Source organism: Colletotrichum lupini, chromosome 4 (assembly GCF_023278565.1).
Source record: "Colletotrichum lupini chromosome 4, complete sequence".
Lineage (NCBI taxonomy): Eukaryota > Fungi > Ascomycota > Sordariomycetes > Glomerellales > Glomerellaceae > Colletotrichum > Colletotrichum lupini.
The window spans coordinates 4,783,210-5,049,419 of record NC_064677.1 but is presented as its reverse complement, the minus strand read 5'-3'; the positions used below and the strand labels follow the sequence as shown (position 1 = coordinate 5,049,419).

At 52.5% G+C, this 266,210-nt stretch overlaps 86 protein-coding genes and 1 non-coding gene across 87 annotated transcripts in view; 41 read left to right on the top strand and 46 right to left on the bottom strand.

Moving 5' to 3' along the window:
- The window catches only part of CLUP02_08620 (unsaturated glucuronyl hydrolase), a gene marked incomplete at both ends in the record, with an annotated part of 4,310 nt that extends 1,949 nt beyond the window's left edge, over window positions 1-2,361 (bottom strand). The window contains 4 exons of the mRNA XM_049287606.1: window positions 149-393; window positions 917-1,829; window positions 1,885-2,264; window positions 2,326-2,361. Coding sequence (XP_049144749.1) covers window positions 149-393; window positions 917-1,829; window positions 1,885-2,264; window positions 2,326-2,361 — 1,574 coding nt within the window. The remainder of the gene's footprint in view (window positions 1-148; window positions 394-916; window positions 1,830-1,884; window positions 2,265-2,325) is intronic.
- Window positions 2,362-2,832: 471 nt separating this feature from the next.
- CLUP02_08619 (uncharacterized protein) lies at window positions 2,833-3,574 on the top strand (the record flags this gene model as incomplete). Its single annotated transcript, XM_049287605.1, has 2 exons — window positions 2,833-3,351; window positions 3,449-3,574. The coding sequence occupies 2 exons, from the start codon at window positions 2,833-2,835 to the stop codon at window positions 3,572-3,574; spliced, it is 645 nt and encodes a 214-aa protein (XP_049144748.1).
- Window positions 3,575-5,090: 1,516 nt separating this feature from the next.
- CLUP02_08618 (uncharacterized protein) lies at window positions 5,091-6,370 on the bottom strand (the record flags this gene model as incomplete). The annotated part of the gene is made up of 7 exons (XM_049287604.1): window positions 5,091-5,265; window positions 5,319-5,340; window positions 5,416-5,451; window positions 5,492-5,679; window positions 5,883-6,059; window positions 6,118-6,220; window positions 6,259-6,370. The coding sequence occupies 7 exons, from the start codon at window positions 6,368-6,370 to the stop codon at window positions 5,091-5,093; spliced, it is 813 nt and encodes a 270-aa protein (XP_049144747.1).
- Window positions 6,371-6,410: 40 nt separating this feature from the next.
- On the bottom strand, window positions 6,411-8,817 carry CLUP02_08617 (uncharacterized protein; the record flags this gene model as incomplete). The annotated part of the gene is made up of 11 exons (XM_049287603.1): window positions 6,411-6,476; window positions 6,590-6,760; window positions 6,892-7,086; window positions 7,165-7,228; window positions 7,330-7,944; window positions 7,996-8,052; window positions 8,117-8,214; window positions 8,335-8,448; window positions 8,501-8,512; window positions 8,595-8,658; window positions 8,708-8,817. 11 exons carry the CDS (start codon window positions 8,815-8,817, stop codon window positions 6,411-6,413), a joined length of 1,566 nt encoding a protein of 521 aa, XP_049144746.1.
- A 2,066-nt stretch (window positions 8,818-10,883) lies between these two features.
- On the bottom strand, window positions 10,884-11,189 carry CLUP02_08616 (uncharacterized protein; the record flags this gene model as incomplete). Its single annotated transcript, XM_049287602.1, has 1 exon — window positions 10,884-11,189. The coding sequence occupies one exon, from the start codon at window positions 11,187-11,189 to the stop codon at window positions 10,884-10,886; it is 306 nt and encodes a 101-aa protein (XP_049144745.1).
- Window positions 11,190-14,277: 3,088 nt separating this feature from the next.
- CLUP02_08615 (uncharacterized protein) lies at window positions 14,278-16,193 on the top strand (the record flags this gene model as incomplete). The annotated part of the gene is made up of 9 exons (XM_049287601.1): window positions 14,278-14,291; window positions 14,350-14,429; window positions 14,512-14,611; window positions 14,712-14,745; window positions 14,833-15,181; window positions 15,287-15,666; window positions 15,722-15,759; window positions 15,819-15,838; window positions 15,895-16,193. The coding sequence occupies 9 exons, from the start codon at window positions 14,278-14,280 to the stop codon at window positions 16,191-16,193; spliced, it is 1,314 nt and encodes a 437-aa protein (XP_049144744.1).
- Window positions 16,194-16,223: 30 nt separating this feature from the next.
- On the top strand, window positions 16,224-17,231 carry CLUP02_08614 (SRF-type transcription factor; the record flags this gene model as incomplete). The annotated part of the gene is made up of 4 exons (XM_049287600.1): window positions 16,224-16,469; window positions 16,597-16,731; window positions 16,806-17,083; window positions 17,156-17,231. The coding sequence occupies 4 exons, from the start codon at window positions 16,224-16,226 to the stop codon at window positions 17,229-17,231; spliced, it is 735 nt and encodes a 244-aa protein (XP_049144743.1).
- Window positions 17,232-18,405: 1,174 nt separating this feature from the next.
- Window positions 18,406-22,056, bottom strand: CLUP02_08613 (uncharacterized protein; the record flags this gene model as incomplete). Its single annotated transcript, XM_049287599.1, has 16 exons — window positions 18,406-18,444; window positions 18,847-18,993; window positions 19,087-19,300; window positions 19,355-19,501; window positions 19,585-19,762; window positions 19,836-19,858; window positions 19,921-20,024; window positions 20,077-20,189; window positions 20,246-20,355; window positions 20,408-20,670; window positions 20,763-20,919; window positions 21,000-21,049; window positions 21,106-21,169; window positions 21,239-21,485; window positions 21,542-21,627; window positions 21,710-22,056. 16 exons carry the CDS (start codon window positions 22,054-22,056, stop codon window positions 18,406-18,408), a joined length of 2,289 nt encoding a protein of 762 aa, XP_049144742.1.
- Window positions 22,057-22,431: 375 nt separating this feature from the next.
- CLUP02_08612 (ctr copper transporter) lies at window positions 22,432-23,137 on the bottom strand (the record flags this gene model as incomplete). The annotated part of the gene is made up of 2 exons (XM_049287598.1): window positions 22,432-22,540; window positions 22,596-23,137. 2 exons carry the CDS (start codon window positions 23,135-23,137, stop codon window positions 22,432-22,434), a joined length of 651 nt encoding a protein of 216 aa, XP_049144741.1.
- A 1,172-nt stretch (window positions 23,138-24,309) lies between these two features.
- CLUP02_08611 (uncharacterized protein) lies at window positions 24,310-25,106 on the top strand (the record flags this gene model as incomplete). The annotated part of the gene is made up of 2 exons (XM_049287597.1): window positions 24,310-24,768; window positions 24,903-25,106. 2 exons carry the CDS (start codon window positions 24,310-24,312, stop codon window positions 25,104-25,106), a joined length of 663 nt encoding a protein of 220 aa, XP_049144740.1.
- Window positions 25,107-25,418: 312 nt separating this feature from the next.
- CLUP02_08610 (uncharacterized protein) lies at window positions 25,419-26,981 on the top strand (the record flags this gene model as incomplete). Its single annotated transcript, XM_049287596.1, has 9 exons — window positions 25,419-25,688; window positions 25,780-25,834; window positions 25,861-25,982; window positions 26,054-26,184; window positions 26,330-26,402; window positions 26,462-26,563; window positions 26,621-26,670; window positions 26,746-26,844; window positions 26,906-26,981. 9 exons carry the CDS (start codon window positions 25,419-25,421, stop codon window positions 26,979-26,981), a joined length of 978 nt encoding a protein of 325 aa, XP_049144739.1.
- Window positions 26,982-27,193: 212 nt separating this feature from the next.
- On the bottom strand, window positions 27,194-28,106 carry CLUP02_08609 (uncharacterized protein; the record flags this gene model as incomplete). The annotated part of the gene is made up of 6 exons (XM_049287595.1): window positions 27,194-27,296; window positions 27,410-27,471; window positions 27,521-27,559; window positions 27,725-27,739; window positions 27,810-27,953; window positions 28,002-28,106. The coding sequence occupies 6 exons, from the start codon at window positions 28,104-28,106 to the stop codon at window positions 27,194-27,196; spliced, it is 468 nt and encodes a 155-aa protein (XP_049144738.1).
- Window positions 28,107-28,221: 115 nt separating this feature from the next.
- On the top strand, window positions 28,222-29,106 carry CLUP02_08608 (uncharacterized protein; the record flags this gene model as incomplete). Its single annotated transcript, XM_049287594.1, has 5 exons — window positions 28,222-28,235; window positions 28,324-28,505; window positions 28,567-28,681; window positions 28,853-28,941; window positions 29,033-29,106. The coding sequence occupies 5 exons, from the start codon at window positions 28,222-28,224 to the stop codon at window positions 29,104-29,106; spliced, it is 474 nt and encodes a 157-aa protein (XP_049144737.1).
- A 1,820-nt stretch (window positions 29,107-30,926) lies between these two features.
- Window positions 30,927-32,339, bottom strand: CLUP02_08607 (uncharacterized protein; the record flags this gene model as incomplete). Its single annotated transcript, XM_049287593.1, has 2 exons — window positions 30,927-31,043; window positions 31,119-32,339. 2 exons carry the CDS (start codon window positions 32,337-32,339, stop codon window positions 30,927-30,929), a joined length of 1,338 nt encoding a protein of 445 aa, XP_049144736.1.
- Window positions 32,340-34,248: 1,909 nt separating this feature from the next.
- Window positions 34,249-34,467, bottom strand: CLUP02_08606 (uncharacterized protein; the record flags this gene model as incomplete). The annotated part of the gene is made up of 1 exon (XM_049287592.1): window positions 34,249-34,467. One exon carries the CDS (start codon window positions 34,465-34,467, stop codon window positions 34,249-34,251), a length of 219 nt encoding a protein of 72 aa, XP_049144735.1.
- Window positions 34,468-37,786: 3,319 nt separating this feature from the next.
- On the bottom strand, window positions 37,787-38,275 carry CLUP02_08605 (uncharacterized protein; the record flags this gene model as incomplete). The annotated part of the gene is made up of 1 exon (XM_049287591.1): window positions 37,787-38,275. One exon carries the CDS (start codon window positions 38,273-38,275, stop codon window positions 37,787-37,789), a length of 489 nt encoding a protein of 162 aa, XP_049144734.1.
- Window positions 38,276-49,219: 10,944 nt separating this feature from the next.
- On the bottom strand, window positions 49,220-51,281 carry CLUP02_08604 (malate synthase; the record flags this gene model as incomplete). Its single annotated transcript, XM_049287590.1, has 6 exons — window positions 49,220-49,277; window positions 49,434-49,664; window positions 49,751-49,993; window positions 50,053-50,210; window positions 50,272-50,849; window positions 50,921-51,281. 6 exons carry the CDS (start codon window positions 51,279-51,281, stop codon window positions 49,220-49,222), a joined length of 1,629 nt encoding a protein of 542 aa, XP_049144733.1.
- A 347-nt stretch (window positions 51,282-51,628) lies between these two features.
- On the bottom strand, window positions 51,629-52,716 carry CLUP02_08603 (uncharacterized protein; the record flags this gene model as incomplete). Its single annotated transcript, XM_049287589.1, has 4 exons — window positions 51,629-51,887; window positions 51,964-52,140; window positions 52,223-52,401; window positions 52,546-52,716. The coding sequence occupies 4 exons, from the start codon at window positions 52,714-52,716 to the stop codon at window positions 51,629-51,631; spliced, it is 786 nt and encodes a 261-aa protein (XP_049144732.1).
- A 953-nt stretch (window positions 52,717-53,669) lies between these two features.
- Window positions 53,670-57,562, bottom strand: CLUP02_08602 (uncharacterized protein; the record flags this gene model as incomplete). Its single annotated transcript, XM_049287588.1, has 5 exons — window positions 53,670-53,890; window positions 53,956-54,264; window positions 54,325-56,069; window positions 56,121-56,840; window positions 56,922-57,562. 5 exons carry the CDS (start codon window positions 57,560-57,562, stop codon window positions 53,670-53,672), a joined length of 3,636 nt encoding a protein of 1,211 aa, XP_049144731.1.
- A 1,518-nt stretch (window positions 57,563-59,080) lies between these two features.
- Window positions 59,081-62,659, top strand: CLUP02_08601 (RecF/RecN/SMC N terminal domain-containing protein; the record flags this gene model as incomplete). Its single annotated transcript, XM_049287587.1, has 5 exons — window positions 59,081-60,364; window positions 60,415-61,305; window positions 61,355-61,427; window positions 61,478-62,213; window positions 62,290-62,659. The coding sequence occupies 5 exons, from the start codon at window positions 59,081-59,083 to the stop codon at window positions 62,657-62,659; spliced, it is 3,354 nt and encodes a 1,117-aa protein (XP_049144730.1).
- A 106-nt stretch (window positions 62,660-62,765) lies between these two features.
- On the bottom strand, window positions 62,766-64,383 carry CLUP02_08600 (uncharacterized protein; the record flags this gene model as incomplete). The annotated part of the gene is made up of 6 exons (XM_049287586.1): window positions 62,766-62,991; window positions 63,067-63,208; window positions 63,266-63,333; window positions 63,427-63,718; window positions 63,850-63,992; window positions 64,058-64,383. The coding sequence occupies 6 exons, from the start codon at window positions 64,381-64,383 to the stop codon at window positions 62,766-62,768; spliced, it is 1,197 nt and encodes a 398-aa protein (XP_049144729.1).
- A 192-nt stretch (window positions 64,384-64,575) lies between these two features.
- On the bottom strand, window positions 64,576-69,660 carry CLUP02_08599 (uncharacterized protein; the record flags this gene model as incomplete). The annotated part of the gene is made up of 26 exons (XM_049287585.1): window positions 64,576-64,656; window positions 64,705-64,779; window positions 64,949-65,169; window positions 65,222-65,322; window positions 65,423-65,580; window positions 65,692-65,786; window positions 65,843-65,918; window positions 65,981-66,052; window positions 66,111-66,249; window positions 66,466-66,597; window positions 66,636-66,705; window positions 66,768-66,806; window positions 66,875-67,159; window positions 67,225-67,285; window positions 67,369-67,435; window positions 67,500-67,640; window positions 67,714-67,826; window positions 67,892-67,982; window positions 68,066-68,131; window positions 68,190-68,316; window positions 68,380-68,477; window positions 68,534-68,651; window positions 68,711-68,876; window positions 68,929-69,117; window positions 69,171-69,335; window positions 69,409-69,660. 26 exons carry the CDS (start codon window positions 69,658-69,660, stop codon window positions 64,576-64,578), a joined length of 3,198 nt encoding a protein of 1,065 aa, XP_049144728.1.
- A 116-nt stretch (window positions 69,661-69,776) lies between these two features.
- On the bottom strand, window positions 69,777-70,799 carry CLUP02_08598 (uncharacterized protein; the record flags this gene model as incomplete). The annotated part of the gene is made up of 5 exons (XM_049287584.1): window positions 69,777-70,305; window positions 70,376-70,428; window positions 70,480-70,553; window positions 70,610-70,660; window positions 70,742-70,799. 5 exons carry the CDS (start codon window positions 70,797-70,799, stop codon window positions 69,777-69,779), a joined length of 765 nt encoding a protein of 254 aa, XP_049144727.1.
- Window positions 70,800-72,809: 2,010 nt separating this feature from the next.
- Window positions 72,810-73,809, bottom strand: CLUP02_08597 (uncharacterized protein; the record flags this gene model as incomplete). Its single annotated transcript, XM_049287583.1, has 5 exons — window positions 72,810-72,854; window positions 72,916-73,044; window positions 73,366-73,396; window positions 73,461-73,643; window positions 73,703-73,809. The coding sequence occupies 5 exons, from the start codon at window positions 73,807-73,809 to the stop codon at window positions 72,810-72,812; spliced, it is 495 nt and encodes a 164-aa protein (XP_049144726.1).
- A 510-nt stretch (window positions 73,810-74,319) lies between these two features.
- On the top strand, window positions 74,320-76,736 carry CLUP02_08596 (uncharacterized protein; the record flags this gene model as incomplete). Its single annotated transcript, XM_049287582.1, has 4 exons — window positions 74,320-74,486; window positions 74,762-74,981; window positions 75,039-75,161; window positions 76,389-76,736. The coding sequence occupies 4 exons, from the start codon at window positions 74,320-74,322 to the stop codon at window positions 76,734-76,736; spliced, it is 858 nt and encodes a 285-aa protein (XP_049144725.1).
- A 1,028-nt stretch (window positions 76,737-77,764) lies between these two features.
- Window positions 77,765-80,789, top strand: CLUP02_08595 (GATA zinc finger; the record flags this gene model as incomplete). The annotated part of the gene is made up of 3 exons (XM_049287581.1): window positions 77,765-77,829; window positions 78,121-78,520; window positions 78,750-80,789. The coding sequence occupies 3 exons, from the start codon at window positions 77,765-77,767 to the stop codon at window positions 80,787-80,789; spliced, it is 2,505 nt and encodes an 834-aa protein (XP_049144724.1).
- Window positions 80,790-81,007: 218 nt separating this feature from the next.
- On the top strand, window positions 81,008-81,349 carry CLUP02_08594 (uncharacterized protein; the record flags this gene model as incomplete). Its single annotated transcript, XM_049287580.1, has 1 exon — window positions 81,008-81,349. The coding sequence occupies one exon, from the start codon at window positions 81,008-81,010 to the stop codon at window positions 81,347-81,349; it is 342 nt and encodes a 113-aa protein (XP_049144723.1).
- A 3,517-nt stretch (window positions 81,350-84,866) lies between these two features.
- Window positions 84,867-89,676, bottom strand: CLUP02_08593 (kelch domain-containing protein; the record flags this gene model as incomplete). Its single annotated transcript, XM_049287579.1, has 4 exons — window positions 84,867-88,521; window positions 88,572-88,854; window positions 88,925-89,336; window positions 89,401-89,676. 4 exons carry the CDS (start codon window positions 89,674-89,676, stop codon window positions 84,867-84,869), a joined length of 4,626 nt encoding a protein of 1,541 aa, XP_049144722.1.
- A 173-nt stretch (window positions 89,677-89,849) lies between these two features.
- CLUP02_08592 (uncharacterized protein) lies at window positions 89,850-91,451 on the bottom strand (the record flags this gene model as incomplete). Its single annotated transcript, XM_049287578.1, has 6 exons — window positions 89,850-90,221; window positions 90,375-90,473; window positions 90,563-90,688; window positions 90,751-91,116; window positions 91,186-91,207; window positions 91,342-91,451. 6 exons carry the CDS (start codon window positions 91,449-91,451, stop codon window positions 89,850-89,852), a joined length of 1,095 nt encoding a protein of 364 aa, XP_049144721.1.
- A 1,877-nt stretch (window positions 91,452-93,328) lies between these two features.
- CLUP02_08591 (uncharacterized protein) lies at window positions 93,329-93,583 on the bottom strand (the record flags this gene model as incomplete). Its single annotated transcript, XM_049287577.1, has 1 exon — window positions 93,329-93,583. The coding sequence occupies one exon, from the start codon at window positions 93,581-93,583 to the stop codon at window positions 93,329-93,331; it is 255 nt and encodes an 84-aa protein (XP_049144720.1).
- Window positions 93,584-93,664: 81 nt separating this feature from the next.
- Window positions 93,665-94,902, top strand: CLUP02_08590 (uncharacterized protein; the record flags this gene model as incomplete). Its single annotated transcript, XM_049287576.1, has 7 exons — window positions 93,665-93,687; window positions 93,749-93,889; window positions 94,035-94,091; window positions 94,158-94,196; window positions 94,265-94,444; window positions 94,522-94,812; window positions 94,887-94,902. 7 exons carry the CDS (start codon window positions 93,665-93,667, stop codon window positions 94,900-94,902), a joined length of 747 nt encoding a protein of 248 aa, XP_049144719.1.
- A 540-nt stretch (window positions 94,903-95,442) lies between these two features.
- Window positions 95,443-102,447, top strand: CLUP02_08589 (WD repeat domain-containing protein mip1; the record flags this gene model as incomplete). The annotated part of the gene is made up of 10 exons (XM_049287575.1): window positions 95,443-95,997; window positions 96,066-96,227; window positions 96,294-100,096; window positions 100,156-100,374; window positions 100,514-100,580; window positions 100,667-100,753; window positions 100,817-100,896; window positions 100,961-101,100; window positions 101,156-101,284; window positions 101,390-102,447. 10 exons carry the CDS (start codon window positions 95,443-95,445, stop codon window positions 102,445-102,447), a joined length of 6,300 nt encoding a protein of 2,099 aa, XP_049144718.1.
- A 351-nt stretch (window positions 102,448-102,798) lies between these two features.
- Window positions 102,799-103,627, bottom strand: CLUP02_08588 (uncharacterized protein; the record flags this gene model as incomplete). Its single annotated transcript, XM_049287574.1, has 5 exons — window positions 102,799-102,824; window positions 102,930-102,982; window positions 103,034-103,139; window positions 103,340-103,379; window positions 103,466-103,627. The coding sequence occupies 5 exons, from the start codon at window positions 103,625-103,627 to the stop codon at window positions 102,799-102,801; spliced, it is 387 nt and encodes a 128-aa protein (XP_049144717.1).
- Window positions 103,628-103,735: 108 nt separating this feature from the next.
- CLUP02_08587 (uncharacterized protein) lies at window positions 103,736-107,665 on the top strand (the record flags this gene model as incomplete). Its single annotated transcript, XM_049287573.1, has 5 exons — window positions 103,736-103,824; window positions 103,911-104,213; window positions 104,272-105,087; window positions 105,148-105,460; window positions 105,524-107,665. The coding sequence occupies 5 exons, from the start codon at window positions 103,736-103,738 to the stop codon at window positions 107,663-107,665; spliced, it is 3,663 nt and encodes a 1,220-aa protein (XP_049144716.1).
- A 63-nt stretch (window positions 107,666-107,728) lies between these two features.
- On the top strand, window positions 107,729-108,145 carry CLUP02_08586 (uncharacterized protein; the record flags this gene model as incomplete). Its single annotated transcript, XM_049287572.1, has 2 exons — window positions 107,729-107,954; window positions 108,039-108,145. 2 exons carry the CDS (start codon window positions 107,729-107,731, stop codon window positions 108,143-108,145), a joined length of 333 nt encoding a protein of 110 aa, XP_049144715.1.
- Window positions 108,146-108,241: 96 nt separating this feature from the next.
- Window positions 108,242-109,357, bottom strand: CLUP02_08585 (dienelactone hydrolase; the record flags this gene model as incomplete). The annotated part of the gene is made up of 3 exons (XM_049287571.1): window positions 108,242-108,571; window positions 108,634-108,950; window positions 109,018-109,357. 3 exons carry the CDS (start codon window positions 109,355-109,357, stop codon window positions 108,242-108,244), a joined length of 987 nt encoding a protein of 328 aa, XP_049144714.1.
- Window positions 109,358-110,754: 1,397 nt separating this feature from the next.
- Window positions 110,755-111,351, bottom strand: CLUP02_08584 (NUDIX domain-containing protein; the record flags this gene model as incomplete). The annotated part of the gene is made up of 1 exon (XM_049287570.1): window positions 110,755-111,351. One exon carries the CDS (start codon window positions 111,349-111,351, stop codon window positions 110,755-110,757), a length of 597 nt encoding a protein of 198 aa, XP_049144713.1.
- A 255-nt stretch (window positions 111,352-111,606) lies between these two features.
- CLUP02_08583 (uncharacterized protein) lies at window positions 111,607-112,026 on the bottom strand (the record flags this gene model as incomplete). Its single annotated transcript, XM_049287569.1, has 1 exon — window positions 111,607-112,026. One exon carries the CDS (start codon window positions 112,024-112,026, stop codon window positions 111,607-111,609), a length of 420 nt encoding a protein of 139 aa, XP_049144712.1.
- A 1,211-nt stretch (window positions 112,027-113,237) lies between these two features.
- Window positions 113,238-115,064, bottom strand: CLUP02_08582 (carboxyl transferase; the record flags this gene model as incomplete). The annotated part of the gene is made up of 3 exons (XM_049287568.1): window positions 113,238-113,360; window positions 113,413-114,454; window positions 114,514-115,064. The coding sequence occupies 3 exons, from the start codon at window positions 115,062-115,064 to the stop codon at window positions 113,238-113,240; spliced, it is 1,716 nt and encodes a 571-aa protein (XP_049144711.1).
- Window positions 115,065-115,398: 334 nt separating this feature from the next.
- Window positions 115,399-116,724, top strand: CLUP02_08581 (acyl-CoA dehydrogenase; the record flags this gene model as incomplete). Its single annotated transcript, XM_049287567.1, has 2 exons — window positions 115,399-116,579; window positions 116,631-116,724. The coding sequence occupies 2 exons, from the start codon at window positions 115,399-115,401 to the stop codon at window positions 116,722-116,724; spliced, it is 1,275 nt and encodes a 424-aa protein (XP_049144710.1).
- A 235-nt stretch (window positions 116,725-116,959) lies between these two features.
- CLUP02_08580 (uncharacterized protein) lies at window positions 116,960-117,891 on the bottom strand (the record flags this gene model as incomplete). Its single annotated transcript, XM_049287566.1, has 3 exons — window positions 116,960-117,401; window positions 117,462-117,556; window positions 117,613-117,891. The coding sequence occupies 3 exons, from the start codon at window positions 117,889-117,891 to the stop codon at window positions 116,960-116,962; spliced, it is 816 nt and encodes a 271-aa protein (XP_049144709.1).
- A 222-nt stretch (window positions 117,892-118,113) lies between these two features.
- CLUP02_08578 (uncharacterized protein) lies at window positions 118,114-121,148 on the top strand (the record flags this gene model as incomplete). The annotated part of the gene is made up of 6 exons (XM_049287565.1): window positions 118,114-118,432; window positions 118,502-118,555; window positions 118,631-119,517; window positions 119,575-119,960; window positions 120,003-121,012; window positions 121,066-121,148. 6 exons carry the CDS (start codon window positions 118,114-118,116, stop codon window positions 121,146-121,148), a joined length of 2,739 nt encoding a protein of 912 aa, XP_049144708.1.
- A 2,532-nt stretch (window positions 121,149-123,680) lies between these two features.
- CLUP02_08577 (short chain dehydrogenase) lies at window positions 123,681-125,685 on the top strand (the record flags this gene model as incomplete). Its single annotated transcript, XM_049287564.1, has 8 exons — window positions 123,681-124,107; window positions 124,177-124,246; window positions 124,310-124,618; window positions 124,681-124,797; window positions 124,857-125,028; window positions 125,350-125,438; window positions 125,500-125,577; window positions 125,646-125,685. The coding sequence occupies 8 exons, from the start codon at window positions 123,681-123,683 to the stop codon at window positions 125,683-125,685; spliced, it is 1,302 nt and encodes a 433-aa protein (XP_049144707.1).
- A 1,394-nt stretch (window positions 125,686-127,079) lies between these two features.
- Window positions 127,080-129,894, bottom strand: CLUP02_08575 (uncharacterized protein; the record flags this gene model as incomplete). Its single annotated transcript, XM_049287563.1, has 11 exons — window positions 127,080-127,213; window positions 127,284-127,467; window positions 127,530-127,590; window positions 127,657-127,715; window positions 127,785-127,908; window positions 127,982-128,071; window positions 128,582-128,793; window positions 128,859-129,004; window positions 129,139-129,199; window positions 129,258-129,346; window positions 129,519-129,894. 11 exons carry the CDS (start codon window positions 129,892-129,894, stop codon window positions 127,080-127,082), a joined length of 1,536 nt encoding a protein of 511 aa, XP_049144706.1.
- A 105-nt stretch (window positions 129,895-129,999) lies between these two features.
- On the bottom strand, window positions 130,000-131,626 carry CLUP02_08574 (uncharacterized protein; the record flags this gene model as incomplete). The annotated part of the gene is made up of 3 exons (XM_049287562.1): window positions 130,000-131,217; window positions 131,272-131,462; window positions 131,521-131,626. 3 exons carry the CDS (start codon window positions 131,624-131,626, stop codon window positions 130,000-130,002), a joined length of 1,515 nt encoding a protein of 504 aa, XP_049144705.1.
- Window positions 131,627-133,470: 1,844 nt separating this feature from the next.
- CLUP02_08573 (uncharacterized protein) lies at window positions 133,471-133,971 on the top strand (the record flags this gene model as incomplete). Its single annotated transcript, XM_049287561.1, has 1 exon — window positions 133,471-133,971. One exon carries the CDS (start codon window positions 133,471-133,473, stop codon window positions 133,969-133,971), a length of 501 nt encoding a protein of 166 aa, XP_049144704.1.
- A 460-nt stretch (window positions 133,972-134,431) lies between these two features.
- CLUP02_08572 (uncharacterized protein) lies at window positions 134,432-139,130 on the top strand (the record flags this gene model as incomplete). Its single annotated transcript, XM_049287560.1, has 25 exons — window positions 134,432-134,526; window positions 134,585-134,672; window positions 134,730-134,942; window positions 134,994-135,022; window positions 135,074-135,149; window positions 135,232-135,549; window positions 135,635-135,660; window positions 135,688-135,701; window positions 135,752-135,967; window positions 136,018-136,170; window positions 136,226-136,309; window positions 136,367-136,540; window positions 136,598-136,670; window positions 136,718-136,796; window positions 136,854-136,987; window positions 137,021-137,214; window positions 137,325-137,338; window positions 137,404-137,565; window positions 137,615-137,677; window positions 137,758-138,076; window positions 138,147-138,348; window positions 138,402-138,463; window positions 138,564-138,672; window positions 138,745-138,894; window positions 138,983-139,130. The coding sequence occupies 25 exons, from the start codon at window positions 134,432-134,434 to the stop codon at window positions 139,128-139,130; spliced, it is 3,195 nt and encodes a 1,064-aa protein (XP_049144703.1).
- A 398-nt stretch (window positions 139,131-139,528) lies between these two features.
- Window positions 139,529-144,398, bottom strand: CLUP02_08571 (uncharacterized protein; the record flags this gene model as incomplete). The annotated part of the gene is made up of 2 exons (XM_049287559.1): window positions 139,529-144,190; window positions 144,360-144,398. 2 exons carry the CDS (start codon window positions 144,396-144,398, stop codon window positions 139,529-139,531), a joined length of 4,701 nt encoding a protein of 1,566 aa, XP_049144702.1.
- Window positions 144,399-146,506: 2,108 nt separating this feature from the next.
- On the top strand, window positions 146,507-146,802 carry CLUP02_08570 (uncharacterized protein; the record flags this gene model as incomplete). Its single annotated transcript, XM_049287558.1, has 2 exons — window positions 146,507-146,703; window positions 146,766-146,802. The coding sequence occupies 2 exons, from the start codon at window positions 146,507-146,509 to the stop codon at window positions 146,800-146,802; spliced, it is 234 nt and encodes a 77-aa protein (XP_049144701.1).
- A 1,096-nt stretch (window positions 146,803-147,898) lies between these two features.
- Window positions 147,899-150,038, bottom strand: CLUP02_08569 (uncharacterized protein; the record flags this gene model as incomplete). Its single annotated transcript, XM_049287557.1, has 2 exons — window positions 147,899-148,935; window positions 149,114-150,038. The coding sequence occupies 2 exons, from the start codon at window positions 150,036-150,038 to the stop codon at window positions 147,899-147,901; spliced, it is 1,962 nt and encodes a 653-aa protein (XP_049144700.1).
- Window positions 150,039-152,371: 2,333 nt separating this feature from the next.
- On the top strand, window positions 152,372-154,445 carry CLUP02_08568 (PHD-finger domain-containing protein; the record flags this gene model as incomplete). Its single annotated transcript, XM_049287556.1, has 3 exons — window positions 152,372-152,946; window positions 153,123-153,416; window positions 153,464-154,445. 3 exons carry the CDS (start codon window positions 152,372-152,374, stop codon window positions 154,443-154,445), a joined length of 1,851 nt encoding a protein of 616 aa, XP_049144699.1.
- A 552-nt stretch (window positions 154,446-154,997) lies between these two features.
- Window positions 154,998-156,143, bottom strand: CLUP02_08567 (uncharacterized protein; the record flags this gene model as incomplete). Its single annotated transcript, XM_049287555.1, has 1 exon — window positions 154,998-156,143. One exon carries the CDS (start codon window positions 156,141-156,143, stop codon window positions 154,998-155,000), a length of 1,146 nt encoding a protein of 381 aa, XP_049144698.1.
- Window positions 156,144-156,693: 550 nt separating this feature from the next.
- On the top strand, window positions 156,694-160,656 carry CLUP02_08566 (uncharacterized protein; the record flags this gene model as incomplete). Its single annotated transcript, XM_049287554.1, has 6 exons — window positions 156,694-156,750; window positions 156,980-157,533; window positions 157,715-159,065; window positions 159,538-159,601; window positions 159,676-160,295; window positions 160,375-160,656. 6 exons carry the CDS (start codon window positions 156,694-156,696, stop codon window positions 160,654-160,656), a joined length of 2,928 nt encoding a protein of 975 aa, XP_049144697.1.
- A 924-nt stretch (window positions 160,657-161,580) lies between these two features.
- On the top strand, window positions 161,581-163,374 carry CLUP02_08565 (uncharacterized protein; the record flags this gene model as incomplete). The annotated part of the gene is made up of 4 exons (XM_049287553.1): window positions 161,581-161,666; window positions 162,161-162,817; window positions 163,000-163,031; window positions 163,256-163,374. The coding sequence occupies 4 exons, from the start codon at window positions 161,581-161,583 to the stop codon at window positions 163,372-163,374; spliced, it is 894 nt and encodes a 297-aa protein (XP_049144696.1).
- Window positions 163,375-164,819: 1,445 nt separating this feature from the next.
- CLUP02_08564 (phosphopantetheinyl transferase) lies at window positions 164,820-166,050 on the bottom strand (the record flags this gene model as incomplete). Its single annotated transcript, XM_049287552.1, has 2 exons — window positions 164,820-165,671; window positions 165,967-166,050. The coding sequence occupies 2 exons, from the start codon at window positions 166,048-166,050 to the stop codon at window positions 164,820-164,822; spliced, it is 936 nt and encodes a 311-aa protein (XP_049144695.1).
- A 10,948-nt stretch (window positions 166,051-176,998) lies between these two features.
- CLUP02_08563 (uncharacterized protein) lies at window positions 176,999-177,455 on the bottom strand (the record flags this gene model as incomplete). Its single annotated transcript, XM_049287551.1, has 2 exons — window positions 176,999-177,366; window positions 177,431-177,455. The coding sequence occupies 2 exons, from the start codon at window positions 177,453-177,455 to the stop codon at window positions 176,999-177,001; spliced, it is 393 nt and encodes a 130-aa protein (XP_049144694.1).
- A 1,020-nt stretch (window positions 177,456-178,475) lies between these two features.
- CLUP02_08562 (ab-hydrolase associated lipase region) lies at window positions 178,476-180,630 on the top strand (the record flags this gene model as incomplete). The annotated part of the gene is made up of 4 exons (XM_049287550.1): window positions 178,476-178,608; window positions 178,671-178,766; window positions 178,846-179,141; window positions 179,197-180,630. The coding sequence occupies 4 exons, from the start codon at window positions 178,476-178,478 to the stop codon at window positions 180,628-180,630; spliced, it is 1,959 nt and encodes a 652-aa protein (XP_049144693.1).
- A 1,277-nt stretch (window positions 180,631-181,907) lies between these two features.
- CLUP02_08561 (RTA1 like protein) lies at window positions 181,908-183,140 on the top strand (the record flags this gene model as incomplete). The annotated part of the gene is made up of 2 exons (XM_049287549.1): window positions 181,908-182,474; window positions 182,538-183,140. The coding sequence occupies 2 exons, from the start codon at window positions 181,908-181,910 to the stop codon at window positions 183,138-183,140; spliced, it is 1,170 nt and encodes a 389-aa protein (XP_049144692.1).
- Window positions 183,141-184,167: 1,027 nt separating this feature from the next.
- Window positions 184,168-187,898, bottom strand: CLUP02_08560 (uncharacterized protein; the record flags this gene model as incomplete). Its single annotated transcript, XM_049287548.1, has 5 exons — window positions 184,168-184,376; window positions 184,467-184,728; window positions 184,791-185,356; window positions 185,441-187,171; window positions 187,232-187,898. 5 exons carry the CDS (start codon window positions 187,896-187,898, stop codon window positions 184,168-184,170), a joined length of 3,435 nt encoding a protein of 1,144 aa, XP_049144691.1.
- Window positions 187,899-188,039: 141 nt separating this feature from the next.
- On the top strand, window positions 188,040-189,250 carry CLUP02_08559 (uncharacterized protein; the record flags this gene model as incomplete). Its single annotated transcript, XM_049287547.1, has 7 exons — window positions 188,040-188,073; window positions 188,144-188,220; window positions 188,283-188,355; window positions 188,490-188,515; window positions 188,551-188,772; window positions 188,845-188,883; window positions 188,984-189,250. The coding sequence occupies 7 exons, from the start codon at window positions 188,040-188,042 to the stop codon at window positions 189,248-189,250; spliced, it is 738 nt and encodes a 245-aa protein (XP_049144690.1).
- A 50-nt stretch (window positions 189,251-189,300) lies between these two features.
- CLUP02_08558 (uncharacterized protein) lies at window positions 189,301-196,612 on the top strand (the record flags this gene model as incomplete). The annotated part of the gene is made up of 2 exons (XM_049287546.1): window positions 189,301-189,762; window positions 189,827-196,612. The coding sequence occupies 2 exons, from the start codon at window positions 189,301-189,303 to the stop codon at window positions 196,610-196,612; spliced, it is 7,248 nt and encodes a 2,415-aa protein (XP_049144689.1).
- Window positions 196,613-197,492: 880 nt separating this feature from the next.
- On the bottom strand, window positions 197,493-197,873 carry CLUP02_08557 (uncharacterized protein; the record flags this gene model as incomplete). The annotated part of the gene is made up of 1 exon (XM_049287545.1): window positions 197,493-197,873. A coding segment is annotated over one exon (381 nt), but the record flags the coding sequence as incomplete, so codon positions are not given.
- A 394-nt stretch (window positions 197,874-198,267) lies between these two features.
- CLUP02_08556 (annexin ANXC4) lies at window positions 198,268-201,298 on the bottom strand (the record flags this gene model as incomplete). Its single annotated transcript, XM_049287544.1, has 3 exons — window positions 198,268-198,960; window positions 199,125-199,439; window positions 199,502-201,298. The coding sequence occupies 3 exons, from the start codon at window positions 201,296-201,298 to the stop codon at window positions 198,268-198,270; spliced, it is 2,805 nt and encodes a 934-aa protein (XP_049144687.1).
- A 973-nt stretch (window positions 201,299-202,271) lies between these two features.
- On the bottom strand, window positions 202,272-202,505 carry CLUP02_08555 (uncharacterized protein; the record flags this gene model as incomplete). The annotated part of the gene is made up of 1 exon (XM_049287543.1): window positions 202,272-202,505. One exon carries the CDS (start codon window positions 202,503-202,505, stop codon window positions 202,272-202,274), a length of 234 nt encoding a protein of 77 aa, XP_049144686.1.
- Window positions 202,506-203,165: 660 nt separating this feature from the next.
- CLUP02_08554 (fumarate hydratase) lies at window positions 203,166-204,850 on the top strand (the record flags this gene model as incomplete). Its single annotated transcript, XM_049287542.1, has 2 exons — window positions 203,166-204,604; window positions 204,661-204,850. 2 exons carry the CDS (start codon window positions 203,166-203,168, stop codon window positions 204,848-204,850), a joined length of 1,629 nt encoding a protein of 542 aa, XP_049144685.1.
- A 715-nt stretch (window positions 204,851-205,565) lies between these two features.
- On the bottom strand, window positions 205,566-209,517 carry CLUP02_08553 (uncharacterized protein; the record flags this gene model as incomplete). Its single annotated transcript, XM_049287541.1, has 4 exons — window positions 205,566-207,450; window positions 207,525-208,149; window positions 208,204-208,822; window positions 208,906-209,517. 4 exons carry the CDS (start codon window positions 209,515-209,517, stop codon window positions 205,566-205,568), a joined length of 3,741 nt encoding a protein of 1,246 aa, XP_049144684.1.
- A 471-nt stretch (window positions 209,518-209,988) lies between these two features.
- On the top strand, window positions 209,989-210,724 carry CLUP02_08552 (uncharacterized protein; the record flags this gene model as incomplete). The annotated part of the gene is made up of 5 exons (XM_049287540.1): window positions 209,989-210,038; window positions 210,110-210,247; window positions 210,323-210,435; window positions 210,544-210,604; window positions 210,670-210,724. 5 exons carry the CDS (start codon window positions 209,989-209,991, stop codon window positions 210,722-210,724), a joined length of 417 nt encoding a protein of 138 aa, XP_049144683.1.
- A 214-nt stretch (window positions 210,725-210,938) lies between these two features.
- CLUP02_08551 (uncharacterized protein) lies at window positions 210,939-211,622 on the top strand (the record flags this gene model as incomplete). Its single annotated transcript, XM_049287539.1, has 1 exon — window positions 210,939-211,622. One exon carries the CDS (start codon window positions 210,939-210,941, stop codon window positions 211,620-211,622), a length of 684 nt encoding a protein of 227 aa, XP_049144682.1.
- Window positions 211,623-213,575: 1,953 nt separating this feature from the next.
- Window positions 213,576-216,663, bottom strand: CLUP02_08550 (uncharacterized protein; the record flags this gene model as incomplete). The annotated part of the gene is made up of 9 exons (XM_049287538.1): window positions 213,576-213,714; window positions 213,773-214,409; window positions 214,463-214,594; window positions 214,645-215,213; window positions 215,360-215,652; window positions 215,689-215,716; window positions 215,775-216,076; window positions 216,180-216,425; window positions 216,544-216,663. The coding sequence occupies 9 exons, from the start codon at window positions 216,661-216,663 to the stop codon at window positions 213,576-213,578; spliced, it is 2,466 nt and encodes an 821-aa protein (XP_049144681.1).
- Window positions 216,664-216,750: 87 nt separating this feature from the next.
- CLUP02_08549 (uncharacterized protein) lies at window positions 216,751-218,370 on the top strand (the record flags this gene model as incomplete). Its single annotated transcript, XM_049287537.1, has 7 exons — window positions 216,751-216,881; window positions 216,949-217,099; window positions 217,171-217,215; window positions 217,338-217,348; window positions 217,425-217,670; window positions 217,875-218,033; window positions 218,208-218,370. The coding sequence occupies 7 exons, from the start codon at window positions 216,751-216,753 to the stop codon at window positions 218,368-218,370; spliced, it is 906 nt and encodes a 301-aa protein (XP_049144680.1).
- A 1,988-nt stretch (window positions 218,371-220,358) lies between these two features.
- On the top strand, window positions 220,359-221,909 carry CLUP02_08548 (uncharacterized protein; the record flags this gene model as incomplete). Its single annotated transcript, XM_049287536.1, has 8 exons — window positions 220,359-220,440; window positions 220,535-220,617; window positions 220,693-220,988; window positions 221,129-221,177; window positions 221,237-221,344; window positions 221,404-221,480; window positions 221,556-221,686; window positions 221,755-221,909. The coding sequence occupies 8 exons, from the start codon at window positions 220,359-220,361 to the stop codon at window positions 221,907-221,909; spliced, it is 981 nt and encodes a 326-aa protein (XP_049144679.1).
- Window positions 221,910-223,440: 1,531 nt separating this feature from the next.
- On the top strand, window positions 223,441-225,072 carry CLUP02_08547 (phosphatidylinositol N-acetylglucosaminyltransferase; the record flags this gene model as incomplete). Its single annotated transcript, XM_049287535.1, has 1 exon — window positions 223,441-225,072. The coding sequence occupies one exon, from the start codon at window positions 223,441-223,443 to the stop codon at window positions 225,070-225,072; it is 1,632 nt and encodes a 543-aa protein (XP_049144678.1).
- A 125-nt stretch (window positions 225,073-225,197) lies between these two features.
- CLUP02_08546 (uncharacterized protein) lies at window positions 225,198-226,121 on the bottom strand (the record flags this gene model as incomplete). Its single annotated transcript, XM_049287534.1, has 1 exon — window positions 225,198-226,121. One exon carries the CDS (start codon window positions 226,119-226,121, stop codon window positions 225,198-225,200), a length of 924 nt encoding a protein of 307 aa, XP_049144677.1.
- Window positions 226,122-226,571: 450 nt separating this feature from the next.
- Window positions 226,572-227,791, top strand: CLUP02_08545 (uncharacterized protein; the record flags this gene model as incomplete). The annotated part of the gene is made up of 3 exons (XM_049287533.1): window positions 226,572-226,663; window positions 226,758-227,428; window positions 227,670-227,791. 3 exons carry the CDS (start codon window positions 226,572-226,574, stop codon window positions 227,789-227,791), a joined length of 885 nt encoding a protein of 294 aa, XP_049144676.1.
- Window positions 227,792-227,929: 138 nt separating this feature from the next.
- On the top strand, window positions 227,930-230,152 carry CLUP02_08544 (heterokaryon incompatibility protein; the record flags this gene model as incomplete). Its single annotated transcript, XM_049287532.1, has 1 exon — window positions 227,930-230,152. One exon carries the CDS (start codon window positions 227,930-227,932, stop codon window positions 230,150-230,152), a length of 2,223 nt encoding a protein of 740 aa, XP_049144675.1.
- A 168-nt stretch (window positions 230,153-230,320) lies between these two features.
- CLUP02_tRNA118 lies at window positions 230,321-230,401 on the bottom strand. The gene has a single exon. It is a non-coding gene; the product is annotated as a tRNA-Gly (tRNA).
- A 531-nt stretch (window positions 230,402-230,932) lies between these two features.
- CLUP02_08543 (ubiquitin-conjugating enzyme E2 35) lies at window positions 230,933-231,569 on the bottom strand (the record flags this gene model as incomplete). Its single annotated transcript, XM_049287531.1, has 4 exons — window positions 230,933-231,111; window positions 231,178-231,309; window positions 231,368-231,456; window positions 231,517-231,569. The coding sequence occupies 4 exons, from the start codon at window positions 231,567-231,569 to the stop codon at window positions 230,933-230,935; spliced, it is 453 nt and encodes a 150-aa protein (XP_049144674.1).
- A 792-nt stretch (window positions 231,570-232,361) lies between these two features.
- On the top strand, window positions 232,362-237,046 carry CLUP02_08542 (WD repeat-containing protein; the record flags this gene model as incomplete). The annotated part of the gene is made up of 2 exons (XM_049287530.1): window positions 232,362-232,519; window positions 232,579-237,046. The coding sequence occupies 2 exons, from the start codon at window positions 232,362-232,364 to the stop codon at window positions 237,044-237,046; spliced, it is 4,626 nt and encodes a 1,541-aa protein (XP_049144673.1).
- A 2,439-nt stretch (window positions 237,047-239,485) lies between these two features.
- On the bottom strand, window positions 239,486-240,128 carry CLUP02_08541 (uncharacterized protein; the record flags this gene model as incomplete). Its single annotated transcript, XM_049287529.1, has 5 exons — window positions 239,486-239,567; window positions 239,633-239,681; window positions 239,744-239,759; window positions 239,829-239,998; window positions 240,110-240,128. The coding sequence occupies 5 exons, from the start codon at window positions 240,126-240,128 to the stop codon at window positions 239,486-239,488; spliced, it is 336 nt and encodes a 111-aa protein (XP_049144672.1).
- A 5,567-nt stretch (window positions 240,129-245,695) lies between these two features.
- On the top strand, window positions 245,696-247,673 carry CLUP02_08540 (uncharacterized protein; the record flags this gene model as incomplete). Its single annotated transcript, XM_049287528.1, has 6 exons — window positions 245,696-245,758; window positions 245,862-245,965; window positions 246,026-246,232; window positions 246,360-246,416; window positions 246,486-247,222; window positions 247,318-247,673. The coding sequence occupies 6 exons, from the start codon at window positions 245,696-245,698 to the stop codon at window positions 247,671-247,673; spliced, it is 1,524 nt and encodes a 507-aa protein (XP_049144671.1).
- Window positions 247,674-247,705: 32 nt separating this feature from the next.
- CLUP02_08539 (uncharacterized protein) lies at window positions 247,706-248,404 on the top strand (the record flags this gene model as incomplete). The annotated part of the gene is made up of 1 exon (XM_049287527.1): window positions 247,706-248,404. The coding sequence occupies one exon, from the start codon at window positions 247,706-247,708 to the stop codon at window positions 248,402-248,404; it is 699 nt and encodes a 232-aa protein (XP_049144670.1).
- Window positions 248,405-248,638: 234 nt separating this feature from the next.
- On the top strand, window positions 248,639-248,923 carry CLUP02_08538 (uncharacterized protein; the record flags this gene model as incomplete). The annotated part of the gene is made up of 1 exon (XM_049287526.1): window positions 248,639-248,923. One exon carries the CDS (start codon window positions 248,639-248,641, stop codon window positions 248,921-248,923), a length of 285 nt encoding a protein of 94 aa, XP_049144669.1.
- Window positions 248,924-249,937: 1,014 nt separating this feature from the next.
- On the top strand, window positions 249,938-251,279 carry CLUP02_08537 (zinc-binding dehydrogenase; the record flags this gene model as incomplete). The annotated part of the gene is made up of 2 exons (XM_049287525.1): window positions 249,938-250,140; window positions 250,208-251,279. 2 exons carry the CDS (start codon window positions 249,938-249,940, stop codon window positions 251,277-251,279), a joined length of 1,275 nt encoding a protein of 424 aa, XP_049144668.1.
- A 4,428-nt stretch (window positions 251,280-255,707) lies between these two features.
- CLUP02_08535 (uncharacterized protein) lies at window positions 255,708-259,349 on the bottom strand (the record flags this gene model as incomplete). The annotated part of the gene is made up of 14 exons (XM_049287524.1): window positions 255,708-255,729; window positions 255,923-256,230; window positions 256,292-256,394; window positions 256,462-256,501; window positions 256,603-256,645; window positions 256,775-256,921; window positions 257,011-257,153; window positions 257,234-257,320; window positions 257,379-257,953; window positions 258,051-258,143; window positions 258,197-258,324; window positions 258,382-258,516; window positions 258,545-258,662; window positions 258,748-259,349. 14 exons carry the CDS (start codon window positions 259,347-259,349, stop codon window positions 255,708-255,710), a joined length of 2,544 nt encoding a protein of 847 aa, XP_049144667.1.
- Window positions 259,350-259,413: 64 nt separating this feature from the next.
- On the bottom strand, window positions 259,414-259,982 carry CLUP02_08534 (uncharacterized protein; the record flags this gene model as incomplete). The annotated part of the gene is made up of 3 exons (XM_049287523.1): window positions 259,414-259,527; window positions 259,604-259,732; window positions 259,824-259,982. The coding sequence occupies 3 exons, from the start codon at window positions 259,980-259,982 to the stop codon at window positions 259,414-259,416; spliced, it is 402 nt and encodes a 133-aa protein (XP_049144666.1).
- A 393-nt stretch (window positions 259,983-260,375) lies between these two features.
- On the bottom strand, window positions 260,376-260,765 carry CLUP02_08533 (uncharacterized protein; the record flags this gene model as incomplete). The annotated part of the gene is made up of 2 exons (XM_049287522.1): window positions 260,376-260,656; window positions 260,744-260,765. 2 exons carry the CDS (start codon window positions 260,763-260,765, stop codon window positions 260,376-260,378), a joined length of 303 nt encoding a protein of 100 aa, XP_049144665.1.
- A 2,113-nt stretch (window positions 260,766-262,878) lies between these two features.
- CLUP02_08532 (uncharacterized protein) lies at window positions 262,879-263,427 on the top strand (the record flags this gene model as incomplete). The annotated part of the gene is made up of 1 exon (XM_049287521.1): window positions 262,879-263,427. One exon carries the CDS (start codon window positions 262,879-262,881, stop codon window positions 263,425-263,427), a length of 549 nt encoding a protein of 182 aa, XP_049144664.1.
- Between the last annotated feature and the right edge of the window lie 2,783 nt (window positions 263,428-266,210).

Below are 266,210 nucleotides of genomic sequence, written 5' to 3'. Positions count from 1 at the left end.
TACTCACTAGGAACTCATCTTTTGGGGCACCGCATTCAAGTAATCACTTTCCTATTCATCCTATTCGCCTCCCAGACCTCTGGCTCCATGGGAATTACGGCCAAGAGACACGACGCCTTAGTCATGGGACACGTCCCCGCGGACAAACCTTCCCAATAGAAACATGGGCTCGCAAGTTGACAGACCACCCATCGGCTCCCGGCGGTAGAGCTTTCGGGCCGCATAGCCTATTGATGAAAAGCGGTTTGTTGTGCTCGGTGGGATGTTCTGCGTTGTGTTGATGATGCCGGAGGATTGTCCGGAACTTGCTCCGCACTCCGGTATAGGAGAGTTGAGAGTGCCGAGCCACCCGGGATGCAAGGATGAACGAGGACCTCGCTTGGAAGGATCAATCTATTGGATTACACAAAGACTAGTGTAATGTTCCACGAAATAGACACTGAGGCTTGCCGCTGATGCCAGTCCTATAGCCGTTTCTCGGCCTCTAGCTCCCCGAACATGTTGGAAGCCGATCACTGAGGCTTTCTCCATGGAGACCAAAGATCATGGCTGGGACTTACTACCATGAGATTAATACAGTCACCAAATTCAATCTGATTTTTTTCACCCGTCTGTGATCACGCCTCTTTCCATCAACCTTCGAGATTGGTTTGTTTCTTGTAAGCCTTAGATTTTATCAAGTTCAAGACAATCCGGTCCAAGCGAGATATAGACATGAAACAAGCATCAATAAGGCTAGACACACATGAGAAACTTACACTCTGTTCCTTTCTATGAAGCCCCATCCGAAGACCTCCATCTAATTGTTTAAACTAGGAGTTGGCTCACAGATGCTCATTTTGGACTGGTTGCAGCTCTGCCGGATATGTAATTACCAGGATACCCTCCTGCATATCTAGCAAGACAGCAAGAGAACCTTGGTCTGCCCGACCGCCACCCCTTCCAAAGTGATCTTCTCCTTGACGATCCCCGAATCCTCATCAGCCCATACATCCTTCACTTTCAACCCTCCACCGGGACACTCCTCCAACCCTTCAACCTCCTTCCATGGCACCTCGATGCTCGTCTTGTTCCTCCCATAGTTCAAGGCGAGGACAACGTACCGGTACGCTCCCGTCTCGATGGCGCCTCCCCATACCTGCACCTCGTCCTCCCTCGACAACCTAGGCAAGTACTTCACAGCTTCGCCCCTCTCATCCTGAGAGATGGCGATGATGTCCTCATTGAGTAGAATCCTTAACGATGAATCCCGAATCTTCGTGACGTCGGCACCGATGATGAGAGGTGACTTGAGCGCCGCCCAAAACGAAAAGTGCGTCTGCTCCTCCACCTCGGACATGTACACGATCTTTCCGCTGAGATTATACCCGACTCCTACTTCCAACATATCCATGTCCGCCCAACTACCCCTCTCCTTTGCCTGGAACGGCGAGATCTCTCTCATCTTCCGGATCATAGTCAGCACGCTCACCCCGGCGTATCCGGTGTTAAGACAGTACGCCGTCTTGCAGATATTGGCCTTGTCCTCCGCGAACCGCGCGTGAATGTCGCCAGACATACGGTATGAGGCAGCGCCGACCTGGTCCGCCCAGTACCAGGGGAACTGGTGGCCCCACTGGCATAGACTGTATAGTATTTTGTGACCGGTTGCCAGGAGGGCGGACGACATTGTCTGGAAGCGTTCCTGCTGGGTGTGCGTACCCGCGTGGAAGCCGCCGCAGTTGTCGTACTTTAGATAGTCGATGCCCCAGGCGGCGTAGGTTTGGGCATCGAGCTCTTCGTAGCCCCAGGAGCCGGGTGTAAAGCCACAGCCAAAGATTCCCGAGTCACTAGGTTTTCGTTAGCATTCGTTTTCGCGAGTCGCTTTCTGCTCTTCAACTGGACCTCTTCGAGTGGAAAAGAAGCAGAAGACGGAGGCAGAGTGAGAAGCATCCATGGAAGTAAGAACAGTACCTGTAGAGACCAATCTTGAGGCCTAGGGTATGAACGTGCTCCGCGAGTGTCGAGATACCAGACGGGAAGCGGGTAGCATTATGCTGCTGCCGGCCCTCGACGTCTCGTTCGAGAGCCTGCCAGCCCTCATCCATGACGACGTAGCTGTATCCCGCCTTTGCTAGGCCCTTTTCTACCATTGCTGTTGCTGTGTCCTCAATCAGGGTTTGGTTGATATTCTGCTTGAACGTGTTCCACGAGTTCCAACCTATCTCGGAACAGAGGACATGTAAGTGAGTAGGACATTGACTTTGAGTTTTGGATTGCAAGTTCTATGAGACGGGTAATTTTCTCACCCATTTGTGGCTTGCTGGCCCCTAGGGTAGAGGGAACTGCGGTAAAGATAGCGAGGAACGTCAAAAATCGCATGGTGTGGACTCTCGTAGGGAAGTATGGGATCCATGCACGTTGACTGAATCAAGACGCCATGGAAGCTATGTCTCCCTTTTAAACCAAGGTCTACACTCAGCTGAGGGGCCTTTCGAGAAAACGATGAACTCTTGTCATCTAGAGAGATACGACTTCATCCGGAGGATATTTCCGCTGCAGCTTTCCCGTCCGGGAAAGACCCGATCTGCGGGGGATCATCTTTCCATCGTGTTCCCCGCATTCCGGGACAACTATCGGGGCATGGATCCGGCCCGGGAGACTGACCCGGTGACCATTGGTTAGTCGCGGTGAACTTGGAATGAATTGAATACAACGAGTGTTGTGGTCCACTTAGCATGGTATATTGGTCCATGTGAATCTGCCGGTAAGAGACTGCCACTTCTCGTGTCGTTGAATCTTACTTCTTTTCCTCTCGACACTACTTGACAAACCTTGTTATTCACATAAAACATGAAGCTTATCAGTTTGTTGAGAATCTTCACTCTCGGAACGGTATCAGCGGTGACCGCCGCAGAGAGGAAACCGCTCTCTTACATATCCAAACCGGCGGGTACCTACGTGCCCCCAAAGACCTCCGACACGACAACGCTCCTAGACTTTGTCAAATCTAGGAGCGACCTGACAACGCTCGCCGAGGTTCTCGACGGATCCGCGGGCTTCACGGAAGCGTTCGACACCGTCCCCACCTGGAACTTCACCTTCTTCGCGCCCTCGAACGCCGCCTATGAGAAAAACACGGGACAGTACTTCAACACCTTTTTGCCGACGCCAAAGGGTAAGTGGTGGCTCGGCAATCTGGTGCAGCACCACTACGTGCCCAATTCGCAGCTTCTCACGAGTGTCTTCAACGAGACTGCGACCAGGATCCAGACGGGGTCGTACTTGTACGTTGGCATGCAGGTCAAGGATGGACAGGTGTGGTTGAACGATGTTGCGGCGGTGACGGACGGAGATTTGAGGGTTACCAATGTGCGTTCTGTTTTTCGGCAAAAAGAAACAAGATCTCCAACTAATGTCGATTCGAACTGTTCGGAACCAATCGTGCTAACGGGAGTTTGGGTCCTAGGGCGTCGTTCATATCATCAATCGTGTTCTTGATCCATCGGCGCAACTCTTTGAAGCAGATAAGCCCAAGGTCGACCAGAAGTTCATTGCTGGGAGCTGCTCTGACACGTCTCTGCCATACTGTTAGACTCGACGAGAGACTGTACACGAGAGAATCCGAAGGCTGGCAGCCCTCAGAATATTGGCCAAGCAAATCGACACATCACCCACAGCCTTTGAGTAAACAGGTTTTGTATATCTCATGATGCTCCACTCTCATGAGCTGTAATCGGAATCACTCGCCGCTTAGGATTACCTTGTTCTTCGCACCACATATGGGGGATAGGTCGATGGCACTCAAATAAGGTTACCAAGAAGGTTCGAGATTTGACTTTATTCCCACCTGAATATGCAAACTCAGGATCTTCCGGTAGATGAAAGGAAAATTCTCATTGGAGCGCCAAATACCACAAGTCGTATATACCGTAGTATTACTAAGTCTTCCCACGCGCACTTGTTTCAAATCCCTAGACTGCGGGTTATCCCACCCGACTTGGCTTCAGTCAAGGATGTGTGTAAGGCAGACAGCTGAATGCATACATGTACGAACGGTTCGTCCCGAGCGAGATTGAACTATATCGAGTCCGCCAGAGGGCACCTCTCTCAACCGGAGAAAAAGGGCAACAAAGACAAAGAAAGATGATAGTCGACAACATACATCCAGCGACATCACACCATGGAAAAGTCAAACAGCATACCGCGTGGCGAAGTCTCTCCTGTCCCCGGCACACGCGATCCGCGGTGTTCCTCGGATTTGACGTTGGATCCGAGGCGGAACTAGGTCAAACTCAAAGACCGACGCCGGGAACGAGGGGCATTAGTCCGGGGAGATCTGGCTCGAGAATACCATGTCGCCCCCCCTGGAGTCTGGACCGCACTTCTCATGGGTTTCTGAGAGACACCGATGACATTGTAGCATTCTGGGGCAATTGGGAGGGGAGGGTGTGTTGCTGCCCCGAGTCAAATCTTCATCACAGTCTGCCTGGTCTCGAATCCGAAGTAGACTGTCACTGCAAGTAGGATGAGTTTGGCCAGACCGGTGAGAACTAAGGTGACTATAATGACAACAAGAGAGGGTAGCTCAAAGGCATTTATGTGTCTGAGTAGAATGGCAATTCCGGAATGATAGATTCGATATCCCCCCAAAGTGGCCGCAAGACAAGACCAATAAAGCGACTCCCCAAATTCAATGCCTCTTCTGCCTCGCAAGTTCTTACCATTACTTCTACAACGGCTTCATCTAGTAGATAATCCACGTCCAGACAGACTATCCTCAGATCGGCTTGGGCTTAGCTGTGGGAAATCCCGGCGCGACGCGAAGCGCGTTTAAGCAACTTCACGAAAGAAACGCGTCTTCCTCTAGCCCCAGCACCAACCGTGAGCCGGCCCCTCTTCCCTGAAAGTCAAAAAAGCTCCCCTTCCAACCGGCAAAATCACGTTTGTCAGCACGCAGAACATGGACGTGGACGTGGAACCAGCCGGCCTTTTCTCTTCTTCGCGGCAATTTTACCTCCGCAAGCCGGAAGGCGAAGGCCGAGCCAAGGCTTTGTGATATGGTGCAGCTTGAGCAGGATCTCTCTTATCATACCGGGGCGGGCGGGAACTCAGAGGAGAGAGGGGCTGCTGAAGCTCGGAGGCTGGAGCAGGAAGGAAGCTTTGTGGAGCGGGCGCTGTTCGTCCCTAGACAGCCGGGGTGACAGGACGTGCTTCGTGATGTGGGCTATGTATGATGGTGGCAGCGATCTAGATGCCCAGAATTGCAATCCCACTTCGTCGTTCCTGCGAAGGTTGGTCTAGATACCGCGGTAATTTCGCCGAACAGTCGTTCATACCCATGGATTGTAATGAGGAGGACTGTCCGAGTCGGTTGTTCCTTACAAGCAGCATGGCATTCTTGAAAAGAAAGAAAAATAGCATATCCTTGCTGACATCCCTTTTTTGGGGCACCCTCGCTAGTAGCAAGCTCTCGAGGACGACAGTGCACACACTTTACTAGCTCTTCCACTCTGCTTCCCAAAGACGTCTAGCCTTGGAGTCAAAAGACGTTTGACAGGGCAGAATGCCAAGCTTGAACTTGCTAGAGCCGAAGAACGTGGTTCGGCCGATAAACGCTGAATTCCGGGCTCGTGAGATCGGCCACTAACCATTTTGGAATTGGACGCTGTGCAATCAACGACATCGAGAACGTCATTGCTGGGCAGAAATCATCCAATGGTCAGTGAATGGCGATGCTTCGCGGGGCTCATCGGCCGCTTGGATTTGTTGAGCTCCAGAGTCGAATTCGAGAGCAATACGGAACCCATGCCTAGTATCCGGTCTAGTAGTAAATGCCCTCGGAACTCTTGTCGCCTAGCTTTGGCAGCCCAACTTGTCTAGCACGCCTATGAAATTCTGACGATGTCGTATTGCGGCTGGATAAGATCTGCATTATAGGCGTTATCGTTTTCACTACCCCCGTGGAGCTCTCAGCCGTGTTTGCGTTGCAATCATGGAGGAATACTCTGGAAACAAAGTAGAAAGGATGTTGTCCTTCTATATGGGAAACAACAACGGTGAAGCCTCCGGAAACTGCACTGACACTTTTCTTCAGTGCTATCAGTTTAGTCCCCTTCATTTTCCAATTCACTTGACTGCTTGGAAATATCACATGGGAATCCAAATCCCATTGCATTTGCTTCAACCGGGAACTGTTGGTTCAAGCCGATTTGTACATGGAACGGCGAATCGTAGGAGCCTAGGCACAACATGGTCAGCATGTCGTTACGAAGCTACCGTCCCATCTATGGCCGGGGTACCGGCGAGATGGCATGCCGTCGAATAGCTTGTGCTTCTGGACGACTTCCTCTTGCATCGACTGCCAGGCGGGAAAACGAGAATCCGCCATGGAAGCCGCCTGCTACCTCCCGAATTTGGCCCTTGATAGTCTAGAGACCAAGAGCCATTCCTTGGCCGAGGAATGCTGCGAGATCTGGTCTACGCAGACTAACAGGCTTGAAGGACTTGAGTGCGACCCCTCAAAATACAATTTACGTCAAGCCGTTGACTTCCGAGCGACACCAATAAAAGTCGCGCCCATTTAGGTACACTGGATTCGGAAACGAACTTGACTTGGGCTCAGAGCATCGACCGAGCGCAAGGCTGGACTGTATCGCTTGCCCCGTTGAACGCGACTCTTGCGAACCATCCCGTCATATTGCGTGGAGACCGAAAGCGGCAGTGATCCCATGTGCCCCAGGTTGTTGAGGGTGTGAACCGCGGTTCGAGGCGCCGCGAACTCATCACACACGCACGGTCTCTAACGTCCTGCGGACAAGTCTGGCGGGATGCGAACGAGTACGTACGGGTTATCCGCTTGCGAGAGTACAAAGAAGAGGGTAGAGCCGGACTTGGGCGACAAGCGCCAACAGGTCGGTAGGAAAGACGGTTGAGGTCAGATAATTTGTCGAACGAAACGAAACGCCGTGTCAGTTGCAGCCCCGACTCCCCGAGTGCATCGGGCAGAGCGGTTTGGTGGTGTGGAGCAGGCAAGGTCGGTCGAAGCCTCGGAAACCACGAACATACACGGTGCAGGAAGGGAAAGAGGATACTGGAGTCTGGAGTCTGGAGTCTGGAAAGCAGGCAGGCCGTAGGCAAGTGGTGAGTGAATCAGGCGAAGCAAGAGCCACCGTTTTCTCTGACAAGTGTTAGACCGGGGTGGAGGATCGGATCGTCACGTGCACGGAAAAGATCCGGTTGAACTGGGCTCAACGGGGTGCGACATAGAGACACAGACTTAGGTACTATGACTGGGGAATTGCAGGGAAGGAGCGGTAGGGTAAGGGGAGGCGTTCTTCGATCGGCAACCGCTCGCCAGTTCTCTCCGGGACCTGGATCTGACTCTCACTCTGGCATTTCCATTGCTGACTGACGCCGATGCTGGGCGTGAGGCATCTAAGCTGCATGGTACTCCGTGCGCATGTTCTGGTGTCTGCTGTCGCGATGCTTCGTGAAAGAGAAAGGAAATCGTTGACAACGACCGAGAAGTACATTATTCGTTTTCTGCACGATGCTGTGTTGCCGCCGCCGCCGCCGCCGCCACCGCTCCTCTTCATCTTGTGTGGCTTCCCAGTGTACCTAGGGCTTGCTTGTCTTGTGTGAAGTCGAACTGCCGCGAGATGCTGCAGAACAACAACTTTCGATAAGACACGGGCCCGATGATGAACGGGCCACGGAGCAGACCAAGTCCCCCCTGACTTGACACCAAACACGCATCTTCTGTTGCTCGCTCCGGAGTCCGAGTTCGTTTGATCAAAGAAACCGATCCAGTGGACCAAGTCAGCATGCTCGCGTGTGATGTGCCAGGGGTAGAAGAAAGCAACAGGAAGAGCAAGCAGCTCCTGCTCATGATCCTGGCAGATTGTGTTCATAGAGACTCTGCTGTTAGTGAAGGAAATAATCTGGCCATGTCTTGAGGCATCCCTTCGAATGTCATTTTCCCAAACATGTTGGTGGCCTCTGCTCTCACCTTACTGATGGGCTATGACGGTAAGTTCCATGGTAAGTCGCAAAGGCGAATCAATCCAGTAGCTTGGCCCGCATGCATCTGCAGGCAGAGCGAGCGATACCTTACATGCAGACTGCAGCCCGGCACACAATACATTGAACATTGATTCTCTCATTTACCCTGCATTTTTTCCTCGTCTCGCTCGGGTACCCGTACGGGTAGCTGACGAAGTACCCTCTGAGACACTGTGCACTGTGTGGAGACATCTAGACTTAACTTCCTTATAGGGAATAGCGTCCCCTCTTGCCTCGCTCTACCTGAGGTACTCTCGATCCTCCAGCAAATGCTCATGAGCAATTACTGACTATGTACGGAGTAGTATCAGTCGAGTCCTGGGAAAAGGTAATGACAGCCAACTGGGTAGCCACATTATCCGTAGCCCGTAGTGTAGACCCATGGCCGATTGTCGTGTTGCCCAGCTTCTCATCGCGTGTTCAAAACGCCATCGACCTCATGGGGGTTAAAATGTACCTTGTATCCGACCTGATGTCGCCATGAGTGAGAGTGAGCCCGGAGTTGCACGATGAACCATAGGTACCTTAACTGCGAGGTGGCGGATACGTACCCTGCCACTGCCTTGCTCCTCCCGTGGACACTTGCCTTTCTTCGTGCAAACCCGCAGCTCCTGCCTGCCCAGTCAGGTAGGTAAAGATACGTATATCCCCTGTTCCGGACCACGCTTGTGTCTCCATGTCCCCGTCCGTATCGATTTCTCTGCTCTTTTGGATGGGTTTGGACCAATCTCGGCCCCCTTGCTCCCCGCTTCGTTCCACAGCCCCACACTTCATGGGGGCACATTGGAACATGGGAGAGCGGAGGGGAAGGGGAGGGGCTCGCCCGCTGCTGCAGCCTGCAGCAGCTCTCTTTTTTACATCGACTTTTGGAGTCTTGACACTCGAAGAGTCCAAGGTTACAACTTCTCAAGTCATGGACCAAAGCGTGGCAGGCTTGACTCTGAATGGACGGCTTCGAGCACGACGCACCGGCCCTCCGCGTCCCAATCCCCCCATCACCTTCCATTCGTCATGGGCCCCCGGCAAACCGGTAAATCCGACCCAGCTCAGCCCAGCCCAAGCCGCGTCCAGCATAGCACGCGCCGCCGAGCCTTGCAAGCCCAGCCATCTGCCCCAGGTCCTTGGTCCTCCAAAGGCTGTCATCAAAGCTGTCAGGACGAATCGAGCAACGTCCAGATCTCTCCTTCGGGAGCACAAAAGTCAATTTCAGCACGCCTTTCCTTGTCAGGCCTGACATCCCACCTTGTTCTTGGTCTTGACCTCCTTGGATTTCTTTCCCGTGTCAGCCTCTTCAACTCCAATCCAACGTCGAAAAAAGGCTTGATTAGTACCGAGATTTGACTTCGCACCTCGGCATTCTAGACTCATCAATGGCCGCGTACTTCGCCTTTCGTCAAGAACGACGACGGACAGCAATGTATTACGAGACCATGTCCAGCAGCCGTATCCCACCACCCTGCGGCCTGCCCCAGGCCCCAAGCAGGGAGCCAGACCGGTGAACGACGGCCCCTGTCAAAGCTCGCATATCAAGATTCAACCCGTCTGCCATCGTTTCTTTTCTCCCCACCGCTCGACTCTTGGCCATCTTGGGGCGTTGCTTTGAGATCTCTTTGTCGTCAACCAATTCGAGCTGAATGCCTACCGAATACTCTCCACGTGTGAATAAGCACGCGTTGTCTCGTACGTCTGCGACGGCAGTTGATCCATCCATCTTCCAGGAAAGAATCGCGGCTCTCGTTCTCACGCCTGTCTCGGCTGCCGCCTTCAGGTCCGTGACCCAGCGCAACGCAATGCAACCTCACGAATACCTTAATACGCTCTTCTCCGACTCCGAGACATACACAACGGAATCGCCGTTCTCCAACTTGAGGCGGGCACAAAGCTCCAGTGCCACTAGACTTCGTACAAAGAAACACTTTGGACCCGTACAATAGCCGCGGCAGCAGAGCAAAGAATCGCATCTTCGACCTGTCATTTGCCTGCCCTGACAACCCGGTCTGCCCATCAAACATGTGCTCCTCCAAGATCCGCTCCGAAGCCCCGAAATCTCTACCAGCATCGACCCAGTGTTTTCTTGTCTCGAGTTGCAGCCATCAACAAGCAGACAGGGACTGTAACATATCTGCTCGTACTTTCTATCCTCCGCAGTATGGACGGATACAGTCTACAAAGTACCCTCGACTCCACGCTCACGACATTTGCTCCGTACCCGTGGCCGCTGCAATCACACGCTATCCATCCTTAGCTTGCCCTGTGTGTCTCCGCTCTGGGGCCACGTTCTCAACAGCACGTCCCATATTGAACGCCTGCGCCTGAAGCACTGTGTGCTGTGCCGCAGCGCGACGGCGTCTTTTTGCCATCCACCTCCCAGCAAACCACCAACCAGACCCTTGTCCCAACTACCATGCCCGCGCCGTGTCGTGTCGTTTGATTTCGGTCGGCGACGGCGTGGGGCATCCACCTGGACCGAGCAAGCGAACGAACGAACACCCACCTGTCCAGAGAGAAAGAGAGACAGGACAACCACATCGAAGTCCCCAAGTCCCAGTCGCGGCTGGGTCTGGCCAGCACTATCGATTTCCAGGAGAATGGAAGCCCACCGTCGAGTAATACACGCACACAATACCAATCCATTGCCAATTTCCGCCAATCACTGATTGGTCAGGTTGGCCTTGCACTGCTAACTTAGGTAGATGATGAAAGTCGTCTCATGGCGCGCATCGGATGTCTTTGTGGCCAGTACTCACAGGAGGCCAGCCTTGGGGGTAGCAATCGACGTCAATAGTCTATTGAGATCCTGCGAGACCTCACGGTTGCTTGAGTTGTCATCTCTCACTCGGCTAATGTACTATGCTGCGCTTCACGGTGCCGTCGCCGCTGAGCAGCAACCTCTCTCGGGCGCGCGTGACGGTCTGTCTTGAGGTCAAAGAACTATGAGCTACTTTCCTTTTATGGACGGCATGCCAGTGCTGATTGAGGCAGGCTTCTAGAGCGCTGCTCAAGAATGGGCGTAGATGAGCTCGGTCGATTCGCAGGCTTGCAGCTATCCAAACCAGGAAATCAGCTTCCAGCGGCCATCTAGGAACACCCCTACACCGAGCGCAGCAGGAAGACGCTAAGCCAAACCACGTCGCGATGTTCCACATGCTCCCGCCTGCAAACCGAGTACAGTGCAGCGCAAGCGTTGTGTACTGCGTATTTCAACGACTCCAGCGTCGTTGCCAGCTGCACCAAGGGCCGCTCGGAAGCCTTACGCGCAGGTTGTGGTTCGACAGGCCGGCTGACTGGGGGCATGACAACTCGACGTTGGCATTCATTCTCATCGATGAGCCGGCACCGTAGGTATCTTCACCAGCTGAACGCAGCCAAACAACAGGCGGGCCGATCGAAGATGCCAAAAAGCGACGGGAGACAGAACCAAGACCAGCCGAGGTCCTCGATACCGCTAGTCGCGGTAAGCAGCAGGGATTCGATCTTGTACCCTGCACACTCGTCGCACTGGGCGCTTTTCCCGATCCCTCAATTCTCCACGGGTCCCAATCATCAAGGCAGGAGCCACCCCACAGGACCCAAGAATCATTAATTATTTTTCGTTGGCGCGCTCATTCAATATTGCACGCTGCACGCAGCACGCGTGGTGCTTTCTCGTGTCTTGATAATCGAGGGCGGGAGTTCATTTCGAAAGAGGGTCTTTCCTAGGCTCTCCCTGAGTCCCGTCGTTTGGCACGTTGTAAGCAACATTTCGCCCCTTTTCCCCTGCTTCTCCTCCCGCCCTATCTCGCAATGCAGCCGAAAGCCGCAAACCACGATGCTTTGACCACCGTTTAGACAGCCATGGCGCCGCCGACTGTGCTACAATGTGGAATACCTGGATCGCTTATACCCCATGGATTCCACTGGCAGCCCGGACCTAGGATGAGGGAGCTAAAATTGAGGGGCACAGTGCAGTGAGAAAAGGAAAGGCGTTAGCAATCGAGGGTCCAAAGAAATGGCTGGTGTTTGCTGACATGATTCTTCATTCTGCAGGGACTGGCCTAGAAAGGCTGATAGTCGCCAGATGAAGGCAGCAGTATGTGCTCCCAAGGCATGAGGAGGAGGAACGCAATCGCTCAAGCCCCAAAGCCGTGAGAACCAAGCCGCAAGCAATCGAAGGCAGCGAAGAAGGCTTTGACAGCGTCGGTGCGAAGGTTCTAAGTTCTGACAGGACGTCCACGGCGACGCCTAGGCTCTGCTATGCGTTAGCTCGGCCCTCGAAAGAACAATCCAACGAGCCGTCGGTAGGGAACAGCAGCGTATCCCAAACCGGACAAGTCAGGTACATGAGCTGCAGACGTTTTGGCGCGAGATTGAAGAGAGAAGGGATCGCCAGCAGGTTCAGCAATTGAACCAGGCGGTTGGTTATTGCGGCAATGGCTACGACAACGGCGTCGATGTTGGCCCTGGTTCTGGATCGCCTACCCGTTATTACACAGGCAAGCCAGGACCCAAGAAGAGAGATGTCAATCTGCACTTCTGCAGTGTCGCATGCTAGGTAGTCATCACAACGATGCAAAGCCGCCGTAGCCCGACATTTGTCGAGTGTACGTACCGAGGGAAGAGGGCTTGAGGAGAGACATGGAGATACTGGCAAAGTCAAGTCACGAGGTGCAGAAACTAACCATGGGATTGGAAGAGCTGGTAGGCCGCGCCGCCCCAGACCTTACAGGCTCACATACTGTAGCTCTCGAGGCATGGCAGTCCAGGTTCTCACTGGACTGGACTGGACTGGTCCGGTCGGCCGCGTCCTGACCGACAGGACCCATGGCCGTGGGCGGGACGCAACCTAGCAGTATGGCTTGCAAGCAGGGCTATCTCTTGGCGTAAAAGGATATCTGTCGCTAGCATTGTCCTAGTGGACGATATCCAAGTCTCCTATTCACATGTACAGATAGAGGAGCTAGAGGGTGGACGATGGCGATGAACGATGGCATGTTGCTGAGAGAGGGGGAAGCCTGTCAAGGTCATTGAGTAGATGGGCGGGGAGGGTTGATGCAGTCGGTAATACTTGGGTACCTCAAGGTAAGGTAGGCAAGGTATCGGGATATGTACCTCTCATCTCCCAATGGTATGGCGGAGGTCGAGGATGGTGCAAGCGTCGTAGTGTATCCGTAGTTGCGCTTGTGCTGCTGGAAGCCAAACCTTCTTCCCTGGTCGGCTGCAGGTGGGTGTGTGCTAGTATATCTTTCTCATCTCGTGTGCCTTAGTTATCTACTGGGGGGCCTAGGAGTACATGGAAAGGGGATTGGATCCTCTAATTGTCGTCACTCTGCGCCTTTTTCGAGCATCATGGTACAAGTTCCGTAGGAGGGTGATATGAAGCAAGAAGAGAGAAGAACGAAGGAAGGGGCGAGCATGTTGCCCGGGTTCAATTGCGCTTACGTGACCTTGGGAGTATTGAATGGGAAGGTAAGGTACGTTACATGAGGTAATCAGATGGAGAGAGGAAGAGAGAGAGGGAAAGATAGAAATGAGGTTTTGGGGCAGGACGAAGAAGGAGGAGGAAGGGAAACAGAAGGAGAGGGTGGAAGTCACTTTGGACGGCTCCACTTTCCTCCTCTTCGAACAAGCACCACCCACCACCTCGCTTTAGCAGTCACCACCAGGCTCACATCTTGAGCAGGAAGGAAACCAGAAGTCAGTGGACCAACCCCGCCGATGGAAAGAGCAAGGTAGTTGCGGAAGCCTGTGCCTGCCTGTGATTGCTAACCCCGTTGTTCCTCGTTCCTTCCTATGGACTTCCTCTGGAGTGTGATTGTTTCTTTCTGTCCCCGTGGACCATCGTTCTTGCAATGTAACTCGGGTCTCCGAGAGATGTAAGATAAGGTACCTTGGTGGGACTTCTCTTCCTGAGGCGTCTATGGTACAAACCGGTGTCGTTGGTTGTCGCCTCATGCTTGACTTCCGCCAACACAGTTCCCGTCCAGTCTTCCCGCTGCCTGTCTATTCTTCACCCGCCCGTTTAACTTTTGTGCTCTTTCCTCTCGACAACTCTCTCTCACACACACGCACATACTATGTAAGATGTAATGAAGTACCTTGGCATACATCCACACCCTTTATTCCACTTGGTCAAATTTTCTCATCGAAATGTAAGAAATTATCAGCACTTGCATCCTGCCTTCCATTGGGAGAGGCAGAAAAAGAGAGCGCGTATCAATTTACTCGGGTACCCGCACAACCAGATATCATCAGTTGATGTTCCGTTCAGAGTAGAATCCCAAGAGAATAGCCCACATATCTGCCCTTTCTCTCTCCGCTCCACCTGAGGGAGTCTCCGTCGGCATCCATCCATGGAACACCTCACATTTCAGAGCTCCAAACAACTGAGGTATCCGTAGGCACCTTTGGTAATCCGTACCTACCATACTCCGTACGCGCACCGCGACATTGGCACTCCCACCCACCAACCACGCACACACCCCCTCAAAGGTACCTCTACACCCCGGTCATCCTTCTTCGTCTTCTTCTTCTTCTTCTTCTCCCTCTTCCTCCCCCCTTCGCTCCATAGCGGCATGCCCCGGGCATGGAGGTCGAGGTTAGAAAAGATGGAAAGGTATCTTTGTATCTTTGTAGCGCGCACTGTACTCTACAACCCAGCTAGCACTTGACACCCTGGTCGCACCCCCAAGGGCCCCCGTCGCGTCTCTGAGAAGTCCGAACCATGTACTCGAGTAGAAGAGGGCCCAGGCAGCCCAAGACCGCCACCCCCCGCCTTTCGTTTTTCCTTAAACTGTCTGGTTATGGCCGCAGCCCGTGCTACCACCTCGCTATCCTCTTTTCATTCACTCCGCAGTTCCCTTTCACCTTATCCTCAATCGAGCTGCTTTTCCCCAACTGACACTTGTTGCTTGTTTTCGAGAGCAGGGGAAATCGCTTGAACCACCAACGACGTACGTCAAGCCGCCCCGATACCTCATCGAGAACCTATCTGTATCCATACCCATACCCGTCTCCTCTTATCCCCTTTTTTCTTCTTCTGTTCTTTTCTGGGGGGCGTCCAAGAACCCGTTCTTCGGCTCCGTGGATTCCATTGAAATCCGGACGAGAGAGATACGACACCCCAACCATCTCACCCTTCACCCTCACCCTCATCCACTCGGTACCTGACCTGACCCGGTCTTGCCTGACAACTGACCCTTGGTCCAACGTCTCTCTCTGGCTCTGGACTCTCGGCCTTACCTTTCCCTCCTGCCCCCCCTCTCAGGTTACCCCCAGTCTCTCTTCTCGGCCTTCTCCCCCCGTCAAAAAAGGGATCCCCCCAAAAACCGCCGAGTGACCTCGACTCTTTCTCCCACTACCCCCGACCCAAGTTTCTCACTCGAGTCGCGTTTTTTCCTTTTTCTGCGCGGCCACCCCATCGCACCACGCATCTCCGCAGAAATACCTACACAAATCCGCTCGGCTCATAACCCGCACCGCAGCCAGTTCGTTTCGCCAGGCCAAGCCTTCCCGCTTTCCGCTGCGAACAAACCACAACCACCACCACCACCCACCTGCTGCCGCCACGCTACCTTGTGCTTGTCTCCAAAAAAGACCAGCTTCCTTCTACCACCAAACCATCCATCCACCGCGCCCGCGCCGCCTGTCCGAAAAATAGTCGCCGTCGACTATTGACTATTTGGGACAAATCTTCATTCAGCCTGTCCGCTATCCGCTGTGGCTACCGACAAGCAACAAGTGCATGTCAGGCACGGAAGCTCCAAAAGTCAAACAAAGCAAATAAAAAATTAAATCAGCAAATTCCTCGCTTCCGTTGGTCGGCAGGGGAAAAAAACAAAAAAGGTACTACTACACACGCAACCGCGCTATCAGTCGCCCGCGTAACCTACCCACCTACCTACCACCTACCCTACCAACTCAACTCTCCTACCTGCCATCTTTCTCAATCAGTCAACCTTACCTGCCTTCCCACCTCCACCACACGCAAGGCACCGCATCCGCTCCGCACCAGACTCAATACAGGTTACCTCCCGTTCCGACCTGCCTCCTTCTGCGACAACATTCAAGCTACACACAGCAAGAGCTCATCCACCCTGATCAAGTATAGATCAATCGGCACCACGCTCAAAGCAGTATCTCCACCGTTTTTTTTACCTTTTACTGCCTTGTGATACCATCCAACACCCGCGCACTTGTCCACAATGGCCGACATCACCGATCAACACGACCAGACCTCGCCTACCGACCTCGACGAGTCGCAGGTTGGCAACGGCAGCGTCGCCGAGAACAGAGGCGTCAAGCGCCAACGTCCCAGCACCGCCGACGACGACGATGATGATGACGAGAAGGGCGGCCGCGAGCGTCGCAAGATTGAGATTAAGTTCATCAACGACAAGTCTCGTCGTCACATTACATTTTCCAAGCGCAAGGCTGGTATCATGAAGAAGGTACGTTGACAATTCCAATCGTTCCTCTATCTCCAACCGAGTCGAAGCAATCCTCCACGGAAACTTGCTGCTGCCTGCACCAGCCCGATTTTTACTTGTTCAAAATGCTGACCAGAATGTCCACTAGGCTTATGAGCTTTCTGTCCTCACTGGCACCCAAGTGCTCCTCCTCGTTGTTTCCGAGACAGGTCTCGTCTACACCTTCACGACACCAAAGTTGCAACCTCTTGTCACTAAGGCTGAGGGCAAGAACTTGATTCAGGTATGCGCTTTCTGCTTGAACCAACGCAAAATTACAAAGAAAAAGAAAAAGGACAATTCTGACTCTCGATACAGGCATGCCTGAATGCACCCGAGCCATCCCAAGGCGGCGAGAACGGCGTCGACGACTCGAACCAGGTTGACTCGCCCGAAGAGCCTCCTCAACAGCACCTGCCCCCTCAGGCTGGACGCCAGGGTATGCCTCAACCTCACATGCCTCCTAACTACATGTCCAACGTCGGCATGGACCCTTCTCAGGCGCTCGCCTACCAGAGTTACGTCCAGCAACAACAACGGGGTGGTGGCTACGCTATGCCGCCGCAGTCTGGTCTTCCCCAGCACACGTCGCATCAGTCATGATCGCCAAGTTCATCGTGACTTTTGCATTTCCCGTTGATACCAGACACACATCCTGCATCTCCCAGACCTCAGTCGCCGGCATTCGTCATTTCTTCACCCGGCGATGAGGCTCTGGTAGTTTGGCGTTACAATTCGGTGTGAATAATTGCTGCATCTCGTTCCACTACGTTTTCTTTTTATTTCTCTTGATCCCAATTTCCCTTTTGCTATTACGACTCCGCCGGCATCTCACAACTTGGCCGTCCTTGGACTTTAATTTTCAAGGAAAACAGTTATTGTGCGATACCGTTATCGCGGAGCGGATTTTAATGCTGTCTAGCTGGGGAAAACACGGGGGAACATAACGAGAGACATGGAGACACTGAGGAGCATGCGATCAGGAGACATGGGGTATGGGTGGCATTACGACGGCGGCGGTCTCATTGAGCGCGGCACGTCTGTGCCTCGCGACAGGCGGCTTGCCGTCTGTGGACGCGAGTTTGTATGGCATCGTTGGCCATTTTCGTTTTCGTTCTTTTTTCCTTCTTCTCCAGTGGCGGTAGGGGAGAGTTGTGTGGTTGGAGAAAGCTATGTCTTGCGGAAGCAGGGTGGGGGAATTTCCGGCGCGGGAGGGGGAAGGTCCTTTTTCAGCACGAGAGCACGACATTCTCACGGCTGGGGCAGGCACATCTTTTTTGGAATGGACTGTGATGATTTCATTAAAGTCGAGGATCAACGAGGGAACAGAGAGACGTCGCGCGACCAACTCGGTCCGCTCCAGAACCCGTAATCTCTCACTACGCTGCTCTGCGAGGAAATGTCTTTTGGGCTCTGTTTCTCCGTAGGACTCGGCACGATACCCCCCGGCCCTGGGCAAATCAACAAAAAGCTACATTCACACCGTACACTTTCCGTTCCTGTTCGCTGTCATCGTTGTCGTTGTTGTCAGGCGCGCTCTCAGTCTGGGATACGGGGGAATAAGCAGGCACCGAGAGCCCGGGGATGCACCGATTCATGGGAAAAAGGAAGTGATGAAGAACGCAAGATGAGTTTTAAGAATATGGAGAGGATGAAATGTCTCTATACACCTTGTATGATAGTTATATCCGCGTGCGCGCCCCCCTTTGGCGATTATTATTCCTCCTCCTTCCCCCCCCCCCCCCCCCCCCGTCTTCGTACCGGAAATCACCACGACTAGAAAGACAGGACCTGACGAATTGCTAATGTTGTGAAAATGTTATAAGAAGAATTGTAATTTACGCGCCGAGTTCTGTGAAGTGATGGTTATCTGAAAGGTCTACAATATCTATGCACTATACTCCTAGAGCATCGAATCCTAGATGGTCGAAGGAGGAGGCACAGATAGGTCGTCGTACTGTTGACCAATCATGCGAGGATTGATCCGAAGTGAAAAGTGGTGGGTTGTTTCCGTCGAGACCAGGAGAGACTTTTTCTTTCCGTTGCTTACACATTTTCAGATCTTTCGACTTTTCCTTCCTCCGTTCCCCGCGTCCGTCCGTCCGTCCTCGAACAATTCCGTTTGCGGACTCGAACAAGCAAACAAAAATTTAGACTCGGCTTTGGTTTGGGTTGGTTCGGCAGTGCGCAGTTGTCCGTGGCGGCATACGTAAAAGTGTGTGGTGTGCCGTCATGGTGACATGACAAGTGACTGAACTCTAAAGCTGGAATGCGAGACACACGAAAGAAGGGGAAAGACAAAAAAAAAAAAAAAAAAACAGGCACAAAGAGGTGCTGGCAAACAAGCTACACTACCTACCACGGTGGTGGTGGTGAGGAGGAGGGGGGAGGAAGAAAGGAAGAAAGCCCGGGTCGTTTTTTGACAGCTGCCCGACAGCATAAGGTCGCGCGAAGCTTGGTTGTCAAGCGGTGGGCAAGGTTTTCGCAACAGATTTTGGCTTCTGTCCTGTCCATACAAATGGTTGTGTCATTTCTCCTTGGAATTTCCTAATTAATTCAAGCTCGGGCAGGCATCGAGTACGAACGAGCCAACCCCTACCGTCCGGTTGCTTGCTTGCTTGGTAAACTTGTTGACAGTTTGACGTCCGAGGGGAGGGGTGGAAGATCTAGGGTAGTAGGTTCCAGACCGCACTTGATTGACAGAGGTTAATTTGTCGACATGCACTCTCTTATTCTTGTTCTTGTCATTGCAAAACTGTGGATGTTGTCGTCGCATTGGTATGCGGTTGAAATAGCCCGCCGACAACTTTTGCCTGATTAGGTCGAACAGCGGATCTCTGGTTCCATTCACGGGCGACTAAACTCACTGCAGACTCATGGATGGCGGGAACTCGGGATGCAAGGGGCAGAGTGAGAGATTTGTATGCTGCTTTTGGCCTTCTCGCGTGTTGTGATTCGGTGAACGATAGACCCGCCCGTGGCACGGCCGGCGCAACCTAACTGCTGGGCGCGGACTGACAGTGGTTGTGGACCTACGGGTACTGCCTGCATTGCCCGCCCTCATGTTCCGCTCGTTGTTACTAATAAGGTGGTGCACGTCCTCAGCGCGGCTTTGGCGACAGCGCCAGTAGCGGGGGTCCAGCGGGGAGTCGAAGAGGAGAGCAGCCCGTAGACTTGGCACGAAGGACGATGCACAACCCTCTTGGCTGGACTGTTGATGAAGATGAGGTTCACAGCTATCTCATCGTCGTTGTCGGTCTCTCTCATCTGGCAAACTTGACTTGAATCGTTTCTGGGGATACAGTGTGCAACTAGCGGGGTCGATCGGAGGAGTTGTATTCGACTGACCGGGAGAGTGAGACTGATCAAGTCTTTGATGTGTCACATGCGCATCTGCGTGCTTCAACTTTTTCCTTTTGACCTTTTTACAGACCTTTTTACAGCGGGGTAAATATGACATATTTGGAAAGACGCGTATCTAGCTGTGAGGCTTTCCGGCAAATGTATCTCTGTTGTTTTTGGTGGAGAAGGTCCTGTCTAGATTTGGACGTGAGCAGGGACAGCTCGTTGCCTTTTTGGGCCTGGCGACCTTAACGGGATTTGCGGCGAACCGGTCCGCTGCGGTTTCAATGTGGTCAGACGTGATCGGATCTAGATTTCGGTAGACCATTTTCTGAAGCTCTTCAGACCTTGGCCGAGCAGCTATGCAACTGTTTTGATCGTCTCCGTAATCTCGGCAACGGCACATAAGGCTGTACATGGGTCAAACTTGGATATCAGCCCAGCCCTCTGTCTCTGTAGTCCGTCGACAAGGATGGACGAGGAAGAGATTGATTTTGAATTGACAGGGTCGGCGACCTCTAGGACGCTGCATACAGGGTTGAATGCCCAGTCCCAAGGGCCCGTTACCTCGACTGGACTGGATGCCGGTCCCGAGGTCATTTCCAGGATTACGGGAGACTTCGCCGGCGGTTGGGCCAGTAAGAGGTGTGGCAAGCTTCCGGCTGATATATGGACTCGCCACGTTCGTTTCCTGGTGGTCTAGGGCTCTGTGGTATCGTCGGACACTGCAAATGATGGACTGATGCTGCTGGCGTTTGAGAAAATGGTGTCCAGGATTGTCTCCGCGCCCTCCTCTACTCGGAGTCCCGTTCTTGATAGTATTCGTCCTCTGGTAGTGAGCCTAGGCCGAGCTCTCGTTAGTCCGGACAATCAAGAACTTTACATCGTCCTGACTACTCCTCTTCGAGACGTTCAGAAAGAAGTGACACCCACAAAGTCCCGAGGCTCGAGGATGGTCGCTTTGTATTGCACAGTGCTCGGAGTTGAGCCGCGTCTCCTTGCTAATGATTCCCCATCTCCGGGTTCAGGCACAGATATCGTGGACTCCGGGTAAAGCGAAAGCCCCGCACAGCCATGGCGCTCCCGTCGTCTGTTGTCGTCTTCGTAGTGAATCATGACCCGATTGGAGCGTGGTGGTTAAGATGCAACGGATGGCAGGGTTCAACTGACTTATGTTGTATCGGACTATTCAAGTTTGTGTTGTGACATCCAAACACAGCCTTCAGTCGGAGTTGGTGGTGCAAATATATCTTGCTTGTCTCTCGGTTTCTGACACTGGTGCTAGTAACGCCGGTAGACATGCGGTAACCTCGTCATTGTCTTGGCCATTCAAAGCTCTGCTGTAGAGAAGAGATCGTCGAGGTAGAGCATCGATTCATTTTGTCCGTCCCATGTGGAAGTTGTCGTACCCCTCTGCAAGATGGCCGGGAACCAAATTTGACTGGAACGGAGCATCGGAGCAGTGAAACTTCGAGGTCAGTCTGGAGGGGAGCTGTTCAGATGAAACGGGCAGAAACAAGCTTCGTGGAAGGACGGGTTCTTCGAAGAGTGCGGAATTGGGGGAAACACTCCACATGCTCAGGGCTGCCATGCCACGCTGGGTGACGTCGCATCTGGCACCGCGACTCGAGACGCCAGAGCGCGAAGGGAGGATGCCTGTTGATCAACAATAATAACGTATCCGTACTCGCAAAACATGTGATTGGGTGTACAGTCGACTATTGGTGCAGTCCCAGAAAACATGGTCGGGCTGCTGATCTTATCGTTCGTCCTGGGTTGCATCCCCTCGAATTGGACCCTGCCAGCATGTGAGCCTGTCTGGCTGCTTAGTGATACACTTTCGTAGGGGCAGAATCTGAGGGCTGATAGGCTATAGCCACCTCCAGTTGCATCTCTGGCCGAGCGTGGCGGACAGGTCGACATGCGGCTCCTTTTGGGCTCGACTCATTTGGTATTCGAAGGCTTGACTTGGACGAAAGGGGAAGAGGTCGAGTAGACGGCTTAGGTGATGTGGCACAGCAACGAAGGCAGCGACGGTAAGGAAGACTTGCTTGGTGGCTTGGTATGTCTCACTTGAACCTCGCAGGAAGCGGGGGACGGAGGCGACGGGCTGAGGGAGTTTGAGAAGGTTTCTGCACGAGCCAGGAACGGCACTAGGCACCCTTGTATATGTACTTGCCGCGCTATCACCACGAGACCACAAGAGACGAGAAGGAGGGAACCCCATATTGAGTACCGAATCTGTACACATAGCTTCACTACTATCGATCGTAGCTGCTTGAGTTTGACAACCGCAGGCTGCCACTGAGTGTACAAACGTTGCTTCGTGCAGCACAACACAGCGAGCGTAATCTCCAGCCGGAAGTAGCCTGGTAGTTTCCTTCGCATGCGGTTCCAAAAAAAGAAGAAGAAAAAAAAAGGACAGAAAAAAAAAAGTTTGTTGATTGTCGCGGTGTCCATTCCGTCGTGGTCGCATTCCTCGTGTCTATTTGCCATGATCCAGCATCCGTCCATCACTAGAGTCACCGCATCATACAACAGCAAGTGAATTGAGGAGATCGTTCTAGTCGGTATTGTCTCCATAACTGCTGCTGATAATTCACTAGTGCTCGCCCATAGTGGCAAAACGGCCAACAGCGAGACTGCCCAGGAAGACGCCGCCGAGAACTGACAGCAAGTAACCAACGTTCATTGTCATGACAGCCAACATGCTATGAATTGTTAGTAGATGTTTCAAAAGTAAGCAGCGAGAAAAAGAACACGTACAGCAGATACCCAACTCCGGCAATGGCAGTGTCAATCACAGCACGAACAGGATCAACGGAGAATCTCCAGGGCCTCCAAATGCCATGTCCCTTCTGAACGACAGTGACGTTCTCCTCGAGGCCGTTCTCGGAAAGTACCATTTGCTTTGCCATGCTGTCCGTTGACATCTTTCCTGCCATGCCGAGCTTGCCGTTAACGCTCACGTAGCGGCGCTTGAAGTCCTTGTCCAACCATCGCTTCTCCTGAATAGACTTGAGAGCGAGCATGCTGCGAAGACCGAAGGCCAAGAAGATGAGGAAGATGCACGTGGCGGCGTAAGTGCCAACGCTGTTCGGGGTCCAGGCCTCGGTGTAGAGAGGAGTCTTCAGACTGGTCTGGAAGATGGTCATCATCATCATGCTCATGCTTGAGCCAGTCGAGCCGTGGGTATCGTTCATCGTGCCGGATCCCATATCCATTCCCGGCATAGCATCCGAAGCAGTTGCTGTTCCTGTCGCTCCGTGGTCATCGCCACCGTGTCTTGCCATGAGAAAGCTGTCCATTTTTGCGAATATCGTGGCGAAGCGGTCGACGCTGGCGTACGAGAACTGGTAAACAATCGACTATTAAGAGAGTGACGGTGTGTATTATGTACGGTTTTACCAGGCTCCAGTCCCGGCCGTGGAGTCAGTTATTATTTAAGATGGGAAGTGAGAGATAGAGCGTCCTGGTCCTTCAGATGGATTTGCCAAGATGAGGGGATCAAGGCGGCACGGGCGATGTTATAGACTGGCAGCGAGAAGGTTTGCGTGGGATCTTCAGACGCTTCAAGCAGGGAGGGTGTTACGAATAAGTCTTCGCGATACTGCGGCGAAACGAGAGCATGTTGTGCATGAATGGGAAGTAGACTTGGCTCGTGCCAAGATGTAGGAGGCGGACGGCCGTGACTTTTTGTTGCGCCTTCCGGAGGGCCTGAAAGCCTGGTTACACCCTGGTGAGACGGGCAACCGGCCACATTCTGGCCTAAGACTGCGTTAGCAGAAGGTTGCGGTATCACGCGAGACATTCTGCTAAGGCCAGGAGAAGGAGCTGATACGGAATATCAGGGAACGCCCCTTCGGCAACTTGCGCATGGGTGGAGTTTGCGACGATGCCAAGGCGGGGTCTTCTCCACTATGTTCGTTCTCATTGGCTTGTGGGCCTTCTTAGCTTCGGTAGCCTAAAAGAGCAAGAAGTACCGATACCTTCTCCTGCTAACAATTCTTTTCTCTAGTGACACCGTCACACCCAAACTCAACCTCCATCCATTCTGCTCTCAAACAAACTGCTCACGGCGTGTCTCGACATCGGCCATTTTCTCCCCCGTTGCTCGCCTTTTTTTTTCATCGGTCTCCCACAAAACTTCGAATGAATCACGAGACGAAAGAAGAAATGATGTTGTTGAGTTGAACGTTGTTTATTGGCTACCCTGTGCCCAATGCAATTTCCTACCTTATCTGGACGTTATGTCCGTCAATCGAACCTCCAGCCATACCAGCACGATATTCTATGACAGCCTCACGCCTCTGTTTCCAAATATAGCTCTACCACAAAATATCTGTAATTATTTGGAGACAGCAGCATGGGCCACTTAGGGAGAAAGTTCCAGGCCAGCCGTGGCTCTGCTATCAATCGCAGTTCCTGAACAGGGGTTGATGGTTCGACGGTCTGGAGCTCCTTGCCGACCACTTCAACTATGGTGCTTGGTAGAAAAGACTTCAGCCCCATACGCCTCCAAGACTGTTCGAAACGACTCATACGGCCTACGTTGTTCACAAGAGCTGATACGCTGTCTCAAATGTCGCTGCCGAGCCCAGAGTTTGGTATTTCATCACATTCATCCGAAGTCTCGGGCCACCCTATTCTCGGCCATCCCAAAGCACCACCAGGGGAGCTCGTCCCACAATCTCGCCCTAAGCCCGCCAATCGCAATCACAGCCTTTCGATCTCTGCTCTTCCGTCTCCTAAAATGTGGTTGATCCGCCGATGGACGAGCACGTTTGGCGCTCAACCTACGCATCATCGCCCCGACACATCGTCACGCCCCACTTCTCGCGTGCGATTATGTCCCTGCCGCTCCCTGAGCACGATGACCGACGATTCTTCCGAGTCCACCACTATTCGGCCGAGTTCCAGGAGCCTTGAGTCATCTTCAGTGAGCCAGCCCCGTCAAACATCGATGCCCCCGTGTAGATGCTGCATTGACTGATTTGTGAGGAATCAAGAAATTCCTAGAGGCCAAATCAGCATGGTCCGACGTTTTGAAAACCTGATTGACTGGCGAATCAGCTCAGTAACGCTTACGAATCCGAGAGTTCGTTCACAGATTATTCCATCCTCAATGAAATGATTCGTCGAGTGTTTGACAAACGGAACAGAAACTCACGACGACATAAAACACGGCACCGCCAGCACACAATGGATGTTAGGGGATTGCGGTTTCCCGCAAAGGCTTTCTCCTGGGGGCAGCCTGCTTCTATACATTGCCATTGATGTCAGGCACAAATCTAGGCGGCGACTCACGGGTTGATCTGCAATGATCCTTGGCATGGACGACGTCTGTCAGGATGTCAATGCTTTCGAGCCTGGAGATCCGAGAGTTGCGTCTCAGAGGAGAGGGTGTGTGAGAAGTCTGAACACAACTCAACCGCCTCCCGCTGTCACTTCAAGGTAGACCGCGCCACTATGTGATAAGGGGAATTGCCAAATTTTCGCACTACGCAACTGTCTGCATTGTTCCAATCTGCTATATTGGGGTTTAAATGCAGCCAAGGTTCTCGGAAATGTTCGAGTTTTTTAGTTCAAATGGTGGCAATTAGCACGTTCATGAAGCTTCGACTTTACCACAGAGATTACTTTCCCTGGACCAAGGAAGCTTCTGATATATACAGACACTCTGTCCAGCTGACTTGCTACCAGCGCAAGAGCAATTGCTTACGCCTCAAGTCTTGTCTATTTGATGATGTCGGCATGGTCGCAGCCCGAGTCTCGGATGATGATAGAAGAAATCGCACACGCTTGATTTCGAGCGCTTGGGTCCAGGCTAGTTTTCGAGCAAGCCCTGAATACCAGCCTGTACTCCCCGGAGACAGAATCGCGGAGAGAGAGAGAGAGAGGCTTCGCTCAGTTCTATCCTTGATTCTTTGAACGCTTGCCCGAACATGAGAACTGCGGGGACGCGTGGAGACCGCAACTTCACAGGCAGGGATCACCGGTGATCAGTGACCCGAGTCTGATGCAACCCTAGCGACACTGAGATTAGTTGAAGTCTTGCCATGGTTTTCGCTCGCCAGCATTGATTACTTTGAATTGCGCCTATTTCTCCTTCGAGGATATGCGTTCATGTCCCCCGATAGCATGCAGCTGCCCGTGAGCGTCTGACGATTCCAGCAAACGCTGAGATATGTCTCGCCAAGTTTACGGCCTAAGTTGATTTCGAGGCCTGGCCGACATGCGGACTGGCTGGTATGCTTCGGTTGGGCGCTTCCGTGGCTATCTGCCCCTGGCCAAGGGGAAATGATCTGCAACAAGCCGCAGAACCATCCACGGGAATTGAATGGTTGATGGCAAGGTTGGTCCGGGACAGAACACAGGGCATTCCCTAAGCTGCATCCAACCCAAATCGCGGGGCCGGACCGGGATCAAGGGGCGACTTCGCATCTTGCCGAGCCTAATTCGACGACTTGCAACGAACGCCCTTGCTAACTCATCCAAAGTACGCGTCTGCCTTGTTATCAATCGCAATCTAGCAATCAGGAGCTGACCTCTGACCCACGGCATTCTACACTCGTAATCACGCTTCACCGTGGAAACGTTTAGCAAAAACAGGTGACGTCAGAAACGTCCAGCAATGGCAACCGCTAATCTACCTGCGCCTGCAGCAATTCGAGATATTTGAACCGAAGAACAAATATAGCTCATGTTGTGTCTGGCTCACCTGCTTGAGCATGGTTGCCTTCGGTCGCATGAGTTCGCACGGAGCTCGACCATCTAGTACAAGATTCTAGACGACCTTGACCATTGCCGACGGCAAAAGCACCGGCGCAAGCTTTGATCAGTGAGGCTACTTCGACACTGTGTCTGTTGTCTGCGCAGCATAGACGCCGAGCATTTATCCTACTTTTGGATCCAGGGGCCTGGCAATGATACATATGTACTCAATGTCGCGTAACATTAACGGCAACGTTCTTGCAGCAACTGCGTTCTCTTCCGCGAATCAGCACGAGCCCAGGTATATGGGTCTTTATCTCAGTATAGTTTTTCGCATGATCAACCTACAAGTCAATCCATAGTACAAGAGTCGAATTCCAGACCAGAGGCACAGTAGATGTCGCCTTCCGCCTTTACGATGGATGCCACTTATGGTAGGGACGTCAACATCAAACGATCTCGAGGTGTCAGATTAAGACTTATTGCACAACCTTTTCACCCCGAACCCTCGTTTAAAAGACTCCACAACGATATTTTCTCATCATTCCAATGACCCCAGATCAACTTCTTCTGACCAACCATTGACAAGATTAGGAAAGCGACATATTGTGTCTGCAAACCGGTATGTAAGATTGTCGTCGTGGGATTCGTTAGTTTGCGTCCAGACGTTCAGCCGCTGCCGCTTCGAGGCTGCCGCTAGGCTCGAAGAGGAACCGGAGGACCAGCCTTGAGGCTTCCTGCTCGGGCGCTGATCTGCACAGGAGCATTCAAAAGAACAACCATCTTGGGACCATTGGAAACGAGATTACACCTCAGCCCGCTGATACCTCCTCCTATTTACATCCTACCACATGAGCATTGCTTACGTGGCGCGGCTAGACATGCCCTCTTTACCAAGAAGGCTGACAACGCCCTGGTTCATCCCACTCTGTCGAATTTCGTTGCAGCCGACGAAGACAAGCCTTTTATTCTTCTACATTGATGGGCGAAAGAACGATAGAAGAAAGCACGAAGAACTTGAGCCATCAACGTGCGCCATCCTACCGACATGCTGAACGGCTTTGACTTACCGATTCTCTTCCCCTCTATCTCTATCCGAGTGGAGAAATTATCTACGGCTGAATGATGCTTGCGTCTTTGGTGCAATGAAGCAAGTGACTCAATTGCCAAGGAAAACGCACATATGGGATAACAAGCTGGGCCAGTCATATGGTCAGATCACTGGAAGCTGGGCAAGATGATGCCTATGTCATCCCGTACACCCACCCTCACGTTTCTTGGTGAGTACGACAAGACAAGGTAGAAAGAGTCAATGCGGTTGGTCGGCGAGAGTCCTTGCCACTTCCGATCCAACAGTTTCCGTTGAGGGGTGTTTCCCACCCTCTCCAAAGCGTCAAATGAATTGATGGTCTATCTTCAGTAGCGTTGATGCCAGGCATTGTCAAACAATCTGTGCACTCCATGAGGGTAACCAGTGCTCTCAGGTGTGTTACCCAGCTGCAGCTCGAGGACCGACTCTTGTCGAATCCGCACGCTCAAAATGGCATGGCTTCTCAGACCCATACACTAGTGGTGCCGCCGGCTCTGAGAGAAAGGGGGAAAAGGGGAAGGGCTAGAGGTTCCCCGGGAGGAGGCGCCTCGCACACCTTCGCCAGCCCATCGCGTGGGAGTGACAGGAATGCTTGTCCATGGGTTGGTCTCCGCCCTACCACCTACCTTACTCTAGCTTTTCCCTCTCCCCCCCCTTCTCATTCCACCCTCTCGCGTGTGTGTGTCTCAGCTCACGTCAGGTTCTCGATTCAGCTCCGCAGCCGGATCGCTTTCACTTGCCCCGCTACTCTATCCTCCCCCCCGCTGGCTTGGCTTTGTTCTCCATCAGACCGGAGCATTTCGAACTGGCCATCACGGCTGTGTATGACCAGACGAAGACCTTACCAGCTCCGGACTGGGGCGACCTCTCTGGTACATTGAATCTTCGTTTGCGCGATGGGGCCGAGCCCATCAAGCTGCACACTCTCCGCAGATAACCGACATGCAAGGGAGTCTAGACTCTTCCGTATTGATCGCATATCGCTTCTTGATCAACTTCGCGTATCTTTGACGAATCCCCAGCGTGCTATCCAGCAGCGGGATAACGCGTAGCGAACTCTCACGGACACTCCGCTCATCGGGTCGGTGAAATGATCATCGTCTACGACGCTCTGATCACTGTACACCTATACCCACTGTTATCAAGATACTGACTTAAGCTTCGTGACTGCAGTCTTGGAATACGGTGGGCGGCTCATGTGCGACATGACATACGAAAGGAAGAAAAAAGTTGCAGAGGCTGCTCGTATCACAACCGCACCGTGTTTCCCCTTCTATCCGTTCCAACTTAACAGCCTCTCCTCGGACAGTTTTTTTTTTCTCTTGCCGGAACGAGGTTAATACAGAAGCAGAGGGCTGGCTGACGAACATGTGGTTTGCTTCCCCGGCGATCGACTAAGGAATCCCCAACGCGGTCACACAAGCAACGTCCTTCTTTCGTCAGAAGCATCCCATCTTTCTCAATCCCCTTTGAAGGAGGAGACTCCCGAAGAGCAAACTTGGCCCAAAAGAGCATGGAAGGGGGGGGGAGGGTGGGCAAGTCTGATTTACTGCGTGTTATGTTCCTCCCCCCAATGCCATCTGATGTTTTGAGTATGGCGCGCGGCGGCGGCGCCCAGCGCCTCTTTTTTCATCTGTTTTGTTTTCCTGCAGAGAGCGAGAAGACCGACAGACAGACACCTGCCATCCCATCCCCCCCCCCCCCCCCCCCTCGCACTGATCTCATGCGGCCGTTCACGCACGCCAGCACGTTCCCTTACGCCCAAAGCCCCAAGCTCCCCAAGAGCAAAACGAGAGGTGAGAAGGAGAAGCAGCCCCAAAAAAAAAGCCAAAAACTATAATGTACACCCCCATACGCCCTGCCCGCCAGCCTTGTCCGTTCCGTTCACGCCATCCTTTCCTATCCGCTAGTCTCTGCACGTAATCATCGCTAGGCTCTGGCTCTAATCTGCCTTTGGTTCGGATGAGGAGGAGGAAAAGGATGAGAAAGTGATTCGACCAGTTTCGAGCATCTATCGACTTCTGTTTCGATGGGTTCATACAGCTCTGTCTCAAATGGTGATTTCTTGCCGGTTCAGTCTCTGGAATTCTCCGGTCGAGAGTGTAGAGATGCCATGCTGTGCGGATGTCTACTATTCTAGGATGTTCCTCCGTGAACCATCCTAAACACCACTGCGGTCAATATTATCGATCGAGCTTAGATCTTCGAGAATAGGGGCGAAGATTCATTGTCCTTCACATGCCAATCAATTGTCATTATTGTGCTTCTCTCGTAGCTCTGGAGTACCGTTATGACACTCTGTGAAGCAACGGGCCCATTACCGTTCGCGAGACTTCGACATATGTGTAGAGCATTACTCATTTCTCTCGAAATTTTCATATCGGGTCGATTACCCAGGGAACGCTCTCTTGCGTTTGTAATAATGTACAGTCACCTGTCTCTTTGATAATCTTGGTATCTCCCAAAGCAGTCCCTGATGCCCAACTCCACTATACCACCTTGATAACCTGCGACCTCTTGCGTACAAAACCCGACCGTTCCAGATGCCCGTCCAAACTTTGACAGAATCAATGACTCAACCTTGACTGTCGTTTTAGGCCATCCTCCGTCATCGTGACCCATCCGATTCGTGAGTGCCTGCGCCAGTTTCCATTTTCCCGATATATAGGTGTTCCGTGGAGCCGTACCCAATTTGGCATCGCCCTATCCCGCATCCGTGTGTAGCGAGGACGATGCCGCAACCATTCGCCGTAAAAACAAACCCGACCCCGTGTGTCCTGTCCAACTGGTCCTCGTGCCCACGAGTGATTTTCCCGAAAAAGCATGTAGCGAAAGAAAGCTTTGGGAACGAAAGTGACCACAGTCCCAACTGGCCCCCTCTATGACCCTGGTAGTCTCTTTCCATTAATGTTCCGTGGTGTCAGTATAACGCCGGGGTTTTCGTGTATAACCGTGCGTGTAGAAAAGAAATGATACGATGTACGGCCGGTGATCGAATTAAAAATAAGTTTTCAAGAAAGGTTTTCTCCGAAGCGTCTGTTGCTAGGCATTCTTCCTCGAATGCCAACCGTGTCTTTCGAATTTTCGTTACGTCCGTGGATCCCCCATGTTGTGGTTTTGGCGGTTTCATGTGCAGAGGTATTGTCATCGCGGTCGTAAGCCACGTTGACGCCTGGCTACCTAAGTTGACGATGACCACCCTCGGGATGTCCAAGAGACCGCAGATGATCTTAGCCGTATATTCGATGAGGCGAGTCGAATATTGAAGGTCGTGAGCGGCAATCTGTAACCATCTACTCCCGCTTGAGTGGAGGAGTTCCGTCGTCAGAGTGATCTTGCGAGGAGCGTCGTCCGTTCTCGTTCTGGCCATCACCCTCCTTTGAACCACAACCCTTGACTAGTCGGTGCCTCTGTGATGTTCGTCAGCTATTGTTCATCTCCTAAAAGATCTGCCGTGCAACTGTCTCGGGGTGTTAGGAACCGACCTTCAACGCGTCCTTGCGAGAGAAACTCTTATCGCAGAAGTTGCAAGGGAAGGGCTTGACTGCAAGATGAATTCTCTTATGTCTCTTCAGGTCGTGGTTTCGGTTGAATGACTGTGGGCACTGATCACACTTGAACGGCCGTTCGGCCTGCGGGTTGGGCTGCCCTCCGTGGGTGTGGCCGTACATTGACGGTGCAAGATGGTGTGCTCCATAACCGCTGGGGACACCCATACCAGTCACGAGTGACATCTGGTGCCCAGGGGAAGTAAGGTTGGACATGATCGGTCCTCCCATCGATGGAACATGATAACCGGGGTAGCGGTACGAGCCAGGGGGTGCCATCGCGGAAGGGTGCTGGAGCGCAGCAAGTCCTCTCCCTGGACCCGCCGAAGTCGTCGGAGAAGGAGCGGTGGGCGATGTGTGGGATTGTTGGTAGTTGTTGAACGATTGCTGGGGGGCCGATGATGTGGAGTAGTAGCCGGGTGTCGCTGGTGGTCGTGACTGGGTGTAGGAATCAAGATGGGAGTGTAGACCGCCAGGCGTTGGAGGTTGCGCCGAGACAGCACCGTGAGATCCAAGAATACCACCCTGAGGTGTTGGTGGGCCCTGAGATGGCAAATTGACTGGTGTAGATCCCGCTCCTCCATGAGAATAAGCCTGGAAGGACTGGTGCGTTTGCCCATAGGGCGGTGGAGGAAGACCCTCGCCAGTTGCGGGTGATTGCGAAGTGCGAGAGTAGGACATTGGAGATTGCTGATCGTAGGTGCTCCCGCGGGAGGCATACTGAGAGGTCTGAACGAGCCCCTGGGGCGTCCCAGAGCTGAGCTGGTAGGAACTCGAGGGCGTGGGCCATGATCCGTGACCGTTACCTCCAGGATAGTAGGAGCTCTGGGAACTCGTGGTGTTGACACCTGAAGAGAGCGGGCTAAGCCCTTCACCTGGCACTCCTGAAGGCGATGTTAGACCAGAGCTGGCGGTTACAGGAGAATGTTGAGTATTTGAGGCAGCGGAGGAGGAGGAGGGAGCCGATGGCGTAGCCATCGCGGGGGCTTGCCACGATGATGGCGACTGCAGAGGCTGATTGTGAAAACTGAAAGGGTACTGATGAGAATGTCTACTCATACTCGGTATATCTTGGTTTGTCGACGGAAGATGGAATGGGGGCAAAGCCTGTGTTGCTTGTCTTCGAGCCGTGAAGCTCGAAGAAGTCTCCATTGCCATTTTGGGTAGGGGGTCGCGGTGTTTGAGGGTTTGGTGATTTTTCGAATCCTCCTCGTTCTTTCCTGCCACGGGCGAGCTCTTGCTTTTTTGACTGGTTGTTTTTGGATAGTTGCTGCCGGGCGGACTAATCCAGCAGGCACACTGGACCTGTCGGTACTTGTGCCTGACCGGAAGATTGGTGGAGCAGGAGCGGCAGGAGCAGGAGAAGCGGGAGCACAGAGTCTGAAGTGACGTGACTGAGCTACCAACCTTGACGGTAATGGGGCGCGGCGGATGTCAAGCAAAGTAAGGCACCCGGGTCTCTTTTTCTCTTCTCTCTCTCTCTTTCTGTCCTTCTCAAGACAGCTCGGAAACAGCTGCTGTTGGCGGGTCCCGTTCTAGGGATGCGGCGTCGGAGCTGAAAAAAGCTGGAACTTCAACGCGGTGTTTAGGAATGCCACAGATGAGAGGCTTCCGCCGCTACTGGATTCGACAACGATGATGACCGGTGACAGTCCAACACGGCGCAATCAGGTGTCTGAATTTGGTGGGTGATGGAATGTCGTGACCTTGGGCTTGGGGGCAGGAATGAGAGAAGAAGGCAAGACAAGACAAGACTAGACAAAGCTGACGAGAGTGAGAAGGACGGCTCAGGTAGCCAAGGTAGGTAGGTAAGGTGGATAGGTAGGTAACCAGGAAAGGTAGTGTCAGGTATACAAGTATTGTACGGATTGTCGGGCCCTGAGATGAGGAGAGGAACGCTGCCCTGGGAGTAAGGCTTGATGGAAAAGGTGGATTGGGTTCGGAGTAAATAGATGGCAGGCCCGGCGGACGGGGTCGAAAGGAGGCTTTGTGTGCAGGTTTTAAGCTATCCTTCGAGCGAGATGTCGAAAGGAGTTATCGTGCGTCGATCGCCTTAGTTGCCAGTCCAGTCCCGTCTACCTTGCCAGTGTGGAGAGGCGGCTGTCGAATATATGTAGCTCGTTGATGGTGCGGGACTTGGACTTGGGACACTAGACCAGGTGCGCTTAGGTCAAGGCCAGCCAGCCCTCTAGCTCGGGAGGGCTGAAGGGGGCTTGTGAATGGGTAAAGTCCAACACCAAATGCTACCGGAGGACCCTGGGCGCCTCAGCTCCAAGTACAGGGGGTGGGTTGTGTGTCTGACAATCCAGGAGAAGAGATGGTCTATGAAGTACGGAGTAGCGCCTGCCCTACAACACGGCGAGAATGGACAGATGGATGCTCAGGTTGAACCGTCCCCGTCCTGTCCTGTCCTGTCTGGTCTGCTGCTCCTCTTTGCTCTGCTATGCTGCTAGTTGCAACAAGAGTGACTCTGTTGGAATGTCTGATGAGCCAAAAGGGAGTAGAGACGGTCGGTCTCGAGATAGTGTGTGAGTGTGAGAGAAAGAAGCAGGATGGGAGATGTGACAGAAACTCGTGCTTCCAGTGTCTCTCCTGAGAGCCTGTCTCTGTCTTCTCTCTGTTGTCTCTGTGCCAGTCCGTACCCGCCCGACTTTCGTCAAGTCCCAGCCGGAAGAAGAGTTAAGATGCAGAAGAGGAGAGCAGTAGTCACTCGCTCGCTCGCTCACTTGGTTTGTCTGTAAGGCAGTGAGATAGTTGAGGTACCCCGAGCATGTACTGTAGGGTCTTACCCTGCCTGGGAGAAGGGCAACAGTGGCGTCTTTTGACTGCCCCTCCTGGGGCTTGGGACAACGAGGTCTGGGCGTTAAAGGTCCAAGGAACACAAGCAGGCTGCCGGGACGGGTGAGCTTGGGGCTCCTGAAGAAGGGGGTGCGGGTGCTCAAAGGTAGCCGCTGGCTGGCTCCCTCGCTCTCTCCTCTCTGGAGATTAAAAGTTAATACCTACTTCATTGATGGATGAGCCAGACTGAAGACAGCAGCCTCTCTTGCCGGCGTGGATCAAGTAGGTATCAGGAGCGCGCGAGGCTCCTTGCTTTGGGGAAACACACAGACGAGGAGGTGTGAGGACAAGAAGGGGGTGAGGGTGTGAGGGAAGATGAGTGGGCAGAGAAACAGAGAAATCCTCGATCCAGGGGCGTGGGTGTGGTCATAAGCGTAGAAGCCCGAGCTGGATTGGGAATGGCGATTGGGGGTGAGAAGTCGTCTGGTGTTCCAGCCAGGTCTGTCATCGTTCAGTCGGCCATTTTTCAACCAGCTTAGGGGGTGGAAAGGACAGGAGGACAGAGAGGAGGGGCCAACCTGCCAGCCGGAAAAGAAACGATGAAAGAAGCAATTGGTGGCGTGGGCGAAAGAGAGACGACGGATGATGTAGGTATGGTAGGTATGCCTTGGAGACAGTTCCAGGTACCAAGTAGTCAGGGCGGGTGAGGCAGTGAATTGAGAGACAGAGCCCCGAGACGGAGAGACAGAACTCAGAGAGACACTGGAAGACTAAAGTGAGTGAGAACTGTGAGAGCGAGAAACTGAAAGAGGATGAGAGATACAGAAACGGGGAGGCTACTTGGCTAGAGGCTGGAACCCTGTCTGGCCCGTCTCTCTGTCTGGTTCTTCCTCCGTTGCTGCACAGGTGAGAGTCCCCAAACCGCACTCCATCCCATCCTATCCCATCTCCATCCTATCCCATCTCCATCCTTGCACCAGCACCAGACACTTGGGTCCCGTGTTCCTTGTCCCCTGAGATTGGCTTCTTCCCAAGTCGAGCAACAACGAGTCGCATGTGCTTTTCGTTGCCCTGCCTGCTTTGCTTGGAAGATTTGGCTTGCCTGCTGCCATCTGCTTCTGGTCCTTGCTCACCCACACCCCATCCCGCGGCGGGCCAGATTAAGGATAGTGAGGTTAGTCTCTCCTGTCCAAGCGACGTAATGCTTAGACCTATCCTTTCAGGACGAAGTGCTTCAGCCGAACCTTTCTGGTTCTTACCCTCTCCCCCGGGAACCGCTAGACTTGGGATGATCTGCTGGAGATTGGCACTGACGTCGGCCTTGCGGGACGGATCCACGGTTCGCAGAATCGCGACGATGTCGCGTTCGTTTGGTTAGGACTCGCAATTCTCATCCAAATGGTTTGTCGCTCGCCAGAGGGTTCCTTGATCCCGGTGCCGAGACCTCCCTTCCCTCACTCCTCTAGGTGAGCTGTCCCCTTTGCGCAGCTTATGCATAAGCAATAAGTGAGCGGTAGCTGTACCCTCGTGCCGAACTGTGGGTTGGCGAGAGCTGGGAGGGAAACCCCGTCAGCTACGGTCAGGACTCAGCACAACCCTGTTGTTGCTGTTCCGGCGGGCCTCCTCCAGCTTATTCGCACTTTGGGCTCATGTTATGGCAGGGCTCCACCCTGAGCTATTGTCTCCGGGCGCGCGACCATCCAAGAGGAGCGTGGTGTCGTGTCTGCGCGGGTTCGCCAGTGCATATAGTACGGTACGTATGTGCTTTTCTGCTTCGAACAAGGATGGAGTCAGCCCAGCCCAGTGTTGGGTCTGTTCGGGTGTGTACGAATAGCGTGCGTCAGTCTTCCTCTCTCTCTCTACTGCAGTATGAAAGAGCTCGGACATGGCTAGGGGGGTGTGGATCGAGTACTCGAAACTGTGTGCTCGCTCTCATCTTTCTCGGGGCTAGCTCAAACCCTGGTCCTGCATCAGCTCAACCCTTTTATTCCCTCCACCAGAATACCTACCACTTGAGATCAGTGGTTGATGCTTGCCTCCAACAGATGCCTATCTGTACTGCGGCGTTGCTCTCCCGTTAGCATCCCACTGCTTCCCCCCCCTCCCACCCCTAGAAATCCATGCAATGCTTACTGGTTCCCGACTGAGTGAATGAGCTTTTCTTTGTCCGGGTGTGTGTGTGTGTGTGTGTGTGTGTGCATTCCGAGCGTAGTAGCGTGCTACCCGATGAGGGCCATCTTGGCGGCAAGTCGAGACTCTAGATGCTGTCCGCCACGATCTCGTGTACTTGTCAATGGGCAACAGTCCCTTATGCGAGCCCCCCGTGAGCCCCCACCACCAGAAGAGACGGTATGAATTGACACGATGGACGATGAACCTTGCTGCACTTGGCATGGCGAACGCCCAGGCACGTCTTCAAAATGCCATCTGTGCTTCTTGCAGATGGCCACGAAAGGGCCTCCGGGGAAGGACGCCGTTGAGACGCGGTTATGGAGTCTGTGACGCTGAAGATCGTCCGTGCGGCTGGGACCAACATGAAATGATGATCCAAACTCTGGTGCATGGGTGTACGGATGTGCTCTGCTTGCTTGTGGTCCAGCGTCCCTCCAATTTGGACATCGCAGTCCAATGGCTTGCTTGTTCATGATAGGTTTTCAGGGCGCGTGACGTGAGGGGGAAATCTCCCTTTCATCTATCTGTAGAGAGGTGAGGGGGGAGGAGAGCATGAAGGGTGTCGTACCTGATGATCTAGGTAGGTATACTGCTGGGCTTCAACGAGTATCTCGGACAGGCTCATCGCTGCTGGGAGCCAGTCTTCGTGAAGAAGGAAGCTTGTGCACAGAGTTGTCAGTAGCATGACATTCCGACTGGTCTAATGTGTTCGTGCCGTGTGACAAACCCCCATACATCATCTCTTTGCAGGCAATCCCAGCACCAGCCTAACTGACCTGACTTACCAATGAATGGGGAGAGTGTATCCGTTCACGCACTTGGCTATTGACGAGCACCGAGCAGACCGGCACGGAAGTGATACGGGTCCTGTCAGAGACTCCGTATCTGTGAGTCCGTATCCGTACCTCCATTGAAGCCGTGGTTAATCAAATTCCCCGCCAACGTGCCGGGGACGAGGTCTAGCAGCAATCCTGTGCATTGTGCAAGAGCATCCTTGCCTCGAACCCCCGGCTCTGTATCCGTACGAATGCTGCGTACCAAACATCTAAGAATCTTCCAGGGCGCTCGCGCCAGGGTACCAGGCTTGTTTGCCCATGCTACCTGCCCAGTGCCCATCCGTTGTGCGCGTAGGAACACCTAGAGTCGGATCTCTGGTCTGTTTAGTTTCTTATGGGTTGCTCACCCAGTCCCCAGTGACCCAAGTTCGCCGTTCCCAAGGGTCGAAGATGGCCCACAGTTCCGTTCCTGATCGAGAGCTCGGACAATTCTTACGAACCCCCAGTCCGGTGCCATCTGATCTGGGCGCGCAATGGCTCGTGGCCATGTACATGTGTCCATGACAGGTTGTCAAGCCCGTTCACCCGCTGCGAGCTGCAGCTTTTTCACTCTTTCCACCGCAATGGCACGACGCGCAATGTGTTCCATGCACCGTCGCGTGTGATATAGGGCCCAAGTTACGCAGTAGTCTCTCCTGTGCTGCTTGGTGTCTGTATTCGCACCCAGTTGAGCAACTAGGTATCTGTAAACACCTCTTCAACGACTGCCGATTGGCACAGACGCTGGCTTCATTTGCCAAAATCGGAAAAAGAAAGAGTTCGGATACTAGAGGAAGGCTGAGCTTTGGGATTGTCGGTCTAGACTTTCGGTTGCAATCCTTACAACCTCACCGCTTCCTTATTATTTGCCCTCGACGAATTTCCTTCCCGACATTTGTTACCTGCCGCCAAACTTGCTCGTGCTTGTTCTGCTGCCGTCCAGACCCAACCGATGTCATCTGCTGGATATTGTTTGACGTGCTGTGCTGTGCTGTGTTGGGCCAAGCTGTTATCTCCCTCTCTGCCCTTGGACCTGGGTTGCATTGAGCTTTCCTCCCAAAACGTGGTCGTCGCTTGTCTGTTAGAATTTCTTGTTCTTCTTCCTTTCGACTCGGTTAGGTCAATTCGTCGATTTCTCTGAAGCCAAGCCGTGCCAGAGGGTGACCGCCCATTGCGTCCCAGACCGCCATACCCCTCAGCTGAACCATCAACCATTTCACTGCAACTCTTTCGAAGATGCGAGTGCTGCGCTCCATTGGCAGCGTCCAGGGATCTCCTTGCACTGGGTCCAGCCGTGTCTCGCTCCGCTAGCCTCTCTTCCAGGTGCATCCACTAGCCGATACCTAAGTACGCCACTACTGCATGGTCCGGCTGCATGGGAACGCATACAGCTTAGCATTTTGAAGGATGTGCCACGGTGCCACGATGCCAGCGGAAGGGGGAACAGCGTCTGCGTGTCTGTGACTGCTGTGTAGGGCATGCCAGGGCGAGACCTCACCTTGTCGTGCCAGCCGGGAATGGGATTCTATCGATATGCTTCCGTTCCGAGGGGGACCTGTGTGATGATCTTGTTTGGAGCATACTTACGATGTATCACGCCCTCCATCAGGAAGCGTCTCGAGAACAAAGAAGGAGGTTGCGTAAGCGGTCCATTGAATGCATGCTTCGGGCCTGCACCAACCGACAGTCCATACCTTAACTGTGCCGTGGTCGGTCTAAAAGCGAGTTGACCAGTCATCAGCCAGTACTCGAGGCTCAGATTATGCCTGCAGCCCGTTGCCCAGTATGCAGGGGTTGCTCCTCAGGTCGTTGTGATTATCTGAAGCAGAAGTCGCTCTTCCGAGACAATATACTCGAAAACGCCGTTGCTAATACTTTCCAAGTCTTTCCTTGTGCTTGAGCATCACCAAGCGCGCTGTATGCCATCATCTCGCATGCCCTATTTGAAGCTATAAAACCTCGTCGATGTTACCGCAGATCCAAAGCGGGAGGCGTCAACATCTCACTGTCATCGGGATTCTCACTCGTCCCTAGCTTTTCACGCGCGCGGCGTGGCGCCAGTGGGTTGTGCAAGGCAGGCTCATGCATCATCCCTGGACCAGCTTCCCAGTCGCACTGCTCTCCCAGACGGGAGGGAGACGGGGGTTGCATGTGCAGGGTGTCAGTTCCGCACTGGGGCTGCCACGGCGCCGCGTGCTTTTCACGCTTTTTCCTCCTCTCCATGCTCAACTCCCCACGTCTCGTCAAGCTAGTAGATTATCAACCATTGCAAGTCGCGTATTCGAAGCCTAGTCCCAAATCGTACTTAGTCTCGAGCCGGACTATGGCCTTGACTTTATTCGGGAATTTTTGACGAGCCATAAGAATTGCCTGCTAGGCATTCTCATGTTAGGTTGTGTATCCGAACATGCGAAGATCACCGCAAAAGCCGGCACTGGTTGAGCTTCGTTTGATAGCACCTTCAAAGCCGATATTGCAGTCGATATATCGGTGTTGTTTCCAATTTTAGCGTAATGCTGATGTAGACTGATCCTGGGAATCCTTCTACCTACCAGCAGCAAACCATCTTGTTACTTTGGTCTGGTGCCCCGTCTTGTGTAACCCAGGCTCGGATGCCAGTTGGACAGCATGCTGAACGGGATGGACGGGCGAGACGACGAATGAGGTCAAAGCCGCGCTTCATCTTCCGCACATTATCGTCGATAGGTCACTCAAGCCCGCAAAATTCTGTTCTGTGCAAAGCTGAAGGGTAGTCACGAGGGAAACTTGCTGTCTGGCCAGCTTGCACCTGCGATTCCCGCAATACCTGTTGTCGCATCAAGAACTCCGGAAGGCGGAGTTCCATCATCTGGTGCCATGATCTGGCGCCAACGCGTTGAGCCTGAAACAATGCATTTGGTGGATTCTATGCAGATCGACAAGGCTGCAAATCAGTACTGACAACTTCCTGGCCGTCATGGCTCGAGAGGCAGGGTTTCGATTCTCAAAAGAGAGCCACACCAACTCTGAGACCAAGCTGATCGTCATGACCGTGAGGCTAATGATCCCTATCACTTTCGCGGCGTCCTAGTCTGCGGAATCCATCCGCCACCAGCCGCTCCGCGATGGGCGCCACGTCCAAGAGGTCTGCTTCCTTGCTTGGAGCAATACCTAGTGTACCGGGTCAAGAAGCCAACCCCTTATCCTGCAAGAGTTTACTTTGGCTGAGCCTCCAAGAGCGGCATGGGAGTGTCTTCTAGCGAACTTCTCACCGCTCCGAGGTTGAGAGGCGAAAAGAAAATGTGAGACTTGTGGCAATCGCTTTCGAAAGAGCAACTGAGCAGCCCGAAGCCTTCGAAGCTGTCGAATTCTTCTTTTTCTGAAAGAAGGCAAAGTGGTTTGGGATGATGTGCAGGTCTGCGGGACAGCATCTGAAAATTCGAGTGATGATTGCTCGGACCAGTCTCTCGGATCGACTTGTCAGCCGGCAACCTCGAACAGACGGCGTATTCGGGGAATGAAGCGGGAGATTGAGACTCGCGTCGCTCATCCGACTAATCTAGAACGGGTTGTGATATGCCATGGATCTTTCAGGCGCTGGCTGTTGGTCGTCCAAGGCGCAGAGCTCTAGGTAGACCAAGGCTGTGGTCCACATGTTCTGAAGATTGGTAAACTTCGTGACGGCTACGAAACCAGTTTCATGGTCTCGATCCTTTGTGTGTTCACGACTGCTGCTGAGAGACGCCTGTACAACAGATGCTACATTATAGAAACGAGGGCACCCAAGCGGGCGAGAATTAGACGATTCAAGTCGGGCGTGGGCGTATCCAGTTGAAGGGGTAGACCCTGGCGGGAGGTGCCATTGACCTGTAGGCAACCACCCATCAGGGATACGGGCGTATGGCGGTTCCGAGCTGCCACAGGCAGGGGATGCCATGAGAGGGTTCCCGACCTTTCGGGCACCCATTGAATCGTTCTTGTTTTGCTCTTGACCTTGTACATACGAACACTGTGTATCGGACGTTTTGTGCCCCCTGCGTGTCGATGTGCATAGAAGACTGACTGCTGGGTGATGTAGGCGGTTGGCGACAACTGGAAATGTTTCCTGGTATGACAGAGAGCCGTTCAAGCTGTTTTCGGCCGCAACAAAGACTGAGTGTTGGATAGCGGAGCATGTAGGCTGCAAAGTCGCAGGCCACAGACGCAGAATAAGATGCGGCGCCTGGGAGGCGGTTCGGCTTCGCGGGTGGAGGATCAACGCCACCAAGGACGCCCGATAGACCGTGCTCAAGGATGGCGTTTTCCAGGGGTCAAACGGGATGGCTTCTGGGCTAGCTCCGTGACAACCTGGCTGCGCGGCATTCCTCTGAATAATGACCAGTGGAAAGGCAAAGCCGTGGCCGGATGGCAGAAGCGAGTGGGTTGGTATCGGAAGCAGGATGCAAACCAGGCCAACACGCGAGGTGTGATAGGACGTAGCCTGCGTTACCGGAAAGCCGGGGGGTCTCGACCGGGCTGGCAAAGACGATAGTTAAGCGTCAAGGTGGTGTGTACTTGGTACGTGGTACACCTGGTAGCTTGGAATAGCAGCTGCAATATTTGCTGCGAGTTATCGGCGAGTGCGACAGATCAGGGCCGTCGGGTAGTGGCAGGTGATTACTGGTTGGGCGGCAGACTTCTTTCAGCTACAGCAAGTCGTGACGCTTGACCAGACGCGGGACGGACGAGATCGGGAACGATTTTGTCATATCGAACGTGTGGGATCTTGGCATGGCGTAAGTTAACAGACGACCTGACTGCTACTATGAGTTGATGCTCATTCAGAACAGAGGGCTGACTAATCCCTCCCGGGAACCATGGCGTGGACAGGAGTACCTAGGTAATGCTGTCTCCTCAGGTAGACGAGGGGAATCTTTAATAACGAGGTTCCTGATCAGTACTCCGTGAAGGGTGTCGTGTCGCATGGATGTGGTGGCCAGTCGATGCGTGTCACAATGTGGAGGGCAGAACAAGCTCAAGAATGGTGGTCGGAGGCTTGATAGAGTTGAGTTGGGGGCGATTGAAAGGCAGACTTGCCAGGGTGCACTATCCAGGCGGATGGAATCGAGATCCGAGAGTTTGGTCGAGGCTGCAACGGTCAACAAGCCATTGATGCAAATGTGCCATCATGTTGGAGGCGGTTCAACCCAAGAGGCGGTTTCTCCGCCGATGAGGCACGGGCAGGGAGGTGGAAAAGAAACAGAATAGGTCGCGCCTCAAGCAAGTGTTTGAAGAAGGTCGAGGTCAACCTGAAGATCAATAAGGTACTGGCTCAGTGGCCCAGGCAAGCCGCACCCGGAATGGAAGCGTGCACCTGCAGCTTAGGTAGGTAAGGAGGCATTTGAGTACCTAAGGTACTCCGTGAGGCGGGAACCTTCCATTGCCCTCAAACATCCTCAACCCATCCCATTGGAAGGGTTCGTATCAGATCACGACTTCTTACATAAGGCAATCCGGAGGACGTACCTCAGGTATCTCAAGGTAAGTTCGTACCCAACGGATGGAAGCAAGCACGGAAGGCACCACTCAGCGCCCACTGCCCAAGGCAAGGAAGGGCGTGCTTGTGGGGCAGTCCAGACGAACCAGGAGTCATGGCTTCAACTCTAAATCCGAGCATGGGAAACCCCGGCCCACTCCCCGTCCAGCATCACCTGTGACAGGAGGTCCTTTCTTTGACCATTCATCTGGGCGCCATGTCTGGGGCAGGCAAAACCCTCCTCAATCATCGATGGCTCTTCACCTTGGCTTCCATCACGTTTGTTTGCGTTTCCTCTTTCACTCTTTCACTTAATCCCCCCCCTTCCAGTCCCAATTCACTCATACTGACCACAAGCGCCCGTAATTGTCTCATTGAGCCAGAAAGGAGGCCCAACCTAACCTCCTGAAATGCACTGCACAAACCTCCGGCTTCCATGACCCGGTAGGCCGCACTGACGCAGGCCAATTTGGCATTTGCGGGCGGCCACTCATCGACACCTTTTACGGATACATGGCAAAACTGCCAGCCCGCCATCATCTCAGGGTCCGGTCCCGCCCAACGCGAATCCTACGCCTACATCAGCCAATGCCTACCCGTACTTGTTGCGTTTTGCCTGCTGATCCATAGTCTAGTACCGTTTTTTTCATCTTCTCCTTTCTGACCATCCAAGGAGACGCCCGCACCAGGAGTGAATAGCTCATTGCCCGAGCCCCCCCCCCCCCCCCGCTTCTCGCTCCTCGCCATACCTTTCCAAGAGAGGCTACCGTTGGACCGGACTAAATGGGTCTTCTTGCCTTAGATAGAAAAGAGCTGGTTCTGACATTAGACTGTCACTTTCCGGAGGGCAGACGCTGAAGCAAGCCACTCGACCCGAGCTATTGGACCCCTCGAGGATCCGACGCCTCCTGACGCCCCGTGCTGCGGCGGCCGCCTGCCATCTCATCTTGAGGTTGCACCTTTCCCGGGCCAACTCCGCTAGTGACCCAGCTGTCGGGTTGAGTGAGCACGGCGCCTCAGGCTGAAGGTCACGCAATGAATGGATCACAAAATCGCCTACCATGACCAACGACTAACAAGTGAAAACGACCTTACCTTGCAGGTTACAGGAACTATCCGTGAAGCGTTTGCTTTCATCAAACTTGGCCCAACGCAGAAACGGCTTTTGCCTTTTGCACTCCACCAGACGACCTAAGCCGCTCGGTCAGCTTCGCCTCGATCCACCCCATCCCGTCTGCCATCGCCCATTCCAGCACACTCAGGCCGCCCGTACATGTTTCGACCTCATTCAATCCCCTTAGCACCAACAAGCTAACCTCCCTTGCTTTGCCCTGATTGTTCGTCCCATCAAAGACCATCCACTCTACCTTCCTGTGCCTGTCTATCGGAGAATTACCCAATGCGGTTTTCAACTGCTCACACCTCTCCCCCCCTTGCCCTGATCACAATCGCCTCTCTCATGAAGCTATCCCACACCATCATATCCATTCGTGCCAGTCACGCAGTTGACCGTGGCATAGTCAACTCTGCCACATACGTCGACAATACTAAATGCCATGCCTCTCGGTCTCTGAAAACGAGAAGTCCTTGTTGAATCCCAGGTGGTCTGCATCCACACAGGAAAATGAGAGACAATATAGACCGCAAGCTCGCATGAGCGCCACCAACTCAACGGCGCTGCCGCCGCAATCGTGGCCGCCGTCAGACCTCAAACCTACTACTTTATTGCGCCGCAAATCTGGCGATTGCCTACCTATTAATGCGCCCAAAAACTTTGATGCAGCTAGTACGGTGTTCATACTCCTCAGCCCTATTCGCCTCATATATATTCTGTTAAAGTTCATTGCCGAGGACCTCAGCCATGGCTTCTTAATCCAGACAAGTTACCAAACGCAACGACTGCCTCCTTTGCTCATAGCGTTACCTTGATGGAACAAGAATGGCTTAAAACCATAGATCTTGTCTCAACTATTATCTATCATCGTCAGTTTTGCATGTAGCGGGATCGACGCCAATGAGCAGAACTGAGCTTGAAGTGCCTTGTCTGTGACATGGCAGCAGCCTCTCACATTGACTCTATAGGATGATTTTATGACCGAATGGTCAAAGTGCTCCCTCTGCTTGTTATCGTCTGGTCAAAAGAGAAGAGCTATATCAACCGTTCGGTCTTGGCTGGGGATCCTACACTGCTTCAGTTACCTAGACTCCATCCAGGATGATTCATTACATCCATGACCCTGCAAGTAGCTGAAGGAACGAATACATTGCCATCTGTGACGCGATTCTTCTGGCCTGACCCTTGTTCTCGTTTAAAGCTCCCAATTTCTGTCGTCTTGGAGAGATGTCTCTTTAGGTCTGTCAGTGTCATTGTCCATAGATGTTCATCGGGCCACGCACTCGCAAAGACACGAGTCAACGGCGTTAAAGAAGTTTCGCCATGAAAACTCGATTCTCTACCAAGTTGGCTAATTACTTCTTGCGCTTCATCCTCGACACGCAATTCTCTGGCTCCTTTACTGTGTCGTACACGATATCTCATCATCAAAATGAGATGAAAGAAGTGGGCCACATTGTCCTCCAAAAGATTTACTTGACTTGGGCTGAAATAACTTTCTGTGATAGATAAACCTGGGTCCCAACAAGCCAAGGCACCTGAGCTTCTTGAGTTTCTCAAAAATGACCCAATTTCAGGAAAGCTCACCTATTTGAAGCTTACATCATCGATAAGTCGGCATACATTTCCTATCTAATGCGTTCTGATACCTCTGCCACACGAGATGGCTTTTGACTTTACTGTCACAGCATGCGCATCACAGCCTCGAGGCTTTGTATCATGTCCCCAGCTCAGCCAGATACTTACTCTAATTATATAATCATACTTTGGACTGTGATCTCTAGCCTCTGGTCTTTGGTCTTTGGTCTTTTCTTGAATGCCCGAGATTTCAATCACCAACGCCACAAATTTTCTTCAGCTACTTGTTGTATATCGAGACCTGAATATCCGTCGACTCGCAACTATGTGTTTTTCGAAACTATGCCCTGCTGAGCAAAGGCCAGAGCAGATTGACAAAGTTCGGCTTCTCATCTCACATTACCGATGACTTGTTGTGTTGATCTCTGGTGCCACCTATGTCTCTGCTACAACTATACCATGGCACCACTGACCCCATGAGGTCGACCGGCAGAAACCCATCTTGCTGTGAATGTTGACGACTACGTCTGCTGTCTCAGGAACCACATCCACTGTACCAACGAACACCTTTGAACACATGGATTGCATGTCTCAACGACTGTGCTCCATTGAATAGTGCCGAGTTTGTTGTCGTATGTGCCATCATGTGTACTCTCGCATCATGACGCTTCTCTTGATACCGGCATCGGCCAAGATAATGCCTGAGACGCAGCATTGCTTTTGGGAAGACTTAAAGACAAACCAACACGGCAGTATCGACTGCAAGAGGTCGACTGCTGGTCTCAAATCCACTCAATCTATCATATTTCGACATGTCAGAAAGGGCCGCGTCAGTAGCGGTCAGTAACACACAAAGGTATTGGGGGGCAGAGAGAGGTGTTATTCAAATTGAAGGTCTTCGACCCGCTGTCTACTGAATATACATTGAGCAAGTCATAAGAAGAAACCCACGATACGGCTCTAAATCTGTGGTTTGAGCCATGGATTTCTGAGGCGCAGCCTTTCGTCTCACTTCAACTCTCGATTGAGGCCCTGTTCCTTGCATTACCCAGCTTCGCGGATTCTTCGCCTCCCGTCGAAAAGCAATGCATGTTTGATTCAGTTGACTGGACACCGACTGAGAGTCCATATTTCTTCTTTCGCTCACCGGCTGCAAGGTCTTCCAACGATCGGATTGGCTAGCTGATCAGGAGGAGACTGGCCGCCGCCAATGAAGGACGTTTGATGACTTGCTCATGCTCGTAAAGGCAAAGGGTCACTATCAACGAGCGATCACGGAGGAAGTTGGCATCGATGTATCTCCTTGCTGCATGTACGCCGGCCGCTTACTAATTGTCCTGTAAGACAATCGGCATATACGAATATGAACACCCTTTTTTGGGGGTGTCATCCGATTTACGGTAAATTTGTTCAACATGTCTCGGCCGTTACTCCCGACATGACGTCCTTGGTATCGCCTATTGTGAATATCGAGAATGGGTATGCGTTAGATCATCCTCGCGCCATAAAACATATCCCTCGGTAGGAAAGACAAGACGTTTCCACCAAGCAATCGCCCGGGCAGGGAAGAGAAGAGGCTTAAAAAAAAGGGTCTTGTCTGGTCGCTCGATGTCTGTTCTCATTAATCTAATCAACGTGGCGGAGGTGGATATCTTCCCATACGAGGGGCAAACAGATCAAGACAGCAACTGCAGGGTTTCTTCTCAAAGACGTGATTCGTCTTGTGGGTATGTTGCAGTCGATCTCAGTGGAGGCCTACATTCAACGTCCCTCTCCCGTCTTCTTGCTTAGCGAACATCGTGGCGTTCAGATCCGAGACAGGAAAGTGAGATTGAAGTACGCTCAAGACACCGTCCGCTTTCTTTCTGGGAGATATATTCCCATCGGCCAACGTGAAACTCTTTCCCGATCATCCTGTTGCCCGACGCCGACGTCCCATTCCCTCCCGCTATGCCGTCTCGTGACTTCCCTCATCCATATCATAAATGACCAAAAGGAGGAAGGGGCGTTGCCGAGGTAAAAGAAACCTCCCATATCTCACCAACGCCCAAACGACCAAGTCTCAAGACACATTCTCTCCTTCCCTAGAACCAGCAGGATATCACGTATAGGTAGGCGTCAAGTAGCGTCCGATGCGGGTTTCAGAGGGAGACCAACCATCGTTGAATCATCACTCTACACAAGCCTACTCGTTCGTCATCTTACCATCGAAGAAAACGACTGATCACAATCTTCTCGATGAGCCCAGACACCCGAATCTCGGCGGCCGATCCAAGCATAAGAAACTCTTCAACCAAAGAAACAGCTCACCATATTCCCAAATTCGGGTACATGATGCGAAAGCAGACTTCCAACAGGAAGCCCATTACTGCCACTCCTACACCGGCGATCCGATATCGCGCGTCCGCTCCAGTCCGAACTGGCCTAGACTCCCTCCACCCCGAGATCCAGACTTCTTTTGCAATTGAAGATGGCGGAGGTGGATCGGCCGAATCATCTCGGGCGTTGGGAAAAGGAACCTGCTGTACCGACTAACCCGTATCTCCGGGACCAGGTAGCGATGACCTCTGTTGGTGGCGATAGAGGCCATCGCCCCGTCGAATATGGTCTATCTACCCTCCCCTTTTTGTTTCTCAACTGACGATGCGATAGGACGAGGTTGTCTTTGAGTTTACGCACTCATCAAAGACGGCCCGCTCCGCCCCAACGACACCGCGGCATCTACTTGTGGGCAGCACATCTGCTCGACCATCTACACGCCGCTAAAACGCCCAATTATGACATGTCGATATGATAGACGACGCCGGACTCCGGAGTCTAGTGAGAATCCCGTCTTCTTGCCTTCAAAGGGGCGTCCTATACCATGGCCGCGTTCAAACCATCCAGCAACCGGACTATACCCCCTTCTCCCATCCCTTCATCCTTCACAGCGCCGCCCCATCGCGGCCCGCTCCTAGAGAACTCCTCGGGAGATTTCGAACCCTGGCGGCCATCCGCGCCTCTTCGAAGCTTTCTTATTCCCTTCACCTTTCCTTTCCTATACCTCTGTTAACATGTCAAGTATCCCCAATCTCACCGAGGTTTGGGGGGGTATTTCAAACTCCCTAGCTCATTACTTCAATCACAAGAACAACAACTGTAATGTATAAGACGTCATTGATAACAACAATACGGCCTTCCTTCACACCTGACTGGACCTTGAAAGCGAACCGGGGTCTCAAAAGTAACCTGCATGAAGGGTCCGCCTCCACCTGATTATCTGTATAGGTGCACAGTATTTCTTCTTCCCTCATCTTCGACAACCGAACCGTCGTCCACACAACTCAGAACTTACACGCCCCTCACAAACGCACAGCCCAACAGTTCTCCAGGTATGTCGATCCCTCAGGAAGTATTCCTACGTGACGAGCAACGGCTTGAGAAGGGGCCAAGGCAAAAGAAGAAACCGAGTGGCGGGGTCCACTACAGACTCAATTATCAGCCTCGTGTCTCGCCAAACCGTGGACTACGTTCAACCACGGAAGACAGTGGCTATGAAACATGAGATCCACAAGCACACCCCGGGACCAATGACCTTCGAAAATCTCGGCTGCAGCTGTTCGCCTCAAACCTGGCTCCAACTTGAGCAAGTCAAGCCACGGATCTAGGTCCGGGTTCACTCACACCGAGTAGTGCTTCTCATCCATGGCCAAGCCCAACACCTCAACTTATCGTCTTCGTTGACGTGTAGACTCTGGAGAATTCCGGACCCCCCTCTGGACAAACTCAACCGAAAGCCACGACGCGGCGTGACTATTAGTGGTATGGAGGGGGTGTGTGACTCATGAAATAAGAATCAATTTTCAATCTCATTCATTCTTACATTCGTAGACCCAATACATCAAGCAGATTTCCAAATTCTGGCCGGCGAATTTTCGACCCAGATCCTGCCTTTGCCCCGAGACCCAACCCGTTCGGTGAAACAACACTTCAAATGTCCCTGGTATTCATCCCGTCAAGAGGCACCAACCAGAAGCTCGATTACGCACGACATCTCGCGCGTGACCTCCTTCGCTTCGGAAGCGAGCTATCAACTAGCCCTCCCGGTTTACAACTTGGAAGCAGGGCGTGCGCTACCGACGACGGTGATCTCATCGTAAAGAAGACTGTTGGTCAAGTCAGAAACGTTGTTCCATGATAAACCAACACAAGCGGGTCAAAGCCACGGAGCGCGAAGAGAAAGCCCCGAAGAGGGACAAAATAGCGCCGGTGGTGGTGGCGGCAGCATTGTGGGAACGAAAGGTGGTATGATGTAGACTTACGTGGTCAGGAAATCGGCATAATCTTCACCGGTGACCTGGCCGGCAAAGTACTGCGCGGCGAGGTGATACTTGTTACCCTTGGGCGCCTTGCTGGCGAGCTCGTCGGCGGACTCCTTGAGGAGCTTGAGAGCGTAGGCCTTGTCGACCTTCTTGCCCTCGGCGGTGGACACGCCGTGCTTGACCCATTGCCAGAGCTGAGAGCGAGAGACCTCGGCGGTAGCGGCGTCCTCCCTATACGCGCGACATGTGAGCTTTTTTTTCTCTTGATGATGTGATTGATGAAGGGTACCGGGGGGGGGGCAGTTTGTGAGACTTACATGAGGAAGTTAATGGGAACGCAGCCAACGCCACGGATCCAGGCCTCCATGTAGCCAAGGCCGATGTTGAGGTTCTTCTTGATACCCTCCTCAGTAATCTTGCCCGGCACGTTCATGTTCAACAAATCGTTCTGGCCAATCTTGACGTCCTCACGGCGGACAAAGAGCTGATTGGGCGTGGGCATGTTCTTGTTGAAGATCTCAGAGGCAATCGAAGCCAAAGCAGGGTGAGCGACCCATGTGCTTTGATATTATGTTAGTAGCTAACTCAGTGTCATGAGGCAAGAATACAGCCGACTCACCCGTCGTGACCAGCGCGCACCTCGCGCAGCTTATCGGCGCGGACGCCTTCCATCGCCTTGTCGTTGGCGGCCTTGTCGTCCTTGATGGGGATCTGGGCGGCCATGCCGCCCATGGCGTGAACGCCTCTCTTGTGGCAGGTCTGGATGAGGAGTTTGACCTACGGCGAGGGTTAGTATCTCCTCTATATAAGGCATGCGAGAGGGCGCGAGGTAACTCACGTAGGCATCCATGAACGGGCTCGTCATGGTGACGGCGCTGCGGTCGGGCAGAACGAAGTTGGAGTTGTTTCTGAACTTCTTAATGGTGCTGAAAATGTAGTCCCAGCGACCGCAGTTGAGGCCGGAGCTGTGGTCTCTCAACTCGTAGATGATCTCGTCCATCTCAAACGCAGCCAGGATAGTCTCGATCAGAACGGTTCCACGAATGGTGCCACGGGGAACACCGACGTAGTCCTGGGCGAGGTTGAAAGCGTCGTTCCACAGGCGGGCCTCGAGGTGGGACTCCATCTTGGGGAGGTAGAAGTATGGGCCAATGCCAATATCGATGGTCTGACGGGCATTGTGGTAGAAGTAGAGGCCAAAGTCGAAGAGAGAACCAGAGATGGGCTCGCCGTCAACGGTAACGTGCTTCTCCTCCAAGTGCCAGCCACGGGGTCGAACAATCAGAGTAGGCAGGGTACGGTCGGTGCGGAGCTTGTATTCCTTGGATCCCTGCTTAAAGTCGACCTTGCGGCGGTTGGCATCGTACAGGTTCACTTGGCCGTTGACCATGTTATCCCAGGTTGGCGCGCTCGAATCTGTGGCAGACGATTGTTAGTACAGTATACCATTGAGGTCGAGTGCGTATTCCGGTGTGGCGCAAACTCACCCTCGAAATCAGCCATGTAAGTCCAAACATTCGAGTTCAGAGCATTGACGACCATCTTGCGATCGGTGGGGCCGGTGATCTCAACTCTACGGTCGACCAGGCCGGGAGCCGGCGGAGCACCCTTCCATGTGGAGTTCTCTCTGATGTGCTTCGTCTCGGGGAGGAAGTCGGGCAGGACGCCACGGTCGAGCTCCGCCTGGCGGAGCTTGCGGCGCTCGAGCAGTGACTTGCGTGTGGCATTGAAAGAGCGGTGCAATAGGGCAAGGAAAGCGAGGGCATCGGGGGTAAGGATCTTGCGCTGGGCATCCGTGACGTTGCCCAAGACGTTGACGCCTTGAAGGATTGCTTCGGTGGTAGCCATTGTGTGTGTATGTGAGTGTGCGAATATGTGTGTCTCTACACTTCGTGATGGTGTCTAGTGTTGGGTAGTACGCAAAATAGTAGTATCTCCCGGTCGGCGACTGTGCTGGCTGGTAGTCGTAGGAAGGTTTTCACGTGTAAGAGGAATGTGCACAAGCTTCGTCGTGAGACAGGACGGTTATGGTAAGCGTAGTACACGGGGTATCTTTAGTTTTTCAAGGAGAACAAGAGCAATTGGATTGGGATGGAAGAAGTATAAAGGAGAGGTGAAGCTGGGTGTTCTGGAAGAAATAGACGGAATAAGTAGGCTTGCTGGCTAACGGACGAAGAATGCAAGGCACCATGTAATTATTGAAGAAGACAGCTCCCGACGGGGGGTTTGGCGCATTGGACCTGGGCGAGTGCCGTCGCAAGCTCGGCACAGACGAGTCGAGCGAGGGGTTGGCCGGCGCCCATCATCCATGACAAGGGCAGGAATGATGCATGCGCAGACTTCGATTGTGTAGACCAGGAGAGGAAGAGGTAAAAAGAGGGACCTGGGGAACCTCTCGGGATCCACCCGAGGTACATGCAAATTGGCGGAATGGTAGCCGAAGGGCAAAGTCCACTGGCTGGCCATCTTTTGTACCGGGATAGTATCATGACACTTTAGTCAGGGACCCAGAAACAGCTAGCGACCATACCTGGGTCGGCAGTGATCGGGCTGATTCGGGTGGATGGAGAGCTTCACAGCCGGACCGCGGGGAGAAGAGGGGAAGGAAAAGATTCGAGAGAGGCGTCCATGCGTTGTGGTTGATGTTGGAGATCGGGTTACAAAGGGAGGTTCCTTGGGTTCATCAAGGAGAAGCAGTCGCCAGACGCTTGTGAAAGTGTGGGGAAAGAGTGAAACTAGACCTCCAAAAGAAGCCGACGGGAACCTCCAAGTCTACCTACCTACAGTACGGCCAAGAAAGTGACTTTGCATGTGCTCCTCCAGCTTGCTTCATGGCATGTACCGCACTATGACCCTTGCCTTCCATGCGCTTCATTCTATGGTAGTCGAGCTCGGGTTCTGATCCGAGTGAGAAGTGAGCCCCAGCAGCAGTGACCTCATTGCAATACCTCTGGCCAGTCTTATTGGGCTGACAGTGACATGGGCATCGCATGGCGGGGTCAGAATGCGATAAGAATTGCAGAGAAAATCGGCAGCAACAATGGCCATCTCTGCCATCGACCTTGATTACTACAAGACTACTTCAACCAACTCACTCAATTGAATCTCTTACTCGATACAATCGAGCAACTATGTGCAAATTCTTTCTGCCCCAAGTCATGGCCTTGCGTGCTTTCACAACCCCGTAGCCCAACGTAATCGCCCAAAAACCCCAGTTTCCCAAGCCGAAGTCGGATCCGTCCGCGATAAGAAAAAATGCACTGTCGCCGCCGGCGAAAGCCATGCTTGATGGGGGCGAGGCCCGCAATTGAAGCTCGTCTCCGTCTCTGGGGTAGGTAAGAAAAGAATAAGGGTCTGCCGCAGATCCACATACGGATGCATTCTCAAAATTGGGACGGTGAATTTGTTGCGTATCAACTCCCCCAAGACTCGAATGGGAGCATGGTTGAGAGTGAGCAACAAGCAACCTGAAGGTATCACCAAATCGGCACTCGACTCTACCTTGACATGCTTAAAAGACCAATGCTCTCTCCACTTGCCGAGCTATTATGACGCGGGACACATGGATCCTTACCCGTGGCTCGAGCTCACCTCTAGATCCGATTCACCGAGCTGCCGAGGTCTGGCAGGCGTGCTACCCCAGCTCCGCGTACTCCAATCAGCGCCCTCGTGCATGCCGACAGTTTCCGGCCCTTGCCGTCACCTAGAACGACACACATTGAGTAAGGTATTGAGAACATAATAGCCCTCCTTTGTAATGTAATAGCAATCAACTTTTTGGGTACCTATGCAGCTCGACTCTATGAACAATAGCCTCTTTGCCTCTCAGCCATACAAAGAAACTGTTGATGGCTGAAGAATAATCTCAATCATCGGACGGAATCTCCAAACCACCAATCCATCGTGATATGGATATAAACCTCAGCTGTAGTGCTGGGAAAGCCATCCAACCACAGTAATTATCCATCCTCCAGTTCCTCCAATGCTCTCCAAGGCCTGTGATGTCGAGCCGCATCCGCAGTCCATGCTCACATTGAATCCATCCTTATCCTCCGAAATAAAAATGCCCAGCCTATGCTTGATCCCAGGTATGTGACTGGCAAGAAAAAGTGAGAAAAGAAAAAGCAGAATCGTGGGGGAACCCGTCGATCCTCAGTCAAGCAACCCCCCGAGCCGGTGCCCCAAAAAAGAATGTCGCCGCCCACGTTCTGACGCCAAATGCAATCTCGTCCATCCTCAGGAATTGAGCGTTTTGATCATCATCTTCTCCTTGGACTTGTCGGCGACAACCAGCCCTCGCGATCCGAGCATCATTCGAACCGTGTCCACAACCTTGTGGAAACTACTGGCCGCCCCGCGCTCTTGTGTAAATCGTACAATGCAGAGGGGACCCTTCTTCCCGTGCTCGATCACTGTCATAATCTCCGCGGCAAATGCAACTTCCTTCATGCCTAAGTCTACGGACAAAGTTAGTAGGGAGAGAAAATATGGCTTTCCCATGGGAGGGTGGAAAATGACTTACAATTCTGCGCCCCAACTCGGGCAAACACAATGTTTCTCTCCTTCTCGACCTGGATATCTCTCATACCATAACGTCGCCAGTCTTTGAGGAGGATTACCATTTCCTGCCGAGCTCGCTTGCGTGACATGACCAAGCACACGTAGCTCGTCGCGGGCTTGACCCCGAACAGGCGAGCCAGCCAGTTTTGATGAACCGCAATTGTTCGAGCTCCCTTCTCAGAGCCGTTCCAGCTCTTAACTGATTTCCGGCTCGTTTCGTGTCCGATAACTCTTTGGTTGTCGGGAGAGGAAGAGTCATCGTAATCTGGACCTGTGGTACATGTTAGTGAGGCATTTTCAATGGGTACAATATTCGTAGTTCGTAGCTCACCCGCGATCGCCATCTTTCCCTCTGACTTGGCCTTACTGCTCTTCCAGAAAAGCAAGCCGAAGCCCTTCTTCTTGGTTGCAACCGGGGGAGGATGCTCGTGGATCTTTGTCTCCGAGCGGCTTGGGGCTGTAGACTGTGTTGTCATGCTGTATGCCTGGGTTTCTTGAGTTGCCTCGGTATTGATACTACCCTCTCTAGAAGTGCTATCCTTTGAGTATCGCTTGAACCACGAGGACTTTTTCTGCTTCGTTGTGCCACTTCCATAAGTAGTAGCAGATGGAGTCGATGGTTCATCTGTACCCGACGCACCGTGCATGTAGACGTAGCGCTCCTCGACCTGGTCCTCGTAAGCTGGTCGCTCGGCAGTCTTCTTTCGCACGTTCAGAGGTTTTGGGATCGGACTCGTTGCACTGGGGGAGTTGACAACACGGATGGTATCTCCTGCTTGGACCAGATAGTCAAGACCATCATTTTCAGCGTAACCGCCAGGGGTCTTGGGCGGGGCAGATACAATCCTGTTTCGGTCAGCATCTCCCCAGTGGGATGAAGACTCTGAGTCTCGCCCGTTCTCGTTGATTGCCGGCAAGCGACCGGTCACCTTGCTTTGACTATGTGTAGGTGCGGATACAGTACGGCGATCTTGCTTAGGAAGCAGAGTAGGAAAGCCTAGACGATTGACTTGATCAACAAACTTTCCGACCCGGCCAGAATGCTGTGCATCCTTGGGATGGTCGTAATTCTTGCTAGGCCTCTCAGATTCCGAAATCGAGGATGGCGTCGATTTAGGAGGCGGTAAAGGCGGCAAGGGTCGAGTGTCCCATGGATGGTAAGGATTCGTCAAAGTCTCGGGAGAGGGTGTTACTGGGCCCAAAGACAGACCCGTAGACTCTCTCTTGATACCACTACTCTTGTCTTCCAAAACCAGCTCTGTTGTCTCATCGACAGATAGGAAGCTGTTGAAGGCTTCATCGCAGTCCTTTGCGATACTGTTGCTGAAGTGCCGAACTTCCTCGTTCACAATGACAGCTGGATCCTGAGGCTTCACAATCTTCAGCTTTGGTCTAGGTCTGTCCATCATAGAAATGCGCTTTGGCGGACTCGTGGGAGATTGCGGTCTCTTCAGGTAAGTTTCCTCTCCAATGACGCTCGGGGCACCTCGACGACGCTTGTCGGCGTGGCTATCGGTAGACTTCTTTCTTATGTGAGAAAAGTCGATACCTCGCTTGTGACGGGAAGCCGGTCTGCTATAAGAGGTTCCTGGTCTGCTGCTATGGAGCGAATTCATTGAGCTGCGGGGGGACTGGAAGCGGCCAGAGTGTGTTGTTCGCTGAGAGTTGACGCGTGAGTGACGCAACGTCGAGCCTGTCTTGATGCGTGACAGTTGCGATGTCTGTGTATTGTCCCGCTTCATGGAGCCGCGACGATTGCGATGAACGACAATCTTTGCATGGCTTGCCTGAGAATTCCCTCGCATAGGCCGGCTTGAGTTGTAAGGATCGTAGCTCTGAATTGTTCCATCATCTGTCTCCGCAACATGGGAGATGACTGTGAAGCGCGACACACTTCTGCCCGTTCCGTCTGCTCTGGGCTGATTGAACTCGACAGTGGATACCCTCTTCTTCCAAACAGGTTCTTGGAGATGATGGTAGTCACTCGGAGACTGAGACAACTCGGGGAGGAAATTCTCTAGCTGCTTCTGGCGGTAGCTGTGAAGAAGCCAGTAGAACAGCTTCTGGTCGTTTTTCCTGGGTCAAGTTAGCTTTTTGCCAAATCAGCGGGCCAGTAAATCTACATACGCAGAGTCCATGAGCTTCAACTTGATCTGATGTTCGGTGAGCATGTGCCATAGTGAGCGAAGCTGCCTAACCAGGTGAGGGTCAACTTCATGGGGCTTCAGCGGAGTGTAGTGAAAGCCCTTGCGAAGATCGTTGAGCTGATGGTTGTTGCCAAGGTCGTCGAGATAGTCGTACTTCCGAATGAGTGGATGCTGCCACATCTCCTTGATGCTGATTCTTGTGTCAGGATTGGCCACAAGCATGCGACGGATGAGATCTTTGGCTTCAGGGCTCAAGAAATCTGGGATCTCGTATATACCCCTCTTGGTTTTCTGTAGCAGTGCACCAATGTCGGGGTCATCGAAGGGCAAGCACGCGGCTAGAAGGGCATAGAGAATGACGCCCAAAGACCATATGTCGGCTTTATCTCCTCGATAGTGCTTGTGCTTCAAGAGCTCAGGGGCAGCGTAGTGAGGACTGCCGCAAGCCGTCACAAGTCGGTGCTCCGAAGATTGATGCAAAGCGGCCATGCCAAAATCGGCAATTTTAACCTTGTTGTCGGGCGTCAACAGGATATTTTCGGGCTTGAGGTCTCGGTGGCAGATGTTGAAGGAATGACAATATTGAAGGGCGCTCATCATCTGTCGAAAGAGAAACATGGCGCCTTCCTCAGTGAACCGACCGTTGGTATTGATGTAGTCGAATAAGTCGCCTTGTTCAACATACTCAAGTACCAGATAACTGTTCGAAAATTAGCTCGGGACTCGTCTCCATGCGATAGTGACAACCAACATCTCTGATCGATTCTCCCAAATATCATACACCTTCATAACGTTTGGGTGATCGACCAGCTTCAAGATGGCCACTTCTCGCTCGATCGAAAGAGGCACACGCATCTCGCCATTGATCTTCTCGGGCAAACTGTCGTCGTAGTCGTGAAGTTCAGCGAGACTGCCGGCTTGGATCAAGTAGGCTGTCTTCTTGGGCACAATTTTGACGGCTGCCAATTCACCAGACAAACGATGCTTGCAGAGTCTCACGCGAGCCGATGAGCCCTTTCCGAGGGTTCTGCCCAACAACCAGGGACCAATGTGTGTCTTGTAAGCATAGCCGCTGCTTCTCTTGCTCGATGTGGTCGTGGAGGCCTGAGATGCCTGGGACATGCGCTTCGACGGATCGACGTCATGGGATGCTCGCGCTCTTGCAACAGCAGGGTTGCGAGCGGTAGGTGGACCAGCCGAAGCAGCTGCGGCTCTCGCTCCAGAGACCGGCGGGTCATAGTCGCTGGTGTAGCGTTGGCGATCCGAAGCCGCAGCATTTTGGGAATGACCGGTGTTCTTGTCGCGTGACTTTGATGATTTGATGGGGATTTTGGATGAAGCATTATTGATGCGTTGAGTCGCATCCGCAAGAGGAGCCCGGGCTTGAGCAGCCGAAGCCCTCGTCCGACCAGTCTCGGACATTGCAGCGGTAGTTCCGGGGTCGCAGTCAGAACATGATCGGTTTCGAGTACGGCAAGTGGTGATGTCTACCGTGTGTAAGGCGTTGAAAGGGGAGATGTTTGGGAAAGGAGATAAGGATCCTGGATGGACTAAGTGAGTGAGAAAGAAGAGAGGGTGATGAAGGCCAGGATCTGAACGAATGGATGGAATTTTTGATAGACTGATTGCCAAAAAAAGCCAGACGATACCGAGAGGGTGGTGTGTGATGGTGTTTGGAGGTGTTAGAAAGAAAGGCAGCGCGGATATCCGAGTGGTGACGGGGGAAAAGCCCAAGACGCGCAGAGTCAAGGCAGAGGTGTTGTGGTGGGAGAAGGGAATGCAAGTGGGAGCCAGGGTGCTGGGGCAGGTGAGGCAATCGGCAGAAAATAGAAGGTTCGAAGGGAGACAGCAGACAGACGTTGCCCCCTTCCAAGGAGCGACCTCGAGGCCCGTTGAAAGGACGAATACAGCAGCGGTCAGGTCTCACTGGGGTTCACGCTCCGAAGTAGCCAAGGGCGACTGGAATGAAGGCGGAGCTCTAGAATTCGGCCACTAGACATCTCACCTGACGTTGGAGAAGAAACCAAGCGAAGGAAACAAAAACTCAAGGCGCTCATGGCGCTCTTTTCTGAGTCTGTCACCCACCACCACACTTGCCTCCCTCGGACGTCATTTTTGGTTTCTGGTCATTCTTATCATCGTTGATTATCGTGGCTATCTCATTTACGAGCGTTGCTCTTGCTAAAAAGTTTTTTTGCTCTTCTTTGTCTGCGATCGAAGTATCATTCAGAGTACTTACATACGTGCGCTCCATTGTTGTGGGTGACAGCTGCCTCTTTCTTCTGGCGCACCTACAATCACATTGTGGACAGTCCTATGGATGAGTGGAGTCACACCCACAACCTCACTTACGAAGCATCCTCGACAGGTGTCACCACACCTTGCGAAGAAAACTGACGAAGGGTTTCATCAGGTGTCAGCGAAAATTCCTGAGAAGTGGGCCATCGGGGCGCGATAGACGACGTTGGCCGCATCGGACGACGGATCAACAGCCGGCTGATGTTAAGGGATGAAGTTGGCAGCCACCCGCGGCACTGGAATCCGTGCGGACCTCAGCCCCACTGAGATGCACCGGACGGGACCTACCTACGCTGGAGCGCACGGCAGCTGAGAGCCCCACCAACCCCACCACTGTTACCACCTTGCGCCGGGCAGCTACATATCTGAGTCTTAGCTAAGCGCCTTCCTCGGTTCTTATGTAATCGGACGCTCCTTAGGTAGCTCTTTCCTCAACGACGAAGGGAGCCTACAGGGAGTGTGGCGCGCGGGGTGAGATCCGACGCGTCTAAATTAATTACTTCGCGTCGCACTCGACGTCCACCAACGCCAACGAGGTAAGGTAGCCTCCCTCAGATCGGCATCGCCCTTTACCGACTTTACCGATTTCTTTACCACACACACACACACACCTCTGCTTCCAGAACACCACATCGATCGGAAATGCCCTCCCATCCCTCAAGTCGTCGCAGACGACGCGACATCCAGGACGACGATTCAGAACCGCGTTCCGATGGCTCTGAAAGTACCAAGCGCCCCCGCCTGAGCCGACACGCCAATGACTCCGAGGACGACGATGACCACGAATTACCGAACGGATCTCGTACAAACGGATCTAAGAGCACATCGAGCCGAGGCGACCAAGATGGCTTTTCGCCTGGCGCAATCCGCCGGGTGAAAGTCGAGAATTTTGTCACATACGAACTCGCCGAATTTTTTCCTGGTCCCAACCTGAATATGGTGATTGGGCCCAACGGAACGGGAAAGAGTTCGCTCGTCTGTGCCATCTGTCTCGGTCTTGGCTTCAGCCCGAAACATTTAGGGCGCGCAGGCAATGTCAAGGAGTTTGTCAAGCACGGGAAGCCTTCCGCTATCATCGAGATTGAACTGCAGCGCCGACCAGAGGACAGATCACATCACGTCATCCGGGTTCAAATCGACCGCGAAAGAAACAGTCAGAAATGGTGGTTGAATGGAAAGGATTCGTCACACAAAGCTATACAAGGGTTGATGAGGGATCTGAAGATTCAGGTCGACAACCTGTGCCAGTTTCTACCACAAGACCGCGTCGTTGAGTTTGCTTCCGCTACACCAATAGACCTACTTCACGAAACTTTGCGTGCTGCAGCGCCGCAGCAGATGCTGGACTGGCAAAAGAGCCTGCAGGATCTTCACAAGGACAGAAAGGAGCTTCAGCGTGGGACCGACTCCGCTAGCGACCATTTAAAGCAACTCGAGGATCGACAGAACTATATGCAGCACGATGTTGATAGACTTCGCGAGCGAGAGGAGGCCCTGCAAAAGATTGTGGACCTCACCGATGCCAGAGCGGTAGCGGATTATCTCGAGTCTAAGGCCCTCTACAAGGAGAAGAGGCAGCAGGAAAAACTTGCCCAGAGAAACTTGCGAAAGCTTGAGCAAGAGGCTGCACCGTCCCTGCAAGCTGTTAATCAGAAGCAAGTGTATCACGAAAAGGTGTCGGCTGTGGTTCGCAGTCGGAAAGAAGCTCTACGGCGCACAGAGGCTGCGGCCGATGCAGCACTCAACAAGATTGAGGATGTTGACGAACAGGTAAAGACAATAGAGGGCAACATCGAGAGTAGCAAGAAGGGATTCGAATCCAAAAAGCAAGAGCTAGGCAAGATTCGAAGCAAGATAGGGCTTTTGGAAAATCAAAAAAAGAACAAGCCGGCAGAATTCAATGCCACAGAACACAACACCCAAATTGTAGGTCACATAGCCTAATGTTTGGCAGTGCAAACTGACATGGTCCTTAGCGAGAGAAGGAGCATCAACTTCGAGAGCTTGAGGCCGAATCCCGTCAAGCTGAAGGCAAGCTTCGCGATATCAAAGAACAAGGGCATGCCAAGACACATATGAAGCAGGCGCTGAACCGGGAGCTTGAAGGCCTTCATTCTCAACAGGGTCAGATGCTTAGCTTCATCCAGAAGAAATGGCCCGATGTGGCCAAAGGCTATGCTTGGCTTCAGGAGAACACGGACAAGTTCGAGAAAGAGGTCTTTGGGCCACCCGCTCTCTGCTGCTCAGTCAAGGACGAACGGTATTCGGATCAGATCCAAGCGCTGCTACACAACGACGATTTTCTGTGTTTCACGGCGCAGACTCGCGAAGATCATAAGAAGCTCAGTCATTACCTGTACAAGGTCATGAGTCTTTCTGTCAATGTTCGGTCAATCCTCAAGCCGTTGCATGAGTTCCGGCCAAAGATGAGTCGGGACGAGGCGAACGCCCTTGGACTAGACGCATTTGCACTGGACATGATCACTGGGCCAGAACCAGTGCTCGCGATGCTTTGCAATGAAAAGAAAATCGATGCTTCGGGTATCGCACTCAAAGACATCAACGACGCCCAATATGATCAAATCGTTCAAGGGGAGGTGATCAACAACTGGTCGACGGGCCGGCAGCTCTACAGAGTGTCTCGTCGCAAAGATCTTGGTCCTGGAGCCGTTTCGACGATGACCAGGGGCATTCAGCAAGGCATGTTCTGGACCGATCAACCAGTCGATGAAGCGGAAAAGAGCGAAATCAAACGCAAGATCAGCGAGGTTGAGGCAGAGTTTGACGCTTTGAAAGCACAGAACACCGAAGTGCGAGGCCAGATAGCTGGTTTCAACGACAGGAGAAATGAGATCCTTGATGACCTTGTAAGTCACATCACAAGCACTCGGGACCGTGATACTAATCCGGTCCCAGAAAACACTTAAGGAAAGAAAGAATGAACTCCAGAGAGCCCACAACGCTTATCAAGCGATTCCAGTCAAGCTTGGTAAGCACCTTACCACAATTCTATCGACGAAGATGCTAATCTTGACACAGAAAGTGAGAAGAGAGCTTTGGACCAGAAGAAGGCGGAGGTCGAGGAGGCCCGATCGGCCATTTTACAGTTGGGCTTTGATATCGACAAAGCCACGATACGCAAGGCCAAGACCACCTTGCAGCATCACGCGGCTATTGCGGGGGTTCGCGCAGCACAAGAGGCGCTGCTAGAGGCTCAGATTCGCGAAATCGAGGCTAAGTCTGACGTGCAGGGTCTCAAAGCTAGGAACAATGAGCTTGTACAGATGTTGGAGGACGAGAAGCGCAATATTGCTGCCTTGACCCAGGACTCTCAGCGTACCAGGCAGCGAGCTGAGGAAGCCCAGGGCAAAGTCATTGAGATTTTTGCCCAGGATGAGACTAGGAAAGACCTTCTTGAATCTCTGGCCAAGGACAAGAGCGTTGAGGACGTCGAAAACGAGATCGCAGCCGAGCAGCACACGATTGAACAAATCCATGTTGCGAACCCAGGAGCCCTGCGCGAATTCGAAACGCGGGCCCGGGAGATCGAGAAGCTGCGCTCCAAAATGGAAGCGACCACGGCCAAACTCGACCATCTCAACCGCCAAATCACAAAGATTCGCGAGAAGTGGGAGCCGCAGCTCGACGAACTAATTAGTAAAATCAATGACGCCTTCAGCTACAATTTCGAGCAGATCAACTGCGCTGGCGAGATCCGGGTCCACAAGGACGAAGACTTTGACCAGTGGGCCCTGGATATCATGGTCAAGTTCAGGTACGCATACATCCCTCCTTGAGGAGTCTTGCTGTCTTTATTTGTGCCAAGATTGCAGTTGCTGACGATGACACAGAGAAAACGAGACTCTTCAGCAGCTCAACCAGCATCGCCAGTCCGGCGGTGAGCGTGCTGTTTCGACCATCTTTTACCTGATGGCTTTACAATCAATGGCGCAGTCGCCCTTCCGGGTGGTTGATGAGATCAACCAAGGTATGGATCCTCGTAACGAGCGCATGGTGCATGAGCGTATGGTGGAAATTGCCTGCCGTGAGCATACGTCGCAGTATTTCCTCATTACGCCCAAGCTCCTCACGGGTCTCCGATATGACCCTCGAATGCGCGTGCTCTGCATTGCGAGCGGCACTCACATGCCCAAGGAGGGCAAGAAGCTCGACTTTGCTCGCTGTCTGAAAAGACATAAGCAGCTCACGGCTGGCGCATAAGCGGTTCACTGCCGGCGGTGTACGAAAGGGTTTAGTCAGTATCTATGTGGCGTTATCGGCGTTTCGGGGGACAGGTATCAGTCAAGCAAGATACCCTCGAATTGATCTAGATGATGGGATTGACATGTACAAAAGGGTCGCGAAGATCCCAAGCTCGGAAGCACAGGGATGGGTCCAGAAGGGTGGATTGGTAGACAGACAGCTCAGGGCTTATTCCGAGCCCACAGAAGTTATTCTGGTAGCATCTATACCGAAGACAACTTACACCATTTGCACAAGCGCAAGACATGTCGAGTGGGGAGCCTCGACTAGGTAGCGAAGACATGGTCAGGCTCAATGGTGCAAAGTACTCTATCATTACTCCGACTTAAGGATATCCTCGGGATAGCTTCATGGCGTTTACAAACTTAGAGCTCTTCAACATTGACAACAACTCTATCGGAATACGACTGGGTTGGTCGTCTCTGTGGCTGTGACCAGAACTCGCCTTCTCCTCGATCTGAGCAGTCAGAATCAGGCCCGACCCGAGGCGGACTTTGATTATTTCCCCTCGCATCTAAGCATCTGAAATAAAAGCACATCACTGAGACATGGTAAAGTGGTTACTGCATGGGTATCCACGCCCTCTGAATCTAGGTATCACGTAGATGAGGACGTTCGTCAATCTGGGGTATCTTGGAAGAGCACAGGATATCAGTACGCATGTGTTGAAACCCGATGGATATGTTCCCGAGCTTTTTATACAAGTGTTAAGATTGGACACGCACGGCTCGAAGCATACCTCGCTGGTTGAAACATGGGCTTTTCCCCCTCCGAGTTTAGTAGCAATGGTTTGATACCAATTCGTCCTGCACACGTATATCTTCTTGTATCTGACTGATCTGATCCCCCCTCGGATTATGTGTAGGGGACGATGCATCTCTCCGGCGCTTACATTGGGAAGTACTGAGAGGGCCACGCACTCAACCCGCAACAAGTGCCGCACGGTGAACACAACGATGCTCTCATTCACGCCACAACGCTGCTTTTCATCCATGACATATCCAGATAGGGATGCGGCTATAGCAGTATCTCAAAGCGTAGTGTTTCTGTCAGTACTCTGAAATCACATCCAGGACCTAGGTTGATCACGGCTTGCGACGCATCGACGATGTCAATAAAATATTCAGTCTGTCTGGTTTAATCATGACCGACTGGGCAAGGGGAAAGGATGGACTGGTTCATAATCACCGCAAGTACTCCAGTATCGGTTTCCATCTTGCTGTTCCCGCAGCCACCGCTTCTCGAATTCGCGTCGTCCTCGAGATATTCTGTGGTTCGCGACCTGGAAGACCTGGATCCAGTGTTGCAAGAATTCTTTGGAATGATGTTTACAGGCCCAAGACCGTGATGCCTCACTCGGCCTCCTTTCTGCTACCCTGATGCCTTTCCGGCCCCTCTGTGTCAGACTTTTTGTCTGGTCGGTCCATCGTCAAGGTTTTTGCAATATTTGAGCAAATGGCCGTGAAGGTCCGAGAGACAGATGTCTCGCGATGGAACTTATGCTCTGCTCGTGATAATCCTGCTATTGCTCCGGCTGGCTGAGCATTAAACCCTTCTCGTCCATCGTTACATCCTCCTCGAGCATTATCTGCGAAGGAGAAGTCAAACGCTAAGACTGGCAACTGGTGTTTGCGTCCACGATGCAATTGCACATGCCCACATGATGCACCAGTATTCGCCATGGAGTTGGCAGGATAGTATCATTATCTACGACTCCTATCCTCATTCTCTTTGACCTCGTATAAATAGACAAGTGCAAGGGCAAGTCAACCCTTTCTTACCTCTAGAGACTCCTACAGCAATCCCTCACCTCTCTCGGTGTCGGCATATGCACAGATCTAGGTCATACCCTCACATGCCCCGCCGCGACAGGTTTACTGAATAACGATCTGCTGTCCGCATGCTAGTTTCTCCCAGGCACACGAGAATCCTGGCCTGCTCCTCTCTTCAGTGATCTGTCGCTTCAACACGGGATGTCAAAACCATCCTGTCCACTGGCTGACCGTAGAGCCGTAGTCCAACTTCATGTGTCCGAGAGGGGTGGTACGTGTACAAAGGCATCTGCCCCCCACGACACGCTAGTCAAGAAGTCGACAGTTATCCAATCCAGGAAGGAGAGTTGTGGGCATTGAAGAAATGTGTCTCGTTTACGGTGACGCATCGGTCTCGAATCGTAGGTAGGGATATAGGGCTTCGTACATCGATCGGGATTTCGAGTTGGAGGCGTTGTCTCTTCTATCCCCTCACGTCGACATCGTTTCTGGGACTGTGTGTTCCTAGGTAAGTAGTGCTCGTCGAGTATTGTATAGCAAAGTGAAGGTGACGATGTGTACCACGAGTCGCGATACAACAGAGACCACTCCCCAAGACCTCTCCAAGGCGGTAATCAGCTAGGACAGTCCGAATAACCTGCGACATACTTCGTTCGCCCAGGATCTCGTCAACCCGAGAGAGAGGCAACAGCAAACCTGGACGTGTGCGAGGACAACAGCATCATCCCATGTTTGTAATCCCAGACACCGCGCTCCGACGACTGGCCGGGCCGACCACGTAGTAGCAGGATGGAGCCAGCGCATTCGAAGTCGTCCTCGACATCGAAAGGAACCATAGAAACCTCCCGTCTGAGGAGCACCACTTCATGATAGTAGAGTGTTATTCCGGTAGACCGCTAGAGTATTCCTTCCACCATGTTCGATACTCCTAACTCAAGCTGTTGTTGACTGGTATATCGACCTCGCGTCCCATTCGAATTGACCACCATCATCCATCCAACCCTCATACGGAAAGGTGCTCACATGTTCGGTGTGAAGAAGTTTCAAATAGTCGTTTCGTAGGTCACTAGGCAGTTCGAGGAGCGTCGGATCGGCAAAAACCGTCAACTAGCGGGAGAAACAAGCTCCAAAAGGGCCAGAAAACAATCCAGGTCGGCAGTGGCAGCAGAAGCAGCAGCAGTTCGCATCTATATCTCAACAAGACAACACACAGCCCACCGGCAAGCGATATCCGGGGAAAGGAAAACCTGGAGAAAAGATAAGGGGCCCCTCGTTCCCGCCCAGACCGCCCATCTTCCAGATAAGAAGGTGCGCTTGAAACAATCCCACGCAGAGCATAGATAAAGAACAGACACGACGAAGGGCGCACACTTGGAAAAGAAGAAAAATGCCTCCATCCACTCCCCTCCCGCCGCCAAACATGCATAACATCGTACATGTGCGCGCTGCAGGGCGAATCTTCAAAGGGGAAGCCATCTCCAATGCCTTCCCGCTACGGGCAACAGACTGCGGCAAGGGTGGGCACGCGAGCAGCAACCAAAGAGTCTGGAGATAAGAGGGGAATGCCTCGCAGATACGCCTCGACATTCAAGGGACGGCGAGGCCAATGAAGCGTGGGCAGTGTTTCTGGTTCTTACACAGCACGCCCTGATCTTTTGGCAGATAGGGCAGGTCCGAGGAGAAGATAGAGGAGAGATAGACAAGGCAGATAAGTCAGTGATACCGCGACAGGGAGACGATTGCGCACGCGAGCCGATCTCTGGCGGCATCGCATTGCTAATTTGTTAGAAAAATGGTGCAAAGGAGTCAGCTGCCCTATTTGGGGCAGGTCGTTGTTGGCCAAACCTACACCTTGATAGATCTGGCACCAGATAAGACGGCAACTTATAAGTCGTCTTCATTCCCCCAATATTCTTCTTTCGAACCAGACGTGCGACTACCGGTATGCAGCAACGACCACTTCGACCAAGCCGACGCAACCTCTCATTTCACCTATACGAATCTCTTGGGCTAGGAACCGCTTCAGAGAGGTTCGCCGTGATAGACAGGCAGTGGAGAGGGCAGGAGAATTCGACCATCAAATCACCACAACCCCAAGAAGGGTTAATTGGCCCGAAGTCGAACCTGTTTGAACGTCACAAGACAACTGCCGTCTTTCTTACCGCCTAGGAACCGTGGTAGGCGTCATGGTGGAGGACATGCGCCCCTGAAGCATGGAGGCCGTGACTTCGCCTCAGTTTCCGTAGAGCGAAGTCGAACTGGTGATCTGGTGTTGATCACCCTACCCGCCGCACGCCACAGGAATCGAGGTCGCAGCTGGCATGCTCCCTGCCCTGTTTGGGTCGCGAGAGTGAGGACGGAATTGAATCAGACCCCCACGCGGGGCTCCTTCATGCCTGACCGGTGCAGTCGAGGGTTTCACGGCGGACGCAACCCTTTTCAGACTTGATCGACCATGCGCTTGTCGCTCTTCGCTCCTCCGAAAAACCATGGTCGTTAATATCCGACACTTTTGAGAACCGGCAACCAACTGAAGCCTGAAGCTCGCAGGTCGGCCGACTTTGCCCGATGGACCCTTGGAACCACGATGGATCCGGCACGGCACCCAGGAGCGACGCAACAAGATTGTTCCACAACTTGTGACGAACATAGGCACCGATCCTCGGCCGAGAGCTCTGCGATTCCTCTGGATGACAATTGAGAGTGGTTTGGTTGGCTTCGTTGATCAGCAACGAGCGAGGAGAGGCACACGACAAAAACCCGCAGGTTGGTGACGGTGGGGGGCACGCAATTTGACCGAGATTGCCGGGCCCTAAAATATCCATGTGGGGGTAGACTCGATAAGAGACATCAGTCAGACCAATAGGCGATGGCTGACCGGTCCTTGCTCTAAACGCTCGCTTCTCTGTCGATTAGCAGATGCATGCCAGCAGGGAACCAAGCCAGGGAGCCGTTGCCCATTCTAATGCAGTAGGCTCGTGAGTCGTGCCGCTTTCTCCATGCTGACCCAGTTGTCTTTTGGCAACTTTGTGGTGGCGTTGCCGGGGACTTTGAGGTCCACCTCCTTCCGACTCACCGCCATCCACATTAACTTTCGAACTACGGAGCACATCGCGCCGGTGTTAGCAGAGAGCCATCGGCTCAGGTCCGACAATTCTTCGAGAAGGCTGACGGGCAGTGTCAGCCTGTCAAGACTCGTTCTCGCGTAAAGAGCTGCTGCGTATTATGTGGCTGCCACACCTGTTTGGTAGGTTGAAACCGCCGCCGCGGTGCTTGTGCGGTGAAATACATTTGCGATACCGGCCATCCCAGGTTATAACAATGAGCTTTTTGAGCTTCCCTCGGCGTGTTTCCTATTCGTGTCATTGTCTAAGAACTCAAGTGAAAATTGAGGCAACGTACACGGAACGAAGCTTACTCTCATCGCTCTCAGCCTCCCAGTAGCTAACCGCTTGCTTATTGTCTCAAGGTAAACGTATGGATGCTGGCGATGCCTTGGGATCGCGGGCCTGTTGTCCGCTCCCAGACGTAAAGATCGTTCATGCACATCATCGGTCCCAAACTTTCTCCTCTGCCACACAGCGGGCGGCACAAATACCACCATGCAATATCATCGCACGCGCTGGACGTTCTAGAACACGACGTCGCTTGCGACAACCTGTGCCACAATACCAAAAACCTCCATCACAGACTTGGGCCTCCTTCTATAGGATCACATGTCAAGTTGGTTCCCACTGAAGTCAAAGTGCGACGTAGTGAGATTAGCGGTGGACAAAGCTTGCTGGACCCCTTCCAAAGCGTATGTTGGATCTGTCAGGCCCAGCAAGAGCCCCGATGTGGATGCTGTTCTGTGTGTCAAGAAGTGTTTCCGGAACGGCCTTGTAGCTCCGCAAGTCATTGAGGTACAATTTCTAGCCTGGTGCTGGGCATCAAGGCATGTCTTGCATGCTCCGATAATGGAGGCTGGGAAGCCACATTGCCTTCCGCTCCATTTTCGTCGAACCCTAAGGTGTCTGAGGACTAACGCAACGCGTCGGCCGCTGCGGCTTAACATTCGAACATCCACAGGACCACAGCTGTGCAGACGGGGCAAGCCGCAACAGGAGTCGGGAGTCGGCATGGGGAACCAACTTGATCTGAGCGGTTCAACCCACCGTATGGATATCTTGTTGCTGCTACTGAGGTGTATTGATATTCGCAGACCCTCGGCAGCTCTACATAGGACCGTATGGTCCACAGTTGATGCGAGTTGAACCGAGTTGAGGATAGAACTGCGCGGTCGGATGCATATACCCCTGCGCGCCGCTGTCGTCGTAGGAGATCGGTCTATTGGGGGCGAGACTGCATAGTGCACCCTGCATAGAACCGAGAGCCCTGAATGGCTCGGCAGCGACGTTGACCATCTAGTGTTGACAGATAGACAAACAGAATTTCGTCATGTCTTTGCTAGGCCACAGTATCTCTATCGTAAAGGTGACAGCCGATTGAAGAAGCTCTCCTAGAAGGTGTCCTAGAAGGACTTTGTTTTTCACGCACTCTGCGGCTGGTAGAGCAGAGGAGTGTGCATATCAGAAGTTGTGTTTTGTCGACATCCGAGCCTACCACGGAGGTCTGCTTCAAGTCGATGCGGCCCCCATGATATTGCTGGTGACAATCTGCCCCCCGTATCCTCTTGGCATCTTAGCGTCCAAAGAAACCATGTCATCAAGTACGGAGCAGACTTCGCCGTTGAGCTTCAGTTTACGCAGGACATGTTGAACGGCAACAATAAGCCTGGCGGAACCGGGCAGGCCTGCTCGAGGAAAGACGAATAACACTGCGGGCGTCATGTCTCCACATCTTGCCAACTTCGTTGGCACATCCTTGGATCGAGGACGCGTTCGTATTAGAAAGAATGTCAGCGGTGCCGTACGGTCGGAGTACCCGTACGAATACTGCAAAGAGCATCCGGAAAAACAAGCAGCTTGCTGCAATGCTATACAACGCTGTCATGTTGAGTTTATTTGGGTTCGCAACTGCCCAGTAACTTGAATCGTGCAATTGCAATTCTCCGAGAAGCACCCTTGTGAGGAGCGCCCGCCAGGCTCGAAGTGACAGCCAGGAAGATGCCCGTATGGGACCCTTCTGCCACGAGGTAATGGGTGATTTCGGTCTATAAGGCCCATGTTGGTCTGTGAAGTGTGCCATGGGTGGTTCCAAAATGACTCGTAAGAGCAGAGAAGGGCCGGGTGGGCGATGCGTATGCGTAACGTGTGTCTGTTTTCTGCAATGTTATATCGAGGGTTGGGTCTTTGGCTCACCGACTACAGCAGGGATTGGCGAGTTGTAAGCGGAGCTATTCTTGAGACGCCTCCTTGATGATCCAGGTCGATGGCAACGAGGGTAAGGAGTCGCGGAGCAGCTCCGGGCGGGTTTTGAGCGGGTGAAGAGGAGTAGGCAGAAGTTGATGGTGAGTTATCCGAGATGCGTGTATGACATGGACAGTCAGTCAGTATCGAGATACGAAAGTGACCAAGGGGAGACGAGTGATGTTGGATGACAGGAAAGATTTCGGTAAGAGAGACAGGGAGGTTCGTGAATAAGCGTTGCTGGCGGGAGCAACAAGCCCAGATGTCAGGTTGGAGGACTGTAGGTCGGATTGAGGAGGCCGCTTTGGACGCGTGAGAATGGAGCATGGGAAGGAGGAAGTGAGGAGTCGCAGTAGGGGTAGCAGTAGCAGTAGCATTGGTTCCGTGCAGAGTACGAGTACTCGGTAGGGATATATTACAAGTTATGGGACCGGGGGATGGAGCACATGGGGCAGAGAATGGAGAAGTCTGGCGGGGAATGCGTCTGTGGATGGAGTCATCTTTCTTCGTTTCTTATTCCCTTCACTTTCCCATGTTAAGAAGAGACCACAGACTGGTAGAGTGTTACGAAGAAACACTGGTACGGAATGAAGGAGCGAGCAACTGCCTACCTGCCTCTCAACCTAGGTAGGTATTTACGAATGGGCTAGGTACCTACGGTACTCCGTAGGTTGTAAAACTTGGCCCCGTGGCTCTTTCCCCGGATATACGGACATCTCACGCCTTCTTCGTCTTGTGCTTCTAGGCTCTCCTTCCTTCTTTCTATATCCTTCTCATTCCAGCCTTACCATTATACCTTCCTTCCCAGTCCGTGACGGGGAGGCAGGAACGATTCCGCCCTGAGAATTAAAGGTCTGTATTTGAGTTAGGTAGGCAGTAGGTATGACCTGATTCCGGATTTATCCAATGTTGCTCCGTACTTTCTTCAGGTAGACCATAAGGTAAGGTTCCTTGGGTAGAACTGGATGTTGCTGCCATTTCCAGTCTCATGTGGGGGTCCTCCAACATGGCCTCCCTGCACCTTCTCTGCAAGTGTTCAAGAGTCCTTGCCTCTACGGTCCCGGATACCTCCCCGGCACATGCAGCAACCGCAAAAGAGGTGGTATCCCGTACATTCATCCAGAATCACACCTCGAGGTTTGTTGCATTGTCACCCCTCCCCTTCCAGCCGTCTTCCTTCCTCACCTTGCGGATCCCACGCTCACCTCACCTGCCAACTCTACCTCTATCCGTACGAATACTCAACGTCCATCCGAGAGGGTCTGCAGCCGGGTTCGATGCTTGCTAGCTATTCTCCCTACCCAAGGTATCATCTTCCTGCATCTCCTTCCGTCCTCTCCTGCACGCTGACGCCCTTTGTTTCTCCCAAACCCTCAATGCCGGCCTAGTCTCGCGAGCTGCAGCACACTTGCATCGGAGCATCGGAATACAAGCGAAGGCCACTCTCGACTCTCAAGTCTCGAGTATCCCACCCCCATAGTGCATCATCCATCAACCACAACGACTAGCTATGAGGCACTTTCTTCTGCCTCGACATCTCCTCACCCTCTGCATCCGAATCGGCATGGCCCCGAAATAGAGCTCGGTATTCTTCCGTTGCCTTTTTGCTCCCCTCTCGTTTCCTCTTACAGTCGCTGGCATATCATATTCAACTCGACCGGCCACCAAGTCAAGTCTGCTCTGAGATGGCCACCAATCCTGGTTCGTGGCCTGGGCCTACCACCTTGCACTCCTGCGGCCTGCCGCGAGATTGCCTCCATTAGCATGGACGAACGATCTACGGATATCGAACAAAACACGCGGCTCTCATTAGCCTAAAGTCATGCTCGGCCCTGTGGGTAGCAAGTTACAACGTCTTTCGAGCAGAGTTGACTCCCTGCTGGAGTCCGTGCTTCCCTCCAAACTCTCCAACTCCATCGACCTGCCATCGGATGACCATCAATTGCTCAGACGTTGCCTGCCGCGTGGGGGACCAGAGGTGGACGCGAATCCAGGTCGACAGGCCAGGTCGCAGCCGTGCCACCGTTGTCCTGCCCCCATCCCCTATGTTCAACATGGAACACAGCGAGTCCAGCGGCACATTCAAAATAATTCCCGTCTTCTCCAAGCCTAAGGCTGACAAGACCCATCATCACAAAGAAGCGAGGATGGGTACTCCGTACCGATGACTACCCACGCATCTACGCAATAACGTATCCGCCGCCAAGGGACTTCAGCGAGAGGCTGGCCACTGCCATCTTGGTCTGTCCACCGCACGTGTGAACTCCACTCAAGCTTCGTCATGGAACGGGCGAAGATGCAGCCACCAGCGGGTGTATGCACTAGAACGACCCAGCCTCATCTACTGCCGCAATAAGATGGCACGGGTGGTCGGTTTTGCCTAAGTCGCAGCGATTTCACGGTGGGCGGCATCGTTCCATGCAATGGCCGAGCACGTTCGACTGGCTCAGACACAGACATGCAGCGTGGGATGAAGTGTCAAGGGGGGGGGGGCCTTTGTCGCCAATACTGGTACCTTTCGACGGCTAGAAGCCTGGTTCTAGACGTTCGACAGCTTCAACGAGGCCATGGGCAAAGTAGTGCCGCGGTACGAGACCTTGGACTCCCGACCCGTTCAAGACTATTGCATGCCGACGTCTCTCATTGGCGGCATCGATCCAAGCGCATCGGCAGGGAAGAAAGCAGGTGAAGGGCAGCTGGTGGGGTTCGAACCGGTCGCAAGCCACGCTTGCCACGGTCCAGTGCGCCCGAATTCTCGCTCGCTTCTCGGTGGCCCCAAGGATCAATCAAGCAACAGATCTGTGATGAGCATTGGATGAAGCCTCCAACTTGCTGTTCCTTGCGAGCTTGTCAATGCACTCATTAACGCTATAGCCATACCAACCTCATCACTAAGCCGCAGCGAGCGCACCAATCATTAATCACCACCAGCCCCCTGGCATGAGCTTGTCCTAAACTGGCTACGAACGCTCACTCCTTCAAGAACCATTAGCCACCCATCTCCGATCCGATGGCAGCCCGAAGCGCATTATACTGCGACAAGGACGAAGTATCGGACAGCACTTGAGCCTCTAATTAACAACACCAAACGTACCGAAGAAACTCCAAGCTGTCCCTTGGAAGTGAGCCCGCCAGTCAAAGGCGCTGGACCCTGGACCAAATCACCAATGTGTGGCTCCTCCGTCTCCATGGGGTTCCAATTAGCATGTGCGGGTACCGCAGCCTGCGATCATTCAAGGACAGCAGATCTCTATTCGTAATGAACTGAAATTAACCCAGTGTTTTGAAATGCGTGTTCACCATGCACAAGCCAAAGAATTGCCAACGTATTCCCGAGAACAAAGTGGTGCGGTGGATGATGGATGCGGGTCACGATTTGGAGGGGTTTGGAGAGGCAAACGGATGGGGAAAGATCTGATGAACAGACGACGGATTCAGCTGCTGGGGCCGCGTTCCATTGTCAGGAGCAACTTGAGATCCCGTTTACTATCCACCAAATAACCCAACTAACAAATGATCAATCCGAGGTATGCAAGCCCGGAACTGGATTCTGGAAGTCAAAGACGGCCAAGACGCTGCAGCAGAGTCACTGTGGCTCTGGAGTCAGAAAAAGGTCCCACAGGCGACGTCGTTGGGCACGAGTGTTGGCGCTGCCATGCCATTACCATGGTACGCATGGTCAGGGACCGCCGCCCGGCGCGGCTGGTGCAGCGGTGCCTCGATTTGCTCCTCTCTCTTGCTTCCTTAGCGCGAGGTGAAGTCGCCTTGGGTGGAGTTCCGCCGAGATGGGACTCGAAGGGGCGGACGGGCTTCTGACCGTGCCTTGCTTGTTGCAAGTTCCCTCCCATGTTTCCCGACAGGACCCTGAAATCTAACATGACGGCGGGATCGTGTAAGCTACGGATTCCTGGATCATGGCGCCGTCGACGGTTGATTGACCTTTGAACTGAAGTCTAAGAGAAATGACAGAGCGGGCGGGGAATCCCATGAGTTCGGTATATTCATGAACAAGCCTTCCCCTTCCAAGTCCGAGAGCCAGATGGGGGCAGGCGGATGGGCCGACCAGAGCCAGGCATACGATACCTACTATTTTCGCTTCTTCAGCTCCTGGGCAAGCGTTTTGCAGCCAGGCACTTGTCTGCACTTGTCTGTCTCGGGGACCAGCCTACCAGAGGGAGAGGAAACGAAAAGTCACAACGTATAGGCAAGCTAGGAATGCCGACCGGCCACAATCCGAAGCGCAGAACGGAGCCTAGACGGTACATCCAAACCCGGCACCGAGACTCTCATTCGTCTGGGGGCTTGCCGCCTCTCGTTTTTAGTGGCCTCCACCTCTTCTAATCCAGTTCAACGTCCGCTGTCCGGCACGCTGGTACGCAGACCAGCCCGGTTCGGTGCAACCTTCACAGCAAAGGCAGTGCGGCATCGTACGGTCGAGCGGTATTTTTTGCCTGTTCGTTCTGGTCAGTCCACGGCCGTCTCATTGTCAGCCTGACAAATGTCTCCTGAACTGGTTGCTTACAGGTTCGCACCCGCTGTGGCTGAAGTAGTCTCGGGGAATAGGCGGAGCATCAGCTTCTATAGCCACCTCAACGTTGGTTCACACAAAGTTCACGAGGGACTCAGAGATACAGATACGGCGCAGAGCAGCAGAGAGCTGGAGCAGTCGAGACTCGAATGACTGGGCTCAACTCAACGTCTCGTCTCGGTCGAACCGCCCGATAGGTATCGGGGTTACAGAGAAGCGGTATTGGATATTTGGTCAAAAGAGGGATACTCCCAGCTTGGAACAAGCCAGTGCGGCAGTATGGTACGGGGAGTCGGGGACGAAGGCCCAGTTTCTCCAACGATTCGTGAGGCTAAGTAATCTTCCATTTGGGCAGTGGACAGGCCCTTGGTCCTTGGGTGCCGGGAAGAGCAGTCGGTTGCTGTCACCGCAGGCTAGGATCGGCCTGTGGCCTTTCCAAGGACGATGGGCTTTCACTTCCCTGCGAGGTAGCGGTCCCAGTGGTCCCTGAAGAGGGGCCCTTCCTGTTGCCCGCCTCTAGAGAACGAAGACAGGCCGAGGCGCCAGGTTCCCAGCAGCATCAGCAGCAGCAGCAGCAGCAGCAGGCGCGCCTCCTGCGTGCATGTTGGCAGATGAAGAAGGGAGGGCGTCTCGTTAGTGTCCCGATCTTCTCCCGTTCAAATTGTTCCCCCCACTAGCAATTGCAGCAGCGGAAGCAAGAACAGCAGCACCAGGAACTTAATAAGGGCGAGGATATTCTGCCAGCAGCTCCCGATATCCTGCCCCCAAGTGTGGCTGCGACCGCCACACGACCGCCGGTCTCGGGCACACACGTAAGCTGGGCTCTGCGTAGTCAGCATTCGAGTGGGTTGGCCAATCAGAGGCCGTCAATTGACTTGAATTATTTTGGTAAAAAGTACGGCAATCGACGCGTTAGCCCAAGTCGACGATTCCGTCGAATTGGCCTAATTGCCCAGCTGCCCAATTGACTCGCTCGAAAAGCTGGCAGCGGCCTGCCAGCGGTAGTCTATAAACGAGGTTAAGGATTTGTGACGCTTATTTGGGCGGGTTAACTCTGCGAGGCGTTGCTACTTTCGATCGCGACCGCAAAGCCAGCCTCGTGGGCAGCCTCGTTAAGTGCTGCTCTAGCCTTGGGCAGGCTAGAGCGCTGGCCGTAAAGTGGGCAGTCGTACTTCACGTGACCGTATTCGTCGTAATCGACGGCATGCTAGTAGACGAAGGGATCGTCTACTTCGCGATTATTCTCTTCTTGCGGTATATTAACGTTAGGAATAGCTTTAATTAGCGGTAGCGGTAGCGGCAGCGGCAGCGACGGCGAGGTCGACGAAGTGGTGGTTATAGGTGGGTGGGTAGGTAGGTAGGTAGGTAGGTAAGTGGGTAGGTAAGTGGGTGGGTATGGGCAGCTGGGCTCCGTGGTCGGAGGCAGGGGCGGTCGCAGCCACACTTGGGGGCAGGATATCGGGAGCTGCTGGCAGAATATCCTCGCCCCTTAATAATTCTGGGACAGATCGGCCACAAGTTTCGGTGCATGTCAGTCCAGAGACGGAAGATTACATTACGGTCATAACCAGGCAGTGAGGGTGATAGTGAGTACTTGGGCAGTCAGGTCTGGTGGTTGGATCTCGAGCTCTAGCAGGAGAAGGAAAAGACGAGTGGTGATTCTCACGAGCATCATCATGAAAGTGACGGGATGAGTGAAGGGACTGGATACGGCGTAGTTTCTGGGTAAACTCTACACCCACCTGCCGCATTTCATGTGTGTACAGCGCGCGGCTTCCACTGCTTGGACTGGGACGTGAAAGAGAGTGGGAGAGGAATAGCTACTCCGTACTCAATACTGGGTATGGTGGTGAGGTATTGTATGAAGGAGCTCTCTCCGAGTCTAGGTGTCTAGGAATAGGTCAGACTCTAGTCGAAGAAGGAGGAAGAGGAGGAGAAGTGCTCCGTAGGGACTAGGTCGGGTCCCTGATCCATGGATGTCCCACACCCTCCGCCCACTTCCACTCCCACTCCCACTCCAACTCCCACGCACCCACCAGGGCCACCACACGTCGACGGTCCCCTCTTCCTCCCACGGTCTCCCCTCCCTCCCCCTCACCTTCACCTTCACCTTCACCTTCACGCTTCCCCCCCTCTTCCTCCTGCGTGGCCTGCCCCTGCACGAAGGCACGGCACAACTACGTACTCCCTCGTCCGTCCACGGCCGTCGTCCAGAGGCGCAGACGTCTATTGGGCCTAAGGGCGACAGCAACAGCCGGTCGATTCCCTACGCAATAATGCCCACTGTTCCGCCGGCTACTGCTGCGTCAAGAGATCCCTTCCCGCCGCCGAACCTGCGTGACGACTTGTTACCCGTCTCGTCTACCTTAGTCTACCTTACGCAGTAAGGTAGTTCTCTTTCCCCCCCTCCCCGTGCCTTGGGACGGACGCTGCCTCTTTTTTTTCTTTACATCTTGCGCTAGTACCCGGAAAATCCAGGCGAGCGACGCCGCGACATCGAGTCCAAAGCCCAGCCATCGAAACTTTCTTCTTCATCTAAACACTTTCTAAACCTCTTTGGACATTCCAGACACCCGTCCGCTCCAACTCCCGGCGCATACAAACTACGTCCAGAATTCAGAATACGGATTCCTTCGTCACAAGCGTGGGTACTAAACGTGTGTGCCTGTCTCTCCTGTTGCGGCGCTAGGTACTACGAATACAAGGTACCTACCTACCTTACCGACCTTACCTGTTCGTACCGCACGCATACCCACGCTACTACGTACCGACCAACCTGGGCCTGTCCGAGTCGGAGACAAACTGCTGCTGCTGCTGCTGCTGCTGTCGCTGCCCTTCAAGCCACCCAGTCAGAGAAAACGAAGTGAGGTAGGTAGAGAGTTGCAGCCAAGCGAACGTGGGGAAATTCCTTCCTGTGACCCTCGACTCGACTCGACTCGCCGAAACCGAAACCTTGACTTCCATCTCTACACTACCTTGGGAACCTTTTTTTTTCTTCTCCTTCCTCTTTTCCTGAACCTACCACTCTTCAACCACTTCTCTCTTCACCCCCGTTGCTCCTCTTCACATGGCTGCCACCATTCAGTCACCCATTGCGACTTCAAGTCCATTCACCTCGATGAATCCCACAACAACAGAACACGACTTTCGCTTCCCGCGGAGGCCTGACGACCACTACGCCAGCAACTCACAGTCGCAGTCGCAGTCGCACTCCCAGTCCCAGTCCCACGCACATCAGCAGGCCCAGGCCCAGGCGCACACCCAGACGCAAACGCGGGCGCATTCCAAGGCCAGCCCCAGCGAACTGCCCGCCGGTCTTCGGGACCTACGTCTCGACCTCTCTGCTGCCCTCTACCCGAACGCGCAAGACGATTTCTTGAAATCCTCAGAATTTCCACCCTTCCAAAAGGCAACCATGGACTCAAGCCAGAGCCCCGAGGAGATGCAAAAGGATGATCCTTTAGCCACCCAGGTGTGGAAGTTCTTCAGCAAAACGAAGCACATGTTGCCCAACCAGCAGCGCATGGAAAATCTGACTTGGAGGATGATGGCTTTGAACCTGCGCAAGAAGCAGCAGGAGGAGGAGAGAGCAAGGTCAGCAATAACCTCTAATCCCGTACCCTTGTTTTGCTTCTCTCTCTCTCTCTCTCTCTTTCACCCTCGTCGATTTCACAAAAAAAAAAAAAAAGTTACACTTGTCCCGGCTCTGGCGTCGTTTTACCGACGGCCATGCCGCTGACGGACCTGGCTAACCATTGTGGGATGATGCAGGCTCGCTCGATCTGCGCCGGCACCTGCACCACCAGCTGCTACGCCCGCTGCGACATTCAATGTCAACCCACCCAGCGGCATCGCCCAGTTGCGCAAGTCGTCAGAACAGAACGTGAACCACCCGGAACCCATGAACCTCGATGACTTCATTTTCTCCGAGAATATCGCAACGCCAGTCACAAACCCCTCGCCTCAACCAACAACAAAACACCACGAAGAGAAGAATCAGATGCATCCCTCTTTCGCATCCGCCATCCCCATCAAATCGCGCAAAGATTCGGCTGCCCAGCAGCACTTTGTCCCACAATCCGTCCCCTTCCCGCCTCACCACCAAAAGACCCATGACGAGTTCAACTACATTACTCGCCATCACCGGAAAACGAGCATTGACGAGCGACGGGTAAGTCCAAAATTTCACTGCATCCTTGGAAATACCCTTCTTCCCTCTTGCCGTAAACCATGCGTTTGGATGCACCCTTTTTTCCTCTGGGCGCTTGCTCGACTGTTTTGGGCGCTTTTTTATCTTCCTATCTTGCGCACCCCCCTTCGGGGTGCTACATTGAGACACGCCCCCGATATCATGTTAGTGCCATTTTCGTCTTCGCTGAGCTGACCCCGTTCGCACTTAGACCCGTAAACGTCCGGCCGATTTCTCTCCCCATGTGCCCGCGGTCAACAGCACCACGACAACAACCAATGACTTGGATGCGGATTCAGAACCTCACGAATATTCTCTCGATAACGCCAACCAGAACAATATGTCGCAGAACCCGCATCAGAACGGTGTTCCTTTCCCACTAGATACCTACAACATCGAAAATGACCCTATCATCACCTCCGCCGGCCCCTTCCAACAGAACTTCTCTTTCTCACCATCCACCTCACCCATGATACCCCACGGCCCGTTTTCCAGTGTTTACAACGGATCTTCGGTTCAATCCTCTTCTCTGAACCCCTCAGATTTCTATTCGCCCCCAGGATCGGCTTATCATTCCACCGTCACCACACCGCACGCCATGACTGATAACGACGGCTTCTACTTTGGCTCCATGGATATCCGTGGCCAAAGGTCACAACAATTCCGACAAGGCGGTCAGAGCATGGGAAACCAAATGAACCAGCAATTCATGTACAACAACAACACCAACGGCAACCCCATGTTCCCTGCCTCCGCGCCTACCACGGAGTCTGTCTTCGCCTCCAGCAGCGCACCGAGCCCATTTGGGCACATCGACCCGACACAAGTCTTCCAGTCTGACCATCCAGTGCGCTCTCCTGGCATGTCGCTCCCTAACGAGGGCATGTTCACCTTTGGCGCCGACTCGGACGAGGAGGATGGCGGCGCCTTTGCTGATCGCAACCTGGTCATGTCGTCTCAGGACTTCTCCCCGGGACCGATGGACGAGAGCAACTCATTGGGCTGGGATCCTTCTCTGCCCGGTCAGTACAGCACACAAGCGGCGCGCTATCCCGGCGGTCCCCCGCGAAAGCAGGTTACGATCGGCGGTACCACAACGGACTACGTTGACAACGATTGGGAAGGCGGTAACCTGCCGAGGTCTCAGTCGCAGTCCTTCAGGCAAGGATCCGACAGGAGGGGCGGCAAGGTCCCGCGCACGGCGTCCACGCCCGCCGGTCATCTCGGCCGCAACGGAAACCCCTTTGACCGCATGGCACAATCTACGCCCAACTCCCCACCGGAGAACAATGGCACGGTGTCTGGCTTCTCCTCCGTCGCTCCCAGCCGGCCGTCTTCTCCTCCCGGTTCTAAGTCGGGCTCCACAACCAACCTACAGGCCGCTGCTGGTGCTCAAGGCGAAGGCAACGCCCCGACAACTTGCACCAACTGCTTCACTCAGACCACGCCACTATGGCGACGCAATCCCGAGGGTCAACCCCTCTGCAACGCCTGCGGTTTGTTCCTCAAGTTGCACGGGGTTGTTCGTCCTCTGAGTTTGAAGACGGACGTGATTAAGAAGAGGAACCGCGGTTCTGGAGCCAGTTTGCCTGTAGGGGGGACAAGCACGAGATCGAAGAAGAACGCAGCGAGCGTCTCGGGCCCGGGCTCCCGCAAGAACTCAACGCTTGCGGTCTCTACTCCGGCGAACAACGTCACTACACCACCTGCTGCCGCTCGAGCCGGTAGTGCGAACGAGGGGGAGAGCCCTGCTAGCGGTGCCGCATCGGGCGGAAACACGGCGGGTAGCACGCCGACAAGCTATGGCACAGGCTCCTCTACCGGCGCTGCTGCTGGAGGAAAGGGCGTCGTGCCGATTGCTGCTGCACCACCCAAAAACACCCCTGGGCCCGGTGCTGCAGCCCTGTCACGCAATGCCGGAACGTCCTCTTCTTCAGGCTCGTCCAAGCGCCAGCGTCGTCACAGCAAGAGTGCTGGCAGCGAAGGCCTCGCAGGCATGGACGTGGACAGCCCCGAGACCTCGACCGGATCTCCCAACGAGGCTGCAAAGTCACTTGGATCCGCCACTGGTCTTGCGAGCATGCCGACGGCGGGCTCGCTGGGCTTGGCCAATGGCTTCGGAATGACTCAACGCCCCATGATGGGGACTGGCATGATGGGCATGCCTGGGGGCCAGAATGGCCAGATGATGAACCCAGGAGGCCCTGCTTCCGGTCCGCAGGAGTGGGAATGGCTTACGATGAGTCTGTAAAGGAGATGCGAATCTCCCTCACGCAACGACCAGACGATAGTAGCGAGTGGCAGTATTTGCTTCTTGCACGAAGGCTCTCTCTAACCTACTCCCCGATAGGGGCGGTGGGGTCGTGGCACGCTAATTTTCTGTTCCAAGGTCTATCTGACTTTTGATATGGTCACGGCGCATCATGAATTTATTGGCTGTTATTTTCACGAATTTTGTTTGATACCACCATGGCCACGATTACTGGTCACTGCGCGGCGGTCTTCTGTTTTTGGTCCGCCTACACGAAGAAAGATAATTTGGGCTATATGCTTTGCTTACTCGATATCCTGCATGCGAGGCCGGCGATACCTACGGTGCATCCAAGATGGATTCCCACTCGAATCGAATCTCGAATGAACCGAGGACTACTAGAGCGCTCGTCAGTACGGATACATGACCTAATGCGCCGAGTAATGAAGGAGACTTTGAAGGAGTCCGACCAAAGTCGAAGGATATCACGAAGCTGCTTTGACGCGGAGAGGCGGATCTTATTTTACGAGCATGACTGGGACCTTTCTTGCTTACAATGAGCGTACGGTTACGTATCTGGGCGTCTTCAGACTTTGTGGGCGGGATAAGGATTCCATTTTCCAAGCGTTCTAGAAGGGCGTCTTTGAGAGACCTGGACAAGCGCCGGCGACACATGATTTCTTTTTGCGGGAGGAGATGGGACTGGGGAATTCAGAGGGTTTATCACTTTGGATCTTGTTATACCTAGAGCTCTGCAACCGGATGATATAAACTGAGATACCTCTTTTATGCTTGAACATGATTTCATCTGATTAGGACGTACTGTGATGCGAGCTGTGATGCGAGCTGTGATATGTGCCTGTCTAATTCCAGCTGACCATCTGAGGCTACACAAAGGCAGTGAATGAGCGACAGGAGAAGACTGTAGTACAGAGAGGGGGGAAAGGGGGCGGGGAAAACGGGCGAGATGGCGGGGTTCGTGCCGCGTCTGCCTTGGAATGATCCAAGCATCGAGATTCAAGGGCACGAGGGGGGGGGGGGGGGGTCAAAGACTCAAAAGGCCGTTATCCGTCGGTGAGAGCACGGACTACCTGGCTTGAGGTGGCATGGGGTGGGGTACCGACTCGACCGCCTCGCCGGAGACGCTGCGGAGCCGGAAAGGGTATGTGGGTCCCAGTCCGTCCGCCGCTGCTCCGGGCGACTTCCCTGTTTGATCTGCCAGGACCCCCCGACCCCGATGTCTTCGAAACCCTGGCTGTGGGATTTTTGAACCGCCCGGCTCCACGCGTGACTCCACGTCACACTTTCCACCCCCGCGTTAGGGGTCTTGATCGGTGGTGCGGTGGAACGAGGTTCCGAGGTGGTGGTTTGTGGGGTGAGAGGGAGGATTGCTTTTAGTCATGGTGAGGTAAAGGAAAACCTAGTGTACGCTTTCGGAGGTAGGGATGCTGGTGAGGTAATGAGGATGGATGTGTTCTTGTCTTGTAGGCGTTCTGTGGTACCGGTAGAATTTTCTCATTGGTATGTTAAAGTTGCTTCTCCTTGGCGCAACTGGTGCTATAGCCGGGAAGCTTAACATGATTCGCAAAGGAGATCGGGTAACCTGATCAAAAGTTTCCCATGCAATCCTAGAGCAAACACTGATTACCGCTCCCACCTGCCGCGGTGATCAAGAGAGATCTTGGGTTGGCTTCGAGAGAGGACAAACTGGCGTTACTATTCTGGAAGAGTACCTACCTCTTTCACTATACCTTGTGGCCTCTTAGGTTTGAGGAAGCCGACGTATCCAAATGTGTCGATGCAAAGGAGGGTTCACTCGGATTAAGCCACTTCATGTTTCCTGGGGCTACAGATCCCATCTTCAGTGGGGAGTACTATCGAGAAACACTGCTCCAGCCCTTGGCTGGATATCATATTTAAGGAGGGAAGGGACTCCGGAATGTTTGTCTTCCCGGGCACCGCCAATTCGATATGGGTTGAAGTACATGAGTACTAGACCCTGTCCAGGTCAACTGCGCTGCGTTGGAGTGCACTTTGACATTAATACCGTTGAATGTACAGGATCTCCAGGTGATAAGATAGCAAAGAGCATTCTCAGGTAGGTAGCCTTGATAAACCTTTGTTATCTCAATTCTAGTCCGCCGCCAATATGTATATACGAAGATACAGCCTCGCGATGAGGAAATCTCTAGCCTTGGTGGGTTGGATGTTGAACTATAAGACGGAAACATTTCGAACGACGTCAAGCATGGGAGCAATTCACCAATGAAGTTTCCTCACCCGAAATCTTGGATCTCTTCTGCACTCTTTACCCTCAAGATCAGTATGGATATCCTATATATACACCAAAGCTATCCAAGGGAAAACCCACAGGGGGCAAGCCTCATCTGTCGTAGTACTATATAATGTACACCTCGAGCTCCAGATGCTGTGTAGTCCATTCGACACCGAGACCAGCATGTCAGCGTCCTATTGCTGCCAGGCTGAGAAGGGAAGGCGTCCTCTCCCTCCCGAGGGGCCGATCACGCTGTACAGAGTTGGCAAAAAAGCTAACTCGCTGAGTCTGTTTCGTTTCAACGTCTACCCTAGGAAAAAAATGAAGCCGTGTATCGCCCAGTAGCCAGCCGCTTCGTGAGAGTATAACGACGCGAATACACAAGGGATAGTGTGCTCGAGCATGATTCAACGCTCAAGAAGTCTCCCTCTACGAGGATCAGTCACAGGACTACAACATAAAAGCCTACCTCGACGTGTCGGAAAGTTCCCGTCACGTCAGTCAACTCTGTCCACTCGGCACCACGGCTCCAACAGGCTTCCGCAAAACTGGCCTGCCCGCAAAAGAGTAAAATCAAGGCGCACATCATATACCCCGTTCCCCTTGACGCCTTGACGCCTAAACGCCGGGTAACGATGAGATATACCCCCCAACACCAACCGTCTCTAGAAGACAGACAGTACGTCAAGAAAAAGACTACAGGAACCAGATCCGTGCTTTGCTGAGCATGGTACCGCGACCTCTGTGATGGAAAAGGGGGAGACCGTCTAGCCAAGAACCGATCTCAACTATCTCTTTAGAGTATCCATCACCCTGAGGAGCTCAACAATGGCTCTTACCCGCCTGCCCAACAGTGAGAACTGCTGTTGACGATAACAGGGAGCAAGCTCCTTATGCGGGCATCGACTTGGTTTGGAAAACACACGCCTATACACACAAACGTGGGTCCATCACATCACAATATCAGACGCATCCATTGGTAACAATCGTCTCATCGTTTGACCAAACCCTAGGTAGATATCGTCACGCTGCTAAACCCCAACCATCATCACAAGCCATCAGGAATCACCAGCCCCATCTTCAGTATGTATGAACGCATTGTGAAAAAAGAATTTGTTATCAAAACCGCACGGGAGAATCCTCGACGGTCGCTTATTGTCGTTATCTTTTGCCCCTCTGAGCCAGCCCCGCTCCACTCGTTGATCAGTCATCAAACGTCCTGCGCGCGCGCTTCCTCTTCATTTTTTTTTGCCTCCCCCATATTCTTGACGTGAAGGGGATGAAACCCTTCAGCATCAGGATGAGGCTTCTCAGGAAAAAAACAACAGTATTGTACATTATGGTAAAAGAAAAGAAAAAAAGGCAACTGGGCACGCGTGCTCAATCTTTCTGATAGTGTCATCCACCCATCTCAAAGAATAGAAGTGACCCTTATGCGCCTGGCCTGCTCTCGTACGTCCACGGCGAACAAGCAAGCAGAGGTCATGGTTGTGTGTAGTGTATCATCAAAAAAATGAGAAATCCATCAACTCGGAAAGAAAAGAAAAGGAAACGCGATGAAAAAAAAAGGGCGGGGGAATTAAGCGAAGGTTGTTTCGTCGTGAGTACGTTGAATCATTGCGAAACGAAGAACAGAGCCCACGCGTCGAAACCAAATCCCCAAAATCCGAAAACTCCTTCCAACTGCGGACTGCAAACCGCGGCGGACCGTGTGCAGTCAAAGAATGTACAGAAAGTGTAGTGATGAGCGCCGGAGGTTGTCACGTAGAGAAGCGAGAGTTCATGCGTCGCAGAACGCCAGACTAAGGCCGGTCAGGTCGGCTTTTCGTCTTCGCTCGGTCGTTCTCGGCTTGTTCGTCTACGTCGAGTCGCTTGCGCCAGTCGGCCAGGCTTTCGCTGAGGCCAAGTCCGACTTCTTCGTCCTTACGAGTAGGGGTTGCGGCGCCCTCAAAGTCAAAAGTGTTGCTGAGACGGTAGTTCTTGTTGGTGGCTTCCCAGTGGGTGCGCAGAGTCTCGAGCTCATCGGCCAGATTGTCCAACGCAGTGCTATTGCGTCCGTCGACTCCGCCAGCGACTGCACCGTAGGTGCTGTCCGCGTCAGAGCTGTCCTGTCGTCGGTGTCCCACGCTGTTGCCGTTGGTACCCCTCTCGGTCAGGTCGGAGGTCATGCTCGGTGCCTGCCTACTTTGCCGGCGGTAGCTATCGACTGAGTTCTCGACCTGGTCAAGAAGCAGCGAGACCTTGCCTTCGGCATCCTGGGCGCGACGCTCGAGGAGGAGGTTCTCCTGCTGGAGGCTCTCCAAGTCCCGGCGGTTGGCGGCGAGTTTGCGGGAAGCTTCTTCAGCGTCCTTGAGAGCGCCCTCGCGTTGCTTCTTGCTATCCTCCAGTTCCTTTCTGACCGCAGTGAGCTGAGATTCAAGCTGCTCCGTGGACGCCTGCAAGTCTTCTTCGAGGGCCTCAATCTTCTCCTGTAGAATGTGGCGTTCGCTTTCCCAGCTGGCAGGAGCACTTCCGTCGTTGCCGGCGGATGCCTCCACGCGATCCTCAAGCTCGATAACCTCGTTCTTGAGCTTGGCATTCTCGGTCTTGTACCTGGCGAGCTGCTCCTTGAGTTGCTTCAACATCTTCTCCGTACCCTTGACGTAGTGCACAGCAGACTGATAGTCGTTTTCCAATTGGCTGAGCTTTTCACGGTACGCAGCTTCGCTGGCCTCCTGCTGAGCTGTGCTGCGCTGTGCATTCTCTTCGTGGGCGGTCAACGCGGCGTTGAGCTGATCCTCGAGATCGCGAATGCGGGCCGCCTCGGGAGTGTTCACTCGCGGGCTGCCAATGCTTCGGGTCCGTGACATGCCCGTGGGGCTGATGCCGCGCTCTACGAGGATGTCCTTGAGGGTGTTGTGTTGCACGGTCATCGCGTTGGTCTCCAGCTGTTGGTTCTGAAGTTGGTGCTTCAGGTCTGAGTTCTTAGCCTGCAGAGATTGAGTATCCCTGAGAGCCGCCTGGAGCTGTCTCCTGATTGCCACACCTTCGCGACTGGACTGCTCCTGGTAGACCTCCAATCCAGCAATGCGCTCTTCCGCAGTGCGAAGCTTATCAGCCGCAGCATCGGCCTCTTGCTGGTACTTCTTAACAAGCGCGTTCGCAGCGACGAGTTGGGCCTGCAATGCCTTGGCGCGTCCCTCGTCAGCTTTGCCGTCAGCTCCGATGTTCCTCGCGGTGACTTTGTCGAATCCGGCCAGCACAGCTTGCTGATGGAGTTTGGCTTCGTTGGCGTGCTTCTCGGCGATCTCCTCAGCGTCACGCAGTCGCTGAGTTGCAGCTACGAGCTCTGTGGTGCGTGCTTCGTGTTCAGCCTTGAGCTTGTTGAACTTGGACTCGAGTTGCTCCCTTTGAGAGCGCTCCTCCTCCAGCTTGCCCTCCAAAAGCGCCTTCATCTCTGCGGAAGCAGCCATGGCGGTACGGAGAGAGTCGAAGGTATCGTTCTGCTCCTTGGAGCTGCCGATGGAATCGTTGTACTTCTTCTCAAAGTCGTCCTTCTCTACGGTCATGAGCTGAATCGCAGCCATGGCCTCTGTGTATTGAACAGCCTGCTCCCTAGCTTCTTTCTGCACCATGTGCAGCTCGGCCTTGAGTTGCTCGAGCTCGGTAGAAGTCATGGTCTTGTAAGACTCGAGTTCGCTCATCCGCTTCTGGGAAGCATTGGTGGTGTCGTCGGCCAAGAGGCGGGCGCGTTTCTCAGCTTCAAGCTCGGATTTCATCATCTCAAGCTGGGCTTGGAGGTCCTTTTGATAGTTCAGGGCAGAAGCCAACTTGCGGCTGATCTCGGTGGAACGGTCATCTACGTCGCGTTCGCCATCCAGCTGGGGAGTGCTTGCAGCGCTCCCGCCCATCTGGGCTGCGAGTCTTGCCTTAGCATATACCGCCTCTTGAATCGCAGCGTCTCGCTGCTTCTCTGCTTCGGCGATTTGTTTCGCAGCGAGAATGGCTTGCTTATCAACGGATGCCTGAACATTGGCGAGCTCGGTTCTCATGGCCAAAAGAGCCTCGATAAGGGGTTTGTCCTCGTCATCAAAAGTCTCTGCGGCTCTGCTGTCAAGGACAGGGCTGAGGCTTGCGTTGGGAACATAGCCAGCCTTTCGGGCCAACTCAAGCTCAGACGCATACCAAGCGTTGCGGTTCCTAGCTGTATCCAACTCCTTCAGTATAGCGACAGTCTGTGAGGTGCGGCCAGAGGATCGTCGGGACAATGGATTGCTGGCTTGACGGGTGGGAGCCGGTGGCGAGGCCGGGCGGATAGGTTGCTGCACTTGTATCGGCGACTGCTTCTGGGTTGGCGGCGGCGGCTGTGCCTGAGAAGGAGGTTGAACTGGAGCAGGCGGTGGTGCTTGCGTCTGAGGTGGTGGTTGAACTTGAGCTTGCTGTTGAATCTGCATTGCCTTCAAAGCTGGCTCAGTTGTACTATCCACGGAGGTCTGAGACCTGCTGCCTTGCCTAGACCTGGTCTTGGAAGGCTCAGAAGGACCAGATTCAGACTTGGAGCCAGATCTTGTGACTTGTTGAGGGGTACGTCGGCCATTGGTGACTGGGCTCTCTGCGTCCTTGGACGCTGGCTCTTTAACCTCACGTATTACGGGAGACTGGCCTGCGGCAATCTGCGGTGAGCCACCCACAGATCCATCTCTCTCCGATGACTGTCCCCTAACTCTTCCTAAGTTTCCAGTCTGAACTGAAGGCTTTGCAGGTGTTGGTCCTTGGGGCGGGGGCCCAGCCGGGGGCGATGTCACTGCAGATCTGGGGAGTTTCGACATGTTGTTGACTGCCGCCGGGTTCGCGTCCGTTCCGTTGGGAGATCCTCGCACGACGTTGGTGGGGCTATTGACGGCGGAGGCATCGCGAGGTGCGCCAGGGGCACCTACTAGTCGTTTTTGATCAGGAGGACCCTGGGAACCGTCTCGTGATAAGATATTCCTTGTCTCAGCTGCAGCACTGGGCCGCCTCGCCTGTTGTGGGCGTTGCTGGCCATTCGCCTGCGGTCCATTAGGTTGTTGTGCTGCCGCCGCATCGTTTGGGTATCGGATCTTTGTTGTATCGAGCATGTAGACTATTCCAAGGTCGCCAACGCTGGCGGGGGACGAAGAGGGTTCGCCTCCGACAACAACCACGGCCTTGCCAACGGTAGTCATGCTGTGACCGGATCGGGGAGAGGGTGAAGGGCCCATGTTCTGGAAAGTGTACCAGCGGCGCGAGGTAATTCTGAAGGCGGCGAGATCTCCGAGGTCAACACCCTCTTCCGTTCGTCCTCCGAAAATGTACATGACATCGTCGACAATTGATGCAGCGTGACCCTCTCGAGGGACTGGGATGTAGCCGATGCAGTCATGTTGCGTCCATTCGTTCGTGGCGGGATCGTAGCTCCAAACATCGTTGAACCATTGATAACCGTTTGTACCACCGAAACTAGAGTACGTCAGCAGTGATACCAGCGCAAGACTTGACGCATTACGTACAGATACATCTTGTCATTGTAAGTAACCACAGAGTGGTTGGTTCGGGCAGCTGGAATTTTGCCGACGGGCGGTCCGCCACTCTCAGTGTTCTGGATCAACATCTCCCAGCGATTATTGGGCATTTGGAGCTGGTTAAGGTCAAAAGCAGCGAGATCGTTCATGAAATAGCCCTCGATTTGACCGCCAAAGATGTAAATCTTGGATCCAAGTATGTTGAGAGAGTGGCCGTAGCGGCCGGAAGGCCTGGTGCCAGCGGGCAATGCTCTCGACCATTGTCTCGTGGCTGGTATTGATTAGCGATTGCCCAACTTCTCGCAAGGGGGCGCACGGGGAATGACTAGTATTGAACTCACAGGTGTTGAGAAGATAGAGTGTCTCGTCCAGGACGTCCATCTCATCGACTTTGGTGTCACCGCCGTAGACGATGAAGGCATTGCCAACGAGCAAACTTGCGTGCCCAACTCTCGGTCCTGGCCCCTCGGCTGTCGTCGCCAGAGGGTAGCAGGCCATATTCTGCCCGGCCTCGATCATCCACAAATCGCCCTTGACGGTAGAGCTATTGATTAAACCTCCCATCACGTATATATCGCCCTCCTTGGACGACACCGAATTGACAGCCGCTCCATAACGGGGAAAAGGGCTCGGGTGTGAAGAGGTATATGTCAGTCGTCGTTGCGACCAGGGGTATAGTGACGCATTAGGGTTCATCATTTGTTGTTGGGGAGGCATCTGGTTTTGCGAGGATACGGGCGGAGCGTTGCGAAGCTAGGAAACAGGTCAGCAGTGTCCCAGCAATGCCAGCTCATCAAAGTGAGCTGGAGAAACTTACAGGCAAATCATTTGAAGGCGCTTGTGTCGGTATTTGGTCCACGCTGGGTCCTCGCTGGCGAGTGTAGCCCTGGTCAGGGCTTCCAGCACCGGCGCTGCCATCGCGATCGATTGAGTTCAAGCTACCGGTTGGTGTTGAGCGCTGAGTGCCGTTCTTCTCCTCTCTCGCGATTCTCTCTCGCTGACTCTGGATTGAACCCTGCGAGCCGCCAGAGTTTCCATCGCGGCTTGCAAGAGCTCGATCCTGATTCTTCTTGGACTTGAAAAGAAAAGCCATGGCGAATCAAATCGAGGCCTGCACGCTGAGCGGCAGTTGCAAAGAGACTTGCTCGTAAGTTGTATCCAGAGCGCCCGGAATTTTGGAGGGTATCAATTAAATCGTTTCGGTCGTTGGTTGAACAAGTTGTTTAGGGGCGTCAGGATAATGGAAAAAGTCGCTCAAGTCGCACGTTAGTCGTGGAGTCGATGATGCGGGTAGTGGGTGCTATCGCCAGTTCGCTGTGAAGCCGAGTCGGGTGAGGCGCGATGGAGATGCAGCGGATGCAGGAACGCAGCAGATACGCAGGAACGGGAAAGGGAGTCGACGCTCGAGTGTGCGGATGGCTGGGTTCGCATCGGTGGAGTGTGCCCGGGGTAGCGCGCGTTGCTGAGGCGAGGAGCGTCCTGCGATGTTCGACCTCGTCTTTTTTTTTTATTGCGGTCCTCCTCGTCGGCGCAGTGAAGCGAGTAAGGTGGTAAGGGAGCGAGGGGTGAGAAACGAAAGGAGGCTGGGTGTTGGGCGAGACGGGACGATGTTGACTCCGCGCGTACGCAGAGCTGTTGCTGACGGGGGTTGGCTCGTCGGATTTTTAGGGGTTTGATTACTCTTTTTTTTTTTTTTTTTGGTCCTTCTTAGGCGTTTTCCCCTTCGGATTGCCGTATCTTTTCTGTCCGTGGTCGGTTTATTATTACTTTAGGCTCTCGGGCCAGGAAGACGCAGTCAGGTGTCTGCTGATAGATACGGCGATCGCAAAGCGAAGGAGGGTCGAAGTTGGACAGGAAGCTGGTGATGCAGCGAAAGAAAAGAATGCCTGGCTAGAGTGGTCTTTCCGAGAGTGTGTCGGTCACTTCGTTACCTCTCTCTCTCCGCCGTTGTAGAAAGGAGGTTTTGGGAGAAATGCCACTCTTGGGATTGGGAAGCGATGGGGAAGGGGGCGGAAGGGGAAAAAAAGACATTGGACCAATGCTGCTGGGCTGATGGAATTCACCTCCAAAATGCAGGAGTAACGGCGGAACCTGGTAAAGTGCACCTAAAAATGTTGCAGCCCAGTGCTAGCTACCAAGTACCTTCTGCCATTGGGCTACAGCCTACCTGGGCACTCGTAGTCTCTCTCTCCATCGTTTCGGGGGGCTCCTGTTCCTGCACTGACTGGCTCCGCTGGGTCGCTGCGCTGGCCTGTTCTCCGCCCACCAACTTGACTGCTTTAGCCCGCCCTGCAACCTGCCCTGCACATCTGCACTCTGCACTTGCGTCTAGGGGCCTGTTCTTAGCTGATGTTGGGCCAATGGGATGTCGTGCAGCTTGAGTTTCCGCTCGCTTATGGATGGGGGTGCAAGGGCTGAGTAGGGGAGAGCCCAGCATCCAAGCAGAAGGGGAAACTTTTTCAGAGGAGCACGGGGAGGCTGCAGGCGCTTTCTTCGCGACGGTGGGTGGGGGAAAGGAGAGAATGGAAGGCACCTAGGATTCTCGGACATCAGGCGGGACATTGAGAGTACTCGACGCCACGTGGGCCACGACCTTTCAAACTGTGTCACTCTTCGGTATATCGCTATGCACGGTGGCCTGCTTCCCGTTTCCTTCAAAAGGGGCAGGCTAGGTACCTTAGCTGGAGACACGACGAGGCCTTGCGAATTGCACCGTATCATTAAGCATGCCGTAAGAGCGTACTACGTAGGTACCTACCTGACAGGCTGCCACCGGAGCGACAAAGGGGACCGGTGCTGCTTAGCTAGGTGTTGGCTCAAGTGCGAAAAAGGTACTTGACTTTGGCTTGCCTTGGCTTGGTATCCCATGTATCTACACTAACATCTAAACATCTCGATGAGGATTAAAGGTTCTCTGTTCTATTATTACTACCAAGGGCTTCTCCAGCACGACCTGAGGCGGCCGTCCCGTCGACTGGTTGCTGGCTGCCGACCGAGTCTGTACCTCACTTACCTTGGGTGCTTAGCTCCCACTTTTCCGCCCACCTATTGTTCGAAGACTTCTCTCTCAACCTCCTCTTTCAACTCCAAAGCGAGGCAGGCGGGTGGAAAGCTTCGCACCCTCGACGTCTCGTTGCCTCTGCACTCTCGACAAAAGCTGATGCGCGCCAAGTGCCATGTGCGACTTTGAGTCAGAGTCAAATCAGCCTTCCTGGCGCTGATCTTCCCGACCCTCCAGAAACGAGTTGTACGGAGTTATTAGAGCCAGCTGTTCCATCTCCTTTCAAGGGACACACATACCTTCTGGGTTCTCTGCCAGTCTTTGGCCCCGGTATGCGTACCCATGGCCATCAGTCAAGAGACTGTGGAATTTTGCCCATTTAGGACAGGAAACCTCAACAACAACCCGCTCACATCATCAACGTGACATCGGGCCCCATCAAAGGCTCCAACTACTCCAACTGCTGCCCCCATTACGATACTATGAAAGGTAGCACACATCCTGAGGCTCGAGTCGGGCGACGTCCGTTCTAGTACGAACATCTTCTGCAGTCAAAATTGTCAGCCTTCTTGTTGCTGAAGCCTGAACGTCCGCGCACCGTAAATGCCGTATTCTGTGCCACCTACCCGAGGCACGAGCTGGTCCTAAAAGTCAATTTGATGCCCGTGGACTGGACGGGCGACAAGTACAGTACACTTAGGATATTCGTCGTGTATTTCTTCTTTGACAAACATCAGGTCTCGGGATGAGACATGGAAGCACATGACATCCAGTCACTGGCATTCCGGCCCCCAAACCCTGCCGCCAGTCTGGGCATGCTGAGCAAGAAACAGCGTATCAAAGGATCTCATCCCGGCCTGTTCAAACAAATGTCCTCGACGCATGTACTCATCGTACGTACATGTCTGACAAGCGACCGAGGCGGCGCATCCATGCCACAGGAATTCATGAACATCCTCATCTTGTTCCCGCCCTCGTTCCGGGCCCCGGGCCAGCCGCCAAGGAACAGAGACGACCAAAGAGGGAAAAGACGATGAGGCTCGTGGCAATGAGAAGATTCTTCCCATGCTACTCTGGGGCATAACAGACGCTGTTAATGGTTAACGGTAGCCCGCAAAACTCGTGGCTTCAGGGGGTCATCTCCTCCGTAGCAGTCAAAGAGGGCGGCGGTTCCATTGATACGTTGAGGATAATTTCCCTTCAGGGGGTCCATCTGCCATGAGGTGGTGCGTTTCAAGTCTCCCAAAGCTTCAACGCCATTCGGCAGCCCTCATGGCACACGGACTCGTTGAAGCTTCGAAATTCGGCAGCGGCCGCAAAGAATTGGACGGCGTAAGAGCAAGGAGACGGGAAAAACTTCCGAGGACGAAGGTCCCATGAGTGCCGGGGGAGAAAACGGACGTTGTTGGTCTCCTTTCAAAGCATGTAAATAGATACCGGCACTTGTCGCGATGTCTGTCATGTCCGAGTAGGTACACTGTGCAAACCACGGCTCAGGACAGGACAGGGAGCGTGCTCCACACCACAGACGTTGAAAACATCTCACCATGCCATATTGGGCGTGAGCCTTGCCTGAAGACTCCTGGCGCATGTGCAATGGAAGGGTGGTGGTGGCGCAGAGATAGACTTTGATGGAAAAAGGCATGGAATTCTGGCAAATTAACCTATCGGCTTAGCCTGCCTGCTAAATTCGGCGCAAGAATGTTGTACTGAGAGGGCGCGTCTGAGAGCAAGATGTGAACGTTCATTCTGGTGAGCGAGCATTAGCGTTGGCCTGAAGCAGGCGGGAGACGGAAAGCTGGCCACGCGGCGGCGGCGGCGGCGGCGGCTGGCGTCCAACTTTGATCGTCGACGGCGTGAGCGAGGGCGATGTGAATTGAGGCTCGTGTTGGGGCAGGGTCGGTCCAGGTTCGAGCTGGGTGAGCAAACAGGATGGACCCTCGCGATGACCTCTGATGGCGCATGGACGCACCGGCCGACGACGAACCGACCAGTCCATCTTATAACGTCGAGAGTCTTAAAAACGCAGCCGCATTCGGCGATCGGGCAGGTCTCCAAGCATAAACCGTCTCAACAACGAATGACCCTGAAGCAGGCCATGCGGTGAGCTACAAGCATAGCGGGCGCCCCCCTCATCGTCGTGATCGTCGTCGTCAGCATAAAGGCAGAAACGGCCAAGCCGCAATTCAGAAGAATCACAAGCGATGGATTTCCATAGTCCACTTGCAGCTTGCAACTTGAAGCGAATCCCACCTCGTATCATGGCAGCTACAAAGGCCAATGAAACCCAGGAGTCAGGACAGAGGTAAATGGGTCATGGATACGCACCACGGCGGGTATGACGTGCGCAAGGCCAACGGAGAGGGATGCGACGATCCATAAAAAAAGGAAGAGAGGGAAGGGAAAAAAAAAAAAAGGGAAGAAAAAGGGAAACGACACCCCCGCAAAAGATACGGAAAGAAGGGAAACAAGAAGGAGAGGAAGGATAAACAGACAGCGAGCCTGCCGTTTGGGGCAAGACATTGTTTCTGACACGCCCGCCTCCCGCCAGCCCATTCCCCACCGTGCTTGAGTGATGTTGCGAGGAATGTTTTCTCCGATTTGCTCGCGCTGTGAATAAGCCTGCGATATGGTAGATAGCGTATGTCGCAAGATTGATAAACATCCAATTGATTGCCAGGCACACTTCCATTTCTTGGGAATCCACCACCACCTTCGAAGTATCCCCATGTGTTCATTTACAGAGGGCAATTGCGGTGATCCAACGGGACCTGCCGCCTAAAACCAGTTCAGCGTTCACAAGTACAATCTTGAGCAAGGACCGGCCCACAAATACTTTCCCAGGACAGGAGCGCGATGCGTTCGTTCATGCCACCCTAGCCTTTGACAGAATGAGACTGATTGAACTTTGGTCCTGCTAAATGCTGGTCGCACGAGGGAGGCCACAAGAAAGAGCCATGTGAAGATTCAAGAACCTGCGGAGGAAGGTGCATTGAATTGGAACTCGGGTTGCTCATTATGGACTAGCGCCTTTGGCTCTCTGAGCCGGGCCTGGACCGTGCATCCGGCCGAGGCCTTCTTACCTCATCTCCCCCCGATTTGGATCTGTTCCTGCCTTCTGCGCTTCGCCAGAGTGGACGCGGGAGACTGGACGAAATGCGGAGATGTGGAGCTGAAAGGCGGTCAGGGTCGGGTCATCAATTGCCTCCCGTCCATCATTTCTGATTCGTTTTGCCATTTCCATACATTTATAGCACATAAGGTAAGGTAACATGCCTTAAGGTATCTCCATGTGACCCAAGTACAATTTGGACATAAGATGAACCATTGATCCTAAGTACCTAAGAAATGCTCATCATCACTTGTCTCTTGGCTAGAAGCATCAAGTGATTATATTAAAAGACATAAAGGATGGAAATAGGTGAATATTAGGAATACTTCTATCGGAACGTCGGAAGAAGCTGTCGGAGCGAGCGAAGCAGAAGGCAGGTGATTGCTCCCGGCACCTGATAGGCTGATGGTCGAAGCTGACCTCAGCCCAAGGTACCATTCCTAAATTTTGGCTGGTGCACCTCTGCCGCACCTCACCTTGTGTAAGGCACCTCCACTGCATGCCACGCTGAGCTGAAGTCGGGTGTTAGCCGCTGCGCTGCGCTGCCAACCTGACCCGACCTAACCTGTCACTCCCGTCAACCTCTCCAAAAACTCCAAATTCGCGTCACCGACGCAATCGCCTATCCAATATCTTCATCCACCTCATCCTACCCGACACCTCACGACCGACATGTCGTCGCGGTAATCGATTTATAGGTGGTTTGCGCGCCAAATTCGAATTTCGACGACAGTGTCACCGTCAAGATGACGGCTGCCGCTGCGCAAGATCAGACCCATTCTCGCCCCTCGCCCGCCAGTCACCTTCGACAGTCGAGCTCCTCCAAACCCACACCCTCAACTTCTCAACCTCGACATTACGCCAGCATATCGCGGAGGACAAACAGCACTGCGCTGCTCGGAGTTAATGGAAGTCCCAACAACATGCCGCAAACTCAGGGTCTTAACGGATCCTCCGCCTTCCCCGATGCGACAACTCAACCCTCACCATTCGGCGGTGCTGCTCCCCCTCTAGCACTTCAACGATCCACGAGCCACGATGATAGCAATGCAAGACGCCCTTCAAGTGCCCCTGGTAACAAACAGAATCTGGCCGCCGGCTTCTCTACCGGCGAACAATCGGATTCGGATCGACCGAAGCGGCCATCCGTGAAACCGCTGCTTATGCGATCCAAGAGCGAATTTGGAGTCAGCCGCCCCGAGGAGGTTGATCACTCTGAAGAAGATATCCCTCATTGGGGCGCCAGACATGGCTTCGATGAATATCACGAGTCGCCGGAAATCCTGGCCCAAATAGCAAATGTGAGTTACAACTTCTCTCGCCTTCTCCATCTACACTTTGTGCCCTTCTTCCTTTTTCCCACCCCAAGCTCTGCGCCTCCCCACTTGGCGGCCTTGTGGCGGCGCTGTCCAGCCGGACTGGTCTAACCATAGTCTCCTATCGGCGCGCGTCGCGCAAAGAAAGGAGACTTGGTGCTCTGCTCTTTTGGCTTGCTCGTACGACATGCTGGGACGCTGTTGCCCAGAATCCAGTCCCGAGGGGCAACGCGGGGCATGACCGTATCCAGGGCGCGAATCTACATTCCACTCCCATCTAGACATTTCAGACGATGCAGTCTCCCGGGTGGATGGGGCCGACAACCGTATTGGCAGTCTTGGATCCAGACGAGCCCGAGTGCGACAACATCGCTTCTTTGCGCCATTGGGACTCGTTGGTTTCAACTCGCATCTTGAGCCATGCTGACTCCTTTCTCCAGAATTGGTACATGTATTGGACCGACAAGCGACACGAGACAACCGGCAAGCCCAAGGCGACATTACACAAGCTGCAGGATTGGCGCATGCGAGATAGACTTAAGACAGTATCTGCTGCGCTGGCCGTCTGCCTTAATATTTCAGTCGAGCCTCCCGACCAGCTTAAGACGAACCCGGGCGCCAAACTGGAAGCATGGACAGACCCTACAACGCCGCCACCTCAGAAGGCCCTCGAGAACATCGGCAAAGCCCTCCAGGCGCAGTACGAGACACTGGCTATACGCACAAGATATAAGCAGTACCTCGATCCGTCGGTGGAAGAGACCAAAAAGTTCTGCCAGTCCCTGCGTAGAAATGCCAAGGATGAGCGGGTTCTTCTTCATTACAATGGCCACGGCGTGCCGAAGCCCACTGCCAGTGGAGAGATCTGGGTTTTTAATAAGAATTACACTCAGTACATCCCAGTATCGCTATACGATCTTCAACAGTGGCTTCACGCCCCTACGATTTACGTCTGGGACTGTTCCGAAGCCGGCAACATCCTCAACAACTACCACAGATTTGTCGAGAAGCACGAACAAGAAGAGGACGAAGCTGCCGCGAGAGATCCCAACTACGAGAAGACCGTGTTTCAGCCCTATATCCACTTAGCTGCCTGCGGCGTCAAGGAGAATCTCCCTACCAACCCTCTCCTCCCAGCCGATCTATTCACGGCATGTCTCACTACCCCTATCGAAATGGCTCTTTGGTTCTTCGTTCTTCAAAACCCCCTCAAGACGAATCTTACCCCAGAGCGCGCCAAGAAGCTGCCCGGTAGGCTACAGGAGAGAAGAACGCCACTCGGCGAGTTGAACTGGATCTTCACAGCCATCACGGATACTATCGCTTGGACTACACTGCCCCGACACCTATTCCGAAAGTTTTTCAGGCAGGATCTCATGGTGGCCGCTCTCTTCCGCAACTTTCTCCTAGCCCAGAGAATCATGTCTGTCTATGGGTGCCATCCGCAGTCTTTCCCCGAGCTCCCTGAGACCCGGCAGCACCCATTGTGGGCAAGCTGGGACTTGGCCGTGGATATGGCACTAGCCCAACTGCCTATGCTGGAGAGAAAGGAGAACGAAGGTCTCGAGTACGAGTACCAGAACTCAACCTTTTTCACCGAACAACTGACAGCATTCGACGTTTACCTGACTCGTGGCGATGCACTTTCTCAGAGGCCCCCTGAGCAGCTTCCAGTGGTGCTGCAAGTTCTGCTGAGCCAACAGCACAGAGTCAGAGCGCTCATCTTGCTCGGAAGATTCCTCGACTTAGGCCCCTGGGCAGTCCAGCTTGCCCTGAGCATAGGCATCTTCCCATATGTCCTCAAGTTGTTGCAGTCCGCTGCCGCAGAGCTGAAGCCGGTCATGATCTTCATTTGGACCCGCATTTTGGCTGTGGATATCTCATGCCAGCAGGACCTTATCAAGGACAGCGGATACAACTACTTTGCCCAGATATTGAAGCCGTCCGAGGGCTTGCCAGTCGTTAACGAAGCTGAGCATAAGGCGATGTGCGCTTTCATTCTATCGATGCTCTGCAAGGATTATAAGCCAGGGCAGCATGTGTGCAACCAAACCGACATAATGACCTACTGCTTAATGCACCTGCAGAATCAAGAGAATCCGCTCCTGCGTCAGTGGTCGTGTCTGTGCATCAGTCAGCTGTGGCAGGAACTCCCAGAGGCTAAATGGCGTGGCATTCGAGAGAATGCGCCAGCCAAGTTGTCATTTCTGACAAAGGATCCTGTTCCTGAAGTCCGAGCTGCCATGGTGTATTCCATGACTACTTTCCTTGGCATCATCGACCTGACGGATGAGGTCGCTCGGATCGAAGAATCCATCGCTTGGACACTTCTAGACATGGCCAACGACGGAAGTCCAATGGTCCGTCGCGAGTTCCTTGTCTTCCTGTCAAGGTTTATTCTTCGCTTTGAGAGCAAGTTCATTGTCGCTGCTTATGAACAGCTTCAAGAAGAAAGGGAATATCTCCTGTTCCCTCCTGGCCAGGATGGCATGGACCACAAGATGGGCCTGCATTATGCACGGAAAGAGAACAGAAATGCAGACGGCACCATCAAGCCCAATGTTCACGGTTTTGCTCACAATACTGTCTTCTCAGCCTGCTGGAAGCACGCTCTGATGCTCAATGTTGATCCTCATCCTGAGGTTCAGCGTGACGCTACAGTAATTGTGGACCATGTCCACCAAGCCGTGATGGCTTCGGCTGTTGGTGAGCATGCGCAGAGTCTCATCGATGACATCCGAAAGAGGGCAAAGCGTGCGTCGACAAAGAATCACTTGCACTTGAGCCAAAGAAGTAATGCGATTGGCGTTTCTAACTCTTTGGCTACTCCACCACTGCCATCTCCTGGCCTGTTGCGTCGCACGGCAAGCTTGCTTTTCCAGCTGCCACTATTCGGCAATGATGGAAAGGCCGATGCCAGCGAAAAGCCGAACTACTCTTCTCCGGCACCATCACCCGGTCTGCATAGGGTTGGCTCCCAGAAGATCAAGGCCCCTGAGCTTGCTGAAGCGCCACCAGAACAGAGCGATCCAACGGCTATCCATGCCAATTATCACATTGCCAAAGAGCCTGTCTCCACTGGATTTGAGGATCGTAAGCTGGGCGAAGCACCAGCCATGCCACTGCAAAGTTCTTTCCTAGAGTGGTCTATTGAATACTTCTGGGAGCCTCAGATGAAGCCGAGCGAGTCGGACGAGCCTGGCAGCACTGAGTATAACGAACGGCTCTGGAGAAGATCCCGGAACGACTTCATCTTGACAGAAACGCAACCACTCAAGCAGTTCGCCGGTAGCCATAAGTGGAATAATCAGTTGGGCATCACCAACAATGGCTCGCAACCTGCCAAACTCACCTTCCACCAGTTTGAAGACCAGGTTGCGGTTGCAGACGATGGTAACACGGTGTGCGTTTGGGATTGGAAGAAGCATGCACGGCTGAGCAAGTTTTCCAACGGAAATCCTGAAGGGTCGAGGATCAGTGATATGAAGTTCATCAATGAGGACGACCAGGCATTCCTGATGACTGGTTCGTCAGATGGAGTCCTCAGAATCTACCAAAACTACGATTCCGACAAATCCATCAACCTAGCCTCGTCTTGGCGAGCACTTACACACATGGTGCCCAGTAACGTCAACTCCGGTATGGTGTTCGACTGGCAGCAGTCGCTCGGCCGCGTACTTGTGGCTGGCGATGTGCGTGTCATTCGGGTGTGGTCTGCTGGCGCTGAGAAATGCGTCATTGACATTCCCGCCCGGTCTGGCTCCTGCGTCACGTCTTTGACATCTGACCAGATGACCGGTCACACAGTTGTGGCAGGGTTCGGCGACGGCGCTGTCCGCGTTTTCGACACCCGTATCAGACCCCAGGACTCCATGATCAAGAAGTGGAAGGACGAAACGGATAGGCAATGGATCAAGAGCGTTCATTTGCAGCGCGGCGGACAACGAGAACTGCTCAGCGCAAGCAGAAACGGAAAGGTCAAACTGTGGGATATTCGCATGGATCGACCTCTCCACGTTTACCAAACAACTCGAGACACCCTTCGAACAGCCAGCACGCATGAACATCTGCCGGTGTTTGCTGTGTAAGTTATCACCCTGGACCTCTTAATATTGTGATATTGAAACTAACATCCCATTGCAGTGGAACATCTGCACATGCCGTGAAGGTCTTCAACTTCGACGGTCAAGAGTTGTCCCGTGTCGAACCGTACTCAAGCTTCCTTCAACAGAACAGGGGCTCTCCCATCGCAGCAACTGCCTTCCACCCGCACAAGCCGATCTTGGCTTGCGCTGCTCGTGGAGACTACCACGTCAACCTCTTTACCTGCGAGAAGTCCGAGCCCCAATCCCTGGTTGCCTAGTTGACAAGCCGGCGGACGTGACCTCGGTCTTGTGGTTTGGTTTTTTTCTTCTTCCTCACATCTTGAGCATAGGAGGGTTTCTTTGCTGCTTGTGTAACTATCTTCTTTTTCTCACTTCTTTTCATTCCGGGACGGTAGCATACTAGGGACTGGCGAGGTTTTGGCGTTCGATTTGGTCGCGTTATGCGACAACGGCAGACAGATGGTTGCATGAGATAACTTAGCTAATGGATGCGGTTGGCTGTTTCGAAAGCCAATTGATGTATGAAAAAAAATGAAAATTGCCCCCAGATTCATACATTGTTTGGGCCTGAACGTGACGATGAAGCAAGGACCAGATTAAACGAGGATGGCTACGTCAATCTCATCAGGAGTCAGGTACAAGAGCGATTATTCCCACACGACTTGAACGGGGAGCTGTAATTCTGAGCACACTCCAAGAACGCTAATCTGCTGGTCGAGGAGAGAGTCTTCCATGGAAGTTATACATTACTTAACCTAGCAGCCGAAAGCTGGGCGATGTGCCCACCTCACATACACATTCCCCCGCGCGTGACCTTGTGGCGCAGGAACAAGTTCACATAGCTGCCTGGTGCGTAACCACCTTTACACCAGTGAGATCTGCACTCTTGGGCGCAATGGATGGGCGAATTGCAAGGCTTCAGGGGGTTGCGAAAGAGTTAGAGAGTTGGGTTGGTCTTGGTTGCCTTATGATAGGCTGGTGCGTATGCGTCCGTCCCGCGGGTTGGCTTTTCTTGGGTGTATGTGTGGGCGTGTCAGGTATTGGCGAGGCTGGCGTTTTCTGTCGGCTCAACAAAAGCCGTGCTGACGACGTTGAGGAGTGTCAACTAGCAATTTGTCGTCTCTTCTTTGCCAGACGTCTTAGATCGAGCGCGTATTCCGACTTTGGTAAAAAGAATAGTATACCAGCAACCGGTAGGCCAGTGGTAGATTCCCTCAAAGGCGGACGAACTTTTACTGAATTTATCTGACCTTTCTGTCTTCCCTTTTCAGCAGTACCGACGATGGTTCGTGAAGTCAATACCAGGCCCGAAATCCGGGAAACGGAGGCGCGGCGGCGCGAGTTGGCTGAGGTTGCTCTCGCGGTGAAGCCCGAGGTGTACGGTTCCGGTGTAGACGCCATCTTGGACCGGCAGCTTCGGGTAATTGTCGACAATCACCAACCTTCTGGCTCCGGCGAACTCAATAAGGGGATTTTGACGGATCCGAAGCCTCGTGAAGCTATCGATCAGGGATGGGTCGACGTCGGTGACACCATGACCCAGGCATCTTTCGGAAAAGAAGATCCAGAACCTGTTGAGCAAGGGTCGGCTCGCACTACTACCCCCAAAGCCGAGACCGATCTGGACAGAAAACTACACGAAATCACCGATGAGAATTCCTTGAGTGAAACACGGGATCTTCTCCAGCAGGGAGCGAACCCAAACACATTATCCGCTCAAGGAACCCTCCCCCTCTGCGAACACGCCCGGCGCGGAAACCTGGAAACAGTCAAGTTACTCCTCTACCACGAAGCCGGCGTCGACCTATCCGACGCGAGCGGTCGAACGGCGATATCCTACGCCGCGGAAACGACGGACCCGGCAATGGCTCGCTTGTTGATGGCGGTCCCGGGCATAGACGTCAACCTCAAAGACGGTGATCTGAGGGCGCCGGTGTGGTATGCCCTCTGCGCGTGGATCAAGTCCGGTCGGATCTTTGTGCCTGATACGGATACATTGTTTGTGCTTCTTGAGGACGAGAGGGTGAGGGTTGAGGATGTCGATGGGGAGGGGAGGGGGTTGCTGCATCTTGCTGCTGCGGCTGGGGCTGCGGATCTTGTGGAGTTTTTGTGTGGTAGGGGTGATGTCGATGTGAATCGTCGAGATGGGAGGGGACGTACTGCTGTTGCGTATGCTATGGGGTGGAAGGATGTCGGGGTGCTTGGGGTGTTGTTGAAGTATGGTGCTGGGATCACGGTGGCTCAGGGCAAGGGCTTTGATGTTGTTTCTCCGAGGCGGAGGAGAAGATGGGTTCAAGGGCGATGGTGCTATGCTCGTATCATAGACTGAATTTGGGATCTTCAATATCACTGTTGACAATTACTCCAGCTTGAGCTTTTCCTTTTGCGTGTATTCCTTTAAGAAAGGTAGCATGAAAGATAGTGGATCAACATGAGTGTAACAGAATAATCCGGTCACAGAGATGGGAAACCACTAAGGTGCTATCCCTCACTCCCATAGAGCTCAATGAGAGGAGCCCCTTTCTATAGCTTTGCCAGGCCTATGGCCCTACCCGAGGTACACTCATGGAGAACGTGCAGTAGACGCCATACATTTACATAGAGGTTTTGGGAAGCAAGGGCTCATAGTAAGAGCTTTCTTCCAGCTTTGCAACCCGCAGATCCTCTTTAACAATGAGGTTTATCTGCCTGAGCTATCCACCTCCTCTGACAGAGAACACAGAGGCGCTCTTTTTCGAGTCTGGGTATTTTGTTCAATGAGATCCAGAAGAGATATTCAAGCGAGTGACAATTACGAAAATCTTCCTCGACCTTCCCTAACATCGAGCGTCGTGTCAGCTACAATTTTGCATTGCCCTATTGACCTGTAATATGCCAGCAACTCCAAATTCCAAATCTTAAGATAAAATACTCACTGGCAAATGAAATATGCCCAGCTCGATTGTCCCGTATTCGTCATCGCAAGAGAAACCAGAATACTCAAGTATTGACGTCCGGGCTTGCCCCGGAAACGGTTGGCCTCTTGCCAGTTTATCTTTCACTGAAATCCTACAACAGAATTCGTAGCCCTCGGCTCTTCACATTGCTTCCTTGATGTCTGTTTCCTTTCGTAGGTCTGGTCCTTTCCTTCACCAGGCGTTGTGAAACGGCTGTATGCTCGGTCTTTAGGCGAAGGGCCCAGAGCCGGTTGGGGGGTGACATAGGTATCTAAAGTGAATTACTGGTCGACCAGACGGCCACAATGTGTGCATGAGCCTGCGCCTTCAGAAGAGTATGAAATGTCAGACAGGAATAGGTAAGCGTGTCGACGCCTAATTTGCTGCAGCCGGTCTGGCATAGCCTCTCACACCTGTACAGCCACAGAAACGTGGGTTGCAGGCAAACCAATCTGATCTCAAACCTCTGTTGGGGGGTATTGCAGCCACTTCGTAGCCTGCATAGCTACATTGACGCGGCTGGAGGTCAACGTTACGCCAAATCAGGTGTGCAGGAATGTTTCCCATTGACATCGCTTCCTTAAGTCTCCTAGTTCCTCCCTCGTCCTCCTTGTCATCCTCGTTCCTTTCTTTGCTCCGATTTCATGCGCCTACGTAAATCTGCGGATAAATTCGTCCAAGATGAGTTTCGGGTTTGGTGTCGGCGATTTCATCGCTGTCATAGACAAGTTGAGACACTGCCACGACAGATTTTCTGAGGCGCCTGAGCTGTTTGTCTCTCTAGTTAGGAAGTATGCTTCCGGAATTTCCTCATCGTCTATCCGTCAGAGAAGTCTTTACTAACAGCCAGTAATAGCGTGGAGATCATCGAACCGCTTCTTGAGGAAGCCCATTGCCCACAGCAGAATCTCAATGATGGGGAGAAAAAGATACTGGAGGACATCATTGAAGGTTCCTACAAGGACTTGAAGAGATTGAAACAAATTTTAGACGATTGCCAGGAACTAAAAAAGCCTCTCGAAAAGAAGATATGGGACAAAGCAAAGCTCTTGCAGTTTCTTCAGCGGTTACAAGTCGACCCAAGAGTGATCAACAACATTCAATCGAGTCTGTCCGTCAAGATTGCACTCCTGAACACCCTCAAGAACGCGTCAGATAGGTAAGTGTGAATCCGTGCACTCCTTATCAGTACGGCGGCGGCTGACGACGCTCCACAGTCGAGCCATCCAAAGCACAAAGCAGGCGGTGGATTCAATGTACCATGAGCAAGTCAGTAAACATCGACAGGAAATCTTGGAGTGGCTGACGCCATCCAACTATTCATCACAACAACGAGATTACTTCTCCACAAGGCACCCAGAAACAGCATCCTGGCTACTAGAGTCCAAGGAATTTGAATGGGTAGCAAACAGAGGCCAGACTCTGCTGTGCCATGGGATGCCAGGGGCCGGCAAGACCATCATGACTTCCGTCGTCATAGACCATTTGATACACCGGTTCCGTGAGGAACCGAGGGTCGGGATAGCCTACGTTTACTGCAACTTCAAGGACACCGAACGCCAAGATTGCCACGATCTCTTGTCTAGTCTAGCGAAGCAGCTGGCGCAATTCTGCTCTGCATTCCCTCAAAGTCTTGAGACGCTCTACAACAACCACCGCAAGCGGAGAACTTTGAGAACCATTCAAGAGACAGGTGATCTGCTCCAGATGATATCCTCCTGCTACGAAAGAGTGTTCATTGTTGTCGACGCCTTGGATGAGTGTGATAGAAACGCTCTACAAGCTTTTCTTCCAGAAATCCTCCGGCTACAACAAAGATCCCAAGTCAATATCTTTGCAACCACCAGAGAAATTCCTGAGATCTTGGAGTCGAAGGAATTCGAGAATTCTATCTCTGTAGAAATCAGGGCTATTGATGAGGACGTACTAAGATACACGACAGATCGTATGACCCGCATGCAGAGCTTTGTCCGCAACAACCTTGATTTACAGAAGGAAATCAGACACATCATTGCAGAAAAGGTTGATGGAATGTAAGTTTCCAAGCTCTACCTCTGTATCTACCGTCATGAAAATGGTGCTGACGCACATAGGTTCCTGTTGGCGAGACTGCTCATCGATGCTTGGTCTAACAAGCTGAGCCCAAAGGAGCTCAGGAAGGCACTCAAAGTCTTTGGAGAAACGAGTGAAAAGGCAAACATCTACTCAGCCGTATACAATGAAGCCATGAATCGGATTAGGTCTCAGCCCTCTGAGCACGTTGAGCTCGCGCTGAACGTTCTCTCTTGGACAACAGGCGCCAAGAGGCCTCTTACAATCGAAGAGCTGCAGCATGCCCTCGCCGTCGAAGAGGGAGAAACGGATATAGACCAGGATAACATCATACCAGTCGAAACCATGATCTCTGTATGTGCTGGACTTGTAACAGTCAGTGAGCGAAGTGGTGGTGTGATACGACTTGTTCACCAGACAACACAAGAGTACTTCGAGAGGAAAAGACATCAGTTTTTCCCAGATATTGACTCTCAAATCGCAATGGCATGTACCAATTACCTTTCGATCAAGAATGTTTACAAGGTTCCCGGAGACTACGACTCCTACGAATACGACTCCGACTCCGACTCCGACTCCGACTTCGACTTCGACTTCGACTTCGAGCTCGACATCGAACGGCGACATTTGCAAAGTCCCAGATACAACTTCGCTCCATTCTTCGACTATGCAACTCTATTCTGGGGGGAACACACACGAGAGAGCTCGATCATTCCGACAGAAGTAGTTGGGTTTCTTCGGAACCAATACGCACGTAATAGATCCGTTTCGGTGCTGAGACGACTACGTTGGATGTCACCTTTCCCTCGCACGTCGGCACAAGTGGCAGCATATTTCGGGATTCTCCAACTGTTCACCAACTATACTCTACCGGAAATCGACATGTACTCGGCTGACGAAAGTGGTAAAACCGCGTTATGGTGGGCTGCCTTCGCAAATCGGTTAGATGTTGTCAAGTTTTACCTCGACAGCGACGCCATCGAGCACACCCCGCTTGAATCACATTCACCATGCACTGAAACTTTTAAGAGAAAAGTATCGATTCAGTGTTTTCGAGAATGCATGCGAGTAGCTATAGAAAAACAACACGCGGCTGTGCTAGAAGCCTTTATCGGGTTCACCGCTGAGCGAAGGCTCAATGGGGATCCCGAGCAGGACAAGGAGTCATGCATCTTCTCACAGCCTATCAACCAGAATGATGTCTATTGGCTCAACGAGGTATATGAAACCAGATCCTACTGGTGGGACCATTCCAGGCAGTACCGCGACGGATTTATGTTTGCCGAAGAACCCCCCGTGACTATAATTTGCTGGAGGGTAGTTGTCTACTTCATACGCGGCAAAGTACTCGACCAAAATCGTCACGAATGGTTGCCACACGTCATTTTGGCATTCCTGGACTCTTTGAGATACTCGAAATACTCGGACTCACAGATTTACTTGAAATATTGTTCAGCTATCTCAACCTTAGCGGATGGAGGGCGAACCATCTCGTTGAATGTCATGCTTGACGAGCTGTTACTACTCATTTCCAGAGGAGAAAGCTTTGACTATAGTGAGATCTCACTATTGGATCAAGGGCTCACTGAGACTCTGAGACTGCTTCTGAAGCTAGGGGCCAACCTCGATACGTCGAATAGCATGGGAAGGATACATTGCGCACTCGCTCTTATGGGATTCCACTCAGCGTTGAGGTTTCTTATGACACAAGGGGCTTGCGTTTATACTTGGGATGCAGGCGAGGAGATTCTCACATCAGTGGCCAGCATGACGGGCAAAGGGTCAGCTTTGTCGGCGCTCATGAGTGGTGCAGTCATTACTGAAAGACACGACTCGAACATGCAAGAACCCAGTATTCAGAACCCTGCATCAGTTGATGTAGAGAAGAATATTACAGTCGCTCTTCAACTTCTCGTAGAGATGGGAGCGGATATTGGAGCCCAAGACCACCGCGGCAAGACACCGGTATACTGGGCCATCGTCTCTAGGAATATCCCAGCTCTTCATTTCCTGTTAGAAAAGAATGTCGAAGCAGAGGTCAAATCAACTGGGGGGAAGCGCCCTTTACTACAGGCTGCTGCGAAGAGCAGCATGGCGGTTGTGGAAGTTATTCTTGACCATAATGCCGATATCGACGCTACAGATGAGGAAGGACGAACTGCATTATCATGGGCTGCAGGTTGCGGCAATCTCGCGGCTGTGCAACTTCTTTTGAAGAACGGTACCAAGGTTGACGTCCCGGATAAAGGTGGTCGAACCCCCTTGGCTTGGGCATGCATAGCGCAAAACACAAATGATCAAATCATCCGGACTCTTCTGGCACACGGCGCCAGCCCAGACATTGGGGGCAGCGCCGGTGCTATATGGTTTTACGCTCGTCAAAAATTTGATCTTGCCATCATTGATATGTTTTGTCAGTGTGGTTTTGACATCTGCTCAAAGGACGATTGGGGGAGAACGTTGCTGTCCTATGCTGCGATACATGGATCTGCGAAAGGTTTCAAGATGGTCCTAGAGTCGACAAATCTCAACTTGAACTCGAAGGACGACCTCGGATGAATGGTTTTGTGGTATGCAGTGACGAGAGCTCCTGGGGACAGACCCAACACAGAGGTTGTCAGAATGATATTGGATGACCCCAAAGCCAACCATGACTGCCTTGGCATACAAGAAGCTTTGAACCAGGCGATCGAACAAAACTTTGTGGAACTTTTGCAGTATCTAATCACTCGCGAGGATGTAAGTATCAGCGGGGAGTTCAATGGGAAGAGCCGTGTAGCTCAGGAGGGAAATTTGTCAATTTTCAAGTTACTCAAAGAGCGTGGTGCTGTGTGGGGACAGAATCAATGTGAGAGGGTGGAAATACTGTCAAGCAGTTTGTGGAAATTCAGGGGTATTAGTAAAGTTGGGTGGTCTTGGTCTTATCACAAAGGTCAGCTGTTGTACTATCGGGATAGCCTCATTTTCCACCAGCCACGTCCCACAGAAGAGGCCTGTGGTCTTGGTTTCTCTGATAGAATGGCGAATGGTTCATCATGAAGCGCATGCACAACGAGGTCCCCATGAAACCATCTCAATTTGTGCCCTCGATGTGATTCATAATTCATTCGTGTTTATTACCATCTACACACAACCTTAGAAGTTCTTTCCAAAGAACTCGAGAACTGTCTTGTATCCACGAGTGTACTCCTCCTTAACTCTGGAATCTTCCAGGTCAGAACGAGCAGCCATCCATCCGTGAATCTGGTCCTTGAAAGTCTCGACGTGCTTAGTCACGTTGAGGTTGGCCTCGAACTTCTTGACATCCTCCTCGGGCTCGTCCTTGGAAGCGAGCATAATGAGCGGAATCTTGATGCCCTTGGCATCCTCGGGCTCGACCATGGCGGGATGGACCTCGGCGGCGACCTTAAAGGGGTTCTTGTCACCCGAGGTCACGAGTGAAACGACCTTCCCGCCCCAGCAGTACTGCGATTTTGTTAGCATCTACCCAATTACTCTGTACTGAGGTAGGCTGGAGAGACACTTACGCCAATGGTAGCAAAAGACTCAATGGATGAGTACTTTGACTGGATGGCCTTGACGTAGTCCGGGGTCTGCTCGGCAATCTTGGGAGGCGGGAACTTCTGGAAGAAACCGCCGAGGTTCTTCTGCTTCTCCTCGGTGTCGGGGGGGAACCACTCGATGGGGCAGGGTTCGCCGGCGAACCAGTCCGGGATGAAGACGCGGTACTTCTCGGCGCCGCTGGTGGCCAGGATATCGGCTCCTTGAAGCGTCTGGGGGAAGAATCCAAAGATATCGAAAGTGACGACGATGGCCTTCTTTGCGTCGGCGGGACCGGTGACGTCTGTAGTAGTAATTCAGTTAGCACTGTAACGCATTGGCTAGGGAGGTAGACCTGGCAGCTGACTCACAAGTCTTCTTTGATCCGATCTCTTCATAGCTGCCCTTGGCATCGTAGCCCTTGGAGACGACAGGAGGGATGTTGCAGCATCCCTCGCTGTGGCCGTGCTGAGCATGCATAGTCGACATCTTGGCGGCTTGTGTCGAGAACGACTTGTGAAATTGCTGTGTAAGGGGTGTCGATGTGGTGGTTGAGCTGTAGCAAGTCGCAAAGCTCTTTGGTGTTGTTGTGGTTGTTGGTCGGGAAGCTATCGCAGGGGTGGGGGAGTGAGGTTGTTTGGGAATCTGGGACGACGATCTAGATAAAGCTTGGGAAGCGGAGCGCGCGGCTTTGGCAGTGTGGGAAGACATCGGATTTATTATGCTTCAAACGTCAATTGGAGGTAATAATATGTACGTTGCGGGTGCGGGCTCCTCGAAGTGGAGAGTCAATGACGGATTAAGCTGCGTTTTGGCGGGGTTAAGAGCTCCTCCGTTTCGCTGACGTTTGCAGTACAGACGAAGCTAACGGAAGCTTTCTGCGCCCCTTCTGTTTGGACGATTTCATTGTTCGCGATTGGCAAGAGAGGGGGGAGCCGCGGTCCTAGATTGTCTCCATGGAGGGGTAGCAATGAGGGCCCCATCAGGAGCTTGGGACTTCCAAGTGGGAGGGGGGTTTCGTGGGGGTGATGTCACCACTTGCTTCAATGAAAATCAATTCGGCAAAAGGGTCGACCCCGCCAAGGGTGGGTATGATCGGCCCCACTAGTCGAAGAATGCCGGCGCCGGTCCCGAGTTCGACCGGCCGGCTTCGGCAGTCACGGTTGACCCGAGACACGCATTGCGCCTGCTAGTCAAGAAAGACTCGCTAAGGTAAAGCTTCATGCAGCTAGTCATCTAAACCTTCTCGGTCAACCATGTTGTCTCTATTCTTTCTGTCTTTCCTCGATTCCATTACGGTGAATGAATCGTACCCATGAAACCGAGAGACGCCAAGGGACGGCACGACGAGACATACACGCGGTGAAGTGACAGTAAACCAATCATGAAACGGGCTGAAATGCAATTGAACCAAATAACTCTCAACGATTCTCAACTGCACATCTCTGTTCCATCAGATGTCTTGACAACAGGGAAGCGGCCGCGGGCAGCGGTGGGCTGGACCGCCGCAGCCCTGCATCCACCGCCGCCCACCCCGCCCTGCAAGACCCAGCGTTCTGGTTTGTCAGATTGAAATTTCTTCCCATGAATCGATCGCAAGTTAGGGGTAAGTATGTTGCCGGGGAGACTTGGATAATGCATCCGAGATGGATGGGAAGCCCCTGTCACCGCCAAGCTGTCAGACTCCTGCTGCGTTCGGGAGTTGGTCCGCGGTCGTGATGCCGTTTCCTCATGTTTTCTCTTTTCTTCCACTTAGATTCCTTCTTCTTCGCAGACAACGGGTCGGGAAGCCCTCGAAGTGAACCTCCAGATATTGGGCTGGTAGCTCTCATGAGCTCTTCAGGCTAATTTGCTGAAACTCATCAAAATGGCCGGAACAAACAGACTTCAATCAAAAACTGATTCTTGTGAACAATCTAGCCTAATTCCATTGTCTTCTTGACTTTTTCCCAAACCCAGAGAAAGTAGAAGATCCCGACAATGCCAACACCGTATGCCTGCGCGTCGTGTTCAAGTCAAATTACCCCACGCGAATCCTGCCTCCCGTTTTCCAATGGCCAACGCCCAACTTTGCCTGATCCAATAGAAACACAAAGCGCCCCCTAACATCAGATATCATACCCCGATTTTCTCAAATCCTCCAGAGCCTTGGTGACGACCATGCCATCCTCCTTGAAAGCCAACTTGTCCGCAGCTTCATCAACATCGACCCAGCTCACGTCAAACTTGACTCTGTCCTCCCCCGTCCAGCCCTCGGGTCCAAGATCACAATTCCCCTCCGCAACAAAGTAAAACACCATTTTCATAGCGCCAGTAGCCGGGTCAGGGTAGTGACACACAGCGATCGGTTCCGTGTCAGTGATCTCCTCAGACACCTCCGGGGCACCGGAGGGTCCACCCGCAGGCGTGGCTCTCGTGCTGAGTCTCAAGGTGACGGGCTTCACCGTAACGCCCGTCTCCTCGCGCGTTTCGCGCAGCGCTGCTGCAAGAAGGTCTTCGCCGATATCTTTCCGCCCCTTGGGCATCTGGTAGATAGCGTGTCTCTTGTTATAGATCAGCAGCACGCGTCGTGCCCGCATGTCGATTGTGACGGTGCCGCAGCTGATGATGAACTTGTTTGAAGGGTAGAACTTGCGGCCGCGTGCCATTTCTGAAATGCTTGATGCGTACATCTGGGGCTCTTCCGGTAGAGCGGAGGGTGCCATTTTGTTCCAACTTGGAGGGATGAATAGGCTATGAGAGGGTTTGATATGATATGAGCTGAAGTGAGAGACAAATTGATAGTGTGAGAATGATGAATGAAGGTAGCTGATGGTATGTACTCTCGGCCTGAAAAGAGATGAAGCTGTCTGGTTTTGGGATGGCTTGTTTTCAGAACAAAGAACTCTCCTCGGCAACTGCCTTTAGTCTGGGTCGAAAGAAACCAAATCGAGCCAATTCACCGACTAGGGCTTCCCTCTTCATATACCCGCCCTTGATCTTGTGGCGGTGAACCGTATCACGAGAGCCTGCTGGCAAGAAGGCTCACTTGAGCTGTCGGTCTGTCTCCATCCAGCCCGTCGGCGTCGACGTCTCTTCCAAGCCTCCGGGGACCATCCAACATCATTTTTCACTGACCGGTTCTGTTTCATGCAGTAGCACATCGCCATCCCCGAGCCAAGGCTTAAGACAGAGACATTGACAAACAAGAAAGAAAGGAGACCGCCTTCAAAAGGGTGCCAGAAAGGCAATCCTGCTGCGCCCGCCGCAGCCGGCATCAAGACACTCACTCCACTATCCGGGTCCCATATCCGTACTAGTAGCCCTAAAGAAGACTGAAAAAAAGATTGAAAAGAACAAACTGCAGGGCCTAGCCCGGTGAGCGCATACCGGTGAAGCATGGGTTGGCGATCGGTGAGACTGGGGTGTGAGTGTACCGCATGGGTTGCCCACAAATCGCGGTCTGCCCTGGGAGAGAAGGTAAAAGTGAAGGGTGCCTTGTTTGGGAATAAGAGAGGCATGATGCACACCACGTGGGTGAGAAGAAACGGAAGGAAATATGATCAGTCATCTTTGGCCGGGTGGTGAGATATTCGGCTTGAAAACAACAAGCGAATGAGATCGGCTCCTTGCTGCCGTGGCCGGAGACTCTTTTTTTGGCTGGACAGGTTTAGTCGCGTGTCACCATAACACCATCTATTCCATACTTCAACCTCGGCCAGACCCCATCCGGTGATGTCAGGTACTTTCCTGCTTCTCGAAGCCAGTAGAACACGCGATGTAAAAGTTTCTGAAAGAAATTGATCAGCACGTCTCGTGTAGAACACTCAAGACCCGTTATAAACGTCACACGAATATGAGCACGTGGACGGTTGTAGCTGTGGCCACGTTCGTTTTTGCTGACGATTGATCTGCAAGACTTGTGGAGAGGTGTCATGAAATGCGTAGACATGGGGATATGTGAGTGATGTGTTGAAGAGGCAACGAAAAGGGGAAGAACCAAAGGCTGGCTGTGCAACACGTCCGGGGCTTTCACCGCCGGCGTTCGGCAAGGGTTTGGCCGGTGGGTCTCCGGAGAGAGCTCCGTGCGATTGGCTCTTTCCCGATCTGTTGCAGAAACCTTCTCCGTATGCTGCCAAATCTGTCTCTGTTTGGCAGTCTGCTCCGGTCGGGGAGTTTCCTTTCGTGAAAGATGCGAGTTTTGCGAATATGAGTGGGAAATTTCACCGTCTGCCAAACTGCCATCTTCCTTCCAGGGCCCCGAATAAAGTTCTCCACTACGCCGTTGAGTGCGACGGCGGGAATGCATGCAAGGCACCCGGATGAACCTAGAACCTCGTCAACCAGCTTAGGCACTTAATAAAACGTAAGCTATTGCAAGTGAGATGGGCTTGATGGCTCGTTTGTGGTCTTTTTTATCGGCAATCGGTCATCGGTCAACATACGTTCTTGCTATAAGGCGGATGAATGATGAAGAATACTTACCAACTGCTACCGAGCATATCGCCAAACTTAGGGCACACTTCATAGAGGGCTGTCGATTTTCACAAAGAAATGATAGTAAATGGCTTGTTTTGCGCTCCCTTTTCTAAACGACCAAAATCTACCTTCTTTACATTCGAAACACGCCAAACTTGGTATCACCAGCCTTGACTTCATTCCGGCCTGACATGGCTGCTCTAAGGCCTAGACCCAAATATTTACGGGTATGCTGGGGAGGAATAATGCCGTCGTCCTATGAGCATGGTTAGCAAAAAGTGTATGACGTGTAAGTGGTAATGGCTGACCCATAATCTGGCTGACGAGTACGTTGCGTCGCTTTCCCGTTCTATCCTCTCCTTTAACTCGGGATCGGCCTTGCCAACAGTCTCCATAACGGCAGCCAGCTGCTCACCGCCCATGACACCAATGCGTGAGTTCGGCCACATCCACAGGAAACGGGGGCTGTAAGCTCGCCCGCACATGCCGTAGTTTCCGGCACCATAGCTACCTCCGACAACGACGGTAAACTTGGGAACATCGGCGCATGCTACAGCAGTGACAAGCTTTGCGCCATGCTTGGCGATGCCACCACGCTCGGCGGCGGAGCCGACCATGAAGCCGGAGATGTTCTGGAGGAAGACTAGCGGAATTCCTCGTTGAGCACACAGCTCAATGAAGTGTGCGCCCTTCACAGAAGATTCGGCAAATAAGATTCCATCGTTGGCTACAATACCAACCTTGTAGCCATGAATATGAGCAAATCCGGTGACCAAGGTTGAACCGAAGTCGCGCTTGAACTCGGAGAATTCGGAGCCGTCGACAATGCGAGCAATAACCTCCTTGATGGGCAAGGGCTTCCGGAGGTTGGTACTGGCGATACCCAGAAGCTCGTCCGGCGAGTATAGAGGCTCAGCATAATCCTTCACGGGTGCTGCTGTTGAAGGTGATTTTGTAGGCCAGTTCAGGTTGCTGATGCTCCGCCTCGCAAGTGTAATAGCATGGGCATCGTCGACTGCCAAGTAGTCTGTTACTCCTGAGACAGAGGAGTGCATCTTGCCGCCGCCCAGCTCCTCCGCACTAATCACCTCGCCAGTGGCAGCCTTGACTAGCGGCGGACCAGCGAGGAAAATGTGGCCCTGGTTCTCAACGATGATGCTCTCATCGCTCATTGCCGGCACATAGGCACCGCCCGCAGTGCACGGGCCCATTACGACCGAAATCTGGGGAATCCCCATGGAGCTCATCCTTGCTTGGTTGTAGAAGATGCGCCCAAAGTGGTCGCGATCCGGAAACACGTCCGCCTGATGTGGGAGGTTGGCGCCGCCGCTATCGACCATGTAGATACAACTGTGTCATTGTCAGTATTAGTAAAATTGGCCGCGGCGTGTAAGTCATGGGGTTCCTACGGCAGCTTGTTCTCCTGAGCAACGGCTTGTGCTCTCAGATGCTTCTTGACGGTAATTGGGTAGTACGTTCCGCCCTTTACTGTGCTGTCGTTGGCCACGATCACACACGTAACGCCCTCGACAACACCAACACCCGTTATGATGCCTCCCGCGGGTACATCAGCCTCGGGGTAAAGCTCATGGGCGGCCAGCGGCGACAACTCCAAGAAGGTCGTGCCAGGGTCGATCAATGCAGTGACTCGGTCGCGCGGCAGCATCTTCTTCCTCGCCAGGTGCTTTTCCCTCGCCTTTGCTGAGCCACCCAAGTGCACCTTGCGTGTCAAGTCCTGCATCTTCTTCATCACCTCTCCCATGTGCTTCTCATTCTCCTTATACTCTTCGGATGTTGGATCGACATTGGTCTGGATTCGGGAGATGGCGCTCGCCTGGTGCGGCGGCGTGAAGGTCGCAACGGTACGGGCGGATCGCGGGAGGCGGGGTGCCCTGAACCCCGGCCGGGTCAATTGACGCGACAGAAGCATCACATCTCTCGATGACCGTGAGAAAGACATATTTTGGACGTTTACAAAGGAAGATCCTAAGGGTGCGACAGTTTGAGAGTATGAAGGAGGAGCACTACATGTGCCGACGAAGCCCTTGAAGACGGGAAGGAGAGGTTCGAGGGCCGCTCGCTTGCTGACGGGATACCATTCCAGTGACGTCCAAACGCTCACCTCGGCCCGCTGAAAGCCGCCCGTAGCCGAGCACCTTCTTGTCCCGGTTGGACCTCCAGCTCGGCATCAAGCCAAGGTAACTTGGATCATCAATCGTAGGAGAAATTGTTGTTCTTCATTTCCTCTCTTTTCAACTTATTTCATTCTCGATTTTGTTGTACAATCTACAGCCATGTCAAGTGTTAGAGCATTCAGATCGCTGGCGCGGCCAGCGCGTCAATTGCGACCCCTCGCGGCCCCCGCCCTTCAGATCCGACACCACTCCTCTAAGCATCCCAAGGGATTTGAAGCACCGTCACAAGCCGATCTTACCGAGCTGCGCGAGCGCGTGCAGGAGTTCACAAGGCGCGAGATCACAGAGGAAGTTGCCGCGAACACGGACAAGAGCAATGCCTTCCCCAATGAGATGTGGCAAAAGCTGGGCGAGGCTGGTTTCCTGGGCATGACTGCCGATGAAGACGTTGGTGGTCTGGCCATGGGCTACCAGGCGCATTGCGTCGTCATGGAAGAGATCTCGCGTGCCTCTGGCTCAATTGGTCTCAGCTATGCCGCCCACTCCCAACTATGCGTCAACCAGCTCCAGCTCAACGGTTCTCCGGAGCAGAAGCAGAAGTACCTTCCCGGCCTGATTGCCGGCACGAGCGTCGGCGCCCTCGCAATGTCCGAGTCTGGGGCCGGCAGCGATGTCGTGAGCATGAGGACGACAGCGACGGCCGTCGATGGTGGCTACGTCCTGAACGGCTCCAAAATGTGGATCACCAACGGTCCCGACGCCGACGTCATCGTCGTTTACGCAAAGACGGAGCCCGAGAAGGGTTCCAAGGGCGTCACGGCGTTCCTTGTCGAGACCAAGACCAAGGGCTTCAGCTGCGCGAGGAAGCTCGACAAGATGGGTATGCGCGGAAGCAACACTGGCGAGCTCAACTTTGACTCCGTCTTCGTGCCCAAGGAGAACATCCTCGGCAAGATCAACGGTGGTGTGAGAGTTCTGATGGAGGGTTTGGACCTGGAGCGTCTGGTCCTCAGCGCTGGACCTCTGGGCATCATGCAGGCCGCGCTGGACGTCGCTCTGCCCTTTACCCACCAGCGGAAGCAGTTTGGCATCCCAATCGCTCAGAACCAGTTCATCCAGGGCAAGCTGGCAGACATGTACACGAAGCTACAGGCCTCCCGTGCATACACATACGCCACAGCCAAGGCTGTTGATGAGGAGGGGATCATCAAGACACAGGACTGCGCCGGCGCCATCTTGTATGCTGCCGAGAGGGCGACAGAGTGCACTTTGGACAGCATCCAGCTTCTCGGCGGCATGGGCTATGTCGAGGAAATGCCAGCTTCGAGGCTGTTGAGAGAGTAAGTCAAGCCCAAAAGTCCCTCCGGCTCTTCTGTACTAACTGTCATCAGTGCGAAATTGTATGAGATTGGTGCCGGAACTTCGGAAATCCGGAGAATGGTCATTGGAAGGGCATTCAACAAGGAATATGCCCACCTGGGGTGATTAACATACAAGTAGCATGGATATAAAGAACAACGAGCGAGCCACTTTAGGATCTCAGGAGCAAAGAATCAAGACGGGACCTTTGATGTCACCGCAAAAGCATGTAGAACTCCAATGGTAAAATTTATTCTGTTAGGTTGCCTCCACAGAGAATCCAGAAATAACAAGTTCACAGTCTGGAGGTATTTGTATTGCAAAAATCGTCTCCATCTGACTTCTTCCTCTACATCCAAATCTAGATCTTCACTCCTGTCTGTGGACGCTTGAGTGTTCCTCTGTCACATTGCAGTGACATCACTCTGTGAACCATGGAAGCACGAAGTAGTTGTCTTTTTTTGAAAAAGGCAGCGTTCAGGTCAATGCCCTTGGAGTATCCCACCAGCACGTTGGATCCTTGGCCTTCAACGTTGCCAAGCTGGACATCCAGCTCCCCATCAGTCCCGTCCGCGCCGTGGATTCCGATGACGGCCTGCGACTCCAAGACCTTGACCTTGCCCACTGTCAAATTGCTTCGTCTCTCATTGACCTGGGCAAACAGGGATGCTTGAAGTTCCTCGTACCCCTTGATCAAGTCTCTCGACTTCTGGGGCTTGGCTTCGGAGTGTACATCATTATCATTGGCCTCAACCTGCTTCAGGATCGCCTGAAGCTGCTTGGTTTGCTCTATGGATGCAAGACTACAAGAGGAAAAGATCAGGTTTGCTATCAAATCTGCATGCTCTCGATGTAGTACTCACAAGTTGGCGCCGGCCAAAGCCAATTTGACAGTCTGTTTGCAAATCCTGATCTCGTCCACGAAGACCTGGAGCTTATCTTTGCCGAATAGTCCGATCTTGGTTCTGTCCGCCCAGTGGACCCGTCCTTTGAGCGTTGGAGAAGCTTGCTAACCTCGTTGTCCAAGGCCAGAGACGAAGCGCTGCAGGCTCTGAGGGCGGATTGCACATTGGTGTTTTCGGCGACGGAGACCACTTCGATTTCGTTTGATTGGAACGAAATGTTGAGGCGCTCCATCAGGCGTTCGATATCTTGAAGCTCCTGTTTGATGTGAGTGGTCATCTCTGGAGCTCGTTCGATGCTGGCAATCTTCTCCTTCGCTCCCATGATTCCTTGCAAAGCTGTTGCTACCAAGGCGACTACGGCACTTGTGGTTCCGACTACTTCAGCCATCTTTTTCAGTTGAGGTATCTGGTGGTGTCTGTAAATTTAGTGAGAGTGATGGGGCGATGCAGAAGTGAGGTGTATAGCATCGAGAGGGCCACAGTGTCGTCCCATTTTTATCACAGACTCCCAGCAGGCAGGCAGACGTCTCGATTGTCAACCATTACAAAGGATGAGGAGTGATTCTTTAGTCTAGGAAAAGATGTCTTGATGCGGCCTGGCTAACCAGAAATGCCTTCAACGGTCTTTGGACATCCCCCGCATGATAGTCATGGGGGAGACTGTATGTCTGTCTGGAATCCCCCGCTGTTCCGGCCATGGGATCCTTCATTTTCACCTTCGCCCATCTTTCTTCGGAAATCTTTTCAAAGGTTTTCATGTCATCTTGCCACAAAAGAGCTGCAGATTCTTTCTTCGCCTCCTCTTGACTCGGCTACTGTCACCTTGGCCCTCATCATCGTCATCTTATCTCCCAATGGCCAGCATGTCGATGTCCATTGGGGACATACATGCCGCTCATGGCTCAACCGTTATTGCAGGAAGCAACCATGTCACCTCATGTTGGCAAAATCATTCCTCAATCGCTCTCGAAGTAATCTGGCTAATATCTCTTGAATAGGCGAGCATGCGAAAGACGATCTGACAAGATGCGTCGACGCCCTTTTCATCACGGGTCCGTATATCAACAAGCAGGAGATCCGAGATTCAACAGGAGGCATAGTTGAGGGAACCTGCGAATGAATTCGAGCCGAGGACAAGTATCGAACGTGGTTAGAGTCTGAAGAGTCAGAACTGTTATGCATATCCGGTGGCCCCGGCACGGGGAAGACGATGCTCTCCATTTTCCTCATCGGAGAGTTTCAGGGTCTCACGCAATCTCCGTCCGGAAATCTTGTGTACCAATTTTGCAACCGTCACGATCCAAGAAGAAATACAGCGACATCGGTCCTACGAACTTGGCTTCACGACATTTTCACAAGGAATCCGGCTCTCGCCAAATATGCTGCCAAAAGTATGACACGCGAAGGGAGAATGGAGTACGCATTAGGGTCACTCGGTACTCTATGGGAAATCTTCGCTCATACACTGAATGACCCCGACCTGGGCCCCCTTTACTGCGTTCTTGATGGGGTTGACGAATGCCCCGAAGGCGATAAGAAATGGCTTGTCGGAAAGATTCAGACTCTCTTCGAATACCGCTCCAGAGCTTGTCACCAGGCTCCCAATATCTTGAAGATCGTCATTCTCAGCGGTGGGATTGAAGGCGTTCGAGGTTCTCATTACATGAACTTGGACCAATCTTCAGGTAGGGGGCTGCGGGCCTTGAATCCTGGTCTCGACTACAGTCCGATATATCTCGGTGAGCATCAAGACGACGTTTGGCTGGTTATCAAGGCTAGGCTTGAAAATCATCCGAAGGTCGAAAAGTTCAACAAACACTTTTGGCGTGACTTGGGACGCGAACTCTATAAACGCTCCGAAGGACTCTTCTCATGGGTTGGCTTCATGCTTGACGAGATCGCATCGAAGAAATCAGAGTCAGAGATTTGGAAGACGCTGGAAAAAGCGCCACGTGGTCTTCGTCCAGTTTACTCACGTCTTCTCTCACAGATAGGCGATGAATCCCGCCTAGAGGTAGCTGAAATGATTCGATGGATGGCTTTGGCTCAATAGCCTTTCACAACGCGGCAGATCAGCAATGCTCTCTTTCCCGACAAAAAACACCGCAAAAGGGCTGACGATGCCTGTGAAAGGATTCGGGATCTAGTCACGGATTCTTATCCACTGATGAGATTCACAAAGAATAAGGATTGGATGTTTCGTCCGAAAAACAACGACAACACCTACATCGTCCTGTATCATCGGTCATTGGCGGATCATCTTCTGGAGATCGACGTCCACGACGCTGACTTGAATCCCAAGATCAGAAATTTTCACATCACACCAGAGAAAACACACTACGAAATTGCCAAAAGATGTCTCGATAATCTCCACGCTTGGTATGAGCGCACCGATGACGTTCACCACGGCTCCGAATTCAACTGGGAACATGAAGCCAATGAACCCAGTTTTACGATGTGACTCAAGTCTGCGAGAAGTCACTGGCCAGCACATGCGAGGCTGTGTGGCGAGGAGTCTCTGAAGTTTATCAAGCCGAGACATGCTTTCTTCGAAGATGAGTCAACTTTCCGTACTGCTTGGTGGCTCGAGTATGATTCTGAGGGGATTTTCAAAGACCGCAAGAGGATAAAGGACCATCAGGGTTTCATGCTTGGCGCTTTGCACATTTGTTCAGCCTTGGGCTTGCTCCCCATGATCCGCACGCTTTTGGAAGAAAACCTTAACGTTCAATACCATGTCAATGATCACCAACCGGGCTCGCGTACGGCTCTCGCCTATGCTACCCAATATGGCCAGAGCGAGGCTGCCGAGTTGCTCGTTCGCAATGGCGCTAGCCTCGTGAATGATGGTCAAGAGAGAATTCCACACCTCACGGTCGAATGCCCGCTCGTCAATACCTTCAGACATGGCAATGAGCGGTTGGCTAGACTTTTTCTCAATCAAGCCTGTGCCGAGATGAAAGATTCCCAAAAAGACAGACGTCTAGCAAGCTTCAACCTGATCTGTGAGGCTACAAACGAAGAGTTCGTGATGATGGTCTTAGAAACCATGAATACTGAAGACATCAGCATCGAATTCGGGCACATTTTGTCCGAGGCGCTCGGCTGGAGACTGCACCAGATCGGAAAGCTCAGGTGGCTTTGCCATCGCATCCGGAGCAATCAGAACTATTCTTGCAAGGTTTGGCGCAAAAACGATACTGAACCTGGGACTTTTCTCAAGGTCGTCTGTTTTGCTTTGAAACATCCCGGTCTTGTAGAAGAGCCCGTCACTATTGTGAAGAGATTCCTTCTTGACGGCGTTGATGTCAACGAGGCCACTTCATGCGGGTGGACAGCTCTGCATCTTGTTGCCGCGCTTGGCAAAGACCAATGGTGGGCAGTGGAATTGACGCAGGATTTGCTCGCTCGTGGCGCCCTAGTCAATGCAGTCATCGAGAAAGGCAGGCGTTGCGGCTGCAGGTTCTGTAAGTTCCTGAATCGCCACTCTCATGAATCCCAAACCGCGAGTGACCTTGCTTCAAGTCGAGGTAATAGCCCTAGAGTGTTGTCTTTGCTCAAGCAAAGTGGCGGTATAGTCTCAGCCCCTCAACAGAAGCTATTGGCACCCTCGGCTTCGAAGCGGAAGCGGCAAAGTGGCGATGACTGACGATGATTCGGGTTGTTTTGTTTATGCTGTGGATTGGAATCGGTGCAAGAGACCGGCATCTTTATTTTGTACGCTACAGTTAATTCAACAGGAATGAAGAAAGCAGATATCCACGCAACTACGTCTCTGTGCTCCCAATTTTATAACCAGGCATAGAGTCGAAGAGTCTGGCAGGAAGCTGTAACGATCAATACCTCATCGATAAGCAGAATTTATTTCTTTGGTGACGTGTAGGTAGTTATACAACTTGATGGCAAGTGTATGCTTTTACGCTACCATAGTATTTGACTCTGGTCTCTTCTCCTTTGGTCATCCACTTGGGCAGGTGCAAGCGAAGCGCCGACTTCGGCAACCCGGCGCCAGGTCCCGGGGCGGTTCTGCCGTTCAGGAGCTGGGAGATGTTAGCTGACGTGTATGCTTGGGTCCAGGGTGAGGGCCAGTGGTGGCATGGCTTTCGGTAAAGGACTATCAGTCAATCAGTCAGCCTCAATGCAGAGGACCTCGTGTTCAGCAGAGAATGAGAAGAAACAAAGTGGGTAAATAAGATGACGGGCCAAGCCAACAGCATGGCCATCCTGATCAACGTGATAATGTGACGGTGTAACAGGCTGCATGATCGAGGCGGTCTCCGAACCGGAGGTCAGGATTTCTCTGTCTGGTCTGCGTCTGAGGTCTGAGGTGTGTGAGACTGAGTGTGTGTCTGTGAGGATGAACACCGGTGGCCAGACCGTTGGCCAGTCCTAATCTCATGGCATTCTAGAATCTCATCCCGTCCAGGAAAATTGGAGTAAAATGTGGAGAATGGCGTTCGAGAGATGCCCAATGTTTTGCCCCCAAGGACCCCCAAAACCTCCGGAAGTTTCTTGAGAGGAGGAAAAAAAAAGTTGGAGCTTCTTACATTTCTTGGCCCGGTTGGGTCACAAGCTCTGTCAAGATTTCTCGTTGTTTCTTTCCTTGACTCCACAGGGTCCCTTTCGGGACACGAGGGACACGGGGAGCTCGGAATGATGAGCAGGAGACATGGAGACCTTGACAAGGGTTTAAGGGGTTTCCGTCTTGTTTCTCTCATCTCATGTTCTGCTCGTGGTTGGCATTCTAGTCAGGTACTTTTCATAAAGATTTCATACACATCGCATATTCATGCATAAGGCCCATTCACTCACAGCATCTACACTGTTATTGTCCATATGTATCATCGAGACTGCATAGTATATAAGTCTAGCCTTAAGCTTACACGGTACCATACTACCCATCATCGAATGCGCTGCAACGTCCAGTGTCGGTGGTAGTTCAGAGGCAAACAAAATCAGGGACTTACCCGTCTGGCCTGGTAGCCGGCAGCCGGGCATGCCGGGATGGAGGAGCCAGTCCACCTAGAAGAGGGCCATTTGGGGGCAATGGCCCACCCCCGCCCCGGGGTTGTGGTTCTAGTGTGGGCGGTGGGCGCAGTGGGTGGCATGGAGCGATCCTTATTTTGGCCCATGGATGTCCGCTCGGGCTCCATGAGTCCAGCCCTAGTTCCGGGGCAACTCCCCGCGAGGCAGTGCGAGAGCGGCGGACGTGCTACGACCTGCGACATGCGGCGCCTGGAACCTGCGACTTGGGACCTGACCGGTTGAGACGTGGTTTTGGGCCGGGAAGCTGCGAGACGCGTCCATACGCCCAAAGTATCGTGAACTTTTTTCCTTTTCTCTTTTTGGCTGCTACCAAGTTCCATGATTCCTTCCACCACCACCAACACCACCAATCCTTGTTTGCCCTTGCCAAGTAAACCAATTGACCACTAGATCAACTCACGCCACGATCCTTCCTTACCTGACTTACCAGTGTCCACGAATGTCTTACCTAAACCTCCTTCCCTACCGTCCCGTCGTTCCTTCCTTCCCAATGGAAAGCTCCAACACTCATAATAAACGGGAGCTCCCTTCCTTCCCTCCCGCGCCTTCTTCAAGGTTCCAAGCTCCTCCCCTCTGACATACTTACCTTAAGGTAGTGTCCTCCTCCCCGCGACTTTCTTCCCCCCCTCCCTTCCCATCTACCAACTTCTCACATACAACAAACCAAGTCCAACCGACCCCGAATTACGAGACGTACTTCCCGATCCAGACTTACAACCAGACGATCAGGAGTCAATCACCACCCTCCCGCTCGTCCCACGTCATCTACCCCACCATAGCTCCTCTCATCGTTGCTTTTGCCCAAACTTGGGCGCCTCGAATTCCGCCAGCCCTCTGCCAGATTTGATCGTCAACTCCGCATCTGCCAGAGACAGCTAGCTTCATCTGCTCGATCCAGGTCGCCGCTCAACAAAAACTAATTCCGTGACATCATCCGGCTGAAGTCAATTGCAAAAGTCAACGGTTCTCCAAAACCGAAACAAACGCCATCATTGTTTCGCTTTCACACTTTTATTCCTTCCGAAGGGCACCTCGAATCAACTCTGACCGTCGTATTATTTCAGACGGCAACATTCACGTACATACACTTCAACACCGCGTGTAACGCTTTCACACCCGCGGACACTCAAAATGTTCCGTCCTCTTAGCGCCCGACTGGCGCGGACCATTCGTCCCATCGCGAGACACACCCAGGTCCGCGGCAAATCCTCTCAGTCTTCCGCCTCTGCAGCTCAAGCTAGCATTGCAGCCACTAGCCCCAAGCAGCAGCAACAGTCTAGATCCATCAGCGGCAGCCCCAACGTCAGAGAGAAGCCTCACCCGGGCCAGTATTCGAGAACCGACCCCGATGTCACTGTCGAGTACCCTGAGGACGACCAGCTGCCTAGCAGTCAGCCGGTCCGCGGCCACGGTGGTGGCATTGGCAAGCCCACGCTTGCTTCCTTCTCTCTCGATGGCCACACCGGCGTCGTCACCGGCGGTGCGCGCGGCCTTGGCTTGGTTATGGGCCAAGGCATGGTCTACTCCGGCAGCGACCTTGCCATCGTCGACTTGAACAGTGAGTTTTCGACCTGATTGCCAGCAAGCTTCAGACTTCCGTGAGAGCAAGGTACTGACACCGAGACAGAGGAGGAGGCTGAGCTCCAAGCCAAGAACCTGCTTGAGGCATTCAAGAGAGAAAACCCAGAGGCCAAGAGGTATGCACTCGAATGACCATTGACCTCGAGAGGAAGTGACGGACGCCTAACAACGTATAATAGAGTTCCCAAGGTGACTGCGCACCACGCAGACGTCTCAGACCCCGCCTCTGTCGACGCCTGCATTGCTGAGATCCTCGCCGCTCACGGCAAGATTGACAACCTCGTCACGTCGGCCGGCTTCACCGAGAACTTCGACGCCATCAACTACCCCATTGAGCGCATGCGTAAGCTCTGGGGCGTCAACGTCGACGGCACATACCTCTTCGCTATCGGAGTCGCCAAGCATCTCATGGAGCGCAAGTCTCCCGGAAGCATGGTCTTCATCGGCAGCATGTCTGGCTCCATTGTCAACATTCCCCAGCCTCAAGCGTAGGTTTCATCGAGTCTTGTTTCTTTCGAGGCATCAAATTCGCTAATACATGTTCAAACAGACCTTACAACGCCGCAAAGGCTGGCGTCCGTCACTTGGCTGCCTCTTTGGCTGTCGAGTGGGCTGGTGCGGGCATTCGTGTCAACTGTATCTCTCCCGGCTACATGCTCACAGCTCTGTAAGTCTAATACCCAAATTCTTTGTTTCCAGGCAATCAATACTGACGCACATGTGCAGAACCGAGAAGATCCTTGACGACAACCCAGACCTCAAGCAGAAGTGGACTTCTCTGATTCCTCAGGGCAAGATGGGTCAGCCCAAGGACCTTATGGGACCCGTCACTTTCTTGCTGTCTGATGCCTCTCTCTACGTCACGGGTGCGGACCTCCGCGTTGATGGCGGTTACACCGTCACATAAGCCGCCACGAGCCCTTGATTTGAATTGGATTGAAGAAGGAGAGGAGGAAAGAGGTCAAAAGTGTGCATTTCCACTAGAGTAATTGGCGTTTTTGCTATGGGAACATAGAAGGTCGATTTGTTGATACGTCGACAAATCGTAAAATTGATAATGATCAAACAATCCGTGATAAGATTTGGAAGAGGCTAACCAAGTCTCTATGGAGGTGGCATGTGAAAGGCGGCTAAGCTAGGTAGCTTTACACCGGTCAGCGTATTCGATGAGGCTCATTCGTCGGCACCGATCGAGGTATTCCACCACTCCGACATGCAGTGTTACGGGGCCCGCAGCATAGGGTCACCGGACTGGCCACCGACAGTTATCCGATCTCTCATATCAACGGGTCTCCCCTATCCTGAGCCGTCCCGTACCTAACACTTCTAGCCTTCTGTTTCTTACCCTCGTCTTGAGCCTTGTCTGAAGCCTGGTCTCGAGGGTCGGCCTGGGGTTCGGTACTCCCGACGCTCTGATTCTCAGTGAGATGACTATAAAAGAAATACAGTACGTTGGCTTATATGATTCCTTATGAGAGACTGTAGGTATCGGTAGACATGACGAATGGATGGCAGCCGGAAGGAAGACTACATGGCGGCCGGCACTGGTCAGTGATGCCCCTCCTACCTTACCTTCCTAAGTACCTTATTATCAAAGAAAGTTAATTCTTTCTAAGTTATAAGTATAAAAATATAGTTTTAATAAAATAATATAGTACTTACTTAGTACTTAAATTAAAATACTTTTTTAAACTTATGATAAAAAAAATTATTATATTATTAATTACTTATTATCGAGGTCTATAAGTAGTATTATAACTTTAATTATAATAGCTTTACTTATAATAAATAAAAAATCTAATTATAAATCCTTTAAAAACCTTTACTTAAGAACTATAAAAGCTTTTAAGTTAAATTAAAATACTTATTAAAATATTAATAACTAAACTAACTTTATAATAACGGCTTTAATAAAAAAATTAAAAAACGAACTAAGAAATAATATTAAAATCCTTATTAATATTAAGTACGATTTATAAAATATAATAATACGGCTATAAAATATTATTAATATATTTTATATTAAAAAGGGTATTATTAATATTAATAAAATAAGTAGGGCCGTATTAATATAATACTTTAGCTTTTTTTTATGACTTAAGAATTATTATTTTAAATAATATTAAAAGTTTATTAAAAAGCTTTTTTAAGTACCTTAATATATTTATTATTATTTTTATAATAATAAGACTCTTAGTACTTATATATAAGTATAAGTTATTTATTTTTAAATAGTAATATTAACTTATTAATAAATTATTAAAACTACGATTTTAATAATCCCTTAATAAGGGAGAGGGTAGAATAGAAGAAAAAATAAGTAATCTATAAAAAGGGTTAAGGTTAAATAGTGCGGAATTCGAGGGTAGGGTAGCGTCTATATATACTGCGGTAATCCTCTAGTAATGCAAAACGATGGAGTTAAACAGTACTACCTTACCTTCCGCCGTTGCTACCACACGCATAGTATAAGCACACAGATGCACCGACACACCGAAAAATGACTGGAACATCTGCACGATCGAGGGTCCAACGCCGTGCCGTGCGTTTGCGGGGGGGGGGGGGGGGGTAGGTATTGCACATGGGTAGGTAGACGGGGAGAGCGGTCGCTGGACCGGTCTTATTTGGCGTTTCGTGCACTGCCTGTCATGCAACCAGCATATGCTGTGCGACGGACGGCACCGGCGTGTTGGTGGGAACCGGGGAACGGTAAGGTCGGGCGTTCGGGGGGTCAAGAGCCTAGAACTTTTATTGTCTTGGAGGTTTTGAGCGACTTGCAGTAAGATTGTTTGGTTGGGCGGTGCGAGGGAGGGAGGTGCGTGTGGTAAGGTAGATAGGCGAAAAGGCGGAGGTTTCTGGCTGTATGTACGCCCCGTACTTATATGCAGGTAGGTAGGCATGTTGGCAGGCTGGCAGGCAGGCAGGTAGGCAGACCAGCATGTGTCTTGTCTAACCCCCGGCGAGAGACTTGTTTGCTGCTGTTGTCGTGTTCGCGGCTCTCGTGTTGGTGGGAGGTTTGAAGTCTTTTGTAGGTGTGGGAGCTAAACGACGGAAACCAGATGTTGGGAACTGGTGGTCAATGTCTAGCGGACATGTGACAAGCGGCTTAAAATACGGAGACTCTTTTCGGACCCGTTGAGGATTGAGTCTCACCTAGCCTACCTATCCATATGGAAACGTGATACGGACTCATGGAGTATACAAGGAGCCGGATGTGATGAGAGGCAGGAAGACTATAGGAACTATCCCGCCGGCTCGGCAGACGGGGGGAATAACAGGGACAGGACTCAGCAGCATGAGAAAGACATGGGAAGGAAAGCGAGTAATCTAGCAAGGGCTGTATGTGGCATGGGTAGAGAGTAGTATCAACGTTTGTGACGAGATTCTTGATTATTGAACCATCCTTCCGGTCGACATGGCGCCTCGTTCATTAACCAAAGGAGTACCGTGCCAATGCTGACTGAATCACACCGAGGAAGCTCTCAACACTTTTTCACAGTACGGATACCTATTCAACTGAACGAACCGCGCGATGGAACCCAAGCTCTGGACCACAGCATGGGGAATATACAGGCCTCCAGGGGACTCAGGGTAGACGAGGATCCCGTAGCCTCCCCTGGTGCTTTTTCGAACCCGGCGCCGTTGTCAGCGCACGTGGGAGACGTGCCGGGGAGCGCGCATGTTGCGGAGGAGGAGGAGGAGGAGGAGGAGGAGGAGGAGGAGGAAGAAAGCCATGGCGAGGACCTCGAAGAGCGATAAGCATACTATAGGTATGGCTCTTTTGTTCACCTTATGCTCGCCACGTCCTTCTTGCCCCCCCCTCCCTTGTCAAAATCCATCTGCCATCTCACCCGGGTGGGAGGTCGTCACAGTACTGGTAGTGTAAGATATGGTCGTGTATGCCGCCCATCCCGCTAGTGTGGGGGAAACCAGTCGACACTCTGGTTCATTGTCGTTATGGTGCTTGCCGGGCAGGTCTCAAGTTTTCTCTCAAGCAAAATCTGCCAATACAAAGAGGAGGCCCGGGGGGGGGGGGGGGGGGGGGGGGGGAAATAATTATTAAAAGGGGGCCCACCGGACAATCCCTGCGTAACCCCTTCCACCTTTTTTTGTTCCAAATTTCTCTTACAGTGTTCCCGGGTTAGTAGGTAAATAAAAGGTGGGGGGGGGGGGGGGGGGGGCTAGGCAGTACATTATTAATAGGGATCCAACGCGACATCACTGCGTAAGCCCTGTCAACTCCTTTTGTGTCCAAACTTGCCTGACAGGATTCCCGGGTAGTAAGGTAATTACAGACGTGGGGGGACGATGGGAAGAGTATACACAACTTACCTTACCTTAGTAAGCGAGCGGCTTCCAACGGCTAATACAACCCACAACCGCATTGCCCCCAAACCTCTGAGCTCCCTCCTCCCCCTCTAAGGTTGTGTATACCTACCCCGCACAGCTACCCCCTGTCAACAGAGAAGCTCCAGGGTAGCTTCGACAGCTTCTGCTCCTCCTCCCACACCCACCACCCATTCCGACCTGTCGTTGCCCCTCGCGCTCGACACGGCAGGTCCGCGTGGCCAAGGCGTGGGGGGAGGGAAGTGGGGAGGCGGAGGGGGGGCTTAGGTGTACGGATACTTGTTACCTTCAACTCTCTCCAGTGATATCCGGCGGACTGAGTGATCTTCACAGACAACCCCAGTCTTGCCACGGGGTAATCTTTGAGAAGAAGTCGCTTACCATCAAAAAAGCCTGCAGATCACTCTCACTCTCTCCTTGATAGGGGGATTGGAGCCTTGGAGGGGGCCCTCTCTCATCGTACACAAGCAAGAGACCCCTTATTTCGGATTGCGTAATGGCTTTCCAGGTTGCGATATCGACGCCATCTCACGCTTGCAAGTCGGACCCCCCCTCCCTTGTCCCAGACAATTGACCTCGTGATCAGTTGCGATTTTGCTTTTTCCTCGTCTTTGGCCACATCCCCTCTTTTTTGACGGATCCTCTGTGGCCTACCCCTCACAACTAGGCAATTCACTACTACCGTTTGGTAGAGAGCTCACAGTCAAGAGACTTCCTAGAGCCTGATCATCGAGTCAGATTCCCATCGGGGGACTGTACAATAGCCTTAGCTAGAATTACGACCGATGCTGTGGAGTCAGAGTAAGCCGAGTGAGCAAGTCCGGAGAGAAAGCAGTTTAGATCCTCCTTGGACCTAAGCTCGTCATCCCCTGTCATGTTTCAGCCCGGGCAATACGCACTCGTCTTTTTGATGGCCACATTGCCTTCACTCGCCTACCTATCTCTGTTTCTTAATGGATGATCTGGTCAGTTAGGTGGTTGGGTAACAAATATCTTCTCATTCAGAATGGCTCGCTAGTAAGAGCTCGGTGGGTCGCTGACAAAATGATGGCGCACCAAGAGCAAGCCGTTCGTCTTTCCTCTTTTCGAACTTCAAATGATCCCGCCGCTGCCCGTTGAACCGCTGTGAACGCATACAATGAACCCTTTTTGGTGGCAGTCCCCTCCTGTAATGCATGTCAGGCGTTTTCCCTGCGAAAGGGGCCCCGTGACCGCCGGTAATGAAAACGCCTCGTGCGATGCAAATGCGCCAAACCTTCTTCCTAAAGGCCGGCCTCGTCGAGCTGATGAAAAGAATAAAGGAAAAAAAGGCAATGAGGTCGGTATTGCCAGTGGCAGACGCAACTACCAGTAGCGGCAACCTCAGTCGAAAGCAAGACATCCACTTCCGAATGACTGCACCCGTTTTGTGTTCCATGAACTCCAGAAGCCCCTTTTAATGCAGTTGATACCTCGCGAATTAGTACATAGGATTGTATGTGAGTCATGAAAGTAGACTTTTTTTTCCTTTTGGCTGTCGGGATCACGACCTGTGTCTTGGCCTATCCCCAGTGCGCTCTTTCTCGCGCTCCAGCAGTAGCGTCAGCTGGCTTCTTGTTCTTGCTAGTGGCACATCGGGAGTAGAGCTTGGCATTGTCGGCGCGAAGTGCGATGAGGAGGAAATTCGGCGTGGGTTGCCCCTGGGTCCAGATTCGTCCTGAAAGCCTTCCAAGGTTTCCAGAGCGCGTCGATCCGGCTCACCAGATATCGTCACCTGCCCCATGGCTGCAATGTTCGACGTACTCGCGGTAGCGCTCGATATGAGCCCCTGCGCAGAACCACGACCAAAGCTAGCCTCCCTCGGTCGATAGGACTCGGAATTCGACGGTGCCCGCTCCATACGCGGCGCCGAAAAGCCGGAACGTGCTGAAGAGAATGACCCGATTCTTGGTGATGAGAGCGCGGGTGATGCGGCTGGTATATACGTAGGCGTCCTGGGACCACCGGCTTTGACCGTGCCAGCTTCGCGACTCGACCGGTCGGTTGCGGATTTGCTCAGGGGCTCTGGTGCTGGCGCGCGGTTTGCTGTTTGTACAAGCACCGGTTTCCGCCGTTCTTCAGTAGGTCGGGAATTACCCACCGATCTCGGAGATTCCGAAATAGATCTTTCGACTGGTCGTTTCCCCAGGGCTTTGGCGCTAGGTGGCGGCATTTCGAATCCCTCTGACCCGGATACGCTCAGGATAGCACTTTCTTCAGCATGAGGATGCATCACGTTATAAGTTCCCACGTGTTTGCCTCCGTTGGCAGAACCGGGCTCCTTGATCCCAACGTCGGAGTTTGTTGACGACTGCGAGCTCATTCTCCTTGGCAGAACCGGTCTTCTCTTACCCGATGCTGATGCAACAAATCGTTTCGTTGGTGTTGAGGGCTTCTTCTTGCTCGATTTTGCTGGGGAGACTGTTGATGAAGTGCGCATTTCTAGGCCACTGGCGCCTGTGCTTCCCGACGACGTCTCATCACTTGTTTGGTAGTCTTCATCAGCAGACTCGTGAGGCGACACAAATCGGGCTGTCGGCCGAGGACCAGATTTCGAGTCACCCCTATGCTTCTTGAGAATCGGGTGTGGTGGCGGGGGTCGAGATGATGAGGCGGACAACTCCTTCAGAGCCGACTGTTCAGAGATCATCTTAATGTCTTGGTTCATTTGCTGAGCGCTGAGAACCGGATCAGACTCATGCTGGCTATTAAAACGAGGCGTCTGGACATAACGTTAGCAAAGTGCCAATTCGTACCGAGCGAGGCATTTAAATACCGAAGGTCCCTCCCAGCGGTTCGGCGAGCCTTTGAGAGGCACAAAGGTTGGACCATAGGAGATGTGTTCCCATATCTTGGCCACGGTCGCAGCTTTCAATTTGCTTCTATCGCTGCCCATGACATGCCACCACAGATTTTCCAAGCGGCGTGCGGTTGGATCAACAAGTTTGAGATTTGTTGTGGTGTAGACTATGACGTGACGTTAGATTTTCATGTGAAAGCACACTCCGAGCGGCTGTTGACTTACGACGCCACATTCTTATGATGAAATCCGGCGGTAGAGGCTGCGTGAGCGCTGCAACATCTTCGTATATCCGCCTGTCGTCTTTGACGAGTCCCTTTGGCAAATCCATTTGAAGCGAATGTGTTCTTTACCGAGACCAGACGGTCAACGGCAAAGACGGCTGGAAACTAGAATGACAGAAGTAGAGGGTACGCGGAAGTAGCGCTGATTGGCAAAGATAGCCCCGCCGTGTAGGGCAATCTTGCTGAGTGCGATGTGAGTTTACCTGGAGCGAGGAGAGGTGGTCATGGTCGTTGCTCTACGATTCAGTCGGACGTGGTCGGGATGTGGTTTGCTCAGTGGCCGATTTGTAGGAACGCAAACAAAATGCAGAGAGCTGCAAGTGAGAGGCAATCTGCAACTTGGGTTGGCTATTTGGTTTGCGGTTGTCTGCGCGTGTGGCAGACAGCTGATTTGTTGAGAAAGGCGGTGATGAGAAGTGTATCAAGAATTGGAGAGAGTGAAGAATGAAGCGGTAAGCCCCGGGCTGCTGTGGGTTGGTTGACCCTAAATGGCCGTTTTCATGGATTGCGGGTTTTGGTCGGGTTCGATTTGTCGTCGGGTTGTGGAGAGTGAGAGGGCATTAAGAGGAACAGAGTTAAGAGAGGACGGTACGGTATGGCGGAGTAGTTGTGATACGGGCAGTAGCCCATCCGTTTGTCAACGACAATGAGAGGTGTACGGAACGCGTGTATGGCTCCGGGAGGGATGCCGGTGGAAAAGAAAGACGAACCCAAACAGCCGTTGGATGACGATGACGAGATGAGACGACCGGTAAGATACGGGAGAATGAGGTACGGTGCCTTTGCTTTGAGCCTCCAAGCCCGGATGAGAGCGGGCAAGGTGAAGTGAAGTAGGGCCAAGGGCCCGGCAATAGAGACTGCAGGCCGTGGATGGTAACGCAGGCAAAGTTGAAGGAGAACTTTGCCAGGAAGCTAGGTCGACAGACAGAGGGAGCCACACGTATCGAATTCGTGTTCTCGGGGCAGCCCAATGGACTGTTTGTTCCGAGCAGAGCAACTGTGAGTCTATGGTCTAGGTCTCTGGCGAGCGTCAAGGCGTTTGTCTTGTTTTGTTGTTGATGCCGAATGAGAGAGAAAGAAATGGCACTGGTTGAGAGAAAGGTCGGAAAGCGGAGGAGGATGAGGGGAGATGGCGTGGATGGAGCACGCGCAAAGAAAAAAATTGGAATGCTTCCGACTCAGATGTGACTTCCAAAGTTGGGAAGGGCCAGTCGGGGGTTAAGGCATGGTAAACGTACCCTGGATGGCTGGAATTACGGTGCCGCGCCTTACATTGCCCTGAGAACAAAAGATAGGCGGACAGGCGGCAGAAGGGGGAAAAGGGGAGAGAAGGGGGCTTGCCAGGGAAGAGAGTCCAAAGACGGAGACGGCGAGGGAAGAAATGGGCCCTGGAAGGGGAACTTGAGAGGCTCTAAGCTCGAGGTACCTGGCCTGACTTGGACCACATTCACAGTCGCAGTGCCACGAGTGCCTATTCAGCGTGTCAGTGTGTGTGTGTGTGTGTGTGTGTGTGTGTGTGTGTGTGTGTGTGTGGGCGGTTCGGGGCCAGTACGGGAGGAGGTGTTATCGTATGTACCTGGCTTGGGGCTAGAATATTTGGTGGTACCAGTATCCGTAAAGTAGTCTATGTACTCCGTACGGGTAGGAGCTAAGGTAGGAAGACTGTCGGAAAGGACGCGTGAGGTGGGTGAGGTGAGGTGCCCTGGCTGGAAGAAAAGTCTGGGTGCCCGCTCTTAGCACTAGTCAAGAACATCAGGCGTCCACGGTTCAGGGCTGTGAGAGTGTGGTTCCCATCCCCCTACAAGTCTCCGTCCGACTCTGCTTGGGCTGGCGCTGGTGCTTGCGATGGCTCCGTCCCGACTGGCTCCTGTTGGGTCTGACACTGGCGGGGATGGGAGGACTAAGAGCAAGGAGGAGAGTGACGAGCTCTTCTCTACTACTCCTATCTACATACTTACTGGGCAAGGTACAGAGACAGGTAGCAAGGCAAAGGGCTTATGGTTCATGGTTTAGTGAGATGCCTCATGTTCTCGACAACTCCCTGCTAAGGTACTGCCAGTTGCAGACTCGGACAACCTGGGCAAAGAGGCGTCTATTGCGTCCATTAAACCCTCGTGGAGCCAGCAGAGCACATGGAAGTCTAAGCTTTAGTGGGCCACAGGAACAGGCACTTCACTCCCAGTCCCCAGGAGCAAGTGAAGTTGGAGTTGGGCACTTAAGCATGGATCAGGACGGAGGGGGTCAAGCAGGAACAGGAACGCTGCATATGGCAAGTGAAGGATTGGCTCTGCATATACCTCACAGTATGTACTTTGCTCAGTTCCAAGTGGAGGCAGTAGTAAAGACAGGACAAGAGATGACTGAGTCTGGGCACTTGCTTTCCATCGAATAAGGTACTTAACATTGGATATTGGACATTGAGCAGAAGGGAAGGGCGCAACTGCCTCGGCACAACCACACAACTCAAAATAACCTCGAGCACGAACAGATGGAGGCACTTCAGACTCCCCTGCCATTGTTTTCGTTCATGCTACTCTCTCGGATGAAATATGAACTGCATGCATGGCCTGGGCCCTGGGCCTATACGGCGCAGAGTGTAGCTTTTTGCGTGCGGAGCCTCTGTTGTACCTGTAGATAGGCTTTGAACTGGAGAGTACTAATATTGGTACCTTGACATATACTTCATATCAACAGCCATTGTAAGATAGTCTTTAAGGGGGCCGAGACACTGCGACTGGACTCACTGGCGGGGGTCTTTTTTTTTTTTTTTTTTTTTTTTTTTAGACGAGGTGACAGGCAGCGGGACATTACCTGCATGCTGGGATTTTTCTGTGATTTCCCAAGTGGACTCGATGGTTGATTGCTATTCCCCCCTTGTTCCATTTTCTTCTGTGGAAATACCGTTTGGAAAAAGTGTCACTGGGTATAGATACCTCATACTGTATCGGTACGGACGATGCTCTAGGTCCTCGTAGAACCCGGTACAACTGCTGGGAGGGGTGCAGGGCGAGGTGGGAAAACGGCAAAACGGGAACAAACGGCGCATTCCAGTACACTTCAACCCACCTCAACCCAAGGTACCTTGATCTTGAGGTAGAGGTAAGGTCGGTGAAAGACCGCCACCGAGGGATGTGCACTGATGGAGCATAGGGATGTAAAGATAAGCTACACGAGGCTCCTTACGCACCATTCAGGTGTGACTTGGGCCTGCTCCGTATGCTCCTACTGACTGCTGTCCATGGGCTGTTGCTTCTCTGTGTGTACGAAGTATGTCTGTCCGTCGTCCGCCTTCCTACCTTAGTTCACGGCCTCACCGTCGTAGATGGAGGTTACCTGACGTTAGTTCCGTTCCGCAATCAAGGTGTCCGTAGGTACCCAAGGTAGGGAGGGTCCTCAGCACATTGGGTACTTGAGCTTGTGTCAACTTTTGCCGGCGGTGCAGTGTGAGAAAACCTTCACCAAAAGTACCTCCTCGAAACAGCAACCACAACCAGAGCAACCACCACAGTTACCAGCACCTCCCTTTTCTGCATGTGCTTTTCTCTCCTCTCCCTCTCCCCTTCTCCTCTTGTCCGCACTTCATGCGCGTTCAAGAGCTTAAAAAAGTCGACACATCAACATCAGGGATCGGGCACATGCCTCGGTCCATCAGGCTCTAGACCAAGACATCTGTTTCTCTATCAACTTCTCCATCTGCCATCCACGAGATCACATATCTCATCGTCTTCGGGCCCACCCATGTTTCCGCCGCACACCCGCCTGTGACGAGACTGGGACCGTCTGCACCGTCCCGACTACGACCAGCAACCTGCGCCTGTTTTATTTCCGTCAAGCTGCTTGGACCGCACACACCCAGTCTCGTCTCCCCAGCAAGTACTGGCGACGCAGCTTGGCCACTGTATCCGTACAAGAGCGATCTGGACGGCATTACTGCGTATGGACAGTATCGGACACGGCCTTCGATAACCACGTTTCCGGCGACTGGCAGATGATATTCACGAGGCGCCATCTGAGCGACCTCGCCCTCACTGCGAGGCAACACTCACCGGACACAGCTCGCCACCATAATCCATCACTTTGAGTGACGAACCGACTAGACATGCAGCAGTCACCTTACAGTGTGTATTGAGCTCTCTTGACACCTACTGTCCACAAATACACCCTCGTAGTAGGGCACTGGCGCATCGCACCGGGATTAAACCGCGAAAATAACCCCAGCAAGGATGCGGCCCCCACGTCCCCAGAAAATGGCGTTCTAGAACAAATTGGTGTGTGCCTTGGCTTGGTGAGTTGGTCCGTCTCTGGTGGTGTTCGCCCCTGGGAGTTGGGAACCGGCAACCATCCACCTGCCACACCCAAACCCCAGCCCTGGCCCAGCTTAATTGCCAGTTGCGCTACTCATTGATTGCCTGTTCTCTAATTCTGAATTGACAGATAGGAACCGGCCGAGTCCAACAGCCATTCGTGCGGGTGTCACAAGAGCCCCAAAATCACCCCCTGGCCACGGCCTTTTACGGCTTGCGACAGCCAGGCAGAAAGAGAGACGATGCTTACGGATACCTTGGCCCGGGACGGAGGTCGACATGCTGGTGTCGGTGATTTGGGGGCTATGTATCCGTAGCACTGCCCTGAATGTGCTGTCTCAGCTGCGTCTTCCGGTCAACCTTCCATCCCGAAGCAAGCCCGCCGGCCATCTTGTTGGGACGATTTCCGGCCGCCGTCTCGATTTGGTGTGCCTCACTTGGCTTTCTATACCCTGTATCCCAGTCTGCCAGGGCATTGACAAGGGACGATTATCCCCAGCAAAGTTACCATAGAGCTGTCTGGTGCCACAGCAATCCATCATTTCGGTCGCGTGCGAGCCGGCGCATCTCCCACTGGTCCAAACCTCGCGCTGGCCGAGACAATGTGCACCAAACTCCAGGGTATCAGTCATGGTTCTTCGACGTTTGAGGCGAACCGTTCACCGATAAGTCCTCGGTATTCTCACCGCTCGCTACCTTGTCATCAGCCATGAGTCGATATTTCTGACAACTGGCGGGACTCTGGAGCGGCTTCCGGCGCAAGGTCCATCTTTGCGGAGGATCGAAAGTGTGTAGGTGACAAAGGGGAGAGAAGTGAAAAAAAATCGTCTGCAGCGAGCTCCATTCGCCCGCATTTTGGGCCTCTCTGCGAAAATTCAATTACCAGACTACATATGCAAAAAGACTTGTCGTGGTAAGCACTTTGCAGCCCCTTATTGTGCCTCGCTGCCCGAGTAGCTAAGACAAAAAGTCTGGGGAACCAATATCGGACCGGGCAGCTTGCTTTTCCCGACCTCGCGGTCCCGTTCCGTTCCCCAACTTCCCCTTGTCCCCGTGGTCTTCTGATCTCATTCAATGCGGGGGAGCATCCGAGAACCACGTCGTGTGACCAGGTGCCGCGACCTTGCGACACCACAGCTCCTCCCCAGAACAACCATACATGGAGCCATTGGCTAATCACTTGATGAAGAGTCCGAACACAACCGCCAGCCGCTGCTACTTTCGGGGGAGTGGAAACGCTGTTCCCGTCTCACTCACACGCGACACCATGGTGGAGGACGAAGATCACTTCTTCTGTCGCCTCATTTCCCCGTCTGGCAAGCCCATCCCATGTTGGTCGTTTCGTGGGAAGACATTGACCCAGCCAAAGACGAACTTTTGCACCACCGAATGAGGTAAAAAATGACAACAGCCGAAGTTCCCTGACACCATTGTCAAATAGTAGCATTGCGCTACGTAACGCTAACGAAGTCGAATTTCGACACGCCCGCCTGATGCAGGCACAGCGTTGGGACACATAGTCTCTTTTCTCCGCCTTTTTCCAGCCGACGGACGATACGCGATGGCATGAAAGGCCAAGTCAACTTCGTAGTCAGGCGGGCCCCATTCAACGACGTGTAGTTGAGTGGGACGATGGTTTAAATCACTGCGCCAATGACTACTCCCGAAGCCGCTCACCGACTGTAAAGCTAACACTTCACCGATGAGGGGGGTGAGCCATGAATCGTCAAGGCCCGCTTGGACTCTGGGGTATCGTCCGCCATGACGTTGTTTGGATTCCTTCTCGAAGCACTCGTCTGACAGGGGGAACGGACGGGGGTTTAGGGCGATGGAAATGTCACAATGCTATTGTGCGCAGCAATCTCTCTCGCAAGCGCGAGCCCCCGAAGGCCGTTGATGACGGACCGTTTTCTAGCGCGTCTGTCAAGAACGGTCTTCTCTTCATGGCCCATGGGGAAATAAAGGTCCCAGGCAGCTACGGATGTCTTTGCTTCTGGTTGGGAACTTTGGGCTCGGCTTCCTCAGTAGGGACCGAGTCCGCAACGTACCTTTTGTGCGTTCCGGATCGATCGACGCACCACCGGCAAGTGTCTTCGGGAAGGGGGAGAGGCGAGGAGGAAGATGAGCCGAACAAGTGCTTTGCATCCTCGGCTTCTCGAATGCCACTTGCCTCGTGGGAGATTCTTTTCCCAGGTGGGCTCTCTCCCGAAGCTCTCGCTCTCTGCCGAAGTTCTCGGACGGGTGTCAGCTGAGCAGTTGGCAGAGCGGAGAGGACCTGAGTCTTACGCTCTACGACCGAGGAGATGGAGGGGCACCCGTAAGATTGAGAAAGGTCCACGCTCGACGCTGAGGTCGCAGTTCCTACGGCCGAGGCATCGTGGTAGGAGGGTGGGTGTGAGCTCCAAACTCAGCTCTTCCGCTTGGACCTCGGGGGAAAGGAGGCAGAAGACTGACCAACGAGAACGGTGAGACTTGGACTAATGGCCGTTTACCACATGGATAGCTGCCATCTAGGCAGTACTGCTAAGATCCCGTTTCTTCGCTCTCTTGTTACTCTTTTGGAATTCGAGTTCAAGTCAGGTTGGGGAAAGGGAAAGATAACATGACCGAAACACCAGGAGTCATCGAATTCCAACATCACGTCTGGGAATCTAGTACGCCGGATCTTTCCTCATTCCAGTGAAGGGACTGTGGAGTAGAACCTGGCCTGCTATTTTCCCCTTGGATATTGAGACACCAATATTTATCGATACATCATGCAAACTCTCATCCATACTTGACGAAGATGCGTCGCCGCCAGGAACGGGGGCTGGGGAGGCATCCGATTTCTTATTTCCAACTAGATGACAACACCTAGGTAGCTCTCGTGTGGACTTGGGCGGAAGTGCCATTGACTTGATGTTGAATATGTTTCCGTTGGCATTCAACTCGGGGGTGTTCGTCATAACACCCCTCATCACAGCACGTTACGTGGAACAAAACGGATCACCGCCTCCAGACAAGATCATGTTGTGATGAGAAAACACACATCTCTGCATTCGAACCATATCCCGTAATTACTGTTTGGTATCATAATAGACAAAAAAAACTACCAAAAAGAAATCAAGTCCCCGGTGCTTGTACATATCCCGTTCTCTTCCACCCTCGTTTCGTTGCCATCGAGTGGTATGTGTGTGGTACTCCTCCTCCCCGTGTCTCCAAATCATGTTTTCCATCGTCCTTGAAGAAGAGAACTCGCTTCTCATAAAGCGGCGCTCTTCTCATACGCGTACAAATAATGAAAGAAAAGTAAAGGTTTGTTGCAAGTGTGTGTTGTAACATGCGTGTCTGTCGTGGTACGGAAGCAGCAGTTGGTTGACTCCTTTTTTTGCACATGCTCTATGCCAGAAGCCTCCTTCAAAACGCCCGCTCCCACTTGTGACTTTTGAATGTAAGAAAAAAAGAGTGAGCAAGCCAGTCCGCTTCTTGGGGTAGACGAGCTGGGTCATTATTAAGTTAAAGTGAAAGGTGCTGAGCGACCAAACTTTCTTTGGGGGTCGTATGCCAAAAAAGGGGAAAATTTCAACAAAATTGAGAATGAGGGCCTAGGTGACGGCCAGTGTAAGTAGTGTTGGGGCGGCCGAGTTAATAGCATACCCCAGACGACTAGTCATCAAGCTTGAACATCCGCCTGAGCGTGCCAAACTTCTTCTTCTTCTTGCCCGAGGGATCCAACTGGACGCTCACTTGGTCTTCTTGGTACCCTGAGGTAAGTACCTGGTTGGTGCTCCTGCGCTTCATGAACGTCGGCCTGGACGCGTCCACAGGCTTGTTGTTATCAGCCGTCATCGGCCGCTTTTCATCGTCAAAGTTCTCCTCGACGAGCGGCCAATTCTCCATGGGTAGCTTCTGGAGCTTCGACCCATTTGTGCCACGCAGAGCCGAGATTTCCGAGGCGCTGCGCTCGAGTTTTGTATCCATCCTGGCACCGCTCTCGGCGGCGGCGGGTCGAGAGATCTTCCCGGCATCAGAATCCTTTCTGCGCCGAAGGATAGAGAGGAAGCTGCCTCTGCGTTCGTGGTTCGGTCTGGTACTAACAGCAGGAGCTGTGGATGACTCTGTAAGCCCTCCACGAGGAGATCCGGAAGGCGGCAAACCCTGGCCGTCCGATTGAGACTTCACCAGGCGGCCGCTAGCGCCAGAAACCTTCCTCGGAGATAATTTAGGCTTCTGCAAAACAGGCGGCGGTGGCGCCTCCTCGTCACTGCTGTCAGGCAGGTCGGGAGAATCTTCTGCCTTTTCGTCGTATCGCGGAGGAGGAACCTTCATTGCAGCCGCCGCAGCAGAGCTTGATGCGCGCATACTCTTGGGCATGTTGTGTGGCGCGGGTGCAGGCGCTGTCTTTTCATCTTCGTCACTAGAGTCGACAAATCGGCTGCGGAATCCAGAAGGCCCAGCATCTTCTTCGTCGCTGGAGTCGCCAAAGCGGCTCTTTCCAGGTTTTCCAGTCACCTTCTTAGAAGATGACTTACCGAAAGACGGCAAGCGCATGCGACGCGTGCTTCCGTCGCTCGAATCACTCCGCAGCGTGCCTCGCATAGTTGTACGATTGCCCATACTGATCGGTGGCTGAGACGGCGATGCAGGTGGAGACATTGACCGGAGGCTGAAGCGCGAGTTCCTACCAGCTGCGGCCGGCTCGACCTCTCCGTTAGATCGCATCGATTTTCGGAAGCCAAATCCTTCCTGCTTCGGTCGAGACCGTCGGAAACTGGTCTCGCTGGAATCGGACCCGCGTCGACGAGGTGTCGACTGCATTGCTGCCTGCATAGCTTTCGCCATCTCTACGCTGGACATGTTGCTGTCCATAGAAAGGTGCTTGGAGCGAACATCCTGACTGGCCAGTGTTGCCGAGTTTGCTCGTTGCTGGGGAGCAGGCCCTGATTGAGATGAGCCGTTCTGTCTCATAGACTTTCTCATACCTCCAGCAGCCGCAGCTTGTGCTTGATGAGAGCTTTGAGGAGCCTGATTGTCCGATCGCATCGACTTTCGCATGCCAGAATTCGTGGCGGCGGACGGCTGAGTCGGTGTACCACGCATTGTCTTCTGGAGTCTGCCATTAGCTGGCGCAGCCTCTTGACCCTGCCGTCCTCGCATAGTCTTCCGAATAGCGATTGGAGGCTCTGCTTCATCTTCTTCATTGGGGGCTCTCGTTCCAGGCTGAATTTGGTAAACGCGCTCGGGGTTGATAGAGGCCTGCTGTTGTTCAACTGGGTCGCTCTTGCGAACAGACTTCTTCCTCTTGGGTTTCACGGGCTGGATGACCTCTTCGAGATCGCCTTCGGCCCCAGCTTCCTCCAACGCCTCTTGCTCAAGTTGCTTTCGCTTGTCGCTTGTCAGTCCCTTCCAGTAGAGCTTAGCCTTCTCCCACTCGTCCTCTGGTTGCTGCGAGCTGCTTGACACCTGTGAAACCTCAGGCGCGTGGTGTGCTCCCGAGACATCAGCGTCACGAGCAGTCTCCTGATGCGAGTCTGCCAGAGCTTTCTGGTAGAGCTTCTGAGAAACCTTGTCAGAAACAGGTGATGCGACGACGGCATCGAGAGACATGAATCCATCGCCGTCGATATCTGATAGATCTTCGTATGCGTCACTGTAGATGCTATCTCCTTCGGACGCAGATTCGTCGGTGGGAACAGAGTGAGGAATAGCCTCTACGGGTGCCTTGACTGTGCCATTGGACACTGCAGTCGTTGTCGGCTGATCAAGCTTTGTCACATCTGTACGAGGCACAGCGCGGGCATGCACAACGTTGTCTTCGCTGTCGTCATTCGGGAAGCCTCCCGGTACGTCAAAGTAACTTGGACCTGACTGGCTGGCCGGACCGTTGGTGGCTGCCTCTCTGGGAGTCGGTGTCGGCTGAATGACGGAGATGGAAGGGACGAAGTCTTCTTGCCGTTCAGCGTGATTCCCATGAACAAGATCTGTCAGATATTGTGGCTGGTCGAGCAATTCAGGATGGTCGGCAATGATCTCTTCCTTGACTTGAGCAGGAGGCAACGTTGGCGCGGGCTCCTGGATAACCTCTGAATCTTGGAAAACCTCCGTCTCATCTTCGTCTTCAGAACTCGTGCTGCTGGGCGAATAATAGCCGCTCCCTTCCATCGACGTGACCACGGGCGGCAAGGGCTCTCTGAATCTCGATATGTTTGCAGGGTTCCTAGCCGTCTGCTCTTGAAGATGAAGAATCGAGCCAACATTGTGGTCGCTGGACTGACCAAGTGGGATCGACCGGTCTGGCGTGCGTTCCGGGGTATCTGGACCAGATGTCGTCGGCGATTCAGTGGGCCGGACAAGTGGCCGCTCCTCTTCACTGTCCCGCGGCATCTTCTCACGGACGCTGCCGAATGTGGGCAGAGCCGGTCGCGGCTGCATAACCTCGTCTTCATCGAGGGCAACCGCATCTTTCTTCCGGCTTCTACCCAGGTGGTTGTACCAATGTCTCTTCGTGTTTTGAGGACTCAGAGGAAGAGGTGGGTCCAGCTCGGACTTTGCAGCAGATTGTCCTACGACTTTGGTGTTCTCATCGTCAAAGCTGACCCGTACGCTCTTTTTACGCGGCATCGGCGCCTCAACTGCGGTGGTCTCACTACCAAAACGGCTTGGGCCGGACGCTTCAGAGCCCTCGTCTGACGGTGAGGCACCACGAGATGGACTAACTGAGTGTTTCATGGCAGACTTTCGAGGAGAGACGGATCGCGGAGGAGGCTCGTGCCTGATGGCTAGTTGATCTGCGCCTAACGCGAAGCGGGCTGATCTTGCAGGACTGCTTGAGTGCGCACGTCCATTCCTGATACTGCCATGCTGCTTAAGCTGTGGAGGGCTGGGTTGCCTTTGAGACGACATCTGTGCTGGAGCTTCGACAGCTGTGCTTTCGGATGACAGCGTTGGTTGCTTCGCAGGCGCTGAGGACCTCGCGGGTACTGCATCAAGAACATCAGAAACATCGTGGTGCATTGCCAATTGCTCGGCTTCGGCCTCGTACGAGTCCTCAAAGTCGTCCTCGGATTCCTCCTTCACCATAGAAGGCTTCCTTCCTAATATGGGAGCGCCTTGGCGGGGTTCCGAATGCGGTAGAATCGTAGCACCATCACTTTTACGTACATCCTGCACAATCGGCTGCTCTACCTCGGGTTGGGTTGCCGGTTGCGCGTAAGCTGGTTCAGGTCCACGTTGAGAAGGCTGTTTGGTGGTTTCGACAGGTGATAGAGACGGTTGCTGGTGCGTCGGCACAGTCTTCGGCGGCATAGTCCTCTCGGCTTGAAAATGCTTTTGTTGCTCAGGTGCGCCGGTAGGAACCCGAACTTGCGGTTGTTGCTTCTGGGCTGGTGCCGGTGCCGGTACGGGCGTGGGGGTGGGGGTGGGCGAAGACTCATCAGTTGGTACCGCAGTGCCTTGCGCTCTACCCATTGTACCTTTGGCCAAGTGGGAACCACTTCTGGACAGTTCTTGCTGGTGTTTTGACTTCTTGACGGGTTTCTCAGCAGCATCCCGAACTTTCTGTTCGCTTACCAGCAGGTTCACCCTAGGAACCATCCTCCTTGAATTGGGGTCATAAACAAGTGATTGGGTTTCCGACGCCGTCGTGTTGCGCGACGCTGCTGATTCTGTTCGGCGGGGTGAGACAAATCGCTGGCTACTTGTCATTGACATGCTCTCGACGGTTGGTGATGCCGGGGGCGATGCGCCTGGCACCCTCGGATATGAAAAGTTTATAGAAGAAGTTGGGCTTACAGCTCCCGGGCGAGATTCTGGAGAGGCGACGCGCATTTGGGCATCCGACGTTCTCACGTTGGCCAAGTTGCCCTCGTGTGCGGCGCCAAACCACGATCCGGCGCCATCTTGTTTCTTCTGACTCGCTACGCGGAACGGCTGCATCTGTAGACTCGTCGACCTTTTGTGGGAGGAGCTCTGGCTCGTGATGGATCGTACGTCGTCCGGGATGTTCGGGACCGGGGGCGCATCGGCGGCAGCAGCGACTGGTGTTCGGTGTGGTGAAGGTGAGCGGAAGGTGCGTTCCGTCATGGAGCTCTGGCTAGGCGATCGATGCAGGTCCCGTTGAAAATCCTGGCTTCGCTGCGACGAGACCGATCGACTACGCCTTTGTGTTCGCTTTGTTTGTACTTCGGCTACGTTGATGGGCGTCGTAGGTCGTGATCGCAAAGCGGCGGCGGCGGCGGCAGATGACAGAGACGAGCTGGATGCGCGTCGCGCGAATGCTGAGGCAGCTGCGGTAGCAGCATTAGGATTTGCGGTTGCGGCGGTCAATGGCTAGATGGCAACAGGATCAGTTGTGAACCGCAGACTCCGAGCAGGAAGGTAGCGCAAGTCGCATGGGAGCAAATGCTCTTGGTGGTGGTGAAGAACAAACATGCAGCAAGCCGGTGCGGTGAGAAAACTATAAAGCTGAAAAGCATCAGTCGGCACAATGACGACATACCTGATTGGCCTGACGGTGCCTTCGCGAACCTCCAAACATGTTTGCTTTGGGTTCGGGAATATCGATCAAGGGCGCATGGCCTGAGATGGTTTCGTAGCAGGTTGCATGGGATTAAAGGTGTAGTAGGAGAAAAACGGAAGCGCAGGAAGAAAAGTAAGTAGAAAGAAAAAGGTAGACTGAGGAACAAAGGCCACAGGGTGTGGTGGGAGGGGGGAGATAGCTTGGATGACTCTGGAGAGTTGAAGTTTGTCCTGGGGAGGCCGAGACATAGAGAAAGAGAGGGCGTAGGGTGGTGGTGTTGGTGGACGTCTGCGCCTTTGAGTAGTGATGTTCTGGGGGCGAGCTGGGGTGGGAGATGTGGTGGATTAGAGGGATGGACGTGGATGGGACGGGATGCGATGGGATGATGACGGAAGAGGTGAGTCGGGTTCGGTCACGATGGGGGTGGGAGGGGCCCCTGCTCTGTGCGCCGCTTTCATTTCACGTTTTTTTCGCTCCCATTCCATTCCTGTCAGTACATTATCCACTCATTATTACCTATCCGTACATACTACGTACAGAGAGAGTAAGGTACCTACGGATACAGAATGACAGCAGAACGCGACGCAGAGGCAGCGAGCGACCTGCACCTAACCGCTGCTGGCTGGAGGCTTCTTCTTTCTGCTGGAATCACCCTTGTTTCGGCTCTGCCGCTTTTCTGCTTTGGGACGACGCCATGCCGGGTCTGGCCCAAGTGTCTCAAAGCAAGAGGGTGCCAATCCGACGGGCCCTGCTGCTTAAAATTCAGATGCCCATGCCCATGTCGAGCTGGCCTGGCGCTGGGCAGCAGCAATGCAGCGGGGTTGGGAGCTGTTGCTTCCTTCGCTCGCGGTGCTGGCAGTTCCTTCCCTCGCGGTGCTGGCTACTGTACCTATCTACACAGTTAGGTACTTACCGAGGGCGATCTACTACGACGTTTTTGTGACAGCTTCGATGACCTGGCGACCCTGTGTCTCCCAGGCATTGGTCCACTTCCATCCGAGAAAAGGCAAGACTCAAGCAAAACTTCGGCCCAAGATGATGCCACTTGGGGGGTTGGATGCTGGGAAATACCAACAATGCCGTCGTCATCAAAACACAGCTCACACAGCCGAAAACTGTCCCGTCACCGGTATACCTACTATACCCAAGTACAGAGATACCGCGCCAGTTATCACAACTACTTACCCAGTGTCGCAATGGACTCATGGAACACGCATCAATCTGGGACGTCCATCTGTTTCCATTGTCCCCTTGTCCAACCCCCGACGATCCATCCATCGTGTCTGAGAAGTCTACCCAGAAGTCTCACGTCTTTGAAGGCACAGGTCCTACCGAACGAACTAATCGAGTCTCGGCTGTTGTGGTGAGGCAGCCACGGCAGCCAACCGAGGAACCGGTCTTCTTCTTGTCTTTCGCAATCCAAAAGCCCTTTCCCAGTGTTCCGTGGTTCCCATGAGCTATGGTCCCCATAGAGGCGGCTCAGCCAATGGCAGGAAGTACTACCAGCACCACCGCCGCCTGTGGGTGTACATACCAGACTATGTACACGACCACATCCACCGACGGATACGTCAAAGTTCCAGAGTGCCGAACCTCATGTGGAGTGGAGTTGCTGATCGACGTCCTCGCAGAACCTTGAGCCTGGGGGGGGGCTTGCGTTGCGGTGCGGTGGGTGGATGGGACAGGGTTGTTTCAGGCCTGGCCCGACTGACAGCGAAGCTTTTCCAGTTCTCTCTTCTCTGCTCTGTTCAGTCTCCAGCTCCCTCCCGAACCTCCGTGATCCACCCCTGGCCTGTTTCCTAGTGGACTCTGGGTGTTATGATTTGGAACTCTCCGGCGCAATCCCGCCGACGGCTTGCGCGGAAACGGCTTTAGCGGATGGTGGGAAGCTTGATTTCAGATCTTGTCTGTTCTCATTCTCCCTGGTTTACGTTGGACGCGCTGCCCTGATTGAGGCTTTGCGATAGTTGAACGTGTTCTCAAATGTCGAAAGAGAAGATACTTAATGACACCAATGCGATTCGGAGTGACTCTCCGAAGATGCCCCTCCGACGACCCCAATAACACCCACTACCGACAGCTCCATCGCCCCCCAGAGAATAACACATCATCAGCCTCCAGGGTCTATGCATGCTCCCTCAAGCCGCAATGATCTGCCACGCAGGGAAACGGAAAGAAACGAAAAAGAAATCAAAAAAAATCTCCTCAACCGTCGACGCAGTCCCAGCTCCCAGAAGAGCCAAACATTCCCCAGGCGGATAGCGCGGTCAGAGCCCTCCACGGTAGCGTCGGGATCCGGTCTTTTACGCTGCGACATCCGCCGGTAGGCCAAGCCATCTCTGTTCTACTTCCCACCTCACGACAAAAGTTCTAAATATGAAAGAGCCCAAAAACAGATATGGAAATCATTGTTTTGGGATAGTCTCCGATGCTTCAAAATCTCCATGTCACTCGCTTACCAATTCACCTCTCCTTGGTTCGTGAGGAAACAAAGGCCAAGCTGCAACCCAAGCAACATGAGTGAGGCGGACTAGGAGCAGCTGGAAAACTCCGAATAATGACGGAGACATGGTCTGAAGGAGCTGCTTAGTGAGGCAATGTTCTGCAATCAATGAGTCGTTAGCTTTAGGGTCGCGATGGAGGAGGCTAGACCTACCGCTAGTACAACCTTAGTCAGTGCAGACATCCGTGACGTCATACCTCGAGGGTGCATCGAGCTACGGGTCTTTCCAATGAACCTTGTGCCTGAGGTGGTGAAAGTTCATCAAAAATACCCTTAAACATCGTTCGGTAGAGAAAGTCACAAACAACAAGAGGAAATTCAGGTAAGGGTGGTCAATTCTGCTGGGGAAGACTTGATGTAGTCTAGGGGCAAGGCGTGTGTGTATGTATTTTTGACAAGTAACCTTCACGAGGCGTTTGACAACCTCCCGTCTCCCTTTCCTGAGCCTCAAAAGTCTAGACCTGGCTGGACCAATATCCATCCTGACCCGCTGATTAAAGTTCAAAGCCTCCTTCAACAGCTTTCCAAATGGACAACAGAACGAGCTTGATTCTGAGCTCGACGGTCTGTTGGAAGGCATGGGCAATGCTTGGTGCGTTCCATCATCGTGGCATAGAACTCGAACTCTCTGAGACGAGTATTGCCTTGTTTTTTTTCTGGTATTTTCGGTTGTTAACTTCAATTGCTGAAAATGGTGGTCGCTAGGCATAGTAACATTTTGATGATGAGGGCGTATTCCAAAGGGTGGCTGAAAGGCGCCTTTGTCCAAACCCAAGTTGATGGGTCATGATACTTCCAATATCATCAAGCAATGTCCAAGTAGGTTGGTGCTTCCTTCACTTGCCAGCCAACCGACCAATGATCAGCCTCCGATGCTGAGACCTGTGAGGCCAATGCTGTGTTGTTGTATTGATGCGATAACGGGTATAATGAAGTATGGGTAAGTGAAAGAGACCACGTGCGGTCACCAAAATCACAGTGCTGTGCACCCCAGGAAGCCCGCGAGTGGACCTCTTCAGTCAACTGCCTCGCCGGGGTCATCCACCTCATTCTGGTCTCCGCCGCAATCGCTGCAGGTTGTATGTGGGCAAGTACACTCTTGGTCTGGGTCGTCGCTGAGCAACATCGGCGGGTCGTCTTGAGAGTATGTATCTTCAAAGTCTTCGTCGTTGTGGTAGTTGCCATTCGGATAATCGTCAAGATAGTCATCGCCGGGACTGGAGGTGCTCTCATCGGGGCCCATAGGAGCATGGGCGCCTTGGTCCTCGGTGTGGTTATGAGATGGTGTTGTCTTGGCGGGGGACTTGGCTTGCTTCCTGGCCTTTCTGCCCTTGGTTTTGGCCTTCTCCAAAAGTCGCTTCCGCTCTGACTCCTTCTCGCGGGCTTTCTTGTCCTTGATCTCGTATTGCCGAATCAAGGCATAAGGAGGCGAGCCAAAGATTCTCTCGTACTCGCAAAATTCGCAAATCCACATATCCTCAAGCTTGGGTGGATTTTTGTAGTATTTCTCCTCGGCTTCCTGACGACGTGACTTGGCTGCGTTACGCAATTCCTTCTCAGCAAGCTGACGCCGCTTCTTCTTTGACATGGCCCGAGGAGCCTTCTTGCCAGCAGGCGCAGGATCGCCTGAGCCAGTTTCCGTGCCGGCGGCATCTGGCGTAGTCTGTGTCGCCATCGAGGCGTGCCTGGGTTGTCTGGGGTATCCGGGGTGGGAGATCGCAGGATCAGTTCCGGGCCAGTGAGGCTTTGGAACTGGGGAGTCGCAAGTGAAGGTGAATTGAGTGGCAGTGGGGCTAGATTTGACGCTGGAGGATTGCTGATGGAGGAGGCTCACGTTTTCCTGACCCGGAGCTGAGTGGACCTTTTCTGCATTCGCAATGGCACTCGAAATGATGCCGGGATGTTCGTCTGTAGATGTAAGAATTAGCGGCGCATCCCAGAAACGCAGCGTTGCGATAAATACGCAAAACAATGCGGATGCTGTGATCGCTGTGGGAAAGGTCGAGGTGAAGGAGCTGAGAAGCTGGTGTTTGTACTCCAGGGCGTGGATGCCTGCGTTTGGAATCAAAGGGTGCAGGAGCAATCTACTGTGAGGTGCAGCTGCCGCCTTCCCTTTCATTCAACAGCAACCAACCCAGCCACCAAGCACTACAGCATCCCATCAGGCGTCTTTCGCCTCTCCCATCTGGTTTCCGTCTTTAATACACAGGGATCAGATCTTCACACTTACTTGGCGTTGCCCATTGAGGCGGCCGGATCTTGGCTCCTCTGCCCACCCAGTTGTTTGTTGCGTCAGATAGAGCCCTAAGTGGACTTCTGCCATTTCTTGATCTTCCAAATCTGCCTCGTCCTGGTCCTGAGATGCCTTGATTGTTTCCAACAAAACTTCCAGCGCCATAGTATGACGGCGATATCGATCCAGCGAGTTCACCATGGTCGTTTGACGGAGACATGACTGTTGATACACCTATAGAGTTGATATCACCCATGGAGTGCACACCAGATAGTGTCGAGTCTCCAGCAGTCGGAATCTTCCTCTTCTTCTTGTTATTGGTGTTCTCGAACGATTCGTACCCATCTGCTGAGGATGTTGTCGAAGGTGGCGGCTGAGGACTGGGGTGCTTGGAGTGTTCCGGTTTCGGAGGCTTCGTTGAGACGCGGTTGAGTATCTCTGGATGTGAACGCCGAACCACTTTGCTGCTGCTCAGGGCTAATTCCTCCTCGTCACTCTCTCCAATCGCTGGTGTTCCTCGGGTTGCTCCTCCATACCCTCCATTACCTCGACTCGCACCGTTCAAGCCTCCTGCCCTGAAGGGCATCTCATCTCGCACGATATTTGGGTAGTAGAACAGAGGACTACTGTTGTGGTTTGCAGGGGGGTAGTCGATGGAGTCCGCCACCTCGGGAGAGAGGCGTTCCCTCAAGCGACGCTTCGGCAAAGGACGAATCGGTCTCTGGGGGAATAGAGAGGAAACGCTTTCGGGAGACATTGTTCGATTATGACCTGCTTCCGCATAAGAACCATCGAGGTTAGCAAGCTTCTCGGTCGAATGGTAAAGCCTCAGGCCGGTGAGTTTCAAAGGCGCATGACCTGTGCAGTCGGCCGCCACAGCCAGCTCCAGAGTCTCGAGCGCCGGCGAAGCAGCGCCTGACATTCGCCGGAGGGTTATAGTGGCAGCATCCTTCGAAAGCAGTGGTCGAGAAGGTGGGTATGGCAAGGTGGTGGCGGGAGTTGAACTTGGAGAAGAGCGACGCATACCCATAACACCTCATGCTACAAGCCATGCAAGGCAGGCCAACGCGGACAGGGCGATTCACGTTACGAAGCTTGAGGCTGCTAGCAGTGCGACGGGGGGGTTCGTATTGGTGTTGTTGAAGCAGAAAAAGGCTCTCGTTCGGTGGTGGGTTGGGAGGTTCGAGAGGGGGGGGGGGGGGGGGTATGGATTCGTATTAAATGCGGGAGGAGCTCGTAACCCTTGATTCCTGAGTTTGCCCAACCATCAGCGTATGTCGGCAATAGAGAGCTGGCCCAACGACAAGCCAGACAAACATATGCTGCACGTTCAACCAGGTCCGATCGATAGTTTCCTCCTACCCTTGAACGAATCAAGGGAGCGCTGCGCAAAGAGGCTCAGGTAAGGTACGAGCGGACCTCTACTTGTTCGCCAGAAGAGGGGAGCGGGCATACCAACTCGGTCCACCAGAATTCGGCCGGGTTTGCTCCGTGTTCGACTTTGGGCACCCAAGAGCTAGAATAAGCAGAGTGTGCAGTCAGGCGCAAAACACAGTTCAGGTAAAATGCAAAGGCGGCTGCTAGGTTGCTCGAGCTCTGAACGAAGTGTGGGAAAGTCAGCGTTGGTACCGAATTTCCCAGCTTTGATTGCTAATGACAGCATTTGATAATGTCTGGTGTGTGATTAGGAGACGTAGGTCAACGAGGGCCGGTCGAAACGCATTAGATAAGCAAGCCAGGGCTCCGCTGCGGATGGACTGGTCGGGGTGGGAGGTTGGGGCGGGCCTTTGGGGGGGGGGGGGGGGGGGGGGGCCGGGGGGGGCAAACCCCAAAGCCCGGGGGGGGAGGGGGGGAGAAAGGGGGGGGGGGGCGGGGGGGGGGGGGGGGGGGGGGGGGGGGGGGGGGGGGGGGGGGGGGGGGGGGGGGGGGGGGGGGGTTACCTGATGGATCCAGAACCCAAAGCTCGAGGCGGACAGGCGAGAGAAAGTGACGACGGAGCGACGGAGCACGGAAGGGTTTAAAGTGATTGAGGTGGAAGTGGAAAGAGAAGGGATGCACACACACTGTGTGCTGTGCATCAAAGTGACTCGCCGCAGAATGCAGAATGGAGAGACGGCGGGAGAGCGGGTGGTAAATTGGGCTTGGAGATTAGGTAGACGAGCACCGTTGGCAGGGGAAAATCATGAACTGTAGCTTTGGGCGGGGGACCTGTGCTTGGGACTCTGGGAGAGGCCATGGGAGAGACCATGGGAGAGACCATGGAGAGTGGGTTCGGAAGAAAATCCCTGATGCTGCTCAGTTGGCTGGTCTCAGGTACTCCGATTTTCTGCCTTTTTGGAGGGCAATTTGTGGGAGAAGCACAGTGCCGCCCAAAGTCGCGAGTACACAGACTGTCATCGCCATGGTTTTTCCGACGGCGGCACAGCACAAGACGCACAACACAATTCCCATCCCATCCCACCTCCGCCCCCGAGATCCCTTCCTCTCTTCTGTTTTGTGCAGGGACTTATGCACCACAATCACCTGTGCAGCCATTGGTAGACGGCAGCCCATTGGCAGCACCTGGCCCCAGCCCCGCAAAGCTGCTCTTTTCCCTGGGTGCGTTGCTCGGAGGGCAGTGGCAGACGCAGTGGCAGCTCCTGCAGACCAGAGCCAAAGAGGCTGCCGCACCACACTTTACAAGCCCGAAAGAAGTGCGGTGCTGCTGGTCTGTCGCCTGTCGGTTTTCCTTCACCCAGAGAACCATTCTCCCAGGGCGCACTCTTTCTCTGACCTTTTCTACCTCCCCACGCCGGCTCCTCTCTCTCCTCTTCTTCACTCTACCGACCCGTAACGACATGAATCTACATTGTCCTCGATTGTCAGATATGCGAACTGTTCGATCCCCTCAAAAGCATTGCTCGAGTACCCGAATCCTCCCTTCTCACTAGCCCGGACTGCGAGTCGCGCCCATCCATTTCTTGCTACCTGCTCTCTCTCTCTCGCTCGCACGATTGCCCTCCCACTACAACCACAACAACCCACCCGACCTGCTCTCTGCCCACTCTCGTTACCTTACCTTACCAATCTTCCCCCTCGCCCCGACATTCCAATTCTACTCTCTGCCTTCTGGCTTCAACTCTTGCGACTGCGACATCCTTTACTGCGTCACTCACACGCCGCCGCCGACTCTTCCTCCCCTCCTCCTCGCTCTTCCGAACTCTTCCTCCACCCTCCTCCTCCTCTCTCTCTCCGCCGTCCCCTTACGCTGCCTCAATGGCACCACCCTCCCCTCGACGTTCTTCACGAGCCCGAGGCAACACAGTCTCTCAATCACAGCAATCCTCGACAACTTCGAGTCTTTCGAGTCGCGGCGAACGAACGACCAGATCCCTCAACAAGACCTCTTCCGCCAAGTCAACCCCGAGCGCCTCGCTCTCTTCGGAGCCACCCGAAGACCTGGAGGACGCCCTCCCCTCACGGCGCCGAACCCGCGCGCAAGAGGACGCTCGCGACAAGCCTCGTGTCGATCCCTACGATATGGCCACCGGCAGTGACGACGTCCAAGAGGACGACGAGTCCGTACGCTGCGTATGTGGTTTCGACGAATACCCGGGACCTCCGCCCTTTGAAGAGGACTCCAAGCACGGGAAACAGAACCCAGAGGCCGACTTCTTCGCTAGCATCGAGTTGTCAGATGAGGTCTCTGGTCTCTTCGTCCAGTGCGACGTCTGCAAAGTCTGGCAGCATGGTGCTTGTGTCGGCATTTTCACCGAGGAGAGCTCTCCCGATGAGTACTTTTGCGAAAAGTGTCGCAAGGATTTGCACAAGATCCACGCAGCAGCCAACGGGTAAGCATTCCACCTTCCGTCCAGAAGCTCTCGGTGAATCGTCGCCCACAAATCCGCCATTGGCTGGAAAGCGTCGGTCGGCGGCGAGGTCACCGGAAGACTTGTACTCGGATGCGGCGAGGCTCAACCAGCAACACCTCTTATTACCTTAACAATGCTGATTTTTTGCTCCTCAGACAACGGTACTCAAACTACTTGCCTCTCAATCGTCCGTCGCGCGCAACATCCCGAGCCGCCTCATTAGTTAAGGATGGCACCAGATCGCCCAGAGAATCAGGCAGGAACGGGGGCCGCGCTTCTTCTGCTACCCAGGCCTCGAAGCGGAGGTCAACAATGAACAGCCGGGATGCCGCATACGATGAGGATGAACAATTGCGGCGGGCCATCGAGGCCAGCAAAGAAGAAACCATTTCGGAGCCCACGGAGACTACGTCAAGACGAACGAAGCGAGGTCGCAGTGACAGTCTTGAGTGAGTCTTCAATCTTTCACTACGCTGACTCCCGCTAACAGTCCCAGGAACTCGGCAAGCCTCAAGAGACAGCGAACCAGTTCGCCATCAATGTCACCGCCCCCAGAGAAGACCGAAGCCATCGAGGATGAAACAGACGAAGAAAGTACGGGTAGAAATGGCCAACCAAAGAAGCCTCGCGGCACACGTACGCAACGTGAAAAGTCGGATCGAGAAGAGCGCGATCGCCAGCGAGCGGAAGCAGCCAATCGACGGAAGGGTCGTGCAGATCGTAGGAGAGCTGAGGGTACGACTCCTGTAAATCCGGGTAAGGAATCTGAAGCTCACGTGGGCACAGAATCGGATCCGCCAGAAGAGGTCCCCCTCGCGACAGCTCGGCCTGCTGTCAAACCGACCACCGAGCCTGTGGTGCCTGTCGAGGCGCCACCGTCCTCTGCCCCGACCCCGGATACTCCGCCTGCGAATCAGGCACCGGTCGGAAGCTCACACAAGAAGACCAGTCGTAACAACCAGAAGAGGGGCAAGGGTCGAAATCAATACACAAAAGACCGCGACGATAACGAAGACACACCAGCAAGGTCAATGTCTAGAGACATTGGCCGGAATCATGACGACCATACTAGCGCTAGTACCAGCAAACACTCCCATTCCGACCACCCCAAGCACACCCGGACAAAAGCAAACAGTGCGCAAAGCAAAGTATCGATGAACGACATGAAACGCAGAGTTTCGGCGTTCCTCGACTTCATTTCCAAAACCCAAGTGGAATTGGCTGGCGAAGCACTGCCGGGATCCAGGAGTAGCCAGAATAGCTCCCAACAACAAAGTCCTCGCGCAACGGCTGCGCCAGATGCGCCAAAGATTAGCGTCAACGGCGACTCCGCAGTAGCAAAGAATTCACCAATCGGCACTGCAGCAACAGACGGGAATGGGCCGGAGTCGAAAGATTTTAAAGCATTGAATTGCGTGGAAATGATGGATGCCCTCACGCGAGACCTGCTGCGATGGCAGAATCAATATGCGTCATGAGCTGGCCTAGATTGGCCGTAGCTGCCCTCTATATAAGCGAAGAGTCGCTCACTTGAAGCCGAATGGTTGCTTTCGTTTCAGAGTACGATACTAAGAGTCTGCCCTCGACGGCATCTGGCGGCTCTGTACGGTTTGATGTTTCGTGGCGTTTGGTATGTTTTGAGGTGTTGAAAATGTTATTCGAACCAAAGACTGGAAGGCAGTTCAATCACGAGCCATTGCTCATGTACGCACTGGTTGTGCGGTTCTACTGTCAGTTGATAATGTCAGGTTCGAGGAGAGTTGTCGGATACCCGGACACTTACGAGTCTCCAAGATTGCGGTCGACGTTGTTAGTGATGCACTCAAGTTCGGTTGAGTTTGCTTTTTCATCTCGAGTATTTTCCAACCTGATCTACTCGGTTTTTATTTTCTTGAAGGATAAGGTGTACAAAATTTGCTCTCATACGAGGCAACGTCTTTACTTTACATGTATTTTGATACAGAGTGTGGGGGTATCTTTCCATAATTCTCACACGGGACAATTTTACTACTACTCAACTTTTGTGCCCCTTAAACCGCTTTGCTCTTGTTCATTGCCCGCTCTTTCCTCGCCTCCTTTTCCTTTCTCCGCGCCTGATTCATGCTGAGCGGGCCCTGCCCTTCCCTCGCCAGCTCCTTGTCCTTAAAGGCCTCGTCGGTGATGTCGTCGAGCACAAACTTGCCCAAGTTCCCGACCCTCCACTGCTTGACGATCCAGTCGGCGGCGCTGTCGGCGTTGGCCTCCCCTCCGCTCTTGAGCTTGCCCGTCCTGCGGGCGACGCCCGTCAGAAACTCGTTGACCTCGTTCGTGGGCTCGGAGTACCTGGCGTAGGCACCCGGGTCGACGAGGTTGAGGCGGTAGAGGAGGTAGTCGGCGAGGATCTCCATGGGGATGCGGTCGTCTTTTACGGAGCCGGCGAGGGCGAGCTTGACCATGCTTTCGGCTTCGGAGACGAAGGGCATGAAGACGCCGGGCGTGTCGAGGACGAAGACGCCCTCGCCTAGGCCCATGGTGTCGTTGCTGTCGCCGGCGCCGCTGGTCTCGGAGTCGAGGATGCGCACGGGGGAGGAGAGCTTGCGCGTCACTCCCGGCTGTGCGCCGACTTTTGCGACGGATTGTTTCTTGTGCATGCCGTGGACGCGGAGCTTGTTGAGGAGGGTGCTTTTGCCTACGTTGGGCATGCCGACGACGAGGGCGCGCATGCCGGTCAGGCTGTCGACTGAGCGGGCGACGCTGCGGATTTCGGAGAGGAGTTGTTTCGTGGTGGCGGGGTCGTCTTTGCGCCAGAAGACGACGCGCTGCCGGGTCGTGGAGGTGTTACCGCCGCCGGTGGCAGAGCGACCTGTACCATTGTGGAAGCGGCGGAGGGCTTGTTCTACTGAGGCGGGGCTGTCGGCGCCGAGGTCGCGGTGGGTGTAGACGACGATGCGCTCGCGGCCGGCGATGGCGCGGTCGAGGACGGGGTTCCAGCTGGTTAGGGGTACGCGGTAGTCGCGGCACTCGAGGACGAGGCCGACGTCGGAGAGGCGGGAGGAGATTTCGCGGAGGGCGGCGTGGTGGTGGCCTAGGTAGTAGGAGCGGGGGATGGATTCGGAGACGTCGAAGCGGAGGCGGGGCGCGAAGGCGGCGGTGGTGGCCGTGGTTGCGCTCCGGCGTGCGGCGGTCGGGAGCAGCATCGCCGGGGTTGTGGGGGTTGGGACGGGGACGCGGGTTGGGGGGGATATTTGGGCACCCTTGTGCTAAGGATCCGTTCCTTGCGATCACCTTTTCATCGTTGGGGGAGAGCAAATGACTTCCTTGGAAGAAGTGCTCGGTGGTGGGAGGGAGGGGTTGACGCTTGCAGGTGGTTGAAGCTGATAATCTCGGAGCAATGAAGGTTGGTTCGTGTCGAAATTTCTTCAGCCTGGCGCCGATTGTGCGATAGCCTCGCAGCGGTCGCATCTTCTGATTGGCTGTGGCTTTGGATGATCCCTGGAAAGGGAGGAGGGGCAACCTGCTGGCCCCGACGCCGACGAGCCATGACGTCAGCCTCGAGAGCTATCCCAGCTCGGACCGGGCGCACTACGTACCCTTGGCTGTCAGTGGGGTCATGGTCTGCCAAGACTGGCCAATGAGCACGTGGGGAACGGTGGGATGTCGATTTGTCGAAACGGGGCCCGAACCTTCTCTTTTTTGAGAAGCCCTGGTAAAGGTGCTTGGGAAAACTTGTTCGAGTCAAGGGAATCCATGGACCTTGGGCTGCAAGATGGAGTTCGTTGGGATGAGCAAAGGTTTGCATTAGCGGTATTTTGTAGTGTTTTGAGTTCTTTACGCCTCTGCCGTTTAACCGTTCTGGCTTTCGTCGAGTGTTTCTTGTCTATTTTCAGTACCAATCTTCGGTTCCTATCTATTTCTGGGCTTTCAAGATCATGTAAATGATTACTTCTATATCGTGTAGATCGCCAAAGCACATTTTTTCTCATTACCAGCGCACTAGGTTGCCATCTCTCGTGTATCTAACGACTGCACACAGGCTCGTTCTGTGTTGATAGTCGTAAAAGCCCCCTCCCACATGCCACCAAATCTCACGCCCGCGGGGCCAGACAATGACCGTGGACCACCCTCGGCCACATCACTTCGACACCAGGACGATGTCATAACGCCGGTCCGCGAGTCGCACGGTCTCATCAGCGATAAGGCAGGGAGGAGGTCTACTGAAAAAGCAGAAGGCCCTGATGAAGTTTCGGTCCACGATACGGGCTCAGAAAGGCGCCGAAGTGGACGACACAGCAGTGACAATGACACCAGCAACAGGAACAACCACAGATGGCGTGGCTACATGAAGAGAGACGGCAAGTTGAGGCCATTCAGGCTGCTGAAGGAGGACTTTGGCAACTTCAGATTGAGGTACCTCTCTGACTGGACCGTGTTCAATCAGCTTGTCCTGGCGAGCGCGGTGTACGTCTTTTTCACCAATATCTTGCCCGGCATCACGTTCGCCAGCGACTTGTATGTTTTGACTGGGGAGTCGTGGGGCACGATTGAGGTGGTGTTTAGTACTGGGCTTTGCGGCATCATCTTTGCCTTGTGAGTTATCTTGTTCGCCTGAGAGTTTCATTATCCTGAGACATCATCGTCTAACACATTTTCCCCAGGTTCTCAGCTCAACCATTGACAATTCTTGGTGTTACGGGGCCGTTCTCAGTGTTGGCGGAGAACATTTACACACTATGCGAGAATTCATTCAAGGTGTATCATCTTTCAGAAGAATACAATGTGACCAGCAAACTAATTACGGACAGATCCCCTTCCTACCCTTCATGGCCTGGTCCCTGATTCACTCGGGCTGGATGCACTTCCTCTTGGCCATCTTCAACGCCCATGACTACACCATGCAATACGTCACCGACTTCAGCGCCGACATCTTCTCCCTCCTCAACAGCGTAATCTACTTCCACAAGGCCATCAGGGAGCTCCAGCGCACCAAAGCAGCCGTCTCCCTCGCCGCCTTCCTCTACTCCATCATCGGCGCCGCGGGCACCTGTCTCCTCGCCATCGCCCTCTCGACGGCCGTGTCGTGGAAGCCGCTGTTCCATCGGTACATCCGCATGGGCCTGACCGAGTATGCCGCCGCCATCTCCATCGTCTTCTTCATCGGCATGCCGTACGTCGGCGACCTGGCGACCCTCGACCACAACAGGCTCGAGGTCTCAAAGTCGTTCCGGCCGTCGTCGCCGAGCCGCGAGTACTTTTTCGTCGAGTTCTGGAAACTTCCCATCGGCTGGATATTCATCGCCATCGTCCCCGGCATCATCATAACCGTCCTCTTCTACTTTGACCACGAGATCAGCAGCATTATCTGCACAGCCAAGAGGTACGGCACCCAGAAGCCCGGCGGGTACGCGTGGGACGTCATGCTCCTGGCCATCACGACAATCATGTGCGGCATCCTCGGCATCCCGCCCGCCAACGGCCTCCTTCCGCAGGCGCCGCTCCACTCCGAGTCGCTTATGTACACCGTCTACGAGGACCCGCCGCCCGTCGACGAAGAAGCAGAAGAGGAAGGGCCCGGTGAGGGCCCCCCCGCGAAACCCGTCCAGCGCGTCCACGAGCAGCGATACTCGGCCTTCCTCCAGGCGGCAGGTATCCTGCTCTTCGTCTCGCCGCCCTTTCAGCACGTGCTGGGTTTCACGCCGACTTCGGTCCTAGCGGGCCTCTTCATGTTCATGGGTTTCCAGTCGCTGTCTGTGAACCCGATCCTTACGAGGATCTGGCACCTTCTGACGCCCATTTCGGAGCTGCCTGCCTTGCCTCACGGCGCTAGTTGGATAGGGATTCATTGCTACACGATCGCGCAGATCGTGCTCACGGGCATCGTCTTTGGTGTCACGTTGACTGTTGCCGCACCCGGGTTTCCCATCATTATCATCATTCTGGTGCCCGTGCGGTTGTTCTTTATGAATAAGGTTTGGAGCCGGCAGACGTTACGGTACGTTGATGGATGGGCGACGCGGGAGGGAAAGCCGGAGGACGACGAGAATGATCGGCGCCGGGAGGGTTTGGTTGCGCCGAATGAGACATCTAGACGGGTTCCTGATGAGGAAAGGGGGCCCAAGACGGTGTGAGGGTTGGATTTAGTTCCTGGTGGTAGGTTAGCACCAATGGTGTACTTTACAACTGTCCCGCTCTCTGTCCATTTTGGTACCGGTACCTTGTATTTGTGTCGCATTGTGACATGAACGACACCCCAAAGCTCTGTACACATGCCAAATCTGTATGAACAGGTGGGGTTTCTTCTAATGGACAGCTACCCCCCACGCCAACATCCGGTGACCCCTCAAGCCACGTACCAAACCGACAACATCCAGTCCTTTTCAAATACAGGTTGAATGGTTGCACCGGGTGATGGTACCCGTCAGTGGCGGCATCCTCAGAGGCTGCAGAGTCGAGCAGGCAATGTGTGACCCCATTGAGACACCTCGTCACGGCTGTTTGATCACTCGATATGACCGGTGCCCTAATTTTTCTGCTGTGACAACTTCACCTTCTGTCAGACTTTAACACGATACCTCAGCTTCATCAACTATAAAGACTGTCGGCACCATGTCTCTGTCCGTGGCAGGAAAATACGCAGTCGTCACCGGCGCAGGATCAGGTCATCCCTCTCCTAACCCACCCCTCCGACATCAACGCTCCTCCCGGGACCACCGGTATACTAACACCTCACAGGCATAAACCTCGCCTTTGCAAGATTACTCCTGGAAAAGGGCTGCTCCGTCATAATAGGCGACCTCGCCCTCCGCCACGAAGCACAAAAGCTCCTAGAGCAGTACCCTCACCCCCAACCCGGCAGTAACACCTCCAACAACAGAAACAACAGCGACCGCCCCTCAGCCCTCTTCCAAGAAACGAACGTCGCATCTTGGCCCTCCCTATCCCGTCTCTGGTCCAGCGCTCTCTCCTCCTTCCCCCGAATCGACATCGTTGTCCCCGGCGCGGGTCTCTTCGAACCAGCATGGACCTCCTTCTGGCACCCTCCCAAGACAGGAACGAACCCGGACAGTGAATCAAGAGACGCGGCGGACGCGGAGCCGGGAACGTACGCCGTTCTGGACGTGAATCTGACGCATCCGATCCGGCTGAGCCAGCTTGCGATCGGGTACTGGACGCAGGAGGGGAAAGGAGGGTGTTTGGTGCACGTGAGTAGTATCGCGGGGCACGCGGCGGGGATCGGGTCGCCGTTGTATATTGCGAGCAAGCATGGTCTTCACGGCTTTGTGAGGTGTATGGCGGGGATGAGGGACCGGTTGGGAATTCGGTGTAGTGCTGTTGCGCCTGGGGCCGTGATGGTGAGTAGTATTCTATGTCAATGTCTACACTCTCATGTGCGGGTTGCTGAAATAGACTGTTGCTGACGAGAGGATACAGACTCCAATGTGGTCGGAGGACCCGGGAAAGAAGCACATGACGCAGGGCGAGGGCGTCGAGCTGTTCCTCGAGCCGGAGGAGGTTGCGAGGGGCATGCTTGAGTTGTGCGAGAATCCAGAGTACGGTAACGGGACGATTCTGGAGGTTTCCAAGGGGGCTACGCGCGTGGTTCCTTTATATCGGGCTGAGCCGCCTAGTGGTGTTGGTGTTGTTTTGCCCAGGCTGGCTGAGAATGCGGAAAAGGTGTGGAAGAAGCTTGAGGGTCCTGGGTTGCAGGTTTAGTCTGCCGCAGAGGGCTGGTAGCCAAGAGGTATAAATTCAACGTCAGTAGCCATCTGGCTCATGCTAATTTCTTGCATAATTGCCACTGAAGAGGGTGAATCGAAGTTTCGGTCCCCGGGCTTTCCAACATGATTTTATCCATCTCGCGTACCAAGGTGTTAGCAAATGACTCAATACTCAGATAAAAAGTACGGGACGTCCTTGCCTGTTTATAGCCTGTTCTTCGTCGAATATGCATGTGGCACCTAGAAACGCACTGCGGCACTTATAGTCTAGTTCTAGCCCAGGGTATCGATACGTGAATTGCGATTCTGTATGACAGATCCCGTCCAGTCTCCCACGAATGAGTGGATCGACACTACCAACGCATACTAGGATGACCACAACGAGGAGATCGAGGAAACCAACAACAAAGAGGTAAATATGGTGGGTGAAAGTCGCTCAGCAGCTGTGCAGTCAGTGTGATAAAACATCAGGATGGCCAGTCTAACATTGCCTACCAATCCAGTCTGGCATTATCAACATCATCGCCGAATCAAACAACTCTTGTAGCTGCTGTCCGCCGCCAGCCAGCGACCAAGATCTTAGTTTTCTCAATATTCAATAGAAAAGAGCTCCCCAATGGCCAGAGACGAGGTTCAAAAACTCCAACACGACGAAACCGCGGCTACGCTTTTGGGTACCCTGGGAGCAACAGTCAGCAGTATTCCTACCTTCGACAAAGTCGGCCTTGAATCATTTTCTACAACAGCCTACTGCCGACTTCAAAATTTTCTATGACATCTTCCCAGGAACGATTCTGGCCAGCCAGCGGCAGAAGTGTGAGTCCGCGACAGCGACCGGAGTGGATTCCGTGACATATCGCAACTACATCACTTCATCGAATTTCCCAATCGGGGAAGACGTAGATGACGATACCCCAAAATGACAGCTGCGCCTCGACGATTTGAGACATCGTTGAACGCCACATCCACTGCCTCCGCATTCCTGCCCGATCTTACGTCAGGAATGTAAAGCCTCATGTCCATTTCTATTGTGTGACCAGTGTCTAGGTCGTCGAGTCTCGACTCTCCCGAACTCTATGAAGACCATGGTCCGATCAAGACATTGAGATGGAGACGACGATGCCGAGGCGGCCGCACCTTGAGCTATTCAATCCAGACTCTGCAATAACCAAAGATGCCAGCTTTGTATTATTCCAACAGTTTCCGATAGAAATTCGTCTTCTATTTTGGAAGCATGCGTTGCAGCGTCATCGGATGATACATATCATCCTTGAAAAAGGAAAGGAGCAGAGACAAGAAGATGAACGAATTGTCGACGAAACGGATACTCTCATTAATAGTCTGGGTCGTCGAATTTCTGGGTACCACTATAAGGCCATCATCGAGACGCAACGGTCCCTATTGCCCGATCTCACAAGAGTGAACAGGGAAGCACGAGACGCCGTATCATCGTTCTATTCAACGCAACTACCATGCCGATTTAGACGTGACAAACATAGCGAAACAATATCCATCATCCGACTCAACCTGGACTGGGATTACCTCCGAGTCTCCCACGGAAAAGCCCACACTATCTTTTTATTCGACTTCATCCACGATCTCCGCGCCTACGACCCCAAAGGCCGCGGTCTCCAGCACCTAGTCGCAGAAGGATCCGACTACCGGACATCAACCCACAACCCATCGCCACTCAAGCACACCTTCGCCGAAGGCCCCTCCCTAGACGCCTTCAGAGCCACCGCCGCAAAAAACCTCAAAAGCCTCTGGTTCAAGTGCACACCGCGCGGCGCCCGCGCCCTCAACGTGCTGGACTGGAGGCGCGTGCACGTCTTCAACTACGGCGTCCCCGTGTTTCCCAACTTCACCTTCTTCGACGCACCGCTACCGGATCCAAGGGTCGGCATCGTGCGGGATCTCGAAAAGATTGGCGGGACCGTGTATGATCCGAGGGAGGGCCCCCTCGGCTGGCGGAAGCTTCTTCGTGATGCTGGCGTACGGCCTGAGGACGTGGCAAACAGAGGTCAGGACCGAGATCTGGACGTCCGTATCATGTACGCCTCGAGCGAGGAGGGTTCCATTCGCACCCGCGAGGATGCGGCGAGGGTCCTTCATGAAGAGGACTTTCGGTGGCTTGAGCTGCAGTGGTGGTTTCATGGGTGAGACACTCCCGCGGCCGGAGGACGTGCCGGCGGCGAGAGACCGGCGGGATGTTTCTCGACGGCGTCGGGGTTGCAGGCTAAGCGGCCTGAGTTTGATGGGCCCGAGGTGTTGGCTGCGGCGCCGAAGCCGGCGCTTGGGTTTTGGTTATTTCCTGTCGAGGCGTTTGGGCGCATTCCAGGAGTGGAGGAGGAGACGAGCAGCTGGTTGAAGGTGAAGTGGATATGGGATTTGAGTCCGCATCGGCCTGAACTGGCTCTGGTAGATGTATGTTGATGCTGGATCTTGGCGACTGATTTGGGGGTCGATTTGGTGTATGAGTGTTCGAGAAGACTGAGAATAAGAGACGCCAAGACACTCATGCGTTGTGAGTGACTCTATAAAGTCGCTCATTGCTTGTGGATTCCAACTCAACCATACTTTACTTGCCAAACAAGGCGTTGACGAAGATGTCAGCGAGGTCGCTGACAACGGAATCGACGAATGTATCGATGAAGACATAGAAGAGATAATCAACGTAAGACATGGTGTAAAGACGTATAGCCACAGCCTGTAGTGGTTCTTGACCTTGACGAAATAAACGAGGTAACGAAGATGTGATGCGTGTATGAGTTGGTGTTGGAATGTGGTATACATCAGCGACTCGAGGCGGCGGCATCATTCTTGATGTCAGCGAGGAGGGTATCTCCGATACCATTTTCGCAAGCGATCGTTACCTTGAGGGACGGTGCAAGTTCGGCTGGGTACACCCAACCTTACAAGGTGGTGTCGCACCCAACTTCGCCATTTATAGGGCCAATCCGTAGTCATGAGCAATGCAGGAGTCGGGGCAATGGCAGATACCAAGGAGAACGAGGAGAAGGTCCCACTCATCACTGCGTCCAATGGTGATCGCTTGGATAATGGTCAGGATGTCTCCCACCACAAGGCGCATGATGCCGTACTCGTGCACGATCGTCGTTTGGTTGTCGGCTAATCGAATGACATTGGCTCTTGCATCTCTACTCGGGGGATGCGATGTCTCTCAACGAACGTGAGATTGATGACATCTACGGTTGAACCGCCGTCCAAGAGGATGCTCGAGATGCGTACATTCTCAATGATTCACGGTTGAGGCCACAGCGCCAGTTGCGAACCTCGATACCTAATGGGTGAAAAAGAACTGCCTAATTTATGTTTTCTGCCGTCACCTTGTGGTCTTCTCATTTAACGTATTCGTCTTAGAGGAACAACGAATACGTTTAGAGTCGAAGACGACGTTAACAGCGACAAAGGGACATTTCCTTTAGGATCTAGCCATATGGGCCTAAGAATACATCAAGAGAGAGAGAGAGAGAGAGAGCAAACCAAGGTTCCTGCAACTCCAAGAGACATTTAGAGACACATTAGGGTTCATGTCCCGAGGGGAGTGAATGCAAGACTTGCCTACGATTGTGAATGCACGATGGTCTCAACACTGCTTTTACACTTGGTTCTGTGATGGTGGGATGCAGGTAGATTAATACTTATGCTTACCGAACGACAAATGAGCTGTATGAATATAATCTCTGGTGAACCGAGGTTCTAGGAAGATATCTGAATCTCTCATGTTCATGCTGAACGAAGTGCGTGTCTGTGATCATTGTTGTGCAGAGCGAATGTCTGCGTTGTTTTTGAAGGTCAACTCTGTGATCGACGGTGTGGGCGGACGGGAAGAAGACTGCCTTGAAAAAGCAACGGTCGCTCAATACGACACACAACGAGTTGAAATTGGAAGCTGATCCAAAGAATTGAGAGCTTGAACCTATCCGATTACAGGCAGACTCCAATTCGCTCCGTCAGAAGAAGGGGAGAAAGACAGATAGCCTAGATAAGAGGCAATAAAGGTCTCCTGAGAACCATTCAAGTGTGAGATTGCTCATAATCAGTGCTATAATATGCAAAGTCATCAGCCTCAATCATGAGACAGATCTACAAACATCTATATAAGAACAAATATACAAGCAAAGTATGAATAATCAATTACTGGTGCTCCTCTCCGAAAGCGAGCACCTCGTCTATATCCAGCATTTTGTACGGCCCCAGCTCGAAGGCCAATCCATCCTCCTTGTGCTCCGGCGTCCGGACAGCAGAGCAAGTCATGTAGTCCGGACCCAGGGCCCTCAGGGAGACATTCGCATCCTCCACCTTGGCCCCCTTGAACACAATCTCATGATCCGCGACCGCCTCGCCTTCGGCACCAAAACTCTCCGCAGGCGTCGGCGGCCGGAACTTTTTGAACTGCAAATCCCCCAGCCAGGGTGCGAGGAGCGCCTCGCCCGTCATCTTGACGTACGCCTCCCGCAGACACCACAGCGCGTAAAAGCACCGCAGCTTGAAGTCGGCCGCGTCCTCGAGCGAGGCGCCCGGTTTCAACCCTGGTGGGATCGCCGCCAGGACCTGCCACTTGAGGAAGTTGGCCTCGATGGGCGAGAGCACGTCGGCGTGGACGTCGACGAACTTGGGCCAGCCCTCCTTGGTTAGCATACCATGGTCCCTGGTGCGGCGTTCCGAGGTGCAGACGATGTCGACGCCCACGTCGACGGGGCCCCTCGCGGCGACATCGTAGCCGTGGACCGCGAACATGGCGATCAGCCCTGCCTGGTGGCTCACGTTGAAGCTCAGCGGGCTGGTGCCGTCAGCGGTGCGAAAGATGGGCTTGGTGCGCTCGTCGCGGATGGCAGTGGCATCGTGCCAGGGGACGCCACAGAAGCGACTGATGGCGTAACGTTTCAGGAGGTGCGAACCTAAGGACAGCTTCGCGTCGCGAACGTGGTAGTACTTCAGCACGGCTTTACGCTCATCGGCGCTGAGGAGTGCGAAAGCTCGGGATGCCTAATCAGCGGGTTCAGTTTCGTGTCAGTTTGTTTCTCAGTTTCTTCTTTTTCTTCTGTCTTCTACTATGAATGTCCCCATTGTTCCAGGGGTAAATGACACGCAGGGGGCGGGGGAGCTTCGAGATTCGAAGTTGCTGTTGCATAGAAAAGGGAGGTAGGGGGTACGACTTGGGACGAGCAGTTTTGGAATGGTTCGCCGGGACATGTTTGAATAATACAGAGCCGCGAAACGGGCATGGGGCAACAGGCAAACGGCAATGCAGATTCGATCAGGAACGGGGTGCAGTACGTACGGCTTGTTCGAGTTGCTTCGTTTCAGTGGCTTCCGGCCATAGATGCCGTGTATCCAGGATCCACTGTATGATAGTCGGGGCCATCTTGATGGGTGGTTTCCCTCAGTTTCTGGGTGTTTCGAGGATGCTTGTCGGACTTGGAAACACTGGTTGGTTTCTCGCAGTGCCGTAATGCCCGTCTGTTTGCTTCCTCTGTTGACGCAACCTGCAGCCTCAACGAAGGTCAATCCAAGGCAGGATGAATTGCTTGAAGAGTTGGCAGCACGATTTCAGCCTGCTCTGTCTTTGGCGTTGGTGTTCTGCCCAAATTCCTGACCCGGCTTTGTCGTCGGAAGGAGGGATGAAATGTGCCTGCCAAGAAACCCTGAATAAGGTTAAAGATTGGCAACAAGCTGAAGTTGCGTCTTTTGACACGCTATCTGCCCCGCTGTCGCCGGTTGAAAAGTTGACGAGACGACAAGGACGCCGAGACGAGCGTCGTGGGTAAGACTGTAAGCAATTGGACGACAGGGGTTCGGTGAGGTAAGGTAAGCGGAGTGACGATGCAAAGCCGCAAGCGAGTAAGACTTCGGTAGATAGAGTGAGGTAAGCTTGATTGCGTGGTGCTCTTGGCAGACGGGCAGCCCGGCGACGTATGAGGGTGACGGATCGACGATTTGCAGAATCAGGTTTCAGACATCAGGCCATCAAGTTCTTGGGAGAATTTGCGAGTCGCTCGTAGTTTCACCGAGGGGTTTGGACCGTTGGTGGACGAGGGTGATATTGTCACAGGTTTCCGTGGGTTTTAGTCCTTGGCGTGGGAAAGGGAAGGGGTGGGCAGGTTGAGACGTTTCCACGTCCCCTTCAAGCTGGAAACTGCCCGGGGGGGTTGGAGGGGCAGCAAGGAGGGGCCAAAGTGCCCGCAGCCCACCTATCCGTAGGGAAGGTGAGGTACCTCCGAGCCCCGGAACAAGGCGGACCAACGCTCGCTAGCGCCCTTTTCCCTGGTGGAGGGGTGTCACGGCTGCAGTCTGCAGATCACAGCGAATGCGCGGCTTGACCCCTCCACCTCACTATTGAACTCCATCGTTTTATATTACTAGAGGATTACCGCAGTATATATAGACGCTACCCTACCCTCGAGTTCCGTACTATTTAACTTTAACCCTTTTCTTACCTATCCTTTCCTCTATTCTACCCTCTCCCTCGTTAAGGAATTACTAAAATCGTAGTTTTAATAATTTATTAATAAGCTAATATTACTATTTAAAAATAAGTAACTTATATTTATATATAAGTACTAAGAGTTTTATTATTATAAAAATAATAACAAATATATTAAAGTACTTAAAAGAGCTTTTTAATAAACTTTTAATACTATTTAAAATTATAATCCTCGAATTATAAAAAGAAGCTAAAATATTATATTAATATAGCCCTATCTATCTCGTTAATACTAATAATAATCTTTTTAATATAAGATATATTATTAATACTCTACGGCTATATTATTACTTTTTATAAATTATACTTAATATTAATAAGAATTCTAGTGTTACGGCAGTGGGCACCAGGGCCCTGTGGGCCCTGTGGCTCAGCCTCAGGCTGCGAGGCTGAGCTCCCAGTGGTTACGTAACGAGCTAGACCGCTAGGTCTAAAGGGCTAGCCTACTAGCTTCTGCTTACTATTTTGTTTTTTCCTTCTTTATATTAAGTCTTTAGTTAATTAGGTTAATATAGTAGCGTTCCGACCTACTTTGAGTTCCTTTTTATAATATTACTTAACGTTATTTAATTAACTATTTTCTAAAAACGGAACGATAATATCTTAATTAATTAATTACTAGCTACCCTTATTAAGAAAGCGTATAAGAGAGCTGAGCGATAGCTAGTTAAATTAATCGTATATAAGTAGCGTAATTAATACTCCCTAAATATATACCCCCTTTATTAGATATAATAATTAGAGGATATAGCTAGGGAGGCTAGGTCTCCTTTCGTACTAACGGCTTTTAATAAAGTCGCCGCTTTTATAAGTCCTAATAGAGCGTCGTAGGCCCTAATAAAAGCGCTAAGCTCCCCGTTATTAATTTAGAAATTACGCTATCTAACTAGCTAATAGAGCGCTTCCTACCCTCTACTACCTAGGCCGATCGCTTAGCGTACTTTAGTAATATAGTTAACTAGCTTACCTCGCCTATTTATATCCGCAACGATATCCTTTTTAAAAAGAATACTAAGTAGTATATCGACCTTAACCTTATTTAAGAGCTATATTTTAAAAACGACGGAAAGACCTTACTTAAGTAGATCGAATAGTAGTTAAAAATGCGCATTACTTAGTACTAATTAGAACAGGTCCTAGCGTTTATTATTAGCTAGCTAAGTAATAGTACTAAGCGCTTATACGTAATAACCTATAAAAACCTTAACCTTACGTATATTACTACTATAGAGCTCTATATTATAAAAGAAGCCCTTACCTAAGCCTATATTAATAATATAGCTATAGTTAAAAAGCTAGAGTAATTAGAGAACGGCTCCTAGGCTAGCTTTATTTAGAATACTACTACCCTTAGTACGCTAGAGTAGTAGCTAATATATTTAGAGACGTAGGGTAGCCGCGAGACTACTTTAGCCTCGTCCTATCCCGTTACTTATAGCTCTTAAAAAATACTTAACGTACCTACTTTTATAAGTAATAATACTAGCCTTAAGTTTAATTACTAGCTTTAGCGTATTATAAAGCGCTTAGAGAACGCTAACTATAATATAAATAAGTACCGCTTAGAGTATATTATTAATAAGATTAGAAATAGCGTTACGGAGTTTATATACCTATTACTAACTTCTAACGAGATTACTACGGCTAAGTAGCTACTCTACGAGCTTAAGTCGGCTTATATTAGCCTAATTACTATAAACGACGCTAGCTATAAGCTAGACGTATTTATAATTATACTTAAAAACGTTTATTAAAAGCGCTTTATATTTACTAAGCTCGCGCGTATTAATAAGCTTCTAGAGTCTTAATAAAAGCGCCGTTTTTATAATAAGCTACTTATATATTTTTATAACTAGGCTATATTAAAGTACTTAGATAATACGACTATTTTTTAAAAGTATATTAAGTACGTTACTTAGCTAGCTAACGCGATATAGCCCCTTTTTATAAAGGACCGCGTAGTTAAGGCTTTTAATTAGACTTGCTAGACCTTAGGTAGAAGTAATAAAAGTAGCGGAAATAATAAAAGTACTAGAGGTACTAAATAGGACTAAGGTCGTACCTCTACCCGCAAGACGATCCCCAAAGCCCTATATTAAAAGCTTAAAAATAGTAGCGCTTATTTCGTTTATAATAATACTAAATATATCTCTAAAAACTACCCTAAGAAGCTAAAGATTACTATAGCCGCTATTAATACTACCGCGGGCCCTATTAAAATAGAGTCGGGTTTAGAAAACTAGACCCCTTAGTAAAAGTAAACTCCTAGCTAGGGGATACGTATAGAAAGGATAAAAGATTAATAATTAATTTAGTAAACTTATAAAATCTCGTAGGGGGTTAGCCCCTTAAAATAGAGCTTATATTAGTATTTAATAAATATAGAATTTACTTAAGAGCCTTACTTAATACGGGAGCTAATAAGTACGGATTTATAAATAACTGCGTAACCCCTTTATTATAATAGTTCTGCGCGGCCCTATTTTATAAATTATTATACTTAATCCCTATTATTAAGTTTAACGGAGAGTAATTAAATAATACTAGCGTAGTATAGATTACTAACTTATATATTAATTAACGGGTCCTTTTAAAAGTACCCCTCTTTTAGCTTAACACGGGCCGCTATAACTTAATCTTAAGGTAAAAGTAGTTCGAATACTACGGGGTAAACCCTAATATTCGCCGCCGATAGCTAATGTGGCCTAAGGACCTACCGCTATAAAAAATACCTATTACTATCGTTAAGGATATCGAGGACCTATATACCCCGGAAGTTATCGATATATAATACTAAATCGACGCTAACCGCTAGTAAGACTTATTTAAAATAGATATAGCCCGCTATAACTAAAAGCTTTAGTAATAGCGGGTAAAGGGCATACTAATTAGGATATTACTACGCCTACTAAAAACGATAGCCCGTTAGATATAGTAGTTAGACGAGGCTAAAAATATAAAGAAAATAGAACGCGCCTTTAAAAGCACTACTATTGCCCCCGTAAAGAGGGTTAGATAGTAAAAACTATACTTAGTAGCGTTATAAATAGATATTACTTTTATTAGCGCTCCTATATTTAAAAAGAACCTAAGGTAGAACGATATTAAAATAGGCTCTATATTACTTTATAAGCTAGACCGTATTATAGAGGATAAGAAGGAGGAGGTGGACCCCTTATATAACGACGACTAAGTTACTTATAACTTTATAATAACTAACTTATTAAAGTACTTATAGCCCTAGACCGACGTTTTTAATAAAGCGGCTAGCGATATACTTACGCTTTATAAGCTATATAACTATAAAATTAAGCTTTTAAATAGCGGTAGAGAGAAGCTAACTTATTACCTTTTATATAAGTAGTCGGTACTAGAGCTAGAGGCTATAAAAGCCTATTTACTAAAGTACTTATAAAAGGGATTTATTAAGCTAAGTAATACTCCTTTTGCGTTACTAACGCTATTTATAAAAAAATACGATAGTAGTTTACGCTTTTATATTAACTTTTATAAACTAAATAAGGTTATAAAAAAAAACCGTTACTTATTACTACTTATTAATAAGACCCTCGCGCGGCTAGGTAGGGTAAAGGTATTTATTAAACTAGATATTAAATAGGCCTTCTACTACATTCGCCTCGACTTAGCTTCCGAGGACTTAACGACGTTTAGAACCTGCTATAGGGTATATAAGTATAAGGTAGTACCCTTCGGGCTTTATAACGGGCCTATTATATACTAATAATATATAAACGAGATATTAATAAAGTACTTAGACGACTTTTATACGGTATATATAAATAATATCTTAATCTTTTTAAACGACCCCCTTTAGTACTAAGAATACGTTACTAAAGTACTAGACTGCCTATAAAAAGCAGGCTTATAAGCGGATATTAAGAAATATAAATTTAGTATTACTTTTATAAAGTACCTAAGCTTCGTGGTTTTTATAAAAAGTATATAGCTTAATAAGGAGAAAGTCTCTATAGTTAGAGACTAGAAGCTACCTATATTACTTAAGGGTATCTAGTCTTTCCTCGGGTTCTATAACTTCTATAAGAGATTTATAAAGGATTACGGCTACTTAGCTAGGCCCTTTATAAAACTAATAAATAAGGGAGTTCTTTTTAACTTTAGCGCCGACTACGAGACGGCCTTTAAAGCTATAAAACTAGCGCTAACGTTAGTACTAATCCTCTATTACTTTAAGCTAGAGCTATTAACGTAGTTAGAAACTAATACCTCTAACTTAGTATGCGCCAGAGCGCTACTATAATAATAAGAGGATAATAGGTTATAATACTTAGTAACTTTTTATTTAAAAATAATAAGCGGCGCAGAGCTTAACTACGCTATTTATAATAAAAAAAATACTAATAATAGTACTATACTTAGAAAAATAGCGCGCGGAGCTTATAAGCTACGAATATAAGTTCGACGTTATTATAAACTATTAGCTATTACTATTCTTTATAACTAAGCGCCTACTTAACTTATAATAAGCCCGCTAGGCCGGTACGCTAGCGGACTTTAACTTTTAAATTTATTATTACCTAGGGAAAGAGAACGTACTAATTAACGCCCTATTACGGAAAATAGAGGATATCCGTACTTAGTAAGTACTAAAAGAGGCTAATAGGACCTAAGTCCTCTTATTATTAAGACTACTATTCCCTAATATTACGGTAGAGCTACGGGCGCTATTAAGCGCTATAGTTAGTTAACTATAGCTTATAATTAGCTCGCTCTTATTAGAAGACGAGCTCTAGGGGTATTTATTAATAAAGAAGATTTTAAAGTTTAATAAAAACCTTATTATAGCGTCCCTCGTGCTAATACGAGCGCTAGTAACTAAAGGGCGCGAGCGCTAGTCTATTTAAAACGACGGATTATTAATAATAAACGGGAAGCTCGTAGTGCCCGAGGAAGAGAACCTTTATATTATAGTTATCCGCGAGGTCTATAAATAAAAGCTCCTCGTTTACTTAGGGCGTAATAAGGTTATAAAAATAATTAAGTAGTAATATTACTAGCTAGGCTTAATAGCGGATACTTATTAATACGTACGGAACTATTATACTTATTACTAATTATAAAAGCTGCGCAATAAGCCCTCGGGGGAGCTAAGGCTACTTCTAGTACCCGACTACCCGTAGTAATATATTTTTACTAACTTTATAACTATCCTTACTAATTAAAAAAGATTTGATAATATTTAGGTAGTAGTAGACTACCTAAGTAAGAGGGCGATATCTATTCCTTATTATAAAACTACTATAGTAAAAGATATAAGCTAAATATTCTACGAACGGGTACTACTTATCTTCGGCCTATTAAAAACTATTATATTAAACCGAGGCCCCTAATTTATCTTCGATTTTTAAGGGGAACTCTATAAAATCTATGGGGTTAAGCTATAGCTATTAACGGCCGACTACCCCTAGATAGACGGCTAAATAGAGGTACTAAACTAATATATCTTATAATAGTTAAGACTACTAGTTAACTAATACTAAAATAACTAGAGCGATATACTACCCGCGGTCGACTTTACTTATACTACTTAGCTTAGTAAGATTATAAGGCTATTGTTATACGAAATAGAATTCGGTTATTAACTACGGCTTTTTTTTAATTAATCTAAACGAACTTACTAATTCGGCTTTATAAAAAAAAGCTAAACCGCACTAACGCGTAGCGTATAGCTTAGGGGATATATAAGGCCTAGGAGACCGCTAGGGGTAATATAAAGGTTACTTAGGTATAATATAAAAAGTATACTAACTACTACTAGCGCCTAGACGACTTAAAGCTAGGAGACTAGGTCTTCGTTAATATTTTATACTAAAAGTCTACTAATACGAATAAATTATAATAACCGTAGGCTAGGCTATAGCCTATTATTAGTACCGGATAGGGGGGTATATAGATTATAAAATTATTAGCGAGTAGCCGGGTATACCTAGTTTTTTACTTAAGTAAGCTAAAAAAGGCCGCCGACGACTTACTACTTAAGTAAAACTAAGACCTACCGCTACTAATTATTAATAATAACGGCGAACTAGAGTACGAGGTCTCGGAGGTCGTTAAATTACGCTTATATAAAGGAAAACTATAATACTAAGCGGACTAAAAAGGGTATAATACGGATCCGACTTAGTACGACGTAAAGAGCTTTAAATATATACTAACGGCGCTCTAGGCGTTCTATTATTAATACTTAATTACTAAGGGCCCGCTACGGAACTTAAATATATAAATAAAAACTACTGCGGCTAGTAATTTACTATTACTAAGAGAGAACGATAATATAATAATAGTAATTACGGCTATAGATTCGCTAGAATAAGGGGTAATTTAGAGGTTTATTTTTTTAGTACTACGAATAGCGCCCTCTAGTATAGAAGGGGGGGTAATATTACGGTAGTAGGTACTAAGGCCCTGTGGGCCCTATGGCTTAGCCCTAGGCTACGAGGCTAAGCTCTTAGTAGTTACGTAACGAGCTAGACCGCTAGGTCTAAAGGGCTAGCCTACTAGCTTCTACTTACTATTTTATTTTTTCCCTCTTTACGTTAAGTCTTTAGTTAATTAGGTTAATATAGTAGCGTTCCGACCTACCTCGAGTTCCCTTTCGTAACACTAGCGTTATTTTTTAGTTCGTTTCTTAGTTTTTTTATTAAAACCGTTATTATAAGGTTAATTTAGTTATTAATATCTTAATAAGTATTTTAACTTAATTTAGAGGCTTTTATAGCCCTTAAAAAAAGGCTTTTAAAGGACTTATAATTAGACTTTTTACTTATTATAAATAAAGCTATTATAATTAAAGCTTTAGTATTACGAACCTTAATAATAAATAATTAATAATATAGTTATTTTTCTTTTATAGCGAGCTTAAAAAAGTATTTTAATTTAAATACTAAATAAGTACTATATTATTTTATTAAAACTGTATTCTTATACTTATGACTTAAAAAGAATTAACTTTCTTCGATAATAAAGTACTTAGACCCCTCTACCTTTACCGCCCCAAACCTTTTCTTAACTTCAACTCCACCTTTTTATTACATTGGATATCAAATTGATATGACTTACACTGTCTCACGCTCTTTATAAAGCAGTCTTCGTCCGTCCTTTATCTCTACCGGTCTTTTCCTTTTCTTTTCTCTTTAGCGCAATTCTACCCTCGTTCACAGAATTCGCTACGTAGCCGAGTCTCTTCAGCCAAACTCATCTAAAGATTCCTGCGTTTCTTTTTTCCATATCGTCTTAACTCGCCTCCCTTGTTCCGCCGCCATGACCGCTAACCAAGCCACGATTACAAGCCTATAGTTATGCTGCGACGTTGAGCAGGCCAGGAGTGCACCTTTCTTCCTTTGTTCCGCTGGCCAGGTCGTCTCCCTTCTAGGTGAGACTTGATCTCGGAAGCGTAGAGCAAACTGTTTTTCAATCGATTTTCCTGTGTACGCGGTAATGGGACGCCAGCCGAAGTCCAGTCGAGAACCGAATTCTTCAAAACAACTCTTTTTTACAACAACCCGCTGGGAGGCATCCGCATGGGCCTGAAGCGTCGATGAATCCGTCCGAAAGAGTCCACGCGCCGGGGATAACGTGCGGCACAACTATGAACACCCCGGCGCGGCTGGCCGCGGATGACGAGAGTCCGCTGGAGAGAGCCGCGTGAGCCTGAAGCGACGGCGCTTTTTCTTTATTTTCTTCCCTTCTCGCTCGATCCTACACGTCCCCTGCCTGCCTCACCTGGGCTTGGTCTCTTCGTCGAGATAGAGAACAGGGCTGAGAAGGTTGGTGGGCTTCCGTCCTGACTCGCCTGGCCTGGTCTCTCTGTGAGATAAGGACGGGCTAGAGAAGGAGGAGAGTGACAGAGCGGGAAGGGGGCGCCAACCTTTTCTTTTTCTTATTTTTTTCATGTCAGCCCATCATAACGCCGAGAGTTGGGCAAGCCCGCTGAAGCGCTCGGGATGGGCCCGCGTCGTCAAGTCCGTCTTTACACGGGAGTGATTTGGCGCGGGTCCGAAATTGCGTGGAGGGTCCCTTGCAAAGTCTGGACCTTTTCGTTGGTGCGAGGGATTATGGTGCTCTTGTGAGAGTATCGACCAACCAGACTGGAACGATTTAATGGAGATGATCTGTGGAGAGGGGATAATCCGGGGCACGGGGCTGTGGAGATGAATTCACACGATTAATGGGGCCGTAATATGACGGATATATGGAGGCAGCTCTCGACAATCAGATGCGAGATCCGATGGGGTACGGAAGGATTAATTTCCAAGGGCAACCGAACTAGCCTGATAATATAATCTTAATTCATCGCACCTGCTGTTTTCTCAACAAGGGTCCCGCTCCGTGATCATTTGACTGTAGATAAAATGTAGAGTCAACTGTCCTTGCTGAAGTAGATGTGCCTCCAATTCTTGCATACGTAACAAGATTTCTTGATGACTGTGTCAAAGGCGATTTCAATTGAACTGTCCAAGCCCAACTCTATATTGCTAATGATATCTTCTTCCGTAACCAAGTTTCAGAAGTTACAGTATACGTGAAAGAGGAAGTAGACTCGGTCAGCTTCGCCTGATAAGTACTTCCGTCCATACTGAAGATGATTCCAAGGGATGGGCGCTGCGTAGTCCTAGGCACCTTTGTGTTATTGAGAAAAGAGCCCACGCCTACATCTTTCGTGATAGGAGTTTATGGTTGCAGCCATATTAGTACACATTGAACTGCGCTGAGGCACGTAAACTGAGTTTGCAAAGCGTGAGCCTCTCCAAGTACCGATGGTCAGATTAACGGCATATATCTAAGTGATTCATTCATGAGTGAGCCGAGAGGGTGGTAAAATGACCTGTCCCGAATACACACATGATGGAATACGTGGGAAGCCCATATATACCCCTTCAAGTCCATTCCTATCACCAGCACAGCAGGCGCCTTCCTAGGTCGGTTGGTCAGGTCAAACTGGCTGGGTGGTGGAGTGGTTCATGGTCAACAATTAAAATCGCCAACCAGCCTACTCGACGACAGGCTTAGCGCATACGAGTATCACGAGTTCGAATCCCGGAATGAGCACTATTAAATTTCCCAGCATGAGCACCGAGAGATGTAGCCCCCAGTTCAGCACCGGGAGGGGTGAACTCTTTTTTTCGTTCTCTCTATTTCTGAGACTTCCCTGAGACCCGGCTGCCTTGCCCACGTACTAAGGGAAACCGGTCTGTTAGCGGTGATGCCGACGATGTATCTCTCATGCCGAGCGAAGAGGGGCTGATACTAAGATCTGGGCCATGCTATAGGTAAGACTTGACACAGCATTCACTCATCGGAAGTTTGGGCTGAGTCTCCCTGACCCTCTCATCGGTTGAAGCAGCCAAGTTCAGAAGATAACACAGTCCCAGGGTGAGTCGCACCGATGAGACGGTACGGGTTTGCTCGGAATGCTTGCGACTGTACTGCTGATTATGTCCCGTAGTATTAGATTCATCTTTCATCATAATCAGATGCTCTAGTTTCCAATCTTCTTAGTGGAGAAGTTCTATGGCCGTGCGAATCTTACAATTCCTTTCGAATACATGAGCATGCTTTGCCTCGTGGTTCGTCGTGTGAGGACCCAAGAAGATGCAGCTCGGGCCTGTCCTAAACAGGGCCATCGTTTTTGTATGTTTTGAGAACGCCATGACGCCTCCCTATGCCTCGCTCTTCAGATCATACACATAGTTTGTACAAGTATTGTATCCCACAACCGCGCCTGTCAGCGGTCACCCTCCTTTCCCCCTCTTATTGACTCTTCTTTTTTGCCTCTCTTGCCCTTAGCAAATCACTTCTTCTGCGCGGCCTCCTGCTCCTTGCGGTACTGCTCGTTCTCGACCTCGCGCCAGTCCCTAGGCGCGGGTTCGTTGCCGTCTGTCTCGCCCCTGCCGCCGGCAAAGGCCGGTCGTCCGGCGTAGAGCTGGTAGCCCTTGCCGCTCTCGGCGTCGTTCATGGTCTTGTAGTTGACGGGCATGTTGCCGCGGAAGCGCTTGCGCATGTCGACCATGCCGCGCTTGCACTCGCCGAAACCCTTTTTCAGCTGCTGGCACTTTGTGGGGAGGCCCTCGACGAGGGGCGATCGGAGGCAGTCGGAGGCGCTGTTGCGCTGGACCATGACGCACTCGGATTCCTGGAGGCATTGCGCGAGAGCCTCGCCTGGGGAAAAGGGTCAGTATACCGTCTAGTCGCGGAATGAGTGGGAGGATAAGGGAGAGCGTACGCAGTTCTTTGCAAGAGCTAGGCATGGTGATGGTGGTTTGGCATTCCCTCGGTACCTTAGAGACGAGTACACGGAAGTGGTGCGACTATTTGGGAGCTGTCGCTTGTCGGAGCTTCAAGTTTGCGATGAGCGGTCCCCCGGGCCCCGGGGAAGAAGGGAAAAAAAACATGATAGCTGTGATTGGCCAAAGTGGGAAGGATAAGACCCACCTTTGTGCAGCGGTGTGCTGCAAGGTGCGAGAGTCGCAGAGGCAAGAGCAGGGCCGCTAGAGTTGGATGTCCCTGCAGTCCTTCAATAAGAAAACCCCACTTTGGGGGAGCAAGTTGGCAAGGATGCGGGCTCCTCCGTCCAACCGCGTGCTCACACGCCAGCGTCCCTGCCACTGACACACTGTCAGATCTGTTGATTGGAATGATTTGGGGAGCACAAGAGGGGCCAAGGAGGCCCAAGGAGTCGTGGCGCCGCGTGGGAGAAGTCGGGAAGGTGGGCTGTGACCTTGGAACTGGACCTTTTTGGGAGCTTCCCGCCCAGATGGGATGCCTTCCATCCTCACATGTGACATCACTCAAGGTACGGATACCTCACCTTACTAGTGGTAGTACCTTAGGTTCGTTCACCTTGCACATCTTCTTCCCTCTGGAAACCTCAGACTTCCCACACACTGCGGACCACTCACTTCCAGATTCGTTCCGCTGACACACATTCTTGCGTCCAGCCATTGCCAGTCGAGAAACTACGCAGTAGTCAAATCACTTAAGCTTTTTGTTGTCTGCGCATTCAGCGATAATGGCTTGAAATCCCCTTGCAACCTTTTCTTCTTCTTTCTCTCTTAGACATACTCGTTCCTGCCACGCCACGGCTTCTACGTTAGATTAATCTCGTTCCAATTGCGCAACCACCATGGCTATCCCTTTCATTGGGCGATTGAACATGTAAGAGATGCCTTCTGCCTGTATTTGCGGTTTTATCGTCCTTTTCTCTCCCTTTCCTCCTTTTTCCTGGCCTTTCCCCTCGTTCCCTCGCTCGAGCTCGAGCTCCCTCTCCAATGCAGCGCAACTCGCGAATAAGACTTGGCCTGGCACTAACGGCATTGCGCAGCGTCGAATATGTAGCTCTAGTGGGGTCCTTCCTACTTGTCGGGCTCGAGGCTATCATCCGTGTCCTTACCTTGGCTCTGCGTACGAAATGCGCCTCCCTCCGAGCGGTGGCGTCCAAGCTAGCTAATCCGGTTTCCCTACAGCTTCGCCGCTCATCTCGCTCTTTTATAGAGCTTCCCGTCGCTTATTTAACCGATATTCGACTCCGGAGCAGAAGCGCGCCGAGCAAAAAAAGAAATGTTCGTCTCTCGTCTGGCGGCTGTTCCAACCTACATTTGTGTGGTTCACATTGCGCTAACCGTTGGTGATGCCGCGCAGCCATCTCCACTTCCGTGCGAGACGCCTCCGACTTTGTGGATCTTTGCCGCCTGTACGGATATGAAGCTGAAGAGCATGTCCTCCAGACCAAGGATGGGTACCTGCTCGGTCTGCACCGTCTGGCATGGAAGAAGGGCGAGGAGGAACAAAAGATCAACAGCGGACCGGGAAGTCTGAAGAAGAAGGTCTTGTATCTACACCATGGACTGCTCATGAACTCCGAGGTGTGGGTCTGCTTGACCGATGAGCAGCGATGTCTTCCTTTTGTGCTCGTCGAGAAGGGCTATGATGTTTGGGTCGGTGCTTCGCCTTGCGATAACTTGAGCGCGCCTTTGCTGACTATCCGTGTAGTTTGGCAACAACCGTGGCAACAAGTACTCCAAGAAGTCGGTGCATCACTCGCCCAAGTCGACTGATTTTTGGAACTTTTCCATCGACGAATTCGCCTTCCACGATATCCCGGACAGCATCTCGTACATCCTGGAGACAACTTCGCAGGAGAGCTTGTCGTACATTGGCTTCTCTCAGGGAACCGCCCAGGCCTTTGCTACCCTTGCTATCCATCCCAAGCTCAATCAGCAGGTCAATGTCTTCATTGCCTTGGCCCCGGCCATGTCGCCAGCAGGTCTTTCCAACGGAATCGTCGACGCTCTGATCAAAGCCTCACCTCAGGTTCTGTTCCTTCTCTTCGGCCGTCGATCCATCCTCAGCTCCGCCACCATGTGGCAGTCCATTCTTTACCCGCCCATCTTTGTTAGAGTCATCGATATGGGTCTTTCCTTTTTGTTCAATTGGCAGACGAAAAACATCACACTCAGCCAAAAGCTTGCGGCGTACCCTCATCTGTACTCCTTCACCAGCACAAAGAGTGTGGTTCACTGGTTCCAGATCATCCGGAACAAGTCGTTCCAAATGTACGATGACGATGTCCACCAACCTATGTCGATAAGCTCTTCTAGCAAGTACACCAAGGTCGCCAAATACCCCACACGGAACATCAAGACGCCTATCGTTCTTGTTTACGGTGGTAGCGATTCGTTAGTCGACATCAAAGTGATGCTCAAGGAGCTCCCAACCCAGACAATAGCCACAGAGATCCCTCATTATGAGCACCTCGACTTCTTATGGGGTAAAGACAACAATGTTCAGGTGTTCCCTCACGTTTTCGATGCTCTCGACAGTTTCACCGATGCCCAACATACCAAGGAGGAATACGACCGCTACCAGCTGGCAAGACAAGAGAGTCTTATGGGCTCCGGGAACGCATACAAGAGACACGCTTATAGAGATAGCGATGTTTCTGGCGATGTCTCTGCCAGCGAAGCCTCCAATACTGTGGATGAGGGCCGAAACGGCAACGGTATCGAGACTGTGGAGAGACCGACTTCCCAAAACAAGACCCGTGACCGCCCTTCTGGGATCCCTTCCCCGTATAACACCACCCGCCTGCGTACTCCATACTCCCAAGTTGCAGCCGACGACGAGTCGCCGTCACCCTCTCCAGATAGGCCATCCAGCCGCGCGGCCGAAGGCGAAGAGCGACCGGACAGCTCGTTGAGCCATCGCGAGTCTCCAACGTCCAAGCTCAAGGGCATCGGCGTTCGGCGCGGAAGCGGAGGCAGCCACCTGAGCCTGGATAGTATGCGCGAGGGACGGGGTATCAGTCTCGGAACGAGTAAGGCCTTGGGCGGCGTGGTCACAAAGAACCCCATTGATCCCAAGGGGCTTCCTGACGAGAGCAAGACCGGTGGGAAAAAGAAGAAGCGCGTGACGGTTGCGCCATAGGCCTTGAATGCCAAGGACTTCGGAGGTGTAGGATATGGATTGGACCAAGGCGGCAAAACAGCACATCTTTCGTAGTGTAATCTATTCACTAGACTCGTCCTGATTGAGCTAGACGGCGAACGGAATCCCGGTGCTTCACTTGTCTCTAGCATTTCTGAGGCCCTTCCACCACGCCTGTACCCAATAAGTGAAGACGTGCATTTCAATAATTGAATAAAGTGTCAAAGCTCTCCTACTCATCGTTTGATGCAACCTCTGCACGTGTTCATCGATCGGGAGCTCCCCCTCACCTGGCAAAAGTATATCTGTGTTGCGGGCCGATAGGACAAGTTACCTTGTGGATTGCGGAGAGCTATGTAGAAAATTGGATTAAGCTCGAGACTAGGAGAGTTTGGACGAACACCCTTGTAACCTCCCCGCCCCTGGTTACTTGAAGCGATTTGACGATTAAGCTTACCCATATTGTTGATCACGGATGTAACTATGGTGAGAAAGACGGCATCTGTTACGGCACTTATGGAGTGATTCGAACAGACCCAGTTCCAGGCCGGCGGTAAGTGTCGTTCTCAATAGAAGATTCTCGAGACATTCTTCCACTTGATGGGAGTGTGGGTAAATACCGGAGAACTGTTTTCAGCCCGAATCAATACGGGTTCAATTATTCGGGACGCCACGAACTGTCATAGATGGCGGAGCACTATGATGAGCGAATTATCCAATATGCAGTGTTCTTTTGCCTGCTCGACCTCACAGGCATTTCGTTTCTATCCCCCCGACTTTTAAGTCTTTCCCCTGCATGGCGAGCCGCGCCATGTGTAAGTGTCTAGACGCCAAACGTTGTCAAAGTCGAACGAGATGATACCGAAAGGGTTCCTCATATGTCGGGGGATGAGCCGGGTAGAAGTGATGAGGACATTGAACGGGGAGCGTTTACCCCGTATCAAGTGCAATGTTGCCCTTGACCTAACTACGAGGTCAATTGCTCCCAAGATGAGCTCAATCATGATTTCTGTCTCCCCACGAATAATTTTGGTCCCGTCTACCCTGAGGGGTTGGAGGTATATCATACCTCCCGGCTCTTTCCCTCTTCTTTCTCGATGTGCTTTCTCTCTCGGAGAGTTTTGCCATCATTCCCCTTGCCTTATTCTGCCATTGAAAAGACATTGAAGCCCCCTCCGGCCCATTGCCCCTTTCCCATTCCCCCTCCTTGTCCATCCACCTCATCCATCTCCCCGTTCATCACACACCGCGAGCACCGCGGCCAACCCCAGCCCAAGATGGACTACGACAAAATGATGAAAATCGTCCAAGACGCCCACAAAGACCCCTCAACCATCGACCCAGACCGCATCCTGAACCACATCTTCGCCTCCACGGGCTACAGCGTAGAAAACCCCCCTCCCGAAGCCGTCATCAAACAGCTCAAAATCGACTTTGCACCCTGGCTCCCCGCCTTCTGCTTCCTCAAGCCCGACCTCGAGTACTGCCAGGAAGGCGTCATCTCCTTCTACTCGTACCGCGTCTCCTTGGCTGCAAACGTCGTCTTTCTCGTCCTGTTTTTCCTGTCGTTTTGCGGGTTCGCGTATACCATGTACCGCACGCGCCGGGCGAACCTGTTTAGCGTCGCCATGATGCTGGGGATCGTGTCCGAGATGATTGGATACTCGGGACGCATCTTCAGCTGGAAGAACCAGTGGAACGAGAATCCTTTCTTGGTGCAGGTTTGCTGTTTGACTGTCGGTCCGGCGTTCCTCGCCGCGGGCATCTATCTCTGTCTGCGGCGGATCGTCACAGCGTTTGGGCCCAAGAACTCGAGGATCCCGCCGAAATGGTACACCAGGATCGTAAGGAACTCTCTTTATCAAGACACTGAGAGAGAGAGAGAGAGAGGAAGCTAACAAACCCAGTTCATCCCCTGCGACCTAATCTCCCTCGCCCTCCAAGCCGTAGGCGGCGCCCTCGCCTCCGTCGCCTCCAAACGCGACCTCCCCACCGCAAAAGGCGACGCCGTCATGATCGCAGGCCTCGCCTTCCAAGTCTTCACCATGTTCGCCTTCATGCTCGTCGCCGCCGACTTCGCCCTGCGCACCTACCGCGCCTCCCGCCACGCCCACCTCCCCAACCTCTCCTGCGCCCTCGACAACCACCCGGACATGGTCCGCCTCCGCCGCTCCTCGCGCTTCAAGGGGTTCCTGGGCGCCCTCGTGGTGTCCACCGTTTGCATCTTCATCCGCTGCGTCTTTCGCGTCATTGAGCTCAGCGGCGGGTGGACGGGCCCCCTGATGGCGCGCCAGGATCTTTTCATCGCGTTTGAGGGCGTCATGATTGTCGTTTCCGTCGTGGGGTTGAATTTCTTTCATCCTGCGCTGTGTGGTTCGCAGTTGTTTAAGCCGCCGGCTGATCGTACTGCTGGCGTGCCAAACAGGCGTAGGAGGATCATTTCGGGACCGAGGTTGGTCAACTTTGATTCATATGAAAAGAGCAATGGGAGCTCCATCGAGACTGCTTAATGGGTTGGGCCTTTGCCAAGTTTTCCAAATGCCCTTGTATCTTTTCTCTCAAAAAGCATGTAAGCATGTAATACTGTTCCAGACGCTTCCCCCATGCTTCAAGCGTCAGTAGTATAGACCGACTGCTTACCCCTTTTATCGCTTCTGTTTTCTTTTGCTGGAAAAGCTCAGTATCATGGATGGATGGTTTCCTTCTTCTTCTCTCTTACGATTCTTCGCTTCTCCTTTCTTCTTTTCTCTCCTTGCTCTTTTTTCCTTCTTTCTTTTCTTCCTCTCTCTTCTTCTGTTCAACCTGTCTTGGTAGTAAATACTACCTACATAGCTGGGAGTAGGTGGCTTTTTGGGCGGGGTACGAGAGTTTAATGAAGGGTTCAATTAGAAGTGGCATGCAGAGTTTGGGGTCGTCAGTACGTAGCTTGAACACGACTGTATTTCGGTTAGAAATAAAATCTAGTTGTACTTCACGTACCGAAGCAAAGTCCCTTTTTGTTGTGTTCTCAACAATGACATATCAGCGCATCATCATCACATAAAGTAGCCATCTGAGCAAGAGATGAAGACAATGGAGTTTGATTTGAATACGTACGACCCAGTTCGGGCCACCTGAACAGCTCTTTCGAGGTGATAGCAAGCAACTCAAAGGCTTTGCTAAACCTCAGTAGTCTCAACTCAAAACATGGGAGTGATCTCAACCACTCTTTTCCAACACTATTTTTTTTTCTTGCCTACTTGCCGTTTTCCATTGTACCTGTGCCTCACTCCTGATTGCCTCAGGCCGAATCATTTCTGAAAATAACGCAAGGAGGGGGTATCTCGCAAACGCCGCCCAAGACTCATTTCAGCTGGCCAAAAGGGCCTCTGCTGAGAGGTATGCGGTGGGTATGTGTTTAAAGACCAAGGGAAGGAAACAAAATCTTCTGATGCCAAAGGAAAGGGAAGGAAATGAGCCAATACTCAAAGAGTCCAATCGATGTGGACATGGGGAGATACAAACGAAGCTTCATTAAGCTCGTGTCTCTTCCGCCATTCAGATCGAAACATTGCCAAGAGGCAAGATCTTTGACGGGTCGCCATTGAAGCGGTTGCGGTAATCGACTATGCCCTTTGCAATGCTGGGGAAGTCCTTGATGTTCTGGGATCTCATCTCTTGCAACAATTTGCGCAAGCCATCGTTGAACTGCGTCTTCTCGGGTCCTTCAAGGGTCGTGCCACCCAACTGGAGGAGAATCTGGTCGTCTAAAGCGCGGAGGAGCGACCGTCAGCGCCCGACATGCCTCGAGGACACGCAACGTGGTTATTAGTCCTTGCGGGGTGAAGGCGACCTACCCGGCAGCTTCATGGACTCGAAATGCTGGAAGATGCAGTCAGCACCCCGAGGGCAGTCCCGGCTGGCTAGCTGGTCTGGACAGATGGGTAGGTTCGGATCAATCCTGTTGCTGTAGGTGAGGGACCGAAGCCCGCCAGGGACGGTTTCAGCAAACTTGGGATGGTATCGGTAAGCACGGAAATACTGCAGTGGACTCTCGTAAGGGGTGAAGCGTTCTCCAGACGATGATGCCTCATCAGTGCTCTGTGTAGCAAGCGGGACCTAGCAACCAAGTTAGTAACCGAAGCGCTTCCTTGGCGCAAAATGAATTGTACTTCTCTCACGGCGTTGACACCCTGCTCAGGGGTCGACTCATTGACTCCCAACGAGATCTGCTCGGGAATCTGTGAGGCTCTGGCACTCGTTTGCTGTGAGTCAGTGTCACTGTTGACAAGCGAAACAGCGCTATCTGCTGCGACTGGGCTGATGGACGGAGACTTCGCGGCAGCTGCCGGAACAACATTCTCAGCGGGCTCGTAGTCGTCTTCAGGCTCTTGCTCGGAGGAGCTAGAGTCATCGGACTCGGCCATGGCAACATCGGAGGCATCATCACTAGTGATTGGCTGCGACTCATCATCATCACCCACAGTCTCAGGGTTGCTGGGAGTCTCATGAAGCGCAGGCATGGGGGTCTCTGTGGAAGGTGGGGCTTGCGAAGGGCTCGCTGCGGCTTTACCAGTGACCGCATTTTCGACATCATCTGCCGTGTTGCGAATGTCCTTGTCGCGACCCATTGAAGGAGACTTGCTATGACGCACGCTTGCAGCATTAGATTGTTCAGCCACTTTGCTGGAACTCTGCTCAGCGTCTGCGGCAGCAGGCAAAGGAGTCGGCATCTCGGACTGAGGGCCTGTGGATGTTGTAGGGATAACGGGATCGACTTTGTTTAGTTAATAATCAACCTAATTCAATCTTTTTCAAAATGAGGACTTACCTGAGTTGCTTTTCAACTGGTTCTGAGGCTCAGACGACTCATTCGAGTCCTGGTCGAGCTGTTCCATCTCCTGCGTCAAATTCTGCTTCTCAGTCTCCTCTTCCTGAATCTCTTGCTCTAGACGAGACATTTGAATCTGCAGAAGGCGGAGTTTGCTCTTCTTCGTCTGAAGTCTGTTCTCGAGAAGCGGAAGATTAGTGCTAACAGTCCGGAGCCTCTGAGAACGGCTAGATTCTCCTTGCATGCGATTGTCCGATGGCTTGGGCAAGCGCAGTGAACTGCTGGGCTCGGCAATCGCGGGCGACTGCTGGCCGTTAGGCGGATCAGATACATGGGAATCACCCATTGACTGGACTCTGCGCATGCTTGGCTTGCCGCCATCCGAATCAAGAGCAGTATCCGGCGTCTGGCCCGCCGACTTCTGGCTAAGCGACTTATCACCCATGGCAGCCTTGAGCTTGGCGCGAGCCTCGGCCAAGGCAATCTTGCGCTTCATGGCCTCGATCTGCTTATCCATGACATCGATATGAGCTTGCTTTGGCTGGCCTACAGCGCCGGACTGAGGAGTAGTTATGTTGCTTGGAGCAGGGCTCGAAAGCTGGCGTTGAGGGAGACCGTTGGATAGGGGTGGAAAGTCGCGGAAAGACGCCGGTCTAACAGAGGGCGTGTCTTGCTGAGTGCTTGACGGCTCGTCTGTGGGAGACCCAATCTCCATCTCAACATCCTCGTCATCGGACCCGTCACTAACATCAATGACAAACCGAGTGTCTTGCTGAGTATGACCGAATGGGCGTTTATGGGTATAAGTATTGGCCACGAAGTCGGATGCGACAGGTCTTTTGCGCTGGTTGATGAGAGGCGCAGGCTGTGGAGCAGATGTGAAAAGACCAGGAATGGCCGAAGCTGGAGCAGTCTGACGATCAGCTGATGGTTGCAGGGCGTTGGGCTGAGCAAGTTGATTTGCAGCAGGCGCCACAACCGGCACGTTGGCAATTGCTGATTGAGGTCTGCGAGGAGGTTCAACTGGGGAAGGTTCCTTTGATTGAGAGGATTGCAAAGAGCCTTTGCGCTCCGCTGCCTTTTGAGCACGGGCTTCACGGGATTTCTGCAGAGCATCCTTCTTCTGTTGTTGGACGAGTTCCTTATCGTTCGGCGTACCAGCTTGTGCGCCAGTGGTGGTGGATGAAGATGCTGCTGCCTTTGCACCCTTTGCAGCCAACAGGCGAGCAATTCGATCCTTTCTCTCTTCTCCAGCCGACTTTACTGCTGAAGGTGATGACTGTTGCTGAGCCGGGGGCTTCGGGGGCAGCGCTGCACCTGCCGTTCTGGCCTGTTGAGAGGCAGACTGACCAGAGGCATACGAGAGCCCGGGCAGGGACATGGCAGTGGAAAGGCCTGGGATGGAGAACTGACTGGGCGCCTTGGTATCCAGCTTTAAGTCAGTCAAAAGGTTGTCGACAATGGTTTTGTCAATGCCCTCATCGACAAAGTCCTGGCGGCGGACACCCAGAGGCCAGAGGTTCCCAATAGCAGACCGAGCCCTCTGCCGAGCTTCCTCGACCGCATTCTTGCCTTGTTGCGGACCGGCACCCGTTGCGAGAGGCTGAATGAACTGTCCACTAGAAGCATGCAGCTGCGAGGTGGAAGCGCCGTTTTGATTGTTGGACGCTGTGCGAGGGTGAACTTCGTGAGGAGACAAATGAGGGGAGTATGATCCGGAATGCTCTCGATCTGCTGAGTGTTAGCTCTAAATCGACAAAAGTCTTCATCTCAAAAATAAGGAATACGCACCGTCACCACCGGCCATTGCAGGACGCTTCATCCCGCCATCTCTTGAACCACCATAGGAGCTGGGATTGGGATACACGGCGCTGGTCTTGCCATTGCGCGCATTTGCAGTTACGGCATTCGGAACGTTCTGGCGTTGCTGGCGTGAGCTCGCCTCCGGAAGGATCTCCTGAGGCTCGTACACGTCATCAAGTTCGCCGTCAGAAAGCTCGCCTTCCTCGGCATCGTTGGAGGTTTGCTTCGTAGATCGCTTCGGCGCGGTAGGAGGGAGAGCGCCGGAGGCGACGGGGGCCTTGGGCTTCGGGGTCTGGTCGGAGTGATAGTACTGCGATGCTGGGATGAGGTTGGGACCCTCTCTCGGGGGCTGCCAGTGATGCTGGAGAGGTGGCTGCTGCTCCTGCGACTGCTGGGGTTGCTGCCAACCAAAGCTCTGAGGAAGCTGGGGAAGCTGAGGGAGATGGCCGTAGCCGCCAAGGCCAGGAATCATGTTTTGATTATGCTCGTATGAGGTCTGCGAGTGCATGACACCATCATAGGTGTTTTCGGTGTGCTGAGGGTATTGAGCGAAAGGCGGCGCAATCGGATAGGAGTAGGGCTGCTGCTGCGGCTGCTGTTGAGCAGGCGGCTGGCCTGGGTACGGCGGGTACCCGAAAGGGTAGTAATTGTTCATGGCGAGTACCGGCGACTGTGACTGCTGGACCTCCTACCTTGTGAAATGTGACAAAGAGGTACAGGTACTCGAACGTTCAAAGAGAGAGTTCAGCCCAAAATCAAGAGGCAGGGAGTGGTGGCGGGTAAGTATGTGGTCGCGATGGTACTTCTGATTGCCAGTCCTTTCAACAAATGTGGAGGAAGGTTGCCTCTAGCTTGGTGCGCTAGAATGTGGAAGGTGCAAGCTGGAAAAATCTGGGTGAGCCGAGTCGGTGGGCAAGGGCGAAAGGAGCATGGCAATTCGCATTCGCGGTGGAGAGAGGGAGACGGGGGTGGTGTTGGTGGGAGGTCAGGGTTGGCAAGTGCGATGTTGAAAATGACTTGCTCTGCCTCGCGCCAACAGGAGGGAGAATTTCACGGCGCGAAAAAAGCTCTCGTCGGAAAAATAAATCGTCATGCACTTACTCCGTACAGCGGTCAGCAGTGGGCGGTGGGCGCGTAGCAGCGGCTATCCGAATCTCCGAATTGGGATTGATTTTTTGGGAAAAGAGGAAATCTGCCGGATGAAAGCGACGCAAAAAAAAGCTCGTAATGCTCTGTCTGGATTGAGCCGTCGCGTCACAGAACGATGCGACTGTGAGCGAGCTTTGGAACGTTGATGTCTTTGAAAGGTTCAAGTAGCCGCAAAGTGCGACTGCGACTGCGACTGCGACGGACGGAGGTTGGGGCGGGTGGACGGCTCTCGGGCAGTTCTCGAATTTCGAGTCTTTTCGGGCGGGATTACTGGGGCAAAAGTGGCAGGCACGGAAGGGCAGCTCAGCGTGGGCAGGCAGGTCCAAACAACCTACCAGTACCTTACCTGGAAGGCCCGAGTCAAATGGAAATTCAAGGCCGTGAGGCTGCAAGGATGGCCGTGGCCATCAGTGGGGATACACTCCATTTCCCCCTAGTTCGCATCCGGCTAGCGTGACTTGAGACGGTCTCGCGTCACCTTTGTCGCTGGCGTCTGTCACGTGGGGGCCCCCCCAATGGGCCCCCTCCATTGTTTACTTTGCTCAGGCGTACCCTGAGCAACCGTACTCCTGAATCCCTGTTCTTTGTTAGTCCAGAGTCAACAATACAATATCCATCCTTACGTCGATTGTAAATCCTCCACTTTCCCAGCCTCCCCGACATTGCCTTGATCTCGTCTTTTCGTCACTGGCAATTTCGCCCAAGAGGCTGCGATCCCGCGACGTCTTTCATATTGTTTTCTTTCAGAAATTCGTCGTTTCCGTTGCCCTTCGTCAGCTTTGCCTCTATCTTAATGTGTACTCTATGAGCGACGTTTTGCGACGAAAGACACGAACCCAATACGACACGCCGCCCTGAGGGCTGCGCTCTTCTGACGATACCCTGCTTCTTCTCCTATTCCTCAAATCATGGCGCAACCACGGAATAATCCTTTTGCTAGGACCTCGCCCGGTCCTAGCAGCGGCCGGCCGAAATCCGCAGTCTTCTCATCACCGTCTCCGCTGTCAGCCGTTACCACGCCCGTATCGCACGTCAGAAACCATTCCACTGCCTCAGCAGCACCCGCAGCAGCACCTGCGGCATCTGCGGCACCTGCGGCCCCTATCATGTTCTCAGGCACCGGCCACTTCCGTCACAATCGCTCCGACTCGAGAAACAGTGGCTCTGGTTCCGGGACCTTTGCGCCTTCCTTCATCAAGACGGAGGAGATGCGCCGTAGTTCTGACACAGTCAAAGGCATCGAGGGCGAGAACGACTTCTCCGGAAAACGTTATGTGTGGCTTAAGGACCCGCAAGCTGCTTTCGTAAGAGGTTGGGTGGTTGAGGAGACAGGAGGCAACAAAATACTCGTTCAGTGTGACGATGGTACAGTGAGTGATTTTATCTGACCGTCATGTGCCGTCATGACATAGATCGCTGACATGCAACTTTTAGCAACGAGAAGTCGACGCTGAAAGCGTCGACAAGGTCAATCCCGCCAAGTTCGACAAGGCAAACGATATGGCTGAATTGACCCATCTGAACGAGGCGTCTGTCGTTCATAACCTCCACATGAGATACCAAGCCGACCTCATCTACACCTATTCCGGCCTCTTCTTGGTCACAGTCAACCCCTACTGCCCACTACCCATCTACACAAACGAATATATCAATATGTACAAGGGGAGGAGTAGGGAAGACACCAAACCACACATCTTTGCCATGGCCGACCATGCTTTCCGCAATCTGGTAGACGAAGGCGAGAATCAGAGTATTCTTGTTACCGGCGAGTCCGGTGCTGGTAAAACCGAGAACACCAAGAAGGTGATCCAGTACCTTGCAGCCGTCGCGCACTCCGAGTCCCCCGTAAAGAATAAGTCTCAGCAGTCCAACCTGTCGCAACAGATCCTCCGAGCCAACCCTATCCTTGAGGCCTTTGGTAATGCTCAGACGGTGCGTAACAATAACTCTTCACGATTCGGCAAATTCATCCGGATCGAGTTCAACAAGGCAGGTGCCATTTCTGGCGCCTTCATCGACTGGTACCTCTTGGAGAAGTCTAGGGTGGTGAGGATCAACGGGCATGAGAGAAACTACCACATCTTCTACCAGCTTCTCAAGGGCGCAGACAGGAAGATGAAGCAGGAGTTCCTCCTTGACGGCTTGGATGTCGAGGACTTTGCTTACACGCGCGCTGGCCACGACACAATCGTCGGCGTCTCCGACCGCGAAGAGTGGGACTCGTTGATGGAGGCCTTCAACGTCATGGGCTTCTCAGACAAGGACCAGAACTCAATCATTCGCACAATCGCCGCCGTGCTACACCTCGGAAATATCTCTGTCGTCAAGGAAAGTCGTGCCGCAGATCAAGCCCGGCTGGCACCTGATGCCAAGGAACAGGCAGCCAAGGTTTGCAAGCTCCTTGGTGTTCCGCTCGAGCCATTCCTGCAGGGCCTGCTTCACCCCAGAGTCAAGGCTGGCCGTGAATGGGTTGAAAAGGTTCAAACTCCCGAGCAGGTCCGACTGGGACTCGACGCGTTGTCCAAGGGTATCTACGAGAGAGGTTTCGGTAATCTCGTGACTCGCATCAACCGTCAACTGGATCGTACAGGCATGGGCATCGACGACTCGCGCTTCATTGGTGTCCTGGATATTGCTGGTTTCGAAATCTTCGAAGAGAACAGCTTTGAGCAGCTTTGCATCAACTACACCAACGAAAAGCTCCAGCAGTTCTTCAACCATCACATGTTTGTGCTCGAGCAAGAAGAGTACGCGAGGGAACAGATTGAATGGCAGTTCATAGACTTTGGACGCGACCTTCAGCCCACGATTGACCTCATCGAATTACCCAACCCCATTGGTATCTTCTCTTGCTTGGACGAAGACTGTGTGATGCCCAAGGCCACAGACAAGTCATTCACCGAAAAGCTCAACTCCTTATGGGACAAGAAATCGAACAAGTATCGCCCTTCTCGACTCGGCCAAGGCTTTATCCTCACGCATTATGCGGCGGAAGTCGAGTACTCCACCGAAAGCTGGCTGGAGAAGAACAAGGATCCGCTGAATGATAACATCACTCGCCTCCTTGCTTCCTCTACTGACAAGCACATTGCCGATCTATTCGCCGACTGCGCCGATGTCGACGACGATCTAGGTGCCAGCCGCAACCGGGTCAAGAAGGGATTGTTCCGGACTGTCGCACAGCGCCACAAGGAGCAGCTCCACAGTCTGATGGCACAGCTTCATTCTACCCATCCTCACTTCGTCCGCTGTATTCTGCCCAACCACAAGAAGAAGCCCAAGCAGTTCAACAAACTGCTCGTGCTTGATCAGCTGCGGTGCAATGGTGTTCTCGAGGGTATCCGCATTGCCCGGACGGGCTTTCCTAATCGCCTTCCTTTTGCCGAGTTCCGTCAACGCTATGAAGTGCTTTGCAGAAACATGCCCAAGGGCTATCAAGAGGGTCAAGCTGTAGCGGCCATGATGCTTGAGAAGCTTGGCCTAGATAGGAGCTTGTACCGCGTGGGCCTTACGAAGGTCTTCTTCCGAGCTGGTGTGCTAGCCGAACTGGAAGAACAGCGTGATGCCCTTATCACCGAAATCATGTCTCGATTCCAGTCAGTTGCACGTGGCTACATCCAGCGACGAGTCGCTTACAAGAGGCTGTTCCGGACTGAGGCCACCCGCATCATCCAGAGAAACTTCAACACCTACCTCGACCTGATGGAGAATCCGTGGTGGCAGCTTGTTAGCAAGATGAAGCCACTCCTGGGCGCTACTCGTAGTGCAACAGAGGTCAAGAAGAGGGACGCAATGATCCGCCAGCTTCAGGACAAGATGAAACAAGAATCTGATGATCGCCACAAGCTGGAAGAGGATCGCCGAAATGTACACAACGAGATGGTCCGAATTCAACAGACCTTGGAAAGTGAACGTGCCCTCGCGTTGGACAAGGAAGAGATCTTCAAGCGCCTACAAGTGAGAGAAGCAGAACTCGAAGAGAAGCTCTCCGGCGCCATAGAAGACCAAGAGAGGCTGGAGGACCAACTTGACGACCTACTAGAAGCCAAGAAGAGGGCTGAGCACGACGTTGAAAAGTACCGGGCTCAACTGGAGCAAGCTGCACTACTTATCGCACGGCTAGAGCAGGAGAAGTCAGAGCTCTCAGAACGCACCGAAGAGCTGGAGCGCTCTATCGAAGAGATTTCGCAGAAGCAATCGGAGCGTAGCGAACAGGAGAGACTGCTCGAGGACGAGATCAAGATGTTGCAGAGCCAGCTCAGTCTCAAGGATCGCAAAGCACGGGACTTGGAGAGCAAACTCCTCCAGATCGACCAGGACCTCGAGGTCAAATTGCGGACAGCACAGAAAGATTTGCAATCGTCAAAGTCGAGAGAATCCCAACTGGCTCTCGAGAACCGCCAGGTCCAACAGCAACTTTCTGAACTATCCAAGACTTCGACCGACTACGAGGATCTTGTCCGCAAGAAAGAGAGCGAATTGTCCGTTCTTCGGGGAGACAACAAGAAGTTTGAGATGGAGCGTCGTACCTTTGAGGAGCAAAAGAAGGTTCTCGTCTCCGAGAAGGAGACCGCTGCATCCAAGCTTCGCGAAGTCCAGGCCGAGATCACAGCCATCAAATCACAACAGTCTCAGCTTGAGAGGGAAGCCGAGGATGCCAAGAAACTTCTCGAAACACGGCTTTCTGAAGATGCCCAGGCAGACGAGAACCGCCAAGTCTTGGAAGCTCAGATCAAGGACCTCAAGGACGAGCTCTTCAATATTCAAAAGGAGCTTAGCAGGGAGAGGCAGTCACGCGACGACGTCCTCCTACTGAGCGAGCACAAGTTCAACGCCTTACAAGAAGAGTACGATCATCTGAACGAATCGAAGATCATTATAGAGAAAGAGCTGTACGTTCAGCAAGATAACCTGCGTCGAACCAAGGAAGCCCGCGACACCGCCGAACGGGAACGCGACGAAGCGAGACAGGAGATCAGACGTCTCCGGGTCGCCAAGACTCAAGCCGAGGAAGCTCGCGTGCAGGCCGAGATTGAAGGCGAACGGGCTGCTTCTCGGGCTGCTCGAGAGAGAGAAGAGAGCCTTCGGAAAGATCTCGAGGCTGCTCAGGAGAGGTTGAAGTGGTTCGACAACGAGTGCGCCAATCTCAATCATCAAGTCGAGGATCTCAATAAGCTTATCCTTTCTTCTGGAGAGTTTGGTCTAAAGAACGATCAGGAGAAGGAGAGGCTCGAGCGCGAGCTGGTCACTGTCAAGGGTCGCCTCAAAGCCTCGGAGAACGACAATCGTGCCCTTCTCAACAAGCTCCAGCAGAAGGGGCTGGAAATCGCCCGCTCAAGTTCAAGAGCCAGCGAAGCTTCAAGAAGTCAAGTGCTGGGTCTGCAACGTGAAAAGGCCCGAGCCGATGAACAAAATGCTCAGCTGAACAAACAGCTTGGCGAAGCTCAATTCACCATCGCTGGCCTCGAGAAGAAGGCTGAGAAGTTGCAGCTCAACCTGGAGGATCTCAACCATGAAGTGGCCCGAGAAGCTAAGGCTTCGAGGAATGCCGAGAAGACGGCATCGACTGCTACTGCGCAACTTGCGGAGGCCAATCGCACCATCGAGTCTGAGCGCCAGCTCCGTACACAGGCTCAGGCCACTGTCCGAACTCTGCAAACTACCATGGAAAGTAGGGAGAAGGAATTGCAAGAGCTGAGGGCGCAGATGCTCAAGGTCCTCAAGACGGTCGATCCCGACGTTGTTGTCCCGCCTCAAGCAGACGGCACAAACGAGGGCGTGCTTAGCAAGAACTTCGATCTGGTTAGGAAAGTCGAGGATCTCCAGCAGAACCTTCGGGTCCAGACGGCTGCTAGAACAAATGCCGAGGCCCAGTTGGCGGAGCTGCGCTCTTCTCGCATGGAATCTCCTATGAGGCCCAAGCTGGAAGAGATCAGCCCTAACGAGGCCCCTTTCAATGGTTCGCCCACCTTTAGGCGATCCAAGATGCAGAATCGTCAGTACTCGAACAAGTCGACGCCCACCCGCCGTTTCGAGCCAGAGAATATGGACTCAGCTCGCTCTGACAAGACTGCGGATATCCTGAGCTTCAACAACCGCATGGATCTCAAGGCCGAGGTTGAGGAGTTGCAGAACCAGCTTCAGATTGCTGAGATGCAAAATCGACACCTCCAAAGCCAGATCGAGCGCGGTTCCTCGCCCCCGGAGGAATTCGACGAGAACTCGTCTGTTCTTCGAGTGCAAAAGTTGGAGAAGGTCAACAGCCGCCTGCACGACATGCTGGACGACTCTGCAAGGAAGGTGTCGGCTCTGGAGCGGAGTGTGAGGACCGGCGAGTTGTCCCTGCGTGATATTCAGACCCGATCGCACGAAGAGATCCTGGACGCGCTCAACAGCCAAGAGGAGGCGCGTCGCTCACTTCTGCATAGCCACAGGGATGCCATCTCGGAACTTTCGGACGTCAAGAACCATTTCGAACGGATGCGCCACGACCGAGCTGCCCTTGAAGTCGAGCTTCGGGACACCACATCCGAACTCGAGGAAATGAGCCTGGCTCGCGAGCAAGAGGCTGCCAGCCGCAGTCAGCTCTTGCAGGACTTCTCTGATCTGCAGATTCAACTCGACAACCAGACTTCCAAACTCGCCGACGTTGGGTCCAGCTTGAACCTATACAAGAGTCGTGCAGATGAATATTTCAGTAAACTGGAGCAAGCCGAGATTGCCGTTTTGAAGGCCAACCGAGCGGAATTGTTTGCCAAGACGCAGGCTAAGGAGGCCGAGGAGACGTATGCCGAGGTCATGTCCGAAAGAGAAAAGATGGACGCCACTATTGAGGACCTTCAACGCCAGAACCAGAGGCTCGAAGAGAAGCTCGAGGACGTTTCGACCGATTTGGATGCCGCAAGTCAAGCTAAGAAGCGTCTTCAGCACGAGCTCGAGGACTACAGGAACCAGAGAGCCAACGATATCGAGGACAAGGAAACCAGCATGGAGCAAACACGCAAGAAGTACCAGGCCGAGTTCGCCACATTGACCAAGGAGCTCGATCTGGCCCGCGAGGAGAAACTCTTCAAGCAAGCCGAGATTGCTCGCTTGCGGGAGGAGCTTGATGAGCTCCGCTCTAAGTGGGACGACGAAGTTCTCAACAGCTCGACCTGGTCCAAGGAAAAGGCCCGGCTGGAGTCAACTCTGGCTGATGTCGTCTCGTCACGCGATGAGGCGGTCAACGCCCACAGCGAGGCCCAAGGCAAGGTCGTGACTTTGCTTTCCCAGGTTCGGTCTCTCCGCGCCTCTGTGGACGAAGTCACTTCTGAGCGAGATCTTCTTGTCCGGGAGAAGCGCAGCATCGAGGCTCGCCTTGAGGAAGCCAAGGCTGGTCTGGAAGATCTCACCAACGGCGACAGCGCATCACTCCGCGACGCCGCCAACCTGGACAAGGAAATGTTGGAGTTGAAGTCCAGCCTGGCTCAGCATGAAGACATTGCTGCTGCTGCAGTGGAGAAGATGAGACGCGCCGAGGCACTGGCTGCGGAAATGCAAAAGGAGGCCATGGTTGAGCGCGAGGCCAGCACACAGCTCCAGAAGGTTAAGGCCACCCTGGAGAAGTCTTTGAACGAGATTCAGATCAAGTTGGTCGACCTTGAGACCAAGGGCTACTCAAGCGCTAGCCAAGATATCAAGTTTTTGCACAAGCGCATCCAAGAGGTAAGGATAGCCCACCATAAGACACTTCTCATAGTCACTAACAACATCTTTCAGCTTGAGTCTCAGCTTGAGGAGCATGAGAATGAGAAGAACAAGTCTCAGCGATCGGTTCGAAATGTTGACCGGATCGTCAAGGACCTCCAAGGTCAGATCGACCGCAAGGACAAGCAGAACACACAGCTGCAAGACGATGTTGCCCGCATGCGTGACAAGGCGGAAAAGCTCCTGCAAACGATCGAGGAGCTTCAGTCGTCCGAGTCGGAGAACCAGCTTCAGGCACGCCGTGCTGAACGGGAACTCCGCGAGGAGAAGGAGAGGTCGATGCGCCTGGAGCGTGAGCTCGAAGGCATCAAGGCATTGAGATTCGAAAAGGGGGCGGCGTCCGCGATGGGAAGCGTCCGCGGTGCGTGGCGCACAGGGTTTAGTGTTGATGATGACACCGCCTCCATGATTTCTGTACCCAAGCGGAAGAGCAGCCTTAGTCGGGCACCGAGTCTCACCAAGGGGTTCTTGTAAAAGAAGCGGGGTGTCAAGGGTATGATGTCGATGTATGGGGAAAAGACGTTGTAATGTTTAAATGGGATTGACTAGCACGGGTCGTTTCGGCGTTCGAGCCACAGACCGTAAAGGTCTGGGGGAACGGAGCGTGCGCATGGTCGCGAAGGGCGTGTTATGGTGTTTTTCTCTTTCCCTGTTGTATACGTACAGCATTGGCGTGTCTAGCATCGGGTTTGCGCTTGGTTTATTGTTGGAGTGGTCAAACTTACATATTTTCAGTTGCCTTTATGAGACGAATAGATTCGGAAGTTCAGAAGAGGAGCGCATTACTAGCCATACATGCGTACCTAAGCATACGTGAATGAGAATCTTCCGTTATACTCACCGCCAGATTTCTCGTGGATGTTGTTTGGTCTTGGTGGTTGTACTTGGGTGACCTTGGGTATGCGGGCAGCCGCGCGCGCTCTCGAGAGGAGGGGAAGTTTGGTGGTGGGAGCAAACAAAAGGGCGAGGAGCGGCTGTTCTCTCCCTCGAGTTTCTGTGACTTCGTCTTACTTGTTTTTCATTTTTGTCTTGAAGCACATTTGATCCCAAGCATCATCTGCCTCGTTACTCAAGGTTTTGGGAGTCGGAAGTCGGATGACTTAATCGAAGCGAACACCACCGACCTAACAAGACAACATCCCCATCGGGGTCGAAACACACTCTTCTTTTGGAGATGACGGACCTTCGACAGCGGGTACCAGTCGGGGGACTCAGCGATGTTGGAGGCGAGGTGATTTGTCTTGATGATGAGGGTGTTATCGAGGAAGGTGTTGATGTAGGTTTAGTTGGTGAGGGTGGGGGTAGTAGTAGGGGGTATTATTACTATGATGACGGGAGTGAAGATACCTCGGAGTCAGAGACGACTTCGGACGAGGAGGAGGATGATGTTTGTGGCGGGCGGGGAGGGTGTGGAGGGTGTTGGGAGGAAGATGAATGTTGCTTTGAGATGGCGGGGTGTTGTGCTGGTGGGTATGGGTTGCAGGCTGGAGGGGGAAGGGGGGGTTGTGGGATTGGATTTGGATGCGAGGTTGGTGGGAGGATGACACCAAGGGATTGTGGAGGCGAGAGGGGGAAGAAGTGCAAGACATGTGAGAAGAGGAGGAAGAAGAAGAAGAAGGGAAAGGGGTTCTGGAGTAAGCTTTATCCTGTGAAGAAGCTGGGGGAGTGGGGTGGTGATGTTGTAGGTGTTTCGAGGTGTCCTGGTGAGGTTGGTATTCCCTTCTCTGTGACCTTTTTATTTGGGTCTTGCCTTCTGAGGTCTTGCGGAGAGGTGAGGGCTGAGACTAAAGGAGAAAGAGGTTTGGTGTTTGTGTTTGAACGTCGCTAATGATGTGGAACAGCAAGATCCAAAGAGATGGGGATTCAAGGTCGACGATAAATTACGCGGATCACGAGGATGCCTCTTGGGACCTACAAATGCGATGAGGAGGCATAACTGTACCAGCACTGGATCTTGCGGAGATTTAAGACGGCCGTATACGATGAGGGAGCCCCGAAGAGGGGGAAGGGGACAACGAGATATACCGAGACACGGCCTGAGGAGTTATCATCACCATAATTCTGGTAGTGGAGACCATGGTCTGAGGCATAAAGAGGTCTTTAGCCCTTCGCGGGGCGGATGGCTGTTATCACCAGTTAAGAAGTATGAGGCTTCTCCTCCCCCTCCTCGGAGAAGCAGATCTCGCGATGAGGAGTGGAGAAGGCCACAGGATGGAGCAAGAAGTAGATCTCGCGATGGAGGGAGGTACTTCCGTGAGAGGGTTCGGCATGTGTATGTTCGGCGCGAGGGTGATGACGGGAGGTGGGGGGGTGAGAGGGGTAGGAGTAGGAGCAGGAGTTTGACGAGGAGCAGAAGTAGGACTGTGAGTAGGGATAGGAGTCGGAGTCGAAGCCGGAGTGTGAGGAGGGGGGTTAGCGGAGATAGGAGGGATGGGTATGTTATGCACGGCGGCCGTGGGGATGAAGGGGTGCGGGAGTTCAGGGGCGGTGGCGGATATGACGACGGACGACGCGGTGATGAGCGTGGTGTAGATCGTGGCGGCGGGTATCATCATGATCAACGGCGCGGCGATGATCGAGGAAGGGGTAATGTCGAACCTGGAAGTAGGAGACGGGCGAGGAGCTGGGAGAGGAGATCGGATGTTAGCGAGAGGGTTGGGGAGATGGATGATCGGTCGCAGGGGAGTTCGTATGCTCTGGGGGAGACGGCCGTTGCTAGGAGGGATGAGGTTGTGAAGGCTGTTCGATTTCAGGGTCACCCACGGTCGTGATGAGGGTTTACACCATGGAGCAAGTTTCACGGTGAAAAGCTCGCGGAAGGCCTGGTTCAAGTGACATTACGAGTTAAGAATATGATATCAATATTTCATTCAAATAACCTCCCATCTCCCATGCTCTCATTATATCCCATCATCAATCTTTTCATGAAATTAAGTCATTCCCCCTTCCGCTCCTCATTTTGACTTCCAGAAACCTCTCACCGCACCTGCGCCGGCACCTTTTCGTAGCTCTTCACCTGGTCGGGCATGCGATAGATGCACAGCTCCCGACAGAACATGCCCCACTCGCCGCTGGTGCCTTCGCGGACGGCCTCCTGCATGTCGCGGCCGTAACGCTCCCGGTAGGCGCGCTTGATAGCCTCGAGGTGGTGACGGTCCCAGTGGAAGCGGACGAGGCGGGAGATGAGCAGCTCGCGGCGCAGGTCATCTTTGCGGCTTGCCGTGAGAGCGTGGTGGACTAGCAGAGCGTCGCGAACGGGTCTGTTGATGACGCCGTTGAGGACGTGGGCGAGGAGTTCTCCCTGCGAAGACAAGCTGGGTTAGTTCTGAGTCTTAACTTTGTGTAACCATGGAAATTACTCACCACTAGGTTGCCGCTCTTCTTGAGCGCATCGCGGGCAAAGTTGGTACGGTACGTCCGCTCGTACAACTTGAGCACCTCGCGCAGATGTGAGTCGCTCCTCTGCACGACGATGCTAATCATGAGCGACTCGCCGCCCTTTTCCGACTTGACGGCCTTGCGCAGGTCCGAGACGTCGTCCTCAACCGAGTGATAGTCAATAGCCAGGCGGCGACCATAAGGATCATACTCCTCCATCCGGCGCTCCTCGAGCACCATGAGCACGGCCTTTTTGAACTTATCCTCCTTGAGCTCCGTCTTCATGCACTTTGTCAGGCTGTTGTCGTACTTTTTATCGCTGAAGCCGTCCTTGATGAGGCGGATCTCGTGGTTCGTGCGGCCCATGAGCGACTCGATGAGCAGCTCCCGGCGCGTCTTGTCGCCCTGGTACCAGAAATTGGCCCAGTACGCCTCGCTCTCCCACTGGCCGAGCGCCGTGGCGTAACAGGCCTTCATCAGGTTCGGGTCGGAGTCCTTGAGGCGGGAGCGGATGTGCTTGGCGACGTTGACGCCCTTGCGGTCGGCGCCCGTCTTGACGAGGGCCTTGTACTCCTTGCGGAGGTCCATGACCTGGTCATGGGTGAGGCCGGGGAGGATCTCAATCAAAGGCTCCGGGTCCGGGTTTTTCCTGTCGCTGCGTAGCGCCTTTGCGATTCTCGACGCATCGTCCTCAATGTCGTGGAACCGCGCACGGCGGCGTCGTCGGCCCTCATCGTCGGAGCCGATTGGCGAGAGGGGCTCCATGACCTGCAGGTCGTGTGATGAGGGGAGCAGCATGGGTGACGGCATGGGTGACATGTCCTGATAGGTACCGTGGTACGACTCCAGCAGCGGCGACCCCGGTGCGTTGGCTAGCGACATGCTCACGTTCATGGAGTGGTGGCCAGTGTTTACAGATAGGTTCGACATGCGGTGAGTAGGCGGCTGGGGCGACTTGTCCCGCCTGCGGCTGCCGGGTTCGACCGTCAAGACATTGGACGAGACGCGCGGGTCGTTGGCGTAGTACTGCGCGGCGCCGGCTGAGATCTGTGGCCCTGGACTCGGTGCGCGACCAGAGTATCGGGGCTCAGGGGCGAGGCCGCCTGGTCTAGAAGCATTGGGGTCGAAGCCGTATGCGAGGTTCTCCTCCAGAGCCTTCTTCTTTTCCTCCTTCTTCTTGGCCTTGTCGTCGGTCTTTGCGTATTCGTAGGGCTGCGGCTGAGCGTAAGCGTAGCCGCCGGGCGACACAGGGCGAGGGGGCTTCGCTGGGGGGTACAGGTCGCCCGCGTCAGGGCGAGGCGGCTTTTGAGGCGCGTATTCGGCCTCGTTGCCGTATTTGCTGTTGCTGCGACCGTGACTGCTGTACTTTGCGGGCAGATACTTGAGCTTGTCGTCATCGCGGGGCTCGTCGTACTTTTCGCGCGAGTTGCGGTAGTAGTTGTCTTGCGGGGATGGGGGCGGACGGTAAGCAGGATTACTGCCGCGCGGGTCGTCGTAGTCGTAGAGTGACCTGGTGCCTGGAAACATTGCGTCGCTGCCGTCCTCTGGGTAAGGAATGGCTCCGGACATGGCGCGGCTGGCGCCCGGCTCTGCGGTGACGACGTTGGCGCCTCCCCTTTCACGTCCATATCTGCCACCATCGAGGTCGTCTTCCGGGTAAGCATAGCTGGGCGCGCGCGGGGGATCAACCATGGCGGGGACCGCGGGGCTCCGACTGCGCTCGCGACGGCCCGGTGAGCGCGAACGAGTGCGACGGCCTCGGTCGTCAACCTGGAGAGACATGGTAGTTGCTTGGAGACTCTGGACACTCGAAACTGGGTTTGTCGCTGTTGAGTCTGAACTTGGCTGCGAAAATGCGAGTTGACGGGAATCGAGGTGGGGTTTTGGAGCTCGAAGTTGAGACAAAACGTGCGGGACAGGCAATGAGGGGCACTCTCTGGCCCAAGAGTGTGTGTGTGGGACAGGGACCGTGGGCGTAGGGCGACGGGAGCTCCTCTTTTTTTTTTGCTCTTATATATCAGAGGGGAGAGAGAAGAGATGAGATGTCGCGTGCTCTCTTAGCTTCAATTGACCAGCGTGCGGCTGACTTCAAGTACTTGTACAGATCTTGGAGCCTCGAGCATAGGGTTGGATACGAAACGAAAGACGAGGAGGCTGTGGATGCATGTAAAAGAAAGGAAAGGAGACAGATAGATGCACTAATGTAAGGGTAGGCATGGGAAAATGGGGTAAGTGAGCAATGAGCAAGCCACCCAAAAGGAGAAGAGTTGGGCTGAAGGATGTGAAACCCACCCAGTTGCATAGCGTCTCTTCCTCATCCTGACCAGGACGGCATCAGCATCAGCAGCAAGTTAGTTGGTTAGCAACAGCTGTTGCGGTACCATGCAGTAAGCTAATGGAGCTCGCATTGTCCATCCCCTGTTCTGACTCCTCGGTGGCTACCTAACTTGGCGGGAAATGTGTCGTATGAGCTACTGGCGAGTAATGCTTCATGACATTACCTGCAGCACCGGCCTGGCATCATGAGGTAGCCGTGTCTCTTGGATCTGCTGATCAAAACTTGTCCGTCTAGGTAGACCGTCAGGCGCTAATGGCTGTGTGGTTGCGCCGGATGGTCCAATGGCCGCGATGGCCTCAAATCTAAAGGCCCCTCAAAGATTGCCAACACCGCCTTTCTGTCGTACTGCGTCCTGCGTGCACCAAGACCCTCAGGACAGAGCCCCCGGAGGGCCAGGGGGCGGGCTGGGGTCAACCGTCAATGTGGGCATGGGAGGAAGGCTGTGAACGGCGGCGAGTCCGTGGCAACGGGTTCCTCCAGGGAAGCTAAGCTCTCCGACCCCGTGGGCGGCGGCGGCGGCGAAGAGGGGGGAACGGGTGCTTCTGCAAACTCGAGAGCAATTCCCAACGGGCCGTCTTGTGTTGTGATGACATGCTGCAGCGGAGCGGGGCCGGGATCCCCGCCATGTTGCCCTACTCGTCCTATCAACATGCTCCCGCTGCGGACGATGCAAGGGCCTTTGGGGGCTGAACGAGTGCGTGCTGCCGCTGCTGCACCAGTGACGATGCCACGCTGGGAATCTAGGTAGTCGATGGTCGACGGCCGACGATTTCGGGTCGGGACCTACACTAGATGGTGACACGGCGGGTGGGATGAAAAGCCGAAGGATTCCGTCAACGAGAGCACAGGAGCTCCCAGATGCCTTAGGTAATCTTCCATGACAGACTGAGGTATCCCACTCTCGGCTGCTTATGTAAGGCATGGGGAACCGGAGACTTTCGGCCAAAGGCAGGGCCGCCGGTGGTCGTTGCTGCGCAATCGGGTTATCGGGATAAGCCGGGCTGCACGGACCACAACCAAGCTCCACAGTGTCAGAGCTCCCCCAACGGAACGAACTCGGAGGTGATGGAACTCCTGTTAATTATTGAGCCGGCAAAAACGAGACCTTTTTTTTCTCCTTCCTCTCGTCCTTGGAGATCTTCTTTGGTTAATCTGGCAATAACTTCACGCACTCCTTCTCATCACCCATCGAGGTCATCAAAGCTTCAATTGGCTCCGTATAAGCTAGAAATTGCGACTTAGACCGCCGTTTCTACTCTCCAAGACCCTTTCTCCAACCACCAACAGGAAAAAAAAAAAAAAACGCCCGCCATGCTTCGATCGGCACCAGCTCGTCGCGCCGCTTCCGGCCTGGCAAACACACGGCTTACCGTTATGCCGAGGACATGCGCAAAGAGCCTCTCCACATGCTCGACCCGATACATCTCCTCTTCCCCCGCAGCTCTTTACCCCGCGACGAACTCCAGATCAACAAACCTTACCAGCCCTTTCTCCCTCCAGAGAAGCATTCACACCACTGCTCCCAGAATGGCCGAAACCCGTACCGAGAGCGACGCCTTTGGCGAGATCCAGGTCCCCGCGGACAAGTACTGGGGTGCTCAGACTGAGCGTTCCCTCGAGAACTTCAAGATCAACCAGCCCCAGGACCGCATGCCGCCCCCGATCGTGAAGGCCTTTGGTATCCTCAAGGGCGCCGCCGCCACCGTCAACATGCGCTACGGCCTCGACGAGAAGGTTGGCAAGGCCATCCAGCAGGCCGCTGCTGAGGTCGCCGAGGGCAAGCTCCTCGACCACTTCCCCCTCGTCGTCTGGCAGACCGGCTCCGGTACCCAGTCCAACATGAACGCCAACGAGGTCATCTCTAACCGCGCCATCGAGATTCTCGGCGGTGTCAAGGGCAGCAAGAAGCCCGTCCACCCCAACGACCACGTCAACCGCTCCGCCTCTTCCAACGACACCTTCCCCACCGTCATGCACATCGCCGCCGTCCTCGAGATCGAGCAGGAGCTCCTCCCCTCCCTCAAGAGCCTCCGCGATGCGCTCCAGAAGAAGGTTGACGAGTTTGACGCCAAGCAGATTATCAAGATTGGCCGCACTCACTTGCAGGATGCTACCCCCCTGACCCTCGGGCAGGAGTTCTCCGGATACGTCGCCCAGCTCAGCCAGAGCATCAAGAGAGTCGAGTCCTCCCTTCCCGACCTGCGCCAGCTCGCTCAGGGTGGTACCGCTGTCGGCACCGGTATCAACACCTTCCAGGGCTTCGCTGAGGGCATCGCCGAGGAGGTCTCCAAGATGACCGGCACCAAGTTCGAGACCGCCCCCAACAAGTTCGAGGCCCTCGCCGCCCACGACGCCATCGTCCAGGCCCACGGCTCCCTCAACACCCTCGCCGCCTCCCTCTCCAAGATCGCCCAGGACATCCGCTACCTCGGCAGTGGTCCCCGCTGCGGTCTTGGTGAGCTCAACCTCCCCGAGAACGAGCCCGGCAGCTCCATCATGCCCGGCAAGGTCAACCCTACTCAGTGCGAGGCCCTCACCATGGTCTGCGCCCAGGTCATGGGTAACCACGTCGCCACCACCATCGGCGGTATGAACGGCCAGTTCGAGCTCAACGTCTACAAGCCCCTGGTCATCCGCAACCTTCTCCACAGCGTCCGCATCCTCTCCGACGGCATGCGCTCCTTTGAGAAGAACCTCGTCGTCGGCCTCCAGGCCAACGAGGAGAAGATTGCCAGCATCATGAAGGAGTCGTAAGTCACCAATATTATCTGCAAAATTATACGTCTTATTGCTAACACTGTCACAGCCTCATGCTGGTCACCACCCTCAACCCCAAGATCGGCTACGACATGGCCTCCAAGGTCGCCAAGAACGCCCACAAGAAGGGCCTCACCCTCAAGGAGTCCGCCCTCGAGCTCAACGCCCTCTCCGAGGAGGACTTTGACAAGCTCGTCCGCCCCGAGCTCATGATCGGACCCAGCGCTTACAAGCAGTAGAAGCGGCGCACTGGAGATCGGTTGTGTTGAATGATGTTGCCGTTGTTGTTACGTGTTGATATAAAGTGGAGAGCTACCCCCGAAACCCACCAAAACCTCCCCCTCCAACGCCTTGTGTAAAACTACCTACCTTGCGTAACGATATCCTGTTACCTGTGAAAAGGGAAACAATGCGGTCTTGAGCGATCCGTGTTTGTAGAATTGAAATCGTAAAACAAAAACATTTTCAAAATCGCGTGTTTTGCAGGAGGGGAGGAGCATGTTGTCTTTTTAAATGACCCCGCCATTTCACATGTGATGTAATCCCGTACCCCGCACATCGCGCAACCGCGCGCCGCATGGCTGTCAAGATGCCGTCTCACCGTTCGGATGGGAGGATGCATCTCGCATGCGTGAGCTTGAGCGCAGCACCATCTCAAAAAATTACAGACGACGTGTGTCGTTTGTGGAAGTTCGGGTGTGTAAGGTAGAGTACAGAGTACCTATGCATGGTCACAAGCGGTCATGGCCCGCCGCCAAAAGGAACCAGCACTTAAGGCTACTTCATTTTCCATCAATCCCCTAGAGCTACAAGCGATTGTGACTCGCTTTCGAGTAGAGTGTGTATATATCTACCAATAGCTCGAGTCACCAAATAAGACGACAGAATGTTCCGTGAATGAGACCACTGAGATTTGAGTTTAGTGACGCTGTTCGAGTTGCCCAATCGAGACTTTTACTGTCCCGGCCCAGCAACGTCATTGACGCAGCGGACCTTCCGAGTTGGTAAACGCCACGCACTCTCTATTACCCATTCAACTGGGGCCTCCTTCCCATTCGACAATGCCATATCTCGCTGAGTTTTCGAGTGGTCTGCGACTTCTTTGGCCCCAGTTCCGGGACGAGGGCTGCTGACATTAGGGCCGTAAAGAGTACCACAAATCAATTGCTCCCCCCGAAGGTGCTCAGGAAGGTATCCAACTCTGAGAAGGTCCTCTTCCGTCCAATAGTTATGTTTCAGCAGATACTCAGACACCCATGCTCGCTCAAACAGGATCGTCAGAAGTGCAACCTCGTGCTCATGGTCGGAAAGTCTTGCCATTCCAGGCCTCGGGGGGTTGGAAGTGAGAGCCGTCGGATCTACCATGGCTTCTTCGAACAGAAATTTAATCATCAATCTCGATCCGCCAACCACGGCAGCTCCAAGAGTGCTACCGAAGTCTCCTCCCAGCGAGCTATTCACATCATACCCGAGCTCTTCAATGAGAATCCGGCTGCACTTGACGGCACCTCGATAAGCCGCTATATGCAGGGCGTTTGTGCCATTCGCACTCAATAGTGATAAGTCAGCTCCATGCTTCAAAAGCAATCTGAAAATCACATCGGCGTCTCTAATGAACGCAGATTCGATGCAGTGGCGGGGCCCGTCGTGTTCCACAAGCAAATAGAATACGTCATCTGCGGCGTAGTACATGTGGTCCCGGCCGTGAAGACACATGACGTTTGGGTCCGCTTTCGAGTCCAACAATGTTGAAACGATGTCAAGCTCACCATGAGCAGCATAGCATAGAGGTGTATGGCCGCTCGTGGAGTTCGTATCTGCTCCTCTCGAAAGAAGCGTCTTGACGACGGAGATTTGTCGACGTTGGCACGCGTAATCTAATGCAGAAAAGCCCGAAGTATGATTCCGCTTGTTGACGTCCACTCCATGGTCAATGAGAAACGAACAAAGCTCAGCGTGTCCATGCGTAGCAGCATGTGATAGTAAGGAGTCTCCTATTGTGTCTGTTTGGTTGAGATCAGCTCCTAGTCGGTGCAGCTGCTCTAGTAAGTCGATAGAGCCTAAAACGCAGACTGCAAAGATAGGATTCAGCCTTGGGTCCAGGTCTGTGTGGCCAACCATCAACAATGATCTCTGGCTAATCCCTTCCTCATCCACTGAAGTTTGGTACTGAAAGCAAGAGGGATCGGGAGCATTGCCAAGGCCCAGACAATAGCCCAAATAAGCCGAGAGTTCTTTTGTTTTTGGGCGTGCTTTGTATGTAGACCGGACATACTCTAGCCAATATCGATGAGCATATGCGGTAAACGTGTACCTGGCCCAGTCCTTTACTTGATGTTCTTTACAAGCGTAAAGCAATTCCATAGCCTCGTATTTGAGAGCCGCATGTAGAAGCAGCAATGGTGCAAGGTCTTGAGCGGCTTCGGGGTTCCAGGCATTAAGCTTATTGTCGAAGAATTCCCCAATTGAGGCATGTGGAAAGTTCCAACACCAATTCCCTGTGGAATGTTCTCCAAAGGTGATTAGATGACGGCATATTTCGCCTAAGTCGTGCCTTGATAGCCTTTCATTATCAACATGAAGCGTGCCACGGGGCTCACAGCCACATAAAGACAGGCGCACTGCATGAAGTAGAGGCCATGTCTTCAGCGGTGGCTGGGCCCATTTGACCCACATTGCGACTCTCATGAGGACCTCCATGGCATACTCGCTTTGCCGAGAACAGATCTCTTCGTAAGAGGCTGACAGACCCTCTGGAAGTTGCATGAGTCGCTCCTTCACATCGGTCTCTGTATTCAATGGCTCCAACTGATCCCATTGCAGCTGAACCCATTTGAACCTGGTCAAACAGTCAATTTCAATGACTGACTCTATCTGATGTTTGCAGCCGTATTTCGTAGAAGAGTGACTTACATTCCACCATGTTTCTCAAGCAAAGTCTTCCTCACTAAAGATTGCACAGTCGGCTTTTTCCAAACGGGTCGAAGACTGACCTGGTTGAGCCTGGAGTCAATGTATTTCTCAATATCCTTTTCGTTGTCTGCGGTACTGATTTGGATGCAAGTCGATGTGCCCATCAATTCAAGTATATCCGCTTCTGGGCGACTGGATATGAAGATCTTAACGGGCCTGTCGGATTCTTTGACTAAATCTCGGAAGAAGCGCACAATCTGTGATCTTGAGTTCTCCTCACACTCGTCCAATCCGTCCAGTACCAGGATAGAGCGCGGATACGCGTTGACCATGTCGCGTACAAACCGTTTGCATTCAGAGAGTTCCAGGCTACGTCGAGATGCGGCAACGTCCCTACAGAACATCAGAAGCTTTGTATGCCATCTGTTGCGGTGACGTGATACCGTCAAGAGCTGCACCATGTAGCTGCTGAGGATTGATTTAACGTCTCTGCGGCCGGCCACTCCGCGATCACAGTAAAAGTGAGCAAAGCCCTCATCATTCTCTGGCGACCCTAAAGCATCTCCAGGACGAGACCGGTAGCGATCAACCACCTTAGAAGTGAGAAAGGTCTTGCCAGCTCCCACTGTTTTCCGACTCATCAGCAGTTGTTTACGATGAAGGCGCATGAATGGCTTACCTTGACCGTTGAGCCATAGGATTGATGAGAAGCTGGGCTCTTCCCACGCAAGAAATCTCGGATGTTGTACGAGCCACTCGCAGGTTCCCTCCGTTCTCATTTCTTTCTTTGCAACATGGATGTAGTCGACTTTCACATTGCTAATGTGATCCATGGCATTCTCTCTCTCCTGCCTCTTCATTTCCTGGAAGTTGTTCAGAAGTTGCGTAACTCTATCATCGATGCGCCTCAGGGGACTATGTAGACTTTGCAATAACTGAAGATTCCTCTCTGTTGCCTCACAAACGCAAGCCTCTGCGCATCTTGAGACGTCATTCTCCGCATCCGTAAGATCTGACAAGAATGGTTCCGCACGACTCGAGTCGGTGAGAGCCGCGAGGAACTGCGTTGCCCAGGATACTTGTCCGTCGAGCCGATTCGACGTCGATGCTAGTGAATCCAGCGAGCGTCTATAGAGCTCAATGAGAGAGTCTCTCAGGAGAATCTTCGAGGGTTCTGTCAAATTCGCGCTAGCAAGGCCGTACACAGATTCGTATATCTGACCCCGTCTGACAATACCGAGAATACGGTCGGCGGCACCAAAAATAGCGGTAAGTTGTTCGACTCGGCTTGTCTCGGCCTTTGCTAGTCAGCAAAACTCGATAATCATTTAATCTGTATGGATAATATCACCTTCAGGAGCACTCTGAGGGCCGACCATACCGGTGAAACCGGCGCAGGGGCGAATGCTATGGCAACGTCGCCGATCATGGTCACCCAAGCGACGACTCGATTCGCGTAATCTCTCCACAAGATGTTCCGTTCCCCAATTTTCAGTCCTGAACTGGCATCCTGGTATATTTCTTCGCTTTGCCTGACCAGTGTCGTCAATTCTTGAACTTGGATGGTACTCGAGCGGTCGATGCCGAACTTTCCCATCCAAGACTTGGTGTCTTGATGAGTCTTGTTGAGCGCCTCATGCCATAGGTCGACTGGCGCGCTTTCTGTAACGATGATAGGTTGATACTTGACGAGCTGAGCGTCTGAGGAGGGCGCCTCAACATGTGCTTCGGTAGACTCTCGACTGTGTTTGCTGTCGGCGTCTGTGTTTCCGGTTCCCGCGTGTTTGGATGAGATTGACTCGGCCTTGTCGTTCGAAACGGGATCACCGGTAGACTTGGTCGGCGACTGTGGTTTTGGTTCATATGGAACGGCTGGCTTTGACGTCGGTCCTGGTGAGGCGGGAGGCTTCTTCTTCGATCCGAGATTGAAACAAGAGATCAAGGCCGAAACGCAGCTGGACTTTGTGCCCTCGGAGGACTTGGTTTCTGCCATCATGGGTGTACGAAACACTGCTGTTCAGACACCCCAACTGGCCCACTAGTGACTCGGGATCGGAAGGTCTGCCCAGAGTTGTGATGAGCTCTGTGTCGATTGGCACATCTAGTATTTGAAACTTTGGCGGAAGTAACCCAAAATATAGGTTACGATAGTGATCGTGGTTTCATAGTATACCACAAGTATTGAAGAATTGAGGCGAAAGATAGGCGTGACATGAGGAGAGTCCGAGGTATGTGATAGCTCGGGGACTCGCCAAAAGCCTGGGAAGACTGCGGTTAGAAAAGGGGTCATGAGGCATCCATACATGCAGGTCGCAGCGCTTAGCTGCATCATAACACGAGTCTTCCATCCAATAGTTGTACGTGAAGCCATCGACCATCATGCTTCCCGCCGATAATCACACTCTCTGATGGCGCATCGCGAGTAACTACACGCGGCTATCAATTGCCCCATTAGAGTTGCATCATGGGCGAAAGTAGTTGCGTCTTCCGAAATATGACGAAGCCAAGAATATGGTAATTCTGAGTTTCGCACACCAACGGAGATGCAAAGGAGGGGTTGGTTGGACCAGTGTTCAGATCTGCAGCCTACTGATGCTGGGACTTACAGCTGTTGGTTGGGACAAGTTACACTGCAACCTGAGCTCTCATAACAAATGCCTCACGGATGAACGTCACAGCAGAATAAAGAGGCAGATGAGACACGATAAGTTGCGTCAAACCAGGTATTGAGTTGAAGCCGCAAAGCCTGATGAGCCTCACTACACTGTACTAATGACCACAAAATACTAGCGAGATAGTCTCCCATACTATACCACGATGACCGCTGCGTCTTCACGTAACACCTTGATGGATCGAGACTCGTCAACAACCCTCCTAAAGGCTAGTGACCATTGGGATACCATTCGTCTCTGTACTTCGAGCAGAACAGAAAGAAGCTAGTAAATTTATCATATGTATTGTATATACTCCATAGTAGGCTATCACGGCATTGTTGCATGCTGTCTCCTTCACACCTAAGGCTTTAAGCATGGTGTCCGCATCCAGGCGAAGTCCGCAACGAAAGACACGTCCGACAACCTGTATGTGTAATAAATTGATATCTGCGGAAAGGAGTATCTTACATTCTCTTCCTAAGAGTCACAAGCCTCGGCGCCATTCATCAGACTAGCAAATGGAGCCACGACGTCTTCAAAGCTTGACACTGTTCTACCATGGACGTTCCTTACCGACCACATATCAAACTCTAGTAACTCGACCTTTCTCCGATACTCCAGAAGTAGATATAAGTCAAGCCAAGTTTTCTGAATCCCTACCAGATTCCTATTCACTTCATCCCATCTTAAACCAATCCCAAATTAGAAAGCGAAAAAGAAATACCAAACGCAGGGAAAATCTCACCGCATAACTCACAACATGGCATCCAAAATCAGCCTCACCATACAGCGACTCGCTATGCCCCCATTCAAGGCCGCAATCACTCCAGCTACCAGACTCGGCACCCAGCAGTCACGTCTCCTGTCAACCACCGCAACCCTGAACAAGAGACTTAGCCCCTCCGAGTACCGCTGCTCCATAAGGAGAGCCTTCGAGGAACGCAAGACGCTCACCATACCAAAGCTAAGCGCCTTCACATGGCCTCGTCGGGCGAGCGGAAAAGAAATCGTCAGATCTGGGCTCCTCAACAGAACCATTCCCATGAGCAGAGTCAAGGCTCACAATCCGAGCGCCAACAAAGTCAACAAGACGGATCCGATGCAGAGCGCAATCATCCCCGCCTCTCCTATAAAGATATCCGCCCTCAAGAACAAGATTTCCAGCGGCTATAACGGAACTCTCAAGATGGCAGAGAAATTAAACGCCATCCCCGTCATATGGAAAGTCGCCGGCCTGACGACCCTCGCCTCCCTCGGCACCTACGGCGCCATCAGGCAATACCAGGCCACGTTGGAGGCAGAGGCCAGAAAGAAGAGAATTGCGGAGGAAGACGAGGCTTCGAGAAGATATAAACAGGAACTATGGGAGAAAGGGGATTCCATATCGCCTGCCTCGGGCGTGCTCAACGATGGATCGTATCCCTTTGCTTTGTTTTACCACTAGTAAGGCATGGGCGGGGTGGTTAAGTTGAGATATGGGGATGTATGAGAGGAACGTCGCGCCAAAGAATATAGGCTCGTCCTCGATAGTTCCAACATTGCCGTATCAAATATGAGAAAATCAAAGTTCTAAATGCAGGCCTTGCGACGTGTAAGTATCGTGTGAGGTCAATACCTGTCCTTAATACCTGTTGTCCATCCTGTTTCTGGGCCCACAATGTCGAGCAAATATCCGATGAGTTTAGCAGCCAGCATCATTTCATGGTTTGGTCAAAGACATACCTTGTCCATCCGTTTCTCTCCACTCAACTCCCCTAAGAAGAACTATGGCATAGCTTGACTACAAGCGGATATGTACAATGCTTATCTAAACTTGCTATTGACTACATGATTCCCCTTGACTACTTACCTCAAGACCCCTCTCATTCACCCCTCATCCACCAAAAAGCACCCAGCCGTATCCTACTCCACCCATCGTCACCAACCACAACAAAACGACGATACCTTCACCCAAAGAGAATCTAAAAAACATACAACACCAGGTATTCGCTGGTCGTCACCAACCCAACTACTAATCCGGCCCTCATTGGCTTATTTATGGGAGAGCGGACGGGATCCCGAGTTTTCCAATGGGTATGGTCGTATGTGGTAGTCAAGCTAAGGGTAAGGGCTTATATCGTGAGATTGAGGGGGATTCTTGCGTTTGGCGGGTGACCAACACAACAACTAAAAAAAAGACTGACCATTAATTGCCTTGTTAATAAATCTGGCTGAAGTTTGGAATTCCGCTTCGATTAAAAATTAGGAGGGAGGTTGTGGTGCTGGGGCAAAGATTGGGGAGCTGTTTGATATAGCCGCATGAGGGGTGTCGTGATGATGGTTTACGCTTCACGCCTTGGACGGACACAGCACCCGTGGGTATTCCGCTGCCCTCCGCCTCTACCAAGTCATCGTAAATGAATCAAGTGAAAGGAACTATCTAAAGGAGACGCGTGTATGAGCTTAGAGCATCGCAAGCGCGCCTCGACCTTCGGCGACGGCTCTAGCAGTTCGCACCTTGGAGTGTTGTCACGTTGCAGTCTTTGAGCCGCATTACCGAGGGCGGAACTTGAATCCCGGGTTTGTCAACAACAACCACAAGAACATGAGTGTATTCATTCTAGCGTTTTTTCCGTACCAAGTAGTTCCCATTTCCAACGATCGCTCAAAGATACTTTTCAACCCGGGAGGTGGGGGGAGTAGTCGATGGCGGATCACGGCACTTCGGCAACATTACTATAAGGTAGACGGGCCGCAATAGCCGCTATCTCATCACAAGTTGCCTTATCAGACGCCGGGAAGGTGGGCTGGAGCCCTCGATCTGACTGCGTGAGAAGGTCGGTAGTTGGTTATACTTGAACTACAATTCTTGCATGTGCAATTCCAAGAATACTGGCCTTCAAGGCGGTACTCGAGATACAGACGTGGTGCGGGCATAGCACCGTGGAACATCTCCTACGCTCACCGCAACAGATTGAGACCCATTTCTCAACCGTGCCTCATGGTTTGAGGTTATGGTAGTAGGTTGCAAGACTTCGGATTAAGTAGATCAGTCCATCCAAGCTTAGAGATTCTGGTTCCTCTTCGGTGTTCCGCAACTCACCGACGCCGTCTCAAACTCAGAGCCGCCCTCTTGTCGTGAAGTTTCAACGTCCTTGTGATTATCCTGGCCACTTCCTTGCCGCACTCAAAGTTCACAGAGGTGAGAGCGTACAGATAGGATGATTGTTTATAAAATTTTCCTTGTTTTTTATTCATGCCGTTAACCAGCGCCGCGCTCAATACTAGTAAGAAGATGGTATCGCAATGTCTAGTAATCACATTAAAATAGTCCGTAAGTCCTGAGACTCGTAGGTGTTGTTGTTTTCGTTTTTTTCTTTTTTCGTTTTCCTTCCTGGGTTAAACCATTTCCATAGAATCATGGTCTCGGTTCTTCGGCATCCTGCCCCTCCTCGTCATGATAAGGCACCGAGTCACATCGGAACGATGGTGTCTTGCACGCCTTCTCGTCCACCTCTAGCCGGATCACTCCTTGCGGGTCATAGTGCTGGCGTACTCTGCGTTCTTATGTTAGTCGATTGCACTTTGATAGCTAATTGACGCATGTGAACTCACCCTTGGAAGGTAGTACCGACAAACTCCAGCACCAAAAGGACGAGAACGAGGGCAATGACGGCGCCGAGAACAATCAGATCGGGGTGCTGCTCAAAGATCCTCATTGTCGGCCGGGTGATTTGCTTCCAGGACGGCAGGCGACCAGAAGGCAGCAGCTCCGCCAGGCCATCCTTGAGCGACATTGGCGTAATCGTCTCGGGGGTTCCGTCACCCACAACGTCCACCACTCTGTCCTTGCCGTGAGGTGCTGGGTGCCTTGACAGGGATTGGAGGTAGCTGGTTTTCAGAGGCCGCGGTGCGGCGAGGACGATTGACGGGGGCATGTCCTCGGATGGTGTTACTGGCTCGTTGTTGAACTCGGTTTCGATGTCATATACGTCAGAGATGGGCCGTGTGCGGTGCATAGACACGCGTGTTACCCTCGTCAGACGACGTGCCTCGGTCTTGACGTGTGAGACCATATCTGAAATGGTTGATGGGACGGGAGCAGCCAGGCCGAACTGGGTGAAGCCCAGGGCGAAGAGTAGTGATGAAGGCTTCATTTTCTTTTGGTGATTAGGGTTGGTAATTGGTGATTGTGATGTATACAAGAGTTGGTGTTTTGATGCGCGAAGAGATTCCGTCTTTGTCGTCGTGTCTTATCTCAATCCTGTTTGTCGAGGGTTCAGATGATGTTCAGGTATGCTCAACTGGCAAGTCTGTTTCCCACGATGTCCGTCGATGTCGAAGTAGTTCTAGCCACAAAGAAAGCCTCCTGGTTCCTTTTCTTTGCCTTTCCTCCAACGAAGCAGGTCGTCTGAGTTGATGCGATTAACCTGTTGACTTGTGCTGGATGTGTGCTCCAAGTACTACTGCGTCTGTAACGATTCCACCAATATTCTCAAGCCAAGGCGGTGTTCGGCAATTTACGATGATTGTAAATGACCAGTAGGGGAGGTGGCAGTTCAAGGTGGAGGGCAGTGGTGTTGTATTAAGATGCTTGAATGGATGCGGGGTGTGCCGAGACGTGAAGGGATATATGTCCAGGTCTGGGCAAGCCAATTTATTAGAGGAAAAGAGATCCGGTGACAGCGGCAGGGCAACCAGAGACAAGTCGAGGCGCGAAACCGAGCGCAGAAAAGTCAGCGTAATGGAGGGCGGGAAAGCTCGCAGGCGAGTGAAACAAAACAAGTAACGGGCTCTGGTGTGTTCCCAAGTTGTGAGGAATGAAGAAGATGGGACGGGGCGACTAATGGAAGATGTGAGACCCGGGGGCAGCGAGGAGGACCGGAAGGATAGACGGCTGAGAGCAGAACGGAAGAGGTAGGTGTTCGTGGGATTTGACGTGCCAAGGCGAGCGAGGTCTGAAAGTAATATAGGAAGAATAAGAGACACCCTCGACTCGTCCGGAGTGAGGAGAGATGGGGTCTGATCAGAAATGGGACTGGGTATCCGTGAGTAGCTGCAAGTATGTTTGTGCAGGAGACAAGAGGCATGGGGCGGGTGAGGTGGTAATGTTATTATGTATGATCCAGAGCAGAGAGACAGAGAGAAAGGAGAGCAAACCCAACCTTTTACGCATTGGGATTAACATGACATTAGCCTCACCCAAGACGGCGGCGTTTCTGTTCGCACCTTTTGGCCCTCGCTCCGTCTTCTCTCGAGAGAGACCTAGCCAGCCCACTGCAGCCAGCCATCAAGGGCCCAGGGCCATGCTCGTCCTCCTTGTCTAAGTCTCTCTCAGATCCCCTCTGGTCTGTTCTCTGCTTTCCCTCACAAAAAGCGGGTGCTGGGGGACCGGCCGCTGTCCCCCCTCTGCCTTCGGGCGGCAGGCCAGGACCAGGATCTAGGCTCAGCCAGGGATGCAGGGATGGTCTGGACCCTGTGGGCTGCGGTGCACCCTGTTTAATGCAGCAAGCGGGTGTCTCGATTCAAACATGGTCGGCCGCAAGCTTCTTTTCTCTCCTGGACCTCGCCAGGGCCTGTCCTGTCCATTCGTACCTCAGCATAGCAGCATGCCTACTGTGGTGACTCTGGTGAGGAGGTGCGCCCAGGATCGTTTGTCTTTAAGCTCCGGCCCCCAGTGTGAAGAAGCAAGGGCGACTGGCGAGTGATTTGCTGCTGCGCTCTCTCCAAAATGGACAGATGGGATGGGATAGGCACGCACGGAACGGCAACGGCAGCGGCACACTCGAATGATGACTGACTCTGGAGGCCTGTAACAAGAACGAGGAGAGAGCCTGCCGAGTAGCCGATCTCGAGCGCTGTGTTCTGGCGATCTTCGTTTCTTTGCATAGAGTTGATAGGCCCGCGGGCCTTGCGGCTCTGGTTCTTGTCTGCATTCTTTTCGGTACCCGGTTTGCTCGGCCCCCTCCATCATCCATCATCGGTGAAAAACGAAAAAGTGAGATGCGATATGGAGGGCCACCTCAAAGCACGACTCCATAATCATGAGCAGCTCGGTTTCCAAATCTTTTCTCCTGTATCCCGCTTTAGGATCGAACGACGAGGAGCCAAGGTGGACGCGGGGGTGAGCTGGATCGTCTGCACTACCACCTCGCCCAAACCCAAAAGGCGCGTTAGTTGGCGGGTTACTGCGTAGCAGACAGGCAGGTTTGGTGAGGTCCCCTGGATTTTCCCTTCCGCTGCGGATTGCCCATGCCTTTCGGGGGTTCTGCAGACCATAGGGCACCAACCCACACGATTATTGCCAGGGATGGTCAGTGTTTGCACGGGCAGCTCAAGGGGCCGCGGGATTCGAGGGACGCGAGAATATGGAGAAGGAGACATACTACGCAGACAGACTTGAATGCGAGAATGAGACTGCCCAACAACCTAGCAGAATCCCAGAGACTCCAGACTCCAGAGTGCAAATACCTGAAGAGGAGGTAATCCTTGCCAGTAGATCTCATGTGTCACGGCCGAAGGCCGGACGGGGGGTTCCATGCGTAGATTTGCTTGTCGACCGAGGTTGAGAAGAGACGAAAGACCTGAAAGACATGAAAGACAAAAAAGGCGCCTCCCTATGGAGTCTGTATGGATTCCAATTGGCATGTCAGGGGAAAGACTCGACGGTTGCCGTCACAGGCTGCGGGAGCGAAGCCAGGTTGTTAAGTCAAGCTTCCACTCCGTTGTCTCGTCTAATTTTGCCAATGGTCGAAAGAGGAGGGGGGACAGGCAGGAGAAGTGCAGGAAAGTAACATCGAGAGCGAACGAACAAAGCAAGCTATTGAAGCTGAGAATGCAAGCCCGCATCTGCTCTGCGCCTGCGTCTGGTCAGCCCAACATCTGTACGGAATACTTGGTGTAATAAGCGATGCCCCCATCTGGACGGCACATTGGCCGATTGTGTGCTGTGATTCGTGGGTGCGCTTTCCCAGCTGTGCTTCCCCCAATGATTCCCACCTTCCCTGCAATAGTTGCTATTGAGGCTGCAGCTTCTCTCGCAAGCACGACAGCTTAAGGTACCTTAGTTACCTACTCCATGGCAGGACCAACGGTTACCTTCCGTACTTGCCCACCTCAGTTTACCTCAGGTATCTTGCGAGATAGGTAAGGTAGGTACCGCTAAATGCACACTTTGTAGTTTGTACCTTGGTCTGTCCGAATATTCGTACCGGAGGAAGTGACCTGGACTTCTCTTTCCCACTTCTCACATCTCACGGCGCCACAGGAAGAAAAGGAAGAGAATCAAGCTTTCCTCGAGTGATCCCTCGCAGCTTGGCCAACCCCCCCAGTGCCCCCGTCTGGATCCTCTGTGCCCCTCAGCTCTCATTTCCCACCTTCTGCCCGTCCACAATTGCCAACGGGAGCACGTGGGCAAAGTTAACCCTGTGCGAGTCTTGACTCTCGACTTTCTGAAGAGATGGCAGCGATCAAAGCCCACCAGGAGCCTTGCCTTTCTTGGCGATTCCAAGACGTACGAGAGAGCGAATCACATAATACCACCCCCCCGTCACAACCGGACTTCCCACAGTGTCCTCTCTCCAGCTCCCTGACTATTAAGTCTTTGCACCCAAAATATCGTCGCCTCCAGCCGCAGCCCACCGGCACCCATCCCATTGAATCTCGCGGAGAGAAAAGAAACGACCAGGAAAAGCGAAGAGAAATGAAAAAAGACGAGCACACAAATCATCCCCCTTGCTCTGCCGCAGCTGAAGGAGATACCCGTCACCTATCGAGACCACAGAGATGAAGAAGACGGAACCCAGTCGACAATCGTCTTCCAAGCCACAATAATGGACACTGACTATTCGGCTTATTTTTCCTCCATGATCCCCAGGTAATAGACTAATAGTCCATGTTCACGGCACGCTTTCCCACGGAAATGGGTCCATGGAATTGCGCACGGCACGCGGGATTCCGCCTCTCCTCTACGGATAAAGCTATGGACTATAGCGCGCTTTACACCTGCCTGTCCGTGGTCACCATCCTTGTCGATGGCCTACCTACTCAGCGAATCAGTCATCGTCTTCGATCGTATGCCGATGGCCCCTGTCGATTTGGCGTGTCTAGGATGCTTAGTCAAGCCTCCGTCCAGCCAGCCAGTTCTCACGATGCTTGGCGCTTCCGTGGCTGCAGTCCTCGTACAGACGAAATTGCACCCAGCTGCGCCCTAAGTCGACCCACCCCCTTTTAGCCACCCCCCCCTTTTGGCCACCCTATTAAAACATAGTATCAAAACATCGCTACTAACTACACTTAATTAATTAACTATCTTCTACTACTATAATAATATAGTTATTATTCTCCTTAGGTAATTCGACCCCTACGAATCGACTAGGACTAACTAAACGGTTACTAAAGTCTTCTTAAGCTCTCTATATATCTTAAATATTTACGAACTTAGTATTTAGGTTTATTAATATACTCTTCTTTTTCTACGGCCTTAATTAGTTAACTTTAGCTTTTAAAACTCGAATATAGTACTAAGATATTACTAAATAGTAAGCTTACTTATTAAATACTTTTTTTACTTTTTTAAATAGTAGTTATTAAGTATTATAGTTTAAACTAAGCTCTATAAATGACTTTAACTAATTATAGAGCTCGCTAGCCTTTTTAAGTATTAACTAGTTAATAATAGACGCTGCTAATACTTAGTTAATAGCTTTTTTAGTATTACTAATTACTTACTTAGTATTTACGGTCTTTTTAATTAGTATAACTAAGTTAAGTAAGACTATTAAATTAGTAAGTAGTCTAGCTATATTAGGGGGATATAGTCTAGTTACTTTCTATTTATTTTATATATTTAACGATGTTAAACTAGCTAAACGAGCTTTTCAATAATAGCTTAAGAAGTACCGCTTTTTAATAATAATAGAATTATTTACTATATCCTCTTTACTAAGCTCCTTTTTATACTTAGACTTAATAAGTTTAAAAATAGTTATATTTAACGGCTAGAGGATATAAAAAGTTTATAATAATAAGAATAGTAAGTAAACGTTATTTTTATAGTATTTTTATATAAATTTTATTATTATATAACTCTTATAGCTATTTAGAACTAATAGTTAAGGCTTATTAAGTATACTAAGCCCTCTAAGGGGGGGGGTCTTAGTTTATAATAAAAATATTATTTTTAACTACTTAAGGGTAGTCTTATTAATTATTTAGTTATTATCTATTACTATAAACTCCTAACTAGTATAAGGGTTAAGTTTAAATAAAAACTATTATTATTATACCGACTTTCCCTTATATATAACTAGAAGTTTAATAGCTCGACTATTAGTAGAAATATACTTAATTATAAATACTTAAGTATATAAACTAAGCTCTTTTTTTTATATTATTATAGTCTCTACCTTACTTAAAACTAGGTTATTAAATCCCTTACCCTTTAAGATATTAGTCTTATTTATATTATACTTATTAGCTTATTTAATATTACTAATCTTTAGTATATTAAGTAATCTAAATTATAACTTAATTATATTAATAATAGCCCTATTTAAATACCTCGAATTAATAATACGACTTCTCTAAACTTTAATTAATAAGTTCCTCCTTAAGAAAGCGTCTATTTATCTCTTTTTAAAAGGATTTATATCCCCCTAAGATCTTAGAACTTACTTAGCGAATTTTATAAACTATTTATAAGTTAATATAACGCTTAAATTATATTAAATACGAACTTATTAAACTAGTTAATTTTTTTATTATAAAAGAAGCCTTTAGAGGTTTACGAATATTATTACCCTCGTTTAGTAGCCTTTTTTATAGTTACGAAGAGTTAACTTTAGAACTCTAAACTTAATTAAGGCTTAATTAACTAAAAGACCTCTTTTAATAGCCTTAAAAGCCTAAATAACTTTATTTTCGGTATATAAAACTATTATATATTAATAAATAAGTATATAAAAAAGAATTATATTTAGACGATTTTTATAATTATTATAGTAGTTTAAAAATCGTGGGTAGGGTTTTAATGCGGTGGCTGGGATGGAGAAATGGGGTGGCTAAAAGGGGGGGGTGGCCAAAAGGGGGTGGGTCGACTTATACCACGGATATGCACGCAGCACGCTGCACAAGGCGGCCATCCAACCAGCGCCAAGACACTGCCTCTTCCCGAAAAAAAAAAAAAAAAAAAGAAGAGAGCATGTCAGCAACACTTCAATCGTCAGCAATGATCTTCTCAGTTCATGCAATCATCGAGTTGCTCTGGGGCTGGGACGGCAAAAGTTCCAAATCAACTTAGACTCTACCAACGCCAGAGACACCATCATGACAACACCAGCCAACGCCTAATGCGACGGTTTCTCTGTCCCATGCCAGGTGAGCATTGGCGCCAAAGCCAAATCGCAGCTGGCGAACCCAAGCAATGGATCTACGCCAAGGATCCACTGATTAGCGCTCCGGTTCCATTGCTTGGACTTCTTTTTTTGAAATCACCACACCACAGGCGCGGCAGATGCCGACATAGCTTCTGCCAGCCGCTATCAAATAGTGTGCACATTCGCCATTTTGGTTGCAATGTAGTGACTGAAGACACCGCGGAGCTGTCTCTCTTCTTTGGGACCATGGCCGGCTCGTCGCCAGGGTCACAATCACAGGGTGACCGCAACCAAACGGAGCAAGCATTGACGAAGGAGAAACATGAAATCCCCGTCCTGGGAAGTTGGAGCCTGCCTCCTAGGGAGTTTTGCGACAGTGTGGACTGTTTCGTTCCATTGCAACCGAGGCCCACATCGGCAGCAACTGCGAAACCCGCTTCTTCTTGCCCTCCATGGTGAGGTTGTCTGAACGTCAAAACGGTTTCAACAGATGCCCTCAGACCAGCCCACCGTCCATGGGCACGCAAAAGCACGGGATGCCATGGGAATGAGACTTTGATGGACCCCGAACCCGCATACCTCTTGCTTTGCCAAGCCCGTCCGGCAAGACTTGCAACAGGAAAGCAACGTTTCTAACCAAGGAGGTCGAGCCGAATTGTCGCAAATGGCCCGCTCGTTGATGTCATGTTGCTCTCATGCCTAGGTTTGGAGGAAAGGGGAAAATGGATCGTCGATGCCAGCCCCGACTCACTCAGAATCGTCCCATCGAGCTGATGGTGAGGCTATTCGCACTAGTACCGCCGAAACGTCAGTAGGTACCTCGAGCCCCTTGGGCCAGAGTCAGATCTGAGCTGGTCTGACTGCCCAAAGACACTCCCAGCAGCACCCACTGCCTGGCCACCTATCAGTAGTATCGCCCAGCAAAGGGCAGCGTGGGCGCTCTTCCGGTCGGCCCGCTAAAGTTCCAAAATAAGCAGTCCCTTCCAGGCGAACTTTCAGTCTTCACAGCGCCCACAGGGCAGGCCTGCCATCACTGCAGCCTGCCACACTTCCGGCCTAGTCCCTGTAGGGCGCGCCGAAGAGTCTGGACCACAGGGCCTTGACCATGCCAACGCGGAGGGGCGCATGGCACGGGAAGGGGCCCAGAAGATTGGTAAGAGCACCAGAAGGGGGACAGACGATGGACAGTGTGACAGCCTACCTGTATCCGTATGGATCTAGGAATCGCCGACGAGCACACGACCACTAAACCACCAAAGCGATGCAGGATCATGTCGCCATTAACCGGCTATGGGGTGAAGGGAATATCCATTCAGCCCTCAGGAACGCAGCATGAGGGTCGATTCCAGTGGGACAGCCAATCAGCCAAGGGATAAGCAACGAACAAGCTTTGTGCCGGTGCGGGCCTCCCTGCAAAGAAATTCGGGGCCATCTAGGCAGACAGAAATGAGACTGCCCGGCTTCAAAATGCTTCTGGAATTGCTCTTCGTATTCCCCCGGGCACAAGGGTTTGGCGGGGAACGGTGTTGCCGGTGGTATCCTTTGAGCAAAGGCAGGCGGTGCAGGACATGGCGAGGTGGGACTCCGCAAAGAGGCCCCGTTTCTCTCGGAAATCGGGCACCTGTCGAGCGGATGCTAGTGCACCGCTAGCCTCGTGATCAGGTCACTACAGTATAGTAGGTGTGCTGTCGTTGGACTGGTGTTGGACCGTGGTGGTGGTGTTCAGAATCCGGGGCTTGGGATGCCGCGGGTCGCGATTCTGAACGCATTCGGATGCATTGTTGACAGTGGTGCCTGGTGTCTCTGCATCGCCACGGAAAGTTAGGAACGACGACAGTTCCCTTTCTTGGGGTTCCATGGGTCATGGACGCGCAAGCTACCGTGGTATTTGGGTTTCCAGGAGGATGGGAAAGTCTCCGAGAGCTGGGTTGTCGTGTGTCGAGAAGGGGGCCGCGGATCGTTAGTGGTTCATGACGGGAGCTGCGTGTCCACGACAGCGTCATGAAGAAGACGGTTAACTTGGTTTTAGCTTCTGGGTAAGGCGAACGCGGACGCGGACGCGGATGTAGACGCAATCCGTGGCAGGGTTGTACATAGTAGGCATGCATCTATTCCTTCCCATGATCCGTCTACGATCTGTCCGCGTATCCATGAAGCTTAGACTACTGCAGACGATACTTTGGACAACAACCTTTACCTTTGCAAGTTCGGTGATGGTTCCGAGACTCTACTAGGTACGTACGGAGTACGGAACGACAGATAGTCTGCTCGGACAAAAGAAGAATTAAGCTTGAAGTAGCAACTGTGGTTGGACGGACGGGATATTTCCCAGATTTACTACCCTCCATTTTGAAATCATCTTGAGGCAATACCTAGCAATGCGCAGTAGATGCAGCATTCAGAATCCAGCTGCAGCAGCAGACACACCTTTCCCTTGATGGACTGCGGAAGACGCTTCTTTCGGCCACCGATCAGTCTAACTATCCTTCGTATGCATTTTTTTTCTTTTAGAGTTACCGAATCCAGCGACTTGGTCCGGGCGACGCACCCTTGTCGAAATCGACTGACTCGGCGTCCCTTCCCCACCAATGTCCTTTCCCCGTCCGTGCACGCACCCTTTTTTTTGTGTCGTTCTTGACTCCTTCCTAGAGTGCCCTCCCTGGCGTGGCCTGGCCCCCCTTGGCACTTTCTTTCACTTCCTCTGCCACTGCCACTGCCTTCCTGGCGCGCATTCTCCGTGGCCCCAATCAACTTGGTCTGCAGCCTTGCGCCGACTTCAGTCCATTCGCGATCGCATAGAAAGGTCTGGGTCAAACGCCTCAAACAATCATCACCAACACGCCCCATTGAGTCCTGGTACTCTTGTCGTTCCTTCACACTGAGGCCCTCAAGGGCAAGCCGCGCCTCATGTCCCCGACAACACCAACGGACTTTGGCTCCTTCCCCCCGCCCCTCACCCGCTCCTCCACCCTCCCGACGGCCCTCAGTACCGGCACCGCAAACAGCAGCACGAACAACAGCACCACAAACTTCCACCAGCAGCGCCAGGACAGATCCCGCCTCGCTCCCGAAGATGCCTTCCTAGCGACATCCCCGCCACGCCGACCCGTGCCCTCCTTCCCCGATGTGTCCACCCTCGGCGCAGACCACCGCGCCGCCCGCGCACGCCTCCGTCACAATGCCGCCTCTGCAGTCGCTGGGAGCCACCGCTCCCGCTCTCGCCGGAGTCGCAAGCGGACCTGGAAGAAGCTCATGTGGGTGAAGCAGAGCTACCCGGACAACTACACGGACCAAAACACCTTTCTCGAGAGCCTCCAGCGCAACCCGCGCCTGCAGCCCTACGACTTTTGGCCCCTTGTCGCCGATTCCACGGTGATTGTTCAGCACGTCTGCTCCATCATCCTCTTCATCGTCTGCTTCGTCCTAATATCCCAGGAACGCGTGTCACCCGTGTCCATTGTGTCGTTCAGCAGCATGGCGACGTTCTTGGGGTGGCTGCTGTGGGAGCGCTGGGAGGCCGACGAGGAGCGGAAAGAACTGGGTCTGGCGGGCGGCGGCAGCAGCAGTGCCACGGCCGCGGGGCGGAGATTGGAGCCGAGTCGAAGGACGGGGAGTATGAGGCAGCGGAGCCCGCCGCTGCATGACGACGGTAGTGCCGCCGCGGCTTCGTCCACGGCTACGACGGCCACGAGCTCCGCGACGAATTTGTCGAGTACCGCTGGCGCAGAGCGGCCTCGTCTGGCGCGGCATTCGCATTCCGCCTCTGCGAGCTCCCTTATTTCTTCCACGTCGGCGACCTCGCAGTCTGTCTACCGCCGCTACAGCCAAGAAGTCGGCAGTAGCATGCCCCTCCCGCGGCGATCCTCTTTCCCTCTGCCAGGCGACGACAACAGCCGCCTCAACCAGCGTCTCAGCACCGTCAAGAGCGCTATCCTCATCTACTCCACTCTTCTCGGCCTCTCCCCCATCCTCAAATCCCTTACAAAGTCGACATCGAGCGACAGTATTTGGGCCATGTCGTTCTGGCTCCTGACCATCAACATCTTCTTCTTCGACTACTCGGGCGGCGTCCGCGTCAACATCCCCGCCTCGCTGTCCACCAACGCGGCGCTCATGGCCTCGACGGTGCTCGCTTCGCGGCTGCCGTCCACGGGTCAGGTCTTTAGCCTCACGCTGTTCAGTATCGAGGTCTTTGGGCTGTTCCCCGTATTTCGGCGGTATGCGCGCCACCGGAGCTGGGGGTACCACTATGCCATGACGGTGTTCCTCGTGCTTGGCGCGGGTGCCGGTGTCGGGGTTATCGTGGGTGACAATGGCAGTGGTGTTGCAGCCGGTAGTTGTGCCGGTATGGGAATATCCTGCTGGCCTTGGAAGGGCGCCGTCGCGGGCATGGTCGTCAGCGTGCTCATCTCGGCGATTGCGATGGGCGGGTGTAGTTGGTGGCTGATTGGGTTGCAAAAGTACAAGAATGAGATTTATGGGCCGTGGGATCCGGCAAGGCCTATTATTATGAGTCGACGGCTTTGGGATGATGGGTAAGGTAGTAGGCATTCATGAGTACGTAGTGTAAAGTAATTTGATGAGAGATGTTTTGGAAAAAGTTGAATCATGATATTGCGGAGAAGTGATGTTGAGACTGGCTAATGAGTGTGTGCTACTGGATTCTACGGCTTCGCGAGATATTGCAGCTCTTGGACCTCCTCGTCGCCACCCTTTGACTTTACTTCTGCGGCGTCGCGAGGTAGGCTGCTATCCGACGCCGTCACTTTTTTCAACTCCCGAGTCTCTGGACTTTCACTCGACATTTTGGCGATACATGCTGCGCATAAACCCCAGAAAAGGAGATAGAAGAAGACCCCGCACATCGCCAAGTCAGTGTCGGAGAGATACGCCTCGATGCCGTCCCCGGTGCCGCTCCCGGCGCTGCTCCTGTTGCTATCCCTGGTGCTTCCTCCGGCGCCGTCGTATTCGCAATCATCAGTGAATATGGTCTCGCCGGCCGCAGACCTTCTCTCCAGTTCGGAGAGAATCTTGCCTCTGCTGACCATACGCTCCGTGATGACGTTCAGGGCATTCACGTGAGACAAGAGCCGATGATGTTCTCGGTAGACGTGACTCGCTCTGTCTATCAAATCCTCCCGGAGAATGCCAAGGGCGTCTAATTGAGATTCGAATCGTCGCGACCGTCGGGAGAGCTCCTTCCTATCTTCCTCGTCTTTGAGCTTTTTGGCGTCGAGAGACGACGTTATCGATGACGAGGAGGACGCTCTCCGCTGTGACGGTGTGGGTTGGAATGCTGATGCGAAGCTCGAGGATGCGGCTGTCATTGGTATGATTTTCGGCCACGGACATTGATGCGGGAGGGAGAAGAGCGGTTTCGGTCGCGATGTGCGCGGGGGACCGTCGCGGAGGCTGTAGCGGATGTACCTGTCGATGTCTGGGTGTACGACTTTGGCGCGGAGGGTAGATGTGTTTGAGAAGAGGCGGGTTTGTGGCGGTGCTGTGGTTGTGGTTGGGAAGGGTGATGGTCTTGTGATTATTCTGGGGAGGCGCCTCCGGAGAGGGTGGAGGAGGGTTTGGGAGGCCATTATTCTTATCGGTATGAGATTGTGATTCTTTTTTTTGTCTTGTTCGAGTTGTGGTTGAAGTTGTCGAGGATGATGTCTGATCTGTTACTTGCGCGGAAAACATTTGTGGTCATGAGGGATGGTAAAGTGTGTGACGGAGAGGGCATGAGCCTGAGGCTATGGAGATGGTCGTCAAGGTTTTTGGTATACCTTGATATCACGAGAGTCATACCTTTGATATGATTCAAATTTGTCGCCGTGTATGTTCCTGCCATATCAAGTGTTGCAATTTTGTATCACAAATTATACGGCAGAATCTTGCTTTGCGTCTGGTTCGGTGTGAATGAGCATGGCCTCGGAGCTCCTGTGAACTTTGGCAATATTATCTGAGGTTTTGATCCATCTGTAGATGGCATAGCAATGAAATAGAAGCCGAGAACCTATCCAGCCCAGCCAAAGATGTGTAGGTGAATGGAAAGGACGCGGGAGTGGAAATGGGACTCGACGACAACCTATCTCCGAAACATCTTGTTTGGTGGTTTAGAAAGGGGAACATCCGCCTTGTAATGGATTTGCGGTTTATATCGCGTGTGTTACTGTACTAAAGATATCAATCCCAAGCTACACAGACACCTTTGAACGTTAATGCCTTCAAAGGCCAACACCATCAACGATCAACATCATGTTCAACACTATCCTAAAAGCAACACCACGGCTTTACAGCCACTTGGCTACGAGCAGAATGATCTTCCCTGAACTCCAGACTCAGTCCAGAACCGCAAGAACTATAGAATTACATGAACGGTGCCCCATCAACACAACCAAGACATTATCAACCCCTTTCTCATCAGCACAAGAGATCCTCGAGGCCTCCATCAACTGCAATCAAAGCAGATTCGGCAGTCCTCACCAAGATAACCCATTCCAAGGCTTCATAAGGGGTTCAAGCAGAACCAAGGCGGTTTACAGGTATGAGGCGCCGAGACGGAAAGCCGGACAACAAGCAACATCTTCAACCACCTCCAGTTCATATCTATCATGCTTTGGGAACTTTGGAGGTCTATTCACGCATGTCGTTGAGGCTCTGGGTAACCCGAGAGAATATGCAATCAACCGATGGATAGATCAAGAGGAGGAGATTGAAAGGCTGCCGGAAAATCAGGGCGCGATTATCAAACGTCTTCAGGCCGTGGAAAGGCGTCAGGAACTTCACTCGTATATGGCATACTGCATTGTGAGTGGCTTTGTGCTCGCGACTGCTCTTTTGATTCTCGTGGCGTTTGCTGCCAGGGAGATCAGAGATAAGGGAAGGACGGTAAATAGCGATGGTAGACCTTAGTCAAGGGCGGAGAAGCTTTCTCCCAAGCATTGAGATGACCATGTGACCAAATCATTCATACAATTGCATGGCTTGATTTTTCGTCGCGCAAACTGATGGCAGAAGGGGTCACGGATTGAGCATGCAGCAACACTGGCACGTAGAATAGATACCCCCCAGTATCATCAGGGGGCGATCAATTGCCGTATCTCTCAATGGCCAGGCATTGCAAAGATTCTAATGACAAGTAGAGAAACATGTGTCTAGAGGTCTAGTGCTTACACCAATGTTACATTGTACGCTGAACCACGTACATGCACCTCCCAACAGGCAGGTCATGTGGCTATGTGACATCCACACCTGCTTGAAGTAGACATATGCAGCCTGATTTTCCAACTCTCAGTCGTTCTTTCGCTTCACTGCTTAGCTTGACTGGCTCTTACACTTCATCAATCTAAAGCATACACCAGTCGATCAAAACTCTTTTTCTCTTTTGCACCATCTTGGAATCATGACTGAATCACTGGCGGACTACCAGTACCAGGCTCTTTCAACGATCGACTCCATACGCCTTCTAAGCGTCTCGCAAGACGACAATCATCCCCATGGACTCTGCTTGTCTCTCAAGGAGGTCAACTTGGATGATGAACCGATCTTTGCCGCGCTATCCTATACCTGGCAGTTACCCAAGTATAGCAACTCCGAGCAGACACAAGAGCCAGGGCCGGGAAAGACATTTGATGTTGTCTGCGACGGCAGGTCGATGGAGATATCTGAGAACTTGTTCGACTTCCTCCGCACCATCCTCGATTATCGGTGTCTATCGGGAACCAAGGCAGACAGAGCTTCCTCCACGACTCGCAAGTGTCTGCCCAAAGTTAGAGCTGCTCTGGAAACCATGCCACTGTGGATAGACGCATTCTGCATCAATCAGGCCAACAGCGAGGAAAAGAAGCACCAAGTTCTTCTCATGCACCGCATTTACAGCTCGGCACAGAACGTGCTGGTGTGGCTGGGCCTATCAGAACCTGGATCCGAGGTCCAGTGGATCCACGACAGATTCATTCCTCGTCTATCTCGGGCACGAAAGGAGTCGGAAAGCATGAAAAAGCTGTTGCAGGAGGACCATTACTGCAGGACGCCCGAAGTTATCGATCAGTTGGGATATGACACATGTTCCCGGTGGGCCACGTCGTGGTTCATATTTGCAAAGTTCCTTAGAGAAAACCGCTGGTTCGATCGCGGTTGGGTCGTCCAAGAGGTTGCGTTGGCAGATCCAGCTCAAATACACATCATGTGTGGAACAGCCGTCTTGAACTGGAAGCGCCTCGGGGCATTTATACAATTTCTTCACGAGGCTCGATGGAGCCACTCCTTGGAAACACATATCGAACGGTCTTTCGAACATGTGAAACTGTTTTCCGAGATCCAAATCCTAAACAAGCCACGGAGTCTTAGCAGTAGGCATCTTGGCATCGGAGGCGGCCTACATAAGATCAACGGAGTCCGCCCACTCTTAGCCGAGCTTGTGTACTACACGAAAATCGGAGGCTGGAACGCGAGGTCGGAGTCCGCATGGCTCGCATGTGCCAGCTTCATCATATCCACTCTCCGCTCTTTCCAATTCGGAGACGATCGCGATCATATCCACGGGTGTTTGAGTATGCTGTCGATGCTTCTCCCCCAAGGTTTTCCCAGCCCCATAGTTCCTGACTACGACCGAAGTGTGGAGGACGTCTTCACATCTGTTGCAGCCTGCTTTCTCCAACGGCTTCCCTTACTCTCGGAACTCAGACAGGTCGGGAAGGAGAAATCACGCCGGAACACTACATTACCATCCTGGGTACCAGATTATTCAGTACCAAACTTGACGAAAATAGATCGCCATAAGCTATTCGACGTATCGACTAAGACTGAGGCAAGCCTCGATGTTTTAGAGGAGCACGAGAGAATGATATGGCGCTATCAACTTAGGAGGCCATCCGTCACCGGACACAAGCTTACTTTGTATGGTGTGAGAGTGGGCATTACGATGGGTAAAGTTCACGACCTCTTCACTCCAGAGTCTAGTTACGAGATGGCCTTGACGATGATCAGCTTCTTTCGAACTAGGCCATTCGAAGCCCTCTGTCGCCCTCAACTGAATATATGGGATAGGTTGGCAGCAGCAGTCCTCAACGAATGCTTGGAATTATACAACTTACACTTGCAGCCTATTACGCCTGGTCACTGTCTCACGTCTCGAACAGTCGACTATTACGTTCCGGGACGGCGAGAATTTGTACACAAACGACTCGACGGGTCCAAGGTGGGAGTATTAATCCAGGACGAAATCCATGAGTGGGTTGAACTATATGAAAGTCAGAATCGCCCCTCTCGTCTGAATCCCTTCCCTTTGGATAGAACCCCCAAGTTGAGTCCCTGCCCACTACATGTAGATACAAAGGTCTGGGAAGAGCTTGAAAACGAGTGTTTCTATCACACATCTAGAGGGAGTTTTGGACTGGGTTCCCCCTCTTCAGTGCCGAATGACCAGATCTGGCTGGCTGAAGGTGCTTCAGTTCCCTTCATTCTCCGCGAAGTCACGCCTGTGTCGAAGACTCACCAGGAGGGTACTCATCCTCCAATATTTCGCTATGTTGGAGACATTGAGCTCTCTGCTCTTGACATCTATTCTAGTGACTTCACCTTTGAGCGGCACCGATCGAGATACAAGGAAATCAACATTATCTGATAGATAGGTAGATGGAATACCCACACGTTCGTTGAACGAAGAGGAAATAGAACCCTGCTGACAAGATTTGTTTCCTAACCACCTCCCCGCCATACCTGAGTAACTTAGATAGCTATATGATGCAAAAGAGTATCTCTACTGGTCGAAAGCGAGCCGGGCAAAAGACAGTGCGTCGAGGGGGAATCGAACACCCGGCTCCCCGACGCTGCTGGGTGGCAACGGAGAATTTTACCACTAAACCATCGACGCGGCTTGGATTTCTTGAGTTGGAAGTTATAGTTAAAGCACCGTTCACTAATTTTGTGTCTCAATTTCGAAGAGAGCAGTCCTTCGTCACTCGATCAATCCGACACACGACTGTGAGAATACTAAGAGGGTTTCCCGTCTTCAGCAGATTTGTAGCCAAGCAGGTTGCTTCAGCCTGAAGTCAGATCGCACAAACTCATATCGCAAGCGCACCATGCGATGAAAGAAATCCTTCTCATTGTTGAAAGTCGTAAAGGCATAATGCATGGGTCCTCTCGTGAAACCAGAAAAGCTGACCGCAATGCCATATCTCAAGATTGCAACTCCAGGTCCTGAAACGTCCAAATCAGCCCCCGCTCTACAAAGTCAAAGACAGCAGGAGAGCTGTATCGTCTCTGCAGCATCCGCCTCAAAATCGGTCTAGGGAAAGTGTGTTTGCATTGGCTCTTGCCGTAGCTGTTCCTCCACGCGCCGTCGTCTGCCTTTTCTTCCAAAGCGCAGCATAGCCTCCCGCTTCCTCCAGTGTTTCCTCCTCTATTTGGGCACAGCGAATTTCGTGGTCCACTCTTTGGCCGTCGCGATGGCGGCCTGCTCGTCCTCCTTCCAGCTCTTCGCGACGTCGGCGGCGAGGGGGTCGTCGGGGTTGGGGGCGCCGAGGAGGGCCTGGATTGAAAGGAGAATAGTGCGGATCTGGAGGGCAGGGGACCAGTTGTCTAAACGAAGGTTTCTTTGTCAGCCGTCCTGCGTCAAACCTCCATTGTTCGTGTACTGCTACTCACTCTTCAGAACATCGAGACAGATGCGGCCCAGCTTGTCGACATTCGGGTGGAAGATCTTGGTAAGGAAGCGAATCTTGGGGGGAGTCATGGGGTAGTCGTCGGGAAGGAAGAGCTCGAGCTTGAAGACACCGCCTGTAATACCTCTTAGTTCTTTCCTATCCAGTCAACTTTCCGTAAATGTATTGCGCACCTTCATACGGAGATTGTGTAGGTCCGTGAATTTCGACATCGAAGTAGCGGAGGTTGTCCTCGTGAGGGACGGCACTGATTCCGGGTACCCTTTGAAGCGGTCTTTGTTAGCAAAACATCGAGATGTCGCTAGCTAGGCAGGAGACTTACGGCTCAGCCATGAGACGCTCCGTCTCCTTCACAATACGCTTAGGCAAAGCCATGCTGGGCGACAAATGCTCTGGAGATTGTTCGAGGGTGAGGGAGGAAAGGTATGGTGTCTGAGCTTCCTCTAGAAACCGAAGTTCAAGGCCAAGAAGCTGATGGCGGGGTTAAGCGAGTGGTGAATGAGATGGAGCTTCCTTGATTTCAACTCGCCGGGGAAGGAAGAAAGGTCGCAAACTAAATCGCAATCGGATACTCGGGATATCGGTTTGGAGCGGCGGCGACGAAGGTGACGAGTAGGCGGAACTGGTGGAGTGTTTCGAAAGGCAACCTTTGGGTATGGTGGGCATGTGCTTGGGAAAGCCTTGCTTGGGATTGCCCCGCGGGAGGGACCAGAAGCATGACACACTCCAGGCCTGGCTCGACGCTGTCCCGATAACAGTAAAAGGGTGGAGACTGACGGTGGTGTTAGCGAACTATCATTGGCCTAGAGGTCCTGGCGGGGAGTAAGTACACAACTGCAGACTTGCTGCACGAAGGTACATCATTCCGATTGTGGGTCCCCGACTGTCATCCCGTCCATCCACAAGCGTCCGCCCAGGATGCTCAGCGATGGATGCACCTGATCCCGTCGCGTGCATCAGCCTCTGAGCCTCAACTAAAGACCCTCGATATCAAGTTGCGATATTCCATCCAATCAAGACATCTCATCAGTCAAAGAGCAACTATCAGAGCAGCCTACATTGCGGAAGAACTCTCCCATTGTCGCGTGCTATCGGATCATGGCAAAGACATAGCGCCTACAGATGCCTTTCTGAGGCATCTCTCTCATCTGAGCCAAAACCGCCATCATGCCGCACTTCGACCAGCTTGATGCGCCGAAGAAGGGCAAGCCGATCAAGTCAGCCTTCGACAGCGAGAGCTTTGATGCGGATGGCACGATTCACGTCGCCGGTCTAGTAGGATCGGCGACGATAGCTCCTTCTCAGAGAGATGTTGCCTTAGCATCGTGAGTGAACTTGTTGTGAGGCTTCCGAGCCACTGAACCCCAGCTGACACATCCATTAGACCCGAAGGTTTATCCATTATTGATTTGGACTCACCTTACAATCCTCCTCGTCGACTCAGCAGTCATGGCTCCCCTTGGCTTGTCACTGATGTCCAATGGTCGCCCTTTGCCGTTCGCGACTACTGGGTCGTGTCCACTGCCAATCATCGCGCGCTTGTATGGAACCTCAACTTGAGAGATGACTCGACATCGGGGGCCATTGAGCACTCACTTCAAGGCCACAGCAGAGCCATCACCGATATCAACTGGTCCGCCCACCACCCCGACCAGCTCGCTTCGTGTGCTGTCGATGGTTACGTCCACTGCTGGGATCTCAGACGCCCGAGACAGCCTGTCCTTACTTTCTGCGATTGGTTTGCCGGCGCCACGCAAGTCAAGTACAACCGCCAGGACCCGCACATCCTGGCTTCATCTCACGACAGGTGGTTGCACATTTGGGACGAAAGACGACCAAGCGAGCCCCTGAAATCAATCGGCGCACACACCTCAAAGATCTACGGGATTGATTGGAATCGGACAACGTCAACCAAGATTGTTACTTGCTCTTTGGATAAGCACATCAAGTTTTGGGACTATGCGAGCGATCAAGATGTCCCGGATCGCGTTATACGTACCGAGTTCCCGGTGTGGCGCGCTCGTCATACCCCTTTTGGCCAGGGGCTCCTTGCGATGCCTCAGAACGAACCAGGCGACCTGTACCTGTACGACTGGCGAACACCTCCCAAGGACCCTGAGGAAGGGCCGACTGAGCCAGTAGCAGTATTTCCTGGCCACGGCAACCACAAGGCCAAGGAGTTCTTGTGGAGAAGTAGAGGGAGCATCACCGAAGATGCGCTAGATAACAGAGACTTCCAGCTCGTCTCTTGGGGAGAGGATAATGAGCTGCGCCTGCAGCAAGTCGACCCGTCTATTCTCGAGTCTGTGGGATATGTCAAGGGGATGGCGGCCAACAAGAATGTCGTCCTCACACGCAAAGGCGCTGCCTACAAAACTTTCCGAACGGTTGAGGACACAGTCAGCCGAGACAGGAGGAGTGCCACAATGAGCGATCCCCGTAATAGCGCGCAATACCGTCAGAGTGCTCTGACTATGGGTATGCGGTCTGGGCCGACAACCTATTCCAAACTTGGTGCGGCTTGGAAGGGCTCATCAATGAAAGCCAAAAGCACTTCCAGAGAGATGGATCGTAGCCAGGCACATATCGGCTGGATGAAGGGAATCATGATGAACAAGCGCAAGACATCTACAGACAGCCCTAGAAGGGCAGATTCAAAGGACTCTAGCATGTTCAGCCCAGGTTACATGGACGATGACAAGTGGGGAGAACCAGAGACTATCCAGGAAGAGTTTCTCCGCATCAGCATGCAGCTTCCCAAGGTCAAATGGGAGCACATCGACATGGATAACTTGACGCTCAACGCATCCCTCAATGGCCCGTGGGGCGCCAACAGCGACCCCATCTTCATAAAAGTTACAGTCGACATACCATCTAACTATCCTAAAGCCAAAGCACCAAGATTCTACATTGAGAAGACCGGCTTCATGTCAGACAAGACGCATCGGAAGATCGAGCACGAAATTCATGAGCTTTGCCAACAGTTTCTGGAGCGAAAGCAGAATTGCCTGGATGTTGCTTTCTCTTATCTGTTAGGCGAGATCGACCTGGCGGCGAGCACGAATTTCTTCAAGAATGTGAAGGATCTTGACGATCCATTAGACGGCCTTGGTTCCGAGAGCTCTAGCGAAGACGAGAACGATATCCCGGCCGGCGGTTCCGCATCCATGTCTCAAGAATTGCCTCCGAACGCAGAGGCCGAAAGCACCTTGGCACCAAACAACAGGCCTACAATTCCACCCTTGCCACGGTTCTGCGGTGCCCGGTTTTCCAATGACGGGAGGCTGGTGTGCTTCTTCCCAACCAAGGAAGAAAAGGCAAGGGCATTGCTATTCACGCCGGCAGAACCCATGCGGGAGAGGTCAAAAGGGGAGCCTGTATTCGCCGGTTTCGGCCGTCTTGCGCATGATTCTCCGCCTGGAAAGCGATATGGTAACGACGAGATGTCCGCTACAGACGAGCAGTCCGACTCTGATGTCTCCACCGGTTCATCCTCTTCGAGTGACTCGGAATCAACATCTATCAACAAGATGAGCCTATGGTATCAGCCTCGACATCGTTTCAAGCGAACTTGGAGTGACAATCGCTCTGTTCGATCAAGCGGTGGCGGCACGGGAGTGGGAACCGGAACCGGCACAGGATCGCTTAGAAGGCGACCAGGCGCAAAATCGAAGAACGTCGTCTCCCTCCACGACTTATCGGATATTCTGCCTGCGAAGAAGGAATTCGCAGAAGACTATGCTATATTTGGGGATGGTGCTGAGGTCTGCGAGCACAATGCACAGGTCGCAGAGAAGCATGGCTGCCAAGATCTGGTAGATGTCTGGCGCTACCTCTCACTGATTCTCCGCCGAGATATCCCACTGGAATTGTCAAACATGGACCGTCACCAAAACTCCATTCTGATCATAGCCAGAGACGCTCTTGCGCGATTCCGTCACGAGGGTTCGCCGGTTCCCAAGACGATTAATGGCAAAGACACTGCTGACTTCAACGGGAGAGTGAAGTGGGGCAATCATCCGCTAGCGAGGGATTTCATCAGCGATCTCTTTGATTACTTTGAGAAGACTGCAGATATCCAGATGCTAGCTATGTTGTCCTGCATCTTTAGTGAAGCATTCACCGAAGACAGTGTTGCCTACGCCGAATCGCACCTCACGCAGCCAGACACACCGCTGCCGATGAAGACTCCGGCATTTTCACTCGATTACTTCCCCACGGATGCATCTCTTTGGACTTACAACACTAGGAGTCAGACAAATTCAGCCATCACCACGCCTAGAACATTGCACACACCAATCCGATACTCTGGGTCACAAGGTTCTGCTGAAGAAATGCTTTGGACTGGGGACCCAGGCTCAAACTCTTACTCGTGCGGCGAGACACCGCCACCAAGGGGTAAGGAATATCTCGGGGAGGGGGATCAAACGCCAAGTCTCTCCACGTCGCCCAGTGGAAGGACGCTGTCGAGAGCCAACTCGGGTCTGACCTCGAGCTTCGCTATCAACTTTCCACGACCCTTCAGCGGTGTTGCAACGGGGACAACGACCGCAGCATCATCGCCGCCTAACCATGGTCGTAAGAGACCGAGTCCAGCAGAGACCATATTGAGCACCCTCGCCCCCAGTGCACCCGGTGCTGTCACTTGGGGAGGCTCCACCATCATGGGCGACTCGGGCACGGCTCGCACCTCCCTCTCGGACGACGAGGTTTACCGCGACGATCTATTCTCCATGGTACCTATCGGAGTGTCTGTCCATATGGAGGATCAGACCATATTCGATGACGACGGGTGGATGACCACGCCGCTTCTAGAGGCGACCCGCGCTGACATGTACGCCACGTATCGCTATGTCTACGCCGAGATTCTACAAATGTGGAATCAGCCTCTGGCTCGCCTGGAGATTATGAAGTTCAACGTGCTTCAGCAAGGCCAGGGAGGGACTGGCTCGATTGACGATTTCCATGATACCTACAGTATCGCCGATACTTCGACAACAATCCAGCAGCATCACCACGATCAACAGCACCAGAGCCATCAGGCCCAGCATCACCAGCAGCAACCGCACAATACCTCCCCGATCCTCCTCGGAAAGAAGGAGCAGCTCCAAGCTCTTGTCGCTTCCGGCCGCGGTCTCGACGTTACCGGCGTATGCCGCGTCCACGAGACCCAGCTCGAGCCTCTGAAATACACTTCCGCCTCCGCGACTCGCTCCGGCGGCGCCGTCGGTGCGTGTGATCGCTGCCGCCGCCCGCAGTACCAGCTCCTCTGCGTATACTGCCGCGAGCCCGTCGACGCCCTGTACCCGCCGTGTCTAGGCTGCGGCTGCGCCTTCCACGAGGCGTGTCTCGCGGAGTGGCATGCCGCCGGCGAGGTTACCTGTCCTGCTGGCGACGAGTGTAACTGCGTAGAAGAGGCGTCGAGCGGGCAGGTCGAGTCGTGGGCTGCCATGATGGGCGCGCTGAGGAAGGGTCAACAGCCAGCCTCGGGTATTTCTTCTGCTCCCTCAGGAGGCGTCATGGGTCGCGGATTCGTGCTGCCGCCACCTACTATCGAGGAGCCGGATGACGAGGAGGTTGAAAGGGGCGACTGGGAGAGCGTGGCGAGTTCCGCGGGGATCCCTAGCCGGATGCAAGGGGGAGGAGCGGGTAGCGGTGCGGTTATGAGTGCCGCGCGGATCAGTCTGGGTAACAGGCTTAAGAAGTCTGCGGGCGATACCGCGGCTGCTTGGTCCCGTGCTTCTAGTTTGAGAAAGGGTAGGGGTGGTCATCCGGGAGCTGGGGTTGGACCCGACCCCGGACTAGGCAGCGGGAACGGAGCTGCTGGTGGGACTTGGAGGAGCGCGAAATGATTTGGATGTATGATTCTAGTGGATTTTTGTATTATTGTTGTGAGCGACGGGTGTTTGTATGAATACCAAGATGATTTCAAAGAGAGCATTGAAGTCCTCAGCTAATATTATTGATGCCGTGGCCTCGTAACGGATCAGCCATGGGATACTGAGCTGATCGCTTAGCCAAGAATCATTGTGAAGAATATGTGAGTGGAACGAGTCAGATTGAATCACTTTGGAAAGATGTCTGGCTTTGAGGATGGTCCGCGGGGTGCGTGACATTGGCGGGTTGATGGTGACTCCGAGGTGTGACGGATATAGACTAGACACCTCCGACCTTTCTCAGCAGCAGTAAAAGGGACTCTTGCCCAGAAGCTTAAAATGGTTATACCCCTAATCCTGAAGTGCAAAGCTATCGAGCTGCAGTCTGTGGGTTCGAACCCACAAGCGATCACTATTTCGATGTTCTCTTTTGCCCTTTTTTGCAAGAAGCACGATATTCTTCTAGATTTTGCGTCGTGATCCGCTACCGTATAACAGTATTATTAAATATGTCTTTCTAATCAGGGCCAGATTACGCCACCTCTTCGCTGTGAGGATTGAGGGTCTACAATGAGACACCCAGGGCCGATGACCTTTGTGAATTGGAGATTTCATACTGTTGAAAATGTTGAAATTGTAATACTCCTTTGAGACGCTGAAACGGTAATGAATAGGGGTTACCTTGACTCCAAAAGACGTCGAAATGCCGTCAAGTTCGCAGTTATTAGGGCGCCGTGTCTTACTCGGTCATCCATACCTACTGTTTTCACACTTTATAGGGAAGAACATAGCAGGCCCAGCATACACAGAAAAACAAAGACACCTCGTATCACAAGAACCCTGGTCATGTTTTCTCTCCTCCTCGGCGACTGCTTTGTGACCTCATGAGATACATAGTAAAGCTGCTGGCTTGTAAGTCCATCAACATGTGGTCTGAGCCCAGTCCCAGACGTCGGGTCGGCAAGCCAGAAGATACGCTAGACGCCGGCTTGTCGATCTGTGGGAGGTCAACACTTAAGTACAGCGACCATCCCAGGTGACTGTATTCATGTCTTTATAAGTGTTTATGAGATTGAGAGACGAGATAGATGCCTCTACTCTCGCCATATCCGCACGGCGTTCAGCTATGGTGGCTTGAAATTCTTCTTCTATTTGACGCTGTCTACCCAAGGTACTTACCTCCTGCCTCTCGCCTCTCGGCCCCTGCCTCCTCTTGCCTCTTGCCTCTTCTTACCTCCTACCTCCTGTCTCTTGCTTCTTACCTCTTCTTACCTCTACCGCTTGTCTCTTGCCTCCTTTTGGCTCCTCCTGCCTCCTCCTGCCTTCCGCTCTGTACCTAACCGAATGCTTTCCTGATGGGGGCGCCGTCTAGTTCGAGGGATATATAAACACGTCTCCCCTCCCAAGACTCTTCTTCTATCTCTCTTCTTCTTCAACACCAGACTATCATGTCAAGCACAGTCCCTCTCTCCCTTCCCCATCTTTTTAACCATCCATGTTTGCTTGTCTTATGTTTGAGACTCAGAATGTAGACCTGCGAGGGTCAATGATCATCACTGTCCCTCTCAATGGCCGCTAGTCTTGTGAGCCACCTTTTCAATGGTGGTCTCGCACCAAAGTTTGAGCCAAAATAAATTTTGCTTTCTCAGCACCGACCCGTTAATGGAGGCGCGGCGGTGCACTGTGGTATCGGAGGGTTGGACCGTCGAGCCACCCCACGACGATCACCACGCGAGCAAGGCTTCGGCAACCCGATACATTTTCCCACGCCATCATCTGTAAGACTTCCTAAGTGATATCAATTCCTGTAGGGTGTGATTCTCCCCCGTGCAAAGTTGTAGGCTCAGTATTCTTCTGCAAGTCATGCCAGTAATGCCAGGCAAAGTGGCACACGGTCCCGTGTATGTGAAGATTTCATCATTGCCCGAGTGATTGTGTATGGTTGCCCCAGGTGTATGCAAAGCAAGCAGGCACATATGCAGGCACTGCCTCTCAGGATTCCGATCTGTACTTTTCCGGGGAAGGGGGGGGGGGGGGGGGGGCGGTCGCAAGGCCTTTCGCGAAGAAAGCAGAAAGAGTGGTCGAGAAAACAGAAGCAAAGATGAAGATGAAGACAATGATGACGAGACAGAAGGGACGATGGCAGCGTATCTCGAGGTTTCTTTCCATAGCTATGGCCGCATTCGAGAGAAAAAACAACGAGTCGATGAGGTGAAAATGATCGAGGCCGCACTTGGGGCCGTCAGGCAACTCCCAGGAAGAGTCCACTTACAAGCCTCCCATTCCTGCTTTCCATCTTCGGTCTCAACATAAAACAGTGCCGGAGCAGATATAAGGCAGCAGGATCTGCTGTAATCAAAATACTACTTTTCTTCGGGGGTGGGAGCAGGCTTCTTGAAAGCTGGATGGTTCTCCTTAGCGCCGCTTCTCGGCCTCCGGCGAGCTGGGGGCTTTCTGGGGGACACCGGTGTCCTGGTCCTTCTCCGGATGAATCTGCCTTGGCATTCTCATTTCAAAAGGAAATCAGTCCGATGTAGCATGGGAAAGGATGGTTGCATTTACCTCGTCGATGACGATGATCTAGAAGGAAACTTTCCATACCGTAGGTTGCCTGACGTGTTGAGGAATAGGGGGGAGAGAAGAAAAAAGGGGGAAAGGAAGATTTTGACGAACAGTCACGTAAGGTCGCCTGAGATTTCTCAAGGTCAGATTTAATTGAAATGTCGGGTTGGCTGGCTGCCTATCGAGGTATTCCAACCTCCATGGTGCGAGAGCGGGTGGGGCCCCACCTTGATTTACCCTTGTCAGGTACCTGCAGGCCAATCAGAGGACCGGTCGTTGACGACTGGAGAATGCGAACGGAGATGGGGATGGTGCAGGGCAGTCCTGCGTACGCCCACGTACCTTCGGCAGGTAAATCTCTCGTCACTTTTGCTCAATGATAGTTCCGTCGCCAGTGTAATCCTTGCGTGATTTCTTATTTGAATTTTATGAGGGAGATATCTTTCTGCAGAGCGATCAACACGCTATTGAACTTACACGCCGGTAGATGAGCCATTGTTTCTGAACAGACTTCTGAGATCGTGTTGAATAAGTGACGATATGTTGAAGAAATAGCTTTGGCTACGTCTTATGAGTCACAATCCTAGTCGGGTAGTCCAACGCGTGATTCTGGACTCATTCGCAACCAGATCATTTTCCCAAGTACTTCCCAGTGAGGCTTCACTCATAGTTATGGATACGTGTACCTCGGCTTTATATACGATCTTGTCTGCCTATTAATCTTCGGTGAGCTAGCAGTTTCAAAAGAGGTTGGCCAACTCAAGCAAGTACCTTGGCAGCGGTCCATCCCTTGTGTACATGTTACGAAATCCATCAAGGCCCGAAGCCACTGTGTTGGACTACCTCTTGGGTTAAGTCCAGGTGCATGGACGTAGTGAGATGCGTGTTAATGCACTGTATTTCCCGTATTTAACTTCTTTGTAGGGAAAGGGGACATGACCTAGGTAGAGTAGAGAAAGGGATTTTCGTTACGACAGAAGCAAGAATGATGTCCATGGGATGAAAGGGGGAAGGGAATTTCACGTACCTCGTCACTTTAAGAGTCGGTAAGCCCAGACAACCTAAAAAACAAGAAGCCCGACACGATTGGAGCCGCACTCGAAGGCCTGAATCACCACCCACCTGGATAGCCAAACCGCCACCACACCGCCCACCGCCCGCCCATCGACCCTTTATCTACAACTTCCTCTCCCTCACTTTTACCTGCCCCGGGGACGCCCGGGAACGCCTTAGCCTAGCGGTAAAATACCGAGCAGAAAATTCCCCCAGGGGGGTGGGGTTTTCATAGGGCCAGTGTTCAACACCCTGAGCCCGAACTTTTGGGAGAAATTTTCTAGAGATTTTTTTTGCTCGTCGCTTGTATTTAATCATTTGATGTTGATTAATGCTAAGACTGAGTGCTTATAGAGTTCTTTTCTGTGTTTTGAGGCGAATGTGGTGATGACGGTTGGTTGAACGGTTCATGAAGAGGTTCACTTACTTTCTCTCATTCCGAGGCTTCCTTCTGGGTGTTTACGTATACAATATGGCGGGGAGGTATAAGTCTGGAGGGGTGGAGAGAGCCATAGACCCACGGTGTCGATGAGAAACATCCTACCTATTTCTTGCCTCAGATGGCACCGCGTTTCATTCCTACGTAGCATAGGAGAAGCACATGGGAAGCACATGGCGATGATCTTGTGAAAAAAGACTCTCCATCTCAATGTCGTAGGCCGCCCAACGGTAGTTTCACCATCGATTCCATGTTTCCACGGGCTTCTCTATACTGAAGTAAGAGAGAGAGATGCTCTGTCCGTAGTGCCATCGCATCCGACGCGTTGGCCCAACAGACTGCTCACCGTGCGGGCCGGCCATCTTTTGATCATCTTCCTGGTCAGGTTTTCAGGAAATATCTCAAAGTATTTCTAGATACCTCTGGAATACCTTTCATGGCCAGGATCTCTCAACTTCTAGCACAGAATCCCAGACGATATTTATCTCCAGATTGCTGTAGATTCCGATGCTATTGGCCTCAAGGTCGACATATCAGATATCTGTAATCACGGCAATCCACCCGAGCACTATTCAAAGAAGAGCTGTATAGAGCATAATTAGTATAAGAATATACAATATAATCCGCAAGACGAAGAAGCAAACCTGCAGACATCAAGTGCTACAGTTAGACCAAGCCCCTGAGCCTGGCAATACTTTCTAGACCCTCTGATTATCAAACTGTAGGGACATTGAATGCTTTTACATTTGGAGGACTCTGAAATACTTACTTCGTATGATCAGATTCGTAATGCAAGCTCTCATTTCTGCAAACCGTCTTTTCTGAGGCTGCCGTCTGCTCGTCAGCCCCACGATTACGGCACCTCTGACACATTCCTGCACCACGCCTGAACGATGACGACGAAACCGCAACTCCTAGTTCATTCTAAAGCTCAAAGTCTCGTCGTTGATACTCGAGTACACCAGAGTCTACCTGAGACGTGCGTTTGTCACCCAGCCGTGCAATTCAAGGTACCGTGAAGGCAGTACTGGCCCTGGGTTATACGTAAACAGACACGGCGACAGGAAGCACGATGTGAACCAGCTACTGATTACCTACGACTCGCCGCTCATCTCGTCCTAAACTAAGCCTTTCTTTTCACACAGTCCACCCCGCCCCAACATTTCGTACTCCCCTCCACATCGATCCCTCACGTCACCTACCTCAACCAACCCACAAAAAGCAGCATCAACAAAAAGCAAAAACATACAACACCAGGTGTTCGCTGGTCGTCACCGACCCAACTACTAATCCGGCCCTCATTGGCTTATCTATGGGAGAGCGGACGGGATCCCGAGTTTTCCAATGGGTATGGTCGTATGTGATGGATTGAGGGTATCGTGACGTACAAGGCACTTTGCTTAGCCCCAAGCGGCGGTCACCACAACCCATTTTCGTGCAAGTATGAGTCGCTGTCGTGACTGCTACGGGCCGTATATCCCGTGGCATCGACTGCGAAGATTTATTGCGACGAAAAAAGTGACAATGCAATGGCAGTGGACCAGAGCGTCCTGTCCCGTTTTCTCTGACTGACCGTGTGTGTGTGCATGTGTGAGTGTCATCTCGCTCGGATCGTTTTCTTTCTCTGCAACGAGGTTTGTACACTGTTAAGCCTGTATCTCGAGGTAGCTCTGATTTCCATTTGCCGTGCTAGGGTAAAGAATCACGGTCTAGCCCTTCACTGCAGCCACTCGCGGCATGGGCCTCCAAGTTTCGCCTTACCTACGATTGTGTAGCGAGCGGCGTTTGCCTGTTCGATGCCACAACTCTTCTCTCGCATTGATGCAAAACATATCGCAGGCGACAGGCGAGAGTGCTGACTCTTGTCCATCGGGCCGCGGGCACCACCGTCGAGGATTGGGGTGTAGCCAGCTTTGCCTCCGCGTCTCGGAGACCAATTGTCGTCCGATAGGTTCCGCGCCGGCCCGCGGATGGCCAGTGCGAAGCCACTATGCAACTCGGGCCCATGACGGCAAAGGGTCTGAGGTTCGGACCTCGGTGAGAGTCCGTATACTTCCTCGTCTATGGATGTTTTCTGCTCCTCCAGCTGGGGGCCGGGGCGAGGTCCCGAGCTCCCACAGTCCCGAGAATTGCTCCGCCGGCACCGTCACGTAATCTTGAAAGTAGCAGCGGGCAGCGGGCAGCTCGCGATTGAGTCATGGAGGCTGTCTTTTTGTGCACCTGGGAATTTGCTTGGGCTCCGTGTCCGACTGCCAACGCCGGGTGATGCGCGAACCACGATACGCCAGCACCGTTCGGACCAGGGTAGGAGAAATGGGGTCATGCCTGATCGTTTCTGGGTCTATCAGCGCGCCGGAGCCACGTTCGGCGCAAACGCTCTGACATTTCTAGCCAGAGTGGACAACGGTGTAACATCGTTGCTCGTCTGCTTGTGAAGAATCGGATATTAGAAAGACCCAAAGAGGTCGAGCCAAAATTCAGGAAATCCACGATAAACCCATGATGAAAATGTCATGTTTTGACGATAAGCGCGGCTGATTTGGATACGGCCTAGAGGAAACAAAAGTCAGAGGTACCTGCATGTCCGTACCGGCAATAGGGAATGTGTTTCCATGTAATGTTTCAACGCCCTTGCTTGCAGACCCGGGCAGCGGGGATGAACTTTTTTGCCTCGTGATGCGTGCCAGGCTCTTGGAGTTACTGTGGGCTGCATGAAACGGCCCGTGTCCTTGATAGGCATTTCCCATTGATAAGCCACGATACGGATATACGATCAAGTGGGAAAGCTCAAATTTTCTCGTCCAATTCTAAACTCTTGGCCCTGGTCTCGGGCTAGAGCAGAAAAAGCATCTTGTGCGCGGGACCTTTGAATCTTTGAAGAAGAGAAGACAGGAAAATGCGAAATAGGGGTTGCCTGGTCTGATTTCTCGTTGGATGGGGGCGGCCAGGGACCACCACGCGCTCAAGGATCAAGGATCGTGGGCCATGGTCGTGGGGATTGGTGCTAGCGGCCTGCCTGCATGCGAGGAGATTCGGAATGGAGCCGTTTTCCTGTTTGGGAATCCAATGTTTCTCGCTTGACCGAGAAGTCGAAAACGCGATAAATAACCGTACGTGAGACTGGGTTAAGGCAGAATAGCCAGTCAGCATCGCGCAAGCCTTGGTAATAATTCACGGGTGTCGTTGACTCGTGCTGGATGACGATCTTTCTCGCACCATGGTCGTGACTGTCGCATGAAATTTGAATAGCGTTGTCGTCTTAAGCCTTGCGACGATCGCCACATGAAAAAATTCCGATAGCTAGCCGAGTAGCCATGCCATCAACGGTATCCGTAGGCGGCCTCGCCAGACCAATGGCTGCAAACCCGATCAGAAGCGGGATGGCGGAGGGGGGCGTTTGACGTTTGTAGGAACAGGCGGCGAGCTGTAATGCAGCTTCCCTTGAGTATCCCCGTTTGCGGCAGATAACCCAGGTTAACTTGGACTGCTGAAACGGGATTATTGGCGACACGGCTCGGCGCATCGGCTCCTTGAGCGTTTGCTTGGTCTGCCGGACCGTCGAGCACACCGGACCATTTAAGACGGGGTCACGTCTCTGTACTTGTAGGGAAGGCATGGAGCTTCAAACGGAGGCCGGGTCATGGCCGGATTGCCAGGATGTTAGAGAGAAGGTGATATCTTGTTGGCGGAGCTGGTTGGATGTGGTCTGCTAGCTCAGGAACGGACCTAAATCATGGTATTAGGCGGCGCGCGGCGTGGACATGGGAGTCAGTAATGGCCCGAAGGAGAGAAAACTTGGAAGACATGGTGTGATGGTTTTACATTTGCTAGACCCAGCGTAGTCGAGACAGAGGAACGCAAATGTTTAGCAAATGACTGTGGTGTTGTTCCGAGGAATGCTGGTGCAGATGACAATCCGGTGTTGGCGCTGTAAATCTACACGTCGTATTAGAGTAGAAGGGAGTAGCGGATGGGATTACCGCGTGCCAGACAAAGCTGTTGAGACGCGCCAGTATGCATCCATCAGACCTTGATGGTGATATGTATGGTGTGCAGCAGTGTGGACTGAGTAGTGCAGCTAAGAGGGTGTGGTGCAAGTTGTGCTAGTGCAGGTTCACGGACAATTTGCTGCAGGCGTCGACTCGGTGCATCTTGGATCGTGTTTCTCTTGCATATCAGTGGCTGTGAAGCCAAGCTTTCCATGTCTTTTGCCGCAGCTTTGAAGGTAAGAGTGTGACAACCATGGACGGGACGGCACAGTCGAGAGTATGGCAGAGTTGGCACTAAGGTATTCGTATGGCAGCTGAGAGCAAAGAAAGCCCCTGCTGCCAATGACAGGCTCTGTGACTCGGGAGACACCGCCGATCATGCTAAACGTTTGACGTCTAGTCGAATGAGATGAATTTGCAGTGGAAAATAAGGTAACAACGTTTGGTGATTGGAGAAGTCGATAATGCGAACTCTAAGATTACGTGTTGCACGTCGGGAAATATGCACTTAGGTAAGCAATGTTCATGCAGCAGGCAGTGGCATCCAACCTTAGGTGGGTAGGTACCTAGCTGGGAGGGGCGATGGAGGAGGGGAAGGGACGGACGGGCATGACGGGCAAGATGCCACGGACACTACTGACTTTTGTTGCCGCGGAAGGAAGAGAGATTAGAGAGGCAGGCACGATTGGTGCATTGGAAATGGCAGGCAGTGGAGGCAGGCAGGCGCAATTGCAATTGTCAATGTCAGTGCCACTTCCAACTTTCACGTGGGCTCTCGGTCCCCGTTTTCGTCTTGTGCCTACCTGATGAGGTCAATCTTCGCACGGTTAGAAGAACGGACGTCTGTCTTATGTAAGTAAACAAGCAGAGTGCCAGAGCTATCCAGAATGGGGGGCACAGATGTTGGTAAAGGTCCAGCCCGGCGCCTCAATCTGGCATCTTAAACTGCCATCCCAGCAAGGCGGAATGCCAGGTTCAGGTCGCTTCCCGAAAAGATCAGAACACCAACCTGAAGCAATGGGGCTCCGGGGTTCATTCGTCTATGAGGGAGACTCGAAGGGAGCAGAAGAAGAAGAAGAAGAAGAAAAGCAAAGGGGATCTACGGAGTATGTGTATTCCGTACGATGCATGGAATAATCCGCAATTCTGCTTCGCGCGGACTTTGATCACTCGGGGGCAGAGGCAGAGGAAAGAAAGGAAAAAAAAAGGAACAGCGGAAGAAAAGACGAAGACACCGAGTTGGCAGGCGCATCCTTGTCAGACGACCTCACTTGCGTACCCGGACACCTCTAGGGGCCCCAGGGTGAGTGCGACGCCATCCCACCCGTCGGGGAACGACCTGGCAGTCCTGGGTACTGACAAACACGCAAAGTGCTGGACCCCTGCAGGACATCTCAAATCCAATCCAACCTATCCATCCATTCACCCATCCAGCCCAGTCCAACTGGACGAGCAGTCCAATCCCATTGCACAATCCCGCCATCCAACGCCCACGCCAGCACCAAGCAGCACCAAGCACCAAGCAGAAAAAGCACCGGGCAAGCAAAGGGAACGAACCAAGGGCAATCGTCCACCTCAGTCTACTGTCTAAGACTGCCCATCCAATTCAATTCCCACTTGACCCCCGACTTGCCGTTCCATTCTTCTACTCCACCGTCCCCGGGCCTTTCTTCCTCTCTTGGGCCTACTTTCTTTCTCACTCGCCGTCTCGTGTCGTTTCGTCTCTGGCCACTGCAGCTCCCCACGTCCTTGGAGCCCAACTCGATTCGACTTCAAGTAGAGCCAGCACCGCTGTTTGTGCCCTCTCGATTTGCCCAAGACTTTTCAGTCTTCGCCCTCACTACTGCTCAGCCTATGGCTACGATTCAAGGCCAACTCAAACACCATCGTGGCTCGATACGACCGCCTTCAACCTCGTCGTACCGATACCTAGAGACCCAATTCGAATCCCAGCACGGCGGCTGTACATAGCCCGAACCTGCTGCACCAATTTACCTTACTCCGTACACCACCTTACCTGCTTCGTACTCCGTACTGCGAACCCTGCATTTATACGAGTACCTGGTACTGTACACTGCATCGCCTGTCCACCATTCCTCCTGCTCCTTCGTGCGCCACTGCACAAGACGAATACCCAATCTCGCTCTGAAGCATACCCTGCATGCTGCCCGTACCGTCACCAACCTCGACATTCACTCTCTCAGAACCCTTCACAATTCGGCTCCGTTTTCCCTACGAAATCCACCAGATCAGCGGATCCTTCCCTACGGATACCACTCCTCCCAGACTCTCTTACGTCGCACTCGCTCTCTTCTCGTCCACAACATCCACGCTGTCCCACCAGACCACAACCCGCACTCGCACTGGGTCCGATTCGACTCCCCCTGCTGCTCCGTACAACGACACACGCCACGGGGCGAACCGCACACACTGCCTGTCACGCGTTCGTTTGTCGAGCTGGCTGCTGGCGGATCCTGCAATTGCCATTTGCAAACCTCGCCTTTCAAACGGACCCATCCTGGCCCAACCTCGCTTTTGCATCAACAAAGTCAATTCATGACACAAACCTTCTGATCCGCACCATCGCCCACCATGCCTTCCACCGGTTCTAAACGATTTGAGCTCCCCAAGCTGGACTTCAAGTTCGGCTCCTTGACCGAGGGAACCAACATCCCCCCGCCGCTCCCCAGCCCTGTCCAGGAGGTCCCCACGCCTCCCCAGACCCCGCGTGTGAGCGAAACCAAGGACTCCGGGTCCGCCGTCAAGGAAAAGGTCGAGGACAAGACAAATGGTCATACGGCAGCAGTCCCAGGCTCGCCCGCCACCACCAATGGTACGAAAGGAATCTCGGATGACACACCACTCTCTCCAGCAGCGTCAAGCAGACAAGGCAGCATCCGTCGTCTCTTCAGCCGGACATTACTGAACCAAGCATATGCAGAAGGCGAAACTCCGTCCGCCCACAATCGTCCCATGAGCCGTAGTCAAGGCAGCATCATCGACGAGAAGAAATCGAAGCGAAGCAGTGGTTGGTTCAAGAGGTTGAGGACCAGCGAATCCTCCCCGCCACAAAAGCGATCCAGTGTCGTCTACGAGCACCCCAACGTCAGCGAGACCAGCAGCCAAACGCAAAGCAAGCCGCAGATCCCTCAGTCGCAGGCACAGGCACAGGCACCTCAGGTCCAAGGACCTCCGCCGCCCATGATCCCCGAGCTAAGCGCCCTCCAGGCCAGGCTGGACGTAGGGGACGGGGGCAGTCTTGGAGACGACTTATTCAAGAACATCAAATAATTACTGACTAGATGCGGACAAATTCCGACACTAGTTATGACTAATATCTGCAGAGCTGCCGGTTTTTGGAGTCGGGAACCGGCTTCTTTGTCGAATGCGAAAGAAAAATAAACCACCTTATATACGCCGACGAGCGAACGACCGAATCCGAGCGGATGCACCAATACGATTTCCTAGCGTTTTCTTCAAGTTGAACTTCATTTCGAGCCAGGGCTGGGAGACGAAGAGGCGGGGATGGAACGGAGCAGATGTGACAAGGAGCGGAGGCAAGATTGGAAGAAGTTATGCAAGATACCCAGCTCGCGCCGCGGGCTCATTCTGACATACGTTGTTTACACTTTCTTTGTTTTGTGTGTTTCTTTCATCTCATTGCGCTGTCTGGGAGGTACAGGCACCATGGAACCCGAATCTCTTTTTCCTTGCGGGCTCATTGGTCAAACCCTTTCCTACTTCTACGACTTACCTTCTAATGTACATGTTGATGTTTACGGGTTTGATGGAGAAGCTTGTAGGGGTTAAGAAACGGTGGCGAGGCTGACGACCGATGGAGGAACGAGAAACAACTCGAGCTCGCGTCACCTTTCACAATGGCACGAGACAGTGTGCAACTATCAATTGGCGAAGATGCTTTGGGCTTAGCCACGATGGCTGAAAACGCCAAATCACGGAGCAGTTGGCCAAGTGCATCCTGATGCCGCTGGTGCTTATGTGGCAACCGCAGCAGTAATAGAGACTACTTTTTACCACCTACCCTGAGGTTCGCCACGTTTTGAATGGGTGAGAATATCAGTCGGCTTGTAAGGACCGACGCAACGAAGCGAACTTGGTGAGGAAAGAAGATGGTGACAGATGGACCCCGCGTCATCCGAACCTGACGCTATGGCCCCTTGAACACATCATGTGGCGAGAGGCTTGCATCTGCAGGTTGTTCTTAGCGCGCAGAAGAGCCTAGCAAGGCCATGGCTAGTTTTTTTCTGCTGGAGAACGATGCTGCAGCAAAGTAGATCGCTAGAACATGTCACCATGCATTCTCGACGGTCCGCTGGAAGCTCGCTTGTACCTGTGCGGAATAGCGTGCTGCCGGACCATCTGTCGTACACGACCATACCGTATTCCCCGTGGGTCCGTTGAATACCCGGAGCCGCCGCCGTTCATGTTTAGATGCCCTGGACGGCGTGCCGCGTCCGTCCCTTTTGCCGGAGCTGTTGTGTGGCGGTGGGAAGCTCGAGCCAATCGCGGAAACGGCGGAGACCACCGCCCCTTTCCTGTGCGGCGTGCGGCGTGCACATCCCAGGGGACGGCGCTAGTGGGCTGATTCGTCCGTCGTAAAGGAAGGAACCTGTGGACGTCATTGTGAGAAGGAGCTCCAGCTACCGGTCGCCCGTTTGCCGAGCCAGAGCCGGGACCTGAAGCTTGGAGCTACAGTTTTTTTTTGTGTCCCACGATTCAACATCACTTTTCCACAACCACCACACTGCGTCATTGGGTCCAATTGCCGACTAACTGTTTACAATTGACACAACCAACACAACAATGGCGGCGAGCTTGCGCACAAATACTGCGACGACGGCGCTTCGGCCGCTGACCTCGGTGCTGCGACCGGCTGCGGGCCGAACGGCGGCGGCGCAGTACCTCCTCCCCCATGTTGCGCGACGATACAAGTCCGGTCCGTACGGGTATACCCAGGCCAAGGCGCTCGTGTTCTCCAAGGAGGGCGAGCCCAGCGACGTTTTGCAGTACGTAGTCCGCCTTATCACCCACCGTCCAAACGAATAGAGACAAAACTGACACTTACGAAAACAGACTACACACACACTCCATCTCCCCCTCGATCCCCTCCTCCGCCGTCCTCCTGCGCGCCCTCGCGGCCCCCATCAACCCGGCCGACATCAACACCATTCAGGGCACGTACGGCGCCAAACCCCCCTTTACGCAACTCATCGGCACGCCCGAACCCTCTGCGATTCCCGGAAACGAGGGCGTCTTCGAGGTCGTGTCCGTGGGATCCAAGGATTCCGGGCTGAGCAAGGGCGACTGGGTGATTCCCAACGCCAGCTCGTTCGGGACGTGGCGCACGCACGCTGTCGCTGAGTCGAAGGATGTGATGAAGGTTAGCAAGGAAGGGTTGACCCCTACGCAGGTTGCGACGGTTAGCGTGAACCCGTGTACGGCGTACCGGATTTTGAGGACGTACGGGCCGGGGGAGATTCGTGCGGGGAGCGATGGGGGCATGAAGGCTCTTGATCCGGGGAGTGGCGGGTGGTTTATTCAGAATGGGGCGAATAGCGGTGTTGGAAGGGCGGCGGTGCAACTGGGTAAGTTGTGGGGGTTGAGGAGTATCAACGTCATTCGGGAAAGGGAGACGCCCGCCGAGACGGAAGCGTTGAAGGAGGAGTTGACGGGGTTGGGCGCCACCGTCGTGGTGACGGAGAAGGAGTTTCTGGCGAGGGAGTGGCGGGATCGGCTTGCGGAGCTGACCCGCGGAGGGAGGGAGCAGGTCGGGCTCGGGTTGAACTGCGTGGGCGGGAAATCGGCGACGGCGGTGGCGAGGAGTTTGGGGGAGAGCGGGACGATGGTTTCGTACGGCGGGATGGCGAGGCAGCCCGTCATGCTGCCTACGGGGTTGTTGATATTCAAGGATATCAGGTTTGTCGGGTTCTGGTTGAGCAAGTGGAACGAGAGGGATCCTACGGGGAGGAAGTTTGCGATTGGGGACGTGTTGGGGATGATCAGGGAGGGCAGGTTTAAAGATGTCCCTGTCGAAGAGGTTCCTTGGAGCTGGGGTACTGAGGAGGGGTTTTTGCAGAGTGCCGTTCAGGGGACGCTTGGTGGGTTTAGGAAGGGCAAGGGGGTTTTTGTTTTTGGGGAGACGTGAGAGGTGTGATGTGTCAACTGCTGAAGGATGAGGTCGTGTTGATAGAGGCGGGTGCGGTGTTGTAGGATATGAGATTGGAGACTGCAGATGCAGCCTGTATGACAAGTGGTCTTCCGTGAGAGGTACGCCATGCGAATAGGTAGCTTGAAATCAGGCGTGGCTTACGACCGGAGACACTCGCTGAAGCCAGCCTTTGACGATCCACGCTCACGGCTCAAAGTCTTGAGTGTCGTTATCATTACCTTGAATCTGGGAGTTGAAATACGTGATGTCACTGGAATGGTGTTTGTGAAAGAGGTATCTGTGCGCGTAGCCATTCTTCGCTCTCGGGTATGTCCGTCATAAGCGTCACCTTGACAGTAGCGAACAAAACAGGTGCTTCCCCTTCAAGTTCGCAGCGACTTGCTGCTACATCGATATCTCTGATGACTTGAACGATTGCTATACCTGAAGAATTCTGCCGAGTGCTGCTTGAGATGTTATGTAATGCGCAGAGTCAACGTTGGGAGGTCTGGTCTTTTAGCATGGTGTGGCTTTTGATATCTAAACGAAAGGTATCATGCTCTTGAGAGGATTGAATCCCACATACGGAACTTGTGCCCCTTGTACGTCGCCCAAATTCTTGAATTATCCATAAGGTATTTGTGATTTCAGCAGTCTTCAGCAGTTCGGAGTCCTCCCGTCTACGATGTTTGCATTTTCTGAGTGGCGGGATGTAGATTTTGTCTTGGACGCCGAGACATAAATAGTACTGCCCAGAGACATGACGAGAATACCCATCGAAGTGATACACTGGATAGAAATTCTTGGTATGCTTTCATTCACGCACTCAAGCCACGGCAGGATATGAGCGGGTTAGGTACATGTTTCACGGGCTTGAGTCTGAACAAATTGCAACTTTTTGACGTAAAGGATCTCCTCTTGCTCTGCGTCTCCTGGATAAGGACGTCGTCGTTGAAGATGGAGGAATAAGACCCACGCGTGTAAGATTCCTTGCGGAGAGTCCCGGGGCATTGAGAAGATATAGCTGCGTCGGTGAAGCAAGTATCGTGTAGATTGTCTCCCTGGAATACACGGATACTCTTCATATCCTAGAGTGGGCAGATGCTAGGTTCCACGCCAGGTCAGATGCCAGATATCCAGAGCTCTTGTATAACACTTGCTGTCCCGTCTAGTTCTGGAGTCAAGCAAGTGTTCTGCCTAACTTTATAGTCATGACGACTATGAGTGGAAGCTTGCAGGTCGAAATCGACAGATCAGCCCCCCGAACAGGCATTAATTCAGTATCAGTGAAATTTATCTCTTTCAAATCACTCGCTCGCTTAAGCGATATCAGACTGAGCAATCCTGAGGATACCATCTTTGACCGAGGCACTCTTCTCTCCCCGTTTCCAGGAATACTACAAGACGCGGGTACCACGAGACTCATTCACTTTGTCCCTCAGCTATGTATCATTATTCATTCAGTCACCCCCTACGATAGAAGTACAACGAACGCACGACACCCGAGAGAAAAGAGACCTTCGAAATTACGACGCGGGCCTAGGGCGACGAGAGGACAGCTGGACATCGAGAAGAGTGCAGAGAGTATACTAGTCGGAGGGACGAAGGCCGAAGAAGCCGCGACGGTGAATGAAACCCAGAGAGAGGCTGAACGTTTTCTATATTCACAATTACGTGCCGCCGCGGAGGACCGTTGAAGACAGGAGCACGACGTGGAAAGCTAAAGAAGAGGATTCGAAAGGCAAGGGCGGTGAACGATCAGAAACGGCCAATGATGATCGCAGATGATTCGATATTATTGCAACATATCGGTTAGATTGTTGTGAGCTACATGAAAGCAGGACGTTGCTGTATCTTAGGTCGTCGTCAATTCTTGATCATTAATTACTGTTTCGGAAGAATTGGCGTATAGGCAGCTCTGTTCGCAATAGTCGGGGGGTCATATTGAAGTCACGTCTTTCATTTGGCAACCTCTGGACTTCTGACGTCGGCATCACGTAGTATGTGAGGTCCATCGTACCGAGAGTGTCAACTGCGACCGCAGCCGCCGGGATGCTGTATCCAAGCTCACAAGACTCTCACACTTCTGCGAACCAGCGTCCTCTCTCACGCTGGCATCCAACCTTATACTGTAATGGACTGCCCCTCTGAAGAGTGCTGGCCACGGAAGACAGTCATTAACACGAAAACGCCGGGTTATGATGACCGGCGAGAATGGCGGTCTTCGACCGCACGAATCCAGCAAGCTGCATATCTAGCAGCTCAGTAGAGAGCTCATTCCTTGCCCTCGTGATCGTGGAAACAAGAACATTTACGGCAACATGATAGCTATGTTGCCCTGGTCAACCTGCAACTAGAGGAACTTCATCACAGGCATGGTGTCCAAGTATAATCCTTTGCAACTCGGCCGTCCTCAAGGCTCAGATAGTGTCCGAGTCGATGAACAGGACTTTAGAGCTCCAACACCAAGTACCGGTTCTCACGATGTATACTCTGGCAAATCTACTTCATTTCCTCGGAAGCAAGCTAGCAACTCGTTTTCATGTCTATAGGCTTTTGCCGAATTCTTCAACCTCTCTATTCTTTCTCGTCTCAACCCAATCCATGGGCCACTGCAACTCGCATCTCGCAAACAACCGCCGTATTCACCTCCCAAAAACCCAGACGCGTCTCTCGACCCTGCCAGGGACCCTGCCAAACGCGTCGCTTCGCCCCGCCCAAAGAACCACGAACCGCGTCGTCCCCCGTGTCATCGTCACCTCACCGCCGACCAGGCCTCAACCTCGCCCCAAGAATGGCCCCAGGACCCCTTTTTCCCATGTCTCCTTTGACTCTCCAAAGCCCCCAAGTAAACTTCCTGCCCAGTGCCCACCTTATAATTCCCTCCCACCTCCCTGCCGCCTCTTCCCAATCCTTCCCCCCCGACTCCCGGGTCCCTGTTCACTTGTGTTTCTCCAACTCGAGCTCTCTCCTTTCTCCAGCGCGGGTCTTCCACCGCTTCGTACGGCGGCATGGAGGGACATGTTCCCTCCAGTCCTTCCATTGACGTAGAGTAGCATCGACACACATCGAGGTGTCATTGTCAACCGCGTGCGCCGCCCTCTCCACGCCGAAGAGGTCGCAGTCCTGGTTACCCGAACCGGGACTGTTCCACACAAATGGCTTTCTGCCCATCAAGGGTTTCAATAGCGCTCCCTCTGCTATAGGTACCTACATCCTATAGCTATAGGCTTGCCTCGAGTCTTCTCGAATAAGGTACCACTGGGTATTTACGAGGACCCAAGCCCGTTTCCACTTCCAATGGGCCCTTTCACAAGATTTGGTGCCGGGTCATTCCCCAACGGGTCCAACGGCGGGACGCTTCTCGAACACCCAGGTCCCGGCGGCAGGTATGATAAAATAGCTTTATCCCGGAGACTTGCTTCATCGAGACAGCAGTCGGGGATACTGGTGCATTCGTAGAGGATCAGGGGAAAAAAAGGCGCCCCCACGTGGAGATTGGAGAAAGAGAGAGTGAGGAGGAGTGCCCAGGCTGTGCCAGGTTAACGGCAGCTTTTTTGCTTGCTTGCCTTAAACCTTGCACCATGCTTTGGAGACCTCAATCCAGAACCGGCATGGATATCCATGCCAAGGGAAAAATACCACCCCAAATATTATTCCCTGAACGGCACCGGAGGCGAAACCTTGCGCTCTCCTCTCCTCTCTCTCTTTTGTCTCTCGCGCACCTTGGGACCTGCTCGCATGGCCTCTAAATATAGTGGAATGATGCCTGTCGCCGATACCACTGCATGATGCAGGGGGAAGTTGCGAAGGGGAAGTATCCACGGGTTTGCTTTCCAATCTTTCAAAGACTCACCCTTTCTAAACCTCATTCGGTAGGAAAGCAAACGTGTCAGGGGGGGGGGGGGGGGCCTGGAGCCTGCTGGTGCTCTTCAACGGCGGAGAATGGCGGCGGGTTTGAGTGGTTGAGTTCCATCCAACCGGCTGGTGGGATCTTGTATGGCCGGGGTGGTCTGGCCAGGAAGTTGGACGCGATGTCTTTGGACTGTCACTGCTACGCGCCTCCCCTGCTCAGATTGTGGATAACGTCAAGTTGAGGTCACGGAACATACCGTTCTGTGGGCATTGGGGCGATATGAGCAGTGCTAGTTGTGCGAGGTAGAGTGAAGCATGTTCAGTGAGGGCTTATCATGTTTGGGCTTTCGTGAACTTGACATTGATTTGGTTCAGCCATGGTGCTGCAGTAGAGGGTCGGTGTGGAACGCCTCGAGGGGCGGTCATATCGTTCGTCTTCGTGGAAGATTCGTGCTCTCATGCCGTGCTACCTACTATTAGTATCAGAGAAGATCCCATGTATGTAGATAAGGCGTCTGCTTCATGCAAATTTCAACTTTCATGTCCATGTCAGTGAATATCTGAGCCGTCTTACATCTCGACACCAGAGTCCCTAGGTGAGGCCAGCCGCAAGAGTAGTCGATAAATGAAACATGGAGACATAGCCTCTTCTTGATGCCGGCCTTCACGTTACCAACTTTACTACTCTCAATTAACGTCTATGTAAGGGCTAATTGCAATGCTCGAGGGTATGCAGCCTCAGTCATGTGATGAATCTTTTCATATCCATCCCAAAAGCTCCAAACGCGTTGGAACCGTGACGAAGCTCGCCACGCGGTAAACACTTCAAGTGAAGCCAGTACATCATCCGTTCCAACAAAACATCTCCATAACCAACTTTACCGCCCGCACTTCGTTGGTGGTTTAAAGACCGGCCTAGACGCCGCGCGGCAGCGCCTTCGGGCGGTGAAGGCGAGTCTTGAGTCGTGATCCAGTGGAGGCGGTGAGTCGGTTCCGTCAAAGTTAACCGCCGCAACGTCCCAAACCCTACCCACCCAAAGAGCTTTTCAGACATGCGAGCATGCTCGCGGAGGCTGGCGTGGGTATCCGTATGCTTGCCAACATGGCATCGCATGAACGATTAGGAAAACGGGGGACGGGACCCATCTGGCCACGTCCCTTCCGAGCTCCCGCGCGACGTTCAAAATAAGAAAGCAAATGGACCAAAACACTCCGCAAACAGTCGAATTGTCTCGGACGGCCGTTATGGACTTTTCCCTGAGGCGAGTTGCCACTCCGCCAACGTCCGTATCGTGTCATGTGAAGGATTACACGCATGTGGCACCCGTAGGATATCGGTGAATGTCTGGAATATCTCATGGAGGCTGTCTCGCAGACAGAGTGTTGACCGGGACATATGCAAGATCCTCGTGATATTTGCCATAGTTTCAGGGCGCCGACGTAGTCGTTGCGAGGGTATACTTACTAGCAACAGAGGAGCACCTATACATCATATTCAAGGCGCCATACTGCCTCCCGTTCACTCACCACATTTGAGGCTGGTTTTATGACATAGGGCCAGTTGCGTTTGCTTCCCAAAATTTTATCATATTTCATTATATATGAGGTCTATCGAATTCCATTTCCAAGTTGTCAACCGGTATTTTTCGGAATGAAAACGTCTGGAGCTTGACAGGCTCGCCCTGAGTGATAGGCTGGCTACTATGAGCGGCCGAGACAGTTATTTCTGGGCGATCTTTGGAGATATCGTGCTGTGCCAGCTTGGCGGAGTCGATTGACAAGCACTTTGGCGGATATTCACACAAATCGTTTATTAACCATGCACCACGTGTTCGTCAGGGTCAAAAGAGCGCGCACGAATTCATGTTTAGACATTGTTCCTCAAGAAAATACTTGCCGTCACGAAGACCTCGCTGTATCCAGGCAGTCGGGCAATATAAAATGGTGGTGGCTGAAGACGAAAGGTCACGAGGCGTTGTGAAGACATGTCCTGATACGCCTTTTCTTTCGAGACGACTATGCGTAACAGCCCGATATACGATGGTTAGTCGAATGCTGTCCGAGTCTGTGGATCTAGAGCGCAGAAGCAACTTGACGTGAAGTCAAATTTGAGTCGAGTACATGGCTCAAATGGTTTGACAAACGTGACGTCGAACGAATGTCGTCAATTTTCAGGGTTGGCTCTAGAGTCTGGGAGCGGCGTGGCTTGCAAGGATTTGCGCGACCAATTCATGGAGGGACGAATGGCTCGGTACGAGGACTGCAGTCGTCTTGTGAATGGCTGCAAAGAGACACAGGGGGGAGGGAGGGACAAGGGCAGACAGTCCTGGTTCGTCCCCTCCCCTGATTCCTGCGGTCCTCCACCTCCCTGGCCGTGCAGCGCAGCCTGGTGCCGACAAGTCTTGTGGTGCCTGCAATGCGTGCGCACTGACATGCTGCACATCTCGAAGTTTCCGAATGTGCAGAAGGTCCACTGGGACGAAATGAGATTTAGAAGGACCATGAAAAGCCCGGTCTTCCTTTGCCGATAAAAGGCTCCACTTAGGGCCCCATCATATCCTGGCACACGCGTCAAGCGGCACAAATCCTGTCCAGTGAGTTGGAGACGATATGGAGAGGTCGAGCTGGCCGACAGCATCGCCACGAGCTGCTCCGCACCGTTGAGCCGAAGCGTGACGATACCGGAAGAGGCAATAGTTGCTAGCCGGGCTGGCCGCCGTTTTGTGGCGTTGACTGGTGGAACTCCCGCTGGGCTGGCAACTAACGTGGCAGGAATGGCGTTGCAGAAAAACGTTGTGGCCGTTGACAGCTTTTGTCTATGATTATGAAGGGAATATCCATGTTTCTGGAATGCGCCAGCGTCGGCGAGGTTATGCTGATAGCATACGGATAGATGGACTTGTCATCGACTACGTGCCGCGTCCAAGGGGGTGCAGTGCCTCTGGCGTGATTGGAGGGGCCGCCGGGCCCTGAGCATTGTTGCGCTTCTGTGGATCTTTGATGGCACTGTGACCTGTGTGGGTAGTAATCCGAACGCCCGCTCGCGACGCTAGTGGTACTCGCTCTTCCTGCAATGTTTCTTGTGACGGCGTTGCCGTGGTATGATGAGCAAGGAAATTGCAATTCCCGAGACGATGAGGGACAGAAGTCCGCTGCCCGACATGTCACCGTCGACATACTGTGTAGACTGCGGTCAGCGTCAGATGCGGTCGCTGGCAGGAATGGATACACAAGTGCCTCGAACGTGGAGATTGACGTTGAAAGAATGTTTAGACGTTGCCAAATGTTGCAGCATACCCGCAAGGCTCGAGTTGGCCCTTGAGATACTGGGATTCCTAGGCCCGTATGCCCTGTGAGCGGGTACGCGACCAGGTAGCTCCTAGAGCTCAGGGTAGCTTAAGAGCCACCAGGGTCATCATCCTCCCCCAGCTTGTCGAGTTGGAGGTCGGTGAGCGTTCCTTCACGTTCTCTAGGCTGGTGGTGACTTCATTCCAAGTGTCTGGCTGAGCCGGGGAGGACATCAAACTTGTCCGCGTCGTAATAACAACCGTATGAGGACCGATACCTAGTCCGTTTAAGCTCAATATTCAGGAAACCCGTTCGCCTTGACAATGTCAAGTGAGACCCGTTTCGCTCAAGCTTCGCGGGGTCTGCCAGGCTTGCCAGGGTTCTCTGGGCTGTCAGCGACGTTGGAGAAGCCGGCCCTGGCCTAGCCTGGTGCTCCCTCTTCACCGTCCAAACGGGTAGCCCATGCCGGACGGCGCCCCTTGGACGCCCACCCGCAGCAGCCACGCCCACTTCCCAGGCGTGCCAGTGCTGCCCACACATTGGCCCGCAACACCCCTGGCCAGTACCAATGGCCCCAGCCCAAGGACGCAGTGGCAAGACCGGTTTCGCGCCACTCGGCTGGGTTGAGAAGACGGCTGGGGCGCGGGTAGGGAGTTCCCTGACCGACTGTTTAGCGACCACCAAGGCGGAGCCCAAGACATTATGTGGCGCTGGATGGAGAGAGACGAAGAAATTGCAGGTCAGGTACGGACGACTGAGCGTTCTTTGTACCGCCAACGACACCCCCACCACAGCGACTTTTGGCAACGTTGGCGGTCCAAAGATGGACTTCATGATGCTAGGAATCGCTTCCACAATCGTGTCTCGGCTGTGGCTGATTGTCGTGTCGAGGCTCTGGTGGACGGCTTGACGGAAGAGTACCATCGTGGTAGCAGGTAATCTTAAGTGTAATTCCACCGTTCCTTCGGTCTAGCTCCGACAAGGACCGCTACGGGTCGTCCCAGAAGGGATGCCAAATTCTCCGACATGACCAGGCAATGTTGATGTCGAAAGCGACAATCACAATAGGGTTGAGATGTCGAAGACTGCTTGTGCGATATAGCTGTTGAGGATACAAGACACCTACAGCCGGGGGAGCAGGGCTGTTCATCCATGTGTAAAGCCCGGGGTCGAAGGACAGTGTATTGTGTAGGTATATCCGTCTTTGTCTGTGTTTTCGGATCTACACAGTAAGAAGCGTTGGCCGTGAAGCGAATCCCGTCACTAAACGCCTCCAAGTGCGTGCTGTGTAGGTAGGGAGACCGGATCTGAGTGAGGTGTTGCTACTCTATTACGCAGTGTCACGAATGGAAGGAAAGCTACGAACCTAAGGCATCATCTAAGGCTTAGATACCTTACCTTACCTGCCTGACCCTCAGAAGGAAAGGACGCACCTCCCTTCCTCTCTAGGCAGGACATGGGATCTGGAAGGAAGATAGCAACTGTTCTTTCTACCTGAAGAGGAAGTCGCGATTTTGCGACGAGATGGATTGACAGGTGCGCCTTCCATACGACCATGGAACGCACCAGCCTCGTCCTCAGCCACAATGGGGCCTCCTTGTCTTTCACCCTGTCACCCCCGCCCAACTTCCAACTTCAAGTACCAAAAATCAAGCACGCCAGCGCCGCAGCCATGCCATAAGATTCCCGTCGAATACATTCCAGGACAACCGGATGACATTGAGTCAAATGTCAAGGCCTGAGTGGATGGACCTTTGACAAACATTGAGCACGCAGGGACGTTGTCTGCATGCATATGCACCCTCCATACGAGCGCACCCTACTCATAGTCTCATACACTAACTCGGTAGTATTCACATCCCCACCCATTTCCACCAGCCCGCACATCGTCTGTATCTTGCCTGCTGCATCTGGTCTTCGCAGTTCGTCCTTTCCGCTAAACTTCGATCGTCACATCACACTATATTCGACGAAGCCCGATGGAGGTTGGGACGAGTCGACAAACTCGCCTCTGGCATTGAGAAACCAAAACAGCCATGCATATGGGGGCTGGAGGCGCTGTTGGGAAAAAGCAAGCAGACGGTTAGCCAGAGCCACAAGATTGAGCTCGGTTGCAACAAACCACCAATAACGTGTCGAGCCTGGCGAGGACCCAGCTCCGATTGTGTTTGACGTTGGGCTTCCGCCATCGTCTTCAGAGGTGACGCCCGTCCCTTTCGCTTTCGCTCCCTCTTCGGGCCCCGTCAGGATTCAGGTTTCCATAGAGGAATACCCGGGAGACTTCCGCGGCGCGGCATCCGTCCGAACTTCCAACTCACTGCCATCGCACTCTTGGTCCATCTTCTACAAGTTATATGGGATACGAAGAGCGTCCAACTAAAGATTTGCACAATTTTTGATGTCAAGAAACGAGATTTTGTCCTCCGCATTCTTTCGCATTGTATCAGACGCCGTGCTGAAGAGAGCACAATACGGGAGCTTATAAATAGACCCTGCTGTTGAGGAACAAAAGGACGCCAGACTTTGGGCTGGGTAGGATGATTCAAATCCCAGCGTTCGAGGCACAAAAATAGGTGCACTGGACTGACTGCCCATCTCTTGATGCAGATGCAACCATCAAACGCAGACAGACCAGTTACGAGAAGCTACGTACCTCGACGTTGGTGGGTGGCACAGGAGGGAAATGGAGGAATTTGCACAACCAGCCAAACCAATCGCGACCGACCCGACGCAACTCAGTAGAGTCTATCCCAAGTTGGGACAGTGTGTCTTTGTTGCCGGCATCACATTCTGTCGCCTCGAGGAGTATCGACATTCATTCACCAGCCACTTCCAGGAAGCCCTGTTTCTTCAGGAAGCCTTCGCCTACGGCAAACACATGAGGCATCTCATTTTTCAACCCTAGTGCGAGACAGAGAGAAAACCCCGATACCGAGGGGATGACGGTTACGCGCTCAAGCAATGTGGCTGGAACAAAGTCGATCTCCGGCCTTTCTATGTACCCCGTACACCGCCGTCGCCGCCGCCGCCGCCGCCGCAACAGAGTTTCTGGCACATTAATATGCGTACATCGGTCACAAGCTCCCATCAGCATTAGCGATTGATCAGACTGGGAGGCCGCAGGCGGCATTACGTACGTCCAATTTAAACGTCGGCCTGGCGTCGAACCGTCTGAAGCCAGACTGATTTCGCCATGACCGAGAAGGAAGAATAGTCAACGATGCACCCCGTATGCGTGGGTAACGAAAGAACCTTTACCCGAAGTGCAACGTTTCCCGCACCCAACGACTCGCCCACAGCTTCTCGAACCTAGCTATGCCCCAATTGAGAGCGTGGCCGATATGAATGAGCGACCCAATACTGGGCTACCAAATTTCACTAATATCGAAGCGGAAACGCTTGGCAACACTGACAGAGACTGTGCGTCTTCCTGGCCCGATGGTTTTCACGGACATTTCGAAGTCCGCCCCCAAACTTCTCAGCCTGTCACTGGCGCCGCCCACTCCCGTATTCATACGTAGTATACTGCCGTGGCCGATCGCTTATTGGGTTTCCGCCGCGTGTCGGTAGAAGGCTTCGCCTCAACGCTTATTGGTCCAGCGTCACCGCCTCCAGGACTTTGCAGCAGGTTTCCTTCATCCAACGCTAGTTTGGTAAGTGCCCAATATGCCACGGGGCGTGCTGAGGTGCCCTCTCGCCGGTACCTATGGTTTTGTGAAGCTGCAATTAGGTTTGCCGTACTTGCTGGACTATCTTTATTAGCAAAGACTTATTCTAGCAGCATCTCGCAGTGACGTTCTCTAGTAGACCTACTTGGAGGATCGAGTTTTCAAGAAGCTGTCCGGATGACACTAGCAGCCAGTTGCGCGGCGCGGCGAATTCCGTCGCCATTGCGACGCTAGTTTTTCGCTTTAGAACATGCTCTGGTCCTCGAGTGGGCCATCTCTGCTGCAATCAGTCAGAACTCGATTCATTGATCAGCAGTAAAAAGACGAGCTGTTTGCTACCCAAGCACTCAAGCAAGCCAAGGTTCGAAAGGTAATTGTCTTGGGCGGCGTTCCCAAGTTGCAGCACGCTATGTTAGCTGGCCCCGCTATCTCCTGTCAGTTTTCGAACCGGCTCACGAACCGTTGGGCCTGCAGACAAACCCAGTCCCTGTATCCGTTCCCGTACCTGGCGCGCCTGGATACTCCAAGACTTTGAACCACCAAGTGGGCCAGAACACAAACCGGCTTAAAGGGGCATTTGGCGCGTCCCGTCACCCCCCTACCATGCCCATAGATAGCAAATCTTTGCACGGGATATCTGCACCATTTCGGAGCAAATTTACTACCAAGAGACATTATCCTCGCATCGAGTAACCTGTATGGATAGGCTGTAGCTCCATGCGAAAACCGACACCATGAGCTAGTGCGCTTGTTCGTGTTAGGAACTTGCCTAGACACGGCACAGCATGGCGGGCCGGTTGGCTAGGATTCAAGCCCGAGGCAATGCAGAAGCTATCCTCACTGCGGCTGGGGTCTCTCTCCTCCAGGACCATGGGACAGCTGCCGCCGGGTACCCTGACACCCTGAGAATCAGGCCAACGGGCATGGGATGGATGGTGGGATGGTGCCGTTCAGACCCGGTCAACGCGGTGAACATCTATGTACTGTACAAGCCCCCGCCCTGGCTTGCCAGCCTGGGTTCCCGACTGGCGCGCCTGCCAGGGCATGGAGGCTACCTTTGGCCACTGGTGATGGGCTTTTGGAAGCCCAAGTGCCACTGTGCCTGGAAAACGCGGGCTGCAGCCACTCTCAAGATCAGCATCCCAAGAGCAAGGGACTTCATGTCCAGGCTGCGACAGGGAACAGCAGGGATCACGACACCCTTTGACATTCCCTTGCCATCCTCCATACTCTTCTGCAGTCTGAAGTCTGCACCACTGCCCTTGGCCCTTGTCCCAAGTTTGGCTCCTGGCCTGTCGTCTCCCCAGGTCGCAGGTGCTCCCGCACACGCTTGATTACGCCCCCGTGGTGTGCTCCATCCTATTCCACCTTGGCCCAGGAACCAACTCGACGGTGCCGTTATCCTTGCCTCCCGCATTGCATCGCACCGCCGAGAACCGTCAACCGTTGCAAGCCTGAAGACATGGAGAACCAGCAGAGTGGCTCAGATATGGTTATGGGCAGGTCAGAATATCTGCTCAAAGGGAAGAAGACATTGGATCACATTCGCAGCAATCAAATGGGCTTCAGGCAACTGTGCGCATTCACACATTTCGATCATGTCATGGTGCAAGGCTCTCCCTCGGCTTTGGCGACCTCTATTGGCGGTATCTCGGGGAAAAGAGATACATATCCAGTTGCGATGGCAGTGTTACTGCCACACCAGCCACTTTGGCTAGGGGCGCATGGAGCAAACAGAAGTGACTGTAAGATACACCATAACGTTGACAAATTCATTTGCGCTGCACCCTCAGAACATGGGAAAATCGTCATCGTGCCTCAAGCCTGTCGAAAAGAAAAGGGAGTTGGATGTGCAGGCGCAAACATTAGCTGTGCCTCTACCAGAGCTGAGTACTTTGCGTCATAGAGCGGAAGACACGGCCGGATGCTCCATGGCAACGTTGAAATGCGACAAAGTGCGAATGAGACGTAGGTGCTTCGGCCAGTACCTTATGAAGCAATGACATGAAGTTCAAAGATGTGAGGTCGAAGACAACCCTGGCAGCCTTAGCTCTGGCAACCTTGTGCGTCCATGTTCGCAACCCCCCGCTTGGCAACAGCATCTCCACGTGCTTGGGGCATGGTCCAGTTCCATCGTGACTTCTTAATCCTGGCAGCCTTGAGGTGAGCAACCACCCACGATCGTGTGTGCCCGCAGCTCGTAGGTAGCCCAGTACTCCGTACACACAGGAAGGCAAGGTCAGGTATGGATGTACCTTCCCACGCTTCCTTCCCTTCCAGGTTGCCTGGTGTTGCCCTATGGAGAGCATCCCCTACTTCCTACCTACTCTTGTAAGGTACTGAATAGGTAGGTAGCTTCCGCCTCCAGGCTCCTGGCTCGTGAGATGCATCGTCCTGCCTTGCCTCCCGTTGCCTGCCTTTACCATCGCGCCTCTGCTTCCCTGCCCTGTCTTCCCGCTGACCCCCGTCCCTTTCCCTGCACGACAACCTTATAACGATTAGTCTGACCAACGTCACTCCAACTTCAATGTCAATCTCGAACTCAACGACGCCATCGTCATCATCATCACTATCACCAGCGGCATCACTATCACCATCATCGCCATCATCGCCATCACCACCGCCGACGCCAGCAGTTTATTGCTCCCGCATGTCAACACGTGGCAGCGGTAGCCGTTCTCTTGCGACGCTGTCTTCACCACCTTGACGGCATCGCGAGAATCCGGTCTCCTTGTCTTGTTAGCGAGGCTATCCTCAAACACTATGGCAGCACCAACAAGTCGCCGTCTAAACTTTGTTCGCCCCGGCCGACAGTTCGAGCTCGTCATAGTCTCGTCGCATATCTGTCTTCTCACACCAGTACAACACACAACAACAACAAGCAAGACATATCCCTGGACTGACTTGGCCTGCACTCTTCTTCTTCCTCTCCTTCTAGACGAGTCGAGACGAAACGGAAAGAAGGACGACCCGACGAGCCACTTCTGCTACTGAAACATAGCTTGTTGGTCTCCAGACTAGGTCTCCAGGTGACCTCGACCCGATTTCTCCACACACCATTCCCCAGTGTGAGTCGTGCTGTTTCTCGCCCAAGTTACAGCTCCAGACGGCGCCATGGCGTCCCCTCCCACACTTCAGATTCTACCGTGGCCCCGTTCCGTTACCTATCTAAGTAGTCTCGTTCTCTAGAACTCGTCTACCCTGATGCTTGTCATGAGCCATCTCACGCCACTCACGCAATATTCTCGAGACGTTCCGTCTGCTTCGCTAGCCGCCCGTCTTTGATGTTGCGCAATATGCGCTGGCAGATCGATGTGGGCGGGCCCTAGCGAAATGTGGCATGTCAACGACGAAGCGGACTGGAGGAGCGCACGCCAAAATCGCGCCTTTTCTGACCGATGTCACCCCTCCGCTACTTCGCGATTCATCCAACATGGAACAATGCTCCCCCCTCAGCTTGCGTCTTTTCCTCCAGCCACTAGGTATTGTATACTACTGTCCTGGAATTGTCCAAATCCAGCGGACATCCCCGTTGCACCTGTCCACCTCTCGCAAGTTATTTTGGGAAGGTCAATACGATGCTGATTATGACAATCGTGCAGCAGGCAAGAGATCAAACCCAAGACTCCCACCATTATCCCTGCGCGCTTTGTGTCGCCTACTCAAGATTCTACAGCAATTCATCCCATCCAATTTGCCGGTCACATTCTCGAACACTAGCTGTCCAACGTCTGCGCGGCCTGCAACCAGGGAGGTCCCCAGCTATCTAGTGTAATGGCGAATAGACCCTCAGGGGGGGAAGAGAGACCGCGCACACAACTACACACCTCTGTGGCTGTGCAGTGTGACTGCGACCTGAGAACCCAAGAGTCCGGGCCGCCTCGCAGATATAGCAACAAGATCAGACAAGACATTGCCACAAACGCGGCAGATGAATGCAGAATATTGCACACAGCGCGTATTGCATCCAATCAGCCGTGAAAAAAGCGGCGCCTTTTTTGCATCGTACTTGATGCATAATTGAACTTGACCCTGTGACACCAAGCATTCTGGACAGTCACCGGAGGAGCATTTCAAGCCAGTCGCTCTATTGGTCTTTGGGAGCTACTTACGTTCC